General features: G+C 47.7%; 5 protein-coding genes and 1 pseudogene across 8 annotated transcripts in view; 3 read left to right on the plus strand and 3 right to left on the minus strand.

Moving 5' to 3' along the window:
* The first annotated feature begins 351 nt into the window (after nucleotides 1-351).
* Nucleotides 352-3,921, plus strand: LOC149365754 (uncharacterized; annotated as a pseudogene).
* Nucleotides 3,922-15,013: 11,092 nt separating this feature from the next.
* Nucleotides 15,014-121,960, plus strand: LOC149365755 (uncharacterized). Of its 4 annotated transcripts, none has more exons than XM_089545760.1 (4): nucleotides 15,014-15,409; nucleotides 87,591-87,663; nucleotides 116,866-117,215; nucleotides 119,878-121,960. In XM_089545760.1, exons 3-4 carry the CDS (start codon nucleotides 116,928-116,930, stop codon nucleotides 120,136-120,138), a joined length of 549 nt encoding a protein of 182 aa, XP_089401886.1. In that variant the 5' UTR covers nucleotides 15,014-15,409; nucleotides 87,591-87,663; nucleotides 116,866-116,927; the 3' UTR covers nucleotides 120,139-121,960. The 4 variants fall into 4 exon arrangements, with proteins under 4 accessions (XP_089401886.1, XP_089401877.1, XP_089401895.1 ...); XM_089545751.1 differs by lacking the exon at nucleotides 15,014-15,409 and adding an exon at nucleotides 55,396-56,232; XM_089545769.1 differs by lacking the exon at nucleotides 15,014-15,409 and adding an exon at nucleotides 58,691-58,709.
* A 10,521-nt stretch (nucleotides 121,961-132,481) lies between these two features.
* On the minus strand, nucleotides 132,482-148,750 carry LOC149365756 (uncharacterized). The gene is made up of 7 exons (XM_089569212.1): nucleotides 148,695-148,750; nucleotides 145,781-145,958; nucleotides 144,005-144,169; nucleotides 139,891-140,135; nucleotides 137,231-137,402; nucleotides 135,343-135,571; nucleotides 132,482-132,693 (listed from the first exon to the last, which is right to left on the minus strand). Exons 1-7 carry the CDS (start codon nucleotides 148,748-148,750, stop codon nucleotides 132,482-132,484), a joined length of 1,257 nt encoding a protein of 418 aa, XP_089425338.1.
* A 5,957-nt stretch (nucleotides 148,751-154,707) lies between these two features.
* On the minus strand, nucleotides 154,708-155,937 carry LOC149365757 (uncharacterized). The gene has a single exon (XM_089569229.1). The coding sequence runs from the start codon at nucleotides 155,887-155,889 to the stop codon at nucleotides 154,708-154,710; it is 1,182 nt and encodes a 393-aa protein (XP_089425355.1). The 5' UTR covers nucleotides 155,890-155,937.
* A 6,640-nt stretch (nucleotides 155,938-162,577) lies between these two features.
* LOC149365758 (uncharacterized) lies at nucleotides 162,578-238,469 on the minus strand. The gene is made up of 7 exons (XM_089543676.1): nucleotides 238,363-238,469; nucleotides 205,471-205,647; nucleotides 182,429-182,505; nucleotides 170,280-170,352; nucleotides 169,262-169,494; nucleotides 168,022-168,316; nucleotides 162,578-165,455 (listed from the first exon to the last, which is right to left on the minus strand). Exons 2-7 carry the CDS (start codon nucleotides 205,611-205,613, stop codon nucleotides 164,222-164,224), a joined length of 2,055 nt encoding a protein of 684 aa, XP_089399802.1. The 5' UTR covers nucleotides 205,614-205,647; nucleotides 238,363-238,469; the 3' UTR covers nucleotides 162,578-164,221.
* Nucleotides 238,470-246,654: 8,185 nt separating this feature from the next.
* The window catches only part of LOC149365759 (dihydropyrimidinase-like), a 45,652-nt gene continuing 3,948 nt past the window's right edge, over nucleotides 246,655-288,358 (plus strand). The window contains exons 1-8 of the mRNA XM_089545790.1: nucleotides 246,655-246,952; nucleotides 269,637-269,731; nucleotides 272,096-272,169; nucleotides 281,048-281,158; nucleotides 282,268-282,435; nucleotides 282,766-282,908; nucleotides 284,403-284,749; nucleotides 286,194-286,335. Of these exons, the coding sequence (XP_089401916.1) occupies nucleotides 246,950-246,952; nucleotides 269,637-269,731; nucleotides 272,096-272,169; nucleotides 281,048-281,158; nucleotides 282,268-282,435; nucleotides 282,766-282,908; nucleotides 284,403-284,749; nucleotides 286,194-286,335 (1,083 nt within the window). The 5' untranslated portion in view covers nucleotides 246,655-246,949. The remainder of the gene's footprint in view (nucleotides 246,953-269,636; nucleotides 269,732-272,095; nucleotides 272,170-281,047; nucleotides 281,159-282,267; nucleotides 282,436-282,765; nucleotides 282,909-284,402; nucleotides 284,750-286,193; nucleotides 286,336-288,358) is intronic.

Below are 288,358 nucleotides of genomic sequence, written 5' to 3' on the forward strand. Positions count from 1 at the left end.
CGGCGAACGCGCTGACTGCTACCGCGCAGTCTACGCTTGAGGCGAGGGTTAGCGCACTGGAGGCCTAGATGAACTCCGCATTCTCCGCCTTAGAAATGCAAATCGCAACCACCATCAAGGCGGCTCTAGACAAAATTCCTACCATTATAGCCGCACATATGACAAAACAAACTCTAACTACCAGGCGCTCCGGCCAACTCAAGCGTATAAGGAGCCCCAATATTAAGGCTGGTAGACCAAAAGTCGCACATGAGGAACAGGAGCCCGCCCTCAACCTGCCCAGCGTGACGCAACCTGCTGTCATTGGGGCACCCGGCCCCTTCCTTGTAAGTATAAATTCTAATCATAATCATGGCGGACAGTAATAAACCGCGATGGTACTCACGCAGCAATTCGGCCCCTGTCCAAATTTTACAGTGAAACTGCAGAGGTTTCAAGGCCCATACTAAGCGGGCCGACCTACGGCTTTTCCTAACAACATTCCCCAGTCCTCCTGCTGTAGTGGCCCTCCAAGAGCCGGGGGACGCAGCCACCCTCACAAATTACTCAGTGTATCAGCAGGATGCGCAGAGCTGCCTCTGCGTACATAAAAATTATACGGCCTTCCCGGTGGACCTGGATTACAAGGCGATTTTCTTGTATGCGATGGTGACGATCCTTCCGCTACGCAAACAGGACCCCCCATTACACGTACTCAACGTTTACAGCTCTCCCAAACTTCCAAACGTCACATTTGCAGACTTATTCAGTCGGGCGTTAAAGGTGGCGAACAGGGACCCCCTCATAATCGTTGGGGACTTTAATGCCCCTAGCCCTTTATGGGGATACATACGTGACGAAAAACGAGGACGCAAGCTGGCGGAACTTGCGTCAACGTTGGGCCTTACTCTTCACACGGACCCTGCACAACCCACTCGCATTGGGAACTCCGTGGCACGCGACACGTGCCCAGATCTCACCTTTACCAAAAATATTAGATATGCAGAATGGCACAACACCGAGGAAACCCTGGGTAGCGACCACTGCATTCTTGCGACCACAATCCGCACCAAACCCCTTACAAGACCTCACACTAAAGCAACCCTTCCAGACTGGACCAAATTCAGAGCCAACTACACTAACCCTACCCCTATAGCGGATCAAGGTTACACTACCTGGTCACAACACCTCATCTGCCAACTCAAAGATACCGAACACCACGTTCAGCTCTCAGAGGCGAACCCGGCGGTGGACAACCACCTCCTTCACCTCTGGGAGGCCCGGAGCAGCCTCGTCCGCCGATGGCGCCGGCAGAAGCACAATCGGCAACTCAAAATCCGCATCGCGGAACTCACCCAACAAGCGGCAGAGTATGCGGCCCAACTCGCCGACTCGAACTGGGTAGACCGATGCAACACCGCTGCTCGGCAAATGTCGAGCCGGAGCACGTGGAACCTTTTCCGCGCCCTCATTGATCCGACCCAAACCCGCAACGAAACACAAAAACATCTTCAACGAGCAATTCACACCTTCAACGGAGACACAGCCAAACTGGCTGACGCGCTCCGAGACAAATATCTGTACACAGAGCAGGATTTGCGTGGTCCGGCGTACTCTTATGCAGGTTCTGAGAACGCAGGGCTGGATCGAACGTTCCAGCTTCACGACCTCAAAGCGGCCCTGGCCAAAATGAAACGAGGGACAGCACCGGGCAGGGACAAGGTAACTGTGAAACTTCTCGCTAACCTACCCGAACCGGCCTACGAGCGGCTGCTCGAATACTTCAATGCCATCTGGACGGGAGGTACGCCTCTCCCAGTGGATTGGAAGACGGCTCTCGTCTCATTCATACCCAAACCAGGCAAACCTCTCAACACTGACAACCCCCGGCCCATATCTCTCACTTCTTGTGTGGGGAAGTTGATGGAGACCATGGTCCGTGACAGACTATCCACCTACCTAGAAACGCACAACGCCTTTGCAGACACCATGTACGGGTTCCGCCTACACCGGTCCGCACAAGATGTGCTGCTGCAACTTCATAGAGAGATTCTTGATCCCGTCGAGCACCCTAGCGATGACAAGGTGGTCCTCGCAATGGACTTGCGGGGGTCTTTCGACAATGTTACTCATGATATCATCCTCTCCCACCTGTCCCAAGTGAACTGTGGGTACAACACATTCCAATACATCAAGCAATTCCTCACAGATCGGCAATCATATGTCCGACTCCAAGACTGTGAACATGGCCCGTACCAACTTGGTACGCGAGGGACTCCACAGGGAGCAGTCCTCTCGCCTCTTCTCTTCAATCTGGCCATGATGAAGCTCCCTACCCTGCTGGGTGAGGTCCCAGGTGTGCAGCATGCTCTGTACGCGGACGACATCACCCTCTGGGCAACACACGGTTCGGTTGGAGAAATCGAGGCCAACCTGCAGCAAGCGGCGGCTATTGTGGACGATTATGCACACCGCTGCGGCCTTGAGTGCTCCCCGAGCAAATCGGAATTCGTGCACATACGTCCCAATCCAAGGTGCACAACCAAAATTGCCCTCTCCCTGCTTAGTGGCCCGATACCTGAACACGATGAAATCAGAGTATTGGGACTCTACATACAAAAGAACCGCAAGATTGACACCACGCTGAAGAAACTCCGCAAGGTGGGGGATCAGGTGGGCCGTATGGTCCGCCGGGTATCAAACAAACGAGGAGGGTTGCGATGCAAAGACGCCTTGTGGCTGGCCAATGCATTCGTAACCAGTCGAATCCTGTATTCGGCACCGTACCTCCACCTGCGCAAATGCGATGAGAACGCTTTCGAAGTGATTCTCCGAAAAATCTATAAGAGAACTCTCGACCTCCCAATTGCAACATCCAGCCAACGTCTCCTCGGCCTGGGGATGACGAACACCTTTGGGGAGCTGCGCGAGGCTCATCTCAGCAATCAGTACTTGCGGTTAAGCAAAACACGTGCGGGTAGCCGCCTACTGACCCGCCTCCACATAAATTACAGAACCCAAGAGGAGAAGCGGGTATCCATGCCCGAGGCCTGGCGCTTCGCACTAAAGGTTCGCCCCCTCCCCAATAACATGACAAAAGATGCCCATGATGGCCGCCGCCTCGCGCGAGCAGAGGCCATTTCCGAGCAGTATGGTGCTCGATCAGGGGTATTTTACACGGACGCGGCAGGTCCACACCATGGTGGTTGGTACACGGCTGCCGTTGTACACCAAAACAACCCAGTTCAGGGCCTCACCTTCCGGGCCCCCAACATTACATTCGCGGAGGAAGTTTCTATCGCACTTGCAGCTGCGGATCCAGCGTCCCGAGTCATTATCACCGACTCAAGAGAAGCTTGCCGCAATTTTGAACAGGGCCAAATTCCAGATCGTGCTTTCCAAATTTTACACAGATGTGAGTACCGGGATTTCCCAACCCGGCGCACCATCATCTGGGCCCCAGCACATGCGGGGATAGAGGGAAATAAGGTAGCGGACACTACCGCCCGCGCGCTTGACCACCGGGCATCGCCTCTTTCGCCGCCTGATCCGGCTACTGATTTTAATCCGGCTATTACTTTTCGGGAGATCTCTCTCCTGTATCAAAACGCTCGCGGCCGATACCCACCCCCCTGTAAAGGCCTCAAGAAGGCAGAGGAGCGTTGGCTACTTCGCCTCTACACCAACACGGTACTGTGCCCGGCAGTGCTCGAACATTTCAATTCGGCTTTTTCGGGCGAATGTCCACACTGTGGGGAAGTGTTTGCGGACACGTATCACATGGTGTGGGCATGCCCTGCCAATCCTGCTTTCCCACCCCACCCCCACCCTACCCGAGAGGACTGGGAGGCTGCCCTGCTCGGCTGCTCAACTCTCCAGGACCAACGAGCCCTGGTGGCAAGAGCCCGGGCCGCCGCGGCGGCCACAGGGGTCCCGGACTAGGGATCCCTCCTAGTGATTGTGAGGGCCGGGCCCTTCAGGCACGGTCCAAGCAATACCTCTGTATATAGTATAAATAAATGTTTTACACCACCACCACCACCCAAAAGGCGCGGGTTCGATCCCGGCCGCGGCGGTTGAATTTCTTTGGAGGAGAAATTCTAGAGGCCCGTGTATTGTGCGATGTCAGTGCACGTTAAAGAACCCCAGGTGGTCAAAATTTCCGGAGCCTTAGTCGCTTTGGGACGTTAAACCCCATAAACCAAACCAAGCCTAAACTACTACTGCTTTTATTTGTCTCGCACTTTTTTTTTTCGAAAATTTCAGCTCTGGTTTGGTACTTGCCATTTTAAGCTATTTTCCTCCAATGTTCTAGCGACATTTTTTATTTTTGTTCATGGTTCGTGCATTTTTTTTGTTCTCGCTTTACTCCATCAATACACTTGTCTTTCCTTACTCGTCGACTACAGCTGCTGTGCGAATTTTGTCTTCACTACCCGTAGAACCGAGAGCTTCCAGAAGTCTGACTTTGTCCTCCTCAACGTCTTGATTGCTCGCGCAGGGGACACAAATATCGCATCCCTGCTCGCTTACTTCTGCAGTGCAATCATAATTAAGTTTTACAGGTTTCTCAAAAAATTAGGCGTTGAGAGGTACGTGAAATCCACCTCTGCACATTATTACGCGGCCAGGGCGACACAAATTGAGGTAATAATTGCCCTTGAGATACCTAATTAACTAAAATCATTACGGAACATTTTAGTGACTGCAGAAGTGAGCATGTTTATATTGGAAACTGAAAGGCAGTCCTACTCCTGCACACTTGAATTTCGAAGAATTATCCTATAGCCGGCGTGTGTTCCTAGATAGTGTGGGGACCTTGCTCTGCCCGTCTCCTGTGCTTTGCTTCCCGCGATGCGCGTTCCCTAGTTAGCTACCTTAATTAACAAGGAAGGGCGCTGGCGTCGCAGCGCCACGAGCGCCACGGACGGCATGACTGCGCGCACGGGTGAAGACGGCTCTCTCTTCGGCTGAGAATCTCGGAGCGCGCTGACGTTCTGCTCTTATTCAGCGGGGCGAGGCCGTGGGGGAGAACGTTCTCCCGCAACGTCCCGTCCGGCCGTGGAGTATCTCCTCTGCCCTAGCGTAGGCGAACATTCGCTCACAACTGTGCTGGTGAGTCGGACGATCTCGATTCGTTAGCGTGTTTTGTTGCTAGCTGGCGGTATTGTTGTTATAGCAATAAATGCCTGTTCGTATCAGGCAGTGTGCCGTTTCTTTGTTTCCCTCAGCGCAAGGCCCGCCGTGGTCGGCGTGCGCTCGGTAGCGTACGCGATCACGGGGTAGGGTCCGGCGGCTGTGAATTTTGTCAGCCGCGGTTAAACGGAGAAAATGTATTTATCTCCCCACTGAAAACCCCACAATAGTGAAATCCAGATTTTCAGCTGGATCCATGTAATTGCGCATGCAGGGCTCTGTCGATCGGCGCGAAAGTTTTCCCGGCGCCACGTGCCGTTTCGTCTACCAACGCCACAGAGCGACCGGTGAAGCTACTAACTTTTTCCCTTTCATTTTCGGCTATCAAAATGGAAGAAACTCGAGACCCTGCAGTTGCTTCACTCTAGGGACGAGTATCGCGTCCACTGCCACCGGCTGGCATGCGTAATTACGCAAAATCAGTGGAAAATTTGGGGACGAGTAGAACGGTGGGTATAAAAAATAACATGCAGAAAACCACAGTTATGTTCAGCAGTCTAAGGAGGGAACAGCAACAGTAGTTCACAATGGGTAGCGAAGTGCTGGAAGTGGTAAGGGAATCCCTCTACTTAGGGCAGGTAGTGGCCGCTGATCCGGATCATGAGAGGGAACTAACTAGAAGAATAAGAATGGGGAAGAGCGCAGCTGTGTGTATACAACAGAAACGTTTAGGCTAACGAAGAGGGTTCAGCTTAAGTAAGGACAACGCAGCGAGCTATGCAAAGAAAAATGATAGGTGTAACGTTAAGAGATGGAAGCGGACAGAGTGAGGGAGGGAACAAACGCGCGTTAATGATATCCTAGTCGAAATCAAGAGGAAGAAATGGGCTTGGGCAGGGCATGTAATGCGAAGGCAAGGTAACCGCTGGTCCTTAAGGGTAACGGAGTGGATTCCAAGAGAAGGCAAGCGGGGCAGTGGGCGGCCGGAGGTTAGGTGGGCGGATGAGATTAAGAAGTTTGCGGGAACACGGTGGGCGCAGCTTGCAAAGGACGGGGTTGATTGGAAAGACATGGGAAAGGCTTTTGCCCTGCAGTGGGCGTAGTCAGGCTGATGACGATGATGATCTTCGAACACGATGATGACCTTAGGATTCCACATAATTGAGTAGTGTAGAAATGTGACCGCCTCTATATTTCCAATATAAAAATTCATTCTAGCCGCAGTAGCGAACGTTTATTAATATATTTTAATAGGTGCCTTACGGTAAGAATTATGTCACTTTCTGTCCTTCTTATCGCATAACTTATGTTCAAAGGTGAACTTCACGTACCACTTAGTGCCTAATTTTAAGAAATTGGTAGAGCTTAATTTTCATCGCACTGTATATTGACTCGTTCCAAGGCAATCTGATATGGCCTCGAAAAGAAAAAAAGAAATGACGGGCACTGTCTCTTAAATTACCGTGCAGCCTTTTGTTCCTGGTTTCGCTCTATCCTACTGAGTGTTCACGCAGTGATTCTTTTGCTTCCATTTTTGTCTCCACTGAGCAATGTCGATTTTTCAGACTTCCTTTTTGATTCTTCTGGTAACTAACAATTTCCTTGACACCACTGTCCATTTAGAAAATAGCAAGCTCAAAACCACACTTTACAGGAAGCCTACTGACCGACAGCAATACTTAGATTTCACTAGCCATCATCCAAGACACTGCAAACAAGGTATGTTCGTAGGACAGGCAACGAGACTAAGAAGAATATGTAGCGACGACGACGACTACCTGAAACACCTCCACTCGCTAAAAAACACACTAATCACCAGAAACCATTAACAGACAACCCTTAATAATGCGTTCCAACGAGCAACCACTTTGAAACGAGATGTAGTTCTTAAAAAAGGAACGAAAGCTAACAGTCAACGACCTCCTGCACTTATAACGAAATACTCAAACGCGCTTCCAAACATAAACAATATTCTGCGGAAATACCACACCATTTTAACTGGTAACGACCGTCTCAAGAAAATATTTCCCGACGCACCAAGGGTAACATACAGACGCAACACAAACCTAGGACATTCTGGTGCATGCTAGGCTCGGTAAGAAACCACCACCGACAGTAACTTCATGCTCTCGACCTAGATGCAAGACATGCGAACATTTACAAAGCGGTTAAAAGTACGGCAAGCGATTTCAGTTTCGATATAAAGGCCAGTTTTGACTGCACATAGTACAATATTATCTACATGCTCCAGTGCTGCTTCTTCCAGAAACAATATATCGGAGAAACCAGGCAAACAATGAGTGCCAGATTAAACGGGCACCGGGCTGACACAACACGGAATGAACAGAAGACAGTGTCGACCCATTTTAATCAACGCCATCACAAATTCTATGAACTCAAATTGTTCATTCTTCAGTCAGGCTTCAAATCGACTACGGACAGAAAATACAGAGAAGCATTCCTAATCCACAAATCTAAAACACTGCAACCAACAGGGATTAACATGTCCAGAGGAAACCTGGAATCTCTCAGGTACATTCCAGGGTTAGCATAATTTTAAATTAACAAATGTCTTGCACGCGGTGAGACCATTTCCTAGAACCTCGCATAAGTATATTATCGCTCTTTGCACCCTTCCCACGTCATATCTTCCACCACATTTCCGGCCTTTTCACCCTCTTCCTTTGTTCACCTTTTTTTTCTTATTTTCCCTTAATCCCCTACTATCAGTTCTCGGAAACCATTACATTCCTGCTACCCCCACCCCGCCCCCACCTTTTGGCTTTCTCTGAACTCGAGCCATCCCCCCCCCCCCCCCCCCCCGCCTTGTCCTTCCTTAGAAATGCCCCCCCCCCCCCCCCCCCCTTTCTTTCTCCTTCCAGTGCCAGCCTATTTTGTTTGCCTTGTTCTCATTTCCCTGTGCCACGCTGACTAACCCTCTTATCTGAGTTTTACAGGTCCACCCAGCGCCTCCCCCCCGTCGCAGCCCCTTCAAAGCCTTTGTTCATTACACACCCCCCGGATATAAGTTTTTCCACTATAGCAGCTTAACGAATCAAGATTCACCTCCCTCCCTTTCCTGACACGCATCCCCCCTCTCACACCACTTTCCTTCCCCCACCCGGGGCCTTCCTCCTCGGAGCGAAGGCCCTATTTAATCCCTGCCAATGATGAACGCTTTGCCCAGACGAAGACAAGTCCCCTTGTCGAAACGTTGGCTCAAGCAACCTGAGGTTTTCCCCTCCCTTGTTCATTTTGTGATCGCCAAGGACCATCTACCACACCCTCTCTCTACCATGGACTTCCTTTTCCAGGATTTTTCCCGGGTACTCTGTCTTAAGCCTTGTTGTCCTTCTAGCGTTCTAGACTCGCATCAGCTAAGCTAAAAAACGGTCCGCTCGTTCCTTGAGCCGTCACCCTACCGAGCGCCCAAGCTGACGATTAAAATGAATTCCATTAAGTGCAAAGGCTTCGTTAGGCCCTGTGTGCATACTTAAAGGTTTATGTCTACCACTGCCAAATTCATTTCCTTTTCTATCGTTCATCAGTGTCACCTCGTCGAACTTGACCTTAGCACCTCTGGGGCAGTCCAGATCGCGATCTGCACGTCGCGCGAAGTTGCCCTGAGGTCATTCACACTCTTCACGATTTTCTGTCGAACACCGCCAGCTTCACCTCGAACTATACAATTCAATCCCCGGACAACAATGGCTTGGTTCCTGTTCTGTTTTGCTTCTCCCAGATTCCGTTTAGCCTTTTTGACGATGACCTTCACCGAATGGCTCGGGAACGCGGCCACCGGCACTCGCCCCTTGCCCTTGAGCCTCGCGAAAATTGCTGCCTTACACTTCGCCATGTTCTGGTCTCCCGTGACTGCAGCATTGGCTTCCTTAATTTCTTCTATTCCTAAACTATGGCCGCCGCGGTGGCTCAGTGGTTATGATGCTCGGCTGCTGACCCGAAAGACGCGGGTTCGATCCCGGCCGCGGCGGCTGAATTTCTTTGGAGGAGGAATTCTAGAGGCCCGTGTACTGTGCGATGTCAGTGCACGTTAAAGAACCCCAGGCGGTCGAAATTTCCGGAGCCCTCCACTACGGCGTCTCTCATAGCCTGAGTCGCTTTGGGACGTTAAACCCCATAAACCAAACCAAACCCTAAACTATGCTGCCTCCGCAGCCTTCTGCAACTGCTTGCCTCGTGCCAGCTTCTCCATGTGGCTCCCGCCCTCAGTCTTCTCCTCCGGATCCACCTTCTCCTTTGCCCGACAAGTGGCCGATCTTTCTTCTTGCTTCGCACTCAGGTGTTCACCGTGTTACCTTTGAGTGGTGGCATTGGCAAGTTGGCTTTCTGACGCTATGCACTCTGAACACGAAATGAGTAAAAAGGGAGTGCGCTAGCTGTTACCCTCTAGCGCACTCTCTTTACGGTGCAGAATGTGCTGACCCAGCCCTGGGGTAGATTTCCTTCGCTAAAAATACAGAATACTTACTGTTGACCACAGGAATAAATGACCTCTTCAAAACATGCAGTGATCTAGCAGTTACGAAGCTCTTAAGCGAGGTTTCGATCTCCTTTATTTGGACCTCCGGTGGCCCGTTTAAAAGTATCTAACATCATCAACTTACTACACTTTGCAGTGGGAATAGACCTCCGTTGCCAAGAGTAAGCATTCCGCATATTTAGTGGTCGAAATGTACTCTGGAACTTGGGCAGCATACCCTGTCCCTAAAAGAGAGCGGGCTAGAGGACAGCTTACTCCCGAGTCCCTTTTTACTTCCATCTCCTCGACCCGTAATATCGGCTTGCTGCCATCGGCTTCCGTTCTATATCGGGTGTTTTTTTTAGAAGGTCGAAAATTTTTAAAGAAAGGTAAATTCCTTTAGATTTATTTTAACCCTGGCGCTATACTGAGGGCTATGGAGGACGCCAGGTAAGAGGCAAACTACTTTAATTAGTTCGCTGATTAACTGAATACGTTAATTATCTTTTATAATTTTTATTTTAGGGGATATGCTGTATTAGCAGAATTGGAGATCGTTTTCCAAACAGTCCAGCCAAGAAAAAAAATGTCATGAAAAAATATTTTGCGCGCGTTACGAAGCGAGAAAAAGTCACCCTGGTAGGCAGCTTCACACTGTAACACAGCGTCTGTGAGGGCCTGTGACGTAGTTCGCTCCTCCCTGCGCTTTGTGTCAGTGCGTTTTTGTTCCAACGCGGCATTCCGCGAGGCCGCGGAGCGAAGCGAAACAAGCAGCGATAGCGCAGGCCGCCCGTCCGAGCTTCAGGTGATATCAGCCGTGTGACGCAAAACGCAGGGCAGAGCGAACTACGTCAGAGGCGCTCACCGCCGCTGAGTTACGGTGTGAAGATGCCTACCAGGGTGACTTTTTCGCGCCTCGTAACGTGAGTGAAAATTTTTTAATGAAAATCGTTTTTTCTCCGTTGGACTGTTTGGAGGACGGTCTCCAATTCTGCGAATACAACATACCCCCTAAAATAAAAATTAGAAAAGTTTATTAATATATTTAGTTAATCAGCGAACTAATTAAAGCAGTTTCCCTCTTGCCTGGCGCCCGCAGTAGCCTCCAGTATAGCCCGAGTGCTAAAATAAATCTAAAGCAATTTACCTTTTCTTTTAAATTTTCGACCTTCTAAAAAAAAAAACACCCGGTATACCCTGGCGCTCGTTACGCACATCCGGCATAGGAAATCTGCTTGCGTCTCCATACCTCGGTTTAGGACACTGTCTCCTCTAACTTGCGTGTAAAAATGCTCGCACTCCTGGCATTGAACCTGAACGTACAAATTCCAGTAAAGTTCAGGCTGTACCGTATTTGATTCTTAAAACACTATCCTTTGGTTACCTTCCTCTTACAAGCCACAAGTCTTCCAACTGTTTTTAAAGGCGTTAAGTAAGTACATTCGTTAGATGGTGGACAGTCCTAGGAAAAATCGCAATAGAAAGTGTCCTGCCCGCATTACCTATGGCTCGAAAGGCTTCAAGTAATTTAAAAGAAATAATGAAGCACGAGGAAATTAAAAAAAGTTGCATAGCAGCAAGAAAAAAGAGAAAAGAAAAGGAAAGCTGATTTACTATGGCGCTAGCCGTTAAGGGAGGGCCAGGCTCGGGTGCGTTTACGGCATTCTTGCACTTAAACTTGTAATTTAGTTAATTGCGAGCAACAAGCGTCACTGCAGAACGGAAACTTTCCCGAGTTGGTTTATGAAAAGCGTTGTGACTGGCAACACCAGAAACTGCCGAACGCTAAATGAAAGCCTGTCGTACTGTGTTTTAAACTTAACTAATCAGCCGACAGGCCACCTGGCGAGCACTGCCTCGTTCGCTCACTTCGAATATAAATCGGGCGTTGTAGACGACACTGAACAATACGCAAACAGTTTCAGAAGAACTGTCGTACTTTCAGAGGACGCCACAACCACGTCGTGACGTGAGGGATGTAGGAGAGAAGGAAAAGAGGCAGAGCTCGGTAGAGAGGCGTCAGGGCTCGTTATTTATTTGGGGTTTTTAACGTGCTGTGACGTCGCGCAGCACTCGGTCTTTTTTTGCACCTGTAGCTACCTTTCAAGTGCGGCAGCTGCTGTCGGCATTCGACCCCGTGAACTTGGACTTAGCCGAACGCTGTAACCACTGTGCCATCGCGGGGGGAAATTAACTGAGCACGATGAAAACTTTGAGACCACTGCGGCAACTCGCATTGGAGAAATGCGAAAGAAAACGTCCACATACTATAAAGACGTCCGTGGCTGTTCAGACGTCCATGTACTATATCGACGTCCGTGGCTGTTCTGACGTCCATGCACTATATCGACGTCCGCGGGTGTTCTGACGTCCATGCGCTATACCGACGTCCGCAGGTGTTCTGACTTCCATGCACTATATCGACGTCCGTGGGTGTTCTGACGTCCATGCACTATATCGACGTCCGTGGCTGTTCTGACTCCATCTACCATTTCGACGTCCGTGGCTATTTTGATGTCTAAGTACATTTTTTCGCGTTTAATTCATTCATTAATTACACCTCATCAGCCAAATTTTTCCCACGCAACATTTTAACACACTGTCATCACAATCACGCTTTCACACATTTATCGGCAGAGACCGACGTAATCGTGCGGACAGAATTTGCGGATACGTTTTGCGGACACTTTTTGCTGACTCGACCTAGCCATATAATGCTTTCGCATTAAAAAATAATAGAGGCTGTCACGAGCTACTGAGTGCGAATATCACCGCGTACGTCACCGACGTGTGTGTATCCGCGTTAGATCAGTGAAAAAGTTCGGTTTGTTATCGTGATTGAAAATATTTATTTCTCAAGTGTGGGTGTTCACATGAACGTAGGCAAAACGTTTTGTAGCTGTAGCAGCTCCATGTTCTCGACGGCCATACCGCCTTGCACGACCTACGGGTCTCTTGAGTTCAGAAACATATGCAGCAACGTCCCATGACTCATCTTAAAGGGACCATGAAAAGAATTAAAAGCCGCTTGTAAATGTTAGAAGTGATGCTCAGAAGCATTGACACCAAGTATGAGTCTTCGGAACTCAGCCGGCAATTTATTATGAATTTTTAAAAACCGTGTTTTTCAAAATTCGCGGGCCGCTTGGTGTCTTCGTAGGGAGCAATTCTGAAACCAAAACCGGGAAGATAGACGTCACTAGTCCCATGACGTCGGCAGGCCACCACACGCTGTCATTCGCTAGAGCCGCGGCAGCTTCGACGTCACGGGCACACTTCCGGTAGCGGTGAAAATCGTCTGCTCGAGCTGCCGCGCGACCCCCTGGGGCAAGCGCGAGCGAGGGCATTGCCTTCGCGCATATGGTTTTAATTTACCTCTGCCGCCTCTTTCTGTCGCGAGTTCAGGAGCCACTAGCAGTGCCTTTTTCGACCGCCCAAGATGAATACGCCTTGCTGTGTCGTCGGCTGCAAACCCAGTGACTGGCGAGGTGTTGAACTCAGACATGTTACTCCTAGAGACGTGCGTGAGCGAGCAGCCTGGATGGAGCGCATCGGACTGCCAGCGTCGCACGCACGCCGAAGACTCCGCGTTTGCGGTCGACACTTCGCACCTGACGCTTACTACTATAACCCAGCGCTCGTTCGATAGTCAGGCATGAATGTCAAGCACCTGAAGCTTCGACCGAAGTCGCTGCCGACACTGTTTCTTCCCGCCGGGAAGGTGAGTTTCCAGCTTACAGCGATCGGTATGGACGTTTACACGATATGATCTGCGATGGAAGACAATTTTATCTACGAGAACTTAAAAAAAGGTGCCGCATTTACTTAGGGCACAGGACGAATTCGAAGCGTTAGCTGTCGCGGAGGGCCTTGGCCTGACGGCTACGTACTGCTGCTGTTCACATTCGGCTGCTGCTTCGACATGCAGACTCGGTCCCGACCTTCTTTGACTCTCCCGTCCGTTTTACGACCGTAATACCGTATGTTCCTTGTGTTCTAAGATGGGCGGCGCGATTTTGCGATCCCGCAGCCGGGTGTCCAACATCATTCTAGAGCTAGGCTCAGTATATGCACGGTGTTTCACACCAAGACTTGGCAGCATCGGTGTGACGGCCGAACCAGCGCACAAAAAAATAAAACATTGTGTGAGCCGGGAACAGGTCCGGGTCCATTCTGCCAACTAGCAAAGAAACCCGACGCGCGCCGCAATCCAAGAAAGCGCCGAGACCGGAGAGACGCTGCCGACGCACGCTGCTCCTCGGGAGTGCGACAACCGGAAGTTGTAAACCGAACGTCAGCGAATGACGTTTTCATGGGCGGAGCCCAGTCCCGGAGCTGTTTTCTTTATTTTTTTATGGTGCCACGCGCGTACGAGTTGAGGGGGGAGAGGAGGAGGGTGATTTTTAATCGCCTATAACTTCGTTGTTATTGATGCTAGCTCAAAAATTCTTGCGCTGGAGTGACGAGTGATGGATTGCCTATCTTTACATAATCTCAATAAATTTGTTTCATAGTCCCTTTAAGTTGAATACGTACGCGGCAAAATACATATTTAAATCACAATTGCTCATAATCTTGCGGTGACGAGCGAGACACTTAGGAGTTAATTGGCTGCTCAGAGCAGCATGCTGACTTAATTAACCAATGTAATTATCTTGGAGGGCTGCTCACAACACTCCTATAGTCCTACACAGGTGTTCAAAAAGGTGACCACGGGGAGCGCAGTAAGCACTATGTGACTTCCAAGACTTCCAACTGCATTTAAGCTGCACAAGTTATGTGCATTTCAAGAACGCCGTAAAATGAGTGCACGTTGGGCCTAACGAGGATATACTTGCCCTTGTGTATATAAGTTGAACCTCGTTATAACGAAGTTGATGGGGCCCGACGATTACTTCGTTATAGCCGTAGCTTCGTTATAGCCCGTGTTGACCGAGCTTCTGTGGTGAAGCGGTGAATCGTCATTCCTTCGTTATATCCATTGTTTCGCTCTAGACATTTTCGTTATAACGGGGTTCGACTTACTGTCTTAACTATGCAACCGTCAGGCCACTGGGGCTGTATTTCGCGAAGTGCAAGAACAACCGTGCACTGCTATTGCGGTTCACGTTAAATAACCCCGGACGGCTGAAATTATTGCGAAGCCGTCCATTACAGCGCCCCTCGTAGCCCATAGGTGTTGCTTTCACACGTAAAAAGAATCAATCACTGAATCTACCAAAGCAGTGTAATAACCAACTTTCGCAAGTCGATGCACTGCCCAGCCATAGCGGCCGCTGTTCGCAGCGCGCCTTTCCGTGAAGCGGTTTCGCGCGGCGCACCGCTGTCGGCGGCGAACAGGTTGGTCCGAGAAACTCGTTGGGGGCCGCCGCTCTCCGCACCGACGCTCCCCGCGTTACGTGGCCGTCTTCCCATCTCTCTCTCACCCTCCTGTGTAGACCCGCAACGCTATTCTATTCCCCCCCTCTCTCGGCATCTCGTTCGCTCGCCGCGGCTTGCTCTACTGCGCCGTTGTTTCATTTGTTCTCACGACCGCTTCAGTCAGTCGCCTTCTCTGACTTCCCCCCCGCGCCAGCCATCGCCGTTGAGCTGTGTCGCTCTGTGAACGTATACACGCCTCGCTCGATTGTGGAAGTCGATACGCGGGTTATCGAGTGTACGTCTGCCGACGCCGTTTAGAAAACGCAGCCAATCAAGGGTCCTCTGCAGATTACCGTCGCCCGTAGGATTACACGACGTCCACATCTTCGCCGGAGAGGACGACGACAGTGCTGGTGAATCGCTTTGGCCGCGGCCGCGTCTGCAACCTTCAAGGTGAGTGTCGTGTCGGCATCGTCTATGGTCTCTTCACGTTCGATCGTCTGCCTGCACGACCAAGCATCGCAGAGTATAAATTGTCCAGCGCTATACATGGTTTCAGATTTCCTGCTTGGAAGGAAAGGTTTGCATGCAATTCATGGACCTATAACAAAGTGATGTTACAGATCTAGATTCGCCATAAACAATGCCGTGCACAGTGGAAAGCTGTTCTTTTCGACATGGTCGACCGTTCGCCATATCGCCCTGCAAACCAATTAGTGTCTGGCACTATTTCTATACGGGTACGGTGAAGTTGTTGCAGCGGCCAGCAACGACTGCGCACAGCGAGGTCACTGTCATCGCTACTGTCAGCATGATGCAGCGAGCAGCTGGCCGTACGGGCTTTGCACCTTGGCATGAGCACGATATGCATTCAGTTTGTGTGCAAACAGGCTTGCCGCTTCTGTGGGTGACGATGCGCTTCCATCGTTTTGATTGTGGCGGCTCCCAGAATCGCGGACACGACGCAGAACTTACCAAAAACTTGGCCCATTTCCTAAGACGGCCCGTTGAGAGTAATGTAATTTATTAACAGCTGCAATATCATCGATTCATTAAAGCGTCTGTACAGGGAGCAGTACCTGCCATCCCTCGAAATAAGCCAATTACTACGTTTATTTTAGCAGCGTTTGCTTTTGGACTAGTTGGCTCACGGTAAAGGGATAACACAAAATGGTAGACGGGACGAGCTATTGTCCTGTCTACCTTTTTGTGGTGTCCGGTGTGTTCAGCTCTGAAGTAATTCGTCTAGCGTATGCTCATGCTGACAAGTAGATTATAAGGCTTGTAAAGACGTCAGGCATGCTGCTTACTCAAGAAAACGATGTCTAGAACTAGCGCACTGACGCTCTCCGACCGTGTATACTCGCGAACTATTTAAGCCCGCGCAAAAGGCAACAGCAACAGTCTATGGTTTGAATTGCTGGTGCATGGTCACGTGCTCCATGGATTGATGAAAATAAGGGAAGGGATAAAGGAGGGAGTGAGTGAAGAAAGAGGTGCCGCAGTGGAGGGCTCCGGAATAATTTCAATTTCCTGGGGATCTTTAACGTGCTGTGACATCGCACAGCAGACGGGCGCCTTTTGCGTTTAGCCTCCATCGAAACCCGGCCGCCTTGGATTGATCCCGGTGAACATTCGAACAAAGTCACCAGTAAGAACGACATACTCATGCTCAACTCAGTGCTCACGAAGAAGCTGGCCTAGTAATTTATGTGAAGCACCGCAGTGTAATCTGGGATGATACACAACCCTAAAATAAATTCTCACAGCAAAAAGAAAGGCAGAAAGAAGGGGAACTGAAAGGCCGGGAGGTTAAGCCGGAGAGAGAGAGAGAGAGAGAGAATATGATTATTGAAGGAAAGAGAAGCTGGTACCGTGTTGCTACCCAGCAGTGGCGGAATGGGATGAGGTGAAAGGTGGAGGAGAGAGAGCTGTGATTGAAATGAGTTTGGGTTTTATGGGGTTTAACGTCCCAAAGCGACTCAGGCTATGAGGGACGCCGTAGTGAAGGGCTCCAGAAATTTCGATTACCCGGGGTTCTTCAACGTCCACTGACGTCGCAGAGTACACGGGCCTGCAGAATTTCGCCTCCATCGAAATTCGGTCGCCGCGGCTGGGATCGAACCTGCGTCTTTCGGGTCAGCAGCCGAGTGCCATAACCACTGAGCCACCGCGGCGGCTGTGATTAAAATGAAGTTATCCCAGTGTGAGCTTAGCTCCGCGCTACAACTTTAGCGTTAGCGTGTTCAATCGAGCTAGCTGGTGGACGGGCTTGAAATGCATTTTTCGCAGCCGTTTGTGAAAGACAAGAAACCACATGAGAGAGGTGATGATGAAAACATTTCAATTGGAACTAATATTGGCGGTTGGTCTCCCTATTCCGGGAGTCCATTGGACCTTGCAGCCGCTCTTGCCCTTTTGGTCAGCTCCCGCTGAAGTTTCGGGTCAGAGCTGAACAGCATTTCCTCCCACCGCTCAATCGCTGGTTCGTTTATCATTTCTATTACTGCGTTATTTTGGCAGGCCCATACCATGTGGCATAGTTCCGCCTCTATACCACTGTGTGCGCACTGTGGCTCACAGTCTTCTGGACAGATTGTGTGAAGCCTTTTTTAGCTTGAGTATGTGTTTGTTTGTATTCTTCCCAGTGTTAATTACTATTCCTTGTCTAGTTCTTCATCTGGTCGAGCAGTCATGCCTCGTTTTTTCATAAGCGCTGAGAAAAATTCACTTCGGGTCTGCGCCACACACTTCCAATGGCCAGCGAAACTTTCAGTTCATGCATACGTTGACCTATAATCAGTCAAAGCCATAAAGCCCCGACTATGGCTAATGCAGCCATTTCTAGCAGCATTGAACCCAGGCTGAAGAATTTCGCACTCCAGAGCAACCGAACCTTAGCAAGTTGTATATCAGATAGTGTTCCATGAAAAAAAAAAAAAAAGCGGTCTTGTTTGCAAGCCTGCACGCGTTTGTTGTTGATAATGATATTTGCATCACCGTCAAGAACAACAAAGAGATTATTTAGACTCGTAAGTCTTGTATTCCCACCAGAAGTGAGTTTTTTGGCCCCGCCGCCAATAGCGCATCTTACCTGCTCACCGTTAGGGGGAGGGTCCTTAACCTCCGTAACTTCCGGAGCGCCTACCAGGGCATGGGCCATTCAAATAAATGTTTTTTTTTTCTCTTCTCTCTAGTGCGTCCTGTGCCGTTCGCATGATGCATCATTCCAGGCGTACGCACCGCCATTGATTCTCTTTAGCCGTCCTTTTGTAGGATCACACGCACTCGGTGAGAGATGTTTTGTCGCTTCAATCCAACAGGGTATTCCCTCCGTCAATAGAAATTTGTTTTGGTTTGGTTTATGGGGGTTTAACGTCCCAAAGCGACTCAGGTTATGAGGGACGCCGTAGTGAAGGGCTCCGGAACCACCTGGACTTCTTTAACGTGCACTGACATCGCTCAGTACAAGGGCCTCTAGAATTTCGCCTCCATCGAAATGCGACTGCCGCGGCCGGGATCGAACCCGCGTCTTTCGGGCCAGCAGCCGAGCACCATAACCACTGAGCCATCGCGGCGGCTTGGAGTGAACGGACGGACACGTCCATGTGTTGAGCGCTCGTGGCTTTCGTTCCTGCCTCTTCACTTCGTACTAAACAATAACTTTTTATGCATGGAATACTTCTAGTTCTCATTCTCGCGAAATATTTCTTGTGGTATTTTTATTGCTGTTCTTTAATTGAATCCTCGTAAGGCTTTTTATGCTCTACATTTTGTTCATATTTGTCGCACAACCCGCTCCTCCTAAAGTCCTAAGACTGAGGCCGGCAGTGTCTTGTAAATAAACAAAAAAGCACAGGCAAACATTGTCCGGTAACCGTGGCGAGCCTGAAGCGAAGCATTACGCTTAGCATGAAGCCGAACCTTTCTAAAACATTCCGAAATTTCCTGTCCGGATAATATCCAGGATAAAAAAAAAAAAGCTTTGTCATATCATACCCCCCTATAGCAGACCTGCAACCAGTGCCGGCGCTAACAGAGCAGCTTAGCTTCCCGATGCCTTTGACCACTCGGTCATCATCGCGGCAGCTTCTCGCACTGTGGGCTCTAAATAGCCGTCTTCATCTTTAATCCAGACTAAACGCATTCCGTTATAGGCAGGTCATCCTTACTATAAACTCCGTCTTTGTAAACTGTTTCTTTTGTCCGGAGGCGCCTGGAGTTTTCCTGTCTGCTCTGTAGAGCCTCCGGTATTCGAAGACGCCACCAAAAACGCGGGCAACGTCAGTGACCCGACGCCGGATGAAAGCGAGCCTTCTACTATACGGCGCCTCTTTCTCTCTTCTTCAGTTCACCCTCCCTTCACCCTTTCCCTCGCGGGGTGGTTGGGGTATCCGCCGAGGGCCAGCCAGTCACGGCGCCTTTCCTCAAGAGCCGGAATTTAGTTCGTGCATGTCCACGATTTTCATAGCTTTCTTTGGGGATTATAAAAAGAGCCTGTGTGAGAAAGTAGCTATATATGCCGACCTCCCAAGAGGAAGAAGGTGTCGAGATTATTACTTGCAGATACCGAATAGACTCAAAAGAGCTACTACTGGGGCTAGTTGGAAATACATACTTAAAGGAATTGGTGGGCGCTAAAAACAACGGAAAAAGGACTAATACACAGGACGAAGCGCTTTCTAACAACTGAGTTGTTAGAAAGCGCTTCGTCCTGTTCATTAGTCCTTTTTCCGTGGTTTTTAGCGCTCACCAATTCCTTTAAGTATGAATAGACTCAGTGGAGTGACGGTGGTCGCGTCTCAGTCGTCTTTTCATTTCATTTTGTCTTCCTTCGGGGCTTTATGTGATGAAACAATAAGGGAACACCGTTCCATGAAACACCGTTTCTTCGAATATGACCCGACTCGAGGCTTAAGAAATTGGCCTTACATTGTCTAAAAGGAACGCTCCGCCTGGCGTTTTAAGCGATACGGCAGCCTACGTTCCCGCATCAACCCTTATTTGGGGTACGTAGGCCTTTAACATGGTACTAAGAAGCTCCATTAAGTCGCCATTCATTGCTCGAATTATTTATCACTCTCAGTGTAACCGTAAGACCCATGGGGTCGCAGAACGGAAACAACACATTTTGACATCTGTGAGAGGAAGACATCGTCGAAATTTTCAAAGTTGTTTACCGTTCTGAGAAGAGAAGGAGAGAGAGAGGATAAACTTTGTTTTCTCAAAAAAAAAAAAAAAATGTGGTCAGGTGGGACTACATGGATGTAGTAATACTTGACGCCGTGGACCATGCCCCACTGTTACAAACTGCTTTTTTTTTTCAAGTTGTTACTTACATTAGGTCGCTATTGGCTGGTGGACCTTCTTTGAAGGGCATATGCTGCTACGTTGTTAAGTTGTATCCGCCGTACAGCGGATTTCTGCGCGTGTCAGATAGGGAGTTATATTCGTAAGCGTTGCGATATTTTTTCTTGGTTTGAAAGGATTGTTTGAACAGAGCTCGTTTATTCCTTCATTTAGGGAGAAATTCGAGGTGTCAAACATGCTCAACCATTCCACAAGAAACAGTGAGCTTAAACGCAGCAGCGAAGAACTCGTTCCATTCACTTTCTAGCCGCCGCGGTGGCTCAATGGTTGGTGCTCGGCTGCTGACCCGAATGACTCGGGTTTGACCCTGGCCGCTGTGGTCACACTTCGATGGAGGCGACATGCTAGAGGCCCGTGTACTGGACGATGTAAGTGCACGTTAAAAAAAACCCAGGTGGTCGAAATTGTGCGGAGCCCTCCGCTGTGGCGTCACCTCATAGCCTGAGTCGATTTGGGACGTCAAACCCCCTAATACCAAAATCAAACCATTGACTTTCTGTAGGACTGAATGAAAAGTTTCAGGCTGCCTTGCAGCGTTTATAATCCCGTGTACGCTTTACGTTCCACCAAAGGCATAGTGAGATGCATTAACTGCATGTACCGCAAACTGGTTTCTTTCGAGAGCCTTCTAACATTGAACAGATTCCCGCCGCTTGCTCTCTGCTGACCCAGTGAATATGACAAGGGTGTAAGGTCAGACTTCAGGGTACCTCCACAGCTGATGATTTAATATGCGCCGTTGTTTGGTGCACGTGAACGGGCATGGGACAAGGAAAATTTCCGCGCGCTGATCGCTGTTGTTTGCGCAGTGAAGAGTTGGGCGAGAGGTCACAGTCACACCAGGAGTGGAAAATGTTGGATGTGATGCTGAGCGAGGCTGATGACGGACAAATGTTAAAGAGACCTGAATTCAGGCAGTTGTTTTTATCACCAGCTTAGTCAAATCATATGTCCCACTGATCAGTTTCTAGCCCCCACGATACATGACATGAAGTATGCCCTTCTATAGTAAAACTTCTGTTCTGCGAAAAGATAAAAGTGAGTCTGAAGGCCGTGTACGGTGCACAGCTGATGGAAAATTGTACCTTACCTCGAGTAATTAATTGGTCGGTACTACATAAGAAGGTTTATGTCTGCAGTCTGATTTATACTGTTCATATTGCTGCGAATCTTTCTATTGTTTGTTCACGCTCAAGCTACCGGCATGCCGCTTTATCATTTTGTTTATGACGCTAGAAGCGACCAGACTTATCTATATTGATTGCGACCACTTGGAAGTGCCTCCGCATTGTTCCAGACTGTTGTAGTTGGTTTTGGTTCCTTATGCCTTATCTCGGTGTTTCCTCGCCAGCTTTAGACTTAGTGCGGCCGAGAGCTGCTGGCATTTTGATCGATGACAGCCCGGCGCGCTTGTTGCTGTCGCCAACGCCGAGTCGTTCAGTTCTTTGTGTGTGCAGGTCAGCCCAATGTGCAGTTTCTTTTGGGAGACCTTTTCGTTGTCTTCCTGGTTGTAGGACTGCCGTCACCACTACGTGGCAATGAACTGAAACAACACGCTTGCCCAGCGGCGAAATTTGGATGAAACGAGCAAAAGATAGCTACCACCTCTCGATGAACGGTCTGACGTGAATGATCGCTGAACGGAAGTGTTTTAGATGATGACTATAACATCTTGTGAGCCATGTTTCTTGATGTTTGGTTTTTTGTTTTATGGGGTTTAACGTCCCAAAGCGAGACATCAGGCTATGAGAGGCGCCGTAGTGAAGGGCTTCGGAAATTTCGACCACCTGGAGTTCTTTAACGTGCACTGACATCGTACAGTACACGGGCCTCTTGAATATTGGACCGCCACGGCCGGGATGGAACCCACATCTTTCGGGTCAGCAGCCGAGCACCATAACCACTGAGCCACCGCGGCGACTAGTTTCTTGAAGTGAAATGATGTCCGGTGAAAGCAGATCGAAGAGACAAATTAAACCGGGTGAAGCAGCTTAACGGCGATCAGAGTCATTTCCGGCGTTTACGTCACGATTTTGAATCGACTTGCCTAAAATATTTTAATTTCAATTTTATCACCTAATAGTACGTCGTTTGAGAGGAGCATCATCATAGGCACAAGGATCCATAGAATCGATTTTTACTAAGAAAAAAATTAGGTGAAGTTGACCTCAGTGTACCTTTAATGACGACGAACGTGTTGCCACTGGTACAAAGCGCAAGCTGCGTTCGTCATAAGCTCGGTGCATAACAGATAAAAACAGCGAATAGATCGAGGAAACGCGATGGTATGGTATGGTATGGTATGGTATAGTATGGTATGGTATGGTATGGTATGGTATGGTATGGTATGGTATGGTATGGTATGGTATGGTATGGTATGGGGGGTTTTAAAGTCCCACTATGCACATGGTCTATTAGAGATGGCGCACTGGGGGGCTGCGGATTAAATTCGACCACCTAGGTATTTTTAACGCGCACTGACATCACGCAACACACGGGTGCTTTTGCATTTAGACTCCATCGAAGTTCGGCCGCCGCGGCCCGGTTTGAATTCCGCGACCTAATTATACTCAGGAGCCGAATACCATAGCCACTAAACCACCTCGACGTATGAAACGTTCTCATCTGGCATTACTGGGCATAAATGCACTGTGTAATCAAACCACTGCACTGTTTGGGACCCGCCTACTGCTAGGGATAAAGATAAGTTGGAGAGGGTGCAGAACATTGCCTCTCGTTTCGTGTCTGGCACACGCGGGGCTCGTTACAGTGCATCGCGTACGAAGGATGCACTCAACTGGGAATTGCTTGACACGCGCCGAAAGAAGTTGCGTCTGAAGCTGTTTCATGCTGTTTATTATTCAACTGTTCGGGTTGAACGCGAAAGGTATGTGCAGGAGCCTTTTTATAGATCCAACCGTGTTGACTATGTTTTTAAAGTCCGCGAATTCGCGGCAAAAACTGAATTGTTTAAAATGTCTTTTTTTCCGAAAACCATTAGAGAATGGAACAGACTACCGAGCGATGTTGTGAGTGTGACATCAAATGATGCGTTCTTTCGTTCTTTAATGATGCGATGCGATTGTGATGTGTTCTTTTGAAGTGAGATGTTCATGGTGAAAGTTTTATGCTTGTAACTCTGCCTGCGAGCGGAGGTGTCATGTGTGCTTCTTTGTTGTACATTGCCCCCCCCCCCCCCCCCCCCCCCACTGTAATGCCACGGCGCTGTGGGTTCCTTACTAAATAAAATAAATAAATAAAGTAATGCGACAGCGTAAGGGTCCCGTACTGCAGAAAATCCGGCGTCGGCGTTGCCGTTGTTGTAACCGAATAATCCTGATTGGTCGAAAAGATGGCTACGTCATACGTGGAGCGGTGGATTTTAAAAGTGATTAGAACTTTAGAAAACTGGTGATTAAAAGTTGGCAACATGACTCAAGCTTCTTTAGGACATGTAAGTGTATAAGGTAAATGAAGTAATTGCGCTGAAAAGAAAATTGGGGTAGTTGGGAATCGAACCCGTGACACTTGGATAGAGAGCAGGCACGCTATCGCTTGGTCGCGTCTTTATATGTATGTAAGCGGTTCTTTACATGTAAGTGGGGCTTTGTAGGTATATCGTGTGATCGTTCACATAATGATTGTGAAGAGGAAACAGTGTCCGTGTCTGCATAGGCAAGAGGAACCGCTGCCGCGTCATTCCGTTAATTAACGGTGGAGCTTAAGTGCCCCCCACCCCCAAATTTTATTACGTGTATTCAAATCGCTCCCCGGTTCTTTCATTAGGGCTTCATACGCAATGGCGTACCGACGCCATGCATAATCGACAAGGTCACACGAAACGGTTCCTGCGTTTGTTCTCCTGCGACTCTCGGTGTTTGTGTAAAACGACAGCGTTTTCTGTGCGGCGTGACTTTTCCTGGACGTTCTTTTCTAAAAAGCCTGACAACTCACCCCCCCCCCCCCCCCCCCCCCCCCTCCTCTAGTTACCTCTGCTCATCTGCCACCCGGAAACGTCGGCTCCGGGTCGTGTCACCGTCACGCAGTGAGCATGTGACAAGCGTCAGCGGTTGCATACGCGTATTCAGCCGGAATGTTGCCTCTCCCCCAACTCCTCTCCTCCACGACCCTTTCTCTGGTGCGTCAACTGCGACGAGCCTTGTTTCTTCTGCGCTCCGGCGGTTGTCAGTGTTGAAGGCACAGATGTCTGCTGTTGTTGTGTACGCATGAGGGTGTTGCCGGGCGTCAGCATGACGCATGAAGGGAAGCACAAACTCTCACAGGACGGTTGCCACTGTGTAGCCCAAGATTCAGCTACAGCTCTTTACGGTGGTGAATGTATAATACTACTTATTTAGTCATAGTTATCTTTTTCTTTGTATTGTTGGTATATTCCTGGTGTTAGTTTACGCTGTTCCTGGGTGGCTGCTCTCTTCGGCGACAGCGGCAAGAGCACTTAACAAAGGTTATCCATATCACAGAAAGTGGAGAACTAAAGAAGCAACTTTGGCGCCAGATTGTTATTTCGTGCTCGTAATGTCACTCGGCACTTCCCCGTGTTCGCAGTAATCAGTGATGCGTTGCCATGGCGTCACTCGTGAGGTCCCTGTGTTCGCACTAAGCGTTGGGCATTGTCGTGCGCTACGCATTGCGCATTGCTGCAGCTAGCGGCTGCCTCCAGCGGGTACTGCGCATGTGTGGTGGTTGCTGGCAGTTTGTTTTCAACGAGTGGAGCGCGGGAGAGCGCAGTGGAGGAGAGGCGCGCATGCGCAGAGTGGTCGTGTGAGGAATGGTAATTAACGAGATCATAGCGAAAATGAAGACGTTGGAAGGATATATATAACGCGAAGAAGGGATAAGCGATGGCCTGTTCAGAGAACTGAATAGATGCCAAGTGTAGGGAACGGTAGCAGACAGTACAGAATAGGTTGAAGCTGGACAGCCGTGGCAATAAACGCATGCAGGGTCCTCGTCCATCTGTTAATACTGCTGATGGGGACGACTGTCGTTATAACCTTTTCCGATTACTTTTTCACCGGATTAAACTTGTGACATAGTGGTCGATGGACACTTGAAAGACTCATTTCTTTGCCGCTCTTTTTCTTTTTTTCCCCTTTGTTCCCCTCCCTAAGTGTAGGGTAGCCAACTGGGCATCGCCTGGTTAACCTCCCTGCCTTTCCGTCCTTTTCTCTATCTCTCTCTCTAAACTTGTGCAGATTAACTTAATTACTTGCACGTCAGTGGCCCTACCACGTACGGCCGGTTGCCTGTCGTATGCAGTAATGACCTGAACATACATTTAGTTCTGTCCGCCCGCGGAGGACAGCCGAATCAGGGAGACAAACAATGCGTATAGTCTCCTAGAAAACTAATTCCCATGGACTCATGTGCCCGAACTCCTTCTTTACTTATGAAAAGCCAGAACAGTTGTCGAAGTGGTGGGGAGAGAAAAAAAGCCGTTTGTACATCTGGGCTCGTCCTTCGCGCACACCTTGCCTGTAGTGGACGTTATCAAGAAACGCACCCTAGGAGTCGTCGGGCTGCTTGCTGAACTGTTGTGTGTAGGGGCGGTAAGCACACAGAACGCATAGAAATGCACGCGTTAATTAAATAATTAATTGATTAATTATGCTGCAGCCCATGATGCTGGTCCACAGAAGACGAAACATAAATGCTCGATCGTCTGCGTCTTCACTCTGTGGACAGGAAAAGAAGCGGTACCAGAAAAAACTTACCAGATCTAAGCTTACCGGCTTAGCGCATTATAAGCGAAAGCTGTTTGGCATTAGCGGCCGAGACGTTTGGAGTGGCGGGCCCATTATGACGTTTCACAGGCGACTGCCCTGTTTGGCGTCACACAGACCAGTTTTGACGTATGTACAGCCTTTGTCAAAAGTTTAGAGCCCAGGGGGTCTGCTTCTGGGCCACATTGCTTTGCTTGTAATGCGTCCTCAGCGTCGCAAATCTCCTGAAGGTAAGAAGATTTTTCGTCCTGCTCCCTCCGATGCGTAGGACTTCTATGAGGCATACAGGAGCGCCACAATAGTGCTCAGAAGCAAACCCCCTGGGCTCTAAACTTTTGACAAAGGGTGTACGTTCACGTGCATACTCGGCTTTCTTCCTCTTGCGGTCTTCGGTTTGATCGCGTCCCCGCCACATTCCACGGGCTCACCCGCTTGCACGAAGCCAATAGTCAAGCTTCCAGTGTTGTCTTACTCGCAGTCTAAACCCTTGGTTGGTTGTGATGTAAGAAAAGGCGCACAACTTTCTCCCTAGTTGAGTGGATACCTCAATCGCGCTTTCAGGTTCGTGACATTGGTGTGCACCTACAGAATCGCGTTACACGGCTGCCGTTTTAACCCCTAAATTTATAACCTCTCATAACCAATCTAAATATAGATAAGTGGGAGGCATTGCTGACCAGTTCAGACCTAGAGGACCAGATCTTCCAGGTCAGAGGAGCCGACAGGCTTTCGGGCCATGAAATAGAGGCGCCGACCATCGATAAGCCTCACACGAGGCCAGCTAGGTAACTAATAATTCAGTCAAGTTTATTCGGTCACTTACTCGGCTTATTATTACAGCTTTCGCTGTAAAAACAGCGTGAGATGAGAATGGAGCCCGAACGGTTAGTAACTTTGTATGCAAAAGACTTATCAGCGCTTACGTTATGAAGGATAACAGCGCACAGAAAAGGTCACAAATAAAACACAAATAGGAGTGAGGATGGCTAGGTGGGCAGTGTTAAACATAACTAACATCTATTGCATAATTCGGGAAGCCAAAACAACTGAGGAAAATTATGTAAATCTGCAGGAACAGGAACCTATGTGTTCTTATGTTCGCAAGAGTCAGTAGAGCGCGTCTCACTTGGTCGCTTTACGTAAACAATGTGAAGGCCTGTCCATCATCCGCCTGCAGCTTTTCCTCGCGCAGCACAAACACAGTCCTCGTATAGACTCAGGGATACGCTGACAAACACACACGGTCATGAACACCGGCGTACAGAGGCCCGCCGCAAACGGCAGCCGCACGACAGAGAGCCGCTTGAAGCCCTGCGGTGCGCGGCGCGCTACACGACAGGAATAAATCGCGAAGCTACAAAAGACGAGCGCAGTTCAGCAGCTCTGCCGGCTGCCGACAGAAGGACGTGCGTGTCGAGGGAGCACTCTGCAGAGCTGCTCGCGGGACCGCGGTACTCGCTGAAGCCGCACATCTTCCACTGCGGTACTTTGCCTCTCTTCAGTCTGCCTCGTGCCTCCTGTGCCTTCAGGCTGCCAGTCGTGGTCGCGGCGGCCAGCGGAGGTTTCGCCGTGAACAGAGTCACGATTCTCTCTGCTCGAGTCGTGAGGAAAGGAAAGAAAAAAGAAACGAAGGGACGTTGGAGAAGGGACGCGGACTGCTCTCCACGCCCTTCTTATCTGTCTATATTTTTTTAGACTCTGACGCGTGGACACCATACCTACGAGGCAGAGTCGACGCTGTCGTCTGCCGAAGGCATCTGGCACGATACAGGGTAGTTAGTGTCTGAGGTAAAGGCGGCGTTTTTTGTCTTCGCTCCCGGTGCCTGTAGTGAGCGCGTGTGCAGATCGTTTAGAAAAAGAAGATTCAAGCAATTCGTTCTTCGAAAGAGTTGTAAATGTAGACAGAGTTAGTGCGTTGAAACGTGAAAAAGTGGAAGCCGACCAAGACATAAAGAAAAGCAAAAAAAAAAAAAAAGACGTTTCGGCTACTACACGGGAGCCTGGTTCATTATGAAATGCTACTAAAAGTGGCAGGTGTTTGGATACATGTTTGAACATAGAGCGGAAGCATTGGAGGCTAAGTATTAGTTCTCGACATGTTACTCTACTATTTTGAACGAGTTTTCTTCTGAGTATCGACTTTAGGTTGTTCGTTTCTGTGCGCGCATATATTACGGGAGTAATCATCGGCCTCCGTTCGAGCGCAGCCGTTCGTCTAAAAGAAAAACTTCGCAACTTTATCGGAACCTTTTAAACTGACGAAAAATTCGTCTTCCTCCTGTTTGAGGCAGGCGCTCTGCGAATTGGGCTGTAGAAGATTACAGAGCGCAACCGAATTGATTGGCTCCAAGCGGAAAAGATATTTATCTCTAGTGAACAACTGCGCTTTCTCAACCCACACAAAACAACAATGCCGCAACTAGGCCACATCCTTACGTTCATACTCGTCTAGAGTGTTCTGAGGAATCTCGCACGACCGATAGACTTAGTTACACTCATTAGATATTCCACTATAAGTGATATTTCTCAAGTCATCGGGCGTATACCTATAAGCAATGCGTTACGTTGGGTTTATAGCTCGAATACATTTGGACACCACAGAACACCTGTTGGTATTCACGTTGGGTTTATAACTCAAGTACGTTTGGACGCCACTGGACACCTGTTGGCATTCACGGTCGGGTCCGCATTGCGGGGGCGGTATACTATGCTATTACTGCGCCCACCATCTCGAAAAAAAAGCAGGGAGTGTTACCGCAACTCTGCGAAAGCCATTTACAGCTACCTGAATGGCATTAAGAGGGCCAGAGCCGAGACCCTCGTACATAATTACAGGTACTACATCTTAACGAGGCACCACAATAACAAGGACGATGCCTCGTTAACATGGATCCGTACGAACTCGCCCAGTTTTCCACCCTTTTACAGGTACAGCACGGTCCATTGTTGAAGGTAACATACGATCGCGTGGCCTCCGCACTTCGCGAAGCCATGTTACCTTGATGCCGCGAGAATGGGCGGCATCAGGCACATGCGCGAAAAGACCAGCTGACATGCTTACTGTGCATGCATCTTGTGCCGTCAATTCTCGCACGTTCTGGGCGGCAGCGCTTCGCGAAGCGCGGAAGCCACGCGATCGCACGTTCTCTTTAACAATGGACCGTTGTGTACATTTTCGAAGCCTGAAGGGAAATCTCATTCTGGAACAGTAAAGGAAGCTGGAAATATGATTCGGAATTCATCATTGCGTCATGGGCGGGCAAGCGAGTAAGCTTCTGTCTGTGCACAAATTAAGAACCGTTTGTTCTGCAGCTTCGCCAGTGAGGAGGGGGGGGGGGGGGGGAGGAGCGGGGAAGAAAATGTTACGAGTCCAGTATAGAACACCAAGGCGCTTCTACCCCGGACGCCGCGATCGAAAACTGTTAAACTTGGCACCCACAGTGGCCGTGGCAGATCTATGAATTATCCGCAATGTGAACGCAAGGAAATGAAAAAAAAAAATAAAAACGAAAAGGAAGGGCAGTAACGAAACCGGAAGCGGAAGTTGTCTCGAAACCTGCTCCGATTCTAAATCCGGATGTTTTCTGAGGCTCACAGCTGGATGTTCTGTATAATAGTTCACCCGCGTTATTTTTTTTTCTAGGTTTACTCTCAAAATGAACAAAAAGGCAGCTTATCTAGAGAGTTGGTCACCTTGCTGTTGCATTAAAGAAACTCCTGCCGCCTCTAATCGTTTTAAAGCTATATACCTTTTTTTTTTCTTCACTGCGCTCACGCAGGCTGTGTATTTTTAGTGCTATATTCCTTGGAATACTCGCCGGTGCCTCCCACGAGAATACGACGCCTTACTTTCGGGGAACGGTGACGGAAACAGCCAGCGATCTCCGAGAACTGTGGTTTCCGGGAAACCCAGTGGTATCCGCGGGTTTTTTCACTTCGGTCAGAGCTCCCGTATAAAGACAAGCGATATTGACGTAAGCCAGGCCTTCTCTTTGATTTAGCAGATACATATGAGAACTCACGCACGGATGTTGACGCTAGACAGGTGCAGTTTATTTATTTATTTTATCGCTTATACGGAGTTTCCCGCAGCGTTCCGGCGGAGCATTGAACAAGCTAGGGGTGCACAAGCTAAATTGGAATCAAGGGTGCAAAGTACAGGAGAGAAGAGTCTAATTAAAGCGAGAAAAAATGAGGTTAGAATACAAACTTACTTCAAAAACATAGGTAAGTGTAAAAAGGTGGAACAAGAAGAATATCCAGACTACAAAGACATAGGTAGGGATAAAAAAGCAAAAAAAATACCCGATGCGATAAACACGACAAAATGCAGGAAATGCATTCTATAAGAGCCGCGAAAAATCAAGAAGCAAAATAAAAAAAAATGAAACAACATATGAAAACATAAAAAGTTTTCTCCTAAGGTTGATATAACTTAAAAGTACAGTGAAGAGGATTCTGAACTCAATCTACACGTTCCGAGCATTCTTAGAAACTGCGATTTATTGCCCTGTGTGGACGATTTCCCTAATCAAATCGAATTAACGTCCGGCTACCGCCTTTTTTTTTTTAATTCTCCCCGTACGGTGGGCGGAGTCTACCAACGCGTGAAGTTCCTTTCACCCAGTCCCGTGGCGGCTTGCCGCTCTGCCATTGGCGGAGTAATACGTAGTAATCCGTAGTAGCAAATAGTCCGCGCATATTTTTATTTGTGCGGGCTTATTATCTGTGGCTATATTATCTGCGTATGAAACTATTTATTCACGGAAGCCCAAAAAAACAAAATGAAGCGAAAGCAAAGCCTCCACGGAGCTTGCTGAAAGGCACTCCCCGCGTTAGTCGACTCCGCCCACCGTACGGAGAGAATTCAAAAAATAAAGGCGGGAGCCGGACGTTAATTCGATTTAATTAGGGAAATCGGCTACACAGCCTCCTCTTCACTGCACCTTTAATAATGATAAATATCTGTTGATTTTCAAAGAATAGGTTGCAATTTCGTGCCTGTCTAAGCCACGGGAAGGCTTGCAAGGCAGTGCCCGTCAAGTAACAGCATGCACCGTACGGAGAGAATTCAAAAAATAAAGGCGGGAGCCGGACGTTAATTCGATTTAATTAGGGAAATCGGCTACACAGCCTCCTCTTCACTGCACCTTTAATAATGATAAATATCTGTTGATTTTCTAAGAATAGGTTGCAATTTCGTGCCTGTCTAAGCCACGGGAAGGCTTGCAAGGCAGTGCCCGTCAAGTAACAGCATGCACCGTACGGAGAGAATTCAAAAAATAAAGGCGGGAGCCGGACGTTAATTCGATTTAATTAGGGAAATCGGCTACACAGCCTCCTCTTCACTGCACCTTTAATAATGATAAATATCTGTTGATTTTCAAAGAATAGGTTGCAATTTCGTGCCTGTCTAAGCCACGGGAAGGCTTGCAAGGCAGTGCCCGTCAAGTAACAGCATGCACCGTACGGAGAGAATTCAAAAAATAAAGGCGGGAGCCGGACGTTAATTCGATTTAATTAGGGAAATCGGCTACACAGCCTCCTCTTCACTGCACCTTTAATAATGATAAATATCTGTTGATTTTCAAAGAATAGGTTGCAATTTCGTGCCTGTCTAAGCCACGGGAAGGCTTGCAAGGCGGTGCCCGTCAAGTAACAGCATGCACCGTACGGAGAGAATTCAAAAAATAAAGGCGGGAGCCGGACGTTAATTCGATTTAATTAGGGAAATCGGCTACACAGCCTCCTCTTCACTGCACCTTTAATAATGATAAATATCTGTTGATTTTCAAAGAATAGGTTGCAATTTCGTGCCTGTCTAAGCCACGGGAAGGCTTGCAAGGCGGTGCCCGTCAAGTAACAGCATGCACCGTACGGAGAGAATTCAAAAAATAAAGGCGGGAGCCGGACGTTAATTCGATTTAATTAGGGAAATCGGCTACACAGCCTCCTCTTCACTGCACCTTTAATAATGATAAATATCTGTTGATTTTCAAAGAATAGGTTGCAATTTCGTGCCTGTCTAAGCCACGGGAAGGCTTGCAAGGCAGTGCCCGTCAAGTAACAGCATGCACCGTACGGAGAGAATTCAAAAAATAAAGGCGGGAGCCGGACGTTAATTCGATTTAATTAGGGAAATCGGCTACACAGCCTCCTCTTCACTGCACCTTTAATAATGATAAATATCTGTTGATTTTCAAAGAATAGGTTGCAATTTCGTGCCTGTCTAAGCCACGGGAAGGCTTGCAAGGCGGTGCCCGTCAAGTAACAGTATGCACCGTACGGAGAGAATTCAAAAAATAAAGGCGGGAGCCGGACGTTAATTCGATTTAATTAGGGAAATCGGCTACACAGCCTCCTCTTCACTGCACCTTTAATAATGATAAATATCTGTTGATTTTCAAAGAATAGGTTGCAATTTCGTGCCTGTCTAAGCCACGGGAAGGCTTGCAAGGCGGTGCCCGTCAAGTAACAGCATGCACCGTACGGAGAGAATTCAAAAAATAAAGGCGGGAGCCGGACGTTAATTCGATTTAATTAGGGCGGCTACACAGCCTCCTCTTCACTGCACCTTTAATAATGATAAATATCTGTTGATTTTCAAAGAATAGGTTGCAATTTCGTGCCTGTCTAAGCCACGGGAAGGCTTGCAAGGCGGTGCCCGTCAAGTAACAGCATGCACCGTACGGAGAGAATTCAAAAAATAAAGGCGGGAGCCGGACGTTAATTCGATTTAATTAGGGAAATCGGCTACACAGCCTCCTCTTCACTGCACCTTTGATAATGATAAATATCTGTTGATTTTCAAAGAATAGGTTGCAATTTCGTGCCTGTCTAAGCCACGGGAAGGCTTGCAAGGCGGTGCCCGTCAAGTAACAGCATGCACCGTACGGAGAGAATTCAAAAAATAAAGGCGGGAGCCGGACGTTAATTCGATTTAATTAGGGAAATCGGCTACACAGCCTCCTCTTCACTGCACCTTTAATAATGATAAATATCTGTTGATTTTCAAAGAATAGGTTGCAATTTCGTGCCTGTCTAAGCCACGGGAAGGCTTGCAAGGCGGTGCCCGTCAAGTAACAGCATGCACCGTACGGAGAGAATTCAAAAAATAAAGGCGGGAGCCGGACGTTAATTCGATTTAATTAGGGAAATCGGCTACACAGCCTCCTCTTCACTGCACCTTTAATAATGATAAATATCTGTTGATTTTCAAAGAATAGGTTGCAATTTCGTGCCTGTCTAAGCCACGGGAAGGCTTGCAAGGCGGTGCCCGTCAAGTAACAGCATGCACCGTACGGAGAGAATTCAAAAAATAAAGGCGGGAGCCGGACGTTAATTCGATTTAATTAGGGAAATCGGCTACACAGCCTCCTCTTCACTGCACCTTTAATAATGATAAATATCTGTTGATTTTCAAAGAATAGGTTGCAATTTCGTGCCTGTCTAAGCCACGGGAAGGCTTGCAAGGCGGTGCCCGTCAAGTAACAGCATGCACTCTAAACAAAGAATGCGCCTGTATTGGAGTGAAAAGGGAGTAAACTGTCCTCTGGCGCTCTCCCTTTTATTTCTATTTATTTATTTATTTTTACTCCTATACGGGCGTATTCGTGTTAAGATATAAACACGAATACGAATAGATACAAGCTGTCTATATAGACGAATAGATATAAGCTGTCTATACAGGGTGTTTCACCTAAGACTTTCTGCAATTTTTAAAAATAAGCTATTTGAATTAGATGCGCGCTTTTTCTGGCCTAGCATTGTCAGTGGTGTAGTACATCATAATGCAGCTAAGCCGTGCTAACTAGCAGGCTTGTTAACCAATATTTAATAGTTAACTTTTAAACTATTACCGTTGGGCTCCTTAATTATTGAGAGGCATGTAGCCCACCGTAAGTAATGTCCATATCCGCTTTTAGAATCTCGAGAACGCGATTATCCTCGGCGCTGTGGCCCAACAAATTTTGGCTATTTCGAGGAGTTAGGTTCACTGGAGAGGTTGCTTTGCCTGCAAGCTTCTCAAACCGCATGTATTTTGGCGCGATGTAGGCGAAATTTGTTGGGCCACAGCGCCGAGGATAATCGCGTTCTCAAAATTCTAAAAACGGATATGGACATTACTTACGGTGGGCTGCATGCCTCTCAATAATTAAGGAGCCCAACGGTAATAGTTTAAAAGTTAACTATTAAATATTGGTTAACAAGCCTGCTAGTTAGCACGTCTTAGTTCAATTATGATGTACTACACCACTGACAATGCTATGCCAGAAAAAGCGCGCATCTAATTCAAATAGCTTATTTTTAAAAATTGCAGAAAGTCTTTGGTGAAACACCCTGTATATATATATATATAGACATTCTACTACCTTCTTTTCTCCCATTACTTGTGTTTAGAGTGCATAACACGAGAAAAAAAAAACGTCTCGAAAAGCACGTTGCTCGAGTAAGACTGTTCATACTTGAGATGGCACAAGTGGGCGAGTGAACTGCTCTCGTGTTACCTGAAACGCCGCGAAAGCTCAGATCACTGATAAATAGCAGGCGTGAATTGTTGTGTGTTCTATAAAAGAGGAAGAGAGAGGGAGAGAGGTTTATCTACGAAGGAAGGTGGAGATGTCGGCACTGGCTGTAATTCTCTGACTCGCTACCATGCACTGGGGGCGAGAAGAAAGAGAGTTACACTCTAAAGACCAATTACCCTATAAGGAAGTAAAAGGGAGTGAAGAATTTTGTAGAGCGCTGCCTGTTAGGGGCAGGGTATGTTGCTCAAGCCCTGGGGAGATTTCCGTCTCCAAAAATACGGAATACTTACGGAGTTGTCAGCAGGAATAGATCCCTTCTTCAAAGCATGCGAAGTTCTTGCAGCTACCAAGATCTGAACCGAGGTTTCAATGTCGCCTAATTGCTAACCTCAAGATCTCCGCTCTCCTTCCATTGTTAACTGCACCAAATTATTATGCTTTCAGATTGAATTATGCCTCCGTTGCGAACTGTCAGTATCTTATGCACTTAGGGATCAGCGTATCCTCCGGGACTTGGATAGTGCTGTCCACGTTAAGGAACCCCAGGAGAATGTGCTCACACCTTTCCTTCGTTCTTTTAGGCCGCTAGAGATAGCAGCCTGAGTGATGATAGGGAAAGAAGGGATATAGAAAGGTGGCTTCACATCCTAGAAAAACTTAATTGGCTCCGACTTTTCCTAGCGGATAGTAATTTCAGCTAGAGGAAACAGGACTAAGGACACAACAGATGGCAGCATTTTGTTTACTTACCTCAATTCTTTTGAAAAAAATGGCTGAGGCTTGACTTGATTAAGCCTGGAGAATGCGAAGCATCATCGTGTCGCGTGATTTGGAGGCGCACAACCACAGCGACGGCGCGAGGTGGGCCCCCGTTTCACTACTGTCGTGACGTCATCGTGTCACGTGGTGTGACGTCATGTATCACGTGATTTGGAGGCGCATAACCACGGTGAAGGGCTGAAGTGGTAGCTAAAGTAGTATGCTTCGCATAAAATGGCTGAGGCTTAACTTGGTTAAGCCTGGAGAATGCGAAGCATCATCGTGTCGCGTAATTTGGAGGCGCACAACCACAGCGACGGCGCGAGGCGGGCCCCCGTTTCTCCACTGTCGTGACGTCACCGTGTCACGTGGTGTGACGTCATGTATCACGTGATTTGGAGGCGCACAACCACAGCGACGGCGCGAGGTGGGCCCCCGTTTCTCCACTGTCGTGACGTCATGTATCACGTGATTTGGAGGCGCACAACCACAGCGACGGCGCGAGGTGGGCCCCCGTTTCTCCACTGCCGTGACGTCATCGTGTCACGTGGTGTGGCATCATCGTGTCACGTGATTTGGAGGCGCACAACCACAGCGACGGCGCCAGGTGGGCCCCCGTTTCTCTACTGTCGTGACGTCATCGTGTCACGTGGTGTGACGTCATGTATCACGTGATTTGGAGGCGCATAACCACGGTGAAGGGCTGAAGTGGTAGCTAAAGTAGTATGCTTCGCATAAAAATGGCTGAGGCTTAGCTAAGGTTAAGCCTTGTGAGATGCGAAGCATATTGATGGCTAGGCTTGGTAATACATGGCTTTCCTTGGTTGAATACTTGGTCATTTTAATACAACCACTAGAAGCCTTCGTCGTGGGGGAAGACAACGGCATGGCTACAGCGGAACGCCGACTAACCCCGAGACGCGCGTTGGGTGAGCGCCTGGATTGCCACGGAAGCCGCGTCCGCCTGCCCGGTGGAGCGAGCGTTTCACCTACACCGAGTGTGAACGCGCGTTCGAAATGCGCGGGAATGCCGCTCGAGGACATTCCGGCGTCTGTGCGATGGCATCGTTCTCCCTCTCCCAGTGCGTGACGGCGATCTGTCGTGACGTCATCGTGTCACGTGGTTGGTCGCATACAGCTCCGAGCGACGGCGCGAGGTGGGGGACCTGTTTCTCATCTGTCAGGACGTCATCGTGTCACGTGGTTGGTCGCGTACAGCTCCGAGCGACGGCGCGAGGTGGGGGACCTGTTTCTCATCTGTCATGACGTCATCGTGTCACGTGGTTGGACGCGTACAGCCACGGCGACGGCGTGGGGCATAGCTCTAGCAATATACTTCGCATAAAAAAAAGTGCCTTATACGGGAAGGCAACGTACAAGCGCGAAGACAACGTTTGCGAAGCATCAAAACACGACAGGAAAAGCATAAACCGTTCCGTGACACCATATGGTGTGAGTGTCCTTCTCGATGAAGTAATCTGTCGTAGAAGCTTTCCACCCTTTCAGAACTTGTTTTCTAGGACCGCCATTTCAGTGATGCGTTACTATTTTATTTTAGACATATGTGCCTTATTGTGTGTTTTCAATATTTGTGACATGCTCATTTTAGGTATTTGTTTACTGTTATTGTCCCCCCTGCTATAATGCCCCTGGGCGCTGCAGGTACTTGTATAAATAAAAAATGAAGTACTGTTTAATGAATTCGTTGCGGCAGCAATTAATCACGGACGTCGCACGCTGCGCAGTTGCTGTTGCCGTTGCCCTGTGTTGATATGGCACATGCGCAGTATGTTGGGTACGCATCTTACTGAGCGCTGGGCTCGGCCAACTTGCACGGAGGCGTAAGTGCTGGCGCTTTTTGTTCCCTTCATACTTTTGCTGGGTTAAGCTTTTCATCGAAGCAACACTCAGACGTTCAGAGCCATCCTTCTCATGTCTTGTTATTTCGTAAGAATGAATTTAAAAGAACACTGTGAACAGCTGCACACAGCTTTCATTTGTACCAAATATCGATCTCACGTCAAAACAGAAAGGACTCCGTGATAACCATTGGCAGTCAATGACGCCGTAGCCTAGCCTCAGAGATACGCTTACGAAACACTGTCTTGAGGTCGTCGAAGTTTGTTTGCGAAAACGACCGGTGTTGACGACACCTGTATTTCATTTTATTGCGAAAGCAATACTACTTTCACTTTCAGCTCCTCGCGTGGCGAGGCCATTGACCTTTAGCTTGACCTCTGCTATGACGTCATACCATCTGCCGCAAAAACCAGGGGCCCAACTTGTGCCGTCGCGAGGTGAGGCCGCGCTTGGTAGCTGCTGCCTAACTCTTGCGCGCGCGGCGCGCCTAGCGGTGTGACGTCGCAGCTAGGATTGGATTGGATTGGATTGGATTAAATTGGATTGGATTGAATTACATTGGTTTGGATTGGATTGGATTGTATAACCGATGCATCAAAAACAAGTCTAACCACAAGCACCACCACCAGCTATAGTGTATACACTACCAGCTGTACCATGGCGTAGGTGCGGATATTGCTTTCGCAATTACCGGGCTTAACCAAGCTAAGCCACAGAGAATTTTTTAATGCGAAAGCACGGTTCCAACCAAGAGTCTTGTGTGAAGCCTCCGGAAATTTCGATCGGAATTTCGTCGAAATTTCATCCGGAAGAGCTCCGGAAATTTCGACCACCTGAGGTTCTTTAACGTGCACTGACATCGCACAGTAGACGGGCCTCTAGCATTTCGCCTCCATCGAAATTCGGCCGCCGCGGCCGGGATCGAACCCGCGTCTTTCGGGTCAGCAGCCGATCGCCGTAACCACTGAGCCACCCCGGCAGGTCCAGTGTCCGTTTAAGTTGCTTTGAAAGAGGTGGGAATAACTCGGGGACAGGATGTGACAGAAGGAGAGGGACCAAGCCGGAACGCTATCACTTTCCAGAAAATGATAGAGTGAGAAAGTGCTTCAGGTCTCTCGTGGTACCCGAGCTCTCAAATAAAAGTTATTAGCTCTTCATCTGAATCATTAAAAGTAGCGCATACGCGATCTTCCCAATATTTATTAGTTGTGTTGTGTTGGGTTTAATGGCGCATAAGCGGCTAAGGCTCTCATGCGCCAAGAACAATATTTATTAATTCTTGTAACATCTAAGTGAAAGGAAAACTGAAATAATGAGAAAGTATGTCTGTATTTGTGGGGAAAAATTATTAATAAAAAAAGTAAACGAATACAGGGGCCTGTGAACCTGTACACACTTCTCTGGAAATGCTATGCCTTCGTGGCATAAGTGTTACGCGTGAGAACTTACGGTAAGTTCCGGCATATATTCTACGGACTATAGATGACCAGCAGCTAAAGTTTTGGGCTTTGCGGGCTATCTATAGAAGCTGACAACAGAGAATTTTTGTCATTAAAACCCAATGTAGCATTTAACGAGGATGGAATATACACTTTGTGCGGACTATGCAAGGATTATTCACTTTGCGCACTATGTGGATTATCCATTTTTCCTCACCTCATCTACCTTCTCCCTATCGGCACGCCGGCAGTGGTGGTGGTGACAACTCGCCAGTCACAGGCGCGGCATTTGGCTTTCCGCTTCTGTTTATCCTCTTACTACTACTACTACTATGCAAGAGGTGCGGACAGTCTGTGACAATTTTTTTTTTCAACCTGAATTTCGTCCTGTACCGCTTATCGACTGTACCGCCTGTTCCGTATTTATCTGTCCGTGTTAGAAAAAATTCTCCTGCGCAAACTACTGGACTCTATGGGCTGAAACGCCGACTACAAGGTAGCTTATGATAGTCTTCGTCTTTCGATATGTAATTTAACATCTAAACTTGCCTACATTTTCAGGAATCGGCGAAAAACTGCATTCGGCTGCGGCAGAACTTTTCGTCCAGAAGCAAAGAAGCCAGTTTGACAGACTGCGCCATCTGGCGAGCGGTGTTAATTTCAAGGAGCAGACGACACGCACTTCCCAAGAAACCGCGCGAGGTGCGCATTCCAGCCCCAAGCCTTGACATCGGTTGCCTCACCGCTCGCCAGATGGCGCAACCTATCAAAGTGGCTTCTTTGCTCGCTGGACGAAAAGTTCTGCCGCAGTTGAATGCAGTTTTTCGCCGATTCCCGAAAATGCAGGCAATTTTAGATGTTAAATTACTTATCGAAAGACGAAGACCATCATAAGGTACCTTGTAGTCGGCGTTTTGAGCCCATATAGTTCAGTAGATTGCGCAGCGGAATTTTTTGTAACAGGGACAGATAAATACGGAACACGCGGTATGCTACGGTATTTTAACTTAACTTTTCTTGAATATCGACTACGATACTACGGTATTTTAACTTAACTTTACTTGAATATCGACTACGATACTACAATACTTTAACCAGCCAGTACAAGGATGCACTCTCGTCCTGGAATGCCAGGACGATGGTGCCACGCCTTGAAGGGGTTAACTAGTGCGGCGTGGAAGAAACGATTCAACAAGAGTTTCTGGAGAGAGAAGCAACGTTCTTTCCCCGCGTGGACACGCTCCGAAAGCTGCTATACACTCTTGTTGTTAATGCGAGCCCGCATTTCGTCCATTTCGGCTGTCCACTGATGCTCGGAAGAATTTGTTCCGGTGGATCGTAACGACGGTTGCACCTCCCGCCTAGCGCCGCGAAACCACGCCACACCACTTCTAAGCCGCCAAATCCCTCCAGCGGATTTGGTGTGGTCCCGGTGGCCAGGTTGCGTCTTATCGTTTTCCTCGATCTGTCGAATCTTTTCATAGTGCGCCGTGAAAGGTTTACCCCTTGCTTTACTCTGACTTCTTAACCTGATTCTACGCAGCACAACTGGTCGCCTAAATAGGCCCTGCGCAAGAGAAGCGGTGCAGAGCTGTTTTGGCGCTTTCTTTGTCGGTTGCGAAGAATTGGATATGGACTAGCAACATAGTGAAGCGATCGAGTCAGTAAATCATTTTAGCTTTTTGGAGGAGAAATTCTAGAGGCGAGTGTACTGCGCGATGTCAGTGCACGTTAAAGAACCCCAGGTGGTCGAAATTCCCGGAACCTCCACTACGGCGTCTCTCATAGCCTCAGTCGCTTTGGGACGTTAAACCCCATAAACCAACCATTTTAGCACAGGAAGAAACGAGAGACAATCTAGGAAGGCCACAGGCTTGCTCCAGGCTTACAAATGGGGGTGTTTTAGAAATAATAATAATAAAAAAAGAATTCACTCCTAATCCGCCCTGTACAACGCATACGCCATACATAATCAGGCCAGGGAAACAGCGAACCCTAAAAAGGATTCACGCCTGACTTACATTTCGCATTTCTGCCAGACTTGGTGGAAGTAATCACGAACCAGAGAAAAAACTTGCAGTGTTAGTTTCATTACAACACGGTAGCCTCTGAAAATCGCCGGAGTTGCCCTAAGAAGCCCTATTGGTTAGAATGAAACGTTTTAATCGCGAAGCATTATATTGATTATTGGCTACGAAACCCGGTGTCGGCGTTCACCAAGAGCGCTGGTCCCAAAAGTCCCAGCTGACGTCACCGTGATATCAAAGAAAAATAAAATTTATTCCGAAGGTGCGGGGGAATTGAACCTGCAGGACGACGCTCAGACTGCGAGGCGAGCACAAAACCCATAGGCCTCAAAACCGCGTTGCTTCTTGCGAACAAAGGTGAATATAGGGCATGCGTTGCCTTACGACTGTATGGCCATGGCTAGGTGCGTCATTAGAAAGCAAGAAACAAATAATAATAAACAAAAGGGAATATACATAAAAACAATGCTTTCGCATTAAAAGCACGTAGTAGTCTTAAGTGTCATCCGTAATTTTAAGCAAGGAGTTTGACGATGCTGGAATAAACGACATGCTCCATTAGATTCGAACGAGACACAGGTGAAAGGAATGGGACGGTGATCTTTACACGACAGAGAATATTTCTAGCTTTTTTTTTGTGGGGGAGGGGGGGGGGGGGCGGGGAGAAGGCTAGAACAATTTTGCCAACTTTCCAATCCTTTGGAAGCGCACCTGATGACGGCTGCTGAAAGAGGTGGCACAAGATGATGCTTACAGTGTTGTTAATAATGTTTAGTACTTTAGAATTTAAGCCATCAACACCAGATTAGCGTGCAATTTTGATTTGTTTCACTCGAATAGTTTCATAATACCGTGGGTGTAAAATATAACGTCTGGCGTTATTTTATGAACGAGAGCTGAAACATCCGATAATTCGCTGTAGGGTTCTAAGCAGAAAGGAAACGCGACACATCATGGCTGTGGGATAAGATAATTGTCTTGGTTATGCATTGTTAGAGGCTAGAAGAATGTAGTGTTAATAGTTTTCCAAAATCTATAAGGGTTTATGCACAACATAGCGGGTAGGAATTATGGTAAGAAAAAAGTGTTTCGTTTTGCCTGCTAGTGGTAGGAATGGTTTGGTTTCTGGAGGTTTAACATCCCAGAGCGACTCAGGCTATGAGGGACTCCGCAGTGAAGGGCTTCGGAAATTTCGGCAACCCATGGGGTTCTTTAACGTGCACTGAAATCGCACAGTACGCGGGCCTCTAGAATTTCGCCTCCATCGAAATTCGACCACCTCGGCCGGGATCGCACCCGCGTCTTTCGGGTTAGCAGCCGAGCACCATGACCACTGAGCCACCGCGGCGGCAGTGGTAGGTATGTTTGTCCTATGTAATAAACCTTTTTCTGGGCGCAGGCTGTGTTCGGTCGTGCAGCAGTTGGAAACAGCATTTTCTTGTCGTTTTTGAGGTGCTTCAGCTGGTCATTAAACCGTAGTGACAATCATTTTCAATTGCGTTGATAGTATGAAAATGCTTGTCTGTTTGTTCATACATTTCCTTCTTTAAAAGAGACCAATTAGTTTCAACCGAACGTTTTGGAGAGTCCCCAGACACCACGTGCTGAAATCAGGAAGTTACAAGTTAATGGCCATTCAGTTTCCTTTGTATATATAGCGTTAATGTTTTCTTGACTTTTCGGGGGCGGGACACATGACAAGAAAATGTGCTCACTGAACCCTAGTAAATGAGGGAGCGGCGAACCGTTATCAAAGTAAGAAATTTGAATGAAATTGGGTATACGTTTGAGGAATGATTACTTTGCCTTGTGGATCTGTGTCCCCTCCGAAGTCTCTTTTTTTTGTCCTGTTTCCGTCTACCATTTCACTATTAATCATTACTTTAGGATGCTATGGTGAAGTAGAATAAATTATAGATGCCCTACATTGCAGCTGGTGTACTGTTGCGGTGCCGAAGTGATAGCACAAGAAGGCTCACGACGGCGCATGATACAAAATCCTGCTATCCACATTAACTTTCTTGTGTTGTTGAATAAGCGCGGCGCCCCTGATCGTACGCAATAAATGTTATAATTGCTTTTCTGCTCAGTCCACAACATAGTCATTTTTAGGCTCTATTTTCATGTATAAAGCTTGGTTTATTCTGTAGAAATAAACAACAAAACTGCGTCAGATCTAGCGTTTCACATCAAAAAGAACCCAATTCAAAGGTCGCGTTCTGATGGTAGCCAAATTATTCAATAATTGTTCAGTACATGGTAGTGTAGAGTTGCTCTAACTCACATGTAGGCTATATCGCATAACAGCTTGGCTTGAAGCTTGGCTTATTACCATATGAAGGAGCCCTCTTAAGGTAATAAGGAGCCCATATAATGTGAAAAAATGTACGGAAATCGGTGTGCTTTCGACACCTTTTTCCGTATGGTTTCCACATGATGTGCATGACGTCATGCAGAGTCCGTGTGAATTTCGACTTACGCATATTGTCACGTTGTAGTGACGGCAGTCCAGTGGTCAGAAAGACAGTAACAAGACTTTTGAACGAAGCTCTTTATTTGGGCTGACTTGCGACCGCAAAAGAACTAGACAGCACGGCAGTGGCGTACGCAACAAATGGGCTCGTCAGTCGTCGAACTACGAATGCCCGCCGCTCGCGGCATCGCTCAATTTAAAGCCGGCAAGGAAACTTAGAGATAACAGGTCAAGATCATCTACAGTAATCTGGAACATCGTAGACACAGCTGTTCATGACTGTGATCAATCGAGATCAGTCCGGTCGCTTCTCGCACCACGAACAAAAATGATAACACCCCTTTCCTGGCATGACACGTGGCAATATAGTCCTACGGTCTCCAAAACGTGGCCAGCAGAGTCTTGTAGTTCGGCCCGTCGACTTTGAGGATTTCAGCTCTTGTTCCAGAAGACCATTTCCTCCTCCATTTTTTAACACCTGTTAAAGTTGTGGATAACAGTTTCTAAATGTCCAGTTTTAATTGCAAAGACCTAAATACTTCTAATAGGAAAAAGCACATGAAAACAGAATAAAAGAAGGAAAAAGAGAAATTTTGAATTCTTGAATTGTTTGAAATGGACTTTTTTGAATTGTTATTCATTCAATTCACTCCTCTTCTTTTGCTCAATTTTTGCTTTCAGATTTATTTTAGATGCTCTCCTATTTTCGCCTACTGTACCGGGGGAGAGAAAAGTTTCTCATTGTCGCCCGCTTGGCCAGATGATTTTGAGACCCCTGGGCCCGTATTACGGAACTGTCAAATCAAAAACTTGTCAAAAACGCGTCAAAAACTCGTCAAAAAGCCCCGCCGTAGCCGCGCTCCTATTGGTCGGCCGTGTCCGGCGGCCATGTTGCTTTCTTGCCTCATGGGTGGCTGGCGTTTACGTCACGGACATGACAGAAGTGGTGACGTTGCACGCCTAATTATGCAGGCGCATTTTGACGATTTTTTTTGACGGCTTCGAGGCGGTCAAAATTGGACCGTTCCGTTTTTGACAGAAAATGGCGGCGGCGGCAGCGGCGTCGTATGTGGCTGAGGCGGCTGCGGCGACGCGAGCAACGGCGAAGGAGGGCGCACGACGACGCGTTTGACTTGCCGGACGAGCTGTTCCGACGCCTTTTTCGACTGGAGAGGCAGACTGCGGTGAGGCTGTCCGACGAACTCGCCGATGAATTTGGAGGTTTGCGTGCGAATGCGCTGTCGGTGCAGCGGCGGGTGGCAGCGGTTATTTGCTACCGGCGGCTTTCATGCAAGCTTCGGCAGCCGACGACACCTCTGTGCCACAGCTACATACAAATAAAACATGCTTATGCTGGCAGATAACTTTATTTTCCCCTGCAAATCGCACTTCGTGGTCGTCTTCTGTTTACCGGTCGAGGAAAAAGAAACAGACGACCACACATCACATACAACGCTTCACGCTTTGACACTTTTGTCATCGATCGTAAGAGCCGAACAACACAGACCTTAACAAGCTGGCTTCGTCGATTTTTCCGCACTTAGATCAACCGCACAGTACCTTGATTTTCGACGCCGCGTAAGAAAACAGTATCAAGGCGTGGAACAGCTGTTTCCGTGCAAAGCGGCTTGTTGACATTTTACCGCCGTCTGCGCACCCCCGCGGCAGCAATAGTTACCCACTAGCAAATTTAATAGCCTAACTTCTTCCGCTTCTTGTTTTTCTTTATATTTTTAGCTTTAAACATTATTTTTTGGCAAAATAAAATAATAATTATTTTTATCGCTGTGCATTTCTTTACTCGTTTACCAAAAATTTAGCAGACGGTCCCTCGTCGTGCAGGCAAATGATTCGGAGCGCCGCTCTGCTGTAATTGGCTGATTCCTCGTTGCGTCAATTTTGCGTAAGGCGTCGACGTCACATCGTTTCGTCATTTTGACGTCACTGTCAATACCTTTTGACAGATTTTTGACAAAGTTCCGTAATACGGGCCCTGGTATAGTTATTGTAGACTGCATGTAGAATCGCCACGTAGCGCGTTTAGTTGGGGACAGCAAGTGCGCACAAGTACCCCCCTTTTCCAAAAGTAACCGAGCAATAGGTTTTGCTTCTCAACCGCATAATGGAGCCTTTACGGCAGCCATAAAGACCTAAAGGTGCCAAAACGTGAGGACAAAGGGTCACCTTATTTCATACATATTCAGAGGTTAAGGGCTGCCAGAAGTGCTTCGCTACTCGGCGAACGCCTGGTTACTTTTGGCAAAAACGGTACGTGTACTATACTTTCCCTTTTACCTAATATGAGGCGCTATGCAGTGAAACAGACCCATACATGATGAAAAAAGTTGTATGATGCAATAAACTCATACAGTTTGCATAAAAAATATCATAGACTCATCAAACAAATCATAAATTATCACACAAATATGATACATTTCTGTAAAATCAAACAGTAATCATAGAGGTGTCATAGAATATCATACAAATTGTATGATATATCATACAAATTGGCCGCCGCGGTGGCTCAGTGGTTACGGCGCTCGGCTGCTGATCGGAAAGGTGCGGGTTCGATCCCGGCCGCGGCGGCCGAATTTCTTTGGAGGAGATATTTTTAGAGGCCCGTGTACTGTGCGATGTCAGTGCACGTTAAAGAACCCCAGGTGGTCGAAATTTCCGGAGCCCTTCGCTACGGCGTCCCTGATAGCCTGAGTCGCTTCGGGACGTTAAACCCCAAATGAACCAATAAACCAAACCATAAAATTGTATAATATTCTATGAAGAAGCCTCTATGAGGTTATTGCATCATAGAACTTTTTTTTTTCAGCAGGGATACATCGTCCAGAGTTAAAAATCTCACTAGTTACCAAACTAGATCAAAACCCGGTCACGTCCCGGGGCCACTTCATGGAGGTTAGTGGATTGTGGCGCCACCTATGAGTTGTGTAACAAGACATAAGCGGCTCCGCGCAGGATTTTGTACGGACAGCTGTTAGGGTTGGTTATGAGCACGTTTTCCTGTTCTGCGGCATAGGCGTCGTCAGCGTCTCCTAACGCATAACGGTTATTGGTGAACATGTATTAATGTCGCGCATGATGTCACTGCAGCGCGCCATGCAGGCGGGTCCAGCTTAGAGACGTCACGAGTAACCGTAAACTTACGTCACGCGCGCTCTGCAAGATACAATAACATATAAGCAATGATATATTCACTACCGCTTATATCTAATGCCGAATCTTGTTATACTGTGGTTACATCCTGAGTTTTTTCTTGTCCTTTTTTAAACACTCTTAGGCATGGTTGATTCGCCTACCAGATGTGGTGTGACACCTAAATTTAGAGTTACGAGCAAATCAGTGGGTCGGATTTAGATATATGGGCACCGCGATAGGTTTCTCAGTTTATCTGACTGTAACAAGGTGTTTCTCATCTACGCGCCAGGCAACCCGTAGCGGGCAGTTTATGAAATTCACCCAGAAAGATAAGCGGGCTGTCATCTGCGCGTTTCTCACTGCAAATCCCACTTTAATTCGCCTCAGTAAAAGTTTGAACTTGGCTTGGTTAGTGGTTGACTTAAACGGGAATTCATTTTCGGAGTCATAACTGCGTCCTTACTCTGGCTGTTATACGGGACTAAACGATGTAAACTGACCCGCAAAATATAATAATCCGTCGGGCCCGAAGTCTCTGTGATAGTCGTGCAGGTCTCTTAATTCTTAAAGACCACGTTCTTAATATCTGCCTGAAAGAACAAAATAATTCTAGTTTAACTCGCCGTTGAGGGTAAATACAGGGTCAGTCCCACTTAGAGGGAACACGGCTCCGCGTGGCCACGTACCTGGGGAGTGCCATTGCATCAAAGCCGTAGAGAGAACTCGACGTGGTGCTTCGTGTCACCGGCCCCTTTGCACGTGTTTGCTACTGTCTTGGTCGCAGTGGTGCTCCGCGTGAGCCGTGTTCCCTCTAAGTGTGTCTGACCTTGTACATAAGCATGGTATCCATTGCAGTAGAGGTGTAGTAGTGTCTCGGACGGCACATAGATGGCGGTAGGCGCACTCTGGTATTCCGTGCCTTGTTCCTTCGGTAACTGCATGAAGTCTGCGAATGCAGGCGATGGCTGTTCTGTCCAGAACACTCGTGTGATCGGCGGCGCCGATTTATGTCTAGGCTCCGCCGAGTTCAGCGGGCCAGGCCGAATCCGGCTCGGTAAGGCCCCGAACAGATTGCACGCCGCCGCGCTCTTGTCCGGGACAAATTAGCCGACGCTCTTTTCTTCTTTCCTGCTTTTGTAGTTTTTCTTTCATCTCGGGGGTACCTGTTTTTCTGGACCGGTAGCACGGCCCGGGATGAGCAGACGAGCACGCGAACGCTGTCGTGACGTAGGCGCGCGTGCGCGACCTGATTGGCAGTTTGGTGTCGTCGTCTGTCAAGCGCTTCCTCTTGGAAGGCTTGGCCCTTCTTTTAGCCGCGCCGCTGTCGCGTATGTATGCTTTCGAGAGCACCGTACACGCAGCGGTCAGGTGTGGGCTGGTTGGCGTAGCTTCGACAGCACGCGTGCTCCATTTGATTGCTATCGCGTCCTTTGCGTCTTGCCTTCTGCTTTTACTAGGCGCCGCTACTCTAGCCCGAGGATCCTCGGGGACAAGTACGTTTTATTGCTTTCGCCATCGCCGTTCACTTCTGTTTAAACTTTTTTTTTCTTCTACGGATCGGATCTTGCTGAAACATTAGCCCTTCATTCTATTTAACCGGCTTTTTATTGTCTCCACAGACGCAGTTTCGTATTCGAGTGCGTACGTGTTCGAACGGAGACGGATTCGGAAAAAAAGAGTCGTCTGCTCCGAAGTTTTCTTTATTTCTTTGTCTGCTCCCTCGCCGCGAACCTATTATTCACCGTCGCCTCTCTGCTGCATTCATCTGTCCCTAGGCACCCGATTTTGTATTCTGCTTGTCGTCCGGACATTAAAGAGGCGAACCGGTATAAATGGGCGCACCACTTAAGCATAAATGACGGTACTTTTTTTTTTCATGTTGTCAGGCAAGATTTCTAGCTGTCCGCCCTGTTCCCGTCTGGAAGATAATTAGCTTTATACGAGTCATACAGTCGTAAGGAGATTTATATTATTTGTGTATTTACTACGGATACTCAACAGTCCTTCCGGGCGTTACATACGGAGGAATCAACAAACAAAAACAGAACTGGTTCGTTTAGCAAGACACAAAGTATTAAAAAAGCAGTGACCAAATAATGAAGCCATGTACATAAGAGATAAAAAGGTAAAACAGGTTTAAGAACTCGATATATATATATATATATATATATATATATATATATATATATATATATATATATATATATATCAAGTTAAGGTAATTCATCAAGTGTTTAGGAAGCTTAACAAAAGTGACGCAATCAGGTGCCAGGTACCATGTAGCACAGTGAATGTCAACCTTTTTAGAGTGTGTTAACGGATGATAAACGAAACTATATCGGACAATACTTAAATGCAGAGCGCCAAATGCCACTCAAAGGAGGTTCTCCAGCCAATGGCATCGACCGATTTTTATTACGTCGCGTTTAATCCTTCGTTCATCCCTTGTAACGATATGGTGACAGGGAGATAATCACAGATTAACCTGACAGCTAGGAGATTAAGCACAGATGTACCTACATAGCGTTACATGGGATTAACCACTAATTAACTGAGATGTCATGGAATTCGGTCAAGGCCATTGGTTTGAGGGTCTCCTTAGAGGTTAATTTTACCGTTTAGATTTTGAGTTGTACCCGACTATAGTAAACTAAATATATACTTGCAGAAGCACTGTAAGAGATCGGTAGTGCGTGCGGGGTCATTACTGCCGCCGTCCGGCATTTGCACGAAATAAGAGTGCTCGCGGTACTTTTCCACGACGCTGCCTGGCCCCTTCCACTTAGGAAACATCTTGCCTGGGCGCTGTTCATCAAATATTAAAACTGCCTCCCCTTTCCCGAAGTCTTTGGCGGTCGCTCGCCGGTTGAATTGCGTGGCGTACGCATTTTGCTGCCTCAAGCTTACTGCCTTCGCGACTTCAGCCGCCCGTTCAAGACGGCCTTTCAGGTCTAGCATGTACTGAGCCGGGGAGGGCCCCAACCTTACTGTGGACTCACTCTCTCCTGTCCATGCGGTCTTTAGTATGCTGAGCGGGCCGTTCGGCTGCCTTCAATAAAGCATCTCGAAAGGCGCCACCCCAGTCGTATCATGAGGCACCTCTCTGTATGCCCACAGCAAAAAGGGTACAAACTTGTCCCAGTTACTCCCCTCTTTCTGGATAACATGGTACAGCATGTTTTTGAACGTCTTATTCCAGCGTTCTACAGCTCCATTACTCTCCGGGTGACCCGGTGTCGAAAACCGAGGGGAGCACCCCAGCTTCTTTAAAAACTCCTGGGTGAGTTCCGCGGTGAAATTTGTTCCGCAGTCTGACGATATTACCTCGGGGATGCCTGTCCTGCTGAACACCGCGAGAAGGGCGTCGCAGGTGGCTTTAGCACTGAGGGAACGAAGACAAACGACCTCCGACCAGCGCGTGCACAGGTCAATGACGCATAGTGCGTACCTATGGCCCCTACCCGAGGCTGGTTCCAGCGGCCCGATGACGTCGACGTTTACCCGCTGAAACGGATATCGTGGCCTCACCAACGGCTCTATAGGCACGCTGTCTGCCCGACGCAGATCCGATCTCGTTTGGCAATTGTGGCAGCTATTACAATACCGCCTCACCTCGTCTTCTACGCCTGGCCAATAAAAGCTGGCTTTAATTCTGGACTTCGTTTTCCTGAAGCCCAGATGTCCTCCCCAATTTGACTCGTGCGCCAACTGCAGTACTTCTCCACGGCGACACTCCGGCAACACCAATTGCATCACTGTCTGGCCCAGAAGCTTATCTTGTTTTGGCTTCCTGCGCTTTTTGCGGCCTCTCCTAACGAAGAGGTGTTCCCGCATACCGGCTGATTGCTTTCAGCGTCCTCACTGCTGTTTTCCTGGCCTGTGCTTGACAAGCATAAGGCTTTGCCTTCCAGCACAGGTGGCCTGTCCTCTCCGGACTCGGAGCAGTTCTCCCTCGCTGATTCGCTGGCTCTTCTACTCTCCTTGAGCTTAGCCAGCTCGAGCTCTAGCTGCTGGTGCTTCGCTTCTAACGCCTTCAAAACGTACTTAACGTCCTGAGGTTTTTCCTCGCGAAGCAGCGTCTTTCCGCCATTTACCTTTGCAAGTTTGGCCTCAAAGTACGCCAAGCGCGCCTTCGCCAATTCTACTTGGCACCTCACATCGAGTGAGGGTCGGCATGGATAACCCTCCATAACGCCGTCTGTTGTCCTACCGGCTCGAACACATGCACAGGGACGTGAACAATGCAACCAAGGTAACTCACGGTTTCGATGCGTCGATCCGCATTGCCAGCTTCCTGGTGTCGGAGTCCACCGTCGCTTTCACCGCACGCTACGATGCGCTGTCCCACGCCGCTGGTACTGTGCCCACTGTCGTCACTTGCTGCGACCCGCCGGTGACCGTCGAGTTTCCGACTCGACACGCTGCTTCTCCTGGTTGCCGTCACTCCGCAGGTCCTTTCTCGAAAGCTGACCTTTTGCCTGGTCGTCGCCTTTTTCCCTGCCTTCAGTCTTCTCCTTCCTGCGCCGTCTTCCGACGGCCGCAGGATCCTGTCGACTGCGCCAGTAAAGTTCAGGTTCTCTTCGTTCCTCGCACCAGAGGTGCCCCGCCAGAGACGGTTTAACTTGAAAACTGAAGCTTTTCTTCGCACCAGGGGTGCCCCGTCAGAGACGGTCTTGCGACGAGATACGATGCAGGGATAAAGGGAATACTTGAAGTTTATGTACAGATATTTACAATCACATACAAGTTAAGGCACTGGAGACATATTAAGCAGCAAAAAGACAAACAACAAAAAGGCGGTTCTGAGCTAAGGTCAGGTGCTATGCATCTTCGGCTATGCCGAGTAGGGGCCTCCCCTTGTGTTAGCCAGTTCCGCCTTTTTGTTGTTTGTCTTTTTGCTGCTTAATATGTCTCCAGTGCCTTAACTTGTATGTGATTGTAAATATCTGTACATAAACTTCAAGTATTCCCTTTATCCCTGCATCGTATCTCGTCGCAAGACCGTCTCTGACCGGGCACCCCTGGTGCGAAGAAAAGCTTCAGTTTTCAAGTTAAACCGTCTCTGGCGGGGCACCTCTGGTGCGAGGAACGAAGAGAACCTGAACTTTACTAGCACATATAAATGAAATAAGATTCTAAACATGATAGGAGTGCTGCTTTGAAGGACGATGATCCTCGAATAACGTTCACACCCAACGGTGAAAAAAATGAAAAGAAGCCTAAATTAAGACAAACTGTCTAAGATTAAGGTTCAGTAAAGGGCTCATGATTTCACTGAAGGTGTTATGCGGTCTTTATTGCTGTTTCGATCTACCGTTGAAGGGTTCCGCTGAAAGAAACGTCATAAGAAAAACTATTAGAATTTTAAAACTATCTCATCTGCTTATTGCTTTCAGCTTGTCCAAAAACTCGTGCAGGATACTGTTCCGTGTATCCTCTTCGCAGCTGGCCCCATTAGAACGGAGGTTCTTAGCCGTGGACACCGCAAGTGGCAGTCGACCTCACGCTTCGCCGGAATCGTAGGGGTGGATCGATCCGTTTGCATCAATGACATGTACACATGAGCTTCGAGGTCGAGCGTGCGCATCGGAAAGCCAAGATTGAGGCCACTTCTCGGCCGAGCCGTTCAGGTAGTGTGTGCATGTTCAGCAGGGTAACTTGTTTGGCTGACAGCTCGCGTAGAGTGAACGCTCACGCTCTGCGAAAACTGTCTTCACGTCAACTCCTGGAGAACCGCTTGTTCTTTCTAGTTTCTCTTTTTGTCGGTAACGTGCATCACGTTATCGGCTGGAGCGGTGTTGAATGTCATACGGGTAGCGCAAGATCTTTATTTCCGCCGGTAGTTGTCGCGACTGGCTAAAGTTTGGTTTTGTGGTGTTTATCGTCCTAAAGCGACTCAGCCTATGAGGGGCGCCGTAGTGAAGGGCTCCGGAAATTTCGACCATCTGGGTTTCTTTAACGTGCGCTGACATCGCGCAGCACACGGGCCTCTAGCAATTCGCCTCCGTCGAAATGCGACTGCCGCGACCGGGCTCGAATCCGCGTATTTTGGGTTAGTAGCCGAGCGCCATAACCACTGAGCCAAAGCGGTGGCGTATGTTTAGGTTTTCAGTAGGAGTGTGCGAATATTCGAAACTTTCGAATATAATTCGAATATTATATTTTTAGTATTCGTATTCGATTCGAAGTCCAAGTATTCTTTTTGTTTCGAATATTCGACACGACGCAAATATTCGTATCCAGCCGAATATTCTATTGCGAGCACCGGCGTTCATTTCGGTCCGCAAGTCCTATCGACAGAGACATAACAACATGGCTGCGCCCAGAGCAGTGCGTAACTATAGTGCCTATAATAGCGTAACGTTGGGCCATGCAGTACATGGAGGAAAGAAAGTTTTTTTCTTCCTCCATGATGCAGTAACTGACTGCACTGGTGAGCTTCTTTGTGGCTATACCTGCGAAGCTGGTATAGTGAGAGCTGTGCACGAAATACCTCGCAATACGAGCCAGTTCAGTGCCAATTGAGAGGGCATTTTTTGTGGCTGGAGAAGTCGTTTCAGCTAGAGGGGAACTACTTCTGCCTGACCATGTGGAGCAGCCGGTTTTACTTCACGACAACCTTTTATGTTCATCCCAGCAACGCGCTTTTGTGCTTATGGCAAGCTAGCCTTGATCAATTCCGTGTACCAGCCATCTTCTATGATATTTCCACTCTTCTAAAAACAGTGTATGAGACTTTGATACTTTTTGTGCAGCCACACACACCTTTCGTGTTCATTTCATCACTGATAGTTGAACTGTGATGTTTTTGGGTGCTCAAATAAATGTTTTGTAGTGGTTAAATGCGTCTGTCATTGATTATTCGATATGCGATTCGATATTCGGAACCAAGTATTCGTATTCGATTCGTATTCGAAAAATTTGATATTCGCACACCCCTAGTTTTCAGACTGGGGGGGGGGGGGGGGTGGAACGGACGAGCGCGACGTGACGTCCTACTGCTGAACCCCGACACCGGGCTTCACTCGTCATCACCAACATCAGCCTAACTTTGCTGTACCTGGAGGTGGCTTCTGCAAGTAGGAAGAGGGAAAAGAATTGTTTATTTATTTAGAGCCCACTGCAAGCCTGTGAGGGACCCTGACAGGTGGGGCACCATAAACACACACAAAAAAAGTACAGTGGTGAGCAGCCTTGTCTGGAGCGCTCGGGCGGTGCACTTCCTTGCAAACAAATCCAGATTTTGTGGCAGCCTCTAGGGTCCAGCTGCAACGCTTGCACGGAAGTAGCGCCAGATAGCCTCGTAAACAAAGCAGGCACGAAAACTTTGCCCTGTAATGAGGGGCTGCTCTCTAATGTCGGTTTTTGTTACCAAGTGCGCACTGCTCAAGCGCTCTAGACAAGGCTGCTCACCACTGTACAGCGCTAGACATGAACAAAAACAACAACTCAATGAACGGCCTGTTCTAAGGCATCAGTGTCATGCTGATGATGATGGTAGCTGATTCCACCCGGTAATGAGGCGGGGGAAAAACTAAAATTTGAATCTAATTGTTCTGGCAAAGTAAGGTCTTAACGATTCAGTGTGCCTGTTTCTTGTTGACTTGGACGTTATCGGTTAACGATACAAATCGAGAACCATTGACAATTTCTTATTTTTTAGTAGAAAGAAAAATCTCGACCTTTGTATTCTTCAAGGGACTGTATATTATGTTGAAGCATTATAGCAGATAGTGTGTCGGTGGTGCAATATTTAGTCTAACTCGTCATTGACAGTGGGCATATGCATGAAAGGCGTTAAAGGAAAGTCATAGTACATTATAGGACGGCTGATATGTGGTGGTAGCCGTGCTCAGATATTCACCAGTCCCTTTCGCACCGCTATTAGCCGCCCCTTTGTCCCTCTATGGTTCCCCGAGTGCGGCAGCGTGCATGGCCTCGCTGGCTGCTTTTCAACTCGAGGGGTCGCCGCCATCACCTGCTTCACTCCCAGCCAGACAGCGCGCCCGGTGTTACTCGCCGCTTTCTATGATTTGCGTGTCGCTGTGGTGAACCGCTTTTCTCTTGCGCCCTGGACAGAGCACTCATCAGCCATCGTTGCCTTCGCAGCTTGACGCGCCGTAGCGCTGGGACACAGTTCTTGAGCCTTAGCGTCACGTTTGGCCACTTTGGTCGCCTTCTAACCTTCGTGCGCGGTGTATTAACCAAAGCACAGCTTTGGGGAGATGAGCTGATTAGACACACCCCGTAGCCTTTCGCCGAGCTGCATGGATGTCAAAATGGCGACCACTGTGGCTTGAGCGTATGACTCCTTATAAAACTGCCGTTGGCGACATAGACGAGCCTTTCTGTGTCTTGACTGATCCCGATCTATTGCAAGGCTACGTCGGCAACGCTAATGGCGCCCACTGTTTCGAAGACAGAATAAAAGGATGAAAAATGGCGTGGGCATTGGTATAACCGCTAACAACAGGGTTCCCCCTGATGTTCGACTTCATGTTCGCCCTAAGGTTCACCGTGATATCCGTACGATGTCCGCCAGAGTTTGCCGAGAATGGAAGCTAAAGGCATTTAGCGCTTTAAAAAGGAAAAAGAAAAACGTAGAGTTATACCACGTTCTTCTTCTGGTAGGTGCCTCTCCTTCCTAAATGAAAACCGCCGCGCTCCCGATAGAAACTGAAGCAAAGCCGAGGCGGACAACACGAAAGCCCGAAGACGAGCCTATATCCACTGTGCCTCTTTCATCTGGGCAACATATGGCACCCAGCCCACGCGCAATCGTTTTGGGCCATCGGCTGTGGCGTCGGCCCGACCCGATTCTCCGCAAGATGACGGCTCACCACCTAAACTCGCGCGTACGACACACACACTCGTGCGCACGGCTGTCGGTTCGTATTTCTTTTCCCTGCCGGTGCGCGTAGAAGCGGACGTGACAGGTTACTCGGCCTTTGACCCCCCCCCCCGCGCATGCACCCACACGAGCGCTGCAAAACTGTATCAAGTTCAACTTTCGGGACAAACCTCGCTGCGAACGAACGCTACTCTTTCCTTCTGCCAAGCGGTCCGCCGAACGGCAGGTTCCAGTTTCAAAGTCGTTTGCCTTTGGACTCCTCTTTTTTCTTTCTCGGTTCCCTTCCACCATCTTACTGCGTGCCGCTAGCCTTCGCCTATATCTTCCACCATATCGGTCTTCGATCAGTGCGCGCTGCTTGCTTTGCCTTTTTTTTTGTTCCTGTTTCCAATCCCGCTGTTAACGTGTTCGTCAAAATAAGCAGGTAGGGTTATAACCACCTGCAAGGTGCAGCGGCAGAAGCACGTTGGAGGCTGAGCGGCGAGGCCGGAAGAAAATGGGTTCGGCCCGGTTAAAGCGCACGCTACAGGGCGCCTCTTTTTCTCCAGCGCGGATAAGGTGACACCAATCTTGACCATTTCTGGCTTCTGGTCTGGCAGCCCTGAGCTGCCTCCGCGTCCTTTCTCTCTCTTTTCTGGACGCGCCTCCTCTCCACACCCGCTCGGAGCAGACGACGTAGTGCATGAGCAGACGACGCTCGGCGCTCCGCGCGCAGCTCCGCGGGCCGCGCATTGTGTTTCAGGTAGATCGTGCGGGACGCCGGGGAAGTTGAGCGTCCCGGCTGACCTCCTTAAAGGCCCAAGACGACGACGCCTCTGAGTGCCGAGCGTTTCCGAAGCGTCCTACCTCGGACTTTCGACGTGGACATACGGATCTGAAGCAACGGCGCAGCGGCCACCTGCAAGTCAGCAGTGAAACGCCGCGGAGCGGCGACGGGTTTCTGGTGTGCTGTGATGGTCGGAGTGCTGTTGATCGCCGAAGAAAGAGCGAGGATTTGACCGTGCTGTGTTCTCTTGGTGGCGGCAGAAGAATTTCCTCAGTTTGGATACCCGGAGGATCGAGCAACTATCCCGAGGTTGGTGTCCTTGTGTGCATACAATATGCTTCGTCATTGCTCCTAAAAGAAGAGTGAGGTTGATGGTTTTGTGCCAGAGCTAGCTTAAACCTGTTCACTGAGCTATTCTTTTCGTAGTATTTAGAACTGATCCGATAGAACGTTTGTTGCATTGCGTCACTGGTGCTGTGTGCTCGAGCAGGCGCAAGTCCTGGCGTATGCATTTATTAAAATGAGCTTTTTCCCCCTCGCATGCGTGACCCTCCTAATTAGCATATGAAATGGCGCACCGAGATCCGATTGTTCCGGGACAGCTTTCGTCTATACCTCGTCGATGCCAATGTGTTTAATCCTGTATAATTATGTGCGCTGAAGAAAAAAACTATAGCAAGGTTTAGCAATCTTTCGATTTGGGGCTAGTTCTTCACCAGTGCAATATATTTTGCAGTATTGTTACATGTCAGTATTTATATGCACTAGAAAGGAGGGGCTGCAAAATGCACGGGTTCGATCCCGGCCGCGGCGGTTCGAAATTCGATGCAGGCGAAATTCTAGAGGCCCATGTACTTTGCGATGTCAGTGCACCCCAGAACCCCAGGTGATCTAAATTTGCGGAGCCGTTCACTACGGCGTCCCTCATAGGCTGAGTCGCTTTGAGACGTTAAACCCCCATAAACCACGAACCATTTAGTTAAGACACTGAGCACAATCTAACCAAGACACATGCTTACAAGAACGTCTCGGGCTTGGCTGTTGTCTCTGATTGGAAGGTGAACCCGCGTACACACTCAGGCACACACACACTCGTCTGAAAGAATGTGTCCGCCCCATCCTATTTTTCAGAAGTATGACGTCCGTGCTTATGACGGGTTCGCTGCAATTTCGGCCCCGAGTGTCAGTGTGCGTGTGTGTGACACGCTCACCGATATCTGCTCAACGATCGCACTGCGGTGCCGTTATCGATGCACATTATCTGCACCGGGAACTAGAAAATGCACGACTACCTTCAGACATAGACCTTGTCGATGCGCTTCAGTGAACGTCCGCCTGTCTTGGACGGTTTTCCTCGTGAGCAACGCATTTCCATGGCCGTTACTTCGACAGAAAGCGTCATCGGCGCCACCTAGGTGATCAGCTCAACTCTATGACTCGTACCTTCGTGTGTGTAGCTCGCATTGGTAATCTGATGTACTCCGACGAGTGCGGTGACAATTGTTGCTCGACCTTCTGGGGCTTTCGAGGAATTGATTTGTTACCTGCGTAGGTATGTCTGCGGAGTTTTATCTAATCAAGCTTAGCCTAAACTGACGCTGAAGCCTTTCTCATGTTTCGGCTAACCGCGTGCGAATTGCTTTAATTCTTCAGTGAATTTGCATATGGAGACGCTTCCTTTTTTGGACGACACAGGTCCCACCATTCCATACCTTTCAGCCACATTTTATCAAAAAAAGAAAAAAAAAGTGTTGACGAAAATGGCGTTTCAGCCATTAGGAGCAGCAAACAATTATCGAAACAAATAATCGGGGTGCACCCAAAATAAGAAGTGCTTAGTAAAGATGGTAACTGAACGCAAAATCAGCTATCCGAAGTAGGCTGAACAATTCACTACGCTCAATCGCCGCTAGTTGGCTTTAGTCAGTGTTAACAACCGACCAACCAGAGCTTCTTGAAGTCAGTTGTCTTGTACCGACGGTGACACCGCTATTACGCAATGCCACTGATAGTAATTTATTCCGGTCGAAATTTATGCGGTATTCCCGCAATCTTTGTTAGTTTGCACAACGGACTCAAAGTTTCGTTTTTACCTGTTGCGCATGCAATATCATACACACGCATCAGATTTGAATGTAACATTGTAGACCAAAGCTGAAAGAAAGGATGGACCGCGAGAACTGTGTACATAAGTTAACACGTGACGTCACTGACATGAAGAAGGAGTCCAAACGTAGCTTCCACAATGCAGCCAGGAGCAGGTGGCAATAAGCGGATTAAAAAGAAGCGCAAGTTTCCGCCGTTCGTTTTGTCTCAAACATGGCGGCTACTGTGTCGTATACTCAGCTGGAAAACCGATTTCTACGCTGAAGTACGCCTAAGAGGGAAGTCCTCGTGTTTTCAGCTGCAAACACGGAGGAAAATAATGTGTCTATATCTGCCGCATTTACGGCCAGCGTCGTCTAAGAAAAGCCGCAGTCCGTTACCTCTTTAGATAATTTGACCTTTTTTTATGGACCCCATTATTTCCCCCTCGTCTCTCTCTTGGCGAGATCTCCATATGCGCGCACGCGCAGACGCTTTTTTGCCCTTCGCCGATGACGTCACCGATTTCCGGCGTCCTCCATTGGCCCCCGGCTACACCCGTCCTTGGCGCGAAGCCTCGGCCAGCCTCATTAGTATGCACTCGCGGACGACCGCGCGGGGCGCTGTCTCTCGCCGCTTCGACGTGATGGCTCGCTTGATCATGACCGCACCACGTTTGCGAAATCCGGGACAGAGGAAAGGTCGGCGCCATTTTTGTTTTTAGCTCCTCCCGCTGTTGCTGCTGCCGAAGATATATCCTGTTTTACGGCTGCGCGCTGTTCGCAATGGCAAACAGTTGGCCTTGTCTGCTTTGCCGATCTCGAACGCCCGCCGATCTGGCGCGAGCCTCGTCTGCTACGCTGCTCGCAGACGGCGATGCGCCGAAGCAGACGTTTTGCACCCGATTCGGTTCTAGCGGTGGGAGAACTGGAAAAATTTACAATGTTTTCGCTCGGCGCATAAATCGAGAAATTCGCCGAGATCTAAGCGTAGACGGTGCCCAGTTTATCGTTTGTTCAATCTCCGACCTCTTCACCCTTTCCGTAATTCCTAGTTTCACGGTGCGGTCTAGGTTCCCACCTACTGCAATGCTGCTACCGCGCCTTTCCTTGTAACTACTTATAACTCGTGCGCAGGCGCGCACTATATGCTCGTTTCTCGAGCTGTGCTATGAATCAAGTGTGAAGGGGCAGCAGCGCGGGCAGACGATGCCAGAATTTTTTTTGTCTTTTTGAGGAAAAAAATGGCGCAGTAAGCTGTCTCACTTCTCGGAGGACACCTCAACCGCGCCGTGAGGGATGGGAGGAAGGTAGGAGTGAAAGAAGAAAGAGATAAAGAGGAGCCGTAGTGGAGGGCTCCGGAATAATTTCGACTACCTGAGGATCTTTAACGTGCACTGACATCGCACAGCACACGGGCGGCTTTTGCGCTTCGCCTCCATTGAAACGCGGCCGCCGCGGCCGGGTTCGAACCCGACTACTCCGGCTCAGTAGCCGAGCGCCCTAACCACTAAGCCGCCGCGGCGTGTCAGACGGTATACTGCTGTCCCCGAGTTCCCCCGCCGTAGCGCGGACGTACAAGCAACAGCTCTCGCTGTCGACGTCGGGTGTCCTGCGCATGTGTCGGAACGCAGAACGGTCTGGCTATGGATCAGAACATTGCAGTTTCGAGTCCGGGCAGGACCATTTTTTATGCGAAGCATACTACTTTAGCTACCACTTCAGCCCTTCACCGTGGTTATGCGCCTCCAAATCACGTGATACATGACGTCACACCACGTGACACGATGACGTCACGACAGTGGAGAAACGGGGGCCCACCTCGCCTCCAAATCACGTGATACATGACGTCACACCACGTGACACGATGACGTCGCGACAGTGGAGAAACGGGGGCCCACCTCGCGCCGTCGCTGTGGTTGTGCGCCTCCAAATTACGCGACACGATGATGCTTCGCATTCTCCAGGCTTAACCAAGTTAAGCCTCAGCCATTTTTCTGTTATCCCTTTGATACGCCATTTTTTCCCATTGAAATGAAATATTTTTCCGCCTAAATAGTGTATTATGGTCTTAAGAAGGGCAGTCTGTTATAGTCGGATACAACTCAAGAAAGAAGCTGCTTTTGCCCGTCAGAGGACCCCCTTCCAGCCAGTGGCGTCGGCGGATTGTCACGAACCTGCTAGCCTTACAATACAGGGAGGGGACTATCCCCTTTCATCTGTCACTCGCTGCATTGTCACGATAGCAGGCTTGTCACAATCGACCGAAGCCAGTGGTTGGAAGGGATCCCTTGACGGGGAAAAGTCCCTTTGTTCCTGAGTTGCATCGGACTATGTTTTCCAGCGCAAAATAACAACCGGGGGTTTTTGCAGTAGTGTGAAATATTCCGTACAAATTGTCGTAACTGATGCAATTAGCAACGTCTAAACGCACCGACTTATAACGTATACATTCTGATCATGATCATTGAAATAATTTCTATTTTGATGGTTGGTTGGTTTATGGGGTTTAACGTCCCAAAGCAACTAAGGCTATGAGAGACGCCGTAGTGGAGGGCTCCGGAAATTTCGACCACCTGGGGTTCTTTAACGTGCACTGACATCGCACAGCACACGGGCCTCTAGAATTTCTCCTCCAAAGAAATTCGACCGCCGCGGCCGGGATCGAACCCGCGTCTTTCGGGTCAGCAGCCGAGCACCATAACCACTGAGCCACCGCGGCGGTGCACGTATATCACGCCTGAAGTTGCGGAAACAAAAGATGTTAGTACTGGATGCAAAATGTGTCTACACAAGAATGGCAGACGATGGGCTACTCCGCTGAATGCTTCGCGAAATATTTACTGCGTTGCCTGTATGCCATACAAAACCGGCTTATTTACGAGACGAAGCATGCAAAATCGCCTGAAACAAATACATCACTGCTAGGAAATCAATCTCAGAAATAGCCGCGAGTTCGCTTTGTACAAAGTCGCGTACATAGCGTGTCAGAGGGCTAGGGCTGCATGCCTGAGGGGTGGTGAAGTGATCGGTGACCAACCCATGCAGCGGGAGACGTATACCGCAGTAACAACATCTCACTCTGTAAAAGGTTGTGGCGCAAGTTGTCGGTTTGCGCGCGACGCTGCCTTCGCGTTGCGTAGCGCGTAAGTCACACCGCAAGGCGCTTCCAAGAACAAGCAGAGTGTTGTTGATTTCCACACCAGATGTCGGCACCCGGTGGCCTCGCCGTCGGGGCCTTAAATGCGTGAGGCCGCGCGACCGGCGTTAACCGAACGTTAGTATTCGTTACCCACCTGCTATGGCCGTGGTTCGTGTTTTCCTCCTTTTTCGTCATTTTATCCGGCGTTGCTTTTAAGTGGTTTCATCGTCTCCGGCGACTGTTTGCGTAAATCTAGGCATTAAAGTAGTGTGCGAAGCTGCCCTTTCGTTTTTTTTCTTCTTCTTAGAGCACTTACTGTTCAACCCTGTCTCCCTGAGTGTTTCACCGATGCCTTCATTTCGGGCATTGCTAAAGTATACGTTAGGTTTAGTCGTGCCGTCAAGCAATCGCTGCGCCCCCTGTTGCCTGGGGCTTGCACTACACCTCCTTGCGTATGGGGCAATACATCTTTCAGAAACAGCGTATCGCATTTTGGCTGATGAAAAGAGATTTCGGTCACTGATTATTATTTTGGTTTGGTTTGGTTTATGGGGTTTTATTTTGATCGTTATCATTATCATCATCATGTTACGTTATGCATTACCGGCATGCGTGCCGTTTAGATTTGTATATACTGCTGGGATACATTGGTTCACGCAGACGAACGTTGAACAGAGACCAATGGCCCGTGGACGCGTCCTGATCAGCTGATGATGATACTGACTTCGAAGCAAAGCCATTCGCGTACGCATCCGATCGAGCGCTCAAAATGTTTGACCCCGAACGACGCATGGCGGGCCCCATTCGTTCCATGCCGCCCGTGGGCTGTACCTGAGGCGCCCCTTGGCGCCCCCGTATTTACAAAGCACGCTCTTTCTCCGACCTCCCCTTCGTGTAAACATTTCAATCGTCCGCGTATGAACTCTCTTGCAGGTCTTGCCCTCTCGATGCCCACACGTTTCTTCTCCTTGTCATTTCTCCATGTTTTAACTTCGCTTCACCTTTACCTCTCCGCCGTACGGCGCCGTCGAAACGCGATCACTCACAATTCTCGACCGGGCGGGCACGCACAACAGCAAACAAAACTTGAAGACGCGAAAGGGAGGGGGGGGTTCATCTGTGGCTCCGGCTACGTCTTTGTCTCGGCCCCGCGTGTCCTGTTCCATTTATAGAGCGGGCAGCTAGCTTTAGACTGTCCGGCAGTGCGGACCAGTCGTGGCTCTTCTCCTTCTGTGTAGACCAGCGTTTGTATATGTCTGTGTCGGCTTTTAGTTTTGTCTCCAGGCCCTCCGTGCTCTATTGAGACTCGAAGCGTGTCGAGCGAGATGTACGCCTTGAAAGGACGCGCGAATGCAGGCTGTGAACGCATTTCTATTCAGGGCTGTTGGGCTGTTCCCACTGTCGCTGTATGGGTGGCCGTTTGTTCTTGTTTTATTAACCGCAACATATCTGCCGCGTTGCTTCTGAAGAATAGAAGTATAGTTAGGATGCATGCAATTAAAAGAATACCCAGTTTAAAGGTAGTGACTAGAAGGACCATGGGAGAGGAGCGTTGCTTCATGTGAACTGCTTTGTAGTGTTCTGCTCGTCTCCTGTAAAGCGGACAACCCTTTTGGCTGCGTTCAAATGGTATACGCGGAAGCACGTACTGAAGCCTTAGCCTTAGATTAACCATTTCAGGGGCTGCTGATTGTTTACATTGCAAACGTATAATTTTCCTTCTAGGCTGTACGTCCAGGCCTAAAATAATCCATTTTGTTCAGATTCAGAATAAATTTATTGTTTTTGCGATGCACAACAGCAGCGGTTGGTTCTCTACACGCGCAAGCAAAATTTCTTAAAAATTGTCGCAGTGGTTGGAAGTGGTAATATCGAGGAACCAGAATTTGTGAACTAAACGCTCCTGGTATCATGGGATCATTTTGCGTTGCGAAGATTCTGGAAGTTCAGAAGCAGAAAGAAGTTGAAGAAGTAGGAAGAAGTTGCTGCCAGCCTCAATGTTTTGCCAAATATTATGTATTACGTTCTCTACTTGGCATGGTAAATTAACCTTCACAGGCCGCCGCGGTGGCTCAGTGGTTATGGCGCTCGGCTGCTGGCCCGAAAGACGCGGGTTCGATCCCGGCCTCGGCGGTCGCATTTCTTTGGAGGAGAAATTCTAGAGGCCCGTGTACTGTGCGATGTCAGTGCACGTTAAAGAACCCCAGGTGGTCGAAATTTCCGGAGCCCTCCACTACGGCGTCTCTCATAGCCTTAGTTGCTTTGGGCCGTTAAACCCCATAAACCAAACCAAACCAAATTAACCTTCACACGTCTTAACAAGGAACACGTGTACTGAAGTATATTCTGTATTATAATAAGGGAGTAATTACTCATTTGTATTTGTATGTTTCGCACAGCAAGCTGGAGCGGCCGATGTATGCGGTAAATGCCTGAAAAGAAATATATCCACGCGCTCATGCTAAATACGTAATCCAAGCAGGTCTTTCCGTAGAGGTACGGACGAGCCGCCGTTAAAACGCCACAATAAGGCGGTAGAGCGTCGGTGTGTAGGATTTCTCGTTTGGAAAAATAATTAATTTGATCTTGCGCAAGACTAACGTGTAGTAATCATTTTCTTTGCATTAGCAAACACAACTCAGAACAGCTGAATTGTTGAAGTCTGTTCTAAAAGGACCCAGTTTGTACCTTCAAATAAAAAAATAAATCCGGCTTTTTGACGAGTACAGAGAGTATTCCATTTTCCTTTCCTACACAGAGATAATGAGACGTATATATAGCTCAGTCATGTATGCGATATAATCTCTGGGCAGCCGGACGAACTTTCCTCTTTTCGAATAGTTATTTGTTGAGAGAACAAAGGCGAAGTGTTAACACATTCTCAACGATTGGGATGTTCCGCTGCTACATTATGAAGTGCGATTTGCCAACGAATCAAATCACTTTACTTCGCAGGATCAGATTCACTAACTCTGAATAAGAGCTGCCACAAACAGCTTGAACTAGAGGTTCGATTTGTCTGTGAACCGTTGATCTTTGCCGAACATACATGCCGCATAAGTCCGCTGGAAGCTTGTATTGCCTGTCCGGTTTGAATATGCGGGCGGCCGCACAGTCTCGGGTAATTTTTGTTTTGTTTTCATTTCATGCATTAATTATGTTGTTTATTAGTGCTTAATTAATAACCGATTACGTATGTAAGGTTTAACGTTCTACGCTGCGCATGGACTATTAGAGACGGCGTAGCGGAGGGGTAGGGCGTTAATTTCGACCACCTTGGGTCCTTTAACGTTTGCTGATATTGCACAGCCCGCGGGGGTTTTGGCACTTTGCCTGCATTGAAATGCGGCAGCCGCGGCCGGGACCTATCATATATCATCTGTGGATCAGCAGCTGAACGCCATTGCCAAAGAGCCCTCGTGCGGGGATATTGCATAAGGGGGGGGGGGGGGGCGATACAAGCATGAAAATATGGCACAGGCACTTGAACAAAATACACGTAATAACAAAGTATGAAATAAAGCTGGTAATGTACACAAATAACACAACAAACAACGCAGAATAAAATACTCAGTAAATGCACATAATACAACAAAAATACCAAATCTGTTAGTCCATGGTTTGCTTTAACGAATGCTGAAACGATTGTAAGTTAACCTCAGTACCTATGTGTGATGGCAAGTTATTCCAGTCTATTGCAGTGCGAGGAATGAATGATTTCGCGTAAAGCGATGAACGGCATGTTATGCGTTTTATTTTGTTATCGTGGTCGCGGCGAGGAAAGACTGCAGGGTGTGGCAAAAAGAAGTCGTCGTGGAGGGTGGAATGGTGGTACAGTTTGTGAAGTGAGGTTAGGCGAGCGAAATGGCGTCGACATGATAGCGGTTCCAACTCGCCACGTTGTTTTAATGCTGTGACACTGGTGAAGCGTGAATAATCTGAAAAGATGAAGCCAACAGCACGGTTTTGCAGGGATTCAATGTTGTTTATGATGTATGCTTGTTGAGGGTCCCATATGGCAGAAGCATACTCAACTTTCGGGCGGATTAGCGTGATGTAAGCAAGATTTTTTAACTGTGAAGGCGCGTGTTTGAGATCACGCCTAAGAAGGCCGAGTGTACGATTTGCTGATGCTAAGATTGTGTTAATATGGTAATGCCAAGTTAGGTCAGACTAAAAGTGAACTCCTAGGTACTTGTAAGTTGTTGCAAGTTCTACTCTATCGTTATTGAGGAATCAGGCTGTAGGAATTCGAGTGGAACGGTTAGTAAACCAGATTAACATTGTTTTAGATGCATTTACAGACATTAGACGTTTCTTTAGCCGTGATTCTGAAGTAATATATTTTTTTTTATATTGATAAAGTTGCGAATAAGGAAGGAGAAGGAAGCAGAAGCTTTATTGTATTCAAAAGTTTGCTGGTGCACCGCTGAAGAGGAAAATATTTTGTTCAGTTTAATATCTGCTTCTTAAACCTGTATGTTTGAGTCATATCACACAATTGTGTTGGCGACTGAATCCGGCGGTATTTATTACCGACATGCCAGGTAACTAACGAAGAAACTTCGTGACTATCACATAATAAATCCCTTGTGTAGATTTTTTAATGATGACCTTTAACTGCGACTTTTTAGCGACTTTTGTTTGTTTAGCTTAATACACCGTTTAATTCATCTATCTGTTCTTTGACAAACGAGGCAGCGTAATTTATTAGTTGGAACGATCGACGGTGCCATAAAGCTGAATAACATCCGCAATCTAGCTATAAAGCTTGTTTTACTTCTGCCCCGCCGCGGTGGCTCAGTGGTTACGGCGCTCGGCTACTGACCCGAAAGACACCGGTTCGATCCCAGCAGCGGCGGCTGAATTTCGATGAAGGCGAAATTCTAGAGGCGCCCGTGTGCTGTGCGATGTTAGTGCACGTTAAAGAACACCAGGTGGTCGAAATTTCCGGAGCCCTTCACTACGGCGTCCCTCATAACCTGAGTTGCTTTGGGTCGTTAAACCCCGATAAACCAACTAGTTTTACTTCTATTTCTCTTCGGTTGTGAGTTGCAGCGAGCTATATGACTTTGCATTTTTGCCACCCTTTTTCTGTGGCAAATTAGCAGCTTCGCGTTCCCATTTATACTGCAATTGCAAAGCGGCATTCGTTTTGTGGGCCGGACCATAACGATGGTCCAGTCCGTGTCATCCGCCCTGGCGAGCAAGCAAGTGGGCCCCCGCTTCGGCGTTTATCGCATTCTCCCCCTCGGTGGCCCTGTTTCGCGTTCGCGAGGCAGGCGTGCCGCTGAGGCGGGCGTAAATATGCAAATGGGAACGACGGCATCACTCACAGGCTCGTGCGTGTATACGCGGTCGAGCCAAAGCAAGCCAAAACCTCTCGGCCGGCTATCGGCAAAGAATAACGAAGGGTTTGTACATAGCAGACGATATGGCAGACGACAATCGAGTGAGCGAGAACCCTCGAACTAAGTGGTCTTGTAGCCCACTGCGCAGAAAAAAGAAACGCAAGAATGGTATAAAGGGGACAAAAAAGAAAGAAGGTTCGAGGATGACAGTAGAATTTAGGACCGGGAGCTCTCCGGCGTGATGGGGCAACGCTGAGACGAAAAAAAAAGCAGATGGAGTGAACAAACGAGAAAGATGGCGGCGCCGGTGACCCGATGGGTCGTCTGCAAACTCCCACCTTCCTCCCTTCCCTTACGGCGCGGTTCAGGTGTCCACCGAGATATGTGAAGCAGATACTGCGCCATTTCCTTTCCCCAAAACCAATTTACCAAACCCGTGCGTCTGCATAAGACACGACGTGAGTGTAGCGTGGCTGCTGCTTTAACTATTCGGACGAGTGTGATCATAGGTCGCGGGCTATACGAGTTTGTGAACTATACGAGTTCGTACAATTCAGCGCAAAATAGGTAGAGGAAGGCAAGTATGGACACGCCTGCACGTACGCTGTGACTATCAGCTTTCTTGTCGTCGCGTTTCTCTGAACCGAGCTATCGAAAGCCGGAGGCGAAAACCGCACACAGGTGTCGAAATCGGAAAGTTATTCGTGCCTTTTAGCTTGATGTCTACTGTAAAGCAGGAGAGGATGAAAGTCTTTTACCTCTGGGTCTGTGCCGGAGAGACGTGACGTCACGAGCGCTACGGAACCCTTGCTAATATCGGGGCTCCACAACGCAACCTATCTTACTGAGCAGCTTTCCTTGCATAATGTCGCTTCTTGAACGGCCAGCGCATTTCGTTGTTGGTGTCCTGCAGATTGACATAGCCTGAGCTATGAGCAGCCTTGTAAATCCCGGAGGAGCACGGTCTCATTGCTCACGAGCACTCTTCATGCGGCGGCGACTTCCTCTGCAGACCAGTTTTAGACAATGGTTCGCACTGTGCTCGTAGGGTGACGCTGTACCACCGCTGCCTTAGAGTCACTGGAAGTCTTTCTCCAGTGACTCTACGCTACCCCCTCAGGCTTTCTTAAGCGCCGTTCGCAGCACAGCGTAAATCTCTGATCGGCATCGACATATCGAGAAATTTTTTTTTTTTTAATAGTTCTCTAGAGGTTGTCGGAGGTAGTTCTTCCTCGCCTTAGCTCCGGCAGATGGGGAATCTTACCTTAGCCGGGATGCCAAGCCGAACGCTGCACGGCACTTAAAGGTGTCTTCTAACTATGTGTATAGTCTTTCTTAGGAAGCTGGAACGTCAGCAGCAGATCGATGTCAAGGCAATAAGTGAGCCGTCACACGATCCTGCGTGGTCAGTTCAAATACTATAGGGGGACAGAACATTAAAAATCTGCCTACTTTCCTGCTTATGGCTAAAACTCCGAGCCCTGGAAGGCAATACTGAAGCTTTCACTCTAATTATTTATTTTATTTTATTTATTTTTACATATAGTGCAACCCCTATTGGGGCTATTGCAGGAATGGGGTTAACAGTTCATGTAAAAACGGCTGGGTACAACACACACAAAAAGAGTTCATCTAACATGTCTTCATGCATGGCGCGAACAATGCGATAGATAGGCTGCAACTAGTAAAGTCGAGCAATGCACAATGAACACAACACAAAAGAAAGCATCATGTGGCACCGATAACTGTTAAAAATGAGTTTAATGCAAGAGACCGCGTTATAATTTACGCATCTTGGCAACGAATTCCATTATCCACTTCGGTCTTCATGCGATGCCGTGGCATAGTTGTTCCAGCACCCACTTTGCATGCGGGAGGGGCAGGGTTCGATCCCCAGTGCAAGCCGGGCACCCACCGGTGATAAAATGGGTGCAAGCTTTTTCCTGACCTGGTGCTCGCTTTCTGTCGAGTGAAAGGCTTGAAAAATGGGTCTTTTACGCCACCTTTTGGAAGGAAAATACCTTGTTCCTTGGCGCCCATTGCGCAGAGCTCCAGAGCTGCCCTAGCGCCATTAAAATTCATCATCCTCACAATAAAGGCGCGCCGCTCGCTGGCTGGTGTATCGGAGTGTTCGGGCCGAGGCAGCCGTCGGTACCAGGCCCCAAATATCGGCGTGATCACGTGATTAAAGATGGCGGCTGCCATCCTGTTGGGAAGTAAGGCATTTATATGCTTTTTTTTTCAAAACCGAGAACGGTGGTATGGATGGATGAATGGATGGATAAGAGCGCCCCCTTTTAAAACGGGGGGGGGGGGGGGGGGGGGGGCAATTGCCACCATGCTCAGCTTTTTTTCCCGTTATTTTTGTTTAACTGTTGTTAATTCTCATTAAGATTCACCATCTTCTTTCACTACGGTATCCTAAACTTCTAACCTGATGTCAAGCTTGGCCACACTGCGCTTCGCAGCGGAGGCTGTGGCCAATATTTTTGGATGCTCAGCTATGTGCCAGCCAGCGAAGTGTATGAAAGCACTTAGGCTGGATCCGTTTATAAGAAATGAATTTCACTCAGTAGACGTTTGTCATTCCGGGTAAATGCGTTCTGGTTCGTAAATGACTAATGACACCTGCTTTTTACTCAGCGTATGCTAAGCTGGAGGTTTTCTTTAATGAACTGTTATGAGGTTAGCAAGAACAAATACCGTCATTCTCTGTCAAGGGTAAAGTGACCGTTCACGTCACAGTCATGGGTTCACATCTCCTCACGTGACCAGTGACGCCAATGTGACTGCGCGGTCTTTGCGATCGTTGTGGTATCCAAGGTTGACAGAGTCTTTAGTCTTCGCTGTATAGGTCTCAGGCACTAGTAAAAAAAAAATGGCTGGCAGTTTAGCACTGCTAAACACGTAATATTGTTCGAAAACACGGTTTTTTGCTGTATACGACACCACCGCCACGTACCTGAAAGCGTGGTTTAGGTGTCCACTGTCCCAGGGAGCCAGTTATAAGCGTCTTCAATTTTACCAATGCCAATTTACCCAGTGTACGCCGGCAGCCCGTATCAGTGCCGTATTTTTGCCACAGCGTTGTCCACACCAACCAATGCAGCGCACATCTCTCTCTCACTACCGCCACATAGCTCTAAGCGCAAATATTAGTTTGATAGCAGTACTAGTTGAAGACGATGGGCAATGAACAGCGTGAGAACGTATTGCAGTAAACGAGGTGTGTCTGGAAAATTGCAGCGCAGCAGTAACAAGGACGAGTCGAGAAGGACGCAAACACAAGCGCTGACTAACAACTGTGTTTTATTGCTCTGAGCCAGCTTATATTAGAACTAGGTACAAAACAACAAAACAGGAACCAACACATCTTACAGTTCTTATATAAGCTGGCTCAGGACAATAAAACACAGTTGTTAGTCAGCGCTTGTGCTTGCGTCCTTCTCGTCTCGTCCTTGTTACTGCTGCGCTGAAATTTTCCAGTATGCAGAACCAACTAGCCAGTCACTATGTTTTAATTAGGTGTGTCCGGCTGCGGTGACAGCCTAGTGCTTTCGCGCAGTGGCCGGCAAAGCTGATTTGTTCGCGCCGCCGAGGGTTCGAATCCCAGACGCGGTATATACTGTTTGAGAGTTCTCATGCACTGTGCTCCTGCCTGAGGCTTTAAACGACGAGTGGCAATCTTCCCTAAACGAATGAATAAAAACGCAGCCATTCGAGCAGGAAAGAAACCGAGGGGGCGGTGAAAATCGCACGGCATGTCACACACGCTCTCAGCAAAAAGCACGCAGCCGACGGTGATGATGGGGTCGTTCGTTTCACTGCGGCAGTCTGCGAAGCGTGCAGAGAAAACAGCACCGCGCGCTGAACCGAATCGGGGGAGAGAGAGAGAGAGATAGAGAGAGAGAGAAAGAAGGAGAAGAAGGAGCCACGACAACGAACGAAGAAGCGAAGATACAACATACAAATGAAGAGGAAAGACAATAAAGGAAGGGAGGAAGGAATGAAAGAAAGAATTAGCCACAAGAACGAACGAAGAAGCGAAGGCATACAAAGAAAGAAAAATGGAAGAAGACAAGAAATAGAGAAAGAGAGAAAAAACAAAGAAAGGCAAGAAAGAAAGCGGTGAGTGAAAGAAACTAGGGAAGATCACGAAAGCGAGGCAGAATTAAGCGTGTCTCGGGGAAGTTTGCGGCGCCTGTGCGAGCTCATGGGACCGGCCGGCTGTAGGCGCCGCCGAGATGTGCACTGCTGTGCACGGTGTATTACGGTGATTACGACGTATGCCGACGTGTGTCGACGGGGAAGAGTAAACAGAAAGTAAGAAAGCAGAGGAGCTGGACTTGCGAGTGTGTGCCGGGCCACTGCGCTTCTCGGTTTGGCGCGCATTCTCCTTCACTGTGGCGGCGGTGCACTCGGAAAGACAGAAGAAGGTGAGGAGCGGTTGGAAGACAATGGGGGCCAGCTTGGCTGCAGGCAAAAGGCGGAGGAAGAACTCGAGACGGGGGGAAAGAGGGAGGAGAGGTGGGTGGAAGTGACGGATATCGCCGTCCTTTGAAAGGAGAACCGCACCGCTCTGGCGACGTGGCAGCGCGGCGTGATGGCAACGCTAACCCTTCTTTAGTAAACCGGAAACCGGAAAGTTTATGTTCGCAAGGAAGCATTATGGTGCTTGATCATATCCTATCAACACTTTGGGAATCGGAAAGTGGAGAAGCCAAAGTATGACTCTACCATTTCGCTTTCTTATTGAAACGTTTGACCGGCGCAGCGGTTGCGCACATATGTGATTTATGCTTTTGCGATGCGAACGGCTGCATGCTTGCGGTGACGTCACGGTGCAGGGTCACATGACCGGCGCTGATCACGTGATAGGTGTAAGCAACAGCACCGATGATGACACCTTCGCGGGATACGCCGGGAAGGACCCTTCAGCAGCTGCGCTGTAATACAGAATAACACAGTTTACCTGATCGTCTTGAGTATAGGTGTAAGCATGACCACTTATCACTATCCTGCTATTGAGTGATGTGTGCGAGGAGTTTGGGGGAAGGGGGGTGACACTGAGTCAGGCATTGATTACTTCTCTGGCTACCTCATATGCCTGAATAAAATACCTTGACTTTCAAAATGCACTGCCCGAAGGGTGCACATTCTAGGACGGCTCATAGCTGATGGTTTCTGCATTCGGGTGTCTGCCAAGTCCCCTTGCCAGTGGGCATTATGTAGTTTCGTATTCACCACCGGAAACTGATGTCGCTGAATCTATTCTTACGCTGCGGTTACCGTCTTGCGTTTCTTTGTTTGCTCTGAGCCCGGATCTCTCATTCCTGAGCCATGAGGTGTGCAGAAACTATTTCCACACCTAAGGCGCACCCCTTCTTTAGCCCGTTTATTTTCAGGCAGACGCTGCCCAACAACACCAAGAAAAATATGGAATCCGTAAACAAATTCGCGCCTCTCGACGAGCGGCCATCCATTCCGCCTTCGTTCCATTCATATCAGCGCCATCTATCGAGCGCCGATTAAGCTCATCCCTTTTTTTAACCGACGAGTGGGTTTCGCCACTAACAAAGGTGAGGATAGAAACGCACTGTAGGAAATCCCGTAGACAGAACATGGAGATAACAGCGTCGATGAAAACCAGTGTACAAAGATTTCCACAATCTCCTGCGTTTGCGCCGTCGGCGCGAAGCAGACGTGGCCTACTCGAAAGAATATACAAGGCGCTTCGATGGAGCGGATGTGTGAGCCAGACGACTGTTGCCGCTACGGTCAGCTTTCCGCAGGCGACGGCGAGGGGCGACACCGTCGCTCAAACGACGGACGTGCTCCATCGCTCGGCCGCCGCTGTAGCGAGGAATGAGCAGAAAAAGGTGCGCCGCCGCTGGAAGTGCAAAGTGACTTTTCTTTCCTCTGTCCGAGTCGTTTATAGCGTGGCAGTGCGCGCTTCAGCCGTGGGAGATGGGAGGGCGGCTTTGGTGGTATTTTGTCGCCCGCTTTGCAAAGCGCCATCACGGCGCTGGTCGCTCGCTCGGCCGTGGAGCGGAGGTGACGGAACAGATCGCGGCGAGCTTCAAGGAGAGAAACGTGGCAGACAAACGAAGTCTCTCTTTGGTGCGAGCTTCGGGGGTTTCACCTCGATTTCTTCGGGCAAGAAAAAAAAAAAAGCTAGAAACGTGATTTTTTTCGCACTATTTATTTTTCTCGCTTTCGGCCTTGGCGTAGCGAACTGAGTCTAGACTTCTTTTTCGTCGTGACGAACGTTTTTCGCGCGCTTCGTAGGCAACGTCTTTTATTGACGAGCGCTGATTTTTTCGAGCTTCACAGCGCCGCTCGCGCGGCAGTCGCCGTGGCCATTTCGCGCTCTTTCTGGTGTTTCTTCTTTTTTCGTTTCGCGCGCCAGCGCGCACCTTCCTGGCACATAATAACCCGGCTTCTCCGCTTCGTTGTGCGTCAGTCCCGATGACGCCTGCTTTTACTGAGCAACTGCGTGCGCGCACTCCTTTGTGGAGGAAAAAAACCGTCAGTTACGTGAAGCCTTGATAAGTTAACCTTCCCACAATGCTCTTCACGTCCCTCTTCCTTACTTACCATCCCACCCCCCTTCCCACCCCTCCTGTCCTTTATACTTTTTGAATTTTCTTTTCAGCCTAGATCTGCAGCCTTTACTTTTCTTCCCCCAGCTCCTTTTCATTCTCACCCAGGCCGGCCGCTTCCAAAGCTGCCGAATGCACCGGTGCGGACGCCATTAAAGTGACGTCATCCTTCCAGGTCGTTTTCTAGGCATTACAGCATGCTTTTGTTGCGAAGTACAGATGAGTTACTGCCGATTACCCGAAGGTTACGACGAGCGATCAGCGCTGTCTGGTTCGTGAAATGATTAACGCAACGATGACGTCACGCATGACGGTGTACGATGATTGCGTTTTGTTGTGAGATTATACTGCAATGAGTGCTACATGGTGTGAGAAGTATGCTAGCTCTGACGGAGATCTTGCCGTGCAGCATGCTTACGGGCCGCCTCCCGAGCGCATTCACCCTCTTTGTTCGACGTGCGCTCCTTCCCCCTTCCCCGTTCAAGGTAGGGCGTGTGGACGGGACGACGACGACTACGACTACGCTAGACCAGGGTAACTAAGCTATAACAGCTGTAGCTGTAAGGCGATCCTTTATATGACGGCATTATGCCGACCGTTATCATCGATCCGCAGGTGCAGGGTGAGACTGCCGTTTGGTTGGTTGTCAGGAATAGAAAGGGGAGGTAACTGTCTCACTTCTCGGTGTACAAGTCAATCGCGGCACGAGGGAAGGCATTAAGATGGAAGTGAAAGAAGAAAGAGAGAGGAGAGAAAGAGGTGCCGTAGTGGAGGGCCCCGGAGTAATTTCGACCACCTGGGGATCTTTAACGTGCACTGACATCGCGCAGCACACGGGCGCCTTTTGCGTATCGCCTTCATCGAAACGCAACAGCCGCAGTCAGGCTTCGAACCCGGGTACTTCGTTTCAGTAGCCGAGTGCCTTAACCACTCAGCCACCATGGCGGGTGGGATTGACGACAAACTCGGCTGGGTCATTTCGGGCGAGGAGTCGAATTGCTGACCTACCCAACCTTGAGAAGTTAGGTTTAGGTTTGGTTTATTGGGGTTTAACGTCCCAAAGCGACTCAGGCTATGAGAGAAGCCGTAGTGAAGGGCTCCGGAAATTTCGACCACCTGGGGATCTTTAACGTACACTGACATCGCACAGCACATGGGCCTCTAGAATTTCGCCTGCATCGAAATTCGGCCGCCGCGGCCGAAATCGAACCCGCGTCTTTCGGGTCAGCAGCCGAGCACCGTAACCACTGAGCCACCGCGGCAGGTCCTTGAGAAGTTAGGTAACGGTCATTAGGATTCTTCGCCCCGAAAGAGTTCTTCGCCCCGAAAGAATTCTTCGGCCCGAAAGAACTCTTCGCCCAGACAGTGTGTACTGTATGCATACTCAGGTTGGATGTAACCGCTCCTACAGATTACATTTTTCAAGGCTAATGTGACCATTTTTGCGTATGTTCGCGATCAAACTGAAGTTCTTTTAGTGAGCGAGCACGCTTCGCCCAAGGCATGTTCAGCACCGATTTTCTCCCACACGAACAGCGAGTTTTATTTCGCTTTATTCACTATCCCACTGACTCACCGGTCCGTAAGCACATCCCCTTGCTCGCTCTCTTGCGCAGTTAGTCTAACTGCAGCCTGTCTGGCCGTAATGTGCCGCGCTTCAACCAGTCTACGTGGCTTGCTGATACTTGAACGTGTTTGCGTACCCCAGTCACGTAAATCTGCACTTAAGTTGGCGAACGTTGGACGAAATTAATGCACGAACCTTTAATCTCATAACCACCTCGTCTTTGCGACGCTAAGTGCGACCCACCGAGGGGGTGCCCGGCGCGAGAATTACCGCGCCTGCTCTGCTATGCTCTTCTAATGGCGGGACCCCCCCCCCCCCCCCCCCCCTCCTACTAAAGTTAATGCAGAGCTCTCCAGTTTTTTTTTTTTTTGTAATATAACGACAGCGTCGACCGACAGACGTTCAGCTTTCCATGCGGGACAGCTGTGGTGTGACGAAATGGACGAGAGAACGCGCATGCGCACAGAGTGCTTGGCAATTGCAGCGCCGTCTGCTGGGCTCTTCTGCTGACGTGGCTCAACCCCCCCGTGGCTCGTGTGCTCGCGCAACTGGCAAGCAGTTTGTGCGCAGGCGCGTACTCTCGTCCGTTTTAATAGTTCCTCAGACTTTCGAAAGCTGGCGCCACTGTCTATGCGAGTTTCTTAAACAGTACCTCATTCACCTCGGGAATGCCGGGAAGACGAGGTTTCTTATTTGGCTTGGCTAGTGTTGGTCCGAAAACGTGGATTCTGTCTCGAAATCTGTAGCTGGACCGCGATGCTCATTTCTCTGGGCAGATTAAATTATTTCGATAGTGCGTCTTTCGGTTCTTCAGTAAATTTAACACTAGCGAAAGTTCGGTGTTAGACTGGTATGGAAACTTCACATCATTTCTTCGAAGTTTTCCGCGAGAAGTCGTATTGTTACGGCTGAATTGCGGCTGAAACAAAAATTGTCAGCACTGCATGCATCGGTATTTACGATAGTGAACTTGAATGGCTGGGGACATCGCACTGATTGCATGGAGAAGGGTTCTTTTTGGTCTATTGTTTATATAATCTTTAGTGTATAATGAAATATCATGTCACGCTAGGACGAAAGAAAGAGGGGCCTTGGTGGAAGGCTTTGGTATAATTTCGATCATGTGGCATCCACGGGCTCAGTCGAAAAAATTGGTTTGTGCGGAAATCAAAGGCGCAGTAACTGTATCACTTCTCGATGGACACCTCAACCACGCTGTGATAGAATGAAGGAGCGAAAGAAGGAAGATAGAAAGAGATGCCGTAATGGATGGCTTCGGAATAATTTCGACCACCCAGAGATCTTTAACGTGCACTGACATTCCGCCTCCATCAAGTGAAAAATTGCCGCCCAACCAACAAACCCAACAAACGCGCAGCTTCGGGCTACGGCGGCCTGGATTGAACCCGCGCCGTCGGGCTGAGCAGCCGAGCGCACTAACCACTAAGCCACTGCAGCAGGTACGTTATTCATGTGAAGACCCGGCGATGCTCGGCAAAACGGGAAAGAACAACTCCGTGTCATTCTATAGAACCGAAGGCCAGGTCACGGAAACACGGCAAGATCACCTTTGGAGCACCCCTGAAACACAGAAAGGTCAACACAACGTTTCACCGGCATTTGGAGGGACGGTGAGGAGATCCTGACCTGACCGTCGTCAGGTCAGGTCACCGGACCTGACGACGTATGGTCGTATCTTGGCTTGCCTCTAATTTCGTTCCTTCCGTTATGTACAATCGAAACTCGTTATAACGAAACGGCTTGTAATGAATTAATGGATATAACGAAGGAATGACGATTCCCCGTTGCAAGCTCGTCTAACACGGGTTATAACGAAGCTACGACTATAACGAAGTAATCGCCGGGCCCATTCAACTTCATTATCACGAGGTTCAACAGCAATTCCAGCTTTCCCTTTCACCCGTGTTCCCTTATCTCGCAGTAAACGAGCTTTCTTCTCGGTCTGCTCTGGTGAGAAATCGCCGTCCAACCAAGATACGCGCGGCTCCGAGCCCGCAGTGCTGCTGCCGGCGCATGCGCAGTGCACAGCGAGAAGCCGAGAACGGTTCCGGCCCACGGGACGCGGTCGACCGCGGCTTCCGCGTGTCGGCGCTCATTACGGCTATTGTTCCCGTTCCGTTCGTTTCTCAGTCGGCTCGCGTAGCCGCGGCCAAAGGAACGAAGGTTTGCGCTGTCTTTGTGTTCTTTCTCAACGAAGCTTCCGGAGAGTTCCCGCAGTGGAGGTGAAAAAGTGATGTCGATCTTCGTGGCGACTTCGAGGAAAGTAAATACCGTACGCTGTCAATACAACCCCAGCGTGCGCGACTGTTTGTGACTCTGTTAACTTTCAGCGCGGCTGCGTTTTTGGGGCAATGGATGGCAAAAAAAGTGGCAGGGTTTTAACGTAGTTAAACCGCGCCTCTTTTTTCATGAACGGCAGTTTACCAATATCCCTCAAGAGAAAGGTATACAACTGCTGTTTCTTACCGGTGCTCGCCTACGTGGCAGAAACTTGGAGGGTAACGAAAAGGGTTCAGCTTAAGTTAAGGACAACGCAGCGAGCTATGGAAAGAAAAATGATAGGTGTAACGTTAAAGGGGTGGAGACACCAAATTTATGGTTCGCGCGTTCTTAGTTGCAAACGTTTCTTATGGCTCCAGGAAGCATGATACACACTCAAAGATTCATATATTCACAGTGAATAATTTATTATAGCATTTTTAGGTGAACGATTTTCGGTTTCGGTTTCGGAACGCCGAGTTGTACAGTGACGTCACAGAGGGGGAAGATCAACTGCTTCGCTTGGTCACGTGGGCCCACAAAAGTTGTGACGCACCTACTGCTGCATCGTCTGCTTTCCCACACACGTGCTGACCAGCGCATATGAAAACAAACAACTGCACGTCTAGTCCCAGCAGCTCGGATTCTGACAGATCTGATTCCAACGAGTGAGGACATCGACTTTTTTTTTGTTCGCACGCTAATATCGCCTTCGCGGGTTCGTGTGAGGATGCGAAACACTTTGCAAAATGCCAGTAAGCATCGCTGCGCCGCTCTACCCAAGCTGCGCCCACAACCGGTGTCACACTTCGCTGCCGTGCAGCAGTACCTGAGCGCTGCTTGGGATGGTGTACAAATATCACAAGAAAAGACAAGATCGCCTTGTTATCAGAACTGCCAGCTATACTCGAGCAGCGACAAAGCATGTCTGCTTATGTTGGGAGCTTTCGGCAACGGCACCGCTCGCGGGCGCTCCGGGCGACGAGCTCTGCTGCTGCCTGGCTGCCGTGGTCGTCGCTAGGCCTATAGCCTGTTTAGCAAGCGGCCGGCGCTTCGGAAGTCGCCTGCGCTATAATAAAAGGCCTACTTTTCACAAATAGCTGTAGTGTTAACAGAATCATCTCACAATAAAATAATAGTATGGTCAATCTCCTCGACGCCTTCGGCAGCGGAGCTAGCGGGCGCCAGGCGAGCCGGACCCCGACGTCGCGCCAGCGGCAGCTGCTAGGCGCGGTTGTGAGAAATTTGCTCATATCACAGTTGTTACCTCTACTAGCAGCTCAGTATTGGTCAGCGATCCTCAAAAATGACACTTTTTTCACATTTCTTGTCCAATGGTTTATTATTTACGTCAAGAACACTCTTTAGCTCGCTTTTATGACGTCGGCAGACGGTATCCAGGCTGACCTACCGGCCGGCAGACTCGGCGTACTTCACGTCCGCACAAGAAAATACAAACAGCCATGCCACCAGAAAGGATGCTTTCTAGATTCGAGATACGACAGCATGCATCTGTGCTAAAAGTGGATCTTTCGGCAGCGACACTGCCTGCGGCAACGCCGGCCGACGACCTGCGCGCTGGTCCCAGACTGCCCTAGTCGTCGCTAGGCCTAGCTGCTTTCGATATCGACTCCGCAGCTGAGGGAGCTTCGGGACTGGCCAGCGCTCAGAAACGTGCTCCGCTCGGCACCCCTTTACTGTGAACTCGTCCCATAATAAAAGATATGCTCGATTTCCACGACGTCTTCAGCAACAGAGCTAGCAGACGGCAGGCGAACCGCACCAGGTAGCAGCAGCACAAAACCGGCTATGGGATGAAATTTGCTATCATCGCAGTCATCACTTCTACCAGGAACTCGGTATTTGCCAACGATCGTCACAAACGATGCATTTTTGATATTCATATATCCCAGGGTTTGCTATGAACGTGAACAAACAATACTATCGCGTTCTTCAGATGCCAGCGTTCGGCACGAAGACTGGCGCAGGCCGCCCGGCTCCAAGGAGTGCGCCCTATGTCATCATGACGCTGCCGCTCTCCGCGCTCGCATTGGCTGCCGCTTCCCGTCGTTGTTGCCGCGAGCGGCCCGCCGTTGACATCTAGCAGGCCGGACGCAGGCAACGAGCTGCAATCGGACGTTGAGACGCTGTTCGCAACGGCGCGCCGCAAACCGAGCGAGTGGCGGTTAGCAGCAAACGCGGCTCGCTGGTGCGTCGACTGCGCTCACGCGGCTGTGCCCCGCTCATCGTACGTCACTGTATTTTGGTATGACGTCACTAAAACTTTATTTTTCTACACCCCTTGTGACGTCATGGTTGATGGCGCTAGCGAATGGGTCTAGGTCGTGAGAGTGAGCATTTAGGTAATCTTTGGAACCGAATTAAAATATTTTTTAAACGTTTGTTGCGTCCAACACCTGGCAGTGACTGCCCTTGCATACATAGGAATCCCATAGCAGGCTTTTTATAGCTTCAAAATTTGGTGTCTCCACCCCTTTAAGAAACCGGAAGCGGGCAGAGTGGGTGAGGGAACAAACGCGGGTTAATGACATCCTAGACGAAATCAAAAGAAAAAAATAGGCTTGTACAGGGTCTGTAATGCGAAGGCGCGATAACGGCTGGTCCTTAAGGGTAACGGAGTGGACTCCAAAAGAAGGCAAGCGTAGCAGGGTGCGTCAGAAAGTTAGGTGGACGGATGAGATTAAGAAGTTTGCGGGGGTATACGGTGGCCGCAGCTGACAAAGGACAGGTTTAATCGGAGAGACATGTTCGAGATCGTTGCCCTGCAGTGGGCGTAGTCAGGCTGGTAATGGTGATGAAACCGAGGACAGCATGTGTTTAGCCTGGTTTGATGGTTTTGCTTTGCTGGGTCGTTGGCGCGTCTTGGCGTCGATATTAGTTCGATACTAGTATTAGTCGATTACGATGTACAATGACCAGCGCGAGAGTGTGTTGCAGTTTAGCACGAGGCGTGATTGGCTGCGGAGATAGCATAGAGCTAATCTGTTAGTGCCGCTGCGGGTTGGAATCCACGTCGCAGTAATATTTATTTTATTTATTTATGGTTTGACCGAGGTCACCGTCAAGGTCAAGCTTCACACAAGCTTGGTGAGCTGGTTTGACCTCGTGTAGTGTTTTCACACTAAAGCTAAAAAACAAATGAATAAGCGTAGTAGAGGATGGCAGAAAGGTTAGCTGTGTGTAGGCGTTTGCTGAGATACACTGAGGCTTTCGTCGGCGCAAGCCAGGGCCGATTACAGATCAGTGACCTTTCACCTGTAGAGCACTTCAATTGGGTCGCAGTGATGTTTCCAAAGAACCAAGGTCGTGGGATCGAATCCCGTTTGTAGCGGCCGCGTTTCAACGGAGGCGAAATGAGAAAACGCCCGTGGGCTCTGCGAAGTCAGTACAAATTAAAGAATATGACGTGACCAAAATTAATTCGAAACTTTCCTTTACGGCTTCTCTCGTAGCGTCGCACATCGTTATTTCGGAAAGAGGAGAAATACTGCATTTTTATGCTGTCTTTTAAACTATGACTAACTGACACGGCACCATACCAACCATACCAACACTCATGGTATGCCTCCCAGTGAGGTGGAGTTTGCAGTGGTTTTCCGGAAGGCTGTTGCAAAAGTAAAAGGTGTACAAATTCAATGGCGCCTGACTGTTAACAGGACAGTTGCCATGATCCTCTAAGCGGGGGGGTCTAATGCAAATTAGATATGCATGCTGAGTAAACAAATCTGTGTCACTCCGGTGACCTTGACACGGATCTCTATCAGATCGCACTTCTTCTGGCCGCCGGGCTGAGGATGAAGGCCTGTCCTCCTATGCTGATAGCTTGTGTGCCAAGGATGCTCTTTCGCTTAATTTTATTAGTAGTTCAAGCCGTGAGCCTGGAAATTTGCCCGTTGAACCATGCGGCTATGACTGGGACGTCCTACTAGTAGCTACGCTGTATCCCCTGTAGGTGATCCTGTTGTGCCAGCTGATGTGTGACACATTTTTTTTTTTTGCCGAGTTCTGGCAAATTGGCAAATTGGTTTTTGAGGAAAGGAAATGGCACAGCATCTGTCTCACATATCTCGGTGGACACCTGAACCGGGCCGTAAGGGAAGGGAGGAAGGTGGGAGTGAACGAAGAGAGAGAGAGAGAGAAAGAGGTACCGTAGTGGAGGTCTCCGGAATAATTTCGACCACCTGGGGATCTTTAACGTGCACTGACATCGCACAGCACACGGACAGAACGATTCCATTCTAATTTTCCCTTCCCATTTTGTGTATAGTCCGGCCGGACTCTGCTTTCCTTTTATTGAGTTTTTACCCTCAGCATTTTTGAGTCTGAGTTTAAAGCTCTCTCTATTCCCCCGATATGGTTTCCTATACTTAACTCCTTTACCGCCAGTGTTAACGCTCTCGCACTTTGCGGATGCACTCTAAACAGGAGGGAGTTAAAAGGGAGTAAGCTGCACTCTAGTCCACTCCCTTTATGAAAAAAAAAGCGCGCTAGAGCATAGCGTACTCCCTTTTTACTCCCATATTCGTGTGCATAGAGGGAGGGCATGCTAGGCGGAACCACCCGGCATGTATACAACAGGCCAGCTAGCTCGTCGATCCGGTTTGAGTGGAAACATGCAGTAAGCCTTTTATGTCTCCAAACTTTAAATGGACATTGAGAACAAACTGAAGTTTGCCGGTATCGACAGATTACCGCATTATAATAGCAAAGAGGCTACTTGCACAGAAAACGAAACTTTTATGTACTAGAAGAGATCAAGACATGAAATGCAGGGATCGTCACCACCGTACGTTTAAAAAAAAAAAAAAGCAAGCAGCGGTGACGCCAGTGCAGTTTTTTTTTTTTGATGCGTGGATCGCTAAGGCTGGGCTACGTCTCCATTAAGTTCCAAACAGGGATCACGGATTCCTTTTAGTGCGAGAGCGGTATTGACTTCCTGACCTGCAAAATGCCGTTGTGTGGTCATCCTCTGAAGTTAGTCACGTGATACGGGAAATGGCGAGAAATAAGACTGAATGAGGGTTACCTTGGCCACAGTTGTTAAAAATAGGATTTTTAAGTTCGAAGAGCGCTTTTTTCAGCATAGCATTGTCAGCGGTGTAGTACATCCGAATACAGTTAAGACATGATGACTAGTAGGCTGGCTGACGAATACTGAACAGTTAACCTTTTAACTATTACTTTTAGGCCCCTTAATAACTCAGAGGCGCCTGGCCCACCCTAAGTGATATCCATATCAGTTTTTAGCATTTCTAAAACGCAGTTACCCTCGGCGCTGTGGCCCAAGAAATTTTGGATATTTCGACTAGTTACGTGCACTGGCGAAGTTTCTTTGCCTGCAAGCTTCCCGAAAGTGCGTTTTTTTGGCGCGATGTAGCCAAAACTTCTTAGGCCAGAGCGCCGAGGGTACTCGCGTTTTCAAAATTAAAAAAAAACAGAAAAATACTACTTACGGTGGATTACACGCCTATTAATTATTAAGGAGCTTAACAGCAATAGTTAAAATTTAACTATTTAATATTAGTTAACCAGACTGCTAGTTAGCAGGTTTAAGCTGTATTCTGATAAACTACACCGCTCACAATATTACGCCGAAAAGAGCGCTCTTCTAACTCAAAAGCCTATTTTTAAAAATTGTGTAAAGTCTTAGCTGAAGCAGCGTGTGTAAAATTTGAGGGCGCTTCTTTAGTCATTCTGTTCTTTTTTTTTTCTTTCTCGTCTACTGTCCTCTGTTTTGCGATGCTCTCCTTCAGAAAACACCCTGCTGAAGACGCACGTATGAAAAAAAAAAAAAAGTCGTCTTAGAAAAACCGGACGCGAAGAAAGCATGTCCGGCTTGGACGTCCGAGTTAGCGCTGTGGAAGATCGCTGGAAAGACGTCGCCCCCTTCCACCTCTATGGCCACATTCAGTAAGGCGTCGAGAGCGGCAGTTCCTTTGTGTCCTTTCGGTCTGCGCTGGAGTTCCGCTTTGTGCGTCGCCGAAAGGGGCTTGACAGCGGGTCACCGAGAGAGGAGGTTTCAAGAGGGAAAGCTGCGCCAAGCGTTATTTAAGGCGCGCGACTGATTAGCGTACCCTGCCGTCGCCGACACCGTCACTGTACCAACTCAAGGCACGCCACGTGGAAAGCGGCCTGTCCCAGCCGTGACTGTTCGTGCAGCGAGCGTGTAAATGGGCCCGTACCCGTGCTGGAACAGGCAGTTCCTTTTTCATAACGACTCAGCCAGCTCCGGAAGGAATGCTAGGTATAAAATCCTTTAAGTTTCCATTGTCCGCAACCACAGGTGAACATTGTTTCGAAGCCGCAGCTGAAACTACCCTAAACTTTAGGAAAACTTTAAGGGACACTTAAGCTCCGCCTTAAGGGTACGACGCGAGAGCGTCAATGTTCCCCCATATCACGTGACGCTTAACGCTCAAATGGAATAAAATACGGTAGCAGTATAGAGAGCCCTCCCGCGTAAGTACTCCTTCACTGTCGCCAAGGTTCTGCCTAAGTGCCCGTATATGCGGAGTCAGTCATTCTATACTATTCATTAATAGATCACGGAGAGTCCTCATATCACTCTGGCGCAGTGGTGCAGCGGTCAAGTGATACGCCACTGCCCCGGCAGGTGGCTGTTTCGTACACAGCTACCGATGTAGCTTGTGGTTGCTCTCCCCGAGTAAGCTATCGTGATCAATCATTAATTCAAATTGAACCTGCCACACGGGGCAGGTTGTGGAGGCGTCATGAGGTCACGTGACCTAGGTGGCAGGTGGGCCGTCTGCTTTTGCGCTCGCAACGCCGCCGCCGACGACGACATCGACGTCGCTGGATTTTCTGCTGAACAGGAGCTATAACGATATCGCGTTAAAAATTTACCGTCCGTCTCTCGACGACGACTAAATGCAGTCGTGATATCCATGGGATGAAATGCTTGGCGCATTCTATGATTGTTCATAAACGGTGGTAGTTGCACCCGGGTATTGCGAGGTTCTATGGCTGCTTTACGTGCCACTGCCTTCGCACACATATATATATATATATTCTTCGAGCTAGGCAGCGCGCTTGACCTCCTCGACTGCTTTCGCAGCTTGAGGAGGTGCCGCCAGTAACGGCGTCACTTCCACGGTAAAAAGTGTGCTTGGCGTATTTCGCCGCTTTTGCTTCTGGCGCTTTACGAGATGCCGCTTTCAGTCACTTCCTATATCGCGCTGGACGGGCGCGCCTGCTGTTCTTCAGCTTTATCGACGCGTTCGAGATCCTCGGCCGCCTTCTTACCTTCGCGTGCCGTTGGTGATGTAGATGGGGCTTTCTATATCTTCACTCATGCGGCTGCGGACGAAAGGTGAAGGCGACGATTTAGGCGCTAGCAAACGCTCCCCATACTACGCTTGGAAAGATTAGTTTTTCTAATTGGCGGAGACGTCTCCCACTCAGGTTAGCAGCGTTGGGTCCCAGGGATAATATGATTAGAGAGCATGCTAAGTAATCTCCAGATCAGGCGTAATATTCTGGTCACAGACATCTCAGCCTCGTAAAAACGTGTGCGTTCCTGTGGGGCGAACCATCTACTCGGAACACAAAAACTTTGAGATCACTGCGGCGATCCGCACTCGAGCAGTGCGAAAGCAAAACGTCTACATACTATATCTACGTCCGTGGCTCTTGTGACGTCAATGTACTATATCGACGTCCATGACTATTTTGACGTCTAAGTGTAATTCAACTAATTAATTACACCTAATCAACCAAATTTTTCCCACGGCAACATTTTATCACGCACTATCTGTCACAATCACACTTTCACAGATTTATGTTCGGAGAACGACGTAATCGTGCGGATAAAATTGCGGACACTTTTGGCTGACGTGATGTAACCACATAATGCTCTCGCATTAATAAACTAGAAATTCGCTAAGAATCCCGCTCATCTCGGAGGCTCTCGATGGCTGGTCTGCCTGTGGCTGGCAGGAAGAGCTTGCGCCGGAATTCTATATATACAGCAGGGAAGCGTCTTCCAGAGGCAAGAGACTCTCATTGAGTATAGTGTTGTGCCTCGAAGCCCGGATGTCGCTTTGTAAGTACTCTGTTTTCCGGTCTCGCTATTTCAAGCCAGGAGATCTCTTCCCACGAACTCAGATGAACGCAACAATGTCTCGCTGCGTATACTGTAAAAAAAAAAAAAAAAAAACGTGCCCTTTGCTACGCTGATCGTTTCCACATGCGCATTCGGCAATACGTCTCGCAGCCACAACCATCTAAGCGAGGCAAGCGCCAAGATCCGCCGTTCCCCGCCACTTCGCGACACAAGAAGTGGCGGCGGTAGTCTGAACAATCACCCTTTGTCCGAAGTTGCCGCCGCGACCACCAATCGCTTGAGCTCGGTGGGGACTGTTCGCGCGCTGAGCCTGCACGGTGGGCGAGCTCTTGTGTCTAAACATGTGCCCACCGTTACAGTCAAGAGAAACCCGTCGACATCGAGGATAAAAAAGAAATAGTTTGAAACCCTCGTGTGCCAAAGCCATTTGATCGAGGGAACAGGAAAAAAAGGTATTCGGCACGATGGCTCCTTGTTTAGCTCGGTGTCTTTTTCCTCCTCTGGGCAAAAACACATGGCCGCGTCTATCGGCCGCACGGTATCGCTTCATGTATTTTGGGAAGAACGAAAAAGCCAGCCACCGTGTAAAGAGAAAGCGCGATGGCTATAAAGGTTTCGGGGGCGTTGTGCTGCCGCGCAGGCACCGCGGTTTATAGACTTGGTTTCGAATCACGCTCCCACACCTGCTCGCTGGTGGGAGAGCGAAGCCATCGTGTCGCTGTGTGCGATTCGGCTCACGTCACGGGAGGTCCACGCTGAAACTCGTCGATGAGGCGAACGGCGTGTAGCTCCTGTCAGGAATGAGTGTGAGGTTGTTTCCGCGTGTTCACTGTATATTTTGTATTAGAATTGGGCAGGGGAGGAGTTGAGCGTATTTGGCATGCATTCTCGAATTACCAACAGCAGCTTACTGAATCCGCCAAAAAAGAGAGCATGCAATAGTTGTATTCTTCTGGTGCTCTTTTATGGGGTCTAAACATGGAGGCCAACGAAGACGCTTGAAGTTACATTCAGGACGGCGCAGCAACCCAAGGAAAACAACAGTACTGAGGTAACTTTAAGAGGCAGTAAGATAGCAGCGTTCATTGAAGAGCAAATACGAGTTTATATGGTAGCGAAATCGAGAGTTGAAGTGGACTGGGGCGAAACATAATTGATGACCCGTTAAGGTAACAGTGTGGATTCCAACAGAAGGAAGGCGTGTCACGTGAGGAAAACGAGATGGTGAAATCTGCCCGTATAGGGTGGGCGCCACTGAAAGCGCTCACACAACGAGTAACAGAAACTGATGGTGGAGCAAAATAGCACCGGATAGAACGGCTGTACAAACAGCACCATCAGCCACGATATGCGCGCCTTACCTTTTCTGGCCGCATTTACGAATTGTCCGTTGTGCTTGGTAAGTCCTTACTGCGCCTGAACCAAAATACGAAGTAAAAACATCTTCGTTGCCTCATGCGGTGCTTTTACAGCGAGATCTGTTAGTGCCTTAACTCCCGAGATCGTGGACTCGTCGTTGTCGGCGTCCGCAGGCTCGTGCCAGCATCTGCTGGCAGGCTGGCTGTCCGGACGTATGCAAAAGTAAATCCAATGATTAGTCCCCTGTGGCACACAAGCCACACGAGGTGCTCAAGTCGAGGAAAGAAGGCGAGGACCCCGCACTCTGTGCAGCAGAATGCGAGGCCAGTAGGCGTCGGCGTCAAGACATCGCAGCGCTTGTCTCCGAAGCTGGGGAAAGACACCTTGGGCGTCAAGGCCGCAGAGTGCGTATCGCACGTGGCGAAGCAAGGAGGACTCAGGGGCAAGCGAAAGCTGGAAAAGACACGAAGGCGTTTCACAAGTGATTCCGGCACATACCCGTTTGGTACTGCTGCTCTGTGCGCGATCAACGTTGGTTTAGGCAATGACTTCGCGGCATTGCCATCGGTTTGCCACTCTACTCTGCAAGAAGTGTTTCCGGCTGTCGACTCCACTATGTTAGCCAGCACTTTTTTCAGTTCCAAATTCGTATGCGCCCTTCCAGAGTTATGATGCCCAGCACTTTTGTCCGCACGGCGCCAATCAGCTTACACAAAGTAGAACATGCTGTTGGGCTAGTTGGTGTAAATCATCAGATATGGCAAAGTTGCGCGAAAAGCACACAAACAAGACAGTGTACAGGACGCTTGCCCTGTACCCTGTCTTGTTTGTGTGCTTTTAGCGCAACTTGTGTGTGCTATATTCGGGTAACTCTACCATGTCTGACAGTTTATAGTAATCAGTGACGTGGCACCACGTCTCTTGAACCACGTGTCTGGTTGTCCGCTAATCAAATCAAGGGTTCGGCACTTACCGTGTATCTTTCGCATAGGGAGGACCACACAAACGTGTACGATAAACCGTAGAAATCTTTCCCGCTTTTTTGTTATTCAAACTTTGGTGCGCAGGAACGTAAAATATGTTCTGTTTCCTGGTCGGAAACTGTCTCAGTTACTATACCTGTCTGGCTGCGTCTTTCGACGTTGTTATTAACTCAGAATTTTATATCTCTCTTGCAGGATGAAGGACAAAGCAAGGATGTGCTGAGCGGCTGAGCGGCACTCGCTATTGCGGAGAAAGAAAGGAAAAGAGGTGAGTGATTGTCTTCGGAATAGCCTACTGAAAGTCTCGGCAGCAGTCGATTAGTGACACCGGCATAGATGACCCACTGGAATCTGCTTTCGCTATTCTGAGGTATAAATATTCACCTAAACAAGTAGCACATTCTAGGGCTTTTCAGGTGGTAGTCGCACTCGGCCATTTGCTTGCTGCACTTTGGCTGCTGAACTTTCCATCGCATCTGCCCATTTAGTAAAAAGGGAGTAAGTTGTCCTTTAGCGCGCTCATTTTATGAAAAGGAGTGCACAGGGGAAGAACCTTTTTACTCCCATACAGGCATATTTGCGTTTGCTGTGTATCCTGGCAAACGAGCATGGTCTCTCTGGCTGCTTTCGCGCTTTGACGAGCCCGCTCCATCAACCGCCTGTCTGCTAGCTGTACAGTGCGCTCGGTGTCCGACCTCGCCGCTTTTGTTGCGTTACGTGCCAGCGAGTTTAGTGCCAATCCCTGCTGTCACTACTGGACAACCATAGCATTCGCTCGCTCTTTTTCGGACTTAGCGGCCCGTTAGGCCGCTTTCTCACATTTGTGTGCGGCTACATGGAGCTGCAGTTTGCGACACAGACGTGACTTTCTATCTTTTGAACCCCCTGGCGCTGTTCCACGGCTGCGGCGGCAGCACTGATGGCAACAAAGACGCAGGTTTTGGAACACGTAACTGGAGAGGCTACCAATCACAAGGCGCAGTCAGGTCTCTTTAAGGGCACTTTCACACCTGCGGGTCACTGATGTCGCGCGGCCGGTTTCGGTCGATTCGTTACGGTCCGGCAGCCTTAAAGGAAAGAAGGGAGGAACCGTAACGAATCGGCCAGAAATCACTCGCGCGACGTCTCTAACTCGCAAGTGTGAGTGTGTCTTATCGCAAACTTTGTATAATCCTGTGCATAAAGGTCCGATTGTAATTAGCTGTCCTTCGTCGTCGTTATTCAACCCTGAACCAATGCTATTATATGTTTACGTACCATTGTACGTGTCCGTGGGATTGTGCGTATTTCGTCTATTTCCCTGTCCTTCACCGTACACTTTGGTCTTGTTCTGGTCTCTATACATGTTTTATGTTGTGCGGCTCGGGAGTGCAGCAAACCGTCTTTGTCACGTGCATTGTTTAAATAATTTCTCTTTTTTTTATCAGCTCTAAATGTCCAGAGCACCGCAGGTTTCCAATTTTTCTCCAGTTAGAAAACACAAGGCAGCCGCGTGAGCTACTTGAAAAAAAAAAAAAAGATATTTTTTTTTTTTTTCTCAGAGGAGACCCCCAAGTCAACAGCGTCGATCGTGTTGCTAGACGCCGTGGTTAAGCGTGGCATCGCGGGTGGCTGGCAAGTGCCTTCATGAAATAGGATTAACTGCGAGTCATGACAGTCGGACGGAAGGGCCTCATTTGAGGAGTGTCTGTCACTTCATTATTCAGTTGTATATGACTTTAGTCTAAGAACGGACATATGTGGAAAAAAAAAATGAGTGGTCTATAGCCATACCTAGGTGCATGTCGCTTTCGAATTCTTTATCACGAAATGAAAAGGGCTCAACAACTGTCGCTGAATCTCTCATTACCCACTGGTACCGTCCGGCGAGTTCTGTCGTCCGAGTCCGAAACTTGGTGAGCTATTGCCCGATCATCTTTTGTCCCGGATTTGCGCGCTGCTCAGCGCGGCTCCGCTCTTTCGCATTCTCCAATCGATAAGTTACGTCACGTGCATTCGGCTCTCCTCGTTTCGCTGCCTGCCGACTTCCCCGCGTTTCTCGAGGATTCGCTCTGACGTCTTCGCACGAACTGCATGCGCGCGTATTCGAATCGGCACGAGAGCGGGCCGAACGTGCGCGGCCGACATGACAGTTCTGGGCCGAGCGCGGAGTGGGCAGTAGATTTGTGCTTGAACAAAGAGAGCGCGCAGAGAAGAAGCGGCGCTGTTTCTTTCATATACGGCGGGCTTGGCCGGCCGAGATGCGCTGAGACGGTTCGTGCGCAACGTTTCGGAGGCCGCTTTGAAGCGAAGCGAATGTAGGAAATACGCGCGTTTACTTTTTTTTTTCCCTCCGTGGTTTCTTTACGTAATTCTCCTGGTCTTGTGATGTCGTAATCCGAAAATCCCACTTTCACCTGCTGGCCAGTGGTGGGCCAATGATGGGCCATTGATGGGCTGGGCAGCGTGGCTGTGCACTCATAGCCCTTTTACGGGCACTGTGCTGTACAGTCAGGGGAGAGAAAGAGACTGGAGCACTTATGTAGCACTGCGTTTAGGGGATTTGTAGAAGATGAACGCGAAAGTTTAGTTTATTTGGTTTATTGGGGTCTAACGTCCCAGAGGAACTCAGGCTATGAGGGACGTCGTAGTGAAGGGCTCCGGAAATTTCGACCACCTGGGGTTAAAGGGCAACTGCAGCACTTTTTGAGAATTTCTGCGATATTCAAGGATTGAAATCTATGTAGGCTGTAGGTAAAGCATTCCAAGTGTTTTTGCGCTAGCATTTAAGATAGTGACGTAATCGACGATTGAATTTTGCACTTATCAATTCACCAGAGGAGTGCAGGAAAACTGAGCGGGACGTCACGGAAGGTATGACTTCAAATTACCGCTGTCGTCAGCCACACCATGCCCTGACGCGTTAGATGCTGCCAAACAACTCTCAGCAGGGTTCGCCTTCGGTGACGCTGATTTTTTTTCCTTCAAAGCAGGCGCTAGTGCGTTGGAATTGTACCGATACCGTCGATGACTTCACTACTTCAAAAGCTAGCCCAAAAAGACTTTGCATGCTTTACCTGCAAGTTTCACACATTCGACCCTCTTAAGCTCGTTGATTTCTAAAACCTATTCAGTTTCCCTTTATCGTACACTGACATCGCACAGTACACGGGCCTCTAAAATTTCGCCTTCATCGAAATGCAACCGCCGCTGCCGGGATCGAACCCGCGTCTTTCGTGTTAGCAGCCGGGCGTCTTAACCACTGAGCCACCACGGCGGGAACGTAAAAGGTATCGGGGACTAGCCAGTGGTCACCCCAGGGTAATAATAACACAAGGCTGCCGAATCAGAATGCCTCGCAGCGGTGGAAGGCCATCTGTCGTAATGGGATTCTCGTGGGCTGCCTCGTCCCAACAGGGAGCGCTGCATCTATAGTTATCTCTGTGTCTCGACAGAAGGCGAAACATCTGCTATTTCTTGTTCGAGTAGATCGGTAGTTTTGTATTCGACCTGGTTAAACTGCAGCAAGGCAAGGTCAGTGGTAATCTCGTAGGTGGCGTATCCTTGTATGCAAGACGTCACACAGACACGTGACAGGATAAGCACGGGTGCATAGCAGAGTAGGTCGACCTTTGAGCAGAGGGCAACAGCTGCCGCGCGCAAACGGCGCCGATAGCAGCTGCCGAGCAGCCTTTTAGAGGCGCGCGATAGCACCTGCCTAGCAGCTGTTGTCGCCGTAAGCGGCCTGACGAGCTAGGGAGCAATCCTGCCTTGGCTCGACAGTCTACCTCAAGGTGACTGGCGAGGTGCTTGTTGGCTGCTGTAGGTGATAAGATGGGTCGGCCAAAGTAGTGTTCTGGAAAGCATGGCGAATGCCTTCACTATCACGGGTGCTAGCGACTACTCGGAGAGGTCTGCACTACTGTGAGGCGAGCGAAAGTGTTGAAGAAAAAAGGATCCTGACGTGCGACAAAGCGTCAATGGTTTCTCAGCGTCGTGACTGAATAAGTGGATTTAGTCTCAGAAACCAGCCCCTGCAAATATACCTCATCAAGAAACGCGTGTATTGGTACTCACGAAGACAGTGCCGTGTGCAATATGGCACTCACCTTCGCGATCACTTCTCTGGTTACTAAACATTGTAACCATTGCGCTAAGACAAACGTACAAAGACTTGTGCAGTTTAAAGGGACACAGGACATCTGTATAAAAATATTGCTGGGAGCAAAAATTGATTCTGTGTGTCTCCTTCTGGCTGTGCTCACGTTTGTCCGGCAGCAAAATACGCATTTTTCGTCCAGAAAATTGGATTTGAAAGTCTCCCCACCAGTCATTGAAACCCGTACGTCCTCACCGAAAGGGGCGAGTTGGCATTGTTTTGAAGGCATTTCATCTGTAGCGTAGCCTCCAAGGCGCATGGTTGCGCACAGTTCACGAGGCAGTAGTAGTAATAGTAGTAGTAGTAGTGGTTTATTTGAAAAGAATAATAAAAGAAGGAAAATATTTTTGCTAGCCCCGGCATCTGGCATCGCTGCGGGGAGCACCTGAGCTGGGGCATCGGAAATAGAGGGAGAACAGGCAGACTGGAGAAATGAAATGAAAGAAGTGAGAGGAAAGAGAATAGGGGGGAGATAGGTACAATATACAAGTATTGTATTTACTCTATAACATGTGTACAGGACACGAGGATACTTCCTGTTCGGCTGTTCGCAAAGCTTAACTTTGGTCGCCAAAGAGCATGAGTGATTTGCGAATCGAGCACAATCCCCGCGGAATAAGAACTATAGGTGCATGCACATCAGGTACAGGGTTAACATGTGATGCCGATGTACTTTCTCTTATGTGAGAGGAAAAAAAATTACAGGCCACCTATTTCCATTAGGTGTTGGCAAAGCGATAGCATTGGCAACTGTAGATGCCTTGATCGGAAATGAAGGTATTTTCGGTCTGATGACGTCATTTCCCGTCTGGTGACGTTACTTGCGTCCAGCCATTGCGAATGCTCTAAACTGGTGACGTCAGCTCCTTCCAGCCAATGGGAATGCTTCGGTCTAGTGGCGTCTCTTCCGTCCAGCCAGTTGGCGAACTTTATCACTGACGACGCATTTGGACCTCATGGGGCTTCTAATGCTATCGCATAGAAGTTGTTCGCCTAAAAAACAGTTCTATGCAAGGTGTCCTGGTGGTGTGGCCTTTCTGGAGCGTCCATCCGGCGTCCAGTCTCCGGGAACCGCCGGAAGAGGCAGATCACCAGCGTCAAGAGCGATGCGCCGGACTGGCGATACCTGACCGTGCCCTTTCTAACGCGTTTCCTTCGTATATATATCTCCACAAGTACAATACATGACGACAGCTCAAGAATCCATTTTTTCTTGCACGAAAACCGGAAGAGGAGCGTAGCCGGTGACCGTCATAATGCATCCCGCACGCGTAACCCGTCCCGATCGTGCCGACGGCCGCAAAAGACGGCTGCACATGAGACTCCTCTTATTCACTGCCACAAGCCAACGCGCACTTCTTGCCAGTTTTATTTTTCCTAGGTTTGCCGTTTCTCTCGCCTTTGTGTCACTGTTCACGAGAGGTTTCGCCGGCGGGGAAACGACACCGCTGACGCGTGCCTCACGTTTTCTTCATCAGAGGGGTGTCTCGGAGCTCACGGCGGCGACCTTGTCGTCGCCGACTGCGGTGAATCTCTGGGAACGCACCTTTAGGACGTGACCGGCTGAAGCGCCGGTACACGCAACCGCCGACGAGCTCATCGCGTTCGGCTTTTTTCGGACTCTTTCTAGAAAATTTGGCGGTCTGAGGAAGGGCACGGACTAATTGCTTGGAAGGGAGCACAACGCCTTTCAGTGCGTCGAAAGCGCAGTCTCCAGTCTCCGTGAGCTGTCCTGAGAGGCCGTAGGGTTAAATTTTGGTCGCTTGCCGTTTTTCGCGCCGGCGTTCCATGCGTCTCGAGTAGAAATGCGCTGGACGCGACAGGGAAGTCCTGGGCTGAGCACACTACGTCACTTGGTGGCCGGTTATGCACTTTGAACACGAAAGGAGTAAAAAGCTGTCCTCTACTAGCTCACTCACTTTACGTGGCAGGGTATTCTGCCCAAGCCCTGCGGTAGATCTCCATCGGTGGGACCGCCGCGGTGGCTCAGTGGTTATGGTGCTCGGCTGCTGACCCGAAAGACGCGGGTTCGATCCCAGCCGCGGCGGTCGAATTCCGATGGAGGCGAAATTCTAGAGGCCCGTGTACTGTGCGATGTCAGTGCGCGTTCAAGAACCCCATGTGGTCGAAATTTCCTGAGCCTTCCACTACGGCGTCCCTCATAGCCTGAGGCGCTTTGGAACGTTAAACCCCATAAACCAAACTAAGATTTCCATCCTTATAATTACGGAATACTTACGGCTGGCAACGGAAACTAATTCCCTCTTCAAAACATGTAAAGCTTAGCAGTTGAGAAGATTTTAATCGAGGTATGAAACTCCTCTGTTTTATAAGATCAAGCCCTCGGGCGCCGCGTTTAAAATCCTCCTCCCATTGCAAACTACATCAAGTTACTACGCGTTGCAGTGGAAGTATACCTCTTTTACCAAGAGTAAGCATTCCGAATATTTAGTGATCGAAATCTACCCCGGAACATGGCCAGCATACCGTGCCCATAAAAATGAATGCGGTGGAGGACAGCTTACTGCTACCTTTTTACTCCAATGTAGCGCATTCGTGTTTCGAGTGTAAAATGGCAACCAACCGGGCCGAGACTATTAGCCGGCTTGCATCGCGAGGTTTGGGTATTTATAGGCAGTGTTTGATGGTTTAATAATCTGAATTTGTTAGCTGGAAGGCTCGTTGGCCAGCAGTGTTGTTCACACGTACACTCCTTGCTATAGGTGTTTTCTAGCCTGCCAAACGTGTTGTTGCTGGAAAGCGACTGCCGTGCTCGATGAAAGTGTGCTCCGTGTGTGTTCCCCAGTGGTGCGGTCAAGCTTCGGTGAGAAACTGCTCGCATACTTAGCGACGGCCAGGTGGGACCTCTATGCCAAGCGATTGTAAAGGCCGACCATGCAGAAGGCAGTGCGTCAGCGACTACTGGGAAGTGAATGATGGGACTTCAGTTTGCATACGTTCAGCTTTGGCGTAGTCTTTAGTATCTGTGATGACGATCGAGTGTCGTGTGCCCCAATCATGCTCTATGTGGCAACCAAAAATCCCCTTATTTAATCGGACCTAGAAATCTCTATCTAGGGAGTCTGTTTTTCCTGCAGCAGTTTGGAAAACCTCTTAATTTTAGCCACAGTTGTTCAGTAATACAGTTGAACCTTGTTATAACGAAGTTGAAGGGGCCTGACGATTACTTTCTTATAGCCGTAACTTCGTTACAGCCCGTGTTGACGGAGTTTCCAAGGGGAATCGTCATTCTTTCGTTATATCCATTATTTCGTTATAAACTGTATCGTTATAACGAAGTTCGGCTACCTTTTATATGAGTCCGTCCTGTTCGTCGGGATAATTGAAAGTCTTAGTACAGTATTTTCCCAAGTACTGTTCAGGAAGCGTGCTTTCTTTTCCTCGCTTCAGCACGTATTTCAAGCAGGAGTGACACGTAATGACAGGGGTGAACGTAATCTTCTCAGCTCCTCGCAGACTTTCTAGCGTTTGTGAACGCGTCAAATAACTAGCATGATCTCAGTCTGAAATGGTCCGATTCCATACGGTTACAGGCCAGCTTGCACGATTGTGCACGGATGGCGTAGAAAGGTGCTTGTCGAATCGTTCCAGCTGGCGTAACCCTATGGCGTCATTTAACTGGGCAAGGATATTCGGGGGTGCAAAGCAAAACTGCACTGTCAGCCTTTCATAGCATACGTCTAGGATGTAGTTTATTCACAGCACGACTCATCGCCACAGATTCACCAGGTATAACGGTAAACTGTAACAACCGCAGGTCAACAAAACAAAACGCCAGTAGATGACATGCTCAAGAGCTAACACTTTTCTAACCCATGTGCATTTCTTTCTGTGTTGTCGTCTTCCTCACGGCCGTTGACGTAGGGACTGCGGCAATCTTCGTAATTTTTTCAATAAAACTTCTTTTTGGGCTAGTTGGTGCATTGTGAACCTAAGAAAAGGAGCAGCGCCAAAGCATGCAACCACAGATGAAGCATGCTTTGGCGCTGCTCCTTTTCTTAGGTTCTTAATTTTTCTTTGTTTAATACTGTCACTATCAATACAGAGGACGGAATGCACTGTCAGCATCGGATTAAACATTCATGAACAGGGGAAATGAAATGTGGAAACAAGAGCATAAGCATTATAGATGCTGGTGATGACGTGCAGGCTTAATCTATTAACACTTCCACGTTGGGATTTTCGCGACGCAAGGTGGCTATCAAATCCTCAGTATGCAGCACCCCTCAGTTACGATTTTCTGATTGTTGTTTCTCCTTTCGTGTAATGCTGACAGTACTTGTCCGCACAAAGAAGGGTTAGGTCTGAAGGCGTCTCGAAACCCGCCATCTTCGCCTTCAGTACGATCACCAGCGACAGATAGCACAGCAGCGCATGCAGCCTGCCTCGCGGCCTCTGCAGGGCGCGTCGTGTGTATGTACCCTCACATTTGCTGGCGATCCGACGGCGCACACCCGATGGCCTCCCGTTCACGGCTGCCCACGTTTCGTGAGGTGCGTTGATGAGCGAGAAGAAAACCGGTCCATTGATGCCCGCCCGACGCCGCTTTTTTCCTCCTCCTTGCACCGAGCCCTTCCTCGTCTGTTCGAGGGGCACCCACCGTCGGCCGGCCGCTCTACTGCACCGAGCCAGTGCACACGGTACGCCGAGTGGCTAGCACGGCCCGAAAAGCAGTAACCAGTGCAACGCGTGGGCAAGCCTTAGAAAAATTTCTTTGACTGTCTCTTAACGAACTGCATATTTGTTATCAGCCTATTTGCTATGGCGTATCCTACTGCACTGCGCATGTTTTATTGCGAAAGCAATACTACTTGCACTTTCCAGGGTGACCACCATCGTGCCGCGGCGGTGACCACCATTGACCTTCATTTGACCTTTATTGCATTAGTTGGATTAGATTGGATTACATTATATTGTATTGTATTGGACTGGATTGGATTGGATTAGATTAGATTAAATTACATTAGATTAGAGTAGATTACATTGGATTGGATTCGATTTCATTGGATTGGATTTGATAGAAGTGGATTGGATTGGAGTGGATTGCATTGTATTGTATTGGAATGGATTGGATGGGATTGGATTGGATTGTATAACCGATGCATCACCACAAGTCTAACCACAAGCACCACCACCAGCTACACTACCAGCTGTACCATGGCGTAGGTACGGATATTGCTTTCGCAATTACCGGGCTTAACCAAGCTAAGCCACAGCGAATTTTTTATCTTGTGTATGTTATACTGGATATGATATTGTCTTGTATAACTGTCCCATTATTTTGCCCACTCCTGTAAGAGCCTAATTAGGCTTACAGTATGCTTAAATAAATAAATAAATAGACCGTGCCTGGTTTATTGGTTTATTCGGGTTTAACGTCCCGAAGCGACTCGGGCTATAAGGAACGCCGTAGTGAAGGGCTCCGGAAATTTAGACCACCTGGGGTTCTTTAACGTGCACTGACATCGCACAGTACGCGGGCCTCTAGAATTTCTCCTCCAAAGAAATTCAAGTGCCGCGGCAGGGATCGAACCCGCGTCTTTCGGGCCAGCAGCCGAGCGCCGTAAAATGAATAGGGAGTGCATTGGCTGTACATATATGTCTGTAGACAAATCCTGGATAATAGTCAACAGGCAATACAAACCTTATAGACAGTTTATGGAATATCGATTGGTGTGTTAGACAAACTGTAAACTGCCCTAACACTTGATCACCCCGCTGTACATGCACAGAACTGGACTTCGGTCTCATCCAAAGAAGCCATCATGCAGTGAACTCTTGCGTTGGAACCCTCTTCAATGATCGCACTCTTTTCTACCACCCTCCTTCCATCTTTACTCCCCTATTCCTTCCCCTACGCAGAGTAGCATGTCAGCGAATATTAATGCCGGCTAAAATCTGCTTCTCATTAAAGAGCTCTTTCTCTCTACGGTCATACACTTTTAGTAAACTTTTGTCTGTCTATAGACAGTCCATAGACTATGAATAAACAAAAAGAAAAATGTATAGGAAGGCAATATAGTTTGCAAGAAGTTTATACACTGTCTATGGACCTCATTAAAACTTCCGGTTCGGCAAGTTGGTAGCTCAATTTGATGCAAATTGAAAGAACTTTATTCCGTCGAGGCAGAGAGGGACGCGAACAAAAGTGAAAATATATCACTTGACGTGTTTCGAGCCCCCATTTACAAGGCATACAGCAGTTGCACATTTACATATATAGCAGCATAATTAAGACAACATACACACATAACAAGTGAATCAAGATTTTCCTGGCTGAAAAGAAAAATTAGTTGGTCGCATTCTACGTCAAAGTCTTGTCTTGCACAACAATAAGGTATCTTCAGCATATGATGATTAGCATAATACACTTGAACGAAAAAAGCATCATTATACAATTCATAGCGAGCATAACCATCACTCTTGTTGTATAAAAAAATTCTTCATAGTTTGGGTGCTAACACTTTCGATATTTATATCGTGTTTATGGAGATAATTTAACAAGGTTGGAAGTGAATATTCGAGCATTTGACGGCTGATGGTTGTGCGCATGAATGGAATTTTCCAAATTTCAAGTGACCGCGATGTAGATCTACGTTCTCTTAAACTTAGATTTGATATTGTTTGAATGAGGATCTCATTGTTCTGGGCATCCTGTTTATATCTTTTGGCTAAGATGTAAGAGTAGAACCTATGCACAGAAAGTACTTTGAATTGCATAAACAGGCTTCTAGCGTGTGCATAAGGATCTACCCCTGCGATAAGGCGTACTGCTTTTTTTTTGTAGCATATGAATCTGTTGTAAATTTGTAAATGTTGTGCCTCCCCATACAAGATAATAATAGTTTACATGTGACTGAAACAATGCATTAAACAAAAATAACTTAACTGGGGTCGGTAGAAAATATTTGAATTTCGCTAGTATGCCGACGCTTTTTGCAATTCAGGAAACAATATTGTTAACGCGAGTGCCCCATGACATGTGTTTATGAAAATGTACGCCAAGTATAAACCCCCCTGCACCAACTGTAGAAAGGTTTATAGCGCGAACAAAGACAGGAACAAGTGAGGCGACACACAGGCGCTAATGATGTGACTCAGTAGAAGGTCAGAGATTCAAGAAGATGAAGAAACACAGAAAGAGGGGCCCACTGTATAAGAAATAAACTTCATTAAGACTTCCTATCGACAATCTTTATAAGGGGTACGCGCGGACAAGAGCTGTGTGTACAGCTCCTGGCTCTTCCCCTCTCTTTTTTTCTTTCTTTCTTTTTTGTTTTTGCTCGAGAAGAGTTTGTCGGGGCGTCGATGTCGCTAACCTAAAAGCTCTGTGATGACACTCACGTTATACGAAAACAGCGCTGTTAAGTGGCCAGGCAGAAAACACATTAGACAACGCAGCGGAGTGGGTTGACTTTGGTGTTTTCTGCCTGGGCCGCTTCACAGCGCCACGATTTCTTACGTGTTTCATGTCTGATCTGTTGGCGCTGTTTTCGTAGCATGAGCTCATATGAGGCAGCCCAGCTTACCGCATGACTCTGGGGTGGCGTCAGCTCAGGTAGCCATCTTCTGATCGGTGACAGGGGAGCGTCAGTCAGGCAAATATCTCGTGGCATGCGGCCAGCACATCGCAAGAGCTCGTAACTTGCATTTCTTTTTGCTGCATTTGTTGAGTGCGCTACCCTCTGCAATGCTGCTGGCAGTGCTGGTACCAGTAAATGAAATTCACTCCGTAGTGCCCCACGTGACAGTGTAGGACTTTATTTAAGGAACAATGGGTCGCGAGCTGTCGAAAGACACTTGCCGCATTCGACAAGCCGTAAGGCGCATGTCGCGGTGAATACACTATTGGGTAAGGTTATACTTAAGAAGTGTTAGCTTTGAGGAGTAAGCTGTGTTTGGGGTAAAGGTTACATGTAGGTTAGAACCGAAGATTGCCGGAATCATGCACAGGCGTCGTTGCGAAGCGTGAAGTTATGAAAGAGATGCACATCTGCGTATTGCAAAAGGGAACTGCCGTGCGATCGAGCACTCAGATATAATCCCAAAACGCAACAGCTCCCAGTACAGTACAGCTCCCAAATTTTTCATTAACACTACAGAAACGTGGAAAAGGCGGTCGTTCAGCGTCCTATGCCGCAGTGGTGAAACGGAGCATATCTGCAGCGTTGTCTGGTGGGTCGTTCTGTTGACGTGACACAATCCCCGTTGCTCACCTACAGCAATTGGTAAGCGATCTGTGCGCGTGCACGTACTCTCGTCTGTTTCACCACTGCGGTCCTGCATGGCATGCAGTCTCTGAACATTGCCTAGAGGTAAAAGTGGCGCCACCGTCTATGCGAGTTTCTTAAAGAGCACTTGATCCACTGCGGGAATTCCGGGAAGACGTAGTTTCATGTTTGACATGGCTAATTTTGGGCCTATAAAGTGGATTCTGCCTCTGAATCAGTAAATGCGGCCCGATGCTGTCTCCTCTGTGCGCACATTAAACTTTTTTAATATTGTGTTTTTCACTACTTCAATAAATCTAACCTGGGTGTTAGGCTGGTACGCGAACTCTCACAGCATTTCTTCGAGGTTTACCACGAGAGGAGTCGCATCGTTTTGGGTGAGTCCACGTTTCATGTCCAACAAAAGCCAAACCAAATACGCAACCTCATTTCCCCCGCTGCCTTTTCATGGTGGACGAGCTATCGCAGCGCCAATTTTCTCCCTAGGTAATATTGAGTGGAAAGCTGAGCGACCGTCGGCTGGACGCTCCTGCATTACTAAAAACCTGCAGAGTTATACGTGACATACGCAGGAGAAAACATGCGGAGCTATGCGCAAGCCCATGGTATCACTTAGTCGAGTACCAAAACCAGCTGTACACTACCAGCTGTGTACCAGAGCGGGGCACAGTGAGCAGCTTTGCATGCCATGTAATTGCGTAACGCTGCTCACGCGCAAAGAAAACCCGCAAGAATCAGTCTTGCAAAGAGTCACCACAGCCCCGCAAGACGCCTTTCTTTTGAAAACTTCAAGCTGGTGCACTTTGTGCCTTACGTCCGGACGCCGCTCAGCCATTTTCAAAGCCATACAGAATTTTAAAAGTAATGCATAGTGGGGGCTCTCATAGTGCACTAATTGTAAGACTGGCCTACAACAGCCTCTGACTAGCCAACATCCTAGTAAGAATGCGCAGGGGTCAAAGTTTTCTGCTAGATCGACTACTGTGCAGGCGCGGCCATAAGTAAACGGAGCACGCTATTACGTTCGAAGTGCAATTACGCCATCTCCATTGGAAATTAATAAACATTGTTTGTCTACAGAAAGCCCGCCAACCTCATCTACCAGCATGCGCGTACCACTGCTCGAAATTTCAATTAGGTGACGCGTGAAAAATATTCAAAGACAGTTGCGTGCTCCGTTTACTTTTGTCCGCCCCTGTACCTATGACTGGCTATTGTTCTCTTCAAAAATAGTCATTGCAGTCCTGGACGTCCTGCAGATGTTCAGTACGTCCGCAAGACGTCCATGCGAGTTTTCATGTTCACTGGGAGTATGGACCGGTGTTAATCAATCCGGCACATTTCAGACGTTTATAGAAGCATTTTTTTTTCAGTGTTTCAACTGTAAGCGGGAAGTGTAGCGACTGGTTGAAGACAGCCGTAAAGGGCAAAGACAAAGCAATCGGCATTACCCCAGGGCGGTATTGGCTTGCTGCTATCAGTGACACGGCACATACATAGCGCGCGCGTTTTCGGCTGTTGCCAACCCGCGTGGGCTTTCACCTTCATTGGGACCAAAAGCGCGCGAAAAGCACGCGGCAAATCCTTGGCGCGAGATCGCTGGCCGATGCCGAGCAACCCCCCCTCGACGACCAACGTAATCCGCGATACTGCCGGAGGTCGTCTCTCAGCGGCGCGCGCATGCGCAGTTGAATCGGCTGCACGGCCAAAAAGAACTGAGAAACCTGTCGGCGCTCTCACACAACGACTGAGAAGGAATGGGGCGCCTCCGGCGTTGCCGCACCCTCGCGGAAAGCGCTCAGCATTGCGGTAAGACCTACGCCAGCGTTTCAGAGGTTAACCAAAGGAAGAACTTCTCTCGAATGTCAAAACTCTTTCCTGAACTAGTCGGAAGGTTATTTCTCTACTATCGCTCAGTTTTGTAAAAACTGACTCCAGTATATGATCACGAACGCCAGCGGGACTCAGTGGCCTAAGTACCAGCTGGTCACGGACCGCTGGACAAGGAATACACGGTTTTCTTCGTATTTCTACGAACTGTCTTTGAATATTTTTCACGCGTCACCTAATTGAAATTTCGAGCAGTGGTACGCGCATGCTGGTAGATGAGGTTGGCGGGCTTTCTTGTAGACAAACAATGTTTCTTCATTTCCAATGGAGAAGGCGTGATTGCACTTCGAACGCAATAGCGTGCTCCGTTTACTTATGGCCGCGCCTGTACAGTAGTCAATCTAGCAGAAAACATTGATCCCTGCGCATTCTTACTAGGACGGACGGACGGACGGACGGACGGACGGATAAGGTTTAACCCTTTAAATCGGTTGATGGCTCCAGCCACCTAGTCATGACTCGTGAAATTTCACTCTTGATCATTTATTTATTTACAGTACTGCAGAGTCGCATGACTTCAAGGAGGAGTGAGCACAAGAAAATTACAATAAAAGTCACCAATGAGGTTACCTTCGCTTGGTTACTTCTAACCGCTTAAAATTTACTTTTCCTTCACTGCCGTTAAACGACAATGCTTTCAATAAATCAGCCCCGCTGCTTTCGACTGTGGGGTGAAGTCCTTTATAGCCCTTTGAACTTTAAAGCCCTTTAAGCCCCTTTTTTTTCGGGGCCTGTGGCGCCATCTGTTGTTGCGTTTTCAAAGCGCGTCGTAGCCGAAATTGGCGCGCTCAGCTGTCGGCCGTCGCCGAGAACGGGACACGCGTGCGACTGACCAATGAGAAGAGAGTTTAATTTCATTCGGTTAAAGTGTACATCGGACGTCATGTGTTAATTGGCGGTACAATAAATTAAAAAAAAAGGCGTAGCAAAAATGTGGGAGTGTAGAAAAATACGTAACAAAACAATGGAGAAGCATTAAACAAAGTTGACACTGACCGTTAATATATGCAATGCCCGTATACTGTACGATGTCAGTGCACGTTGGACGGAGAAGCTCTTGTCAGTGCCTCCAACAATGGACAGTGTTTTAGGTCCCTTAGCCCACCTTAGACAACAGAGACGTGCAATGAACTTTTTGTTTGCATATCTAAATGACATTGGACATCTCGACAAGCTCTAATTTCACCTTGCATGTCCTTCTCACATATCCGTCACGCAGTGGACTTTGTTAGCCAATTTGTCGGACTGTGCAGATCATCATTTCATATGCAACATAATTACTCACCGATGCACCTTAATACGCATTTAATGGCCGCATTCTATCTTCTCTCCTTTTTATTTCTTTTATTTTACCTTTTCCGCACCGATCTCCTTCCGCCTTCATCTCCCACATTCCCTTCCCAACGCAGAGTAGCCTGCCAGCGATTTTTAAACGCCAGATAAATTCCCTGTTTTTCTGTTTTTACATTAAATGGTTTCTCTCTGTCACATTAAATAATTCCGGGTGGTCTAAATTTCCGGAGCCCTTCACTACGGCGTCCCTCATCATCGTCATTCTCATCAGCCTGACTACTCCAACTGCAGGGCAAAGGCCTCTCTCACGTCTCTTCAATTAACCCTATCCTTTGCCAGTTGCGGCCGCCGTATCCCCGCAAACTTCTTAAATCTTATCCGCCCACCTAACTTTCTGCCGCCCCCTGCTACGTTTGCCTTCTCTTGGAATCCACACCGTTACCCTTATGGACCAGCGGTTATCTTGCCTTCGCATTACATGCCCGGCCCAAGCCCATTTCTTCCTCTTGATTTCGACTAGGATGTCATTAACCCGTGTTTGTTCCCTCACCCACTCTGCCCGCTTCCGGTTTATTAACTTCCCTCACAGACTGAGTCTATTCGGGAAATTAAACCGCCATAAACCAAACTAAACCAATACAAACCTCGTTATAATGAAGTTGAAGGGGTCTGGAGATGGCTTCGTTATAGCCCGTGTTGGCCGAACTTCCAAAGGGAATCATCGTTTCTTCGTTATATAGAATATTTCGTTATAAACCGTTTCGTTATAACCAGGTTCGACTGTGTATGCAATAGTTTGGGTTAAGAAACACCGAAAGGTGGGGAATAGCTGCCAGTACGCCGCTCAGCGACAGGGTGGGATGTGGATCCGTGCATTGGGCGCCCCTGATGAGGAAACGTGTGCAACGCAGCTCGTTTTTGCAGAGGCGGAGGCGCCTAGCTGAACGAGTGCATTTGCTTCGCATTATACCGGGGACGAAGCAGACATTCACTGGTGGAGACAACGATAAATCGGGCTCGGTAGATGGAGGCCAGCGATACGGCCCGACAGAGCAGAATTCGGAGCGTTGGCGGTGCTCACACTAGCGGAGGCGATGGACGCGTTGGTTTGCGAACGAGACAGAAACTAGCGATGGTCGTGCTTTCGAGCGGAGCGAGGCGAGAGTGTGCGATGCCGGAGGCGTCGTCAAGTGCGATTTGCTGTGCTGGTCGGGTGTGTAGATGGAGGGTGCTGTCGGAAGCGCGACTCAAAAGCAAAGCGGCAAATACGTTCTCTGAACAGTGACATCGGCCTATTTTCATTACGTCGCGGTCAACCGTCTTCCACCGCGCTTTCTTAAAGGACTAAAGACGCCTAATTTTAGTTGTGTGTTTTCTTCTTTGAAATGACGCATTAGACATTAGAATGCACGGATCACAGCGTGGTATTCACCTACTACCGCTAAATAATTTAGTACTGAATTTTTTTCTTCACGCTGTTTCGGCTTCATCAACCGAACTATGGTTGGGGCGTGTAGTTTGGACTAGGGTAACGTGAGGCAGTAAAAAAAATGGCACTATAGCTGTTTTTACGTCGTTTGTTGTAATTTCAGCTCTTGTAGCAGGCTGATCAAAGTGTGGAAGGGTACATGTTGAGAGCGATTTATTTAAAAGTAAGCACAAATACCTAGCCATCCACTCGGCGTATCTTTTTAGAAATGAATTTGGGATGTTGTCTGGTCCTGGTTCCTTTTTTTTGTGTCCAGATTTAACAACAGGTTAGTTTTTTTTTTTCGTGCCTCACGTGGCCTAAGTATCAACTACATGCCACAACCATCGTTCGGTTATAAAATCAAAACAGCTTCGGAGAATAAATTCAGCATTAAATTATTTAGCGGCCATAGGCAAACACCACGCGGTGATCCATGTATTCCAATGTCTAATGCATCATATAAAAGAAGAAAACACGAAATTAAAATTATCTGCCTACAGACCTTCAAGAATGAAATGCTTCTATAATCGGATACAACTGCACAAAATACGGATACGTCTGCACAGAAGCTTCGCCCAAAATCAGTACAGCCGCACAGAATTTCTCCACGACAAAAAAGCGGTCCGTAGTGAAAAATTTTCTTGTTCCCTAAGCAAGAAGCCAATAACAGGGAAAAAAATTGTAAGCTCTAGTATTTTGATATTCTGCTTGCTTAATATAGTCAGGCATTAAAAATTTGGTTTCGTTATATGTTGCTGTTGGCCAGCGGACTAATACAGGAAGCCGCGAACCATGGCCCAGTGTTGACAGGTTCTGTTTTTTTTTTAAAGTCGTATCCTACCAGAACATCCAGTCACAGCAATCTCGGTTGAACATTTTACCGCATTTGCGACTATACTGAAGTCGAATCTGAGGCTGAAATTGGCGGAGATTTCAGTAGGTATGCATGGTAGTCACTCCTGGCAGTTATGTACCAGAAAAAGAAATAGAAACCAAGGCGCCCAGGGCTGGTTTCGAACCCCCGCCCACGCTGAAGCACGCAGACTGACAAAAACGCGGCGATGAGCGAGCAGTCTGAGGCAGTAAAGCCTGATACCTTTTTTTTTAGCGTGGTATTTACTGCTACGAAATAATGTATGTACGAGAACTATTTACGTGTAAACCTGAAGGTAACAGCAAACAAGCCTAGCAGCACAAAATCGACCGCAACGCAGGATACGTTAGCACGCACACTAAAAATTAAGATCAGGCTGCGCAGCCGCTCAGACAGAGTGACAGTTCTGTTTTCAATAAATTTGCTCATGGATGTCTGAAATACGATGTCGTTCGGGAAAGTGTAATTGTGACGTGACAATGAACTCTCAGAGACGGTCTGTCATGCCGGTTTTCCATAGGCTGTCGAGTCCAACGAGAAACAGCATTTCTAGGGATGCATCAAAAGGGTGTACAGTCGTGAGTAGTATTAAAGGGAACAAAGTATGAGTATATATTCATTTATTGGCTACTCCAGAATTATGCGTGACATTATGTGTGAATTGTGTGTGTGTTTTCTAACAAGTTTTCCTCTTGGCGTATCATATCCGAGATACATTTGGAAATTTAGTGGAGAGAGGACGAAAAAATTCGCCACTTCGTTCGAAAAGTTTGTTCTCTCTATATTCGCTCACGACATTGCTGCATGTAAGGCGACGTATCGGACGCATGAATTAAATTCACGCGTTTTCCAAAATAATTTGGGGAACATCTCAGGAGAGCATCGCAAATTCATAATTGATAAATCAGTGTTCTGTAGCTGTAGCAATGCCATAAACCTAGAAGAGTGCGGTGAGGGGCTAGTTGGTACGACATTATGAGAACAAAAAGTAACTGCGCAAAAGGACGGGACAAGAGAAAGAGAACCACACGGGACAAACGCAGACTGACAACTGATATATTCCACCAACTCCTCTTTCCTTCAGCAGCAAAGCGCATGCGCACCAACCACAAAAACAAAAAACAGAAGCGACATTCATCTCGTGGAATCAAGGAACTCGACCTCCTACCCTTTAACTCGTGCCATCCGAAGCTGGTCAAGAGGGGTATTGTATCAACTTGCCCCAGGGCTTCATTAACCAAGTCCTGTCCACATAAAGTTCAGGTTAGCTTTGAGGCTCAGGTTGATCGCCTTAGGTCTGCTGGTTTTCCGCTGGCCCTTCTTCAGGCTGTGGCTGAGTCCCTGTTGAAGTCCTTCCGCCCAAACTCAAAACCCCCCGGGGGCGGATGCACAGGAGAGGCGGAAGTATGAAGTTATGCCCTATGTTCACAGGGTCTCGCACGGCCTCAAGAGGGTCGCCGGAAAATTCGGCGTTGACGTCATTTTTTCTGCACCTTGCAAGTTGTCACGTTTGTGCAATTTGGCGAGAAAAGATAAGCAAAAGAAGGTTGAGTGTGGCATTAACCACAGGAATAATTTCGTACAGTGTACATGCAATGTAATTTATCAGATTCCCCTGAGTTGTGGTAGGTTCTACATAGGGCAAACTGGCCGCTGCGTCAACATTAGATTATTAGAGCACGCAAATTCCTTAAAGATTCAAGGGGGCAGCATCTGCCTAAGCATTGTCACACTTGCAAGCATGATGACAAAGATTGTAATCCGCTTTTCGATAGGACTAAGATTATCGGACGCTCGAGGGATAAGAAAGAACGAGAAATTATCGAGGCCTTGGAAATCGCGAGGTTAGGGCCTGATAAGTGCATTAGCGATGCTTCCGTACACCTGTACCGCAAGAAGGTCGAGTTCCTTGATTCCACGAGATGAGTGTCGCTTCTGTTTTTTGTTTTTGTGGTTGGTGCGCATGCGCTTTTCTGCTGAAGGAAAGAGGAGTTGGTGGAATAAATCAGTTGTCAGTCTGCGTTTGTCCCGTGTGGTTCTCTTTCTCTTGTCCCGTCCTTTTGCGCAGTTACTTTTTGTTCTCACAATGCTATAAATTCGGCAATTTACAAATGCCAGGAATTTTTTTTTTCTGAAGCCATGTTTTTACGGGCATGCCCTCAACATGCCGCTTATGCAAGAGAACGTACTTGTAAGGTGAGAGAAGCATTTTGCGCACTTGTAAAACCAGTTCGTGTGCAGGCTGGTTGGGGTTTATCGAACAGTAGATGGCCAGTGGGAAAAGCATGGAAATGAAGCATTTATTTGAATTTGTATCGAACAAATTTCCAGACATGCAGGGAATGGACCACGGGTGAAAAGCTACAAGGGTAGCTTGAGAGATGCTCGAAGCCTGGTAAAGGCAGGACAGCAGAAGATGTGCACATTCAAGGCAGACATACATATAGAGAATGAAATGTTCGTAGTTTCTTTCGCGACGCTGAAAGCCATAGCGAACCTACAGATTCATACACCTCATTCATAAACCCCCTGAAACGAAAACGGTCGCGAAAGTTAAAAGAAAAAATGAGGGTCGACAAAAATTAACTAAATTGTCCGGTTATAAAAGACGGAAAACCGGTTGAGAAGCGCGCCTCTGAAGCACATGAAACTCGAGACAATTTCTCGCACTTAGAGATGAACTAAACCAACCCCATACGCGCTGACAGTCCTCAAAAAGATGATCACTGTTGATAGAGTTAAAGGGTGAGCCTCGCGCAAAAGTCGGAAATAGAAAAATCGGGCGTTTCACGTAAGGTGTTCTGCAATTTTAAAAAGTCGGCTTTTTTAGTTTGAAGAGCACTTTTTGCTATAGAATTCTCAGCGGTGTAGAGCATAAGAATACAGCTAAGACGTGCTAAATAGTAGGCTGCTTAACTAATACTGAATAGTAAACTTTTGAACTATTTCTGTTAGTCGTGTAGTCCACCGTAACCAATATCCATATCTGTTTTTAGAACTTCGAAAATGCAGATACCGTTGGGGCTGTGGCCCAACAAATTATGGCTACATCGCGCCAAAATACGTGCTCTTAAAGCTTGCAGGCAACGCAATCAACCCCTCCGGTGCCCGTAAATCTTCTAAGTAGCCAAAATTTGTTGGGCCACAGCGCCGAGGGTGACTGCGTTTTCGAAATTCTACAAACTGATACGGATATTGGTTGCGGTGGGCTGCACGCCTTTAAGTGAGGAGCCTAACAGAAATAGCTAAAAAGCTAACTATTCAGTATTATTAAAAAATCTTATTAGTTAGCACGGCTTAGCTGTATTCTCAAGCGCTACGCTGCCACCAATGGTATGCCGGAGAAAGCACTCTTTTAAGTTAAAAGCCTGTCTTAAAAAATTGCAGAACAACTTAGGTAATCTTTTAACTCAAAAGCCTGTATTAAAAATTTTCAGAACACGTTAGGTAAAACACTTGGCATTTATACTGTTGAATATACGAAGGCTTAGCAGCGCCAGCTCTTTTTTTTAAAGCCATGCTGCGAGTTTGCTATGCCAACTGCAAAAAAGTGATGGCAGATTTTAGATAGCTTTATGGAGGTCCTTAGAAACGACAGGAAGAATTTCGTGTTATGTTGAACTGTGTATCGTGAGACCAAGTTTCTGTGAATTGCTGAAAGGAGCCGCTATGCGGCACCAACCTCTGCATTCTTGCTCATATAAATAAATAAATAAATAAAAATAATTGATACGGGCCTATAACTGAAATGTCGTCGGGCGCAGTACAGATTTGGCAACGAAAGAAAGCAGTTTACTTCGAGACGCAACAGAACACAGACATATAACACGCGGACGCTATTAAAGGACAATCCAAGATTACGGAGGGCAGGACGCCATGGTGGGGCAGCAAGAATTTGTAGGTTTTCATTTATTTGCCCTAGAGGGAGGGCAAGGAGCGGGTTGGAAGGTTATATAAACTAGTAAGAACATGTACGTGGAGAAAAATTTGCTCAAAAAATAAAATGATGAAATATGGTACAATCTTAAAGCAGTTCCCGGAAGATAAAAAAACATAAGAATAAGGAAAACATTGCAAAGATATATTACCAAAATATTTCTCAGTACTGCAGAGCCTTGACAATTCGCACTTTAAAAAGAGAAATGAACGCCCTTTAGTGACCACAGAATGAATACGAAATACAAATAAAACGTAACGAAACGGCATGAAATATGAGAGTACGAATTACAAAGTTGACAGTAGGGTGGAACGCACAAAAATGATTCACGGTAAAGGCGCCCTTGGGCTGTGCGATGTCAGTGCACGTTAGAGATCCCCAGGTGGTCGAAATTATTCCGGAGCCCTCCACTACGGCACCTCTTTCTTGCTCTCTTCATTCACTCCTTCCTTTACCCTGCACCTTATGGCGCGGTTCCGGTGTCCGCCGATATATGTGAGACAGTTACTGCGTCACTTCCTTTTCTCAAAAACCAATTTTCAATTTCAGTTTTTTAAAGAATAATACAAGGCGTACTTTGAGGCAGTTAGTCCATGAAAGGCAGTTAGAGACGGGCCGTGCGGATAACCATCTCCGGTCCGCGGGTAGCGTATAGATACACCTTCACGGACAACGGTGAACTTGAGCCGATGGCTTGTTCTTCAATGCCGTAAATTCACCGGAGTCGACGTTTCGGGTCCCGGCTGGAGCTCCTCGCAAGCCTACAACTTCCTTGGCTGACGCTTGCGTGCACGATTCGCACGCTTCGACTTCTCCCACTCGGCGCTTTCTCTGCCGTCGTGGCCTTTTTTCCACACATGGCGCCGGTTTTGCCGTTCCAAAAGCAGTCTGGATCCCGGCTGTCCTCCCGCGCGGTCATTCACCGCACGTCTGCATATTTGATGCTCCTAAGGCGAGGCCGCCAGCCCGTCTTCAGTACGCAGCGCCGGCCAGTCCCTGAAAACGTTGGGCGTCATGGTGTTGCGAACACGAACGTTACGATACCCTATCTTAGTTTGAAGCAAGGTCCGGCCTATTCAACACTGCTTGTCGCGGCTGCATTGCGCTACTCTCTCTTTTATTATTATTATTTTTCGGCCGTCTCGATCATGCGCCCTACATCGTCCCTCGATCCCGTATAGCCCCTCACTGCACTACAGCTGCGGCTTCAAGTTTCCCGCCCACTAGCTCGTAGTGCTGCGTTTTCGGTGCCAATCTTTTCAAATCATGCGGCTTCGGTCTGGAACAGCCTCCTACGCGCCACCGCCGCCAACCCTAGCCCATGAACTCCGTCAGTACTCATATATCTGCCAGTCCATCCTTCCAACTGCTTATCCATCCAACTACGAAAACATGCATATGTAGATCATCGAGTTTTCTGTAGCAGACCCTTTACGTAACCTCTTCCCTCCTACGGAACGAAATATTAAGGGGACCATTATGTAAAATCCTCTGAGGTGAGTTTATATAGCAGCGCCAGTGCCTTTAATGTTGTGGTCATGCGCGTGTAGTTAAACGAGCCTTTCGATTTGTGAAACAGGGGCCTTCGCGTAATTTTTCTGCAAAACGAGATCCAAATGCGAACCATTTTGCTCTATTCTCCATGGCAACGCGCCCAAGAAAAGCCGTTTTTAAGTAAGGAAAACTATACCCTGCCTTCAAAATTGCCAGGGTTGTCCACACATACTGAGACAAAGGACACCTACTGACAAGTCTTGTGCCCAACTTTTAAATCTCGTTTTTTGATGTTTTTTTGTTTTACTCTGGAAAAGAGCGACCGACTACGGGTCTAGACAAAGTTCTCCCGAGAAGACCGTGCCGAATTGTAGTAGCGGGGACCACAACACTGCCGCTCGGCTCGACTGACCGCAGCGGCGGCGCGCCTCTGCACTGCGGGCACTGCAGCAAGTCGACCCAGAAGCGGGCCACTCAACCATCCAGCCAGCCGAGCCGAGTCACGAATCGCACCGGCCGAGGCGGTAGCAGCCGCGCACTGTCCGAGCCACTTTTCGAGTCAGTGGCAACCCCGCCTGCGGCAAGCAGCCGGCCGACTCCGCCCGCCGCTCGGCTCTCGCTCGCTCGGCCTCAAACAATGGCGTCGCCGTCTTCGCCCAGTCCGCCACTTATCCGCTCCGCTTTGTTCCTACGGCGCGATTGTAGTGAGGGGTTGTGTTTTGTTCTGTCCCTCCACCCGGCCACTTGTCCCGCTTCTCTGGGCAGAGATTCGGTGCAGCCTTCTTGTCTACCGGGGCGAGCGCGATCTCGACGGCTAGGCCTACCGTGCGCCACAAAAGTCGGAGGGGTGGGGAGGGCTTATAGGAGCTGCCCACTGTTGTACGCGCTCATCCTCGTAGGGTTTTCCTTTTTTTGTTGTTTTCTTTATGCGAATGCACGACGGCGGTAGGCGCCCACTCGTTCGAGTCTGCACGGACAGCATTGCACCGACAAACGGCGCCGTCTACTCCCATTCGAAACGTACGCAGTCGGATCATAAAGCTCCTTGCTGTCGCTACGAACGAAAATGTAAAATATATTTGAAGAAAAGAAAAAAAAAACAAAGATAGCTCTGTCCGGAAGCTCGGCTTGCTTCCGGGTGTATACAATTGCACTGAGTGCGGAAGCTATACTTAGGTCCCGCCCACGCTGTCAGAATGTGCGAGCGTAGCGGGATCTGGCCGGCGGGTGTTTCGTTAATACATATTAGGAGCAGCAGAATCAGTTTATTCTGGGTGTTCCGCATCGTGATTGACTGGTTCGGAGCTTCAGAAATTCTCACCTACTTTAATTACCTCAAATCTGTCGGTTAATTACCAATTATGTCGACGGATGTTATAATTTAGTATAGAGTTATGTTCACAAGGATGGCAGTTTGGGTGAAATAATAGTGAGAAATAAGCGTTACACACTACGGGAGGACCAAGAGTGACTGTGTAACCCTTACTGTGTTCCATCACCATTTAGCTTCAACTACTATTATTGTAAAGAGGACTCTGTACGGAAATAGGCTAATATAGATGCATGCTGCGCGCTCCTAGTGGCAGGTGCTACAAATTGTTTTTTGGTTGGTGCACGTTATAAGTTTGCTGCACGGTGTACGTAGCGGCATTTCCTTGTCAAAGGACCCCCTTCCAGGCAATGGCGTCGGGCGGTTCCCATGAACCTGCTATCGTCCCCTATAAAATTTTTTTAGACAGCCTATAGACTGTCCATAGACTTCTGTCTATAGTCTGCAGGCTGTATACAGACAAATCTAGAGAACAGTCCATAGGCAATACAATGCTATAGGCAGTCTATGGACAATCTATAGATTTATGGCCATACACTTTTAGTAGACTTTTATCTATAGACAGTCCATAGACTATGAATAGACAAAAGGAAATATCTATAGAGAGGCAAGAGAGTCTATAAGAAATTCTAGGCTATCTATAGACCATATTTATAACGGGTGACAATGCACGGAGGCGACGATCTCCTTCCAACTCACACTCCCTGCATTGTCACACAAGCAGGTTCATGAGAAGCGGCAGATCCCATTGGCTGGAATGGGGCTTTTTGACCGGGAAAAGCCACTTTTTTCTTGACTTGTGTCCGGCTATAGTATTTAATTTTTCAAGAACTGATCAGTTCGTTTGTGGCTCTTAACGGGCATGATTGCGATTCAACCACGCGTCTACCAGCACTGAGGCACTGAGACTATATGCCTGAGGCTCTCTCCGTGTTCTGTTGTGCTTTTTACGGCAGAAATTTTAGAAGCGATATGTTTGCTGTGTGCGGAAAGTGCGATCCTAATTTGTTGAACGAAGGGAGCCCGTTGTCGGACCCCTGTCACTCTGAATACATACGTGCCAAGTAGATGAAAAACTCTGCCAGTCGACTTCGGCGTGCAGCCCAGACAGCCGCTGGTTGCGATGTTGCCGAAGTAGCACAGGATTTGGGCATTGGGCAGCAGTAAGTTCAACCTCGTTATAACGAAGTTGAAGAGACCCGGTGATTGCTTCGTTGTAGCCGTACCTTCGCTATAACCCATTTTGACCGAGCTTCCAAGGGAAATCGTCATTCCTTCGTTATATTCATTATTTCGTTATACACCGTTTCGTTATAACAAGGTTAGACTGTAGTACGACACGTACTTTCTTGTCTGCTGTCACTTTCGTTAGTTTCAACAGGAAACTGACTGTATTCAGAGTTTATGCAGATCATGCTGTTCATGCGCTAGGGGTCTCGCCAAAGCCGCCACGTGTTCCTAGATTTCAGAATTTCCTTATAGCAGCGTTGCGCAAAGCCGGGAGCACGGAGCAAATGCCACAGCAAAAGCCGATCTTAAAAGTCACAAGCGGCGAACTTAAATGCAAATTAAAAATAAGAAGCAGTATGAGACAAAATAATATGCGTGGCAGAATGAAGGTAAATTTCGTTTGAAGTTCGGGAAAACTTCTGTATATGTTCTTGCGCAGCTTTCCCAAAACTGGAAGAGCAACTAAAAGAGAGGGTCTTGGTGTAGACCTGCACACATTGTTCGTTGCAGCGAGGCCTTGACTCCTTCCGCAGATGCCTGTTTTAGCAAGCAAAATAAAGCATGTTGCTTATATATTGCGCACTCGACAAAGTTGTATTTAAGCAAAGTAATTTCATGACTCGAGTGTCTTATAATAATTACGCTTTCTCCGGACAAAAGTGGCTCGTAGAAAGCAGGAGGCTCATCATAAGGTTCGTCATGCTCGGGAAAGTACGAACAAAGCCGTTTCGCGGCGTCTCCTTTCTCGCACTAGCATCCGGGTAGGTTACACGGGGCCGGAAGTTGAGAACCGTAGACGACTAACTTCGCCGCGTACCTCCCTTTCTCGCTTTCATTTAATCCATCAACGTAGTCGCCCACCGTATCCGTGCCTGCTTGCTGCCAACGAGGAGCTGAATGTGAAACGAATTCACTTCTTTGCGCGGTAATTTCGCGTGGAAAGAAGGATGAAAAAGGCGCAGAACTGCTCCTCTGGCATCAAGAGCAATGTTTGTAAGTACGTGTATGCTTTAAAACACTCGCACACGTATGTGAGTTGGTTTCGAATGCAGTGTCGCGTGGCGTGATGTGTGGGCAGCCTGCTTTTGAGCCTACACCCAGCGTCGCTGCAGACCACAGCGCCACCTTTGTTCCCAAACATGACGTTTGTCTATACTTTCTCCGCTTTCCTAAATTATCTCTTACAAAAAAAGTTTTAGACAGTCTATAGGGTGTCTATACACTTTTGTCTATAAAGTCTATATACTGTCTATAGACAAATCATAGAAAACAGTCTGTAGGAAATACGAATGCCATAGACAGTCTATAGACAATATATAGATTTATGGCCATACACTTTTAGTAGACTTTTGTCTGTAGATAGTCTATAGACTATGCATAGACAAAAAACAATATCTATAGGAAGCCAATAGAGTCAATAAGAAGTCTATAGACTGTCTATAGAAAATTTTTATAAGGGATGGCCCGTCTCGGAGCGCACGCTTGTCAGGTCCAGGACCTGACGATAGTCTCAAGTTCATACCCAACAATTCTGGAAAAAAGCGTTTTTAGCAGGAATCTTCATGAAAGCAATTTTTTTTCGTATGATGTAAGATTTCACTATAACAATCAATACATCCGCAGATCATCCGACTGCAGTTTTGTATGCTTTTTTTGTTAACATTTTTGCTGTCATCAGAACCTTTCCCTCTCGGTTTTCTATGGTAGTGTACACTGTTCGATGCGATTGATGGACCATTGTCTTCAATATTTCCATAACAGTATCTTACAATTATTCCATTTCCAAATTTTTGTTCGAGAATGCTGGACATGTCATATGCCCACCATTCTTCCGGTTTCGCGTAGCGTCAAAACGTTATCCGTATCCGCCATTGGAATGCGCCATAAGTCATCGCGGTCATTTTCGGAGCGCATGAATCAGAGCGCATGAATGGAGCGCATGAATCAAGAGACAGAAAGCCACGCCCATTTCGCCAGCGGCAGTTTTATGTAGCGGCACAAGAAGGTGAAAAGGCGCCCTAGGCAACCCAACAGGTCGTCGCCAGTAGCGACGAACCGATGAAATGTGAACGGTGCCTATGGAGCGTTAAGCAGCGGAATTAGCAACGGATGGAAAGCGCGTTGCCGAGCGCTAAAATAGAGAAGCGGCTGAGCGCAGTGCTACGTTCATTGCTATGTTGTGGGTAGCAGTACGTCTCTGCCTCGGTTTAGTACGCACTCACGTCGGTGTATAGAGTGTATACGAATGGAAGTGCTGAAGGAATTTCACAGTTGTTTACGGCAGAAAAAAAGCCACGTTTCCTTTAGAATGACGTTGTCGCTTTCAGATGGTTCTATAAGAACGGCGGATTTTCGCACAGAGAGCATGGAAACAGCAGTCGGTGCGACCAAATAGATGGTTTTTAAATTTACCTAAAAGACCCCGAGAGTTGCCGCTTGCGCGATTATTTCTTGCTGAAGGAAATTAGCTCTTGCAACTTTCTTTCGCACTCTTTTCGCTGGCGACGTAATCGTATTATTTCGAACCAACAGCTTTTAGCGGCAGAAGCGAGTCTCGGATGTACGGAGTAAGCAGCGGCTCATAGTTTGTCGACCTTTGGAGAAGGGCCCATTGTTTGTTTCTTTTTACTCCCTGTTGGTCTCAGAGATCCACTTACAACCACGTTCGTGAAAAAATATGGTGAATCGTTGCTGAACTACCCTGAATGGGACGTTAGGGTGTAGACGTCTTCATAATGGGTACCAAGATGTTCGCGAAACCTGCGCGCATATTACGAAGCAGATCATCAGGCCTGTCATTTTCCACGAAATAATTTTTCATATTTGTTTCAGTGGACAAGGAAGGAAATGGTAATTAGCTGAGCGCTACATTTCCACTGTTGCGTGATGCAGAATTGGGTATTTTGAACCAGAACTAAAACTGTGCCATATTTTTATTTGTGACGGAACAGCGCAAAACACCGGGACAAGAGACAAGCGCTGTCTCTTGTCTCTTGTCCCGGTGTTTTGCGCTGTTCCGTCACAAATGAATAACCAACATGCCCAAGCTGCTGTCCTGGCATATTTTTATGAACGTTTTCATGGGGCAGCGTTTGCCTCAAAGAGTGTTGTGTATTGTGTACAAAATGTCCCGTAGGTGATGTAGAGGTGAACCCTGACCCTGGTACAGAAGAAATTCTGAACCAGTAGCTTGATGAATATAATGACTTAGCACCAGAAATTACAGTCCTTCCAAGCAACTAAGCAGCTTGGTGAAATTGACACCAGATTTCTGGCCATGAACTATAGAACCAGCAAGACGGGCAGTACGCATAAATTATTTGACGGAATACGCAGATTCGTTTCCTGATAACGTTGCTAACCTGTGATACAAATGCTATGTTGAGACCGAGTAAAATAAATAAAAGAAAAGAGCGCTCTATGCGAAGTTGATTTGAAAGAAATCTCGAATTGTTTCTGTAAACAGCGAGACGTGTTGTTTGTTTCTCAGGACACACCGCCTCTGCAAGCCAGGTAGAGACAAGTATAAGGCTGACCGCTGCATTCTTTTCATTATCGCAGGCGAACCAGGCCGCCTCCGGGAGCGAGAGGAGGACGATCTGATGAGTCGGTGACCAGCGCGCATGATGGAGCGGCGAATCCCCCACGTCCGAGACGTGTTCAGCGACCTGCGCTCCTACGACCACTCTCCCCGGTCGAGGCGCAAGGAGACCTCCAGCCCGCTGCCTGCACCGCGACACCACGCCCCCAACAACCAGTCCAACCAGAACCGGCACCAGGCGCCCGGCAACCCTGCTGTCGACGGAGGAGGGGTGCAGAACCCGCTCACCGAGCGCGACTTCCGGCATCTGGAGCGCCACCTGTCAATGAAGAAGACCATTCGCAAGCAGATCAGCCGCAACTTGGCCCAGGTGACGTGTCCGCAGGCAGTTCTGTAGCTCCTTATTGATGTCTAACATCAGGGTCGCTCTACCCGTTATCGAACATGGCCGCCGCGGTGGCTCAGTGGTAATGGTGCTCGGCTACTGACCCGAAAGACGCGGGTTCGATCCCGGCCGCCGTGGTCGAATTTCTGTGGAGGTGAAATCCTTAAGGCCCGTGTACTGTGCGATGTCAGTGAACGCTAAAGAACCCCAGGTGGTCAAAATTTCCAGAGCCTTTCACTACGGCGTCCCTCACTGCCTGAGTCGCTTTGGCACATTGAATACCCATAAATCAAGCCGTTATTGAAGATGAAGAAAAAGACACCCACGGATGGTGACCTCAACCAAGCTCCGCAGCAGTTTTAGTGGCAGCTCATGAGTACACTGAGGGAGACACTGAGGGGCACTTGTGACTGCGAGTAGATGTGAGTGTAAGTCGGCGTAAGTGGGCGTGAGTCCGAGTGTCTCTATGAGTGAACACTTATGAGTGTAGGTCAAATGCTTAGGGGAATCCCCCAAGGTGCAGTAGATTTGTAATAAGGGAGTAATTACTCATTGACATCCACACGAGCGCAGTCATACGGCTGCAAAGGAAAGCTAACAGCTTTCTCAGAAACTTCGCAGCTAAAGAAAAATTCGTCCTGGTCCGGGGTTCGAGCTCCGGACCTCCGCTTCACCGGAGCAGTCGCTCTACCAATTGAGCTAACCGGGACGGCAAGCTTATGGTAGGGCGAGAGCGAATTGATCAATAACTCGATGTGGGAACCGTGTTGGTCAAATGTTAACGCAGGCAGTCGATAATAGGTTGAGGTAAAGGAGAAACCTCGCCCTCACCACTTCGTACCCAGCAATTCCGGACAAAAACATTTTTGGGTGGGAAAGCGTTTATGAAGGCAATTTTTTGGTTTGGTTTGGTTTATGGGGTTTAACGTCCCAAAGCGACTAAGGCTATGAGAGACGCCGTAGTGGAGGGCTCCGGAAATTTCGACCACCTGGGGTTCTTTAACGTGCACTGACATCGCACAGTACACGGGCCTCTAGAATTTCTCCTCCAAAGAAATTCTAGCCGCCGCGGCCGGGATCGAACCCGCGTCTTTTGGGTCAGCAGCCGAGCACCACAGCCGCTGAGGCGCCGCGGCGGCGGCAATTTTTTTGCACATAGTGTAAGATTTCACTATAACAATTAATATATCCGCAGATCAACGGACGGCAGTCTTACATTCTGTTTCCTATTAACGTTTCTTTTCTTTTTTCTTTCTTTATTTTCACATCAGATATACAAAAGGTTTGCAAAAACTGGGCCAATAGCCGAAGCTAGTATAGGCCCAATGTGCACATTTGTTAAAACAGCAACAGAAGATACCAACATGAAACTCGGTTATAAATGATCAGTGAACAAAGTAATAGCGAGAAACACTCAACAGCAGAGATAAAAAGATTAACAAACATAACCCTCAATCTTCGAAAAGTAGAAGCGCTTGTTAGCCATTTTAATTTCAAATGGTACACTATTCCATCCTGTCGCCCTGCAATAATGAATTAGGCGCTGACCATAGGCGTTTCGGGTTACAGGCTAATTAAAATTAATATTGCTTGCATTTCTAGTACTCCTATTAGGCAACACAAAAGTATTAATTGAAAGCGGTTAATTATTTTGTATAATGCTATTTACTGCCACTGCGATTCTCATTTCATATAACAAAGGAAACTGCAAAATCTATAGTGTAACCTATTGAACAAAGGAGCACTAGACTGATACCTGTTCGAGTATGTTATTATTCGCAGTGCTCTTTTCTGCAAAGAGATAAAACTTGATGAATGTAAGATCTGTATGTACTAGCCCATGGCTCGCAGCAGTACGTAAAATCACAATGAAAAAGAGAAAAATAAATGATCTTCAGCACAGATATGTCCATCAACTCCCGTGTTCTATTTAGAATGTAACAAGCTGAAGCAAGCTTGGATCACAGGGCATCAATATGTTCGTGCCAATTAATGTTCTTATCTAAGGTTACGCCGAGGTAATTAATGGTGTCAACTTGCTCAATTAAAACGTTATCGAGGCAAATATGTAATCGTGTATCCGTGATATGTTTGTGCCTTGACCTAAACAGGATCTACATTGTTTTCACAGCATTGTTGCTCCCTATTGGTCTCCTATGGCAGTCTTAACTGTTCGATGCGATCAATGGAAACACTTAGAAAAAACATTTTGCTACCTATCAGAAGAATGGATAATCACCTTCAATATCTCCGTAACAGTATTTTACAATTTTCTAATTTTCAAAATTTTTGCCCGAGAAAGTTGGACATGTGCGTATCGTGGGTAGAAAATCAGGTTTAAAATAAAATAAAAAGGTATTGTACGGAAGAAATAATTTAGATAAAAAAAAACCTCTCCTGCGTTTCCTGACCCACTTCTCCCCTGAATGTGCAGAGGAGAATTTCCATCTCTCCCCTTTGCCTATCACTCGCCAACGCCGGACACTTTTAGCGATAATGAGCGTTATAATGCTAACGCATTAAATATTTGGTGGAGTTGTCCTGAGCTCACTTCGAGAAAGACTTGTAGAAAAAAGTGACCGCGTACCACGGTACTCGAATGTTACCGCGGCACTCTGAATTCCCTTTGCTCGCTTTCATGGTGCAGGCCTTTGTCGAGGACCCGAAGGTGCTGTGCAACAATGCGGTCAACAACAACCACAGCCGGCAGCCTCCGGCGCAGCAGCCGCAGGTGATCACGCTGACGAGGGCCAAGATTGCGCGCTCGGACCAGACCTTCCTGGACATGCTCAAAGAGCCCAACAACAAGCCCGTGGAGGACACTGGAAGGACCGTTACCGAGTCTTGCTCCTCGAACCAGCCATCCTTCTGGAAGTTCCTCGGCATTAAGGGAAAGGGAAAGCGATGAAGTCCGCCACTTACAAACGGTGCCGTGACCCAGTGCGGTACGGAGACGCCTGCGATAGGCCAACCAGCTATCCTCTACGATCTTTCTATGCGTTTTGCTCCCACGGGGCTTCCGAGTATGAGTGCTTCTATTTGTGACTGTGTGCCTTTGTTCGCTCCTAAGGAGAAAGTGCGCGGGATTTTTTTGTTTTATACTTTTCCGGAGGACGTGACTTGTAAACGTCGTGGGGCTCTTGGAGAATTGTGGGATGACTGCGACGCATGCTGCTTGGAGTCGAGGTGTTCCCGGGCAAATGAGCCGAGTCTGGTCTTAATGGCTGTCAAGGCAGCACGCTTGTGATGAAAGACAGCGTTGCGACGTCTCGCAGCGCCCCTAGCGGAACGGCTAGTCCTTCGCAGGTGAGAGATAGATATGGACGATATGCACCATGGTGACGAACTTTGTTCGCCTACGAAGTTCCGCTGGGCTATTACGGCTTGAGTCGCCGTCGTCACAAGAGCCCGGGACGCAGAACTGTCAACTACCAGGACTCACTACTTAAAGGGTTCCATAGCTGCCGATTTCGGACGCCGGAACGCCTTCCATGTAGTAAGCATCGACGCATTGCAGTAAGCTTGGCACGCCAAGTAATGAAGCGCCATATGGCGGACCAGCGATGCATCAAGACTCTTTAGGACCCTTAAGCTCTCTGTTTCCATATGGCTGCATTTGCAACAAAGACCGCACGTCGAGTCCTAAGGCGGATACATCCAACTCTGCGCCTGTTTTCAAGCCAGCGCCCATAAGCGTTCGTTTTTGGCGTCGATGCAAGCTCTTTGTTCACACTCATGAAGGCTACTGGGCGACTCCTTGGCGTTAAGCGCTGGCGTTTGTACACAATGGCGCCAAGTCCCATCTTGTGAGTCACGACAGAGAGACAGCTAATAGAGGGCGTTAGAACTTCTGTGTGTAGTCTATCGTTTTCGGCGCCAATTCCTTGCTTGGCGTCTTTCGCATTTTTTTTGTATTTTAAGGATCGCGCGTAAGATATCAGCATCGTAGGATTCGTTTCGCAAATATGTCAGCGCCTTTCTGGCCCGTTGCCTATTGGCCAGGCCGTGCTTTTTGTTCATTATTTGGTGCATTGTTGGCAGAAGTGGAAGGCTAACAGTGCTTTTGCCTGTTTCCTCGAACAGAGAAAGCGGCTTAGGGCGCACATTTCCCATCTCGGGAAATCAGACGACTTCGTAGCTGATGAAAGCCGGCCTGTACGGACGCTGCGAGATGCTTCCTTGAAAAGCTTGCAGCTTGTGTACATCTGACCTTCCTTGTTCACATCTTGGAAATAACCTTGTTCCATCATGCTCTAAGCTCATCTTGGTATTCTTCCTGTGTGGTCAGTTTGCTCGTTTGTTATTCCAGCTAGTGAACCTTATTTGGGCCTTTCATCCTGGGCCAGTTTCATGCTCTTTGTTTCGTGATATTTTTACTTTGATCATCAGAAACGGTATTTCCTTTTTACTCTTAGGTTGTATGCATTGTTAACCAATAACAGGGTGTACAGAAGATCGTTGGTAGTTCTATGAGGTTTACAGGTCTACGCGGCATGTGACCTTTCAGACTACAATTGCCAGCTGCTTGCTGTCGAACCGCCCTTGAATAAGCCCTTTTGCTGAACTGAATTGATCCATTTCCTAACAGCGTATTCATTTACGATGAAGGAAGTCGAGTCGGCGCTTACTTCTTGCTCTCGCCTTTCCGGAACAAGCTTCTTTTAAATAATTAAATGCACCCTTAGAGTTTGAAAGCACGAGCTGATGGGCGAGTTGGTTGTACATGATATGATTGAAACAGCGCAAGGCCGAAGGCCAAAAAAAGAGAGCAGAGGAAAGGAGGAAAAGGACAACACAGCGCTGAACTAGCAACTGACATTTATTTGGCACGCTGCGCGTATAAATACATTCAGGCACCAAAATAAAAAACCACGCATAGAGCAATTCATGCACCAGGATCCCTGCAAGCAAACACAAACTAAGAAGTGCGATTCAGGAAGCGAAGTTCTTTTTGTGATAAAAAGAACTTCGCTTCCTGAATCGCACTTCTTAGTTTGTGTTTGCTTGCAGGGATCCTGGTGCATGAATTGCTCTATGCGTGGTTTTTTATTTTGGTGCCTGAATGTATTTATACGCGCAGCGTGCCAAATAAATGTCAGTTGCTAGTTCAGCGCTGTGTTGTCCTTTTCCTCCTTTCCTCTGCTCTCTTTTTTTGGCCTTCGGCCTTGCGCTGTTTCAATCATATCATACCCTTAGAGTGTGGCCACAGCGCTGAAATTTTTTGATCGTCAAGAATTGCTCAAAGAGAAAAACCCCTGTGCCTTAGATAACACCCGTGTCCCTAATGCTCTCAACGTCAGGTGCATTGCAACTGTACCGCCATCTGAAAATTCAGCGTTGACGGCTATAGAAGCAGAACTCTGTTCTCGCAGCTGCTCTGGCGTCAAGAATGGCAAGGCTTGCACTGGCGCGCAGATCCATCTAGCTTCTCGCGCGGAGCACACACTATTACAGTCTGCGAACTGGCTCCGCTATACACTGTCTCACAAGCTGTTTGCAGCACTGTGAAGGCTGCGGCGATCTGAGCCAACCAGAGCATCGCGCGTTAAAGAACGTGTTCCTCCGCCCCCTTACCCCGCAACTGGTGGCTCCATCTCTGGGTAGAAAAGAGCACCAGTCTCCAACTGCTGCGCGCAGGAGACCCGGCGGGCGCCATGTTTACAAATGACGGCGCATCACTTCTCAACAGGACTCCGCAGTGCTCTGTTCATGTAGGCTTTGCCTGCTAATTTATCAGGTGAATGAAACGCTTGCTGTACTTGCGAAACACCATACCGAACTTATTCAATTAATGCAGTAATTGCTTCAAAAATAGTCGCAACACTGCACAAATCTCTGAGGGACTATTTGTTGTATTCCTTGGCCCTAATTGGACGAGAGAGCTCTACCTTTCACAGCGCTGCACACAGCTTGTGAGATGAAGTATAGACCACCAGCCCTTATTCCAGTAACGCTTTACTCTCTTGGAATCTTTTGTCGAATGCACGAGCGAGAAGATGTATAACGCCATGACCGATAACATCTGCGGATAAAGTTACCAGGTATTGGAGATCCAGTTACGCAAGGACAGCAGATAACAGAGCTCTCACTGTTCGCACGAAGTTTGTTCGAATGTGCCAAAAGTAGTCTCAACAGTGCTAGCAAGTTCCGCGGTTTGTGCTCAGGATCGAGCGTCGTGTTTCTTCGGCGAAGTGATGGCAGCCAACGCATCAGTGTGTCCAGTTTGACACTGCAATGTGTTCTGGTTTTACAGGGGAGGGAATAGTTCCTAAATTGTGTCGAAATATCCGTTGACTGTGAATAAAGAAGTCTGCGCGCAAGTGACCGTTGTTAGCTCTTCGTATGATTAGTGCACTGGGAGAATGTTCGGGAGGAATGTATTGCAGGAATTTACCACCTGATCTGTTTCATTGTACAGTGAGAATCACGCCTTGCTGCGATTAGAATGTTAAGCTATAAGATTAACTCTAAGGCTTTTTTTTTGCTTGTTACCTAAGTTGAAGTCAGATTAGTTGATAGCTTATATATGCAGCCATTAGAATAATCCAGCGTACTTGCAAATAAATTACTAAAAAAGTGGGTGCTAGTGAGACTTGATGGCCACCTGTTAACTAGTTGAAATATTTCTACCAGCCCGGCGCGTACATACCGTCTATGGCTTCGTTAGTTCTCTTTTTTTTTATGAAGGGCTGCAAAGCATCCAAAAGCGGATTGTTCTGTTGGCTCGCACGACAAATACGCGTGTTTTGTTAGTGCGCAGCTGACCTTTTATTTCCTCATCATCCGCTGTGCGTAATTTTTTTCTTGACATGTTCCATCCCAGGGACACGTCACGTAGTTACATTTCTCCGTGTGTTCCTCTCGGAAAATATCACAGTGATGAATCAGTGATACCGGCCACACACAAGTCCCGGCACCCTGCAGGAGCAATCACGAACATTTTCACACGAGCGTCTCTATAATCAGTGTCCTGTGCTCTAGGGTCACGACTGACGTCCGACATCAAGAGAGCAAAAGAGGCTCAGTTTGAAACGCAATTGCTGTCAAACATTCTCGCTGCCTGTGCTATAACCAAAATATGAAAGAAGGTGGACTCGAGAAAAGAGAAAAATGTCTAATGTGTACTTCAAAAACTGTCACTGCCTATCTCTTTATAAGCTGTGCTTCCCTGTGTGTCAACGCTAACCTCCCAGCGACACGAAAGACCTAACATTTCTCGCCACTTCTAGTACGATTAACTTCCATGCCTTTTCTTTCGCATGTTCAAACAGCGCAGCTTTTGTGTGGTAATGGCACCGCATATTCCAGCGCTATGTCCTGTGTCCTTCTCAAAGTCAGATGTTGGGTGTGCTTTAGATGTCGCCATTTTTTTCCCTACACACAATAAAGAGGTATATATACACGAGATCTATTGAACCAACACACAGACACCAGCTAAAAGAATGTGATGCGAGAAAGAAGCGAGTGGTTGGCGTTAAAGGCACCAACATTGGTGGGTATGGCAATGACGCCTGTGTACAAAAATATATCTACGAATGCCTGCGGTTTGAATGGGTGCTTTTGACTGTACATACGAAGCGGCGAAACCACTATGCAATAAAAGGCCGAACAAGAGTACCTAATGTCTCGTGGTTTTCGACTTTCTTTTTCCACTCTTCAGTCTCGGAGCGGCTTTCCGAGGTTACAGGACTCCAAACAAAAACGAATGACTACGTCGACCAGCTGGCCATTGTTGTCCTGGCGGAAGAACGCCCATGGGCTCTTAACTTGACCTTAAATAAAGTTTCTATCTATTTCTCTGAAGGACCACGTCAAGTTGGCCTGCTATTTCAGACATGCTGGATAACCCCGTGCGGTCCCTTGCAATTAAGGACCGCAACTTCATGTGGCTGACATTCGCTATCCAAGTTCTCTTGAAGGCAGACCCTTTTCCCTGGCAACCAGGGTAAGCCCTCATGTCTCGTTAGGGTCTCTTGAAATCAGTCCCATATTATTTCCTGAACTCGGCCTCGGCCAGTAAAGCCCACTACGGGGCGACATGTGAGGCCGACCGTTTTTTAAACCGAATAGGTTTATTTAGCTGCGGGACAGTTTTCGTCACGTGACCAAATGACGTCACGTCACCGAGAGGCAAGGAAGAGCGCCAAGGGGAAAGCGTGTCGGGGCGGAGAGCGAGGTGAAGTTTACGATGGAAGAAGGCTTGTAAACACGGAACTGGAAGTCCTGATGTTAGCAAATAGGTGGTTTATGGTTTATGTGGGTTAATGCAGAAACCTAACCGTTCGGTGCAATCACCGAAAAGTTTTGACACTGCTCGCTGAACACTGAACAGTTTCGACACGGGTGCAATGCTCGATGAATTTATATCCAGCGGCACCACCATAATCCGGTCAGTTACTGACTCCTGAGCAGACTGAAAAAGAAAGGGGGGTGGGGGGGGTTGAACGTCCAAAAGCGACTCAGGCTATGAGGGACGCCGTAGTGAGGGGCTCCGAATCCGGAAATTTCGACCACCCGGGGCTCTTTAACGTGCACTGACATCGCACAGTACACGGGCCTCTAGAATTACGCCTACATCAAATAATTTCGACCACCTCGGGACCTTTATCGTGCACCGTCATCGCACACCACATGGGCGCTTTTTGCGTTTCACCTCCATGACGCTGTACAGCCCTGCCGAAACTTCGAATCGGCTAGCGTAGCCTGATGGTTCTCAAGCACTGTATCAAACTGGCTAAGAAACCGCTGAAGGAGGTTCAGGGAATGACTCTGCTTTGCGAGTGAGTATAAACAGATAAACCACCAGAGAGGTTCAGGGACTATATACCAGGTGTTTCAGGAAGCCGTGTACTAGTACGTTAAACTTCGGGTTTTATGACGTAAAGAGAAGCTTTTTGCGGCATAGTGATACCATTAGCGGACGTCAAAAAACAGGCGAATCATGTTAACTAGTAAAGTGAGTAACTAAATAGTACTATGATATGGCGGGAAGGACGGGGGGGGGACACTGCAAGCAGCAGTCTCGGCCAGACGCACGTTCGCATCGCTCCGACTGTTTGAAGCATTTTGGCGCGGATGTTTTTAGACTAGGCTCCCAAAAATGAATGGGCCACCACCACCGTGTTCCTCGCCGCCTGTGAACAACGGTTTCAACGCTTCCGCATCGAAGACCACCCCAGGAAACCATCCCGATACATCGGACACGCCTACCGCTGATGCCGCCAACATGGCTCCCGGGCAGCCTCGGCAAGACGCCGCTCGGCAACAGCGCTCCGCAGCGCCACAGATAACGCGGCGCTAACTATCGCTGTGCTTGACGCCGACGCAAGCATGACGGATGAGGATTCCAGCCGAGTGGTTGCGGCGATACCGGTCTCCAATCCTTTCTCTGTTCTTTCCGCGGAAAACATGCCTGGAACTAACCCTTCTCAGGTACGATCTTGCACTTTTTCCATTTTTGAAATTTGCCGAGCGACCTAGGATGGGGTTAGGCACTTCCCAGATAACTAAAAAAAAACGCTAGCTTTGTTAACAAACGACACGGCGTAAAACTTGGCCGAGCGAAGACAGCTACAAATACTCGCTACGCAGATGCGCATTTTCGATCGCGGGGCTCTGACTCGGCGCCCATTGGGCTGAATCGACCATTTTGCTGATAATGACCATTCTGAAGATGATGATTGGCAACCTGTTAGGCGAAAGAACAAAGCAACAGCTGCCGATCCAATCATTGTGACAATTAAGCTAACCTAACGTGAACAACTAGGCACACTCCCCGCGAAGTAATTGCCGATGAAGAAATCAGTTTGCAGTCGACATATTGCATACGCATGGCAGGGATCATCTTCTCGAACTATAGTCTGTCTTAATTTCTGGAAGGGCGACACCTATAAAGGCTTATGAAACCATTCGCTCCGGCCAGACCCGCGTTGTCATATATCATGCCAACCGGTTAACAAGCGAACAGCTCGTGGCCAACCTCACGTGATCCTCGTGCAAGATAATTAACGCCATGCCCGTGGGCAAGAACGGAGCAGCTCTCATTACGTTTGAGGGCTCCAGATTTCCCCGCAAAATTCATTTGTAAAGCATACTTTTATTGGTAACGTCGTATCACCCGAAATCTGTTCTGCGCAGGACAAATTCGTGTCCACTAGTCGACCAACGTCGATGCTCGTTCTGCGGTCGCCCCGCACACGACAACCTCGAGGTTTATCCGACAGAACCACTATGCCGAAATTGCAAAGATCACCACGTAGACACAGACCCGAAGTGTCCTGTTCGGCGGCAGGCTACCAAAACCTCGAAGAACGGCATTGTCCGCCGTGCCCGAGTATCGCGATGAAAGGAGCGCAGGCAATAAGTCGAGGTTCTACGCGGCAACCAGAGGTTGTCGATGACTGGGCCCAAGAGCCCTGCTAGTACACTGCAACAAGCCTCGGAGCCAATTGTGCTTGTTAATGAGGAGTTCCCTCCAATACAAAGTCAGCCGTTAGCGAAGACACGAGGCAGAGAACATAAAATTAGAGTGCAAGATGAACACAAAAGCTCCGCACAATATGAAGACATTAGTCTAAAGAATTCCGCTCCTTCACCCCTAATAACTTCTGAGCATCCTGCGACGGCACCAAAGCAAGCATGCATACAGCGGGCTTATGCTGAAGCTCTCCGTGCTACACAACACGACGCAGAAACTCATGCGAAAGGTCACTCGCGCACAGTACACTTAGATGAAGGCCAGCTCAAGCCCATTATCGAACTGGTCACTGCAGAGGTGATCATGTGCATGTTTCTACTCTTAGGAATGCCACAGGCTTTTCCGAATCAAGAGCCCGGAATCGGGTACACATCATCTTCACTTCCGCGCACCTTCCAGTTTAATAATGGCGGGCATTACTGCGAAACCTCATGGCATTTTTGTTTCGGACTCGCCTACATTTTCCTTGCAGTGGAACTGCCGGGGAATCGGTCGCAATCCGTCAGAACTTCAGAGGAGACTGTCCATCACGCCGACGCTTCCTCTAGCTATCCTACTTCAGGAGACTGGCACTAATAGGCCCAATCTTATGGAGTACAAACCTTACTGCACCCTTCCACAGAGCATCGACGTCCTGGGCCAGGATCGCGATCTACGGATGCATTAGCCAAAGGGAAGGCATGCGTTCTTGTTCGCTCGCGCGCTTCCCACACCGAACTTGATACTTCCGCGCAGTGCAGCCAGACGCAAGAGGTATAGCGGGAGTGTTCCTTACCTTACGTGGTGACCGACAAGAATTGGTTTTTTCGATTTTTGTGAGATCAGTTAATTCGACATATCGAGTAGATATATCTTGGAACACATAGCAAGGATATACTCCCAGGATCGCATTATTGCTGTGGGAGACTTCAGCGTAATGAATAACAACAGCTGGGGATATTATTGCTCAGATGCTAAGGGAAGACACCAATGGCAGCAAATTGTCAAAGCCAACGCCAAACTGACCATCACCAACGAACTCACGCTACCCACTCGCTTTGGCCGGCACAGAGGTCAAGAGAGTTTCAGGCTCCGGGCCTGAAACTTGTTTTCCATCCCAGTGAGATCTAACGGTCATGGGTTGATGATGTCATGGTCAGTGATCACTATCCCGTGGTGGTGTCATGGGCCTCTCCAGGGCGAAAATCACTACAGCGGCAACAACGCCATCAAATAGAGGAGCCCGTTTCATGGGACGATTTCTCTCGGATGCTCGGTGAGGTGAACGTTCCTATAGGATTCAACGAGCTCATTATCCAGATCAACGATGCCAAAAAGAAAGAAAGACGGGTGTGAGAATTCAGGGTTGTGCCCATCTTTTAGAAACACCGCTAGAAAAGTCTCAAAGAACATTCCCCTGTGAGCGATTGACATCTACCTTGGATACATTTGCCATTTGCATTCACATGGAGAAGTGCTGCGACGCAACAATCATAGAGCCAATATACCGTTTTTTTTAGGAGGTCCAAAATTTAAAAAGACAAAGGGAAATTGCATTAGATTTATTTTAGCACTGGGGCTATACTGGAGGCTACGGCGGACGCCAGGCAAGAGGGAAACTGCTTTAATTAGTTCACTGATTAACTAAATATGTTAATAATCTTTTCTAATTTTTATTTTAGGGGGTATGTTGTATTCGCAGAATTGGAGACCGTCCTCCAAACAGTCCAACCAAGAAAAAACAATTCTAATTAAAAAATTTTCACGCACGTTACGAGGCGCGAAAAAGTCACCCTGGTAGGCATCTTCACACCGTAACTCAGCGGCGGTGAGCGCCTCTGACGTAGTTCGCTCCGCCCTGCGCTTTGCGTCACACGGCTGACGTCACCTGAAGCTCGGACGGGCGGCCTGCATTATCGCTGCTTGTTTCGCTTCGCTCCGCGGCCTCACGGAATGCCGCATTGGAACGGAAACGCACTGTCATCGGGCTTGCGATCCGACCTCAGGGTGACTGCGGCAACGTTGTCGCGCCGCCTATCTGTGCTTCAGGCGACGTCAGCCGTGTGACACAAAGCGCAGGGCGGAGCCAACTACGTCACAGGCGCTCACAGACGCTGTGTTACATTGCGAAGCTGCCTACCAGGGCGACTTTTTCTCGCTTCGTAACACGCGCAAAAAATTTTTTCATTAAATTTTTTTTTTCTTGGCTGGACTGTTTGGAAGACGATCTCCAATTCTGCTAATGCAACATATCCCCTAAAATAAAAATTATAAAAGTTAATTAGCGTATTCAGTTAATCAGCGAACTAATTAAAGTAGTTTGCCTCTTAGCTGGTGACCGCCGTAGCCCTCAGTATAGCCCCAGGGTGAAAATAAATCTAAAGAAATTTACCTTTTTTTTTAAATTTGGACCTAAAAAAACACCCGGTATTTTCGTTCCTTCCGATATACTTGCTGCTTCAGAATAGATGACCCACTATGTCGCGCATACCAATTTTCTAAACACAAACGCCAAAAAAGGACTTTATGCTATGCAAACTTTTTATTATTATTCGAAAAGTATGCCACGTACAAGCACTCAGTGGGAGAGAGGCGGCGCATGTGGGCAAAGTATTAAGGTTTCGGGGTTTTTTTTTCGCGAAAACATTACTGTTTCTGAAGCGTGAGTGTAGAATTTAGGCTTATAAACAAATTGCCCACTGTGGTCTTGGATACCAGAACCAGCTGCACAAGGCAAGTGTGCGAATGGAAGAGATACACCCGCGAAATGAGTTTTTGTTTCAAGTTTTTCGCCGAGACGGCGGAAAATCATTCAGGCTGCAGGCAACTATGTGCGCTTTTACGCAAGGCGTCAATATGTGTGCTTGTGCCGGTGTCTTCTCCCGTGCATTACACTTGCAACGAAATCCAGCTTAATCGTCCATTCACTGTAAGTCTACAAAATAATGTTTTTTTTATCTGGTCTCCTAAACTACCGTTAGCAGAGCTGCGGATGTAGATCAGATTATTTGGGCAGCAACAAACTTTTTATCCTTGTTCGTAAGCGGGGTTAGAAGCAACGGAAACCAGTGGGCTCTCATCTAATCTGGAGTCCCCAGATCAGCGTTGCGAAGTAGCCACATGTTCCTCCTCTCCCAGCCTTCTTTCTTGCGCGGCTCGCGTCTTCCGCAATGCTCTTTCTAATGGGCTCGGTCGGGGCGGCTGCATGCATCTGAGCGGTGCGTTGAAAGACCTTGCAGAGTCATGGGTTTGCCGTCGCGGACAGTGAAAACTGCTGTAAATGAGCTAGGCACAGACAGGAAGCCCCACATGCTACTAGCGCACTCAAAGTATAATTTACGTGGTGTTTTGACGCAAGCGGTGAGGGCGACGAAAGTGCTTAACGCGACGGCCGACTTCCCGGGCGGTTTCTGGCATGCTGTACTCCCTGTACGCTGCTATTAAATAATTTTCAACGCAGCAGCTTCACGAAATACTTCTGAATGGCGTGTCGCCTCGTGCGGCTACGGAACCGCAGATGTACCGGGCGTTTGCAGCAGCACAGGCTGCAGGTCTTACAGAAGTTAGCGCAGAAAACGGGATGTGAGAAGAGACGACACGAGCTCTGGTAACAAATCGATGATTACCGCAAGCGAAGCAATAAAAAAGAAGCGCTTAGAACGTACAAAAACAAAGGTGAAGATATCAGACATCGGAACAAAACACAGTTTGACTTGAGGTTGGAATCATCTCGGCAGAAGAACCTCAAGTCGCAAGAAGCAATTTCTGGCAACTTTCTGATCCTGCGGAGTGTACGACCAGCGAACATAAAAAAAAGAATGCTATCAAGTTCTGCAATAACGAATGTTTAACAAAACTGGCCCCAGCCGTGAAAGACAGCTGTGACCTGTGAAGATAACACAAGGATGTCTGCTCGTTTAAGGTCGTCTTCTCGCAACGAGGCACATGGCAGGAACACCTTGCACAACAAGCTTACTAGATTGTGCGAACAAGTCAACACTTCTTATCACAAGAACAGGGCCGCCTCAAGAAACGTGGCATGGCAGCGAGAAAGCCGGTCAGCCAGTCTGGGCCTCAGGTGACGTCAGCAGTGTGATGCAAAGCGCAGGGCGCAGGCGATCTATGCGTCGGAGGCGCTCACCGCCGCTGAGTTGCGGTGTGAAGCTGCCTACCAGGGTGACTTTCGCCTCTTAACGCGCACTTGTTCAGAAAGTTGCAGTCCGAAGGCATTATATGCCAGTAAGAACCTGGGTTTCAAAGGAAATCTAAACGTGACGTCAAAGAAGCCGTAATACTTAGCGAAGTGACATTTCTACCGTACCAATATCTTTTCTTCGCTGCCGAAAAAAGTTCTCACCAAGTATATCAAAGCAGGGGCCCCAGGCCCCTGCTTTGATATACAACGTACGTACACAAAACTTGAAAGCACGAACTGATGGGCGAGTTGGTTGTACATGATATGATTGAAACAGCGCAAGGCCGACGCCAAAGAAGAGAGCGGAAGAAAGGAGGAAATGGACAACACAGCGCTGTGTTGTCCATTTCCTCCTTTCTTCCGCTCTCTTCTTTGGCCTTCGGCCTTGCGCTGTTTCAATCATATCAGAAAACTTGACTTGTGCAGTACGAACCGCTGACACTCTTCGTGATGGCTTTTTAGTACAGTATTGTTGTAGCAGCCTATATACAAAGCTAGCCTGGTGGAGGCACCGGTCGGCGGAGGGACCAACAAGTATAACCGTCCAGTCCCACCCCCCCCCTCCCCCCCGTCCCACCCCTTCCTTCGAAATAGCGGTGATTATCGGTGGCGAGATCGTCGGTGCCGTCGACTGCTTCTCTTTCGCCTTAATTCTATGCGCACGCCGGGAAGGGGGCACCACAGCGTACTAGCGAACGACAGTACGGCGAGCGTAAACCCCACCATGAGGACTAGGGAGCACCACGCTAGCGTGGCGTCAAACTGTCCTAGGTGTCCTGGGGGCCAGGCCAACAGTACTGCTGACAAGACACCTGCAATGAAAGGGCAGGATAGTGCATATCATTGGCATAAATGAAAGAGCTAGTTGGTTCACTAAAACTGAGAAAGGCACTGTTAGCAGTTTTCCTGCTGTAAATTTATTCATGCGTAGATATATACCGTAAATATTTCCTTCACATATTTCGTTCAGTCATCCCCTTTGTGAGCGTCGCATTCGTCCTCGTTTCGTTGTGTTGCGCTGTTCCTAGATGGCGTTTAAAGCCGCCGCGGTGGCTCAGCGGTTATAGCACTTCGCTGAAGTGGCGGTCCTAAGGGAGGGGGGGGGGGGGGGGGGCGGAGGGGGCGACTGCCCCTTCCCCCCCCCCCCCCCCCCCTGTCCCCCCCAAAAGCCTTTGCACATTTTCTCGAACGTCCATTTTCGGGCTCTCATAGGGCGAGATGTGATTTCTGACATAGGAATGGAAAGCTTTTTCGTCTGTGATGCGTCAAGTAGTCCCCTATTCGGTACGGTCACAGTGTCAGCCGCTGCCTCAATTCACAATCCTACGTTCTACAGATTTGTTTATTTATTTATTTATTCTAGTACTTGAAAGACCCCAAACCAGGGTTATTACATGAGGGATGGATTGTACAGAAATATCAACAAAAAACGAACATATTCTGTACAATCCCAACATCAAGGTTCAAAATATAAATGAAACAGGCAAACAGCTCGGAAAATCAAAATGCAAAACGCTCAAATGCTTTCGAATACTAAAGAAAAAACAACACAATAATAAAAGACCGGAAGAAGCGCTGAACGGTGGGTAAGAGTTCAATAACGGATTAGAGAAGAGAAAAAACCGCATAGTAAAACAAAGTGCAATAGGGCAACGTTAGAGGGGAAAGGTACACGAAAACCTAAAATGTGTCTACAGATTTAAGTTTATCTTTCAATGCAAGCGTGTCTTGTATTATTACAGTGGCATCGGGAAGGCCGTTCCAATCTTTTGCTGTTCGGATGAAGAAAGACTGCGCAAATGTTTGTGTTTTTGGGCAACGGTATGACACCTGTTGACTGTTTTTGTGACGAGCTGAAAACAGGGAGTGTTTGTGACGTAACTGCTTAACGGAAATGAATAGAAACGATGAAAGAGGGCTAAACTGGCTAATTTCGACGGTGCTTTAATAATTGCAAGCTGGATCGGTTCTTCAGATCGGTTACACTTGTGTAGGATGAATAATCGGAATGCACAAATCTATTTGAAAGGCTGTGCGCTAAAAAGAGATTCACAGGAAAAGGATAGAGACGACAGGAATGAAGCGCCTTACTAATGCACAAATCTAATGACATGATTTTGATAGTTTCTGTGCTCTCAGAAAGGTGATGATTTTTGGTTCCTTAATGTGGTATAGGCTAGTAATTTTACATGTCCTGGGGCAAACTTCACTGAGCGTTGAAGATAGCCAAGTTATCGGCTGGATGCTACAGTGACGTGGTTGATTTGCGTTGACCACGTAAGATCGTGACACAGGTATAATCCAAGATATTTGTATGCTTTAGTACCGTGTAAACGAGAACCGCAGATAAAGTAGTTATGTGGTATTAAGTTCGAGCGTCTATGGAAATGCATGACTTTACACTTAGCAATATTTAAAGACATTTGTCATATTTCACACCAGTTTCCTACTGCTATAGTAAGTCACGTTGTGAGCTAATACTGTTTTACAACAGTATCAGTTATACAACACGTTGGTAGTTAGTTATACGAGTGCTATTCATACGTGACTGTCGAGGTATCGTGGCCCTGCCGTGCCCTCACAGTTACGTTTGCGCTTCATGACTGGCACTATCATTCGATTTAAAATGTTGTGAGATAAATATATCTGTTTTGTTTGCGTGTTTTATGGGGGTTTAACTTCCCAAAGTGACTCAAGCTATGAGGGACGCTTTAACGAAGGGCTCCGGAATTTTCGACCGCCTGGGGTTCTTTAACGTGCGCTGACATCGCACAGTACGTGGGCCACTAGCATTTTTCTTCTATCGCAATTCTACCACCACGTAAATGTATATGAATCATATAAGTTAATGGTTACGCAAGAAATATTCATATATAAATTATAAATAGATATGAATTACTTATGCATATTGTTCATGTAACCGTTAGCATTCAAAGCATGAGTTATGGTATAACATTTTATCGTTCGCAATTGACTCTTCAACAACAAAGGGCACACAAATTGTTCTACAAATAGTGTTAATAAAAAATCGTTGTTTCTATGTTTTTGCCTATATTAACGTCTTGAGTGACGTCATTGTGTTCCAGCCAGTCAGTGACTGGCGTTCCACCCAGTCATCGAGGCCAGCGTTGTAAAGATGTCACGTGTGACGCCACTATGTTCTGTCCAATCTGCTTGTTGCTTACAATCCAGTGGGCTGGTTAGGATGACGTCCCAAGATTACGTAACCTCTTTAGACTAATCATTAAGTGGGACCTGCCGTGGTGGGCAGGTTGCGATGACGTCACAAGGTCACACGACCTCTCTCGAGCAATCAGGGCATGTTTTGATGGCGTCACGAGGTCATGTGACCTCTCTCGACCAATAACCCAATTTCGTGACATTAGACGACGGAGTTTGCTCTTGAGAGGAACTCCTGCTATCTCATTCAAACAATTCGATCGCTGCAAATTGAAACTGACCTGCCAGGTCGGTCTCCCAAACCGGTCTGACGGCCTCGGCAGTCCAGGCCAGGGACAGTGAGTAGGCGAGCATCATGTGCAGGGCGCACGTGTCTCCGTTGCGAACGCTCGTCTGGAAGTGCAGGATCAGCACCGTCACGGATAACAGGTAGCCGCTGAAGAGGAACGTCCAACGGCCGCCCGGTTTTGACCACCGCGCGGCATGAACGGAGGCCACTTGCTCCAGCACCTGCGTAGTTGTTGCGCCAACTTCACCCACCCAGTGTGTTTCGAGATTCAGTTTGCTTCGCGTCGATTATTGCGACGCTCAAAGTTGCTCGCCGAATGCTTTTCCCAACCTTAACGCTAGCCCATTAGGGCTCAAATTTGCGCAGCAATGGCATTTCATGGCACGTTCTCTTCGAAACTACGTTTAAGTAAGTTGCGCTCGCCCGTGTCAGTGGCATAGATTAAGAAGTCCATATCATCTGAGGCGATGTTTAGCAGCAACAAAAAAAAAGTAAAGGGACAATCAAGCTCCGCTTTAAAGGGGCCCAGGAACACAATCCTAGTTAACTGTTTTGCCTGTTGATTGCATACAGTGAGTTATAATGGTGCTATTAGCGTCGGTAATGCCGCGTATATTCCGTTTTTTAATATTTTAATGTCCTCCAAAAAACCACGTCATGGCTCTGATGGTGTCGCCACACAGTGGCGGGTTTTTAGCAGCGGATATGACATCACCTGGCGCGAGCTTGATGATCAGACAAAAAGTAAATATACTGCAAATTGTGTGAATAAATAGAGACACATTTTGTCACCTGTCTGCGTTTTATATTAGATCAACAAAAACAACTTTTTTGTCTTAGATAAAAGCCCTGAAAAGCAAGTAAAATAAAAATACACCACTAGGGGCGCTCTGGCATGGAAACGGCGCTGCCAGTCTCAGCAAGAGCGAGTTACAGAGAGCAGGCAACCATGGAGTACAAACTTCCGCGACGTGCTCTGGCTGGCTGTTTTGATTGGTTGCGCCAGGTGCCGTCATTGGGAGATCGAAATAGGAGTGGGAAGCCCCGCCAAAATCGAGTTGAGGGCAGCGTTTTGTCTGCTTGTATTTTCAAAATTTCTTCACTGAATAACTCCCGTTCCTGTGCATCGATTCCTGTAATTCTTTTTAAGTCAGCATCTGTGTGACATGAAGAACCCACCTGAAGTATAGCCGGTATCCCCCCAAGCAGTGTTTCGCAGCCCCTTTAAGGGTATGGCGTGATAAAGTTAATGTCGATATATGCGGAATTGTCATTCTCGAGTTTACATTCATGGATCCCTGGGAGTCTTCATACCACTTATGGTTCAGCTGCCAAGTGATGCGTCACTGCCCTGCGATGGCAGGTGCTACGATCGATGGAGCTTGTGAGACGGGGGACGGTCAATTTGATCACAATCCGCGGGGCAGGTTGCCACAAAGTCATGCGATCTAGATGGTGCACCTTGGTTGCTTCTCCACAGAGTTTTCGCTCACAACGCCAACGGCGCTGGATTTTCTGCAAAACGAGAGCCTTAATGCTACAGCATTAAAAGGAACGAGTTCTTGATAGAACTGTACCGGGCACATCTCTCACACGGAAGGCTTCGACGGGAACTGTTTTTTGTCGCCTCCTTCTTCTCGCCCCGAAAAGAGATAACGGTGCCGATTCATGTTTATTTCGTCCGGAATCACTTAGGAAATACTCCCTATCTTTGATCGTTCTGGGCGGCACGTCGACCAGGAGTGTCTAATAGGAACGAATTGCCGGTGGGAACGTTTTAGAACGCCACAAAATTGGCGAGTACACTGCCGCAATAACTGAGTGAAACGCCTCAGTTATTCGACCGTCGCTGGAACAGAGGCGGCACTAAGGCTACTCACCAGCCTGACGATGAGCATGGCGGCCTGCGAAGGGATGACGGCCAAGCAAGGCAAGGCCACCACGTCCGGGAAAGCGACGCGGGCCATGATGGCGGCCGCCTGGATGCTGACGCTACTCGCGCTCATGGCGATGCGGCCGCTGCTCTCCAAGAAGAGCGCCAGTCGAAGCAGCCTGCGGAAGTGCCACACACCAATCTTGGGCAATCAGACGATGTGCAGGTTCTAGGCTGAGGCTTCCTTGCCTGTGGGGTCGTTCCACGGACATTAAGGCTTTTATCATAGCGCGATAGCTACCGCTTACCGCGCGTCGCCAGTGCGCACTTGCTGATTGGTTCTGACGCGGAGGATGTCCGCGCTGCTGGCAGACGCCTGGCGCAATCTGGCGCCTTCATCTGGCGGTCTGCGCATCCGTACGGACAACGCGCACTACTCGTCCAGCAGTAGTAGGACGCGCTATGCTAAAAGGCTCTATATTGGCTACCCCCTGTCATGGTAGGCGCTGGAGAATGTCGGAAAGGAAAATATACTCTCTCTCGTTCTTCAAAGGCTGTAAGGCCTGCCAATTACTATTTGTCGATGCGCCGAATTTCGACAGAAACAAACAGGATGGGGACTAGAGAAACGACAGTCTGGCAGGGCGAAGTGCATCACGCTTCCTCTGCGTGCCTTGATGTCCTGCCGTAAGTCATTAGTGGTGTGACGGACGGAACAAACAGAAGACATCACAGGAGCAGGACACGTGAGCAACCGTTTTTCACTGCTGCAGAAGTCTTTGCCAACGGAAATTCTCTTGCTCCGTTTGCTTGCGTCACTGCCCCACAAGAGGGAATATATTTGAGCGTGTTGGTTCACCGTCACACAGAAAGCATAGCGCAGTAACTACGAATTACGAAGCGACGCCTTCTTCCAAGACACCCTGATCTAGCTTAAAAGACCAGGGCACACTATCTTTAACTTGCCGACACCTGGCGCCATCTTTTGGCGATCTGTGCATCCACACCAACGATGCGCGCTACTCGTTAATCGGCAGTGGTACGCACTGCACCAAAATGCCCTGTAATGGCTACCCTCATCACGGCAAGTGATGAGAATGCCGGAAAGGGAAATATACTCTCTCTCGTTCTCCCATTGCTAGTGGAGGAAATAAGTTTATGGATGGATGGTAGGAAGCACAGATGGGTCCCCACGGAGTGCGTCAGTTCCGAGGCCGCGAGGCCGTTGACGATCTGGGCCTCTACTGGCCGGACACATCACACATACTTCCGGAGTCTGAAAAACCGCGAAATGCACTTGACGGTGAGTAGCCGGCAGGTTGGAAAAGCCTCCTAGTGTTGTAGGTGAGCCCCAGGTAGCTACTGACCCCGTGTTAGGTTTTCCTGTCTCCGATGGTCGGAGCCCGTTGCGTATGGTGGGTGGTCGGGCATCCCGTGAGTGGGACCGCACCATTGGGCAATCTCGATGCTCTCCCTGCCCTGGCCAAGCAGGCCAGCAATGGAGTCGAGACAATCGAAGGATATGATCAAAAACCTCGCTGTCCCCATTCCCAGCCTTTGTCCCAACCTATTCCCTACAACCATTCTTCCAATCCATTTGCCCATCCTTTCCGCTACTTCCCAGGGGAGATCAGGGGAGTCTCCCCGGGCCTGCTCCCCCGGCTGTGGGTCGCTATAGTAGCTTTTTCCTTTTATTTTAATTTTCCACCCATGGGTGGTGAAATTACAATTTGCCTACGGGCCTATTCTTTTATTTTCGAATTGGGTTAAGCCTGTTGTACGTACAGCCTTTGTCAAAAGTTTGGAGCCCAGGGGATTTTCTTTTGAGCCACACTGTGTCGTTCTTAATGAATCTAGCGCTCCAAATTTCCTGGACATAATAAGATTTCTGGTGCTGCCTCCTGCAATAGGTAGGACTTCCATGAATGCTCCTGGAGTCCCAATATAAAGCTTGGAAGTGAACGCCCTGGGCTATAAACTTTTGACAAAGACGGTACGTGGTGCAGGCAGCGGCATATTATTTTATTTCCTTTTCGGTTGCCCCAACATATTCTTTGTCCTGTCCTCGCCTCGTCCTCTGTAGTTACTGCGTTATGCTTTTTGTGTTACTGCGACTCGCCGAGTTCCTCGCAGTTCGCTTTTGAGGAACATATCTGGCCTCCCTGACTTGAGTCTGTGACTGTAGGTACAGTCTTTGTCAAAAGTAACCAGGCTGCACGTTTTTCTTCTCAGTCGTATATTACAACTATTATGCCAGCCCTCAAGCTCTAAATCTCTGTATGGTAAGAAGAACCCCTGTCCTCACCTTCAAGGAACTTTTTTATCTTTACAGAAGCCGTGAGGCCTGAGAAGCAAACCATGCAGCCTGGTTACTTTTGACAAAGGCTGTACGCTCCGTATCTGCTGCCAGTCGCTGTCGGGTTGCAGTGCACACGAGGAGAGGGCGTGTTGTGGTGCTTGCGTTTCTGTGCTTTAGTTGTCTACGTGTTAAGAGCACGCACTGTCATTCGAAGCGATCCGTTCGCATTGAGAGCCCACGTGCGGGACAAGATACGATCGAGCCCTAATTTCAGCTCTCGATCAGCCGGTCTCTCCGCACGTCGCCAAGATGCGTATCGAGGCCCACGCTTTAGTGGAGTGATACGCCTTCAATGGGGCCCCGTTTACCTCGAATTCAGACCCTGGTCGCGAAGAGCCGGTCGCCGTGACACGCTTCGCCAGCCGGACGACGTTTCGTCGCCGTCTTCGCACCGTGTTCTCTCGAAGGGGACGCTGCAGCGTTGGCCCACCAGGAAGCACAAGAGTGCGGCCACGTAGCATCCTCCCGCGGTGAGATGGACGGTGGAGACGCTGAAGGTCAAGATGTCCACTTGCACAGCCACCAGGGCCCAGATGACGTGGCTCGCGCAACCCTGTGAGACGAAACTCTGTTGGGGTCAAGGGTTGCTGTACTAATGCACTAGCACGAAAACGAAAAAAAAGAAGAAATATTTAACGCCGTTAAACCGAGTGTGACGTGCGAAAGCAGTTGATTTCGAATTGGCTTGACTATTGCCTAGATTCCCTTAACTTGTCCTTTGAATTCGCTTGTCTCTTGCCTGGATTGCCATATGCTGTCCTCCAAGACGAATGCTTCTAAACTTTCGTACTACGTGACCGCTAAACTTTCGGGCCGCCGCGGTGGCTCAGTGGTTATGGTGCTCAGCTGCTGACCCTAAAGACGCGGATTCGATCCCGGCTGCGGCGGTTGAATTTCTTTGGAGGAGAAATTCTAGAGGCCCGTGTACTGTGCGATGTCAGTGCACGTTAAAGAACCCCAGGTGGTCGAAATGTCCGGAGCCCTCCACTACGGCGTCTCTCATAGCCTTAGTCGCTTTGGGACGTTAAACCCCATAAACCAAACCAAATCTAAACTTTCGTACTACGTGACCTTCCCGTAGCCACACCGTACCAAGTCATTTCATCTAAAAGGTCAAGGGTCTTAAGCTCAGGGGCCAAGGGTCAAGGATCAAATGTCGTAGCTTCAGAGATCCATCGAGTTTTTCAGGATTACCAGTAAAGCAGTGAATAAGTGAATAAAACACAAGGTAGCAAGAGTTTGTGTGGAAGCTATAATCCGCCGAATGCCAGCATTTATTTATACTATACCCGCTGTAGTGACTCAGTGGTTAGCGCACTCCCCAGCTTAGCCCGAGGACGCGAGTTCAGTCACGGGCTCCGCGGAAGCGTTTCGACTGAGGCGAAACGCAAAAGACACCCGTGCGCTGGGTGCCGTCAGTGCGGATTAAGGGAACCTCGAAACCATATTTGGTGAGGTTAGCAAAAGCGCACGAGCGATCGGTAGTCTACCCCTCGTCACCGCATCGCAAAATATTAAAGGGCAGCTGCAGCACTTTTTTGAGAATTTTGCGATATTCAAGGATTCAAATCTATATAGGCTGTAGGTAAAGCATGCCAAGTGTTTTTGCACTAGCATTTGAAATAGTGACGTAATCGACGATTGAATTTTGCGCTTCTGTTCAATGCACTCGAGGTGTGCAGGAAAGTTCAGCGTGACGTCACGGAAGGAATGATTTCAAATTACCGCTGCCGTCAGCCACACCCTGCCCTCACTCGTTAGACGCTGCCAAACAACTCTCCGCAGGGTTTGCGTTCGGTGACGTTGCTTTTTGCCTTCAAAGCAGGCGTTTGAGCGTTGTAAATGTATACCGATGCCTTCGATGACGTCACCATGCACCCCCCCACTTGGCGTTGTGTGCTGCGGAGAAGCTTGAAGGGCGTCCGGATTTTAATCGGCGTCTACTTCACTATTTCAAGCGCTAGCCCAAAAAGACTTTGCATGCTTTACCTTCAAGTTTCGCACATTCGACCCTCTTAAGCTCGTTGATATCTAAAACCTATAAAAACCTATGCAGTTTCCCTTTAAGCTAAAAATCAAACTAAATATTGGCTGTCAGGAAATAAAAGGCGGAGTACCTGTCTCACTTCCTGGTGGACACCTCAACCGCGCTATGGGGGAAGGGAGGAAGAGAAAAAGGTATCGTAGTAGAGGGCACAGGAATAATTTCGAACACCTGGGGAAATGTAATGTGCACTGACGCTCTGCACACGGGCGGAGTTCCCGGGTTTGAACCCGACCACGGCAATCGCGTTTCGATGGAGGCGAAACGCAAAAGGCGCCCGTGTGCTTTGCGATGTCAGTGTACGTAAAAGACCCCCAGGTGGTCGAAATTATTCCGGGGCGTTTCCAAGCCCTCAACTGTACAGTAAGTCTTTGGTCCCGGAAGTCTTTGGTCCCGGAAGTCTTTGGCACCCGGAAGTCTTTGGTCCTATATGTACGCACTGCAATAGCATTGCAGACCTAGTCCACGTGCTCTGGACCTGCCCTTCCTTTAATGACCCGAATATAAGTGTGGAATCCTGGGAGACTATTACTCAACCCCAAAGTAGAAGAGCAACGCTAAATCATCAGTCTCGCCTTAACCGCCGCCAAGTCACAAGGGATTCCGGCCGACGGTTAGGGGAATGAATGGGGGGTTTAGGCAAAAGCCTTCTCTCTTACCATTTTTGACGGGTGCAAATAAAAGTTATTTCTATCTCTCTTTTTCACCGGAGCCCTCCACTACGGCACTTCTTTTTTCCTTTCTTCTTTCACTCCCTCCGTTATCCCTTCCCATACTGCGCGGTTCGGATGTCAACCGAGATATGTGAGACAGTTACTGCGTCATTTCCTTTCCTCAAAAAAAAACTTTATTTTTTTCATTTCCGGTTTCGTCTCCATCGAAACGCGACTGCCACGACCGATATTGAATCTGCTTTGCTTTTCTGGGCTTCAGGACCTCTTCCAAGCTACTCTCGTAGCTTTTCGTCTGAGGCACATTTCCTATATTGCACTGGGGAGAGTTAACAAGGAAGTAGTTTAGCGCATTTGCAGTTTAAACACAAAGACTGAAGCAGGACAAGGAAGAAACGTTACAAGTTCTGTTGAACCATCTATCTATTATCAAAGGCCCTTTCGTATGTGATACGTTATCGTCATAGTGTCTACTCATTGGCATCATTCATGCCCTTCTGGTGCGGTCCGGGTGTCCACCGAGAAATTAATCGCCAGCGCCTTTCCTCACAAACGATTTTCATTTTCTATGTTCTATTGCCCACGCATAGCAATAAAATCTCAGGCAAAGTAAGAAAACAGGCACTGTCAGTAAGACCATTCATGAACCTGATGTATATAGTACTTTATTGTTTACTGCAGGCATCCCTTCAATCAATCAATTTTGTCTTATTCTGCTGGATTTAAGAGGCCTGCACATTGGCCTTTGCAAATTCTGGGGAGTGCGGTATAGTGTGTCTTCCACGATGCTAACGCCAACTGATGCGGATTTGTAACCGAGAATGGCCACAATACAGAGAAAAAGGATACAAACTTACACTTTGATACTACACTACTTTGATAAACAGTCGTTTCGGAATGCGTGCGTTAATGCATTGTTGGCCTTCATGCCTACAGAATTGAACTCAGGCTTGTTATGCGCCTTCCTTTAGCTTTCGAAGGTGAAGGTCATTTCAAGGTTAAATTTGCTTAATCCGCGATTGGAGCCCGTGGTCCCGTAGTGAAGCTTTCGCTTCTAAGAGCTTTTGACGAGCTGGAAATATTAAACGTGTATTGACATCCCACATCACACAGATGCCTTTTGCGTTTCGCTTCCATCGAAACGCGGCCGCCGCGGTCGGGTTCGAGCACTTGTATACTCCGGCTGAGTAGCCGAGCACCCTAACTACACTGCCACCGCTTCACGACTTGGACTGCCTCGGCCCAAATCGAAATTCTTGGTTTATACTTAAGGTGAAATCTGGTATTAAAGCACCCCCCCCCCCCCCCCCCTTATTCACTGCCCTGCCGTGAGGCTGTCACCAGCATAGTTTCAACCTCTTCTTTCTTTCGCTCCCTTCATCCCAACCCGCACGAAGCAGTTGAGGCGTCCACTGTGAAGTGACTCAGCTACTGCGCCATTTCCTTTCCTCAAAACAAATTTTTGATTTTCATAACGTCCCAATTAGAAATAACAGTCAGTTCTATGGTTCCACTACAGCATGGCCTGAAGTGGAACTGTTGGCACTCATTCGGTTCCTTTAAACGCGTACGAAATTTTGTGCACTCGTGACCTAACTATAGCGCCTGTCACGACGACAGAACACCTCGCAATATTACAGCAAATACTGTCGCTACGTCAAAACTATGTCCTGGGGCGCCTACTCAACGCATGGCGCCCTGGCTCACCTGCCAGTGAGCGAGGAGCCGGGAGTCTTCGTGAAGACAGGTCACTCGTACGACGGCCGACGCCAGGAAACCCTGCGCTGCTGCCGCCACGTACAGGTAGCCACACTCCTTGGCCACCAAGGCTAGCGCTAGTGGGATGACGGCAGAGGCGCCTCTTCGCCACGGCTGCGAACAGCATCGTCTCACTGCAGGCTTACTCCAGCGCCAAGGCCCAGTTCGCGCGCACGGCTAATTTTATTGGGAAAGCAATACTACTTGCACTTTGCACGGTGACCACCATCGTGCCGCGGCGGTGACCACCATTGGCCTTCATTTGACCTTGGTTGCATTAGTCGGATTAGATTGGATTACATTAGATTGGATTGGACGGGATTGGATTGGATTGAATTGGATTAGATGAGATTAGATTAGGTTAGATTACATTGAATTGGATTGGATTGGAGTGAAATGGAACGGAATGGAATGGATTGGATGGGATTGTATTGGATTGGATTAGATTGTATAACCGATGCATCACCACAAGTCTAACCACAAGCTCCACCACCAGCTACACTACCAGCTGTACCATGGCGTAGGTACGGATATTGCTTTCGCAATTACCGGGCTTAACCAAGCTAAGCCACAGCGAATTTTTCTTGTTCGTATTTCTAGCAGCGGTGTGTCCACACTTTTTGCCTTCATCCGTAAGTTGAGCTGACTTCCTGTTAACTATCAAACGACAAGCTCAGTTGAAACCAACCTTATTCTGATATTGCTTTCGCAATTACCGGGCTTAACCAAGCTAAGCCGCAGCGAATTTTTCTTGTTCGTATTTCTAGCAGCGGTGTGTCCACACTTTTTGCCTTCATCCGTAAGTTGAGCTGACTTCCTGTTAACTATCAAACGACAAGCTCAGTTGAAACCAGCCTTATTCTGACCGCTACAGTTATACAGAGAAGAGATGATGGTGCTAAAGAGGCGGGATTTGAACGGCCAAGTGCTGCACGCACTGAGGCCTTGCTGAAACGTCGTGTTTGTTCGGAACCTAACTCATTCAGCGTATTATGGCAGTAAGGCTTTTGAGTTCCGGGCCCGGACGGGATTACAGGTGCACTGTTATGATGACGAGCTAGGTCGGCACGTAAACATTAAAGGGAGGAACTTCTCCCGAGGGCCAAAAATTTCGCCGAACGCCGGCCCTGAAGCCAAGTAACAAGATGTGGCCCTGTAGCTTTTCGCAGTTACGACTCCGCTTGACACTCGTCACGGAGGCTGAAAGTCCGTGGCATTTTTGTGCTGATGCCTTTGTGCAGGTTAAGCATGCCGGAAATAGTATGTGGTCCCTGCAGTTCTTCAGTGCGGTTAGAAGACTTAGAAGTGCATCAGTCAACCTACAGGCTGTCTCATTTTTCTTCACCTTTTAAGTAACCTTTTGGGGCTACGGAACGGTTAGATGCTGACTAGTTTCGAAAAACAGCGCAGACAGATGGGGGCAGACTGCAATAGCGGCGCATGAGATGCGCTTATAAGAACTACCGGTTTCCTTGACAAAAGCCGGATGTTAAGACGTAAAATCGCAGTGCTTAACAGTCACTTCATTTCCTTTCAGGATTTATTGAAACCGCTGTAGTCGCATTTGGAAACTTGTGTTGGCCAGCTCAAAGGCGTCAGGGATCTGTGAGAGAAGGCCGCATTCAAAATGCACCAGTGTGGTCATGGGACACAGGCGAGCTCGGGCGAGGTATAGCGCTGACAGAAGATTAAAAACTGTCATTCTTATGAAGGATTATTCCCCACCAGTAGTTTCCGGGGCCAAATGCGGCCGAGAACCAGTCCTGCCTGCTGGACGGCCATCAAGAAGCAGGTCTCGTTGTGGGGCACGCCTCGCTCATGGTAGAAGCGGTAGTCAGAGGCCCACTGCGACACGTAGCCAGCATGCACCAGCAAGAAGGCGAAGGTCTGGTAACGCGGAGCCCTGCGCCAGAAACACCAGCCGTGCCATTGCTTAAGGTCAGCGTGAGGACCCCGCAGTCATTCTAATTGTGCACAGCAGGAGGGACAATCAAGTAAAGCGTTAAATGACGAAGTTACAGACTTGATATTACGTTAAAATGAAAACTGGCATTACTTTTTTTTGGAGAGCGGCGCGAAAAAATAGCCTATGTCGTCGTCGACTAGGAAGGCGTTACGCCTTCTGGACTGTCCATATATGGTGGTAGCCGCACTGGGCTACTGGTCAGGTCCCCTGGCTGATGGTCTCACGGCTGCATTCGCGAGCCTGTTTTTATGCGATAGCATAGAACTGTCGTCGGATCTAAACCTCGCCAATTACCGGTGTCACGAAATCTTCCGATTGGTCGAGAGATGTCACGTGACCATGCAACGTCATCACTACCTGCATACCGGGTTGTGTTTGGTTTGGTTTATGGGGTTTAACGCCCCAAAGCGACTAAGGCTATGAGAGACGCCGTAGTGAAGGGCTCCGGAAATTTCGACCACCTGGGGTTCTTTAACGTGAACTGACATCGCACAGTACACGGGCCTCTAGAATTTCTCCTCCAAAGAAATTCAGCCGCCGCGGCCGGGATCGAACCCGCGTCTTTCGGGTCAGCAGCCGAGCACCATAACCACTGAGCCACCGCGGCGGCTGCACACCGGGTTGTGCGGTACCGAGGTTTTAGATAGCATAATAGCATTGAGTTCACGTCAGGAGCGACCCGGAGCCGTCCGGTGTCACGAAATTCGTTGATTGGTCGAGAGAAGTATGACATACACGTCGAAGATCCGCATTATTCCGGAGCCCTCCTCTGCGGCACCTATTTCTCCCCTTCTTCTTTCACTTCCTCCTTTCTGCCTTTCCTCAAAGCGCGGTTGAGGCGTCTACCGACAGGACAGAGAGTTACTGCGCCTTTATCTCGTCAGAACCAGCGCGTCGGCTCAGCTACTGCATTGGGCTACTATGGCGCACGGCTACTGAGCCGGAGTACCCGGGTTGGAACCAGATCGCGGCTGCCGAGTTTTGATGGAGGCGAAACGCAAAAGGTGCACGTGTGCTGTGCGATGTCAGTGCACGTTAAAGAACCCCAGGTTGTCTTTATTTCCGGAGCTCTTCACTACGGCGTCCCTAATGGCCTGAGTCGCTTTGGGACGTTGGTTGGTTGATTGTGTGACTTTTTTGGAGGAAATCGTGCTCAATCGTGCTTTAGGCTATGTGGCGATAGTGACAGATGTGCGCTGCATGCTTTGGCATTAACTTTGTGCCAGAAACGCTGCCACCTGCCAGGGTGGCAGGGTGGGTTGGGACTTTAATGTAGATATAAAGACAAGCGGGAATTTCTTACCACTTATGCGGGAGAATATCCCGTTCCTCACGCTCGTAACGGCTCCCACAGCTGTGAACACCTCGCGAAATACTTGCGCAGACCTAAGGCCCAAAAAAGGAACATAAACGCTTGAGTGCAGTGGGGTCGTGCGGGGACCCTGGGGAGTGCCCCGAATTCCTGTTGAAATAAAGCTTTTCTCTCTCTGCGCAGACCTCGTCTTTGAGAACCAAGCATTGGTGCAGCAAGTCGAGCATATATCCATTTATTTCTCCGTCCACAAAGCTTCCTTCATGAAAATCAAGAACTGTAAGTGGAGTGTTTCTTGGAGGAGGAATATGTATGAAAAATAAGAAGTTGTATGTAACTGTACACTTCTTGCTCGAATTCTTCGCCTCAATTTATCGAAAAGCTGAAACAGCTGATGAGCTGCGCTCAAATCTCGCATCGGGAAGTAACATAAACGGCAGCAATTTGTTTTTTCGCCGCAATAAAGCTACGCTCAAGCTATGGAATAACTGATATTCGTAAACACCAGTTGTAAATACTGTTGCCTTCATCTTGTCGGCATAGACATCTCGAGTAGTCGCAGTACAGACTGAGGTTTGCGCCCCATTATGCGCTTTTTCCTTTCTCGGAATGCTACATTCCTTAAATTGCGAAATAGCCGACTGCGGTTGCGTTGTTCTTTTAAATAAAAGTTCGTTATTTCTTTGCATTTATTTGGGTTGCATAAATAGCAATGTTCATACTTTAGGAAATTAGTTTTCAGTAGAGGAAAGACATGGAAACTGTCTCACGTGATTCTTGGTTGACACATCAACCGTGTCGTGAGGGAAGGCAGGAGGGTGGAGTGAAAGAAAAAGGAAGAAAGAGGTGCCGTAATGGAGGCCACCGGAATAATTTCTACCACCTGGGGAACGTGCACTGACGTCGCACAACACACGGGTGTAAATTGGTTTTTGAGGAATGTAAATGACGCAGTATCGGTCTCACATACCTCGGTGGACACCTGAACCACGCCGTAAGGGAATGGAGGAAGGTGGGAATGAAAGAGAGAAGTGCCGTAGTGGAGGGCTCCGGAATAATTTCGACTCCCTGGGGATCTTTAACGTGCACTGACATCGCACAGCACACGGGCGCCTTTTGCGTTTCGCCTCCATCGAAACGCGGCCGCCACGGTCGGGTTCTAAACCGGATACTCCGGCTCGGTAGACGAGCGCCTGGCGTGAAATCCTCATAAACCAAACCATATTTCCTCCCTTTACTTCAGGTGCGGTTCGGGTGCCCACCGAGACGTGAGAGAATTACTGCGCCATTTCCTTTATTCAAAAATCAATTTTCAAATTTTTCCTTCACCAAAAAGCTGTGAGAGTCGTGACAAGGCTTACCTCGGTTCTCCCGCCAGGAAGCTGTCGACGTGGGGACTGGAGTCGTAGTACGGCATCGACTGCTCCTTAGTTATGCCGCAGCGTTAGTGTCCTCAACGCTAGGACAGATACCTATAATGATGCGTTCCTCAAACGCACACGCTGCGCTCTTCAAACTTCTTTTACTTCGACAGCTGCAATTCGCCCCCTTCAGTGTAGACGGCGCGGCCGAAGCCTACCGCCGAGTGCAGGTTCTGTGGCGAAACAGCCACGTATGACCACATACTATGGCAATGCAAAGAACCTCCACCGGAGGATCTCGTACGAATTCCTTCTGTTGAGCGATGGGAGGCCGTGCTGGTCAGCTCGGACCCGGGCATTCAAGCCTTGGCCACCGAGTGGGCCGCTCAGGTCGCCGCCAGCCATGGTTTGGTGGCCATCTAGCGCGGACCGTCTGCATCTGCATTTTTGACGGAATAAATGTTTTCCAATCCAATTTAGGAATTCCCAAATTCAAGAAAATGTGTAAAAGGCGGCCAAATGTGCTACAGTTTGCACAGGAGAATGCTATGTTCTACGCTATCGTACGCTTTAAGGATTGTTGTTGGTGGTGGTGGCTATTTATTAATAAGAATTACAATGGAAGGAAAAGCTGTTGGTAGCCGCGGAATCTGCCATCGAAAAAACTGAACCATTCCATATGTTGCATACAAATTTGCACATAAAGCCGTCGTCCCATCTTCGATCTCCCAGCTAACAGGACCCCTTTCGTTGCGTCGTCTAATCTGTCAGCCTGTACCCTATTAATACTCCTTTTCCTCTAAAACTCCTAATCATTCCAGCAGTTCACCGCCTGTGTCTTGGCCACTCCCGCCGTAGTGGGTATGTGCCATTCTACTTGAGGCCAACCAACCAACCAACCTGAAGCACCTGAGCTGCGGCTATTTTTGTGACAGAAAGGACAAGGAGAGGACAGGCAGAGAGAAAAAAGAAGCGACAGCAACCTAGATTTATGCATGGATATCTGAATTTCTAAAGGACAGATACTTTTACTGCGCAGAGGGTACCCTATGTTCTAATACTTATCATCAATCAAGAGGAGTGCCGCAAGGTTCGGTACTATCACCGCTGCTTTTTAATATTTTGGTCAGTGACATCCCCATCCGTCCTGATATAACAGTTTTTGTGTATGCAGATGACATAGCTTTTTCGCCTCGGCCACGGATATCCATTCCCTTTACCAGATTCTGCAGGGATATTTGGATGCTCTTGGAATTTGGTTGCACCGTATTAATTTATCCCTGAATGTTAACAAATGTGGCATACTGGTATTTCCTCCCTACACGCCTTTGCACATTTCATTAGCCTTTGCTCATTTCATCACTCTAATCTGATTCCACAAGTGGAATCTGTTACATATCCAGGTGTTACCATCCAACCTTAGATTGGAGCCTTCATATAAAGAACAACGCGCAGAACGAGCTTTAGGCCGGCTGACACGAATCGCCAATAAAAGGTTTGGGATTCGCCGCGACACATTATTGTTACTATACAAAGCTTATGTAAGACCTATACTTGAATTCGGTTGCATTTTGTTCTCTGGTAGCGCAAACTACAAGGTTCAACCCTTAATCTTACTGGAAAGGCATGCTCTACGTCTCTGCCTTGGTCTCCCAAAATCAGTTTCAAACACCCTGCTTTATCTCGAGGCCAGTATGCCCGATTTAATTTCCCGCTTTCAAATACTCACGGTGCGAAATTTCCTCAAGTCGTTGGACCCGATGACTAATGTCAGTACTCCTATTTTTGTGTCTCAGCAGGCCTTATTTTTTTTACCATCATTGGCCACGATATCAAATGCCACAAATTACCTTAACGCAGAAACTTTTAACACCGATTGGTGTTGATCTTAGTTCTTTGCAGTGGGTTGACGACACGCCGGCAGCAGTGGAATTCCATTTTGACCACATCTTCCCATCTCATGCGAAACACATGCCCACAAACATTTTAAACGGCATTCTTTCTGGTCATATAGCGGAATTCCCCCATCATGTGGTGCTTTCTACCGATGCCTCCGTCAGCTGCCAAAAAGCTGCAGTTGACATCTTTTCGCAGGATTTGGCATGCTATTCTGTCCGCATCCCAGATTATATCCCTGTATTCTTTGCGGAATTTTTGGCTCTTGGAATGGCCCTGCACAAAATTCCGTGTCATGTATCTCACATTATCATCCTGGCTGATTGTTTGTCAGTTTTGGTCTCCCTTGAAACTTCCCAAAAAGATTTTTTGTGCCGTTTCCTGCGATTTTTTGTCCCGTCCACTTTAAAGGAGGTCCGTTTTGTCTGGGTTCCTGGTCATGCAGGCATTCATTCAAACGAGGTGGCTGATTATTTAGCAAGGTCAGCTCTTGACGGGTCAGTAACGCATCCCGTCCCGAATTTCAGTCTGCTGGCGATCTCCAGGTTTCAGCGGTTCCAACACATATCAGCCAGGTTACACGATCCCTTACTAAATACTACTGATTATCAGCACTTAGCGTATAAATGGAACGTCCGTTCGTGTAAAACCAGGCAGTGTGAGGTATCAATGACGCGACTGCGGTGCAGGATTCCCAGTTTAAATTTATACCTATGCAGATGTGGGTGGTCACCGACAAACCTATGTGACTCATGCCGGGACGTTGAATCTGTGGACCATTTCCTTCTCTACTGTCCAAAGTTCGCACTTCACAGAAAGATTTACCTGGAGGTCCCTCTCTCCAGGTTAGGGCTCCCGTTATCTCTGTCAGTGTTGTTATCGTTCGGAGCGAGCGCCAAAGGATTTGCATTGAGTTCAATTTGTGGGAATCTCCATGATTACATAACTGCAACTGGTAGGTTGATTTGCTAACTCCTTTAAAAGTCTTGGATTTTTTTTATTATTATTATTCGCGCCAAAATGTTCTTTGTTATTTCACTTCAAATATTCTTCTGTCGTTTTTCATGAATACATTTTTCAAAATTCACGTTTGGCTCCGATATTTTGTCATAATCCTATGAAAATTTACTTACGCTATACCTTGGCCAATCCCCCCACGTGGGTATGTGTTCTGTTCAGTTCAGTTCAGTTCAGTTTATTACCTTAAAAGTCCCCCGTAGGGGCATTACATAAGGGGTGGGTTTTTATACAAACAATAAGAATCATGGTAAACAGTTATTGAAAAAATGGTCAGATACAAGTCGCAAAAACGAAGATGGGCAGGTAGTAGAAGCGATTTCGTGGGGAAGGCCGTTCCAGTCTGTGGCAGTTCGGAAAAAAAATGAGGCAGTGAAGGTGGTGGTCCGGGCACGTGGGCGCGCAACTTGAAGTGGATGGCTAGTTCGATATGATATGCGTGCTGCTGCTGTGATGTATGGTGCTTGATTAAGGGACGAAAAAAAGAACTTGTGGTACAGTGAAAGGCTAGCAATGCGACGTCGACAGAAAAGCGGTGATAAACCAGATTCTGCTTTGAGAGATGAAACGCTGATATTATATGAGTACGATGAATGAATAAATCTAACAGCGCGATTTTGAACTGATTCTAATGCGTCGGCGAGATATGCTTGGTGCGGATTCCAAATGGGCGACGCGTATTCCAGTTTTGGCCTGACAAGTGATTTATAAGCTAGTAATTTGACATGTTCAGGGGCGTTTCGCAGGTTACGTTTCAGAAAGCCTAAGGTTTTGTTAGCTGCGGCGATAATGTTAGTGACATGTGTGCTCCAAGACAAATCGTGAGAGAGCGTTACACCTAGGTATTTGTAAGACTGCACTAGTTCCAGGGGTGTGTTAAGAATTTTGAAGGGAAACAAAAGGGACTGCGCCGGCGGGAGAAGTACATGCATTTACATTTGTTGGCATTTAGCGTCATTAGTGAATTGTTGCACCAGTCTGAAACGCTGATTAGATCGTTCTGGAGAGCAGTTTGGTCAGATATGTTTTTGATTGTGCGGTAAATGACGCAGTCGTCTGCGAACATGCGTATATTAGAAGAAATACACTGAGGTAAATCGTTAATGTATATTAAAAATAACAGAGGACCAAGGACAGATCCTTGGGGCACGCCGGAAGTTACTGGGAGGGGTCTAGATAAGTTACTGTTGATTAAAACCATTTGCGTACGATTGGACAAAAATTCCTGTATCCACATTATAACGTTAGGATCTAGGTTCAGCAGTTGAAGTTTTAGTAACAAGCGCTGGTGAGATACCTTATCAAAGGCTTTCGCAAAATCCAGATAGATTGCGTCAGTTTGCACATTAGTGTCCATGTTACTGTGTAAGTCATGAACAAAAAGAGCTTATTGGGTTTCACAGGAGAAACCTTTGCGGAACCCATGCTGCGAGGGATGAAAAAAATTGTTACAGTCTAAGAAAGAAATAATTTGAGAGTAGATGACATGTTCCATGATTTTGCATGGCACACTTGTTAGGGAGATAGGTCGGTAATTTAATGGAGAGTTTCTGTTACCTGTTTTGTAGACTGGAACGACCTTTCCCACTTTCCAATCATCTGGCATGGTTCCTGAAGAAAGTGACTGGGAGAACAGCAATGACAAGTATGAAGTAACCGTGTGTCTCGTGTTCCTTAGAATTTTAGAGTTAATACCATCAATGTCAAATGATGACGACAGCTTAGTCTTCTGGATTATGGATGAAATTCCGTCTTCACAAAATGTGATGTTTGGCATGGTACCTTCCATATTGGGAAAAGGAAAAAAAAAGGGCGTTTCGATTTCTTTCGTGAAAACAGTGGCAAATGCGGAATTGAAAGCGTCGGCACATTCAGTATCGGTAATGGTTTCTTGTAAATCATTGGTGAGGGTGATAGCGCGTTGTGGGTGAGGGTTTATTACTTGCCAAAACTGTCTTGGGTTACTGCGCAACAAATTTGGAAGTGTAGTAGCATAAAATAAACGCTTTGCGCTGCGGATCGCAGTCAAATATTCATCTTCGGCTTCGTAGTAGGTTTGCAATCGGGATGGGTTGTTTTTAGCCGCCCGATAGAGACGCTTTTTTATTTTCTAGTCTTTTTAAGGATTTAGTAAACCAGGGTTTTTGGTGGCTGGTGCGAATGTTGACAGTTGGTATATATTTATTAGCCAAATCATTTAACTTATTCTTAAACATCGCCCAGTTATCTTGGATCGTTTGAGTGTGACATGCAGCTTCGAAGCTGGGAAAAAAGGTATCAAGTTCATGATTTATCGCGTCATAATTACCTTTTTCGTAAAGTGTTATATAGTTTTCTTTTGAGTCTTATTTGGTGTTACAGGAAATGAGAAGGTAGCATGAATGACATTATGGTCACTAATTCCTCGAAGATATGCAACGGGAAGTAGGGCATCCGGGTTATTTGTCAAAATAAGATCCAGAATGTTTTCGGATTCAGGCGTGACGCGCGTTGGTTGTGACACTAATTGTGTTAAATTAAAGTTCAAACAGATGTCAATGAAATTCCTTTCCTCTACAGGACCTGCTATTGAAGAAGATGGGAGGTTGCACCAGTCAATGTTTGGGAAGTTAAAATCCCCGAAAAGGAGAATGGAGGCATTTGGATAGCTTGTTGTCAGATGAATTAAGTTATTATTGAGTTCGTTGCAAAAGTCGGGTGTGGGATGGGGAGGCCTGTAGCAGACTCCCAGTAGCACTGTGTTTGGTGATGCTCGACATAGTAACCAGAGTATTTCAAGCTTTGATTTGATATTTATCATAGTACATAAAATTTGGTTATGAACGGCTATGAGAACACCACCGCCCCTTGATACTTCGCGGTCATTTCGAAAAACTTGGAAGTCAGGTAGGTCTGCCAAAACTTCGGTATCGGTGACGTAATTTTTTAGCCAGGTTTCTGTTAAGATGACCAGGTTGCTGCCTGTTGATGATATGATGTTGGACACAAGTTCTCGCTTCGGAAGATAACTGCGAACGTTGGTGTAAACTACGGATAATGAAAGGTTAAATCTAGATGTGGGTCTTGGTTTGTTTTTTATCTTTAAGGAACGGGATGATTGCTACTGAATTTCTGTGACACTGTTCGAAGCCTCGTCGAAAATGTACCGTTTTGGGCCGATGCACAAGGTTTTGTAACGTAGAGAGTAGGCTACTGATTTGGATTTAGCGAATGCCAACAGATGTTTTCTTGCTTTCTGGACGGGGCGAGTGAAGTCTTCGCCTATACTGTATTTTGTTCCTTTCAGCATACTGCCTTTCGATAGAAAAGCGTCTTTAGTTTTCCAGTGCAGGAACTTTACTATTATTGGGCGATTCCGGTCCTCAGATTGTTTCCCTAAACGATGTGCCCGTTCTATGTCTGCGGGGTTAATATCAGTTTGTAAGTTTTCATGACAAATCTGGATGACTAGTTCCTCAGACTGAGCATATGTCTCATTAGTAGTGGTGTCAGGGATTCCGTAGAAGATCAGATTACAACGGCGTGATCGGTTTTCAGCATCATCAATGCGAGCCTCTAGCTCTGAAACAAGGTGAGTTGTTTCAGTTGAGGTCGCTTGCAGGGTTTCTATGTCTTGGCGTAGGGGCATGAGGGTCTGATAGTGGGCCTCTAAATCGATCATGCGGTTGTTAAGGTCGTTTATTGTTTTGTCTGTTGTTGTCAGCTGTACTTTAAGATCCTTTATCTCTTCTACAAGTAGCGCTTGGCCTGCGGTTAGTTTTTGCAATTCGGTCAGGAGAGTGTCTAGGTTAGCAGGGCCAGGATTTGTTTCAACATCACCGGATAGGGTTAGTAACAGGCGGACAACATGGGCACATTCAGAAGCAATTGCGACACAACACTGTGGGCTCGGGAGCTGTACCAAGAAGTAATTGCTCGATTTTTTAGCATAGAGTGCGTATGTTTGACTGACCTGCATGGCGAAAGGGAAGCGGTTAGCGAACTGCGCTGTGGCACAGTCTCCGAGCCCACAAAACTGCGTCGACGGTGGCTCCTCATTTATAGCTGGCGGATTGGCTGCTCTTGATGGCGATGAGTCTTTCCAGGGTTGTTCGAGGACAGGCATCTCAGGTTCCAGGAATAAGATTGACGGAAATGGCGATGAGTTGAAACCGGGGAAGGGGTGGCATATGGCCGCCCCATCTTCGTGGCAGTGGAAGGCCCGTCCTGACGAGGCACCCGGAGATACACAAGCCAGGGCGGGAATCAGCAGGTTGCTGATTAGACAGATGATGATCTGCATGGCGAAAGGGAAGCGGTTAGCGAACTGCGCTGTGGCACAGTCTCCGAGCCCACCTTATAAAGAGGTGAAGAGGTGCCATTATAAAGAGGTGAAGAAGAAGAAGAAAGGATACGGGTAGGACGGCAATATACAGTATGTAAAAATACAGAATATGGAATTGCTTTAGCAATATCCAATGTGACTGAAGCTGACAGCTTATATTCTTTTTCTGCATGGCAGCTCTAATTCTGCTCTCCAAGTTTACATGTTTGGTCCAGATAGAAGAACCATGACGGAAACCATCATTCACACCCAGAAGGAGCCGAAAAGTGAATTTTTACTGTAACAATATGAGGATGCGTTGTCCGTTTACCTAAAAACCTCTTTTAGCACTTTTTATTCATGACGTAGCTTAATAAGAGGAAAGAATAAAGAAGTACCTTTTTAGAACTTGTGGGGTTTAATTGGGGAGATAAACACGTTCTCCCCGTTTAACCGCGGCTGACACAGTTCCAAGCCGCGCGGACCCCACCCCGTGGTCGCGTACGCTACCGAGCGCACGCCGACCACGGCGGGCCTTGCTCTGCGGGAACAAAGGAACGACACACTGGCTGACACAAACAAGGCATTTATTGCTATAACAACAATAACGCCAGCTAGCAACAAAATACACTGAGGAATCGAGGATGTCCGACTCACCAGCACGGTTACGAGCGAACGTTCGCCCACGGTAGGGCAGAGGGAAGCTCCGAAGCCCGACGGGACGGGGTGGCGGGAGCAAGTTCCAACCACGAGACGCCCGCGGCGAAGAGCGGAGCGGCGCGCGGAAACGTCCGCTCGCTATCCCGGTCCCAGGGAGAAGAGAGCCCGTCACTCCCCGCGAGCGCGCAGCAAAACGCCATCCGTGGCGCTGGTGTCGCTGCGACGCGAGCGCCCTCCCCTGTTAGTTAAAGTAACCAAACTGAGAAGAGTGCGTTTCGAGGGAGCTAACTACAGTAGGGGGTGCAATGCGGGAAAGCGAACCACGGGGAGGCGAGTGCATCCCCACAAACTGAAGGGCTAAAAAATGCATAATGCTTACTTGGAGAATATTTATAGGTTGGAGTGGGTGAGCTAACAGGATTATGGCACATTGGTTTGGATTTATGGGATTAACGCCCCAAAGCGACTCAGGCTATAACGGGCGCCTTTGTGAAGTTCTCCGGATAATTTCGACAACGTGGGGCTCTTAAGAACCCGCGTTAAGAGCCCCAGGTGGTCGATATTATCCGAAGTCCTCAGGTACGGCATCCCCATAGACTGAGTCACTTTGGGACGTTAATCCTGCAAGTACAAACCAAATGCGCCATGTTGCTATTTGGTGACCCATTAAAACCTATATACATTTTTATATAAATATGTCTATTTAGGGCAGGTAGTGACAGCTGATCCAGATCATGAGAGGGAAATAACTAGAAGAATAAGAATGGGGTGGAGCGCATAAGGCAGGTTATCTCAGATCATTAATGGCAGTTTATCAATATCCCTCAAGAGAAAAGTATACAACAGGTGTATCTTACCGGTACTCACCTATGGGGCAGAAACATGGAGGCTAACAATGAGGGTTCAGCTTAAGTTAAGGACAACGCAGCGAGCTATGGAAAGAAAAATGATAGGTGTAACGTTAAGAGATCGGAAGCGGGCAGAGTGGGTGAGGGAACAAACGCGGGTAAATGACATCCTAGTTGAAATCAAGAGGAAGAAGTGGGCTTGGGCAGGGCATGTAATGCGAAGGCAGGATAACCGCTGGTCCTTAAGGGTAACGGAGTGGATTCCAAGAGAAAGCAAACGTAGCAGGGGGCGGCAGAAAATTAGGTGGGCGGATGAAATTACGAAGTTTGCAGGGATGCGGTGGCCACAACTGGCAAAGGTTGGAGAGCCATGGGAGAGGCCTTTGCCCTGCATTGGGCGTAGTCAGGCTGATGATGATGATGACATTTTTCAGTAGGGTAACCACCATCGGCATCATTGTGAAATCGGCGTCACTCGGCGTCATGCATTATCAAGCGCTCTCCAGCTGTGCAAATGTCGTCCTGCTCCAGGTCTATTGCGCAATAAAAATGACTGCTGCGACGCTGGATGTTTGCGCACCACGTAAGGCACTCGCGCAGACGCGCCAGGGCTGTGTAGGAGATTATTAGTGCACGTGACAATGTAATCGTAATATATATTAGAAGGAAACAGTTTTTCGCGTAACCAGCCATTTCCAGGTTTTTTGTGAAGTGTTCAGCCAAAAGTAGGTTATTTTGCGTTCAGCACCATAATAAGGGCGCCTACAGTAAACTGTCTTTTGCTACAAAAAATGACCTCTAAAAAAATTCTAATTACGAAAATTTTTGCTCAGTAACCTGATTTGTACTCTACTTTGAATTTAGTAAATATCACTCGATGTTTACCTCTCATGTGATGAAAAAAATGAAATACGAAAATGAAGGAAAATGTAGGAAGTGAAGATAAAGAGTGGATGGTATCCACACCATAACATGCCTATCACCCCCGTTACCCCCGTCGCAAGTACTTTTACTGTCTGCAGTAAAATACCTTCTGGGTGAGGAGGAGGAAAACTGTATTAGTAAAATAAAAAGACGAAACGTGGTCGACGCTAGGTGATTAGAAGACCTTACTTCGTGGTGACCTGACCTCGGTGGCTCTATAAAGGGCCGACGTTGGTCATCCAGGTCCGAATTGAGCAACGCGGCTTCCCACAGATCGAAAGTAATGAGTTGCAGCTCTCGTTTAGGTAGACCAGCAGGGCAGACTCACAGAATGTGGGTTCTATCTGCACGTTGACCGAAGAGGGTGCAGTCGTGGCTACCTGGAAACATGAAGCTTCTAGGTGAGGTAAATTTCAGGCCACCGAGGTAGATTTCAGGCCACCGTTCATCGTAGTGCGTGGGCAAAATCAAGCTTTCAGGGAAAAGACACTATTCGGTCGTGGCTTCAGGAGTACAGGCACGAAATTGGTAAAGTCGAGTACCGCTTCCGCGCCCTTCCAGTGCACACGCGCTGATTGGTCCAAACGGCGCAGGCATGCTCGCAGGATGGATGGATGGATAGGAGCGCCCCCTTTGAAACGGGGTGGTGGCAATTGCCACCATGCTCAGCTTTTCTTTCTTTATTTTTTTTGTTTACTGTGTTGGCAATTCTCATTAAGATTCGCCATCATCTTTACCTATGATTTCCTACAATTCTAACTTTATGCCACATCTCTGCTTTTCAGCCACCAATCCTCCAATCGCTTTTTGCTGACTTCCACTGCAGATTTATTTACATAACCATTGTTATCTTTAAACCCTAGGGCCTCAGGAAGAGTGACTGTGCCGGCATCCACTTCCGGATGGATACCATCACATTTGATTATGAGGTGTTCAATTCGCAGTTCGCAGCTTGCCGGCACGTGGCGCCATCTGGCGCCCTCGTGGCGTCCTGCGCATGCGCATTTTCTCTCCGCGGAAGCGGATCAAGGTAGCAGATCGCGCTATGCTAAATCTGTCTAATTCCTACAGACTGTCTCCCGACCGTATCTTCTAATGACATCAGTCTCAGAAACCACCAGAACAATGGTCTGCGCGTCCACCACGCAAAGACTACGGCACGTATTTTGTCGCCTGCAGTCCTCCAGCGCAAACGAAACACGCAAGAAGTCCACCCCAACAGCTTTAAGAAAAACATCCGCACATTTTAAACTTCTCTTTTTTTAATTCGTGAACCACCAAGAGATCATTCAAGGTTTCAGAGCGTAAAACAAAACTCGCTGCTCCATTTGCCGACACATAGACAGTCTGTGGAGGTCCCGTGAGGCGCTCTCTTTAAAAAGTGCACGAAGACATCTTTCAGACATTGTGCATCCGAGAGTGGGTATCACTGAGAAATGAGCCGGTCCAACCAGAATTTCAGGGGGCAAAATGCGATGTGGCACAGTTCCGAACCCTTTTATAGCCGTGGTCACCGCATTTGATTATCGGTGTCACAGCACGAGAACAGTAGAGACCTTACCTCTCTGTAAAAACACCCCATTGTTCCCGTAGTACAAGTGGGCAGGTATCATTTGCCCACTAGTAGCATCCTCCACGCCAACACGGCGTGTTTACGCCAACAGTGAATTTGTTATTGGCCGTGGTTCTTCTGCAAAAGACAAATATTCCAATTAAACTATATAAAACACCTTCAACAGCCGTCTCGGCCATGCCCTTGTCAAAACACATAGTACAAGACAGAAAAGTTCCGTAACGAAACAAGCCAAAGCACATGTGTTAAGGCAGCAGAAACATGAATGAAAATTTTCGTCGACGATAATCACACAGTCGATTCCACTGCTAACTACAATAACAGACATTATACAGGAGTCCATCGATCGCTTCTTTTAACACGAAAACAAACTTGCTTGTCTGTACAAATGGTTGTTTTCCTTTATCGTCATTTCTTTTCACAAACCCCCGCCGGTTTAAGGCAGCACGACGGCTAACTGTCCAACACCAAAAGCAAAAGCTTGCTCATAAAAGAGCTGCTGTACACACGCCCATCGAAGTGAATATAAGTTTGGCCAAACTCTTTCTGCGCTGGCTGCATGAGCAGATACACAAAAGGTAAACAAACATGAGAAACTTGCTACAGGCACGGTCTTCTCAACCACACGTACGTTAACCTTCTTACCGAGCACTTGGTATCGTCTGAAACAATACCGTCCAGATGACGAAGAATCTTTCGTAAAAAAAAAAAGAAACAGTGCTCCCAGAACACGAAAATTATTGTGGCGGGGATAGTGTGGGTTGAACTCAACTACGCTGGAGACTTGCTTGTACTGCAATGTATACAGTTAAGAATATTATGCGCGCTTACACATACCCCGCTCGCGTAAGAAAAAAAAAAACAGAAAGCACTCGCGGTTATTACAACAGCCGCCGAAGAAAAGTACTCTGCGAAAGTGAGCGGCTCTTCCGCATCTGCAAGCATGGTAGATGAGAGGGGTCTGTCTACAACACCTAGATCAGAGGATAAGGTAAAAACTATTTACAACTTGATGCGCGCAGTCTTGCAAGGCTTGTTTGGGCGTAGGCCGTGCGCTGTCACACACGACCGCGATCGAGCGAAACGACCAGCTGTGCGTATCGTTGAGCTGAGTCACAACAGCGGGAAGATTGGTGTTAGGGTTACCCGTAGCTCGGCACGCAAGGAGAAAGTTGTTGAACAGAGATGAAATGGTGAATTCGAGATTCATCATCCTGTTGTACTTACGTAATCATTCGTTTGATCGATATCTGTCGCACGCAGATGCACCGGAGTCCCAGGTGTTCGGGTGCGCGGCTTATGAGAGTTTTAGCATAGCATACATCTCTCATCATGACTGCTTACCGCGGCTGCCAGCCGTCAATGCGCATGCGCGGAAGGCGCCGGAGGTTCATGTGCCTGCACCTGGCGCCATCTGTGCGCGCACATTGGCGGTCGGCAGCCGCGTTAATTGAGGGTGACAATTGACTGCAACCACTATGCTAAAACTCTCTGACAAAGACAGCAGCAGGCATCGGAACGGTGGAGACCTATGATGAGTGTGCTTGAAACCCAAACCTTGCTTCCAGTCTCCCTGAGAACCCAATCTGTTTACGCCGCAGATTCCGGAAACCAATGCTCTTTACGAAAACGCCGCGTCTGCGCAGTGGTCCATTATGAGTGGTAGCATGCTGCTAGCATTAAGTATAGATTCCTTGTCGCACTTAAAGATGCGCCGCGAGGTTTGTTTTCAAACAACATTTGGAAGTCAATTCAGAATTCGGCATCAGGAATCTTTGGTGCAGTCCTGATTCAGGGTTCCCGGTCGTATCATACTGCGCTGTGAATGCTATCCGGAGTGGGTGAACGAAAAGCCCCGGAAATGGCAGGCGCAAGGCAGCATATATACAAAAGTTCTTTTTTTTTGCATACAGCTCGCGTACTGTGCGTATTTTAGGCTCACCAGACGAGCAGGAGCCGACTATAATGGACATAATAAAGTTAACCGTAAGAATATTTAATTGATCAGTTGAAGGAATACGGACACTGAATTACTGACGAACCTGATACTGCACTGTTGAGGGACAAATCAGCACCATTTAGAATCGCAGCAGGATAATCTGTGCGGTGTCGTCTGATAGAAATCTGGCTTGAGATAGGTCTACAAGTCGCAGGCGTGCAAGGCTGGACAAGAAAGGGCACTACATGAGCGCTGACTTTAAATTTACCTTTCTTTTTTGTTTATTCTCGGACAAAGGGCCCGGCCTCAGCCGAAACGCTGTAATAAACCGTCCCTCTCAAGATTACCCTTCGCAAGAGGACCCTTCCTCGCGACACTACGAGGTTATATAAGCTTATGTAGACATATATTAGCAGAACTTGTTATCGGGTTTTTTGGTTCACAGCCGATCTTTAATGAGCTGTTTGCTCAGACATAAAAGATGAACGCAGGGGACGAAGCAGACGAGACAGACGCGCGAACTTTCAGCACATCCGTTTTTTTTTTTCTTTTTCAGAAGTTGAAAGTTCGCATTTTTCAGTCTGCCGCATCTCCTGTGTCTGTATTTTATGTCAGCGCAAGTTTGGTTATATATATATATATATATATATATATATATATATATATATATATATATATATATATATATATATATATATATATATATATATATATATATATATATATATATATATAACCAAACTTAGGATAAAAATGGGTTAGAGTGCATTTGTCAGGCGCTCTCAGACTACGAGGAGCTGGCCACCAGTATCTATGAAGAGAATAAAATACAAAACATTGGTACATTGCCAGTTCTCATCAGGCTTCAATATGGAGGCTAACGAAAAGGCTTGAAATTAAATTGAAAACCTCACTGCGGGCTATACAAGAAAAAAAAAGCATGAGTAAGCTCATGAGAGGGTGATGTGGAATTGAAAACAAGTTTGAGTTTTGACATCGCAGCAGAAATCAGGAGGAAAAATGGATCTCAACAAGACACATCGCGATTACAAGAAAACCAGGACATAATAAAAAAATAATCAGGTAACCGATCATTCGTTTTGGTAATAGGATGGAAAGACGTAGGCAGAGTCGACGGAGAGTCAAGTAGAAGGATGCCATTAGGAAACTTGCCGGAATAGGGGCGCTCCGGTTTGATCACGACGACAATGGCATGTATGAAAATAAAAAAAAGGATAAAAACTTGTTTCGAGGTCACCACTTGTGTTGTACTCTTTCAAGTCACTGTCCGCTTTTCACTGCTGACTTTTATGATCACCGAGTGCTACCGTCTTGCAAAACGAGGAGGTGTCCCGGTAGCGATCTGCAGGAATAAACCCACATTCCCCAAAGAAGGAAAAAAAGAAACAATTTACGTTTCAATTAACAACTTACGTTATGGGACTCACAAGAGCCCTTTGCTCACAAGGGACATGCGAATTTTATTTTTTTTCCATCACTCTGTGTGCTCATTCCCCTGAATCACGATAAAAACACTTCTGCTTCGCAAGGAATGATTACATCGAATCCCCGACTGTCTTGGTCAGTTTCAGCGTGAAGAAATTTAAAAAGATAAACATTCGAGGGTTGCTAAATGCATTAGTGACCCCATGCCTCGCGTACAAAAGCGCCTGCAGTGCTTAGCTACTCAAATAGCCCAGTCCATGAGCGTGGTGACAACGCCGTTATGTCGGTCGATACGGCTTTGCGTATACCTGGACTTAAATTGCTGTAGGCAGTAGATTAGTCTGCAAGGGGGCAAAACAGCAAAAACAGCAAAAGACAGCGGCAAGGCGCCGTGCTTTGGTACAAGTGGACATGTGAGAACTTCTTGTCCACACCGCAATAGCTGCGGTAAAGCGCTATAAATCAAACACAGTAAAAAAAAAATCAACGAAAGAATGTGTCCACGGATGCAGGAAAAGCTAAGCAAATGCCGCATATCTTCTGGTTGTGAATGCCTTAAACTCCACGTACGCGTTTTCAAAGAAATTCGGAAACCCGTTCACGAAAAAGAACCACCTTTGAGTTCGACATAGCGCACATCACCAATGGTAGGCACTATAACGCACCCCCTCGCTTCCTCTGTGACTCGAACTGTGCTTACGCCCAGTAGAAGATGCCACCGGAATGTCATCACTCATAAAAGATTGGTGCCGGTCGCCAGTGATACGACAATTTGAGTGACCCCTCCCATATAATTTACACCTCCAAAACACACTACCCTTGGCTTGAAGTTCCTGGAAGGAAGGCATGTGTTCTGGAACGAGACGAAAATGAACAAGAGCGGACCCACAGTTCTTCGGGCGCACGGTAACCGTCAATTGTCTATTCCGACGGTAGCCTAGCAATCGGCACGTCGCAACAAGGTCCCTGAGGCTTCCAGTCATCCTCCATGGCAGAGTGTGAGTCCTCCGACCCTTCTTCCTCCTCAATGCTCAGCTGTGGAGAAAGCAACTTAGCAGATCCGAGCCTCGGACTCGCCCCTTGTCCCGACGAGCAACTTCGCGGTGAGTCGTAGGCGGGGTCACGTCTCGAAAACTCCCGGAAAAGCGCGTCCGACTTTGGGTCGATGCTGAAGTCCCGCATCAGCAGGCGCTTGGCGCTGTTTCCCGAAGAAGACCGCGCACTGCTCGTGCGACGCGTCGACCTGAAGAACCTCTGGAACACGGAAACCTTGCCCTGCGCTTCTTGGGATCCCAGGGGCTCTGAGGAGAGACTCGAGCACTGGAGAGCTTCGGCCGCTTCGGCGGCCGTCGGCCCTGCCTCTTCAGACCGGGCCCTCATTTGCAGACCTTCCAGCTGGCGTCGCTTGCGCAGCGCACTCCTCCTGGAAGACGACGTGGAAGCCGAGTGCAGTTCCTGTAGTGGAACGTGCTTTCGGCTAAGCTTGGCGGGCTTGTTGCCGTTGCTACTCTCCATGGACTTGTAGCCGCTGTCGGCCTTCATTTGCTGCAGGCGGGACTGGTGTCCTTGGCCGTCGGCGCCGCCACCGTCTGTGTTGTCGGTCGTCGAGTCGAAGGAAGACGTGGTCACACCGCCTTCCGTCCGACTGGCGTCCGTCGAGGAACAGTCCGTCTCCATGCTGTCGAAGCTGTTGTCGGCCGAGCCCTTCTCGATCCTTCGCTGCAGCCGTCGGGCCAATAGGACCTTGTAATTCTGGCGGCGCACTTCGCTGGGCAAGCTCTGCAACCTCCCGGACCGTTCTTCAGCGGCTTCGGACTCCTGCGACGTGCTGAAGCCCGTGTTTCGATGCTGCTGTAAGAGCCTCCTGTCTTCTTCTTCGATGACCTGACACGACGAGGCTTCCGCAGACTCGAAGCAGTCGGTGGTCGTTTCCTCCTCTTCGAAGGTGGCCCTGAGCTCCCACAGCTGGCGGTACTGCATCCTCACGGTCTCGGCGTCTTCCTCGCTGGGGTCGTCGCTCTCGGGCGTCAGGGCGCCCGGCGAAGAGAGCGACTCCTCGAAGTCGACGGCCTCCTTGCTGCCGATGTCGTTGTAGCAGACGACGGACCGTCCCGTCGTCGGCTCCTCTTCCAGGGAGCGCGACTTGAGAAGCAGCCTGCGGAAGAGCAAGTTTCTCTGTGTGAGTGCATGCTTATCTGGACGCTGCGTTAGTTTAGCGAGAGCGCACGCAAAAGATCAATATACCTTACGACTATACCATAAGGTTCGCGCTCAGAAAATATGTATTGAAATTCCAAAGGTGTTTGAATAAACCCTCGTCACACCCAAACAAAAACGTCATTTCAGATATGCGTTACTCTCAAGCAGATTTCCCAGTAATGCTCCTTGATATAAATTTAGTTACTAAATTAAAATATAACAAGTAAGCTTCTGCTACTTTTTTCATTAAAGGTGCTCTTAAAAGGCTTTGAAAGAGGTATGGTACTCTTGAGATGTTGAAGGACGCTGTTTCACGAATGCCCTCCAGCAAAATTTTTTTAAATGAATTTTTGGATGCTGAGCTATCAATAGTAAAAATTTGAATTGCAGTGTCTTTGCGCGTTTTCCTCTCTTCTTGTCACTTTTTCACGCTAAAAGGTCAGCGCTCCTCGCGCGGAAATTTCCCGGAGGCGGAGCTTCCTGACCTTATGGAGTGACTCTGCTGACTGGCCGCGGCCACTGCAGCTGCGTGGCGTCTCAAATAATCTAACCATATGGCCATCTCTGTACAGAATCACGCAGAACTGCGTGACGGAATAGAGCGCAAGCACGAAAAATCGTCTGAAAGGACTTTCCAACTTTCGTGCGCGATTGTTGGTTCTCTGCTATGTGTGAAAGTGTATTATTTGGCTTAGGCGTTCATTACAAGAGATTGTAGTGATTGTGCTAGTTTTATACTCTTTTCTGAAGGCGTTTCAAAGGCTCTTTAAAGGATACCAGCATATCAAACCGTGCAAACGAGAATACTGCGTATGCTGTAGTCTCTCAAAGCCTTCCTCTTCTCCTTGAAATTTAGGTCGGTTGAAATTGCATTGGTTGTCTAGCGTAGTTTGAGGGCTACCATCAAGGGAATGCCATGTAAAAATATTACCCGTATTTGGATATTACCCATATTCTGGAATTACCTACGCAAGCATTTACAAACATGAGTGTCGTGACAATACTACCATGCAACAATGTTCTCAACTCTGCGCGTCCGTATAGCATGGTACTGCTGTAATGCACGCCGTTATTATAAAAGTGAGTACTTTTTTGCTGACGACCGAGTACCTTTTCATTTCACCATGTGACGCGTTTACGAGCAGCACATGCGCATCTTTACGTCATCGAACCATCGGGGAACCATAGCTTTCCATCTTTAGACGTAAGTGCAGAGGAATCATGAAAACGTTTCTGGGCATTGACCACCTCTTCACTGCAGAACGCCAAATCTGCCAGCAGAGTACTTTGACCATACTCCTCCGTATGATACTCAGTGACATTGGATTGAACTGTCTTCTGTGGCAAGTTAAGATGACCGGAGGGTTTCTTGTTACTTCGAATTTGATGTTGTTTGATAGTAGTGTCCTGTGCCGTTTCTATATTCTTTCTCCAAATGTGATTGTGCCCTTTTTAAATGTTTATATTTATATGCGTTCTTATTTTCAAGGTTCAGTCGGTTGGAATAACTACTTTGTATTGTGCTAGTATTTGTTTTCTGTTGGGTGTCCGCTATGGAAGAACACCGCCAAACAACACAGTTGCCCACTGGGTCTAGCACACCACGTTGGTCTAAAGCTATGAGATTATCTAATAGCCACGCAACTCACAGCATTAAAAAGTGCTCAGAAATGACGAAAGAAAAGTTTCAAGCCACAGTAGCTAGTGCACGCTCATACGAGACGCTCCCATCTGCTAACCCCTAAAAAATGGTAGGGTTTTACATAGTTAAACCCAGTAGACGTGTGAAAGCGTCTCTTTAGCCAGATTGGCCCATGGTTTTGCTTTGCTGGGTCGTCGGCACGTCTGGAGACCGTAGGTTAAGCTCTGATCGAGATCAAGCTGATCTGACCTGTTCGCGCCGCGTATGGCAGTTGATAAAGACGACGACGTGCGATGCACAGCGCGAGAGTGTGTTGCAGTTTAACAAGAGTCTAATCCATTAGCTTGGTACCTATTTACCTTCTTTGGGCTCTCATCACTGAACCCTGGCGAATCCCCCGTCGTGGGTATGTGCCATGCCACCAGGGCAACAACAACAACAAGAGGCGTGATCGGCTTCGGCGATTGCCTAGTGCTTTCGCACAGTGGCGAGCCAAGCTGATCTGTTCGCTCCGCCGTGGGTTCGAATCCCAGTTGCAACAATATTTATTCTATTTATTTACTCAAGGTCAAGGTCCCGGCTACAGCCATGGAGCAGCTTTTGCAGCCTTGGTCCTGAAGTAGAGGTTTCACTTTAAAACTGACCCCACGGAAGGCCTGGCTCTAGCATCGGAACCGCCTATCTTAGCTTGTGAAGAACCCAAGCTTGTAAAGACTGATGTCAGCAGAATTTGGAAACTCCCATTGCCTTTCAGTAAAACAATTTGACCATGAAATAACTCGGAAATGTTGAGCCAATCGGGCAGCAGCGTATATGGATGTAGGCTGTACAACGTAGGCTTCTACCACGAGCAGCCCATGTAGAGTCACCAATGACCCACCTTCGCGCCATCCGGTCGAGGCTCTGCTCCAGCAGTCCCGGGTTCTCGGTGCTGGCCGACTCTCGCAGCGAGGCCGGCACCTCGGACCAGCCCTCTCCGGACAGGTCCCGCCGCGGTGTGGCGGCGGGGGGAGGCGCCAGGCGGGCGGGCACGCTCAGCCGCCTCAGAGGGGGGCTGGGCCAGTGGCTGCACTGCGGCTCCTGGTACCACTCGTCCTCCTCCTCGTACCACGGGATGCACACCGACGCCTGCCTCTGGATGCGGCTCGCCGACGACCGCTTGCTCTTGGAGGACCCTGCAGGACAAGGTCCCCGTCATCATGCAATTACGCCATGCCCTGCGCCACTCACTTCCATCGACTCTTCACGGAACATACAATCAATGCAGCAACAATGAGTAGCTTCAGGAATGCAGGAATGCTGCTCTGTGGTTATACAGTTGATCTCCTTATAACGAAGGTGAAGGGACATGGCGATTAGTTCGTTACAGCCGCAGCTTCGTTAGAGCCCGTGTTGGCCGAGCTTCCAAGGGGAACCGTCATTCCTTCGTTATATCCATTATTTCGTTATCAACGATTTCGTTATAACAGGGTTCGACTATATGTTTTTCTGTCGCCGCATTTATTACGAATCTGAACCAACTGGTCTCTAACGCCTTCTTTCTAATGAGACATCATTAAAAGCCTCATCGAGTAAGAAATGTGCCGTCGGTCATAAATTTGCTCATTGGCTGAAGGACAGTGGCGTCACCAGACCGGATAATTGCTAATGGCAGGAGGGAAGGGACATCGCGGGACCAGAACTAACGTCACTTCGAGTGAAGGGTTGGACAGCTTCGAATGATATCGCATTACCAACGCATAAGGTAATTAGGCGAAAAAAATTAAAAAGAAAATTGGTTTTGAGGAAAGGAAATGACGCAGTCACTGTCTCACATATCTCGGTGGACACCCGAACCGCGTCGTAAGGGAAGAGATAAAGGAGGGAGTGAAAGAAGATAGGAAGAAAGAGGTGTTGTAGTGGTGGTCTCCGGCGTAATTAGGCGTTTCTGTGAATTAAAGTTGTATCCGTTCTGTTGGTCGAATAGCATCTGCCAACCATGGCAGGTGGCTCTAACGCGAACACTACACTATAGTGCCTAGAATATACTGGTATATTCTAGGCACTATAACTACACTACGCCGGACGGCTCCTTTTCTTCACAACATAGGTTCTAATACCAACGCGTTAGTAGTACCCACCGGAGTCACCGGGAATCCGCTTGGGCACCGCGCCCGTGCTGCGATTGGGCGCTTCCGCCACGGAAGCTGTCGACTCCTGCTTCACCTGCGTGGACACGTCCGGCTTGGCTTCGCCGCTGATGCTGCCGCCGATATTGCCGATGTTGGCGCTGCTGCTGCTGTCGGACGACTTGACCGGGGGATCGCGCTTGGGGGCTCGCTTCTGGTCGGACTCGCTCTGGACCTCAGGCTTTCTGCGTTGCGTAGCGTGATGAAAATGAGACCTCAACTCACGGCCCTCTGGGTGCGATTTGTACGAGTGCTGGCAGCTCGGCCTGAGCAATTGTATTCTGTGTCTGTCATTCAGAAACAAAACCGTGTCTTAAAACCTACAGACCATTTGCGCCCTCTCGATTTGCTAATTAACAACCTTCTCTGCGAAAAGAGGGAGGAAATCGGCATGAACCCCCAGTTCGCATTTTTTTTTTACCAGGTCGAGAAGGAGCCTTGAATGATACTGATTTGTGGCAAAATATTCAACAATAATAACAACAGTACTCCTCAGAGGCAGTCCAGCAATATGCAGCGTCTAAAACTGACCCTGAAATATGCCTCTAGCTGCCTAAGATGTGCGTAACAGCACCTTTAAAACACATTTAAACCATTCAACAAGCTGGACAGAGCGAGTTTATGCTGCATCAGCGAATCACGAATTTGTAAATGGAAGGAAGTCTACGCATCTATGGATCCCACAGTGCAGACAGAGGCTGCCACTGTGGTAGCAGCTTTCCGAGATTATATAGCGCATTTAGTGGTGAAATGCAGCGACGGAAGTTCTACGGTGAAGACAATACTTGCTGCAGCTACATTAAAAACAAGGCAACAAACCCCAGCAGTCGAGGGCGCAAAAAAAAAAAATAGCCGGAATGCCCTCATGATCAAAAATATGCAATTTTCAGAAAGAATGGGGCATCAGATGGGCCAGGCAGGTCTGGCAATCTCCTTAACAGACGTGCCGAGCTTCAACAAACGGTCTCACCCTTTCGGTGGCTGTGGTCCGGAGCCAGCTGCAGGAGGTGTGCGGACCACCGGGGCGGTTGGCAGCTTTTTCTCTGCGATAGAAACGGCAGCGCTCGTAACTCTCTAATTCGTTGGTTCCTATTCGGCAACACTATGCTTGCTCTTAATTGTTCAACCCTCCTGATTGCGGCTGCACACTCTAAACAAGAATACACCTATATGGAATAAAAGGGGTGTAAGCTGTCCTCTAGCGCACACCTTTGGTTTATGGTTTGGTTTATGGCGTTTAACGTCCCGAAGCAACTAAGGCTATGAGAGAAGCCTTAGTGGAGGGCTCCGGAAATTTCGACCACCTGGGGTTCTTTAACGTGCACTGACATCGCACAGTACACGGGCCTCTAGAATTTCTCCTCCAAAGAAATTCAACCGCCGCGGCCGGGATCGAACCCGCGTCTTTCGGGTCAGCAGTCGAGCACCATAACCACTGAGCCACAGCGGCGGCTGTAGCTTACACCTTTTTAGAAAAGGGAGTGCACTAGAGGACAACTTTACTACCTCTTTACTCCCTTCTGCTTAAAGTGCAGTGTCGCGACCAGAGAGTCCTCATTCATGCATAATCAGCGTTCGCAGCTTAGTATGCTTGGAGGCACTGCGCGAGAGTGGGTCAGAGCTTAACACGAGGAGTAATCGGCTGTGGCAATAGCATAGTGCTCTCGGGCAGTGGCCAGCGAAGCTGATCTGTTCACGCCATCGCGGGTTCGAAACCCTGTCGTGGCAATATTTATTTTATGGTTTGGCCAAGGTCACCTTCAAGGTCAAGCTTTACACAAACTCGGTGAGCCGGTTAGGCTTCGTGAAGTAGTGGTTTCACGCCGAAAAAAAAAAAAAACGCGCAAGCAACAAAGCACTACAAGGCAGGCAAGGCCACGCTGCCATTCCCGTGAAAAGTCTGTCTGGTTGTAAACTTGCCTAAGATGATCAAGCATTTGGCTAAAATGGGATTTTGCAGAAGCAACGGATTCGCAATGCGGGTCCATCATGCGAGTTTTGTACAGCCTAATAAGAGGCTGCAACTGAGCTCGCTGGTTCTCTGACAACCTTGCTAACGACGGTAAGGAACGATAACTAAGAGCTTTAGCTGAAAAACACAATAAGGGACCCCACTTTTGGTGAGCAGCGCGGTTTTGCACGCGCCTTTTCCCTCTATCGCCCCGCGCACGTGCTCCACAGCGCGGTAACGTGTTTTCGGAGAGGCGTCGCGCCGACAGCCTTAGCGCTCGCGTGGGGTCGCGTCTCTCCACCAGGGGACAAATCTAGCGCTAGTGTCGCCGAGCATACTCCAGCTTGGGTTCTCTCTACGCTACGTCGCCGATGTTGCTCCGTGCGTACTTGCTACTCACGCAACCAAACGAGGGCACGAAAGTTTGTTCCGTGACAACACTCGATGTGTATATTTAACACAACACAGCTCACATGCATTCCCGTAGTGTGGTAACGCAAGCGTAGCTCAGATTAGAGCGGCATGATTGTTCTTTTGTTCAAGAGTGCCAAGGTTAGATCAGAGGTTACATTTTGAATAAGCTACACTAAACCAAGCGTAGTTAAGTAACAATCGGACTCAGCGAAAAAAAAAGATAACAGATCAAAGAGACCGATAACGTTATCAAAGTGCCCTAAGAGGTCCGCGCGCGCTGCCGTGGCGTAGATCGATACTCGAGCACAACAGTGGCCCTGGAGTCTGTTCGACTGGAAGCAAGAATGAAGTAGACAGGCACGCAGAAGAGCAGAGAAGGCAAAACAGGGATAGCATATACAACGAAGCGGCTGCCCTATGCACGACACCGGCGAGATCAACAGCAGCTCGTCCTGAAAGAATAAATAAAAAGAAAATAGCACACCCCACGCGAAAGGCTTCAACGGCCGTCCGATCATGGGCCGAGATAGGGAAGATGCTCTTGAAACGATACACCGCGCAGGCAACGTGGCGTCGAGCGGGCACTGCGTCCTGTCTAAGCCACCCCGTTTCGGGGGCAGCTTGACGACACCGGTAGGGCGTGCTGCTTTTTCCTTCTCGACACGATTGCGTCGGTAGCTGACACGACCTGCGCTTTGTTGCTTCTACGCACGCACTACGCATTCAGGGTCACTAAAACGAAGCGCGAACAGCGGAGCGGACCAACTCCTGAAACATCCCTTATAAAAATGGTCTATAGACAGTCTATAGACTTCTTATTGACTCCATTAACTTCCTATAGATATTGCTTTCTGTCTATTCATAGTCTATAGACTGCCTATAGACAAAAGTCTACTAAAAGTGTATGGCCATAAATCTATAGATTGTCTATAGACTGTGTATGGCATTTGAATTGCCTATAGACTGTTTTCTAGGATCTGTCTATAGACAGTCTATAGAGTTCATAGACAGAAGTCTATAGACACTCTATAGACTGTCTAAAACTTTTTTTGTAAGGGATGCACCCGTGCTGACAACACCCGTTGTTGTTGTCGGGCTATACCAGCAACGCTGGCGTCAGCTTCAGTTTCTGTGAAACCTACTGTTCAAGTCCTCCTGGACAAATAGCCCAGCTGAGACACCAACAGGCAGTTGAAACATCAAATATTCATTCTGTAAAACGCCTGCCGTTGGCTCCCTCACTATGCCAGAACACCCACGACCAATTATTGGACGCAAAAAAATATTTAATGCTTATTTTTACTTCGGTGCCAAAAGTACGTTAAATGTTCTTTCATGTGAACAAGACCTATCACTAGCGCGACAGTTAATAACGTATGAGCCTCGGAACAATAATCTTCAATATTAATGGCGTCACAGGCGCAGTAGCGTGACGTACACAGAAAGAACATGCGGCTGTTAGCGCGTAACAGCTTTGGGGACCCACTTGACCAGGCCGGGTTGTAAGTCCTTCATAGCTGCGACGTCATAGCGCATCCAGACGCCCAGGAACCGGGACCGAAATCGCTTAGTATAAATAGTGCAATAATAACTTGCTCACCACGCACATCTGAATTGTGAATTCATCTTAATACAGCGCGATACACAGGACGAGAGAAAGAAACAAGAGTCACATCCCCTGTGGGGTCACATCCCCTCGTGTCGTCTCTTGTTTCTTTCTCTCGTCCTGTGTATCGCGCTGTATTAAGATGAATCCGTTCCAACTTGCCCAGTTTTCTGTTCTAGTGAATTGTGAAGTTTTCACCATTCTTACTGAAGCAATACGCACGCGCTTGAAACAACGTGCAGATAAATAAAGTTAAGTGGCCTTATGCGAGCAGTGTGAGGCGAGGCTTCTCACCGCACTCAATGTGTTACTCATGTTCTTTTTCTGATTTGTAGCCTTATGACCTGGAGCTGAACTATTACTTCATCTAATGGATCCTATTCTTCCGCATTCCAAGTTTAATATTTCATTAATTGTCGCTGCCCCTTTAAGCGAGTAATTTCTCGTCACTATCGAAAGTGACCGCAACCTTAATGATAGTGCTGTGTTGTGTACTCCAAGTCATGAGAGCTACCCAAGAAGCTTGCACGGGTTTGTTCGCGGCGCATCCTTTCTACGGCCCGCAGCGCAACAGTACGCACAACAGACAGGATATCGCGATACGATAACGGCGCTTCCGGCATCGCATCTGCGTCACAACCAGTGCTCCCGGCAAAACATAAACATGACGTGCGGCTAGTTGCCTCATAGCGGAAAGCCACTCAGCTTTCTCATACTGTTAGCGGAACAAAAGGATCTGTCCCAGACGGGAGTCTTCGCTTTTCATAGATCGCCATTAACTTTAGAATATATGCACATAGTTGAATGAATAAATTCTACATTTCTGAAGAATCGCAACTTTATATAATGCTGCCGTGTTTTGTTCGTTGTTGTTTTTGTTACGCGTGCCCTTTCTACCTACTGTGTGAGAACTGCTGCGCTGCATGTGCTGCAAGTTACTGCTGAGAATTATTGGCCTAGCCAGGCCATCTTTGTTAACGCCTTTTGCCTCTGCTCCATGACAGTACTTACGTAAAGCGAAAAGCAAAATAAACACAAACAAATTAACGACGACATATTTTTCCTAATCTGCAAAGATTCTGGGAAAGGAGTGCGGCTTTCCTTTGCAACCGCGTAGATTTGTTCCGGTTGATGATGATGAGGAAAATAAACTAAAAAGCAAGTCTTCTTCTCCCCCCACCTTCCCAAGTTTTCAGGTCATTTACTGGGTTAAAAATATTGGGCCAATCTTTTTCCACGGTCGACCGAGTGGTGTCAACGGCTTCGCGCAGTAACGACCACACCACGGATACCACGCAGCAGCAACAGCACCTTAAACCCAATCGGAAACACTACGCCTTGTAGAGGAGTCGGGCATTGTAGAGCAGTCAGGCGTTGAAACAATGCACTCAGTGTATTACGTTCGGAGCTGGCTCCGCCGGGCCGGCCGCCCGGTGGTCTGGCCTGTTCTGCGTTGAGCTTACTCCACGGATCTCGCTTAGACAAAAGCAAACCAGAATTAAACCAGGAGAGCCGGATAACGCAAAAGGAAAACTTTTCGAACGAAGGTTGCGAGAATGCCGCGCGCTTGATCGGAGTCGCCCGACAGGCCAGCAGGCCCGCCGATACGCGTGCGTGGGGATCCGCATTCAACGGACCAGCTATTATCGCATCTCTGTGTCTCTTTGCTTTCAGACGCCACCGCATACGAGAGCAAGATTCGTTTTCCAGATCGTAGGAGACTTGGGCGACCAAGTTCTGCCCAGGGTCGACCGCCCGGCACAGGCGCCTATGCGTGCTACGGCGTTCCATTTAATCCATTTCTTGGTTTTCTTCGGAAACCGGGCACCTATATAGCCGGGTCGCAAAGCCTTTCAGTCTGGAAACAAAATAAAACGGGCGCAGCAAAGCCGGTCGGGCAGAACGGCAGTGTCGTCTGCTCGCTCTGTAAGGAGGAATTGCAGAAGTGCAGACGACGTGCGAAAACCGCTGCCAAACTGCGAGAAGTGTATCGTTCTAGAGATTGGCTTTTATGTTGGTGATGGACTGTGGGGTCACATCCCTATTCACTCCAAAGCTGAACGTATAAACACGAGACACTGAATGCGCCTTTTGCAAAATTGCGTTCCCCTGCCGACTGTTGTAGGGGCTCCGGTGTACTGTCAAGGGTATCACCTTTATCGTCTGCCGCGTTTTCCTCGTTTTCGTCTGCTCACTTTTCTAAGCTGACCTGGATGACATAGATAGCCTATCCTGCAACCTATGCAGCAATGTATGCGCAGTACGCTGTACACGATGTCATGTATGTACGTAGGGTACTTCGTTTTCAGGTTTACTTTCTGACTATTCGGTTGAAGGGGAGGGGGAGGGGGGGGGGGGGAAGGTGTAAATCGGGTACAAGTCGGGCTTTTCAAGAAATACTTGCCATATTCGTTTCTTTTTCCTGCTTTATTTTGTCAGAGGAATAAAATCGTGCGTTAAGGATAACAAATACAGACGGCAGGCCTGCCAAAGGCTCAAAGACACTGACTGGCAGTTAGGTCACAAGAAAAATGCACAAAACTATGGGCGAAACATTGAATATAATATTATACAAAAATACTTTCATTGCTCTAAGCGCTTTAGTCTTCCGTTTGCATTTGGTACAGGGGCCCGTAATTTTTTGAATAGGTCTGGAATATAATATTGACGCATTGTTTTCTCATATTTTGTCGCAGCCTTGAAGATCACGAATGGTTCTTTGGGTCATAGGCAATGGGTTGGCGTACACATGCATCGCGTAATCACAACTACAAAAGTGTTTAATTGTACTAGTTTGACAATCATTGGCACTTGTTCTGCTGCGAAGCAGGATGAACGGTACTTCATTTCTGCTTATTGTTTCTATAAACAATCTATGAATACCAGCTTTCAGCAGGGAAGTATTTACTAAATTACATACTTTTAATGTGATCGCATGGCAGCCCCGTGGGGCCAAAATGCGTCGTCGTTCACAAAATTTCCCTATTAGCTGGATGTAAGTGATGTCACTATAGCCGGATACAGCTTAAGTCGGCAGTGAAGCTCCGCCCATATTCAGCCTTCGCGCACAGAATTCCTCCACGACGAAAAAGTAGTCCGTTGCTTAAACGCTTCTTGTTACGTTAACAAGAAGCTTATGACGCGAAAAAATTATGAGCTCTAGAATTTTTATTCACGAATTGTTTGATATAGTCAAACATTAAAAAACTGATTTCGTTTACAGTTGCGATTGGCCAGCGGAGTAATACAAGACGCCGCGGACCGCGGCCCAGTGTTAGCAACTGCTGTTTTTTTTAAGTTGTATCCTACTATAGACCGGAACATTCTCATTGGCTGGTGAAAGTGACGTCACTGGACTTTCGGATTTCGATTGGCTGAAGGGAAGTGACGTCACTCCCGGCAACGGCATCGACAACTAATAATGCTATCGCCTTGCGAACCCTTATTGGAAATAGTTGTGTCTGTAAATTTTATTCCTTGTTAACTGCAGCTATTTCCTCGCGCACATTACCATTTCTATGTTTCGGCGCTACATCCACTTGCCTCGGCGTGTTCACCGTGCAAATATTCTTTCAACGTTACAGCAACCGTTTCAAATGACCAACAGTGGTGGAACAGATAGTCGTCAGTAGGAACGGCGTTTAGTACAGTGCATGTTACAAAGACACCCTTAAGGCGTCAGTTAAATAGTTCGTTCAGCCGCCCGCTTATATAGATATTTCTTAGCGCGCTGTGGTTAACAGTTGCTGAAAATTTCATAAGACTAGTGATCAACTGAAAAGATCTTCGTGGAATAGATTCTAGATGTCCGTTATCCCTCTGCTGTTTCGCTAGGCTAGATTAATTTTCTCGAAGGCGTCTTTTCACGCAGGAAGAACGGTTGTTACGAAATCTGTACAAGCTGAAAGAATCGGGTGAAATCGGATTTTACCTGACTCTTGTGTCGATTTCTTAAATGTTACGTTAAACCCGATTTCTACCCCGGAATTAACCTTAAAGGGTCAGTCTATTAACCGAGATGAGTGTATAAATAATGGCATATTCTGGTAGTTGGCACCCTATAACATCAATAACGAGGGGTCTGCGCCCGCTTTAGGCAGGAATTTATATTTTATTTCGGCGTTAAAAGTCGCGTAAGAAAACATGGTGGCGACCCCAAACGTTCATTCTGTTCAAGAAAGTGGTAGTCTTTTTTTGTAGAAGCATAAGTGAATATACTACGTACCATTTGTATGCCCCAATGTCAGAGAAACGCACGTTTTGTTCTAGTAAACTGTAGAAGGCGCACCGTTCGCTTTTTCTGTAAATCACATGAATATTTATAGTTACACGTACGCAAAACGCAGGCACATTCCCACTTTTAGTTCAGCGTATGATAGCAGAGACGCAAAAATAAACTCAGCCTATAGTGGCGCCATCTGGTCGTCAGGACGGGAACCAATGATGTAAACAAACCGACTCTCCACTTAAGCCTAGGAGCGGCAGAATCGTCACTCTAATTATCAAAATAAAGCAAATTTATCTCTTATATGTTTTCTTATAGGCGAGATGAGACGAAGCGAAAGACAGGCGCCCCATTTATGGCCAGCGAACGCACTGAAAAAGGCAGCAACAACGAGAATTCAGTCCGAAGCGAGAGGTCCGGCTTCGACGGGCGCCGCCATGTTTGCCGCCGCGCGGCGGAAATCCAGATGGTTGCCAGATGAGACTACCATCTCGTACAGATGTGTTCCCACATTAATAAATTCTATTTCAAAATGTTCTACCGCACTCCTTGGCACCACAGCTGGCTAAACGGTAATTTGAGTAAAGAGCTATCTGTTGCCGCAAAGAAAATATGGTCGATAAAATTCAGTAGACTGACCCTTTAAAAATGCGTAGTTCGTGAATGCACAACGCTGAAGGCACAGCGCAGAAATTCGTATACCTCTTGTAGTTATCCATAAGCACTGTTATCATTTGACTTTTGTGGTTTTTAAAACTATTTCAAAGCTTCCTATTCATGGCATGGATTGTTGGTGGTAAGTTCTAAAAGTACGTTTTCAGAACACAAGCACTGACGGAACGTTCCATTGGCATCATTGTATTATGGGATGAACATTAACGGCCTCCTACTCCAAGGCTGTAGAAAGTTTCAAAACGTCCCAATGATCTCGAATGCTTTCGTGGTGTAAAAGTCTGACAGGAAGAAGCGCTGCACACGAAGACCATATTGTAAGCGACGAAATAACTTAGATAGATTAAAAACAAAAATATCTGACTTGTGATTCATTCGAGGCCCTTTCAAGATGATTTATCAAAATGCTGAAAAAAAAAGCCTTTTATGTCCTACGCAAAAATAGGTGCCAACAGTAAAGTGTGCTTTAGAAGAGTTATACTCATGTCAAGCGCACAAATTAAGTGCACCTACGGGGAGTGCACTTCGGCATCCCGAGTGACACTTTAGGCTACGCGGTGCTTAAGCGGGAAGGCAAAGTGCACTGGTAGTAAAAAAACAATGGCAACACGAAATGAGCGGAATTTTTGAAGAGGTCGACGAAAATGAAAAAAAAAGCTTTAAAAAGGACTGTTTGACGTGATAGCGCAAATGAAACGAGCTTAAACAGTTTCTATCCATAAAAAAATAGAAACAGAAGAAAAGCCAAGACCAGCCAAGACTATCCAGAATTTTGTCAACAAACAAGATGGCGGCGTCCAGCGGAGTTGTGTCTGGTCGCGTTCCTTCGTTCTATTGCTTCGCTTGTAGCTATAACGAGGAAATATTTTTTAAAAACAGCGTTATTGGAAGTAAAATAAACTGGTGAGTACTTTTTATCATCATACGTTACGTATTGTGCCTTCAAAGTCGCTGCTGCCGAGTTTACGCACTAGGTCCTCAGTGTATTCCTTGAACGCACACCAACCGGCTTGCACTCATCTGCGACTGACACTCCACTTGGGACGTTTAGGTTTGACAAACTGCACTTATAGCGAGTGACACTCCCTATAAGTGAACTTAACTTGCCCGCTTGACAGTGGTATTAATAGTTGGGCTAGTTCGCACTGCAGATTCAAGCTCGTTTTTTAGCATAACAGCGCAAAGGCACATGGCCAAAATGTGCCTTTTAAACACGAGAGGAGTAAACAGGGAGTATGCTGTCCTCTACTCTCTGAACAAGAATGCGACTATATGGGAATAAAAAGGGAAGAAGGATATTTAGAGTGTAGTGTGCTCTATTTTATAAAAGTAAGTGCGCTAGAGTACAGCCTACTTCCTTTTCACTCCCATATAGGCAAAGTTCATGTTTAAAGTATAGAGAGGCAAAAGAAGGAGCAAGAAGGACTATACACGCGCGGACTCAAAACTGTTTTTTTTTTTTTTTACCGGCGAACGCAAAGCGTATACGCACTATGACTTTGCACGCAGGTCACGATCCTTCCACGGTGGCACCGAAATCTCGTGATCCTATCCCGCCAGTTTCTTGCTGGGACATCCGGAGACAAGAACAAGTATCGCAGTTTTGTCTGGTGGTGCACCCTGTTGAGAGTGGCTACCTGGTGAGACAAGGCCACCAATCATCTGCCTCTTCCTGCGGTATGCTTTGGAAAGTAGTCGACTTCCGTGGCTCGTATACAAACTGGGTGGTAGTCACCATCTTCGAGGATGTAGGAGGTCTGCGGTCCAACGCCTCCACCAGGTGTCATGTGGTGCACCGAGACAAAAACAGGCAGACAGGCAAGTAAAAGCTTCGGCGGCAGAATTGTTCCATCCAGAAACAGTTGGCTATGCCAGGTGTCTCAGGAAAGCTCGCCTCTGATTTTTAAAAGTAGGGTTTTTGAGGTAAAGAGAAGCTTTTTCCGGCAAAGTAATACCAGTGTTGGCCGACGTCGAAAAACAGGCGAATCACGTTCAAATAGTGGCGGTGGCATAGTGGTCTGAGCATCCGCCTCGCATGAGGAAGGTGCGGGGTTGGACTCCAGTGCCGCCGGTTACCGACCGGTGATACAATGGGCACAAGCTTTCCCATGGTCTGGTGCTCGGCTTCTTTAGGGTAAATGTTTGGAACTGGGTCTCTGACCCCACCTTGAGTAAACTAATATACCTTGTGCCATGGCGCTCTTTAGCCGCAGATGCCCTTGCCCCATAAAAATTCATCATCATCATCAAGTAGCGCAATTAACTAAATTCTAATAGCTAACTTCTGTAACTGTTCCCAATAGGCACCCGACTGCAATTAGAGATATGTAGCCGGCCGTTAACTACATCTACACCAGTTTTTAGAATTTCGAAAAAATGATTTCTCTCGTCTTTGTGACTGGACTGGTTTGGGTCATTTGTCGTGTCATTCGAAAACCATGCGCCAGCGGGGAGCGCAAAGCTACGTCAATCAAATCGCGTCACTCCGTATGCCCCGCCCATGCTGTAGTGCTCCCCGCTCTTCGGCACTTCGTTGCTCCAGCGCAGGAAGGGCAGAGATTAGGCGGTTTTAGTTTCACGTACCTACAGAGCTCACGTACGCAAAGTCTACGTAGCCTACGCGCATGTCCGCATGTAATTTGAAACCCTTTAATTACACGTACGTGACGCAGGCCGCGCGTTGTTCTCAGCGCCATCTACTAACATATACAGACACTGCTGTACCCACTCTAATAAAAGACGAGTCAAAACCAAGCCAGTCGAGCATCGGAGCAATGCTATGACGACGACAAACGCTACTTCGTCAGGCTTAACAGCTGAAGAATCGCTCGTCTATCTGAAAAACAAAAGCTATTTGTCCTTTGAAACTTTATGCGAGGTGGATAGATTGCTTCCCACAGACGCTTGGAAGAGGCGGGTATATCCGAGTTACCAGTGACAGAGGATCAAATAAGCGCGAAATGGGCAATGGAAAGTGGACAGCCTATGAAATTATATCCTTGAATTTGCAATCCTCGATCTTCATTATGGATATGCTGTCGAGCATCGTCTATAGAAGAGAGCGCGAATCATCGTGTTTCTGTGCATATCACCAATGCAAACACTGCCAGCTGACGCTCCTGTCCAGCGTCTATCACGGTAACGTCAAGCCAGCGCGCTGCAAGCATTTCGTAGAGTCGCGCGGTGCAGAGTGCGTCCCTGCCGACTCAGTCTGTCGTCTGCAATTCTAGCCAGCCGTTTGGGAACTATGGAGAGCCGGTCCGGGCCCATGGAGAGCCGATCCGGGCCCTATGGAGAGCCGGTCTGGGCGCGGTTGACCCCACGTGATCGGCCTACGTAGTCCAATGGCTGGGCAGACCACCTAAATGTCTATGCAGACGCCGTCGGATACGGAGGCGCCAGGATGGAGCTGCGACGGGGTGGAGAAAGGGTGACCGTCACAGTGACGTTGCTCTTGTCGTTCCAGCCTTCGTGTTTGAAACGTACTTACATCCCAGGTGGCGGTGAAAACGCCCTCGTCTCACTTTTTGTGCCATTTGCAAGCGCAAGACTTTTCCTCATGTCGATGCGTTATTTCGTGTTCAGAGAGGGTCTTCATCTCATGAAAAAGTATTTACACGATTAATACTTTCAATCTCAACGTTCATGTATGTCGCAAAACGCTTGTTGTATTTATTTCTTCGTTACTGTGTTAAATTTACCTGTTTGGCTCATGGATCTAGCGTCATATGACGTACCACTTCTGGCCTTTGAGGTTCTCGCCAGGTCAGTGGACCGAAGTGGGTGAGAAATGCCAGAGATTTTTTTTCTGGCAGGGGACAGCGGATCTTTGGCTGCAATGCTATCCGCTTATCGCTACCGGCAGAAACGGAACGCGAGTTTGCTGCACGTGTTTTTTTACGAGCAGCGCTCCTGCTACCAGCGACGCAGCGACGTGCAGCGAAGAACTACAGGGACATAATTAGGTGTAGTGTTAGTATCTTCTAGGCCCATGCAGATGCGCTCGCGGTTAGCATGCACTGACATCTGGCTTGAAGACGCCGTCCTCGTTACCTGCATCTTTGAGTTTTGGAGTAAATCTATTGATTGCAGCGCTGAAAACATACAGCTGACCAGATGTGTACACATATCGCTCGCGGCTGGCTAAAAGAAGCCAGTGCAGCAGTTCACCATCATCCGTCACTAACCCACAGCGGAACCGACATTGTGCCTGTGCTTTCCCGAACTTGGACAATCGAACCGCAGCCGTACCTGGAGCATCCTTGGTCGTGAAGCTCTTGAGTGGGATGGACCCAGGCGTCGCTTGTTTGACGGTGTACTGTAGTTCCCTGCGGACAGCACGGAGGAGATTGGTTAGCGGCAGAAGTTAGGGTGGGTTAACATACAAAAATTGCGTGGACACTTTGGCAACTAAAGTGTTGACAGGCGAAAGCCGAAGACACTATGTCGTGACGACTTCCGGTGGATGTGACGTCACACCGCTCCCGTGGCTATATCGATACCCAAATTGTACATCTTTCGGGGATCTTAAGTGTTTATTACGCTTAATTACGCATTTGTCTATCTAATTTGACACAAATCTGACGTTTTTCCGACCATTCTGTGACAATTTTCACTATGCCGTGTCGACTTCCGGTGGATGCGACGTCACACCGATTCCGTGCCTACATCGACGTCCGCGCTATTTCGACGCAATTTCGACATTTTTGCCTTTAATTAATTAACCTGCAGTCATCAAACTTGGTTTCTAGGTTCATTTTTTCCTCCCCTATCTGGAGCAGCCATTGGTTTTCTTCTATCGTTTTTAGTTCCCGAGTTAAACGCGTCTGACACGCTTTGTTAGCGGACGACAGAATGAGCCATTAAAGGCTTGCGCCTTAAAATGCGGGACCCAAATATGGACACGCACTGATGATCCCGTATGTCTTGCGTGTGCTTGTTGGTGTATCCGCAATTTGACTCCAACTTACCAAGCCACAGTAATGGCCCACGGGAGGGGACTTGTGACATAAATTTCTTTAAGTGCGTTAAGCCAGCCTTCGAAATTGCGTTGTCATGAGAAGCCGCACGAGGTTTTAGAGTGTTTCACTCTGTTTCTATCGGTTGCTTCCATTTTGTCATTTCCTCAAAAACAACCATTTTTTTTTTCCTTTTAAGGATAAACTGAGAAACTAAAGTTGGCCGTCGCGACGCTGAACGAATACTCCCCTTTTTGAGGTTAAGGCAGTGGAAATGACGTCAGAGTAGGACAAAACACGGCGAGAATTCCGAAAGGGTGACGAAATCGGAAACAGTTATCAGAGTGGCTTTCCATGTCTTTCCCGTACGTAAAGCAGCTGTAAAGCTGGCGTTCATGCAACTAATGTAGAGGGTGGATTGCTCATTATAAAAGTTATTCAGGGCCTTTATAAGCTCAAACAATACTACAATATTTCAAAGACGGTAGAAAGCACACGGATTATAAACCAGTAGAAATGAGATGAGCGTTAGGTCTCAGTATTGGAAACCTGTCACGTTACAAAGAGCGGGAAATGTGGTCAAGCCAGTATCAGGCGAAAGGTGGCATCACTCAGCTGGTATGCGTAATATTAATGAGCGCTAATAGTTTTAATTACTTCACAGAGCTTCATTAATAATGCATCAATAAAATGTGAACAAGTTTTGTTTTGTGGAATTTAATGTCCCAAACCGACTCGGGCTATGAGGGACGCCGATGTGAAAGGTTGCGAATAATTTCAACCAATTGAGGTTCTATCATGTACACTGACATCGGACAGTACACGGGCCTCTAGTATTTCGTCTCCAAAGAAATTCAACCGCCGCGGCCGGGATCGAACCCGCGTCTTTCGGGTCAGCAGCCGAGCACCATAACCACTGAGGCATCGCGGCTTCCAAGAGAAGCACGAAACAAGCGGTCATCATTTAGTAATTACTTTGAAAATGACACTGAGTACGAGTTTAAATTGGTCCGTATTGATAAGGTACCGAGTACTAATCACAATGGGCACTCTCTCCAAATAAGGTTTTATAAGCTAGAACCCCCCCCCCCCCCCCCCCCCAAAAAAAAAAAAATGAATTGTCGCCATCACCACCCTATTTCGCAAGTAAAATGCATGCGGCGACAACATAATAAGGACGTCGCTAGTTCGTTCTACTGGATTTCTTGAATTTTTTTCGACAATAAAGACGGCTTTTCTGACAGGCATATGCCATATACGGACAAAGAGCCGGCGAGTGAATTTGTATTCAGATCGTTAATAGGATTTAGTAGTACTCACTCTCCCCTTTATTTTTGCTGAAGTGAACTCGAGGTTCATCTTCATCGCATTATATAAAGAGGAAATGAAATACGAGCTCGCGACCACAACAGCTGATTACCGGCTCAACGTATGTATAACAACTGAAGAAACGTCCTCGAGCAAGCACTTTCGGCTACCATGACGAAAGCCGTCCAAGCAGAGATGGCTTGCTCCACAACTGGGACAAGCAAACCAGTTTGAAGAAGTCATTGTTAAGTGAAATCTAGGCTGTTAAAAAAAAAGTACTTCTTGAAACAGTGTTCCAAGAAGTATCTTTTTTAACAGCCTTTTCAAGACGGGCGAATAAATTTATTCAGGAAATATATATATATATATATTTTTCGAACAATGACTCGAAAACACGCTTAGTTTAAACGGAGTCAGTAAGCAGTTAAGGCGCCGGCGTCACTGACCATGGTTCTCCACTTCTTGCAGCTGCGAAGCGCATCATAAACTCTACTGGAGCAGATTGTGTTGCTAGTTTCGTTGTCTTAGGATCACGATAGAAGTCTTAACCACTCGGATGTCTTCCAAGTCACTTAAATATTAACAGGGGGGCGTTAAGGGTTCCGTTCAGTGCAGAATCGAGCGTCGTACAGATGGTGCTAACATGTCAAAGTCCGGTTTAATCGAGAGGGCTGTGACATGACACGTGGAGCTCCGAAATTGAAAAGTTAATAAAGCATTACTTACACAGATTGTGACTGTAAGGTCGTAACATGACTCAATCGTCAATATTACATGCAAGAGTGTAAACTAAATTAATTGCCTATATGGGACTAAAAGGGAGTAAGTTGCCCCCCTAGCATACTCTCTTTCATAAAAGGGAGTGTGCTATAGAGGACGGCTTACTCTATATATACTCATTTCCGTTTAGAGTGTAGCCCTAGGCCATCGAGACACGTTCATTCGACTTAGTTAAAGGGAGGCCTTGTTTGACTTGTCTGATGGTGTCCATGTCTGCGAAGTCGTATGCAAAGAGCACCCTAGGCCACGGCAGGAGCCCTATAACTCTATCGCATCATACCCTTAAGGCGGAGCTTAAATTTTCCCCCGAATTTTTCGGCTCAACCAATCAATCTGTGCAACGAAACAAGAGGTTCAGTAGTTACGCAAAGCTAAACAACTCTCGATACTGTTACTTGGCGCGATTGGCTGCAATGATCGATGCACTTGAGCTTTGGTGTTTCGCCTGCTACGCCTGTTTAGTTTCTACGGGGTGGGATGTGTTCTTTATTTCTTCCTCTCTCTCTCTCTCTCTCTCTCTCTCTCTTACTGTGGATTGGTCAAGGTGCAAACGTATTCCTCTTTTCAGTGCTTGGAAAGACTGTGACAGGCAGTTTAGCGTCCATATACTTGCAGCATATGATGCCTACCTTGCATCTGCCTTCAGGACAGGCTTCAGTAAGATCTCCTTGTGACCAATACGCGGCCGTGATAACGAGAGGGCAGGTACATGGTTTCTTGATGCACACAAAGTGAACAAGGGAGGGGAAATCCTCAGGGTGCTTGCCACCGTTTCGACAAGAGGAGTTGTCGTCTGGGCGAAGCGTTCATCATTGGCGGGGTTTAAATAGGGCCTTCACTCCAACGAGGGAGTCCCGGTAAAGGGGAGGAAGGGCCTTCCTGCCTAGAGCGAAGGCCCTATTTAAATCCGGCCGACGATGAAGGCTTTGCCCAGACCACAAGTCCTCTTGTCAACACGTTTGCGAGCACCCTGATTGTTATAGTTTATGGGGGTTTAACGTCCCAAAGCGACTCAGGCTATGAGAGACGCCGTAGTGAAGGGCTCCGGAAATTTCGACCACCTGGGGTTCTTTAACGTGCACTGGCATCGCACAGCACACGGGCCTCTATTATTCCGCCTCCATCGAAATTTGGCCGCCGCGGCCGGGATCGAACCCGCGTCTTTATTTATTTATTTATTTATCATCATACCCACAGCGCCATTGGCTGGCATTACTTTCGGAGGCTTTCCCCTCCCGTGTTCACTTTGTAACACGTGATCGTGTGATATTTAGCAAACTGAGCTCATTCATGTATAAGCAAGCGAGTGAAATATGTCTTTCGTTGTAAATCTTTAATTCGAGACCGTGTTTCGCAAAAAAATGCAAACATTAGTTAACAATTTAGCGGACCAGCATTCGGATATCGGATGCTGTACAGAGCCGATATTTACTTCTCGTTTGGCGACTGAAAATGTGTTATTCGAGCAAAAAAAATTCGCTGTGGCTTAGCTTGGTTAAGCCCGGTAATTGCGAAAGCAATATCCGTACCTACGCCATGGTACAGCTGGTAGTGTAGCTGGTGGTAGTGCTTGTGGTTAGACTTGTGGTGATGCATTGGTTATACAATCCAAACCAATTCAATCCCATCCAATTCCATCCAATATAATCCAATCCACTCCAATCCAATCCAATCCAATGTAATATACTGTAATGTAATGTAATCTAATCCAATCCAATACAATACAATCCAGTGCAGTCTAATCCAATCTAATCCAATCTAACCCAAACCAATCCAATCCCATCCATTACAATGCAATCCAATCCATTCCAATGCAATCCAATTCATTCCACTCCAATCCATTCCAATCCAATCCTATCCAATCCACTCTTATCCAATCCAATCCAATCTAATGTAATCCAATCTAATCAAATTTAATGCAATCAAGGTCAAATGAAGGTGACCCCTGGTGCCCTCCATTTAACGATAAGCAATGTAGACAAGTCTGTTTAGCGTTCAACAGCTCAAGGTCAAATGAAGGTCAATGGTGGTCACCGCCGCGGCACGATGGTGGTCACCCCGCAAATTGCAAGTAGTATTGCTTTCGCAATAATATGCATCCATCAAGGCTCGAGGCGTCAGCGGGGTATCCGTTTCTTACGGCGATGTGTTGTAGGCCGATGTTATCCGAAGACTACTACTTTGCTTAACGGCGTGTATCCCGCTGTTTTCATAGTATTAGAGTGATCGAAGCCGGCAATAAACGCCATTAAACGGGTGAGTCGCGAGCCAGCGCTGGCTCATGGCGACAAGAATGTTCTTTACTTCGAGGAAGCTCGCTAGTCTCAGAGCGAAATGCGATGGGGGGGGGGGGGGGGTGACGTCATCCAAGCAGCATTAATGACCTGGTTAATCAGTCATCAAGTTTAGTCCGATTGAAGGTGTAGTCAGAAGTTGATTTCAGGTGAAATAGAGAAGAATAAATGTATCTGGTGTCACGTAGGAAGGCAGTAATGTTGCGAGAGAAATTTGCTGCTGTATGAGCTTCTCCTCCTTTACTTCCCGAACCCCTGCTGTACTCCATTGGGAAATCCCTTGTGAACAATCAACATTTTTTTTTTTGCCGCGGTAAACCGGGCTTCATTTCTTCGCTCACATTGCTAAAAGCAAGGAAATTAATTTAAAGAGAAGACAAACGTAGCAGGGGGCGGCAGAAAGTTAACTGGGTGGATGAGAGTATGCGGTGTTACGGTGGCCGCTGCCGGCGCAGGACAGGTTTAGTTGGAGAGACATAGGAGAGGCCTTTGCCCTGCAGTGGGTGTAGTCAGGCTGATGATGATGATGATGAAGATGAATGCTCTTCGACATAGGACAGACATTGAGGCGGCTGACCAGGATGACGATGAATGGCTTCACTCAGAAGGCCGGTGGCATAGAACATGGCAGCATGTCTCCATGGAAGCGAGCTTTTTTATTTCCGTACAAATAAAAAAAATCTTACCGTTATTTTTAGCATCATTATTAGCCGCAGCACCGGCCCATGGGGCTACCAAGTGGATGCACGAATGTTGGGTGATACAGACCGATTAACTGATTAAGCAGGCACCAACGTGAAGCCGAGCTTGGATCAGAGCTATAGTTGGCTGAGTTGCATTCGAGTGGCACAACTTGAACTTCACTACGAGGTCGAAACAAAGTCGACTAGCTATGTCGCAGTGTAGCAGTGGCGAAGCCTCAGTGTGCCCGTTTCGTGCTTTCTACTTCGTACAAAAGTTGAAGCCATTCTCCTCAAAAGAAAGCTGAAGCTCCTGCGACACATCAGAAATAAATACTCCGGTTGCTTGAAAAGGTGTGAAATCAGAAGATTTTCAGTGTTACTGAAAAATAACTTCTCCCTCAAGGTGCGAAGACCGAGTCGATAGAAGAAAATAATTACCTGACTCTGAAAGTTATCCCGCCTATTCGTCAGCCTATTACTCTACGCCCGGCATCAAACCCTTCCTGCCATGGCGTCTTTCCTTGTATCAGCCTCCTTGAGCAGTGTCTTCGAGGCGCGCCTATATTTAAGTCGCCCGTGACGTCACGGCAGCCGCGCCGATCTCCTCGACGCGTGCACAGCCTCGTTAGGAGCTCATTATTAAAGCAGCGGTCTATTTTAATGCGAGAGCCACGCCGTTGTTCTGCACCGACGGCGGGGGCAGCGCGATCAAGCCAACGGCGGCCACCACCATAGGCTACCGTGTTCGTCTTCGACACGCGTCTCTTGCTCCGCCATCTTCACAGGCTGTCGCGGTAACGGCCACCGGAGCCTATCGTAATCCCTCTGACGGAAGACTAGCTGCGATACGACATGATGCTTCACGCTGTTTTCTTTAGAGGAGTATAGCTACCTAATTTTGCTGGCATGTTTTTTTCTCTGCAATGATGCGGAAGACTATACTATGCATGAATCACCTTGTGGTGTTTGTCTACGGCTGCTAAATAATTTATAGTCTAATTTTTCTGTCATGATGTTTCGGTTTCAACACCCGAACAATCACTTTGACGTCAAAGTATAGTTATATGTCACGTGAGGCATGAGAAAAATGAGGTATAATCGCCGCTTCATTGTTTTAATTCACGACAGTGCTGAAGCCAGCCTTCCTCAAGAGCCGGAATGACAACGTATGTAGAAGCACCCATTATATTGCAGTTTTTCATGCCTCCCGTGATCTATAATCACTCTTTGACGTCACACTCATCGTTCGGCTGTTGAAACCGAAACAGCACGAGAGAGAAATTCGATTATAAATTATTTATACGTCGTAGGAGGATGCCACGTGGTAATCCGTCTATTATAATGTCTTACACATCACTACAAAGAAGAAAACATGCACCCAAAAGTTAGGTGTCGGTACTTCTTTAATGGATAAAAAACTGACCAGCCTATGACCGCCATTTGCACTGCTCCCTTCGAGCTCTCAGGTAGGGGCTGATGATGGACCCGTAGCTCAGTGCTCCACCTGCATTCTGGGCTACCCGTGGCAGCTTGACCACGCCGCAAAGTAGTACCACGGAAAAGTATTCTTGATGATTGATGAGGGTATTACGCGATATTTAGCATATTTCGAGACGTATGCTAAGAAAGACGGACTATAGACCCTTCTTTCGCGCCATCAATGCCTTAACAAGTACTACAGATTTACTGCGTTCGCCGCTTGTGGACAAGGCGTGTCGATCTCTCAGTTTTTGCCAGGTATTCCCATACCTCACTAGGGTCGCGCGCAATCCGAGGAACGGAAATGGCGAGCGAGGCGCGCCTAGCAGAACAGGTGAATCGGCAAATCGCGGACACGAGAACGGAGACGAACTATGCAAAACAACGCAACAGCCGTCTCTCAATAAGGCATTTTCTATAATGGTATACCAGACATCCATGCCTCAGCATCACTCTCGACTCGCCCCTTGCAAACCACTCCTCGAAAGAACATCTAACCGCTTCTTTCAAGAGCATCTCTTTGTATCATCTGTCGAAGCACGGCTGCCGTTGATCGTCCAGTGAGAGTCTGCCTTTTATCGTGCCACGAGGCTTTTGCGCATGTTTGCGAGTTCTTACCCCCGTTACGTCATGATTTTCACAGGCATACGTGCATAGCTACGTATCTAAGCGAAGAGCTCGGGTTTCAAAAGTGATACGGTGGACACAAAAAAGAGGAGGTTAATCCATATAACGACAAGCAGATCATAAAAAGGATGAAATTTGCTTTTCGTTTTTTTCCGACAGTTCAGTACAAGGCAACAACAAATACAACGCTGTTAAATCATTCGTTATCAAAGAAAATAGTTTTCGAGATCATCAGCCTCTAGAAATGAAGCTAGTGGAAACAAAACTAAGTATGTGCGCATTGGCACCATCAACGTCCAGATGTCCAAACAGACCCGAATTAGGGACGTGTCACATTCCCGGCTTTACTGATTTCGGAGCGTCCCGTAGGGGTTCCCAGCTCTGAATAGTGCACTAGCTGCTTACAAGACAAGGAGGCAATTGCGAGTGTGTACAGGCGCGGACAGAAGTAAGACGAGCTCGCCGCGCAAGAAAGAACTATATAGAGGAATACTAGAAAGAACTAGGATGCACCCTAGAAAGAACTGCGTGTCAGTGCCGCCTAGCGGAACCAGACAAAAGCTCAAAATAGCCATGCGCATGTGGACACCCTCAGCCAGCGCAGCCCTTCCACTGCTCCGCTTGCCTCGCACTGAGCTGGCGACAGTGTCACTGCTGATGATGACTGTGGTCGGATGGTTGTGCCCTTTGTAGCTAGCGGGCATATCGGCACGCACAGCCCGGTGCCTTGATGCCCAGAGACCAAGGGGGTGAGCACCATTCTGCCGCTTCATCTGAGGCAGCTGTAGCCGTGTTTCCATCGGGAATAGCCCTGGTCCTTTTGCTGCCTCTGGGATTCATTTTTTTTTTTTTTGCTATCGACCAAATGTGCTCGAAACTGCTTCACTGCTTCAATGCATGTGCCCTGTCTGTCTGTCTTGCAGCACACTTCTTCTGCACCGGAGCCTGTATATTGACTTCCTATGGATATTGCTTTGTGTCAGAAGGGTATATGCTTGGGCTTGTTGGTTCATATTTGAAACGTAAAAACCGTAGCGCAAAGAGACGAGGACACAAAAAGAACAACACACGGCGCTCTTCATAGTCTATAGACAAAGGTCTACTAAAAGTGTATGGCCATAAATGTATAGATTGTCTATAGGCTGTCTATGGAATTTGTATTGCCTATTGAATTCTGTCTATAGAAAGTCTATAGACTTTATAGAAAGAAATCTATAGACACTCTATAGACTGTCTAAAACTTTTTTGTTATGGTGGCCTAGTAGCTCAGCTTTAAATTAGACGAAACCGCCGCTCCTGGCGCTTTTTGCAGCGGGATCCAGCGTCGCAAGAATAGTGACTGCTTTCGGAGGCGCTGGATGCTTCTGCTGAGTTGCAACGCATATATTGTAAAGCTGACCGATGTCTAGACGTAACCGGTAGCAGTGAAGCAATATAGCTCGGACAAAGAAGTTAGGATCGCTGGCCAGGATCGCTGGCCAGTGTCTGTCGTGACGCATTCTCTAATTAGCGGGCGCGCATGGGTACTTATCTGACGAACTTCGCACGCGCGGCACGCTGCAGTGACGCACCACTGCTACGGCATTCGCGTGTGCGAGACAGCGGCTGCTTGCAGTCGCCCGAAGATCCGAAGGCTCGCGCAAGGTGATTTGCTCCGCTTTGCTCCGCACATGACAGCGCGATACGCAGCGTGCTGTCTCGGTGGCGATAAGAGAAGGTTCCAGTACAGGGGCAACGGGAGACGGACCGGATGCATGCATTGGTGCGGCGTCGGTGCATCCCAGGAGCAAGGTGAATCATAAATGATGCCTGTAGTAAATTAACACGAAATTGCGGCAGTACGTGGAGAGTTTCGAGCGCGTTTTGTTGGTAGCGAAGCGCAGATGAGTCCAATAGGCAGCAAAAGTTATTTGCGGCCTAAACGCGCCTCCAGCTGTCTCAGACGAAGCGGCTTAAATGGTCGAGCCATCCCCACGGAATCTGCCTTATAAAGGCAGCGGTCTGTGCATTCCGAAATGCCCACATATGGCAATTCTGATTACGACAGTGAGAAAAGAGAAAAGCAAGAGGACCATGGTAGGCTGAGGTAGGAAGGATACTTTATATGGGTGAACAGTTTCCTTCCAAATAGGACATTATATGGGCACCACCTACTGAAGAGTCCCAGAATAGTCAAGGGAAAGTCACGTGTCCAGTGCTGTTTAATGTGTGGTGATGAAGGTGACAAGCGCCTTTTTTCCCTCTCACGTTCATATAACCCTGTACGCAGGTAGCATCTACATCTTCGACAGCACCCGTGGTGTCCGACCACTCCAGTCTAACCTGGCATCGAAGTCAAAGCCTGCCTACTCTGTATGGTAAGCTGGTCATGTTGCTTTCCATTAAGAACCACGATGCTAGCGCAAGGGAACGCGGACCGACGGCGAGTAAAACAGGAACACAGCGTCTGTCGACGTTTTTCTCGTCATCTGTCCGTGTTCCCTAGCGCTTGCTTTGCGGCCTTCCTCCGAACCAGGTTCACAGATCTACCTCCCACAGAGTCAGCATCTCTTGCCTTTACCGGAATAGACTTATTCGTTTGCAGCTTTTAGTCAGTGCAAAAGGATGAAAACAGCACAGACATCTCGGTGTTGGCGTTGACGCCTGCAGTCATGGGGTGTAGGCATATACAATTACTTAGGGGAAAAAGAACCCAGTGCTCAGTGAATCCTAGGTTGTTCGGCAAGAATTCGTTGCGGTAATCAGCCGAAGACATTGTTTACGCTGCAAGCTACTCCAATTTATCAGGCGCTGGTATATTTGCTTTCCGCCTCGAAGGGTCTTTCAAGTTCGGGATCCACGAGCCCTTGCGCTGGTCGCTAGAGGGCGTCGGGCTGTTTCCCAATGCCGACAGTCGCATTAGGCTTTGAGTGAAGCAAGAGTCGGGAATAACAGCTTTGATGGCGCAAGGAATAACACGTCAACGACCTGCGAGGGGTCATTCAGTGCAAGACAGAACAATATGAACGCGAGGGTCCCGAAAAGAACTGCCGGCATTTCAGAAAAATCACATTCGCGGTGGTCACTTTGGAACTAACGCTTTATCATGTAGTTTGAGATCAGTATGTAGCTCACACGCACCTTTACATGGACGGTTACCATTACGAGCATTTTAATATCGTTTGCTGTACAACATGTCAAGGCTTGGCTTCGACCATGGTGTGTCATTTTTCCATTCTGCATCGTCTACATAAGACAAGTTGTACGCACTAACTTAACCAGAGTGGTTCATTACTAGAGCTATTGATGTCGGTAAATAGGTCACACGCAGAGGTTCAAAGCTTTACACACAGATCTTTACTACAAAGTTCTAAGATGGTATGTGAAACAGAATTCGCGCCAGTTGCGATTTTCCCCAGCGGCGGTTCAGCCCGGCGGCGGGGACTCCGTCCTAAGCATCCCCACGCGCACCCCCCCGCCCCCCCCCCCTCCTCACGCACACACTTCTCGCTGTCTGGTCGCCGACGGTGAGAAAGCAGTTGTCTGGCCAGTGACCTCCGGTACGCGGAATTCCGGCTCGGGCGTCTGCGGTGCCAGCCGGGGCTCGGCGCGGGACGTTTCGGCGCGATAGTTTACGTTTCGTCGCCGCCTCCGATTCGTCGGTCCCGGGCCCCGGGCTGTCCGGGGAGGGTGAGGGAGAGAGGGGGACACTACGGGGGGGGGACTGTGGAATGTGGCGGAGAGCAGTCGAGGTGGAGATCTTGGATGTGGCGGTGTGCTAGCTAACCGCGCGTGTGTGTGAAGTGTCAGCCGAGAGGTGGTCGGCTCGTCGCGAAGTGTCTGGGCAACGAGTAACGACTCCGGGGACCCGACATCGACAGCCCGACGCCTATCTCGGACCGGACCTCAACCACCCGAACAGCTAAGCCCCCGCCGCTCCCACATTTACGAACTGTACCCTAAATTCGTTCCTTTAAAAGTGCCTTGTATTTGTATTTCCTCTCGCCTGTCATATTTGATACTGTGTGTCAAAGCTAAAGTTTGTTCCGTCTGTCCTGTGTCTATGCTGTGCTATTGTTGATGAGTTGGTGAAAGTGTTGTTCTCTTTGTTAATTAAATTCTATCCACTCTCATTCCCGACTCCTGTGTCGTGCCTCCGGTCAGTGGCTGGTCAGGCGTGGACCTATCGCCGGTTAGCCACTCGGTCCTGCTTAAGATCTGGCACCTGGGTGGAGGTGTTTGTCTCTCCTCCCCTAGAATTGGTAACAGAGAGTGTGGAGCCCATTGGAGGCGTGCTCCCACTTCGTGACAAACTGGCGTCCGCGACAGGACACTGTGCTAACCCCGACTGGCTCTGACCGAGAGACAACGACACAGCCGTATACGCACATTTTGAGTTTGATTGCCGGTGTGAGACACGATGGCAGAAGCCGAACGCTTAGTCGCACTCGGTAAGGAGTTGGGTTTGGAGGGAGCAGAGCTTCACGAGTTCCTGAGGGAAGAGAGAGCAGCGGAACGCGAGCGGCGTAAGCTGGAAGACCAGCGGGAGAAAGAACGAGATGAGCGGGAGAAGGAGAGAGATGCGCGGGGGAAAGAGCGCTCTGAGCGAAAGCTCCAGGAAATTGAGAAAGAGATGGCACTCCTTCAATTAAGGGCGAGTGCCAATATTAGTGGCAGTTCGGTCAGCGAACCGAGCTCGTCGACGATGGCAACCCGAGTACTCAGAGTTCGTCCGCACAAGTTGATGGCCCCATTTAACGAAAAAGGTGATGACCTGGACGCGTATCTGACGCGGTTTGAGCGGGTGGCGGAAGCCCAGCAGTGGCCACGGGAGGAGTGGGCCACTGCGCTGAGCACCTGCCTCACGGGAGAGGCCCTGAATGTGTTTGGCCGAATGCCAGCTTCTGACTCGAATGACTATGTTAAAGTCAAGCATGCGCTCCTGCTCAGATTTCGGTTGACAGAAGAGGGATTCCGTCAGAAGTTTAGGAACGAAACGCCCAATGACCACGAGACTCCCTCGCAGTTTGTATCTCGACTGGGGAACTACTGGGGAAGATGGATAGAACTGTCGAAAACAGAGAAATCGTACGAGGGAGTGAAGGGGCTAATTTTAGCCGAACAGTTGTTAGAAAACTGTGCGCCTGCAATGGTCACGTTTATAAGAGAAAAGCGGACCACGGACCTCAAAGAATTGGTTCAGCGAGCAGATGAATACGTGATGGCACGAGGGACCGTCAACTTCGGCCGAAGAGACTCCAAGAAGGAGAGTCTGGTCGCAGGCAAGATGGCCGAACAGCCGCGAGGCCCGGGGGTTCTTGCACGGTGCTACATCTGTTCGCGACCGGGGCACATTGCGGCCCAGTGCAGGGCGAACCGTGGCCCCCCAGTGCAAAGGAATCAGACGCCATCCAGCTCCAGGAACATGTCTGCATGTATCCAGGATGGCTATCTAGAATTGAAGGATGGACAGCGCGTCCCGGTCGTGAATATGACTGCGTTGGCAAGGACGCCCGACTTGCCGGTCGTAGAAGGCCTGATCAGTGGAAGGAAGGGTCGAGTGCTGAGGGATACAGGTTGCAACATGGTGATCGTCAACCGCAACTTCGTGAAGGAAGAAGAAATGACCGGCGACCACCGGGTCGTCTATTTAGTAGACCGCTCCGCTAAGCTACTGCCTGAGGCCCGCATTCAGATCGACACCCCATACTACAAGGGGGAAGTTATAGCGGGTTGCATGGAGGAGGCCCTTTTCGACCTGGTTCTCGGAAACATTGAAGGAGTACGATGCCCAGAAGCACCAGATACCGAGTGGAAACCCGAGGACTCGGAAAGGGCAGAGGCTCCTCCAGGTCAGCGTCATGATCTATGCGACAAGGGCCCCGACCAAGTTACCATGCCCACGGCGGCGGTCACGACCCGCCAGCAGGCGGCCCGACAATCCAAAGAGGGATTCCGTAAGCTACGGGTGCCAACTACTCTCCCTGACGTCAGCCCCGACCAAATGAGGCAAGACCAACGAGACGACAGCAGTCTCCTGGTTTGCTTCGAGGCGGACGAGCGGCGAAAGAGGACAAAGTGCAAGGGAGGCGGTTCGTTCAAATTCTGTCTTCATGATGGCCTGCTATACCGAGAGTACGTTCCGAACACCGGAGCGAAGACGACCCAGCTATTAGTGCCCCAGAAGCACCGCGAGAAGGTTCTCCAGTTGGCACATGGGGGGCTGATGGCAGGGCACCTCGGTCGGAAGAAAACAACGGATCGCATCCTCGCAGACTTCTTTTGGCCCGGATTACATGGGGACGTGGGCAGGTTTGTCGCATCGTGCGACATATGCCAGAAAACCGTGGCGCGCGGCACAGTGCGGAAGGTTCCCTTGGAGCGGGTACCTCTCGTTGACACCCCCTTCAGCAAAGTCGCTGTCGATATAGTAGGACCCCTCAAGCCTACCACACGCCGAGGCAGCCGCTACATTCTGACGCTGGTAGATTACGCTACCCGATTTCCAGAGGCAGTAGCCCTACCAAGTATTGAGACAGAGCGGGTTGCCGAGGCACTTCTACACATATTTGCACGGGTTGGCGTTCCGGAAGAGATGCTCAGCGATCGAGGGTCCAACTTTACTTCCGAGTTAATGGCGGAGGTTGGGCGCCTTTTATCACTGCGGCTGAAAACGACGACTCCCTACCACCCCATGGCGAATGGTCTGGTGGAGAAAATGAATGGCACCTTGAAGAAGATGCTGCGCCGGATGTGTGCTGAACAGCCCAAGGACTGGGACAGATTCATCGAACCTTTGCTATTTGCTTACCGGGAGGTGGCCCAGGAGAGCACGGGTTTCTCACCATTTGAGCTGCTTTATGGGCGGAATGTCCGAGGGCCGCTCGCCATCTTACGAGAGCTGTGGACGGGCAGTAAGATTGAGGAAGAGGTGAAGACAGCTTACGAGTATGTCATCGACCTTAAAGAAAGGTTGGAGACGACGTGCCAAATCGCTCACGAAGCACTGAGCCAAGCAGGAGAACGTTACAAGGCATACTACGACAGTCGGGCCAAACTGCGGCAGCTGCATGAGGGAGACCAAGTGCTTCTGCTATTGCCCACTGAGCACAACAAACTAACCATGAGATGGAAGGGACCTTACCCGGTCGTTGGAAAGAAAAGCGGAGTGGATTACGTTGTCGACGTCGAAGGCACTACCAAGACATTTCATATCAACATGTTAAAGAAGTACAATGCCCGCGAGACGCGACCAAAACACTCAGTGCAGACCGTCGCCATGGTGGCTGCGGACGAGGAGTGCTACGAGCTTATGTGGCCGTTGGATGAAAAGGTGGGGCCCCAAGACGTCGCCGTGTCGGACCAACTGACCCTGCAACAGGTGAAGGAACTGCGACGTCTTGCGTTAACCTATCGGGATGTCTTCACGGAGAGGCCAGGCTTCACGACATGGGCTGAATGCTCTTTGCCGACGACGGCGAATAAGCCCATCTATGTGAAGCAATATCCACTACCTCATGCCGTCCAGCAAGCAATCGAGAAGGAGGTGTCCAGCATGATACAGATGGGAGTGATTGAAAAATCGCGGTCCCCGCACAACGCCCCGGTCGTTTTGGTTAAGAAACCGGGCGGTGGCTACCGGTTTTGTGTGGATTTCCGGCGACTAAATAATGTGCTGGTAGCCGACGCGGAACCTATTCCTCGAGCGGACTGCCTAATCGCCGAAGTTGGGGCAAGAAAGTACTTTTCTAAAATGGACTTGTCGAAGGGATATTGGCAAGTGCCTCTTGAAGAGGAGTCAAAAGAAAAGACCGCCTTTTCAACACCAAGTTGACATTACCAGTTCAAGAACATGCCATTTGGCATCAAAACGGCACCGGCAGTATTCGCAAAACTAATGAGGAGAGTGCTGGAAGGAATTGACAATGTCTACCACTATTATGACGACATTTTGGTAGCGACAGAAAGCTGGGAGGACCACGTGACGGCACTCAACCTTGTTCTAGAACGAATACGGGCAGCCGGGATGACGATCCATCCGAAGAAGTGTCACCTGTGTTTCGAGGAACTTTCTTTCCTCGGACACACCATCGGACGGGGAAGCCTGGGTCCAATGAAGGCCACTTTGGACAGGATCCGCGATGCTACGAGGCCGACGACCAAGCGCCAAGTTCGAGCGTTTTTGGGACTCTCGGGCTACTACCGGGAGTTCATACCAAACTACGCCACCGTGGCGACTCCCTTGACGGACCTGACTAAGAAGCTAATGCCTAACACCGTTAAGTGGGGGGACCGGGAGCAACACGCTTTCATAGAACTGAAACGGCTTCTCGCAGAGCAACCAATCCTACAGGTGGCTGATTTCCAAAAAGACTTCGTGCTTCGCACAGATGCCTCCGACCAGGGTCTTGGGGCAGTGCTCCTCCAGAGCAAGGAGGGGGTGCTGCACCCCGTAGCCTACGCAAGTAGGAAGCTGCTACAGAGAGAGCGAGCCTACTCAGCAGTCGAGAAGGAAGGTCTCGCAATCGTTTGGGCAATCAAGCGATTTAATTTTTTTTTGTATGGGCGAAAGTTCACCCTCCAAACCGATCACCAACCACTCAAGTACATCCGTGAGGCGCAGTTCATGAACTCGCGACTGCTTCGTTGGGCTCTCTTGCTGCAAGAGTATGACTTCACGGTAGAGAACATACGTGGAAAAGATAATGTTGGTGCTGATTACCTCAGCCGGGTTTCAGAGCTCAGCGCTCGCCAACAAGTTGACGTTGATCTCTAACGATCAAGATGCTTTCGCTTTAATGTGTGTATGGAGTCAGTTTTTCGATGTGCGTCTACATATGACTTGTGCGCGCCTGTATTTCGCAGTATTGTCTCAGTGTGTTTATGATTGTATTTCTCAGTATTATATCAGTGGGTCTGTGCTATGATTGCAGTCGAATGTTCTCGTGTCGCATACGGCGAAGTATGCGCGACTTCTGTTTTTGGAGTGTGGAATGTTATCAGCAATAACATTCTTGACGCGGGGGTGGTGAAACAGAATTCGCGCCAGTTGCGATTTTCCCCAGCGGCGGTTCAGCCCGGCGGCGGGGACTCCGTCCTAAGCATCCCCACGCGCACCCCCCGCCCCCCCCCCCCCCTCCTCACGCACACACTTCTCGCTGTCTGGTCGCCGACGGTGAGAAAGCAGTTGTCTGGCCAGTGACCTCCGGTACGCGGAATTCCGGCTCGGGCGTCTGCGGTGCCAGCCGGGGCTCGGCGCGGGACGTTTCGGCGCGATAGTTTACGTTTCGTCGCCGCCTCCGATTCGTCGGTCCCGGGCCCCGGGCTGTCCGGGGAGGGTGAGGGAGAGAGGGGGACACTACGGGGGGGGGACTGTGGAATGTGGCGGAGAGCAGTCGAGGTGGAGATCTTGGATGTGGCGGTGTGCTAGCTAACCGCGCGTGTGTGTGAAGTGTCAGCCGAGAGGTGGTCGGCTCGTCGCGAAGTGTCTGGGCAACGAGTAACGACTCCGGGGACCCGACATCGACAGCCCGACGCCTATCTCGGACCGGACCTCAACCACCCGAACAGCTAAGCCCCCGCCGCTCCCACATTTACGAACTGTACCCTAAATTCGTTCCTTTAAAAGTGCCTTGTATTTGTATTTCCTCTCGCCTGTCATATTTGATACTGTGTGTCAAAGCTAAAGTTTGTTCCGTCTGTCCTGTGTCTATGCTGTGCTATTGTTGATGAGTTGGTGAAAGTGTTGTTCTCTTTGTTAATTAAATTCTATCCACTCTCATTCCCGACTCCTGTGTCGTGCCTCCGGTCAGTGGCTGGTCAGGCGTGGACCTATCGCCGGTTAGCCACTCGGTCCTGCTTAAGATCTGGCACCTGGGTGGAGGTGTTTGTCTCTCCTCCCCTAGAATTGGTAACAGAGAGTGTGGAGCCCATTGGAGGCGTGCTCCCACTTCGTGACAAACTATGTAAAACTATAAGCTTCTCATATCTCTTGCAAACTGGTGTTCAAAATTGGTACGTGGTACGACAAATCTCCGGGCTTCTTTCGAGTGACCTAAGACGCTTCGAACTGGAGGAGAGTGGCGAAGCGTTTATTGTCTGCACTGCAGGTAGGAATTGGACTTACTAATTGGCACACATTGCCAAAGGCACAGGTCTGTCCCTCTTCAAGACCTCCAAACAAACGCACCTCTTGAGTAACCGCACCCACAGCAACCTTTCAGATCACATCCACTCTCATGTAGTGCAGTGTAATGTAATAGATTGGTAGAGGCAAGATAACTAGATAACTACCTTCATCATAATCATAATCATCATCAGCCTGACTACGCCCACTGCAAAGCAAATGCCTATCCGATATCTCTGTAATTAACCCTGTCCTGTGCCTTCTGCGGCCACCGCATCCCGGCAAACCTCTTAATCTCATCCGTCCACCTAACTTTCTGCCGCTCGCTACGCTTGCACTCTCTTGGAATCCACTCTGTTACCCTTAAGGACCAGAGGTTATCTTGTCTTCACATTACGTGATCCTCCCAAGCCTACTTCTTCCTCTTGATTTTGACTGAGATTTCATTAACTCGCGTTTGTTCCCTTACCCACACTGCCCACTTCCGGTCTCTTAATGTGACACGTATCACTTTCTCCTCCATAGATCGCTGCGTGGTCCTCAATCTAAGCTGAACCCTTTTCATTACCCTCCACGTTTCTGCCTCATATTTTAGTACGTGTGATATACAGCTGTTATACAGGGTGTTTCACGTAACATCAAAAAATATTTTTAAAAAGTTGCTTACCGGAGCTGGGCGAAACCAACGACATCTTGCTTCCCGTCATGTGGCGCTGCTCATTGTGTATTCAGATTCCGCTTATTTATTTGAATAGATAAGATTAACTATGCCAATTTTCTGTAAAGAGAATAACTTTAGGGTCGCGTGCATGTCCTTGAGATACAGAGGGGATAAAGAAAGAGCCGTATCACTTTTTGTAGCAACGTACCTCTTACGTGGTCCTTTTTTTTTTCCGGCGTTTAAAGAAAGCCCGCGAAATATGAACAAACCACGTGACTACGATCATGCGCTACCATATTCCAGCGCTTCCAACCGTGTCTTTTGAACGAATGAAACTTGCGCGCTGAACGCCTCGAAGTGAGCGGCCGACGTCGCTCTCAGCAGTCTTGAAAGTACGTCAGCACATTCTTCCTGAACATGCAAAGCGCACACCGTGATCCGCGATAAGTGATAAGCATTCTATCGGCAGCCAATTCAGACGGAGCTAACATAAGCTAACTAACTAATTAAGCGGAATTTAAAAAAAAAAATGTCTGAGAAGGGCCACACGACGGGAAATTATATGTCTTTGGTTTCACCAAGCTCCAGTGTGCCAAACTTTTTTAATCCTTGGTTCAATTTACGTGAAACACCCGTACGTTTTTGTCTAACTACCTCAACTTACGATAACTACCTATCTTTAACTTCACTCTTACTTGGTGGCGTCACCCCGTGAAATGGCAGCCACAAAGCGTCATCGCAATCGTCATCAGCGCTGGGACACTCCACGCATGATATCGCGCAACGCACCGTGCCGTGAGCGCGTGCCGTCCCGCAATAGTGTTAAGCAGATGCACCGACTATTATTAGCATTCGTTCCACGGCCAGACAGGCTGGCTCGCTCCGGCCTTCTCGCCTATCTTCTGATCGATTTTTGTGCAACCGCCGCTTCACGTAGCGGACACACGTACGTAAAACGCCGCTGCGGCACTCCGATTACAGCGCCACTCGCGGTATACGGCCGCAGCACGTGCTGCGCGCTCTTTAATCGACTCCTACTTTTCCCACTGGGCACGAGAGTGGCGCTGCGCGGCGAGCCGAATCTGCATGCTCCGCAATCGCGGGCCCGTGTGTCGAACGTGAGGAGAATCCGTAGCGAGGGGGCAGCAAAGACAGCGAGGTGTGGGCGCGTGCATGGATCGTCGTTCAGGCTATATATACACGTATACTACTGCGTCGACAGTTTCTCCCCTATGCTAGACGTTGGTGATTTCAGTGTCGATATTCTAGAGGACAAGAACTTCTGGAAATGACGTCACAATGGACCTCATCAACTTACAGATGGTTACGCCGCAAAATGAAGTCAGCATCTCACTATAGTTTTGCGCATTTCACTCACACTCACACATTTCACTCACTCTGTAATAACGCATCACCGAGTATCATAACCGTCCTGTCGGTTGTTTTGTTTGTTCGTGTTATTTCCTGTATTTCGCCGCCCACACTGAAGGAATAAATACTAGCCGCAAGCCAGCACAGTTCACTACTTCTTTATCCTGTGTCCAAAGCGCAGTTTCCATTTCTTTTTTAAATCTCGCCGTATATACACAGTGTTTCTCCTAACACTTTACACAATTTTTAAAGATAGGTTTTGCGAGTTAGAAGGGCGCTTTTTTCGGCATGACATCGTCAACGGTGTTGTACCTCAGAATACAGCTTAGACGGGCTAACTAACGGGATAGTTACCCAGTATTGAAAAGTGAACATTTTAACTATTACTGTCACGCTCCTTAATTACTGAGAGGCGTGTAGCCCACCATAAGTAATATCCACATCAGTTTTCAGAATTTCCAAACCTCGGTTTCCCTCGGCACTGTAGCCCAACAAATTTTGGCTATTTCGACGCGTTACGTGCACTGAAGAGGTTGCTTTGCCTGCAAGATTTTCGAAAGCGCATGTATTTTGGCGCGATGTAGCCAAAATTTGTTGTATCACTGAGCCTAGGGCAAGCGCGTTTTCTAAATTCTAAAAACTAATATGAACATTAATTACTGCTTGTTACACGCCTCTCAATAATTAAAGAACCTAACCGTAATTGTTAAAAAGTTAACTACTCAATATTAGTCAACCATCCTGCTAGTATATACACGTCATAGCTGTATTCTGATGTGTTACAGCGCTGTCAATTCTGTGCCGAAAAAAAGTGCTGTTTTCATTCAAAAAGCCTATTTTCAAAAATTGTCTAAAGTCTTATGTGAAACACTCTGTACATACGCTAAAGAGAAGCATGCAGGCGAAGCAATCTCTCCAGTGCAATAACTCGTCGAAATAGCCCAAATTTGTTGGTCTACAGCGTCCCGACGGTAACAGCATATTCGAAATTCTAAAGACGGATATGGATGTTACTTACGGTGGGCTACAGCCTCTCAATAATTAAGGAGTCTAAGATTAATAGTTAAAAAGTTAACTATTCAGTATCAGTTAACCAGCTTGCTATCTAATACGTCTTAACTGTATTCTGATGTACTACACCGCTGATAATGCTATGCCGAATGAAGAGCTTTTTTATCTCAACGAGCCTATTTTAAAAAATTGTGTATAGTCTAAGGTGAAACACCATGCATACCTATAAGAAGGACGATTTCTGAGAACTAATCAGAGGCGCTTGAGAAGTTTTTTAACTGTTGCTGAATATAACTTCGACTAAGCTGTACAGTCTTTGTCAAAAGTAACCAGGGTGCATGGTTTGCTTCTAGCTCGTACAGTGGAGCCCTTACAGCTTCCCTGAAGCTGAAATGGTCGTTAAAGGTAAGGACTGCGGGTCTTCTTACCTTCCAACACGTTTTGATCTTTAGGAAAGTTACAACGGCTCCACTATACAAGGTAGAAGCAAACCATGCAGCCTGGTTACTTTTGACAGACTGTACATGTTGGCGGGCTTGTTGCTTCATATTTAAATAGAAAACTAGTGCGAACTAAGGATGAAGGCGTAAGGTAAAGATGGATCGTCCATTCTTGTCTTAAGCACATGTCCTTCGTACGCGTTTGTGTTCTTTAATGCTAACTAGCATTCATCTATGATTTGAACCTTCCGCCAATGTGTTTCACTGTGAGCCCCGGAAATGCCTCAAATGGGTGACCTGAATAAATGATACCGCATTCCGAAGATTACGCAGAGCGCACGTGAACACTGAATGCTGCCATCTATGCATTCAATTAAAATAAAAACATCCTTTTTTTGTAGCGTGAGCTACATTGGCCAGTCTCGCCGTTTCGCGTGCTCCCTCTGTCGACCATACTGCGCATGCGTGAGGAGCGAGTGACGTCACTGCGCACAGCGGGCGCGCCTCGCCGCTGCCGCCGCCGGCGCAGAGCCACGTGACGTCACTGCTCACGCTACGTATATCCTGGCATAGCAGAGCTAAGCCGCTGCCAACTTTTTTTAGTCAGTGGGAGTGTCGTACCCAAACTGGCAAAACCGAGTAGCGATCAGATTCCGAAGGTTACACGTTGCTTCAAGTACGATGTTTGACCAGTCGGTGTGTAACAATGGAATGTAAAACGGTCGCGGTAGGTTAAGACGCGTAGTCGCAATACCTATTACGGATAGATTGGGAAGGACGCTAGACTTACGGGAATCGGTATAGACAAATTCATTCAATTAAGTGACGCAGGCGACGCAATTTCTGACAGATTACTGTAAGGCTAGTGCCACCTGTACATAAACACCAACATTGCTACCAGCATGTAATCAAGAATTTTAAATTCGCGGATGGTAGGAGTGTGTCGTCACTCCTTGCCCTATATTTCTTGTAGCTCGAAGCGGAGCGCCTAGAACTATAAATGGATATCGCGTCCTTGCTCCCCTTCTTTTAAAGGAACACGTAGATCGTATGAGATGCGCAAGACTGGGACGAATTCTTACAAGCTGCCTCTTTTCTGCAGTCTTTTAACTCCGCAGAAAACTATCGACGAAAACTATCAGGTAAACTATTCCCATTAATTTAATCAGTACTGCATGCTTCATCTCACTTTCGCCCATTGATACCCTGAGGCAAGAAATCTCGTTAAAAAAACATCAGGCTCCTCACCTGCCTATAGGATATTTACTGCCCTGCCTTCCTTTGTACGCTTTCGCTCATCGGCTTGACTCGTTCAGTTCTTGCAGAAATCATTGCTGAAACTCTGCTGCTGAGTAAAATCAGTGGGAGATGAGACCACAGAGGTTTCCAGTCGAATGCACGCGCAAGCACTCGTTAGGGCTGTCCGAATGGCGTCCGCAATGGAAAGCTAGGATTATTTGCAATGGAAGAATACCCCCACCGGCCCAGCTCACTCGCAGTCCACCGAACGCCCACCCCCCAGAGTAGAGAAGAGATGGAAAAGCCGGTCATCGAAGGGAAGAACATAGGATCGTACCATGATGTGGAACCGTGCGACTCAGCCTTCTGCTGCTGCTGTTGCTGCTGCTGTTGTTGCTGCTGTTGTTGCTGCTGCTGCTGCTGCTGCTGCTGCTGTTGTTGCTGCTCGCTCCCGCAGCCGAAGCATCCGAGGCAGAACATGGACGCCGATGGATCATTGCATACGTAGCGGGGCCTGTCACATGTATGCCCATCCCGTGAGCGTCTCTCGGACACAGTGAGCCAAGTGCATTGTAATCGCACCGTGTACAGCAGTGATCGTCATCGCACTTCTGTGGACACCCAGTGCTTCTGTCCAAACCGCGCAGAAGCACGGCCTCCACTGCTTAAAGTGTGTGCAGTTCCTGTCATCGGGGTCGGGGGCAATAGCCCCGCTGCTGCCTTGTGCTCGCGCAAATATTCTTCACTACGGAACTGACGCAATGTCTTCAGCCTCTGCGCTGTGCCCAGGCTACGCTGCTCACACCTGATCATTTAAGCGCCAGTCGCTAAGCGTTTTATAATGCTCAAAACAATCGCAGGGACGCCTAATTTCATGCGTGTAATCAATTCGTTTGCATTAGCATCTGCTGATGCTTCACTTCCGGTCTGCTGACGTCACTTCCCTCCCGCCAATGGTAATACTCCATATATTGACGTCAGTCCCCTCCAGCCAATGGCAATGCTCCGGTGTGGTGACGTCACATCCCTCCAGCCAATGGGAATCTCCGGTCTAGCGACGTCACTTCACTCCAGCCAATTGGCGAATTTTCTGACCGATGACGCACTTTGGCCCCGTGGGGCTTCTAATGATTGAAATGTTGCATCGACAGGACCTCGGAAAGTCCTCGAGCACTGCTGTACACAAGCGAACGCCTCAGTTACAATCAAGCGGGGCATACGTAAGCGGGAGGGAGTTCGTGGTGTTCCAACGGCCGGAGACATTCTTCGATACACACAAGGACATGCCAGTGTGGGGGGCGGTGCAAACGGTGCACGTACACGGGAAGACTCGTCCAACGAAACCAGGAGGAGGGATAGAAGGGCTCGGGACGACGCGAGGAACAGTCACGTGTGAAAATAAAGACAGCATTCGCCGCACAAGAAGCCTCCGAGCGGCGCCAGCCAAGCCAACAGCACAGTGTGAAAGCGCAAAGCTGGCGGACATTTCGTTCACCGCTGGGCTGCTGTAGCGCCAGAGCTCAGGTCGGCCACGTATTATGGATTTCAGTAGTGTTCGCGACTTGCAGAGAATTTTCTCACTCTGTGCCAAGGGAAGAAACTGACAGTCATTGTAACCAAGCAAATAACATTGAAATGCCATGATTTTTGTTTTTTGGTGCTGTCGCTAGCATCATTTAAAGTGGGCACTCAGGAAAGAAATAATATAGCCCAGCCCGCACCGCCTAAGGCACAACAGGCGGTGTTGGTCACAGTAGGATGTGATAAGGTTAACAATTTTTTTTAGATCAGAAGTAGTTTAAGAGAAACAAAGAGAATATACAACCACAGTCGCTGTTGCGACCCTAGCCCCCGTTCGGCATGCGGAGGTCGTGTTCTGATCGCATCGGGGAACGTGGCTTCTACTTTTTCATAAACTGTCTTCCATCTGAGGAGATGATTACGCTGCTAACATCCCACTGTGACCAACACCACCGATAAAAAAAAAAAAGTGAACTGATTCCCCTAAACTCTGTTTGGTTTCAGTGACTGCCGGTTTCTTTCACGTATACCGTATTTTCAAGTATACAGTCAACACGCGGTGTATAGTTTCCAGGGCTCAATTCTAGCTTAAACAAACAAGCGTGTTTTCTTCTCCAGTCGGTACATTAGCGATTGTAGTCTTACTAGGCTTCATAACCCGCATTTTCTTATGCGTTACTGATATAAGATCTATCATTTCTATATCGACAAAAGGATGGTCTTCGCTGTCTTCTTCAGCAGAGCACTACATTGACCGCGCTTCGATACCAACCAGGCTACGCGCACGCATTACGAAGTCAGGCGTCGATGATCAGAGGCGTGTTTTATTTTCAATGTGGGTTGTGAGGAGACGACGTGCAGTGTTTTTCGAATGGAGGTAGCCGTTACTGCTAGTAATCACGCTTATAACCATTAAATTTCCCGGTTTGAATAAGTGAAAACACATCGCAAGTATCACGGGAAAAAGGTTGGTGACAGTGAGAACTGCGTTGGTCAATACGCGTTAAAGTATGCGATTTTAAAACGAGACTGTTGTATAGTCTTCACCTGTGGACTGTTTGCACAGCGTGTTCGCAGAGCCCTTAACTGATCTGTCAAATGGCCATCGAATGCCCCCGCTACTGCATACTGTTAAGGGCAGACGCTTATTATCGTGTCCATCGGCGAGAAAGTCATCGCTGCGCATCAAAATAGCACCGTCACTACGCTTCAAAAGGCACTGAAGGAGACCTAACTGCAGCGGACGCAGTTAGGCTGATGATGATGATGATGACGATAAACACACCACGCCATTCAAATGAAGTTAACGAGACGGCTTGTTCCTGTAGCGCGAATTTAGTGCAGCCGAGAGACACTCAAAACGACACCTGTTCGCAGCACGGAAGTTTTGAGCAGACTAGGACGGACTCGGCTCGTTCTACAAAAAATCACCTCCAGGCCACCAATCTGCAGCGCTAGTTAGGTGTGATAAATCTCCGCGCTGTCAACACGTGACATCTTTTCGCCTCTCGAACGGACCGAGCTCGCCCTACAAGGAAGGCTAACTAAATTCATCCTCCAAGAAGGAATTAAATGAAGAAGCAGCAAAGACAGCAGCTAAACAGCAGCGCAGCATATCCACCAGCAGCGTTGAAGCCACAACCGGATTTACGGCTAGTCACCCCATCATAGATTTGTTCTGGTTTCTTAACCGTTTTTCAATTCGCTCCACTGCCACTGCGATAGTTTTCCCCTGAAGAGCCGATCTGTGCCTCCGTGATGCTCTCTACTGACGTCCTTTACGTTTTTGTTTACCGGCGTTTCATCCACTGTGAGGGAGTGTGGGCGCGTGCTTAAGGTTTGCTTAAGCTGTGTGTTGAGATAAACATGCTCTGAGCTCGGGATCGAAATTGAAAGTACGCAGTGACACAATCGCACGTAATTTTACAGCAAAATCTATTAGAGGACGCGTGCTCGAGCCCAGCCGCGGCGGTGGCATTTCGATGGAGGCGAAATTCTATAGGCCCGTGTACTGTGTGCGATGTCAGTACACCGTAATATGAGAACCAAAGGTGGTCGAAATTATTCCGGAGAAGGAATACTGGGGACGCCCTCATTAGCGATCATAAGATAATGGAAACAACAGTACGCAATGCCAGATATCGTAGAAAAATCAAAGAAGGTGAACTAACAGACTGGGATACGTGTAGGCAATACCGATAAAAGAAAGATCATTATCATATATAATCCACTGAAGACTGGTTGACAGGAACAAAAGACCAACACAATGAAGTTCATCAGAGAAATACAACTACTACAGGACAGCCCGCTGTAAACAGACACTTATTTCAATTATGGGAGACAAGAAATGGACTACAGAAAAGATGGAAGCGACAAAAACACAACTGAAAGTTAAGGCTACACATAGCTAAGCTAGCAGATGAAGCAGAGACATGCGCCACAGAGCTCTGTCGACAAAACTGCAATAGAATATGTGATGATATAATCAAGGAAAGCTGGGCCTGGCCAAAACATACGGAATACTCAAGTGCCTAATTGATCTAATCAAAAGCTGAGAAGAAGCAGGGAAAATCTGTACAGGAACTGTTTGGTGCGAAAGAGGAGATAATGCAAGGAATAAAATCAAAATTCATAGGTACTACTATGTTGAATACCCAAGTTGCCAAGGGCAGCCAAACGAGGAGCTAAACGACAGCATAGCAGAATAAGTAAGGCGTCAATGCAAAAACTGGAAGCAAGTACCACACCGAGGAGAGATCAAATCACAAATAAAGCATTGAAAGATCTACATGACAGCTCAATAAATAAATTAATCGCTTACTTTAATAAATGCTGGAACGTGGAAGATATCTCGGCAACATGGAAGGTAGCAAAAGTAGCGCTTATACGCAAACGTGTAAAAGACATAAAAATGCAAACTTCAGACTAGCTCAGCACTCGTCATGCGTTGGAAAGTTAATCGGGCATGTCATCTTCAACAAGGTGTAGAACTTTCTGGAGAATCACTACCTGCTGCGAGAATTATGCTCAGATTCAGACCACATATTTCGACGCAAGACATTCTACTACAACTCAAAAGAGGAGGTACATTTGAGCCTCGTTATTACGAAGTTGAAGCGGCCCTGCGATTACTTCGTTATAGTCGTAGCTTCGTTATAGCTCGTCTTGACCGAGCTTCCAAGATGAATCGTTATTACTTCGTTATATCCATTATTCCATTATAACGAGGTTTGACTTACAAAAATAAATAGGCTGACAACCGAAGCTATTCCCGCTTTGGACATAAGTGCATTCCATAACATGGGACATGACGCGGTACTTAAAAACTTAGTAAGTTTTAAGTATTTTTATTTTCAGCTCTAAACTGTCCAGCAATTGAATTGTGAGGTACCATCATGGTTCACATACTTTTCTTGACGGTTGTAGGGTGCTGGAGAGTACCGGTTTCGGAAGAATGTTTGTGTTACGTGCTTTTGCGAGCGTTTCCCCGCCTTCGCACTGTATGTGGAAGCTTCTGTGTTGCGTATAGTTGGTGGTGAAATCTAACAGCACTTGCGGTTCCTGCGGAGTAATCACGTGATATTTTTCCAAATGTGAAATGAGGAGGTCGCCCTCCATATAGCGGGTCGCTGTTGAAGCCAACCTGTCACGGCAAAAACCGATTCGCTCAGAGTCAGCCATTTAGTTATAGATATTGTAACGTATTTGTTGACGAAGGGGATTTAATCCCAAGTACGAAGATAGACAAGCCCACCCAAACTGGGGCAGCAAAGGCGACAGATTCCACACGGCGCGAGCCCTGCTTCGTCATCATCAGCAGCTATGCGCCACCTGGCAATGCTAGGTGGCAATATTGACAATCTCAACTTGATGAATTTGGATTGACCTCCAGAAACGTGTTTTCTAGTGAAAATAGACAGTGGAAAGATAGCAATACGCAACAGGGGTTGTCTCGTGGCCATGTCTGGTATTAAAAGCAAATTAAAAGCCATTAAAAAATACTAAGGACGAAAAGACTGTTGTCAGTGAATCAGAACTCGTCTATGGGTAGAAAATAATTGGGCAGTGTCGAAAACTGGGTCAGGGATCCAGCTTTGCTATGATTAATAAATTAGTCTACTAATAGGGCAAGTGCTTTCGAGGTGAGAGAGAGACTTTAATGTATAATGTTTAATGTTTAAGTTGTTCTACCCATACTCCAGTAGGGTAGAACATTTGGGACCGCAATTCAGGGTACTTGCCATCACTCCGCTGCCAAGGGGGGACCCCAACCCTGGAGAAGACAGAAGCCGAGCTCAATCGGATTCCTGAGATGAAACGTGTGTCATACGATGTGACTGACATTGTGCTGGTAAACGCGGATGGCGCGCTGTGCGGACAACGCGCGATATCACGGTGGGCAGGTTGTGATGACGTCACGAAGTCACGTGACCTATCGGCAAATCACAGAATTTTGTGGCATAGAAGCCGGAAACACTTTGTGAGGCGACAACCTTAGCACTGTCGCATTAATAAAAAAAAGCTCTGCTAGAGGCAGAGGCGTGAAATACGGTGCTTCGTAGAGCGTGAGGGTAAAGCTGGGATTTCAAAGTTGAGATACGTTAAAGTAGTGCAATTGTCTGAAAGTATGAACTGAGTAGTAGTGCGATTCTGAACGGTTTCTAGGGCTGTAGTAAAGGCAAACTGATATGGATAAGAGATAGGGCTGGTGTATTGAAGTTCAGGTCACGCGAGAGGCCAGTATGTACCACTGAGTATGTACCCAGCAGCTCAGTTAGAAGCATTTTTAAGTGGTTTACGCGGCAAGGACATGATCAGTCGATAGAGGGGTGAACCTCAAGGTTAATAAATGAATCAGAGACGATTACAACGCTATTGTTACTTTTGTATGTAGGCGGTATGGAGGAGGGGAAGTTGAGAGATCTAAACCACGTGGCACACCGCTGCTGTATTCGAACCAGGTCATCTTGGAGGGCAGAAATGTAGTACGTATTAGTTACAGTACACAGTCATCTGCAAAAAGACGAGTAGTCTAAGAGGACAGATTATTAATAAAATGACCGGTTAATCTAGGCTCTCGTTTAGCTTACGATCAAATTTCAGCAAGAGCTGTAATTTAGGTAGAGTTGGTTAATCTAGCTACCGTGTGTAGTTTTCTGCACCTCAGTCTGTTGCTGCTGTTATTTATCGATATCAAATGGCAACGGCAACACATTTGTGCGCGCGGTCTCCTCTCCGGCTTTTATTGTACAAGTGGCAAGACGACACGCGAAGCACGCAGCTGCTGCCACCTGTCGCGTCTCCGCCCTTCCGCAATGTGACGTCATACCAGCTACCGCGCGCGCTGCGAACCTGTTGCTACTGACGGTGACGTCAGACCACTGTGCCGATGGTGACGAATCCGCCGCGCGACCGCGTACAGGCTTCTGAGGCTTCGATGAAGTCTGTGCCAGTGGACCCCTGATAAACCCTAAGAGATGGAGCTCTCGCTGTATTAACCTAGGAAGAGCTGGGGCGAAGCACAGTGATAGAGATGACACGTGCAAAAGACGATTGATTATCCCCCACCGCGGTCAATCAGTGCTTACGGCACTCGACTGCTGACCCGAAATACGTGGGTTGGATCCCGTCCGCGGCGGCCGAATTTCCGATGGAGGCGAAATTCTAGATTCCCGTGTACTGTGTGCTGTCAGTGCACGTTAAAGAAAGCCAGGTGATCGAAATTTCTGGAGCCCTTCACTACGGCGTCCCTCATAGCCTGAGTCGCTTTGGGACGTTATACCCCAATAAACCAAACCGATTGATTATCTGTAGGTTAGGCAGCCTTGAATTCAATTTAATCTCAGGAATGAAGAACTGAGACAGCTTACTTAGTAAAAGGACTGAATGAGGACTTTCGTCAAAGGTTTTCTTTGTTTAATCTGCGAACAGTGGACCCGCTGGAATGTTGTAACCTAGACAATTCAGTATCGTGGAGAAACAGAGCTAGGTGTGTTTCACGTAAATGGCGTTTCTGCATCCGCGCTGGATTCAGCGAAAGGTGACAGACTACGGAATGCGGGCAATATGGAAGTAGATAACGATTTCCAAGATTTAGCATCACACACTAGCAAGTGAATTGACTCTGTAGTCACCTGGGGATGATCTGTGACCTTCCTGGAAGCCTAGAATGAACTTCCCATCGGTCCTGACCAATGTCAAGGGACTGCTCGAAAATCCCGTATGAAATTAGGCCACAAAAAATTTTAGTCATTTACTCAGATTTGAAAAAGGTCGAGATGGAGTGATTGGAATGCAGATGATAGGCAGAGGCGAAATCATTACAGCTCTATACTGTTTCAGATGTTGCCTCTCGCCACCACTTATTGTTTCCCATAAGCGCTAAGCTCCAAATCTATAAAGTTCTGTCCCTTTTCCTCGTTAACTACTTCACTATGAGCCACATCATTCAAAACAAATATGAACAAACTTTTCCGTCCACAAAGAAAAATTATTTGTCTCATCCTAAGCCTCCACCAAGGTCGAGTATTAATTTCACACTAACATCGCTTAATATGATTCATGTGGGTCATATCTGCGAATTTTGTTAGTTGCAAATAATATATTTTTCTGCAATGGGCATAAGAAGTTTAATGACAAAGTGAAACAGCGCGAAAGAAGCCCGAAGGCGAAACGAAGAAGGTACTAGAAGGAGTGCTTACTAAGTAATTTAATGGCACAACTTGCATGTCTAAATGTCAGAACACGGGTTATTTGTACTTGGTCTACACCACAGTTTATAGAACAGATTATAAGCTTGTCCTTGCGTCAAGATCTTCCCTTCTTTCTTAACAGACGTAATATCCAGCCAGCCACTGTCCAAAAACTCCATTTTCTCGTTTTCTGAAAACTGTTTCGGGCAAGATAGGGAGACGTTTGCTGGATACTATACTTTCTCTAGGCCTTCCAGCTGGTCTTTCACACAAATTCAACTAGCTGCACAAAATGGACCAAATGCTGCCTGTAATTGGCGACCTTCTCGTATGTCAAATGTTAGGTGGCACTTCCGATTTTTTATGTTAGTTTTTAATGTTGATCCATTAGTTACCATAATATGAGGTTAACGATTTTTTTCGTTTTCTTTTTTAATTTGGCCATTAAAAGGTGAATGTACAGACACCAGAATGAAAGCGCCGGTCACACTCACATGCTAACTTTTCCCGCATTACTGCGAACGATGATGTCAGCCATTATGGTGACGCCTCCTGATAGCTGGCCGCTATTATGCACAACAATTTCAGTGCTGTCGATCATCTCAGATCACGTAATTCTATGGAGGAAGAAAAGAAATCAAGGAAAAGCCATAACGTAATATTTTTTGAAGCCGGACGAGAGGGCTATCTCCCTAGCTGGCCGCCATCTCAGCGTATCTGCGCATGCGCAGGAAACCATGAAGCAGACGACGCCGCTGCACCAAACGTTACTATTGGCTGCGCCATCGGCGAAAAGCTCCCAGTGGCCTTTGCGACAGCACGTGACTTCCGGCTCATTTTTTTTTATGCAGCTGGGATAGGGAGGTCCCCTCCTTGGCTTTCCTTCCTCCTTGCGCCATTCCAAACACTGCCATGATGGTACCAATTAGCGTAAAAAACTTGCATACTCGAACCTTGCGGCGTTTTTGAGGAACTACTCAGAAATAAAAAATCTCTAAATAGATTTCAGAAGCGTAACCTTCTTTTGTGCAAACATTCTATTAAAAACCAGCTTTGTTGGACAAAGCCTTGCTGGCAGCCATGCCGTCTCTAGGACGGCACCGTAGGGAGATAGCGCTACCTTCTCTCCACGTGCTTTACAGCCGTGGTCACTAACCCTGAGTGTTCCAAAATTTCCAATTAAAAGTGTTTTGTTAGATTTCGTTACCTCAATCATTTCCCCCAACAGTCGACGCAGCTGCTCAATGCGCAATCGATGATGCATTAACGTTAGTAGCTGGGCTAGTCGGTTCGCATGAGTTACTGTGTGATGTCAGTGCACCTTAAAGAACCCCAGGTGGTCGAAATTTCCGGAGCCCTTCACTGCGGCGTCTCTCATAGCCTGAGTCGCTTTGGGACGTTAAACCTCAATAAACGAACAAACAAACAAACAAGCATTAAGTAGCGCTAACAAAACGACGACGAAGGACTACAGTAGGCTTCTTCCGTCCGTCGTCGTCGCATTGTTCACTGCCTTTATCTCTGAAATAAGGATTAGCCCGCCACCTTCTGATGCGAACGCAATCTTTAAGGGATTTTTTCCTGCCCCCCCCCCCCCCCCCCTTCCCAGCCGGACGAGTAGTAGGCGTTTATTTTGTTTATTCTCGCAAGTTCTCGAAGCATGGAACACTCGTCCTATATCTGCACTATAGTTTCTTCCGCGATGCATGACAGCGCCATATATTATAGCGAATGTTTCTTCCTTTCCACATATTTCTAATGTAACAAGCCCAAGATTTGTGCTAGGTGTTCTTGGGATCGTTAATTTAAGCCCGAAACTTTCGGTTATTACGAACGTTATCTACACGGAAATAAGAATAAAAAATTACCGAAGATTACGTTACTTCCTAATGCGAAATTTGAGCGCAGCAAATAAGCTGTTTCACCTTTTCGATAGATTGAGGCAAAGGAATCGAGCAACACATGTATGCGCTATCACAGAATTTTTTTTTATTTTTCACACGTATTCCTTTAACAAAGACTGCACTAACAGTTCTTGACAGTCATGAAGGAAGCTTTGTGGTCGGAGAAATAGAGTGATATATGTTCGAATTGGTACACCGATGCTTGATTCTCAAAGACGAGATCTATACAAGTGCCTCGCGAGGTTGTCACAGCCGTGGGACGCGTTACGAGCGATAGGAACGGGATGTTCTCCCGCATAAGTGTTAGGAAATTGCTGTTTGTCTTTATGTCAACATTAAAGTCCCCCACTACTAACATCGGTGTGGATCGATGGACGGTTAATGCGAGTTGCAGGAAGTGCACGACGTCTTTCGTGAGTGCGGTAGGGGCGAAGTAGGCAGCTACTACCAGCAAGCCGTTGGGCAACTTTGCGGCGCACAGTTCGCCAACTTCATGTGACGTGCCAAACATTTCGACTGGTATTGCAGAGAGACCTGTGCGCAAGTAGATAGCGACTCCCGCCGCTCTGTTGTGGTCTCTGCGAGCACCACAGCAGTATAGGAAATCTATGATTTCGAGAGGCTCTTCGGGATCCATCCAGGTTTCAGCAAAGCAAAGTACAGAGGAATGGCGCAGAATGTGATCGTGGTGTACGTCCTTGGCATGTGCGGCAAGGGAGCGTACGTTAAGAATGTGGTTGTGAATGATGAATCAAGTGCTGCCAGCGAATGACGCGTCCATTGGCTGTCTGCGTGTGTTACTGATGTGTGGTTAACATGTTAAGCTTCGCCTATAAGAGTGGAACGCGACAGCGTCTTGCAACGCTGCCAGGGAGTCCACAGAACGCCATCGCCAATTCGGCTGTACGCCTCGCTGGACGGCAAATTTATTTTTTGAGGAAAGGAAATGTTCTCTCGCATATCTGGGTGGACACCTGCACCTCGCCGTAAGGGAAAGGGGGAAGATGGGAGTGAACGAAGACGCCGTATTAGCTAGACGCGCCTTTGTTCATTCCAAACCATTCAGCTGGCATTACGGAGTGGCTAGCGTGCTCGTATCGCACTCCGGAGACCCTGGTTCGATTCCCCAACTCGACCAATTCCGTTCTCGGTTTTATTGATTTATGCGGTCTAACTAGAAAGGTTAATTAGGCTATTTCATATTTATATTATTGTATTTCTATCCATCGTGTTCTGTCATTAACCTGTCAATTGTTGGAACTGTCTAGGATGTTCGACACAACGTATATGAAACGAGCAACGTCTTACTGAGTGGGGAAGTGCGTGGTGGTGGAGGGAACGCGGCTTCGTACTTATGTTTTTTTTCAGCAGCGTCTCCTTCCGCGGACGCTGTTGTCGCTGCGGCGCGCGTCTTTCTTTTCTTTTCTTCTGACCTCTTCATTCTCCTGTATATTAATTAGGCTAATTGATTAATTAAGCAATTAACTAAACTCAGTCCAACTTAGCTGCAGCATCACTATACGATCCCTTTGATTGGTTGCATGGTTACTAGCCAAAGTACAATTGGCCCCATTTGAAATTCGCGCACTGTGACGTCACGAGCATTTCGACCAATTGAAAAGCGAGACATTGGGGGCGGAGCTGGTTACGAGGCCGACGCCGACGCCGACGCCGACGCCGACGACGACGCGAAACCCAGGAACGGACGCCAAAGAGCTGCGCTCTAAAACATTTTGCTGTAAATAGCTGTAAATAGCTAAACAACTACATGCGTGCAGCTGGAGTTAGAGCGAGCTCCAGTTGCGCATTGTTTGAAAAACCGAAATGTACCTGTGATAAATGGTCTCCCCATTCTTATCACGAACACTGAACCAGAACTGGCGCTAGAAACTCTTTTCCCTTCTTGTAGACCTTTCTTTTTACATCATTCGTAACACCTTTAGCACTGAGGGACTGGATTGATTGATTGATTGATTGATTGATTGATTGATTGATTGATTGATTGATTGATTGATTGACTGATTGATTGAAGAATCCACTGGCCTGGAAAGCTGCAAGGGACATTGTTCGCTGTTTGTCGGGGCACTGCCAACGTTACACTGAGTGACTGGATTTATTAATTGATTGACTGATTGATTGATTGTCTGAAGAATCCACTGGTCTGGAAAGCTACAAGGGACCTTGTTCGCTGTCTGAACTGAGCGACTGGTTTCATTGATTGATTGATTGATTGATTGATTGATTGATTGATTGATTGATTGATTGATTGATTGATTGACTTGAAGAATCCACTGGTCTGGAAAGCTGCAAGGGACCTTGTTCGCTGCCTGTCGAAGCGCAGTCCACAATAACAGAAGACCAGGATTAGTCCGAATGCTGCTCACAGAGTAGCCAACCGTACTCACCTCGTCGTCAGCAGGTACCAACTGCACGCGCACCTAGTAGTAGTAATCACACTAGCAACTACTCACTAGTGCTACGCACGACTAGCTTCTCTACTCCAAGCACCAACTACGAAGTAAAAAGCCAAAGGAAAACAGCGAGTGCACACGAGAGGACGTCCAGCAAAACGAAATGGAAACAACGCACTACTGCTGCGCGGGGGAGACACAAATCAGGTGCGCACACAAAAAGGATCAGCGCGGCTGCACTGGGAAAAAAAAAGAAAAAAAACTCCGCTACGTTCCTCGCAGGCTGCCTCTGTAGTGCGGCTATTGGCGCAGTCAGGTTACTGCATTGCTGGCCCGCAGTATAGCCATCAGCGGAAAAGAGACGAGTCTCTCTTTTCCTACTCAACAGGTACATAGAGTCTCTGTCAAAAGTACACAGCCCAAGGGGTCTCCTTCTGAGCTCTTCAGTGCGGCTCGTGCATCCTCAGGCACCCTATTCTCACGAATGGAGGAGGAAGGTGATTCATCACCCCCCCCCCAAGTCTAAGACTTCAAATGTGCTGAAGAGCTCCGCTTCACGGCTTGGAACCAAACTTCTTGGGCTGTATATTTTTGACAAAGACTGCACATGACTCGAGACGACTGCAACAGTAGTTCAGAAAGGCTCTTGTCTTTAGTAAAAAAATCGCGATTTCACCCCCATGAACAAGGGCGGAGGGGGGGGGGGGGGGGGGGGGGCGTCTGGTCTCTCTACAGGTGTTATCCAATCCCACAAGAGAAAGTAATCATACTTCCAACATTCTCCATCTTGTTCTATCGACTAACCCCGACAATGTCTCGCCGCTTCTTCATTTGCAGGGACTTGGCGATCAATTTATAATTAAATCATTAAATAGCCGTTTTGTTGCCAACTTTCACGCCCCCTCCCCTCCTCCTCTCGTCGGAAATGAAAAAAAAAATCCACCTTGTACGAAAAAAGATACTACACGGCCCTTAAATGGAACTCAGCGATTTCTGCACTTGGTCTTTCTTTTATTTTCCCCGATGTTCGTTTCAAATGAGCTAGTCTCTTTTAAGGACAAAAGTACACGAAGCAATAATAAGCACAATCCTACTATCAGTGCCACTGTCCCGGCAATGATTTATTTTATTTTTCTTTTACTGCTTGAGAAACTTCATAATAAATGACAGCAAGAACAATGTATTAACGTAGAGTGAAAACAAAAAAAAGTAGCACTGTCATAGCATTTCGGCCCGCTAAATTAGGTATTCGCCTTGTTGCTGACGTTGTTCAGTCATTAAGTCGCGTTCGACTCTTCGTGAGCTCGTGTACCGCAGCACTCCAGGCCTTCTGGTCCTTCACTGTGTCATGGAGTTCACACAGTTTCATCTTCACTGCACCGGTGATGCCATGTCGCCATCTCATCCTCTCATCCTTCTTCTTGTGCCCTCAATCTTTCCCCGTATATCAGGGTCTTTCACAGCGACTTCTCTCTTCGCATTTGACGCCCAAAGTACCGGAGCTTTAACTTCAGCATTTGGCCTTCCAGTGAACCGCCAGCGTTGATTACCGCTAGTATTGATTTCAGTTTCTTGCAGTCCAAGGAACTTTTAAGAGCCTTCTCCAGTGCCACACATCCAAAGCATCAGTTCTTCGGTGCTCAGCCCTTTTATGGTGCAACTCTCACTGCTTGAGGTCAAATTCAGCTCAGGGACGCTGTCAGTGCACGTTAAAGATCCCCAGGTGGTCGAAATTATTCCGGAGACCTCCACTACAGCACCCCTTCCCCCTTTCTTCTTTCACTCCTACCTTCTTCCCTTCCCTTACGGCGCGGTTCAGGTGTCCACCGATATATGCGAGACAGATACTGCCCCATTTCCTTTCCTCAAAAACCAATTTTATTTTTTACGCTATATCTATTTTTCGGGAGAGAATGTGCGTCACTGTCGCCTTTAGTTTCGCCTTCAGTTTTGCAAAGGTTTCGTTAGATGTTGGACTAAAAAAGCCGAGATTTCATTTCATCTTTGCGTCTTTCCGTCTTCCCATGTTCTTCCTCTGCATCTGTCTTTTATGCGTGCGCAACTCGGTTTTAACAACAATTTCATTTCATGCTTTTTAAATGCGCAGAGAAAGTTGCAGAGACGAGTGTGTGCAGAGAAAGTTGACCGTTTTGTTCTACAACAGTGAGTTATTTCGGTTGTTACGAGATTTTTACCGCCATCTGTCCTTCCTTTCTTGTTCATCCTCTCTTGTTTCTTGGTTTGATTTGACTCACTCCTTTATGAACCTGAAGAAAGTTCACGGGGTCAAAAGTACATAAATAAAAATATGAAGAGCAGGCTAACCGATTTTTCGACAAATTCGAGCCGATCCTGCAGTCGGAAGAAGATTACTAAATCTTGTAGTTAAATAAAATCTTTCGCAATACTAACACATCTGTGATTTCGCTCAATACCACTGCGCCGACCGCCAGTGGCGCAACAAGGATGTTCACGTGACACTTTTATCGTAGCACCCTCTGCCGGCAGTATCTTAAAACCGTGTGGAGAGAAACACCGTGCTGGAAAAAATCTTCGGGGTGCGCGCTCCGTTCAACAGGTGGCGCCAGCCGTTCCACTGCCTCGTCAGCGGCGCCGGCGGCCGAGACCCCGTCAATTATCCTTTTTTTTTTCTCCCACCGGGTAGGGCCAGCCGCCACGCGAACGATTTTGCGTGGCGACCGGTCCTTCACCTTTGCCGACGCCTCCGCCACTGCGTCGGTTCACAGCACGGCAGTAGAGCTTTTAGAATCTAGCTCTCCAGACACCGATAGCTCATCTGCTTACCAGATCTAACGAAAACGAGAATTTGTGCCCCGCCGCGGTGGCTCAGTGGGTACGGCGCTCGGCAGCTGACCCGAAAGACGCGGGTTCGATCCCGGCCGCGGCGGCTGAATTTCGATGAAGGCGAAATTCTAGAGGCCCGTGTATTGTGCGATGTCAGTGCACGTTAAAGAACCCCAGGTGGTCGAAAGTTCCGGAGTCCTTCACTACGGCGTCCTTCATGGCCTGAGTTGCTTTGGGACGTTAAACCCCAATAAACCAAACCAAAACGAGAATTTGGTTCGAATCTATAGTTTTGCAGGAAACTTTAGCGATGCTCACTGCAAAACGCTTCCAAAGCTAGCCAGCGATTTGCACTCGCTAAGTCTGTGTGATCACCAGGTCCATACCCGGCGCGGTGGCTCAGTGGTTAGGGCGCTCTGCTACTGAGCCGGAGTTTCCGAATTCGAACCCGGCCGCGGCAGCCGCGTTTCGATGGAGGCGAAACGCAAGAGGCGCCCGTGTGCTGTGCGATGTCAGTGCACATTAAAGGTGACCTGGAGTTCCAAATTATTCCGGAACACTCACTAAGGCTCCTCTTTCTTTTCTCTTTCACCCCCACCTTCCTCCCTTCCCTGCGCCGTTCGGGTGTCCACCTAGATGCGAGACAATTACTGCGCCATTTCCTTTCGTCAAAAACCTATTTTCAATTTTTTTTTCGTTCAGCAGGTTCATCACTTGTTCGAAGCAACTCAAACATCTCCTGAAAGTCGGGCAGAGGTTGCCAGTCTGCGTTTTGACTTATCGGGAACCTTGACAGCAATAATTTAGCTTTAGACCTTCCGTTCCGGCACATATAGTTCTGATTGCATTTTTCTCCCAGCGCCTGTCGTATGAAACGGTAAATCTGTAAATGCGTAACCTGTTATCTCTCACATGGATAAGAAGTTCGGCTGGTTAGTGCATGCATTTCAAAGGCTAATAAGCACAGCCTTAAACACGGGATAGAAGAGTACCAAGAATAGTATCAATGTTTACTTTTTTTTATCCTGTGTTCAGCAGAGTATCAAGACTGGTGCCAATGTTTACTTCTTTTATCCTGTGTTTAGCGCTGCTGATTAAACGTGAAATGCTTTTGGCTCGAATTCTCGGCAGTCTCAGTCGAACAGCCGAAATAGAAAACGAATCTAAAGCCGAAACTGAACAGAACTCAGTTTCCGTGAAAAACGTAGCCATTATCGGGAGGAAAAAAATCAGCCGTCATGGCTGGGCCCGAATCACACTAGCGCATACTTATCCACCCCATTAAAAGCGTTTCTGATACCTATCTGCACGCGTACACAGCACTCGATAGAAATTACATGACCGCGCAGAAAACCAACGGAGTTACATAGACAGCACTACACCCTGTAGGTCGTTGCAGTGAAAAAACATTACGGTGCTTTAAGCGCGCTCGTAGTCACTTCGCGAAAGCACAGGTGGCGACATCTAACGCACGAGCACAAAAAGAAGGGCACCGTAACGCCTCCACATGCTCGGCGAAAGTAGTGGAACAACCGCTAGAGGAGGCTGTGCTATTCGAAAGGCACTCGTCTGCTTTACTCCCGCTTGTGTTACCTCGAGCTACATTCACGTGGCTAATAAAAAACAGAACGAGGCATTTGGAAACTAGAAGGCGAATCACTGTCAAAAATTGTAACCCATCACATGACTTGAACAAGCTGAGGCCCTTGGGCTGCCCTATTATAAATCTAGCAAAGGAACACAATAGCTTCCCTAGCATCAGGAAATTAGGAGAGGCTTCCTTAAACTTTATCAAACAAATTTCATCTAGGTGAGAAGGAACCCGGACGGAGATGGCCAGGCGGCTTGTGCGTTCGGTGCTTCTACCCGGGATACTATATCAGGCTCAGTTTCATCGATTGGCGAGGCGACACTGGGCGGCGCCGGAAACAATAAATAGAAACGTAATGTGCATCATAACGTCCTTGCCAAAGCCGAAACTCATCCCGATTCTCCAGCACAAGCGCAGCTGAACACACTGATTGAGCAGTGAGAGGCCGTAAGACATCTGAGGATAAATGTCCATATAACGCAACTACAGAGTAAGGTGATAGTACAACCATAAAAAATGACAGTCCTTCCTCCGTATAGGCATAACTCTTATAGCGACGAACAAGACGTTCAAACTCCGCCGTAAGGTCAAGCCAACAACTCGAACTCGGGTCGATATATGTCCAAGAACGTGTATAGCATATATATGGACGCGTAGGTCATTGTAACGGGCTGAAGTACAGCCCGACACACTGAGCTATGCACATAACCTGAATGTGAATAGTGCCATCCAGACCCGCTTGTCATGGAGATCTAGGCTGTCCCAGATGCTATAGAGGCCATAAAGAACAAGGTATCTATGATTCGAGACCATATTTGCACAAACTCCTTAGTGGCCATAAAACATCTCAGAGGAGCAACAAAGACATCGAGTATAACTCAGGAGATACATGCTGTCACTAGGAAAATAACGAAACACATCCAGATGTGTAGGGCACTAGATGCTCAGAACCCTGACCAGATGAAAGCAGACGCCTTTACACTCAAAGCCCCAAAGCCTCCGTCATACCTAACAATTCTGGACAAACGCATTCTTGAACGGAAAGGAGTTTATGAACGCAATTTTTGTCATATATTGTAAGATTTCACTATAACGATCAATATACAGCCGCAGATCTCCCGTTGTAAGGCTTGCATTTTTTTTGCTATTAACGTTCTTGCTATCGTCAAAAGCGTCTCCCATTGGTTGTCTTTGTCATTCTTAATTGCTCGATGCGAGCGATGAAAAAACTTAAAAAAGAAAGGTCTTTCTACTCATTGGAAGAATAGACCATTACCTTCAATATTTTCACAACAGTACCTGATAATTTTCCAATATTTAAAATTTTTAACCAAGTATATATGTTAGACATGTTCCATCCTAACACTTGTCCTAATTCTCCCGCGCACTTTCCCCCTCCCTCATAACTTAACGAGATTGGAAGAGACGTCCCTTAGAAGGATAAGCTCTAAGGATAGACAGGGATGGCTGTAGCCGCGCATTTAGTCTCACAGAGACTGACACTCTTTAAGGTCCTTTCTAGCTTACCACTCTAAACATAAAGGAGTAAAAAGGGGTAAGCTCTCCTCTAGCGCACTCTCTTTTATAAAAGTATAAAAGGGAAAGCACAGCTTCATCTCTTTTTACTCCCATATAGCCGTGTTTGTGTATAAAATGTACAGTGCACGCGGTACATCGCAAAAGTTTACAGGCCAAGGCATCCTCTTGTCTCGGGGAAGCATTCCCAATTCTCTTTTAGATAATATAAATCCACTATGGGACGTCTGGTAAATGATACGCACCTTAAGCACTAATTCGCTGTTCGCGTAGATAACGCTCTTTCTTGAACCCGTTGAACATCAAGTAATCGTACAATGGGTTGAGTTGTCACAGTTTCGCAGACTTTCAAATTTTCTCTATTTCTTTAATCGATTGCGAACACCGAAATCTCCTGGTTGTGCCTTCAGCACGGAGTCGCAGATGTAGTCTCTTATTCAATGGCAGTTACGCGAAATACACGGGATGCAGGTTGGGCTCAAAGTCAGTACACAACACACGTAACATTATTATTCGTACAAACGGTATGTCAACTCAACTAATGGTTTCGCACCTAAAATATGACGATAACAGGATCAGTGTCAATGCAAAGATTGCGTGTACTAAACCTGCCGGATGTCCAGTAAACAGGGGAGGGGGTGCACTGTCACTGCGCATACGCGGCAAACAACCGGCCAGTCCGCTGCACTGAAACTCTCTAGTACAGTTCGTGGCCGTCGCATGCATCCTCTCTTCTGTCACTCGTTCGTTTTGTGCGCTGACTTCACAACATCTCTAATATAGTTTTTTCATAGCGTAGACGCATAGCGCAGAAGTATAAAGGATTACCGCATACTTACTGCGCATGCGTAGTGGCAGGTGCCCGGTCACGTAGCTGCCTGCCACTTGCGTGTGCGCATTAAACATGCTAAGCCTAGTGTCTCTGCCATGCCAAAATGCTTTTGTTTACGCCTTCGCCGTTCACGGTAGCCGCATGAAAACGATAACACGTAGTGTTTCGTTGTGTCCCATGTCACACCTCACTGCTGCTGACGAACTCATTATGCTTCGCTCGGAGCCGTGATGTCATGACAATTGGCCGACGCCATTGGCTGGAGGGCTTCCTTTGACAGGCATTTGCCGCTTCGTTCGTGAGTCGTGCTTCGTTAGCTTCCGCTCGCGCCTAGTATCAAATATATATACTTGTAAAAATTATTGAAGTAGGGAGATACGTCTCACTGAGGCAATTAACTCCTTGTAGAGTGACGATCTTCGCCATGCAACAACGCTTCGGAATCCGAATCCACATTTCCAGCTAAGCCGTAGCCAATCCGCTCGCGCCTAGTATCAAATGTGTATACTTGTGAAGAACTTTTTAAAGTAGGTAGGTACGTCTAGCTGAAACAATTAACTCGTCGCACAGTGACGATCATCGCCACGCAACAACGCTTAGCCGAATCAACACTTTCGGCTAAGTCGTAGCCAAGTCAAGTACGAAGTTCATACTTGCCGGCACTCCCGTTGGGGATGAAGCATTCCTCGAGGAACTCGAGAAGAAGAAGGTCGCATCTCTTTTCCCTGGGGGTAGTTTTGAGAAACTATATCCACAAACACCCGATTCGTGTGCATTCCCGCGTTTTCAACTTTCCAGCGTCTCCAGCGAGCGCCCGAGCGAAGGATAAGCACAAGGCTGCCACTGCGGCGTAAACCGCGAAGCGTTCTTCTCTTGCGCGACCTTTCGCGCGCTCCCTCCTACGCCCACGGCGACGGCAAATGTCAGACGACCACCGACCGACGCTGCGTTCGCTCCCCCCTCCTCCGGCATCTGAGGCCGAGTGAGACGGAGCCATACTCCCTACACGCGGGGGCGGGACCGGATTCCACACGGCACGTTGTGCTTCCGACATTCGGCAGAGAAGGCCCTTTCTTGTTTTATGCTAGTCTGTTTATGTCCAATCATTTCTTTCTCATGCTTTTCTCTCATTGAATGGTAGAAGACTTTTTCTTGCATCTTTCCACCTCTTGGTTGGAGCAGGGCTAAGACAGGGGCCATTTGGTTCTGCATCTTGGTTACTCATACCCAACAATTTCGGACAAAAGCATTTTTGAACGGGAAACCGACCTGCCGCTGCCCCAGCTCAGGTGCTTCCCGTAGCGATGGCAGATGCCGGGGCTAGCAAAAATGTTTTCCTACATTTTATTAATATTTTAAGTTAACCACTGCTGCTACTACTACTTGGATGGGAAAGAGTTTATGAACGTAATCTTTTCATATATTGTAAGATTTCACTATATCGATCACTATATCCACAGATTTCCCGTCGGCAGGCTTGCATTCCTTTTTATCAATTAACTTTTTTGCAGTCGTCAGAAGCGTTCCCCACTATGACAGTCTTAACTGCTCGATGCGAGCAATGGAAAAGCTTTAAAAGAAAAATTCTGCTACACATCGGAAGATTGTAATATTACCTTCAATATTTCCATAGCAGTATCTTACAATTTTCTAATATTCAATGTTTTTGTCCGACAATGTTGGACATGGAGCGTTACATCACAACGGACTAGACAGCAAAAACACTTTGACAGACGTTTCGCTTCGTTCGTGCAAGTCTGTTTTTTTATTTTTCTTTTCCGTTGTGCTGTGGCATGCAGTAATCTAGAATGGAGTTTCTTTTTAAGGAAGGACTCAAGACAAATGAAAGTTGTCATGTATCGATAAGGTTGACGAAAAAATAAAAGGCACCAACCAAAATAAAGATGAAATGACACGAGAGCTTTGTTCACCGCTGCCCTGTGGGAGCCGAAACGTCATTTCATATCACATTTGGCCGGTGCCTTTTTCGTGTTCCCTCCTGACCGTCAAATAATTCTTAGTTTGGCGCACTGCGCAGCAGAGAATGAACACTTTAAATTTTTTAATGCGATAGCACAAAAGCCTAATCGGAAAAATATGTGTCGTCGGTCATAAAATTCGACCATTGGCTGAAGAGAAGTGATGTCACCAGACCGGATAGTTCCCATTGGCTGGAGGAAGGTGACGTCACTAGACAGAGTATAATTCCCATTGGCTGAAGGGAAGTGGTCACCAGACCGGAATCTACGTCATTTAAGGTGAAGGCATCAACAGCTTCCGATGACATCGCACTGCCAACACATAAGGTAATTAGGTATCCCCGTGATTGTTGTGACTCATTCTTCCCCCAAACGATATACCGAGGGACGTTCAAGGGACGTCTCCGTACCGTCATCCGTGGGAGCATCGCCTCGGTAGCATGCAGTGCGTTCCGGAAGTGTTGTGTGGACGGAACTGTTTGCAGTGCGAAGGGTGAAATGACTCGGCTCTGTGGCGGGCGTCGAATTGATTCAGAGTGCGGCTAGGCTTCTTTCACAGCCGCAGGGAAAGTGATAAAGCAGCCCGAACAGGTTGGTGCACTCTGTCTACAGCTACGACATTTGTGTACGGATGAACGCGAGTCTCCGGTAAACCACGGTTCCACAGTCTCCCCATGAGGTGAACATGTCTCTCCGGTTGCGACGCCTTTCACTCCGAACAATAGTCTTTCACTTAACCCTCTTTGACGTTATTAGGCGGCGTACTGTACTGTCTAGTTGATCTATAGTCTTTGTAGTGCATCTGATTTGAAACATAGCACAACGTTCGCAAATGGCTGCCTCCTACTGTAATCTTCGTATCAATTGCCCTGCCGCGGTTTCTCATTGGGTAGGGCGCTCACTATTGAGCCGGGGGACGCCCCCCCCCTCCTTCTTTGGCCTGCTGATTTGATTCGGGGCAGTTCTACATTCATGCTCACAAACCTTTAAAGATAGCGCAAACAAATCCTATACGAACAAGGAACCCTTAACCGGTGCTCATTCTATTACTACACTCTAAACAGAGTGGAGTAAAAAGGGAGTTATCTGTCCTGTAGCACACTGCATTTTTACTCCATAGGCATATTCTTGTTTATAGTGTATGTGTTCCTTTGTTTGCCATGGGCTTGTCTCGCTGTTTTCAAAGATATAAGTTCAGTAGCGTTGTATGCTCGAATACGAGTATATGACGCTGAGCCCGGGGGGAACAAAACCGTGGTCCGTGACTAATTTAGGTACGGCCTAGCTTGAAAATAGCGCCACAGATCCGCTCAGAGCTGCAGACACAATTCAGAAACAAAGAAACAAAAGGAAGCCACGCAATGGAAAGATTTCCTCGCTCAAGGTGCCCGCAATTCCCAAAACAAATAAACCTCAACCTGAGTTGGGGAACGTTGTGATCTTTTTTTTTGTTATTCAAACACGAGTGTTGCCGGAGCCTGTCGCCACGCGTGCCACAAGTGAGCCGCTCATTCACCGAAAGCAACACGCAAGCGAGCTAGACGCCAGCCAGTGTGGTTTGCATCGTTTCTCAACCGTAGTGTGGCCTCCTCGTTGCAGGCTGTGTCAAAACAAACTCGCTTCTTCCCCTGCGATGCCAGTCGTGCGTTTGCACCTCGGACGCGCGTTTCCACGGGACCTGTGTGTTTATTTCCCGGTTTAGTTTTGCACGTCATCGTAGTCGACACGCGCATTCCGCGGCCGCATTTTTCGGTCGCGTCGCGGAGCACTACGACGGCGCCCTCTGCCGCCCTGAGATGCGACTGTATTCACATTTCGAGGCACTCCGTTACCAGTCGTATTAATCGCCGAACATCGTAAAAGGATGTGGTGCATACAGTCGTCCACAGACTATAGTCTTCAAGCGCTGCTGTCACCATCTGGAGTCCAAATCAGTCTCGGAGGAATTTTTAGATGAATGTGGGAAACCTCCTTCCTATATGATCTGTTTCCGCAGGAGTAAACAGTTACTTGAACTGCGTGGCGCTCCTTCCCTCTTGAAGGAACCTCTACGCGTTGTGATCTGGGCATCACATAAGATAAAGCTCTGTATGACTGCAAGCAGCACATGAAAAACACAGTAGAGACGATGCCAGGTCAGTCTTACGTATCCACGCTCAGGGTATGAGCAGAGCCCGTGCGAATGCGGTGTTCTAAAAGAAGCATTCATGTTTTTAAATGGACGCTTTTGCTCTAACTCGAGACTTCGCACACGCGGCAGAATTTTTTCTGGAGGTGGAGGTGGGCGTTGACATGTGGTTGGGTGGCTGGGTGGATGGGCAGCGGATGGCGCTTCTGGAGAGGATCCAGGGTGGCGGTGAGGAGGTGGCTGGTGCTTCTGTAGGGTGAAGGCGTCACTCTCCGACATTACAGAATGGCAGATAACATCTTTTTTGCATTGTGACAACGGTGCTGCTTTCGCAGTACAGGCGCTAGAAAGTTCCCCAAACTGGAAATGAATGAATGAATGAATTCAAAGTATTCGCGATGGATGTTATCGATGAGAGCGGTGACTATTAATATCAGAGGTAATGAACGCTTATTAAGCGCTGAAACTATCTCATGCGACAGGTCAACAACACCAGCTCCGTCTGATTTCTCTGAATGCTAGAAGTATAGTTAATAAGGTGAATGAACTTGAGCACGTGTTATTGCAGTATGATCCGCACATCTGCGTGCTAACTGAAACCTGGTTGCACGATATGATTAGAGATGATGAGATTATACAACCAGGATATAAAATGCAAAGAAGAGATAGGGCTTCCCGTGGTGGGGGAGTAGCGATCATTCTAAAAAACAGTATCGATGTCTTTGAAATCGACCAGTTGGAAGGCCATGAAAGTTTGTGTTTGAAGGTTTCTATTTGGGGGAATACGTTTGTTCTTTGTGCAGTTTATCGTGCGCCGGACTCGGATGATTTGTTTTTGTGCAAGCTATACGATTATTTGCTGAAATTTCGTGGTAAGAATATAATTATTACCGGTGACTTTAATTTGCCGTCTGTTAACTGGAATGACTTGAACTATGGCCTCTCTTCGTCTAATGATTTCATTTTAGATATGATGTTCTCGCTCAATCTTGAACAGATTGTGAATGACTGTACACGGGGATCAGCGATCTTGGACCTGTTGTTTGTGAGCGAGACGTTCAGTAATGGCACTGTTCACGTAGAGCGCGGCATCTCCGACCACAAATTAATATGCTTTTGCGGGAAAATCACTGGTAATAAGACCGAAAAAACCGTTAAAGTGATCAGCTTCAGAGATTTTAGCAGAGCTGATGATGTCGCGATTCTTGATTATTTGGAATGTCACCTTAGCTCTGTTACCAGTGATGTTGAGGGTTGTTGGACACAATTCTGCAATGGAGTTATGTTTTGTATTGACAAATTTGTTCCGCTCAAGAAAGTCGTTAAACGCAGTGAAAATCCTTGGATTAATCGAGAGATAATTCATGTTAAACGGAAACTTAAAAGACTTAGGAAACAGCACAGGACAGGAACTCCACTGTTTGAGTCATTAAAAAGCAAGATGACAGACAAAGTAAGAGAAGCCAGAAATAGCTTTTTCAGAAACAGGCTTGAAGAGTTCATGAGGTCGGACCCATCAAAGTTCTGGCGCCATTTGAATCCTTCCAGGCACGAAATCACGAAGATAAAAATTGACGAGGTGACTATAACAGACGCTAATGAGATTGCAACACATTTTAACAATTACTTCCAGAGTGTCTTCACGAAGCTAGATGATTTTAAACCTCAGTGTGTTTGTAGTAATGATTATTCTTCTGTTTGTAGTAACGAACTGATAATTAGTCGCGAAGGAGTTTTAGCAATGTTACTTAAACTTAACACAAAAAAATCTTCCGGACCCGATGGTGTTCCGAATTCATTTCTTAAACGCTACGCGGAACAAATATCTCAATACTTAACTGATATGTTTAACTTGTCTTTGACAACAGGTGTTATACCGTCTGATTGGCGTAAGGCTCGAGTTGTCCCTATTCTTAAGAAAGGTGACTGCCAACTAGTTACCAATTATCGCCCTGTTTCATTGACGAACAATTGCTGTAAGTTGTTAGAGCATGCTATTTTTTGTTATATTGTAAAATTTTTAGAGGACCGTAATATTTTGACAGCTTACCAACATGGTTTTAGGAGAGGTATGTCTACTGTTACCCAACTTTTATCTGTAGTGCATGAATTTTCAAGAGTCCTGGATGCTTCCGGACAAACAGACGTCTTATTTTTTGACTTTAGTAAAGCATTTGACAAGGTGCCTCACGGAAAATTATTGTTTAAACTTCAATCGATTGGACTTCCCTCTTTTATAATTCAGTGGGTGCATGCCTATCTTACAGATAGGCAGCAATTTGTAGCAATCCAGGACTCTTGTTCTGACATGCTGCATGTGACTTCAGGGGTTCCTCAAGGCAGTGTCTTGGGACCCCTGTTATTTTTAATGTATGTGAATGACCTAGTGGATATTGTTGAAAAGGATGTAGAGGTGAGGCTGTTTGCCGATGATTGTATAATTTTTAAAGAGGTAGTAAGTGATTCTGACCACTTGTCACTTCAAAAAACTGTGCTAGCAATTGCAGACTGGTGTGAGCGCTGGGGCATGGATATTAACCCAAACAAAACCGTATTATTAAGAATCACAAGAAAAAAAGCACCCAGAATTCACAGTTATATACTTCACAATCATCCCATTTTAGAAGTAGAAAGCTATAAGTACCTCGGAGTAACCCTCACGAACAAACTTACTTGGTCCACTCATATAGCTGACATCTGCTCATCAGCAGTAAAGAAGTTATGGTTTATTAAAAGAAAACTCAGAAACTCTCCCGTGAGTACCAGAATCACTGCATACAAGGCTTGTGTTAGGTCCCGACTTGAATATGCGGCAGCAGTGTGGGACCCGCATAACAAGAAAGACATTGCTCAACTGGAGCGTGTTCAGCGAAAAGCAGTTCGTTTTATTTATGGGAAATATAGAAGGATAGACTCTCCAACTGCATTAATTCGAAAGAGTAATTTACAGTTCTTGGCAATAAGAAGAAAAGTTACCCGTCTAGTACTGCTTCATAATTACATGTCTGGAAATTTGAAGGCAGATCTTCCTGATTGCGTGAAGCTGGCGAGCACTAGGAGAACACGTCATGTACATGAGCAGTCATTAGCACCAATTTTTGCACGAACTAGTGGGTTTAAGAACAGTTTTTTTCCGAACACTGTCGCGGAGTGGAATGGCCTTCCTTCGGGTCTATGTAAGTCTAGAAATTTTGAGAAGGAGCTCAAGAACTTATTGTATGGCTCCTAGTATCTTGTTTGATGACTCTGGATTTGTGTCCTGTTTACTGACTCGCGGTGTTGTAGCTGATGCTCTTTTAGAAATTTTTTTAGTTGTATGCCCCTCCTGCTTGGGCCAACTCTGGCTTGCAGTATACTGAAATAAATAAATAAACAAAGCATTTCGGTAATAAAAGAGACATCTTGGCTTGGATATATTGTGTTTTCCTCAATAAACGTTAGTTGCGAGTCAGCGCTCGTCCCGTTTGCTCTTCGTCCTCGTCTTTAGCGCTGTTTATTCGTTATGTCATTTCGGTAAGGTGTCCGCGGAGAGCTCAACATCACTCAGCTCATCACCAAAATACACGGGACGTACTCAATAGCTTTCGAGCCCCGGGCTGCAACTGTGCAAATTATACGATTATACATAAACGGCGTAGAGAGATACGGACAGTTGAAGACGACAGGCAAGCTCTACGATAGGCACAATTAAAAAGATTCTGCACTCATCATAGGTGGCACCACCATGAGACAATGCCTTGACACCCTTTCATGAGTTCCTCCGATTTTTATGTCGTTTTCTTTTTGCCCAATAGTGCCACTTTATCTGAGTACTAAAGTAGCAGGCCACTATATAAAGTAACAATGTTCGTTCATATTAATCAGTTTTTTTTCTGTTATCACTCCATTATTTCCAGGCGTAAAGTTACAAATCGTACAGGTGGTTTGTAGTCGTCAGCCTTTCTGCACCTCTGCAGTCATCGCCGGGGCTAGGTACTGATCTTTTTGTTCTCGTTTAAAAAATAAAAAAAGTCATAGAGAAAATGACTGTCACTGACGCTGATGATGCCCAATGTATATACTGCAGACTCCTACAGACTTAAGAGAGCGACTAAGTATCGTTTCACGTGGCCAAATAAAAAGATATTAGGTAATAGCGCCAAAAGAATGGCACGCGGAGCATGAGAGAACGCACGTGCTGACCTACAACTAGCATATTGTAGTGCCTGTACAGAAATATACGCGACTGCGCAGAAGCAGAGGGGGAAATTAGAAAAAAAAAGAATAAGAAATAAAGCAAGAGGAAGAGCAATGGAAAAAGGAAAAGAAAGGGTGAAGGAAAAAAAGAAAGAAGGGAAGGAAGAAAGGAGGAACGAATGGAAGGAGAGAAGGGAAGACAGAAAGAAGGAAAGAGAGAGAGAAAGAAGGGAAGAAGAGAATAAAGAAAGAGAAAAGATGGAAAGCAAGAAAGAAAAACGAAAAGGAGAAAGAAAGAGAAAGAACAGAAGAAAGAAAGATGGAAAGGAAGAAAGAAAAACGAAAAGGAGAAAAAGAATAAACGCCCAAGAAGACGAAGAAAATATAGAGTAAAAAGGAGGAAAAAGAAGAAAAGAAGGAAGCAGAGGAAAGAAGAGAGAAGGAGACGAAGATAGAGATGATGTGGAAAGAAGAATAGAAGGAAGAGGGCGAAGAATAGAAGTGAAAAGAAGCATGATGAAAGCGAACCAAAGGCAGTAAAGGCAGTATTATTGCGGGAATAAAAACGAAGGGAGGTAGAAAAGAAAGAAAAGCGGGAAAAAAAAAAGAAGTACAGCGTGAAGGAAACAAAGAAATCCAGAAAAAAAGCGCATGTAGAAAAGGAAAAGAGGAGGGGAAGCTGAAGAGGAAGAAAAAAAGCGAACAAAAGAGAAGAAAAGCAAACAAAAAGAAAACGCATTTGCTTGCGCATGAATATGTTATTAGTTTTGCCCGGTGCCTGAACACGTTGTGCCTGCTCTATTAGCGCTGTTAGGAGTGGCTTATGTAATAACCAGCAGCCCTGAACGTACTGGTACAACAACATGCCTTTCTAATACACATCACAAAACGTACCAAAGTAAAGCTGGAAGGTATTTCTATGTAACTTTTGCACACGTAACAGCATGCCAGCAAGAGTAGCGTTTTCTCACAGCTGCAGCATTTGCACACGTGCACTGTAAGTATCAGCGTGTCGTCTTCTGGTTGCCGTGCCTGTGACCACTCGACATCAACCGCCTGCAGCTCTGCAAGAGTCGTAGCCATATAATAAGCGCTGCGCGAGTGTTCCTAGTAATTATCGCCTAATTACAAAGTTCACTTCGTGATGAAGGCTGAATCTCCTTTCAACAAGAATGTTACCGTTGCTTAGGCAGAAGTCAGAGTGGTTGAATTGCCATTAAAGCTCCGCAGACAATGAATTTTTATCAAATAATATAAGTACAAAGAACACTCCAACATGAAGTTCAAACGTTTCTTGAAAGCCTGCAAACATTATTATTAAGGAAAACGCGTTCCTAATTTTCTCTTCGGTGGCTATTTAAACCGTTGCTTATTTGTAAGGCTAAAATTTGGTTTATATTAGCAATTTGCTTTCTCTCCCTCTTTGCTTTCTCTCCCAAAGTAATGTCGATCGTATCATACTTGTAAATGTTCTCATGCTCAAATTTTCAGTCAGTCATGATTTTGTTCACCTCTAATCGCAACCCAATGTCTCCTCGTCTTCAGCAAGGGGTTCTCACGGCTGGCACATATGGTTTTTGTTGTTCGGCCAGAAAACTGCCATATATGCTTAAAGAACTTAATTTAGTAACGAAAGTGGGCTTTTTAACTTTTTTAATTGCCTTTGTTTAAGGCAATTACGAAAAGCGCTTACTAAGCATGCCATAAACGTTTTTTCGCAACAAAGCGATCAGGACCTGTTGCTTAGCGTGACAAGCACATCAGCACTACCGAAATAATCCCCGCGAGGCCCGCACAATTCGGATTCAGTCACTGTGACTGCCGAATCCCTTGTGCACCACGCTCCCGTAGTCTGTTCGTTTCGATAGAAGTTATCGATAAATACGTTACTTCCACAATTCAGTTAAGGTATAGATCTGACATATAGCTTAGCTGAGGCCAGCCAGTCATCTTAAGGCTGTCTGCAGAAGCAAATGAGGGAGCTCCTAGTCATGACTGCATGCACTGTGAACAACTATTCGCATAATCGGCAACTTTCGAAAGAAGTAGTACAATGTCAAATCAATTTCACTGAACACGCATAGAACAATACAATCATTATGAGTATTACTGCGCAGAACCAGGTCCCACAGTCTAAAGACGGCACCAACAACTGTACCTTGGCCTCTGTTTGACTTTGGTAGCCACGGAAGGTGCACTCTTGTATATGCAATAAATGAATAAGAACACGATTAAGATATAGCAACTCTTAATCTGTAATTTGACTTCACTTTGAGGCACTTCTCGAAGGAACAATAAAGCGATCTCCGACTGCGGCTGCAGGTGAGACATTCAACCTTGCTCTAGAGATTTTGATTCCTTGGAGCAAATAGAGAAAATGGAGAAAATTCCGAGCGACTCAATCGGCGCTGGCGTCAGCTAAGCTTTATAACGCTGATCGCTTGTCTTTTTTACCGCTTTGATTTATTCACAAACCGATTAAGGGAAAATTGCGGGAAGACCTTACATCACCACACGAAATTCGGCCATATCCAGGTTACGGCATCAATAGCACTGTCGCCGCAAGAGTCAAGAAATGTGAACGGCTGAAGCCTCTCGAAGGAAACGAGCCTGATCGTCAGACACACACAATTCTTGTGTAAACGAACGGACAGCGTCTAGGCACCTACAATGTTTGTGAAACTGAACCTCCTGGATTTGAACACGACGCGCAAGGGGCTCAGAAAGCTCTCTTCCACCATTGTGCACCGTGTTGAAAGCCTGTTTCTGTTTGCTCTTTTTTTATTAAGAATTTTATCCTTTGGCTGTCGTTTGTCGCGCAGTCGTACCAGCTCACCCAGGGCTAAGTGTTACAGAACAGGAGAAGTTCGTACTGCCTTTACGATTAGACGTGTGGTACTGTCTCGTCGTGTTCCGGGACTTCCCAGAATAACTGCCGCATCCGCTAAATCGTTTGCGCATTTCCAAACCGCCTTGCGAAAGAGCATTCCTACAGCCGGCCGTCTCTGTCAAGCCATCAACAGCCTCCAACAAGCGCCGTATCTTCTGAAACCCACTTTAAGCCAGTACACAGAACCGGTGGTAAAATACTTGTTCAAGAGGCGTATGTTCAAGAGGCGTAATACTGTCAGTTCCACAGACTGCATCGCGAAGGGCGGAACTAAAAAGAAGTCACTTTTGTCTGCGAGTTTGGCCTCGTTTAAGGTAATTTTCTATCGTCGTCTGAATTCGCATCAGTTGCTCGATATTTAGGCGTGCCTACCGCGAACAGCACGCGCGCTTAAGTAGCTGACTGACAACACACTGAACGGATGACTGACTTACGCAGGCTAGTGGAATATATCGCAAAAGATAACGATGTCCCAGGGTCTGGACGGTAGCATGGATAGCTCGGTGGTTCGTTCTGCCATCCAACCCAAATTCGTCTCATGTGATTAAAATCTCCCCGATGTGATTTTTAGGCCATTTCATAGCTGAGAAAGATGAGCACATGGCCGGGAAATGTCTGAACCGACGGCAATGTGATTTGAAACCAACGGTCGACGCGGAAGCTACCGACGCGGTACCTAACGAAGAGTCTCAATACAGTGTCGTCGCCTGCCTCGCTTGAATGATGGAGACTACTTTTCGAGTATTTGCGATTCCCTCTATAAGCATCATTCCGGTTTTTAGGTAGCCTATAGCTACGCTTGACTAAAATCCTTTATCCGGTTAATCCCAGTTGTTTGGCAGCCCATGTTCAGTTTTGACATGATGACAGAGGTCAAAGGGCGAAGTTGACTCCTGTCAAGTGTCCTCACATACCGTATATGACACAACTAAACCGCGAATACGTCACCGTTCTCCGGTATTAAGGACTAATCCCTGCGCTAACTTCCCATTTAGAAAGGTGTACAAGTGTCGTCTAGGACGAGAGTTTTCTCTGTCCTCCCATGCCACTGTTGCAATTCGGCGTTGTCGAAGACACACGCAGGTAAAACTTGACTGAATTTTCGCACAACGGCAGCATAACTAGCGGCTGTGTCCATCGCCCGTCGCGGTTCCAATTTGCCGATCGCCAAACCGCTGCACGTCCGCTTTCAGCCACCTTGCGAGTCATATTCATTCAGCGCCTGAGTTTTCTTCAAGATAGCCTCAACACTCACGCCTAGACACCTCAGATTAACTTATCACTTGACCATGCATAGTTTTCAAGATCACCTCTTCCGCTCCAGTTAAGAAGTGTCGGGTAATCACGCGTTTATAGAAAGAAGCGACAAACACTGTGTTGTGTGTAACTTGTCCACAGTTGCCTGCTCACATGCTTTCATCTAAGATTACCGATGTATAGGTTACCGATATAGGTTGCCGATATACTTGATAACCAACTCCGAAAGCGTCGCACTGTCACAGAAGGAGAAACAATACAACGCCTTCCACATGAGGGTAGAAGGGCCAAACGAAAGCGACTGGAGCTTAGGGGAAGCAGTGTGGGCGGGAGCTGAATTCGACGCGTCTCTCTAAGAACGCTCGAAGACCCGATGTCGACGGCATCGAATGTAACAAGAACAACAACCTGTGATGGTCGAAAATCGCCTTAACGTACATTCCGTGCGTCGTCCTCATCTTTTCCGTCGCGTGTTTGCGCTACAGCGGTGTGTATTCTCTTTACCAAAGCCAACCAGCCCATCTTGTCACCCTAACTGGGTTGCACGCCATGCCGCAAATGACGTTTTCCAGTCTACGCCGCGTCGGAGGCCATCGGACAAGCCAGAAAACGCGAAGAAGATTTTTCTCCAGAAAGTCGATCCCTCCTGCCCACGAAAAGGCCTTCAACGAAAAGCGAAAGGTCATGGCCCCTCAAGCCGGCCATCTTAGCGCTGCCGTAAAGTTGTTTGTTTGTTTTTACACACGGGCGCAGTCCTCCCAAAGTCCATTGATATTTGTTTCGCCCCGATTTTTAAAACTTCCCCTTTGGGAACCATCCCCCGGCTGCTCCCAAAACCGAGAGCTTTGGGAAAGTAAACTGCTTCTGTTTGTCATTGGATACGAATCTATCGCCGTACACCTAAAGAAAGTGTGGGGAGGTTTACGAGAGAACCGTATCTATAAGTCTATGAGAATGAGTGAGTACGAAACTACCGTTACTAAGTCAAAGCAAACAGAACGATGACACCTGCACAAGGCACTCCACGATCCTCTCTGCGTTAGCGGATTCGAAACTTTCCTCGCGAAGCCTTCTCTTTCTCTCGTAAAAGTGGAAAACAAGCGGAAGAGAATGGCTAGCGGCGAGAGAGATGTGAACTGGATCTCGTTTTCTCAATAAACGTCCATTTCCCCCATTACTATAAGACACGATATTTTCGCGGAAACCGATATAATTTCCGGCACTTGATGAGCTTCCCCGCGCAGGGTGACGACGGAAACGGCTACATAGCGGAAGAGCCGAGTTTGGGGGCTCAGTTTTTCTTTTTTTTTCTGTCCTGCTGGGGCGTGTTCCGTCGCAGCCAGAGGAGGACCGGCAGGCGGGAAAGCAGAGCGGGTGGGGCAAGCACGGGCAAACATAACGTGCAGGAAAAGCCAACCATCAGGCACGAGCATGCCCAAGCGTAAACTAGTCGAAAGAGTTGGAGGGTGGGAGGCCGGGCCTGGGTATCGAGAGGCCGAAGGCTCACCTGCATGGGCAGAGATGAAGGCAGGCGTTTCCAAACAGGACGCGAAGCCACCGCCGATACTCGGGGCACAGAGAGAAGCAGACCAGGCGCCTCTCGCGGCCGCGACCGCGGGCTGCCCCCCTGGAGACCGGGGCCCCGTTGCCAGGGCGACGGGGCGAAAAACGAGGTGACGTCAGTCTCTACGTCATTCACGCGAGCCGCCCGACGTCACGCCGCAAACCGGTACGCCGAGACCGCGGCGCCGCGTCGCGACCGGCGTGCAAACCAGATGTTTCTGCTGGACGGAGGAAAGGAGGAGGATGCGGAGAAAAGCGCGGGAAAACGGAGGGGATTTGCAGTCCCTATTTTTAGCCCAGACGGGGAAAGCGGAAGGAGATGCTCTCGATCAACGACGCGGCGGGCGAGACTGAGCGACCCTCTCCACCGAATCGTCGCGCTACGGGCGTTTGGTGACGCCGGCTGTGACAGCGAGAAACGCTGAAACGGAGCGTAAGTTTGAAGAACCTTAAAGAGGGTCTCCCGCGCGGCTCAGCGACCGGATCAACCCCGTGTCTTGTAGAGGTGTGCTGATAAAATGCCATCCGTGAACGCACTTTGAACCAGGAACGAACACGCCTGAGAGAAATGGGTGCGTTATAAGATGCGGGAACGGGGATATCTTTGTCAGCCGCTGTGTGTGGCGGCGCCGCCGAACAAGCGAAGGGAAGCCGAGCAATGACAGAAGTAAAAAAAAGCACACAAAATACAGTGTGCAACGTTCGCCTCTTTCTCCCGGAAACCGATTCGTGAGCTAACGTTGCTGCGGTGCTTCCCTGTTGCGTCAGAGGAGACTCCGAGCGGGCTTCCATCACGCCTAGCATAGGTTTCCTTCCGCTCCCAGGAGCCAGAAACGGATGACGGGTGCGGTGCGTAACTTGTGTTTGATTTCTACACTGTCTCGTCCTTTTCATCGCTCGTTCCCTCGATTCGAGCGTTTCGCATTTCTTCATACTAATAAAGAGGCAACCACAAAGGGGACAACATAATCTCCAAGCTTCAATTACAGTTTATTCAGACAACGAAAGAGTCGATAAAGATGTCGAGAAATAGGAATTCGCATGCCTGGCCAAGCGTCAGCTCTTCCGACCGATGACATATCGAACTGTAGATAGCAAAAAAATTCATAGGGGCGCATAATTACCTGCAGAGTTTGCAATAGTATTAGAAGCTGTTCGTTAAAGAGCTCTATCAGAAGTTGTTGACGCCTTTGCCAGAAGTGGCATCGCTGCCGGTCTGTGACGTCGCTTCATCCAGCCAATGGGCATTACCTGCTCTGGTGACGTCACTTAACTCCAGCCAATCGGCGGGGAAAAAACTTAACTTGGACAAATGCCGCACTCCAAGAAAAATAATTCGCGCTGCATGAAGAGTAGGAGCTCACGTAAAAGGAGCGCGAACATTTGCTACGTATAAAAAAATATGCATGGTGGCACATTATACAAGCACTGCGGCTTGATTCTTTCGCAGCCAGAGTTGCTTTATGATGTTAAATTCTATGCAATACACCTTCATTTATTTACCACAATACCCCCATTGCCCGCAGTGAGGATATCACAGTACCCTCATTGTGTGCTGTATAGAGGAGATCGGCGCGAAAAGATATCTGTACACTGTTGAAAAGCAGAGTCCAAGAAAAATCATGACGCAGATGCTTGTTAGATGACACGCTGTGCGACGGCTGTCTTGACAGATGACGTGGCTCCAGAGCAATCAATAGAGGGCAGAAGGCGGGTCCATTCTGTGTTGGTATCTGGCAAAAAAGTAATAAAAACAGATCCGTTTCACGAATAGGTATTCGAAGTTTCTACGAGTAAAAATTAGGACATGCCAGAACAGACATGACACAGAGCAAAATTGATAGCTGCGGTTCGAGCTACGGAAAGTGGTTGGTACACACAGCGCATGCGTAACATGTAGGATACATCTTGCCCTCTTTATTAGTTTATTGAAACGTATCAGTGATTCTCTTGATTAAAGTTCTGATGAAATGCAGCCAGTTCCGGTGGCTCCTGTCTCTGGAAAGGCGCCGTACTGTTGGTGGTGACTGCTCTGCCGTGGACGGCGCAGCTACCAGTCTTGGACTGGAAACGTGCTTGAACTCACTGTCGGACTCCTCACTTCCCTCTGTGGCTTGAACGTCTTTTATTGCGATAGCAATAGAAGACCGGGCTTAACCAAGCTGAGCCTCTGCCAATTTTTTCGGCAAACCCTGGAAATGCAGGGCTCGACGAAACACGCTTGAACTCGTACCTGGAGGCAAAACAAGAAAATACGTGAGAGAAGAACCGGGGTCCGTTATCGTTACACGAATCCAGTAACGGGCGAAGATAGCGCTCAGGTTATCAACGACAGTGCGAGCTATGGTGTTGGAAAGGGCCTACTAGGAACTACCGCCGCGCTGGAAGACATCGACGACAACTCTGTACTCACATCGCATCTCAACTCGCATCAGAAACGGCGCGCGTTCTTGCTGGTACGCATACTTCCGGCAGACAGCACAACTTTTTAACATCCTATCGATATGGGACCCAAGCCCAGGCCAGAACACTATAGCTGTCGAGCTCTGGCTGTGCTCTTATTCACGCCCAAATGACCTACATGAATCCGTTAAAACATATCCGCCTTCATCGACTTTGGGAATGTTACTTTGGTCCCTTTTAGCGCAATTCTTGAGATCAGGGACAATTCTGGGGGGAATGGCTTCATTGTGCCGGCGAGATCACAGTGTTATCTTAAGTAACCTATCACTGACTGCAGATCAGGATCTCTTTTGCAGTGGCCTCAACACGTAGGCTCAGTGTTTTGCTGCTCACCATATCCGTGACCGCTCCCACCGCACGAACCTCCACGTCGCCTGGGGAACCGGTCATGTCGAGGAGTCTCTGGGGTGACGACCTTGACAGTGTCGGCCAGCAGCAACAGTTACCCTGGTACAAATTGGAGAATAATCGTACTTAACGGTAGAAAAGAACGTAGAAAAAATAAAACGCCGAGTAGTTTTCCTCAGCCTCAGCCATGAAACGCGATGCATAGGCGACAGGTCGCCAGCTATCGCCATGCCATTTCCCTTCCTCACCTCGGTTTCCCTAGCTGGATCAAAAATATCTAACGCAAATGTGCTGCTTAGAATAGTGCGACTAGCTGCCCAATCATGGCCATGCTTCTCTGTTCACTGGAAGATTGTGTCCTTTTTGATAAGGTATCGCAACTACTTGGTCTGTTCAGCCAGGTGCGGAATATACGTCCCAAAATAATTCGCCACCCCCAGCATCCGCGGTCTTATCACCCGGTCTGCCTTTCATCGTCCACCTTAGCTGATGATGACGCCCAAGAATTCAACCTCGTTGCGTGCGAACTTGCATTTGTTTGCATCGAACATTAGGCCAGCCTACTTAGCTGGTTACAATGCCCCACGCAGACTCTCAGCTTGTGCTTCCCGAGCCAAAGAGCAGCCTCAAGAAGCCGTAACGCCCGAACGGTGTAGCGAACGTGCACATTCTTGATGTGGCCCAATCCAAAGGAATCTAATGAAACCCCGAGTTAGCATCGAGTGGGGAGAAGTAATTAGCGCCAGTAAGCTCTGCCTCAATATCGTCATGCTTAGGAGTCTGGTAGTGTTCGCGCTTCAGGTACGCACTAATGTTGCTAGGATCCATGCAGACCCGCAGTTTGACATATATTTTCCTGACAATGACGAGCGGACTCACCCAGTCTGTTGGTTCGTCGACCCGTTGAATGAAGTGAGCCTCTTCCATGCGCTTGCAGCTCCTCTCGCAGCGGCTGCATCACTGGTATGGAATCTTCGCGCAATACCATCCGGTACGGGCGGGCTACGCAGCCGGTACCTTAAAAGTGCTCCGAGATTTCTTGTAGCGTTTAGTCGGAACTTGCCCCGGCAACACTCATTAGCACCGCCGTCTTTGCAGCTTCCGTCCTTTGGACGATGCCGTTGTCTTGAATAAAAGCTTGAACTTAGTCTAAACAGCGTCCACTTTTTCTCGATGTCCCCGAACAGAAGTAGCTGGTCAGGCGGCTTGAGTAGTTCCATTTTTCCTGGCGCTCTAGCGACGCCCCTTCGCTTCTTCAAGACACAGCTTGAGAGGCCAACAGTCGGCTCGTTTCTGACACCATCTAACAGTCGGGACATGCCAGAACAGAATGAACGTTTATCGATAGCAGCAGTGCGTTTTTATCGAGGCTCCCCGAAGCAGGCACGTGGTGGCGTCATCGGCAGCGGGAGATACGGAACATGACTGGTACGCACAGCGCATGCGTATCATGTACGTTACATTACGTCTTGTGCGCTTGCCATGGGCATGGGTATAAGACCAACACGTGATGGTACCTACGATGGGCGTGAAGAAAAAAAAAATGTTTAAGTATCTGGTTGTGAAAGACAATAGTGTGAAAAAAAAAGAAACTGAGGCCTGACACGTTTCGAACTTCGCTTCTATTAAAGAAACGCTGACTGTGCGAAAATAATTCGAAAGCATGAAGCAAGCTGACTGATTCACTACTGACTCTACAGCATCGATTAAAGTGAGTTGTGCAGGGACGCATATGGATGATGCATGTTCAAGTTGAGGTCGTATTTGTTTTTGTTACAAAAGTAACTTACGTTGGAATGGAGCCCGAGAAAAGATTCTGCAATCTGCATTGTTAACGACATGGTCGATGTGCATGCGCGATGATATTTGTTATTAGTGATGTGAGCATCAAGCTATTCATAAAATCAGACGCTGTCTAGTGAAAGTCGATTAATCTTGTTGACAAACGTTTTAGATGAGTTAGATGGACATAACTTTACACTTGGATAGGTTAAGAACCAGAAGCCATCGCTGACATCACTTAATGATGCTATCAAGATCAGACTAAAGGAGGAAATTATTCTTAGGGTCAATAAATGCACCAAAAGTAACACAGTCATTTCAACCTGTAGGGCATTAATATGAATTAGATAAAGTAAAGGACCCAAAGCAGAACCTTGGGACACGCCAGATGTTACGGCACATGATAATGATAACGAGTCGTTGGCTGACACAAATGGAGAGCGGTAAGACAAGAAACATTAAATCAATTTGAGAAGATTAGGGTCTAAGCACGGCTTTAGAAAACGGATGTGAAAGAGATGCCATTTTCATAGATTTCCGAAAACCATTCGACTCTGTCTCGCGCGAGCTTTTAGAATTCAAGTTGAAGACCCTGTGAATTAACGTCGAAGTTCTCACGGTGCTTGAGGACTATCTTGATGAAAGGAAACAGTATGTGGTTGTGAGTTGCAGTAAGTCAGAATACATAGATGGGATCTCTGGAGTTCCACAGGGATCTGTTCTCGGACCATCGCTGCTCTTAATATACAGGGTGCTTCAGCTAAGACATCACACAAGTTTTAAAAATAGGCTTTGTCAGATAGAAGAGCACTTTTTTTGGCATAGCATTGTCAGCAGTTTAGTACGTCAGAATAGAGTTCAGATGTGTTTACTGGCAGGTTGGTTAACTAATATTCATTAGTTAACTTTTTACCTATTACTGTTAGGCTCCTTAATTCTTGAGAGGCGTGTAGCTCACCATAATATCCATATCAGCTTTTAGGATTTCGAAAACACGGTTACCATCAGCGCTATGGTACAACAAATTTTAGATCTTTCGACGAGTTAAGCGCACTGGAGAGGTTACTTTGCTGCAAGCTACTCGAAAGTTCATGTGTTTTGGCACGATGTAGCCAAAATTTATTGGGCCACAGCGTTAACGGTAACCGCGTTTTCGAAATTCTGAAATCTGATATGGATATTAGTTACTGTGAGCTACGCACCTCTCAATAAATAAGGAGCCCAACAGTGATAGTTAAAAAGTTAAGGATTCAGTATTGGTTAAACACGCTGCAAGTCAGCACGTCTTAGCTGCATTTTGCTGCACTACACCACTGACAATGTTATGCGAAAAAAGCGCTCTTCCAAATCAAAAATACTATTTTTAAAAATTGTGTAAAGTCTTATATCAAGGGCATCGCAACGAATATATCTTCTCATATTAGGCATTTTTTTTTGCCGGTGAATTTGTAGTTTTTAGGACAATTTTGCAGGAATATTTAAACAGCATAGCCGCATGGTGCTAGTTCTGTGAGCTGTGGCTGAGTACTAAGAAATGTGATAATGTCACATTTTCGAGGACTTCGGAATAAGTTTTCGTTCGTATCAAATTGCAAAAAAATTCGCTAGGAGAAACCTCTGAAATAAAGTACATAGGCGTTACTCCCACCAAAGATCTCACATTCAGTCAACACATTAACGAGATGATAAATAAAACCGGACACTTAGTATCACTTCCATAAATTAACTTGCAGCTTGTCAGACGCTGGTAAGGCCGCACTTGGAATACGCTAATGTAGTATGAGACCCTCGTTAACACTATCTAACAGATAAATTAGAATTTATACAAAACCGGGCAGCTCGGTTGATATCAAAACAATATTCAAGAGCAGCTAGCGTCACTGACATTAAGAATACAATCGGACTAGAAATATTGCTGGGACAACGGGAAAATGTAAGCTAAAATTGATGCGTTCCAAAAAAATCCAGAGGCATAGATAAGTTCCCCCCCCCCCCCCCCCCCCCCTGCGACAGCATGTCGGCCAGAAGGGACAACGAAAACAAGATTCGCGAAACTAAGTGCAAAACTAATTACATGGAATTCTTTTTTTTTTCCGAAAGCAATAATTTAGTTGTTGTTAGCGTTTGAAAAGATGGCACATACCCACACTGGGGAATCGGCCAAGAGCCGGGAGGCAAAGGTTGCTATTCACCTGTACATAGTAAAGGCAAAAGAAAAGCACACGGGAGAGCAACACCGGGGGAGTCTACCACAATTAGGGCAGGGAATGAAAAAAGGTATCAGTTTGGTTTGAAGAGGGAGAGAGAGAAAGAGTGGAATGCACATCCAGCGCATGCGGCAGGTGCCAGCAGCAGCACTTTTGGTTCTTTACTGAGCGAGATGTAATTCCACTGTTCTTTTGTTTGTTTTTGTTTCTGCCCATAAGACCTGTCTGCCATTTTATTGCTTTTATTTGTTCGAACTTTATAACTTGATGTTATCTTTTTGGATTATGAAGCCCGCTCCCTGCTGTAAAATCTCGGCGCTGCAGGGTACTATATATATATATATATACGCACACGCTGGCACCTGCCGCATGCACTGGATGCGCATTCCATTGAATGATTGCTTCTAAAAAAAATTTTCATGTAATTAGTTTTGCACTTTATTTCGCGAATCTTGCTTCCAATATATATATATATATATATATATATATATATATATATATATATATATATATATATATATATATATACTGACGGTTTCGAACGGTGGACCGTCCTTCATCAGGTTTACACTTGAAGGACGATCCACCGTTCGAAAGCTTTGGTAAATAAACCTAGATAATCGTATCATGTGACCGTATCAATCTGTGTTTATATATGTATATATATATATATATACGAGCCTCTACTCACGGCTAGTTGACCTATATATATATATATATATATATATATATATATATATATATATATATATATATTTATATATATATATACGAGCCTCTACTCACGGCTAGTTGACCCCAAGCGTACCAAGTCAGTTTACTGTCGGTGATAACGTGGAATATTTTCTCTCGGCATGAGCTATCTTCATATTCGTTCAGACTCTTACTAAGACAAAGTCAAGAAGAGTTCCGTTCCTAAGACAAAGCTTTCAACCTAGCGTTATGTTAGTATAATGTTTGAATGATAACTATAAAACGTTTGAAATTCTAAATGTTACTGTAATTCCCAATCATGAGCAAAAAAGATTATAAATCTAATTTGGGCATTGTTTCCCAGAATTTTTTTCATGTTCACGGTAGTACTGTTTTTGAACTTTACAAAAAATTTTGCTTTTAAATATCGTGAGTGGTGCGTTTCATAAGTATCACGAAAAGCCAGCCAATTTCATAATCTGCTTACCACTATATGAGACACCCTTCACAGCTGGCCGAATAAACTTGGGGCCATAGTATCAATTATAAGGTGTGTGTATGAGCTGCATGCATTAATTGGGTTGTATTGTAGCACTGAACAAACGTGCGCAGCACGTACAGCAAATATGAAGCGAGTTGAAAGAGAAGGTTTCGGTTTCGTTTCTGATTTAGCGCATTTTCGCTGCTATTGACCGCGAACGAAAAGCGAACCGGCAACGCTGTGCAGCCGCACCCGGTGGCGAAGCCGACAGCGCAGGAGCACCCGCCCGGAAACGTTGCGCGCGCGCTCGTTGCCACCAGCGCCGCACTACCGCAGGCTTGGACGCGCCGGAGTTTTGACAGCCGCTGTTTTGCTAAATACTCTTTTCTCTCCCCGTGCGGTGAGCGCACCGAGTGAGCATATTCGCGCTTTGCCAAGAACGCCCTCTCATCGGAACGAGCGGGATCGGCTTGCAATCGGCATCGTCGCGGGATTTCTGAGTGCGGTTCGTTTCATTCTCCCAGTCCGGCCCGGCAAGAAGCGGCAGCGGCGACATCATGGTGAGTCCGGCCGAGAGGCCCCGTTCCCTTGACGGCGGTGCGGTGGCCCGCGCGGCTTCGCTCTGCGTCTCTGTCGCGTCGCCGACTGATCGAAGGCTACCGAGGGCGTTAACCTCTGCAGTGGTGGACCTTGGTGCGTAAAATCGACGCGCAGAACCGCACCCGGCCTCGCCGGCCGTTACGATGTCTCGTTGCCTTTTTTTTAATTTTTTTTCTCACGCTCCTCGTTGGCGGTTATCACAGATTTTGTTCGACTTGCTTGCGCGGTTAGAACATGAGCTGAAATAAAGACACTGAAGTTTGTTATTTTCTAATATGCTGCAACTCTCACGCGGAATTAGAAGCAACCCCCCCCCCCCTTCCCTCCCATTTCCAAAGAAAAAAAAATTTAAAAACGAGAAATTTTCCTTCATAAAACTACAGTGCCCCCCGTTTCTTGGACGAAGAGAGTTCAATAAATGTATTGCGCGGAAGTTTCATTCATTGAGCCCAGGGTTCCAGCGCACGCCAGCGCACACTACTGGCGAGAAATTATACGTAGCTGATGCGGCCTGCATGGACAGTTTCGCAGATCCGGGCACGTTGTTCTTACAGTGGACTAATACTGATGAACCGAAGGCGTGGGAATTGAAACATTTTTGAACAGCCTTTCCATCCACGCAGCTTCTGGAAATGGGACAAAACCGACCGATGTGACGGCCTCGAAACTTCTTACTGCCCGCAAAGCACATCCGAAAGTCACAAAAGCACTTGATTGGTAGCGGGTTAGTTTTTCAGAAATAGAAAGCTTTGCAAGTATAGCGCGACCACCAAGATCGCCGTGGTATTTCTGAAGTGTAGCTAATTATGACGTTGCTCATTTCGCTTCGAAACCGGCGTCGCGTGGGACGCGCAGTAATCTTTGTCGCGCAGCGTCAACACACTTCCCTTAATAGACACACGCGGTCCCATCCAGGGAGCACTGACCGAGCTGCACTATTAATAGCTTGCTCGGATGAAGTTAATTGCGCGGCTCATGTGGAGGCACCGGTTTGATCGCGTGGAAGGCTTTCATAAGGCGGGGCCCAACAAGCCTTATTGATCAGTGTCGACTACCTCGCCTGTCTGCCACACGGGTCGGTATACCTCGTGGGTGACTCAGCCGGTTCTATTGATTACATGCCTGCTACTGCGCTGGGCTTTCAAACTTTCGTCTACTAGACTTTGTGCCTCTGTTATCCGAGCACTGCACCGAAATTGAGCTGTTTGATCAAAGCGAAATGATTTGATTATTTGAATGCTTATTTTGTTTACGTGCAGTCATCTTTAGCCGGGAACTACAACTGCAGTTATAAGCCAGCGAATTCTTGATTTGTGCCAGTTGTCTCTTGGATAGCTATGTCACAACACGACCAACTAGCTCAGCGTAAAGTTGTGTTAATAGACCTAGACCGATGCTATGTGGGTCACTGCCACAGATGTTGTCTGCGAGCTGACTAGTGAATAAAAAGATAAAAGGCATGAGACGGACTGACACGAAAAAAAAAAAAAACCGCTTTCTGCTAACTAGAGCTTGGGCAAAGGTTCCCAGAAAGTTTCGACGCGGTTATTAATTATCTAAAAATGAAAAGAAAACATTCTAATGGAAAGGAAGGGCTGCAGAAAGCAAACATACGTATGTACGACGACGTTATCGTAGTGCCGTGCTTTCTTTTTGTGTGCGTGTGCGTGCGGTTTATATGCTTCGACAAAACAATCACCTGAGCGTGTCGGTATGAATGCTTCCTTGAAACACAGCGCATGTCATGTAGTACAAGAAATGCAAGATGACCGGTTTATATGCGGTGGTTAGTTGATCAGCGCACGAGGCATGCGATACTTGAATACGCCTTTCACACCCTTTTAGTGGCGCTCAAGTCAACGAAAGTAATAGTCGCTGAAATTGCTCTTGGACACCTGAATTCATAGCTCTGCTATGCTTGTTGTGGCTGTTCTGAGATCCCCCCCCCCCCCTCCCCCTTATAGATGTGCATAAAGTAAAAGAGAAACTGTTTGGTGACACGCATTGTGGTGTATACTGCTCTTTGTAGTACTTAAGAGCACTTATTCGAAGCATTTATAAGCATATCCTCTTGCAACACGCGGTGCAAACTGTGGCTCCTCTGATTTTCTTCAAACGTTTAGGATATCATAATCTGGATCCGAAAGCATATGATTGAAATATCTTTTGCTGCGCTCAGAGCTTTTGGCTGTGTTAGGAAACTTCTAACATCTAGACATTTGTGGAATTTTCGAAAAAGGGAAAAATTGGAGACTCCTCTTCGCGGTAATGTGTGCTTACAAGTGTGTTCGTTGCTGTTTAACGAGTGCTAATAAGTACCTAAAAGTGTTTTATCGGCCAGTTGAAATGCACGTGAATGTGCTTTTTTTTCTTTTTTTTTTTGCCGCCTCAAAAAACGTGTTCTTGGTTACCGAGCGCAAAAAAGACGAAGCCGCAGAGCAGAAGACGACACCACTACACAAGCGCTTGTGTCGTGTTGTCGTCGTCTGCTTTCCGTCTTCGTCTCATTTGCGCTCGTTTGTCATGAGTACGTACCAACTATCACAACTTCTCACGTTAAGACATGTCCTCACTAACTCACTTTTTAATAGTTCTTGAAGAGGGGGGAAGCGATACGAATTTGACCATATAGTACTAATCTGGTAATAACACAGCTAGGTTCCGTCGTCCAATATGCTGGACAAATTTTCCTTAGCCTGGTCTCGGGAGGGTATCATGGAAGGCAGAAGCTGCCAGTGAGTTTTTCTCCTAAACTCACAAACTGCTCCGAAAAAATGAGTCTTACTACGACGCATCTCGAAGCGTCGAACGTTAGAAATCCGCCCACACGAACCACGTGTGCGACCGAGAGCCGTTTGAAATCTTGCCACGTTTTCGGTTCTGCGTTGATGCCACGAGGTGCATGCGCTTGGCACGTTACCCCGCTTCGCGTCGGTTGAAAGGAAGCCGCTTTTTCTCTTTCTTTTTTAGTTTCTCGAGCCCGGCGAGCGTGTTATTTCTGGTTTACTTTCTGGCCTTGTGGAACCACCTAGGTATGCTCCTCGTGTGCCGTGGCATCCATACACGATTGCTCTCGCCTCGAACTCCTGCCCTCTCTCTTTTCGTTTGTTATCTTTTTTATATGTATATATTTGTTTGTGCTGCGGCTGCCATTGCGTGGGCCAGCGGGTCTCTTCCGTCTGCTGCTCGCAACCGCGCTTGAAGAAAACCGGTCCTCCCGCTCTTCGTCGGCTCTTCCTCCTCCTTTCTTCGTCGAGGGAGAGAAGGGTTCGGAGCAAAGGGGTGTCCACCGGCGGGTGACCATGCGGCGCGAAAATAATCTCTCCCCCTCGTGTCTGGAAGTTCGGGGCAGTCGGTAGACCACGCTTCCTATGGACAGCAACACAACTATAGATGTAAGTGCCTGAAAAAAACTTTCAGAGATTCAGAAAAAAAAAAAGAAAGGGAAAACCCCCCGACGTTTCCCGACGGAGTTTTCTGCACAGTATCACTTCACGGCGGACTGTAAAATGTGACATGATTGCGCTTTTTGAAGTCTTTTAAGCAGCTGGAGCGGTCCACTTGACGGCAAGGTCTTTGTAACAACCAACCGCCAACGTCAATCGCAGGTCGGCTACTGCGAATTCCCCCATGGCGTGCGTAATGTGAAAGAAAGTGGTAGCAGTTCGGTAATGTGCTTATGAAGCTGCAAAAAAGGCTCGCCGGAGAGCGCGTCGAACTTCAATGTGGTAAAAGGTGTACAACCAAGCATTTTCATACTGAGCAGTGGCAAGCCAGACAGACTCAGTGCTTTGTGTCGATTGTATTACATGCAGTATTTCGCCGTCTTCTCCTGAAAAGGCTTTACAGCATCTTTAATGTGGTGCAAAAAAAAATCTTTATTTATTTCTGAGTTACAAAATAAATGTGCTTAATGAAACTGTGCTTTCACTCTATCCCCCTGAGTTTCGTACATTCTAGGGAGGGGGGGGGGGGGGGGGGGGGGGTTAAACAGGGAAAAATATTTTTGTATGGGCTTTCAAAAATTTCTTTAAACTTTGCATCTGTAAGCACAACCACAGAGCAGGCTTGAATCGATTCATAAAGCCGATGTATCGAAGACAGATGACGACATCACCTTATTCAGTTGAATGTAACTGAGAGGCAAACATTAAAATGAGGTGATGCGGGTTCTGCGGTTCTCTCCCACGCACGGGTTGTGGTCGGTATAAAACAGGGAGACCGCTGTGGCATCAGTAGGGAAATGGCCGGCGTGACGTATGGAGGTTTGTCGGAGGTAGCCGCGATTCAGGCTAAACGGGGCAAGGCTTGCGTGAAAAGGTGTTGCTATTGGTTGATTATTGTATCGTGGGCTTGTCGCTACACTAGGCCCGAGCAGCGCTGTAAATTTCATTCCCCCCCCCCCCCCCCCCCCCCCCCCCCCCGACGAGCCCGTAGGCATCGCGTTAGGAGCGAGCCGGCGGCGAAGTCGTTACTCAGACTTATCGCGGCGACGGCTGTGATTGCGGCCGCTGCAGACGCCGTCGAGGTTGTTACGCAATCGCCTCCTCTGCGGAAGTTTTTCGAGGAAGGGTAGGAAATCTTTGCCGGTTCATTAGACGACATGCTAAGCCCCTGCAGTTGGCATTTAGGTACATATTGTAGGTTCACGATCCACCCTGCCAATTCAGTAACCCCTTCTTGCTTGTTAGTGCGGCCGGATCACATTCTGTATAGGAACACCACAGAATGTACTCTCACGATGAAAAAAAACGCGAACAGCGCGGCGCCTACGCGCTCCGCTGTTGGAATTTCTTTTGATGTCGCTTTTTACCTGGGTGGTAAGGAAAAGACGTTAGAATCGTACTATAGAATGCATCACGGACAACTCTAGCATCTTTTTGCTGCCACCGAAGTAAAAGCGTGTTTAAAAGAAATGCGAACAGCGGAGCGCCTTGGTTCCGCTCTGTTCGCGTTTCTTTCCATCGTGATAGTACACGCCTACTATATCTTCCAATGTAGCATCAGTGTCGGCGGAAACCGCGTATAGGAAAACATTACCGCACAAAAGAACACAAAGGGATTAGCTTATGCAGAAGAGATACACGGAAGGTCTATTAACACTTCCACGCAGCTGTATTTGCGCCATCAAAGAGAAAATCAAACCCACTTTATAGTCAGCCTGCTTCAAATGAAATATTTTATTTGCTGCTCTTGTTTCAACTTTCTTGATAGCATTTCATTCGACGCTGATTGTACATATCACACATGTGATTAGCACCTGATATTAACAGCAACTCTGCAAGCCATTTTTCAAAGTCTGTACGCAAACGTCGGTGTCATGTTATGCAATGAACATACACAAGCGTTACACTGCTGCTTAGGCCCTAAATTGCACATTTTTTGAACAGTAAGCGTACCAGAAGTGCTCAAACAAACGATTTTTGTACTCAGTACAGTACCCTTGGACCTCTGAAAGTAATCAAGTAGAGAATGCATAGAAATATGCTTGGAAGAAAGTCGACGAAAAAAAAAACCGTGAATGCTACGGCTTAATTACTGCTTCGGCAGCTGCCGCCGCGGTAGCTCAATGGTCATGGTGCTCAGCCGATCGCGGCCGTTGAATTCCGATGGAGGCGAAATTCTAGAGGCCCGTGTACTGTGCGATGTCAGTGCACGTTAAAGAACCCCAGGTGGTAGAAATTTCCAGAGCCCTTCACTACGGCGTCTCTCATAGCCTGATGTCGCTTTGGGACGTTAAACCCTATAAACCAAACCCAACCAAACCTGCTTCGGCAGCTGTGGTTGACTTGAAAACACTGCGGCGTATTTCTCTGGAAGGATAAGTGAAAATGGAGGACGAAAGAACTCGCTACCGGTTTAGATGAGGGGCACCTTTTCAAGTGCCGTCATTGATAACCGTATTGGGTTCATCGTAGTAAAGCCAACTTTTGACCTTTTTTATTGCTGTTACCCCCAGGACGACTGACCTCGAGGCGATCTTGAGACTCCGTTTGCACCACCGCAGCAACTGTTTCACTATCAGATTTCATGGCTGTCAGTAGCCGACCTGTATTCGGCGACCTCTTATCCTCGCTCCGTGGAAACGAACGCTACTCAGGGCGCGCTAGATAACGATGGCTAGATAACGATCTTATTTTATTTATTGGGGTTTAACGTCCCAAATCGACTCAGGCTCTGAGAGACGCCGTAGTGAAGGGCTCCGGAAATTTTGACCACCTGGCGTTCTTTAACGTGCACTGACGTCGCTCAGTACACGGGCCTCTAAAATTTTGCCTCCATCGAAATTCGGCCGCCGCGGCCGGGATCGAGCCCGCGTCTTTCGGGCCAGCAGTCGAGCGACGTAACCACTGTGCCACCGCGGCGGGTGGCGGCGGCTAATTAGTTTTTAATTTTTAAATTCATTTTAAATCTGCTCCCGCCTCTTGGCGATACCATCTTGTGCGTCGACTGTCCGAGCGGTCTGGGAATCGTTGCGAGGTCGCGAAGGGAACCCGAGACGGCTTCCAAGGACGCAAGCGTGGCAAGACTCGGTCGTCGGAAGCCACGTCGCGAAGGGAGGGAGGCGTTGATCGAGACGCGCATTGGTCGGAGACAGCTTCAGCGAGTTGAGAAAACAATGGACACTACGGTGGACCCAGTACCTCCTCACTTATTGAAGTCCTGTGCCGTTATCGTCGCTCGCTGTGTCATTCGCTATCCTGTGCTTTATATATGACGTGCGGGTGGCCTGACGAGGAAATGAAACTTTCACATGTGTGAGCTGGTGTTGACATACAGCTTGCTTTCTGTTCGTGCGGGTAAGTTGATACTCAACATCAGGGGTGGACTGAACATCAAGGCCAGCTGCTCTAGAAAAACATCTTCAGACAGTCTGTTGATTCTCTATAGACCTTTATCTGTAAAGTTTATAGACATTCTATAAACAAATCCTGTCGACAATCTATAGGAAAGCTAAAAATTTGTGGTCATAAACCTAGACAGTGCATAGACTGGGAGTAAACGAAATGAAAAAATTGCGAGGACACTTTGGCAACTAACTTGAGAGGCGAAAGCCGAGGACACTATGCCGTGACGACTTCCGGTGGATGTGACTTCACACAGTTCCCATGGCTATATTGATACCCAAATTATACGTCTTTCGGGGCACTTAAGTGTTAAATACGCTTAATTACACATTTTTCCATCTAATTTGACACAAATCCGACATTTTTTCCGACCATTCTGTGACAATTTTCACTATGCGGTGACGACTTCCGGTGGATGTGACGTCACACCGTTTCCGTGGCTATATCGACGTCCGCGCTATTTTGACGCAATTTCGACATCTTTGCTTATAATTAATTAACTCATTAATCTACAGTCATCAAACTTGGCTTCGGGGTTCATTTTTTTCCTCTCTATCTGAAGCAACCCTTGCTTTTCTTCTATCTTTTTTGTTTCCCGAGTTAAACGCGTGTGGCACGCTTTGTTAACGGACGACAGTATGAGCCATTAAATGCTTTCGCCTTAATATCTATAGGAAGGCAGTGCAATCTGTAAGAAGTCTATAGACAGTCCATAGCCCAATTTTATAAGGTCAAGTCTAAGCTGCTCTTGGGCAGTTGAGCCGAAAATTTAATCAGTGAAGATACTGACGAACCTGATGAATATGGAAGCGAACAATAATTACCAAGTGGGAGGCATATGGGGAAAAAACGCTGCCAATTTTTTCGTCGCACATATCTGATCGAACCGCGCGGTGTACAAAACGGATACAGTTCGAATCAAACGCACTTTAATGAGCCGTTCGGAAAGACGCTCATGGCCAGATTGGGAGGAGCATAAAAATTGTTTTGTCTATGCCACATCCAACCACGGAATGTCATTTTCCGACAACCTTCACAGTGCTATAGACGGACTGCTTTATTCCGCGTTTCAGGACTGTTTTTTTTCGTTCCTGCCCTTTAACTACTAGAAGGAGCCATATAGACTTGCTCTCCTTCATCGCTAGGCTGGACTTCTGGGTGGTCGAAGCCGGACGTAAACAAGCGGGACATTCAGCAGCGTCATGCTTAACGCCGCTCACTGGGCGATAAGATTTGCGGCCTCAAGACGTTTCGCAAACAAATATAGAGAATGCCGCGAGCAGGAGCTTTTCGACTCCGCGACCGTTGCGAACTGACCGTAATTGCCGGTCGTGCGCCCTTCGCGACTCGCCAGTGAGCGTTGTAAAGCGGGAGGAGCCAACGGACGTTTCATTTCCTTCAGAATAATATGTCCAGCAAAATATCTATAAAAGAAAAAGACGTTACAGGGCTACCGCGGCGTGTTACTGCAATAGCATTAAACGCCTCATCGAGAACAAAGGGTGTCAGTCGTAAAATTCGCCCATTGGCTGCATGAAATTGACGTCACCAAACCGGAGGTGACGTCATCTCCGCCGAAGACATCACGGCCTCAAATGCGATCCTATTGCCAACACATAATGCAATTACGTATCCCTGTGATTTTTTTTTTTTCCCGCAGCGCATTTTACTGAAACTTTCAGAGTAGCTACTCCGGGGTCTTCTGATCCTTTCGGCTGAATTTCGCAGCAGGGCGGCGTTTTGTCACGGCGCAAGTTAATCTTTAAAAATTTTCCGTTTTGTGTCCTCAATCGGGGCGATTTTTCGACGGGCAATCTTGTGTGCGTGACATCACAAAATTTTTGTCTTTCAATGTTCGCTCTGCATTTGCTGAATTAAAGAAAAAAATTCGAGCTTGTTTTTCGTCATTTCCTACAAGTAATGATCGAAGCTGTCATTTACAGTCGCCAGTTTAACCAAACTACGCGCACACGAGAGGCTTTTTGACTATCCGTGACGTCATACCTTGGTGAAAACTTTTTTGCTTGTTTACTTCTTTGACCTTTTGTGTTTGGTTTTCTTGTTACTCTAAAAAGCTATTCTTCGAAACTAATGGGAGTTATTTAAATATAATGTATTTGTCATAAATTTTTTAGTAGTCTTATATCGAGAAGGCAAATCCTCAAACCAACCCATTGCCTTTCCTGGTAAATCCATCCGAGCGTGGTTTATCGTCGGCGTGTGGCTGCAGTCGCATGTCAGCAGTCTTCCTTTCTGTAAACAGCCAAATTCTGCAACGAGTTTCCCTCCAAAATCGATCCCGGTTTATGTCCACCATCGAAGGCAACCATGACCGTTCATAATTATGTTGACAGTCAGTTTTCAAATCCCACCTTTTACTTAATGCGCCATGACGGTGCCTTCGAGGTAAATTAGCTGATTAAATACCCAATGTGCACTGAAGCTACCTTATATGTCCTGGGGACGTGTGGGACGTCCTGTGGACACTCTATGAACGTCCAGTGGAGTTACATTGTGCATTGGGTAATGCGAAAGTCGACTCGAAATGTTCGAAAATCGCCCAGAGTTGCCTTTTAGTAAAGGCTGCAAAGACTCACTAGAACCCGTTCTCTTTGGAAAACATCGAATCCGCGGCCTTTGATAAGATTGTAAACTATGTTGGCTCAGGTCGAGGTTGCGACGGCCAAAGAAGTGATCCTGGAAGCCGCCATTGCAGTCCGATACACAGACAGCAGCGTAATGACGTACGTCAAGGGACGAAGCCCCGGCCGCCAAACGAGTCCAGCACGAACGGGAGAGGAGCCCACGCCGAAGCGGGAACTGAAACCAATGCAGCGTGCCGGAGAGAGAGCGCCAGGCGTGTCCGGGGCTTCCGAGGTGCCTTTGTCCGCCAGCCAGCGCATCACCGCAGCGGGAACGCTTTCTGTGTTCGGTGCGGTCCTCGCTGCGACGAACGATTCAGCAAAGACGGCCGCTTCTGCTGCGCGAGTTGGAGCGTGACCCTGGAACCGACCTCGCGTCGTCACCCACTGTGGCGCGCGTCGATATTAGTATTAATAGCGGTAGCTCGTAGTGCGACGTCTTGGTGAAACACGGCCAGTGGTAGTAAAGTGCAGTTAGTTTCGGATGGATGGATGGATAGGAGCGCCCCATTTGAAACGGGGTGGTGGCAATTGCCACCATGCTCAGCTTTTCTTTATTATTTTTTTGTTTACTGTGTTGGCAATTCTCATTAAGATTCGCCATCATCTTTACCTACGGTTTCCTACAATTCTAACCTTATGCCACATCTCTGCTTTTCAGCCACCAAACCTCCAATCGCTTTTTGCTAACTTCCACTGCAGATTTATTTACATGACCATTGTTATCTTTGAACCCTAGGGCCTCAGGAAGAGGTGACTGTGCCTGCATCGACATCCGGATGGATACCCTCACATTTGAGTATGAGGTGTTCAATTGTTTCTACAGATCTACCACACGCAGCACAGGTGTCATCTTCGTTAAATTGCCTTTTGTAGCTGCGCGTTCTAAGACACCCTGACCTAGCTTCAAAGAGTAGGGCACTGCCTCTTGAGTTATCATAGAAAAATTCTTTCCTGATGTGCCTTTTCCAGTATCGATATAGTTCTACACTGTGCTTCTTTTCCACGGAATTAATACAATTTTTAACTTCCGCGTTTTTTACCTCTCGTTTAATGCTCTTTCTTTCTCCGTCCTCGTGTCCGGCATACTTACTGGTTAGTTTATTAGTTCTTTTCCGCCACTGTGAGTCAACGCTCTTTCTGTATAAGTATTTAAATACCTTAGCTGCCCACCTGTTATCGTTCAATTTCCTCAGGCGTTCTTCATATAGTATTTTACTAGGTTTCGACTACTTCAGCGCCCCTGGTGGCTGGAGGGGAAAACTGATACTTATAAATTAATAATTCCCGCTCATGCGCGCAAAGTGGGATGCTGCATGGGGTGGCGGAATTGCCTGAGGCACCAGGAATCGGCGCTGCTCTGTTCTCGCTGGTAATCGGAATCCTGCTCGGGGATGAGTTTTTTTTTTTCACGGCACCGTTGTCATGACAACAATACGACGCTCTTGTTGGTTTCTTTGGTGCGCACCTGACATTCGCAGACTCGCGCGAACTTGAGTTTGCGCATGCGCAACGTTGCGGTTCAGCAATTTCCGGTTTCGCCTTCCGGCTGGTGTGGAAGCTTATTAAACCGCAAATTTTTGTTCCAAATATTTGAAAATGCAGTCCAAAAGGTAACACTCATCCGCACAGGATTAATTGGCTTTCGCGCCAATAATCCTAGGGACAGAAAAAAAAAGGTGTGAAAAGTATATTTCGATAATGTTTAAACGCCGCTTTCGGCTCAAAAGCACCTGAGAATGCTACCTAAAAGGGAATTTGTCCACAGATATAAACGATAAATGGTTTTCGTGTTGTGAACGCTTCGTCCAAAAAAAAGGAAGAAAAGTGTTGAGCGAAAAAGCAAGTTCGAACCATGGTCCTACACGCTTCGAAAATGCAGCGCTAATCCATTACGCTCCATGAGCTACGGTAACAGCGGTTTTTAATTTTTGTCTTGTTCTCAAAAGTATTGCCTCATATTCGGGCATGCGTAGAGCAGCACATCGCACGTTGGCGAATGTCTTGTCTCCGGGCCGCTCTGGGAAAACTTTTCTTTGACGTCAGCATTTGGCTGGGCAGTGGTATGTACAGGAATTTTCCTACTCTAGACACGGCGTCCCAGCCCCACATCATCAAATCTGTACGCTCTTTCAGACTGCGCGCGCTCCAAAAGTGAAAAAAAACAAAACAAAAACAAAATAGAGTAGAAGTAAAAGGCTCCTTGCATAGAAATGCGCTCGCCTTCTCCTCTCTACTAGCCGTCTCACTATCGCCCGTTCTTTCTCGCAGCCACGTGCATGACCTTGTGATTCCGCTCTGTCAGGAAATACGCGCGTTCGCCTCTTCTTTCTATTTCCGTACCAGCGCCTCAGCAAGCGTGATAACTGCCGCGCTAGCCGCTGGCTCAGTTCGCGCCACATATCTGCCCAGGCCACGCGATGTTCGCACGCCGAGTAACGGCAATGGCGACCGGAACACTAAAAGCAGAATGGGAGACGGGACACAGCGGCGCGAGAGCAAAGACTAATATCAGTACAAACCAATGCATCTACGATTTTTCAGTGAAACGTTTCCTGTAGCAACATCCCTCACAATCATGCATTGGTATCGTATCTCAAGTACTCCTCTGCAATCCACCTTTCCTTCTTTCTTTCTTTCTTTCTTTCTTTCTTTCTTTCTTTCTTTCTTTCTTTCTTTCTTTCTTTCTTTCTTTCTTTCTTTCTTTCTTTCCTTCTTTCTTTCCTCATTTCCTTCTTTCTTTCTTTCCTCATTTCCTTCTTTCTTTCTTTCCTCATTTCCTTCTTTCTTTCTTTCTTTGAACATCATCTCTCTAAAATCATATACAATGCGCCCAGTCGTCGGAAGCACAGTTACTCTGAATGTCCTGAGTAATTTTTTTTCGCCGGTGATTAGCGGCTGAATTTCGATGAAGGCGAAATTCTAGAGGCCCGTGTACTGTGCGATGTCAGTGCACGTGAAAGATCCCTAGGTGGTCGAAATTTCCGGAGCCCTTCACTACGGCGTCCCTCATAGCCTGAGTTGCTTCGGGACGTTAAACCCGAATAAACCAATAATTTTTTTTCCCCTTGGCGACACTGCACCCGCTTCTTCAGCATTCCGCGTGCAAGTGGTTATCCTGAACATGTGCACTGAGTTAAGGTTCAGCCCATTCTCTCGCCTCGGTATGAACCTTTCTGGACTTGTGCTTGCTTATCCTTATTCCGGAAGGAGCGGAGAAACCGCTTTCGTTTGGGAGACCGACTGGATACGCACGACCTTGCACTTGCAGCATATGCTGTTTTCCTTGGGCTGAGCCACGATCCTGCAATTTTGTCACCAAACCTGCGGCGTCTTCGACTGGGCAATATACGTTTCCCTTCCCTCCGTGTCTTCTCTGTTACTCTGAAGTACCATCGGTTGCGCGCCAAATTTCAACCAAAATATGTTCGCTGAATTCGAACTGAACGGTTTCTATCATTAGGTCCGGCGGCCAGTGGTCCCTTTCATAAGTGTGCCGTTTTGCTAGACATTACATTACGGACGCCCCATCACCATCGTCATCATCATCTTCTTCAGGCTGACTACGTCTATTGCAGAACAAATGCTGCTTCCGGTGACTTCCGATTGATCATGCCCTGCGCTACCTGCGGCCACCTCATCACCTCGAAACGTCCTAAACTTATCCGCCCCTTCCTACGTTACCCACTACGTTTCCCTAGAGACCACCAATCTGGCTGAGCTAGGAAGAAGCACAGCAGACTTCGAAGATATCTTCGATAGAAGATATGGGTTTCAATGGAACATCGGGTCCGACAGCTGCGCCTAGACGAGTCGGGCGACAGCAATTTCAACCGAGACGATGGTACAACCGAGACCTGTCTTTCCGCGAGTCGCTAGGATTGCGAGTCGTGGAAGTGGTCGACATCCTGCGACTGCCCGCGGGAATAGCGAGTGCTACCTGCGTTGTCGGCTTTGCTGCACGCTATTGGCCGGCGCTGCGCGGTGGCGCCATCGTGCGGGACTTTCGGGGCTTCCGCGCATTGCCCGGAGTGCAGAACGTGACACCGCCGTTAGTTCGAGATGGCCTCGGCGTGCCCGTGATTCGTCTACATTGGCCGCGCCAGCAACGGACGCGTGTCGGTCTGGCTTTATGGACCCGCGCTCGTGACGTCACGATGTGGTCATGAGCGGAATCGCTGCGCAGCCCTTGTAAGCGCCGTAGTTCGAGTAAGGTTCCTGAGGCCCTGTATTCCCTCTTTTGAGTGTTTTTACTGCAGAAGACAGCTGTATCAACCGTCGTTTCTCCAGTGTGCATTGGTATCTAACGACGCGCGAGGGGAAAACACGATTAAGGCGGTGGCTGCGAGAGAGAGAGTGCGCGAACGATCTTCGTCCGCCTTCCGTGCAGCGTTACTTGAGCGTTCCCACAAACTTTTACAACGCAGCATCTTAATCCGTGCTGCGGAAAGCAAAGAAAGCAGGCGGCCCGAGCCTGGGCGCTGGTCCTGTCGTGTTTGTCTCTTTTGTCCACGTCTTTTGCGCCGTTTTCCTGTTGAATCATGAACCAACTAGCCCAAACTAGAGTTCTTCTTGAGCATATTTCTCAGACTTTTTCGTCCAAAGAATGAGATTAATCTTAATTTTCCTATGCAAAATTTCTCGCTTGTGGCCATGCGACCACCCCCCTTTAAAAAATCCGCCCTCCTGTGATACCCTTCATACTCTTTTACAACGTACCGTACCGCACTATACCATACCATATACTGTACAGTGCTATACCAGTTACTAGTCTAGCGTTGTCCTGTGTCTTTTCTCTAGTGCTCGTTTTTATCGCTTGTTTCACTCTGTGTGACGTATACCCAACTAGCCCGAATCGCTACTCCGTCATAACGCCACCAAAGACTTAAAACGCTCAGGAAACCCCCGGAATCAACCGAGAACGTCCAACGTTCGTTGTGTGGTTAGGGGTTTTCGCTACTTCGAGAGTAGTTTAGCGCTTTTCTTTATCTATATCACGATTGCTTCCACACTTCTGATACAACCTGATTGCATTTGTTTCTGTTCGTTTTGTTTTGTGCTGTCTTACACTTGCCAGTATTGTGTATTTGTTTCTTAGTTGTGGGTGAGGTCGTCTCCTGTGCTCTCTTTATAATTCTTTCAACGAGCTCGCTTGCGGATGACTTAAAAACGCCTTTTCAGGTTCGTAACTCTTTACTCTTCCCTTGTCACACTACTGTCTGAATTTTATGGCTGCGTTTAAGTCTATGGCATTTCTTATTTTCCTTATCGACTCTTGGTCGTGTTACTGTTTCGCTTCAATAGCCAATGCCTGTAAGGTTCTTTGAAGGATAACTGAGAGCATCTGCCAACTTTTCGTCCGCTACGTTCAGCCCTTCAAGAGAAACTACGCGATGTATGCGCGTCTCCTTCCTTCAATAAAGAAGGGGAACGAGGGGGGGGGGGGGGGGGGGGGGGGTGAACGAGGAAGTGCTTTTGCCGCCGACGAAGGAAGAGGGAAGGAAACGCCCTCAACGAGTGATTCAAGGCCCCGCCTAAAGCGCGGGAACGCCTGGGTGTGTCGTGCGCGATCGCACCGAGTACGATTTGCAAAACAAAACGCCGGCGGGGACCGCATCGCGGTTTAGTAACGGTACTGAGGACAACTCCATTCAGTTTTCGTTCTGAATGAAGCTATGCTGTTCTTTCTAGGCATGCTGACGTTTCTCTGGCAGGAAACGCGTTTTCTCACGAGACAGCCGACTGTAAAATCTCCGCTCCCCCCCCCCCCCCTCCACATACACACACGATTAAAACTCGAGACGACTACACCGATAAGGCCTCCTTGACCACCGTTTTGAAGTGAATGGAGGTGGAGCCTGGACTCTGAGATCGACGAAAAGAAAACTTGCTCTTATGAAAACTTTGTTTTCAGTGCAAGAATGTCTCTAGAATGCGGTAATCTATCGATTCAAGATAACTTCAAATTGACATCAGTTTCCCTTTAAGGTGCCTCGGATGTCCAGCTAAATGAACACCGCGGGTTTTTCCTGCTTTGTCAAGTGAGCTCTGCATGGCCACATGTTTTGCGTCGGTCGCGCTTTCTATTTTTTCTTTGTTTTTCCACGCTGTTGGCGAGCCACTTCGCGAGCTTCTTTCGATGTCTGTTTGTCACGACGACGATGAGTGTCATATGGGAACTTTGGATTTTGATTGCGTAGATCAGAGTCGAACGCAAATACAGTCGGACCTCGTTATAACGAAGCGGTTTATGACTAAATAATCGATATAACGAAGTAATGATGATTGCTTTTGAAAGCTCGTCAACACAAGCTGTAACGAATTAATCCCCAGGTCCCTTCAGCTTCGCTATAACGAGGTTCAACTCAGAAGGACCAATTGGGTGCCGCTTGAGGTTTGCGTTCTCGGCATCGTAGTACTGCATACCGTTTAAAAAATTGGCTGTGGTTTAGCTCTGGTTAAACCTGGAGGATTGCGAAAGCAACGAGGAGAGATAGAGAGAGAGGTGATGGAGAGCGCGCGGCCACGGCGGCGGCCCCGGCACGCTAGCTATGCGCCGCTACTGCTCATGCGCAACTGGTGAGTGCGGCGGCGGTACCTCTGAGTCACCCGCGCAGCGACGGCGGCGGCGCACCAGCTGTGCGCAGTGTGACGTCACTGCTCCTCGCGCATGCTCAGTATGGCCTTTCGTCAGCTCTGCGAAATGGCTCGGCGACTTGCGTAGTGTTACTTTCGCGACAACAACAAAAAACTGGAAGACAAACAAATGGTCAAAATCCTTGATTACGCGTAATTCGAGGATAGTCGGCGGCAGCATTCCAGTTTGTGTTTGGTTTGCGTTTAAGTCGATTATAAACTTACGTTATTAAGATAACACGTGGCATATACTCTTTCACATAAAAAAAAGGGATTGAAACGCTCGAAATTCGTTTGCTGCAGCTCTTGCATCCAGGGTTGCATCCAGGGTTGCATCCAACGCCACCTGGCAACCTTATTCAAATTTTCGCCGACTTGGATGTATGGTTCCCCCTAAAAAAAAAAAAAAAATCGACGATCGGTATCGAGTCCCAACTTTAACCCTGACCGGACTCAGTCGAGAGCGAAGGTGTAGCAGGGAAATGAATAACCGTGTTGCCATCGTAACGCTCTGTTGCTTGCCGTGCTCCGTATCACGCCGGAGGCCCGTATGTCGGCGCCCAAGACTGCATCCTTATTTCTTCCGTCCTCCTCGCCAGCGGGTGGCGACAGGCGGCGAACTCGCCCCAGAAGCCGGAAACTCTGTTCTGCCGTGCGGGGGGAGGCCACGCCCTTTGCGAGCTTCGCGAGCGGCCTGGCGTAGCCGACCGTTCTCCGGTTCACATCCTCTTCCGCGTGTGCGCGCTCCCCTCGAAGGTCGCCCCCTACCCGACTCGGGTCGTGGGAGCAACGCCTTGGCGCCCCTGTGCGCGCCTCCAATTAATCCAATCATCGCTGCGATGAAAACTCGCTCTTCGCCGCTTTCGCCAACAGTGAGGCTTCGTGACTGCATGTCTGTTAGAGCGTTTAGCCCGCGCCGGCTATATGTAGGTTCTCTGTCGACCATGTAGGCTGGTAAGATCATAGAGGGCGCGCAGTCTCGTGAACCGTGCTCTGCCGGCGGCGTATGGCGGCCGCGTATGGTGTGATTTACTTGCTACGCTAGCCCCAAGAGAGAGCAGCAAATGTCAGCCGAAAGAAAGGGAAAGACAGGGTGCAGGTAGGAGGTGATTATGTCTTAACACAGTGTCCCAGAAGATGCCCATGTCTGCGCATGCGCGGACTGGTACACTGCTTTAAAAGAGTAATACACGCGTTCGTCAATGAACAGGCAGGCTTTCCTAAAGGCTACTCGACGAAAGACCATAATCACAATATCAATCTGGGGATAGAGAAGTGCGCAGGGTATAACCAACCCCTATATGTAGCCTTTATAGATTACAAGAAAGCATTTGACTCGGTCGACACTTCAACAGTCGCGCAGGCTTTGAGCAGTCAGGATGTAGAAGTCTGTTATGCAAAAATACTGGAAGATATCTATAGCGGGTGCACAGCTACTGTAGTCGTCCATAAAGTCAGGAATAAAATTGCAATAAGGAACGGTGTCAGGCAGGGAGGCGCGATCACGCCAATGCTATTCACCGCCTGTTTACAGGAGGTGTCACGAGGCCTGGATTGGGAAAAATCGGGGCTAAAAGTTAATGGAGAATACCTTAGTAATCTGCTATTCGCTGATGACATTGCCTTGCTAAATCACCCAGGGGATCAACGGCAAAACATAATCAATGAATTATACAGACATTGTGGTGCTGTGGGCCTAAAAATTGATATGCACGAAACCAAAGTAATGTTCAACAGCCTCAAAGGGAACAGCGGTTTACAACTGGTAGCGAGGTGGTGGAATTGGTAAAGGAGTGCTACTATTTAGGGCAGGTCATGACCCCAGATCCGGATTCCGATAGGGAATTAACTAGAGGATATAAGAATGGGATGCAGTGCATATGGCAGGTTCTCTCAGATCATGAAGGCCAGTTTACCAATATCCCTCAAGAGAAAAGTGTATAACAGCTGTGTCTTACCGGTACTCACCTATGGGGCAGAAACGTGGAGGCTAACAAAGAGGGTTCAGCTTAAGTTAAGGGCAACGCAGCAAGCTATGGAAAGAAACATGATAGGTGTAACGTTCAAAGACCGGAATCGGGCGGAGTGGGTGGGGGAACAAACGCAGGTTAATGACATCCTAGTCGAAATCAGGAGGAAGAAGTGGGCTTGGGCAGGACATGTAATGCGAAGGCAAGATAACCGCTGGTCCATAAGGGTGACGGAGTTGATTCCAAGGCGAAGGGAACCGTAGCAGGGGGAGACAGAAAGTTAGACGGACAGATGAGAATAATAAGTTTGCGGGGTTAGGTTGGTTGCAGCTCGCAAAGGACATGGTTAATTAAAGAGACATGGGAGAGTCCTTTATCCTGAAGTGGGCATACTAAGGCTACTGATGATGATAATGATGATGACACGCATTCATAAGCACACCGCGCGCGTCGTCCAAGCTAGCACACTCGGCTGAGCATACGTCTTTTGCCTATTGCGAACAGCGTAGTCTATGCAAGCACGGCCCGAACTCTGCAAAAACCAATGAAAGCAGGGTTCATTGAAGCCACTACTGCGTACCACTTTCCATAAGGAGATCACGAATTTTGAACTTAATTTTTCGCGCTGTGGCAGCACAGTCAGGAATGTTTACGGGCCCCACCCCGGCTTCAACGGCTGAGTGAATGCGTTCCGACAAATTTCGCTGAGGATTCGGCCGTGCTTCTCGAGAGGAATCACTCTCGGCGACCTTTTCACAAACAGCCCGGTGGCCGACACTGTTTTCGACACGGCTGGCGGATGGCGAGTAGTAAAAACTTAGATCACTGCCCCGACCCGCATTGCAGCAATGCGAATGCAGCACGTGCACATACTATATCGACGTCCTTCGTTGTTCTGACGTCTATGCACTATATCGACGTCCATGGCTATTTTGACGTCTAGGTGTATTTTTTCGTGTATAAATAATTAACTAATTACACCTCATCAACTAAATTTTTCCCACGGCAGCATTTTATCACTATCACTGTCCCACTTTCACACATTTATCTTTATAGAACGACGTAATCGTGTGGACAAAATTTGCGGACACGTTTTGCGAACACTTTTTCGCAAAACGCATAGATATGCTGCCACATCGAGTGGCGTGAGCTGAAAGCTTGCGCCGCTGCTGATCGAGTCACTGCATTTGGAGAGCAGTTACGAAACGTGGTTTCCTTCCGGAGCTGTCACTCGGCCTGGTGACCTTGAGCAACTGCGTGTTACAGCTGTAGGTTGGGAATCCCCGCTATCGCGGGGATTCCCAGAGCCGCTCCCCACGTGTTTGTGTTTTTCGTGAAATGTTGTCTTCCTCATTATTAGGGGCAGGTGAAGTGCTCTCAGTTTTAGTATCCCTCTTCAACCTTTTGCGGAGAATTCATTCTTTCACATACCCAACAATTCTGGACAAAAGCACTTCAGAAGGAGAAACCGTTTATGAACACAATTTTTTCATATATTGCAAGATTTCACTATAAAATTTGTAAGACGGGGGTTTATTAAAGGCACTGGGACCTTATTAAAGGAGCAGGGCGGAAACAGTCTGCGGTCAGCCAAAGCGAGCCCAAAGCACGCGCAGCGATGGCACTGCCGCCGCTGCACAGAATGTTCGTCTTCGTCTTTACAATTGCCCCCGGGGAGAAAAGGAGCCAACCTGGCGACTCAGGGCGCAGGCAGGACGGCTGGGTCGTAGAATGGCTTGAGGCGCTGGACGTGAACAGTCTCGCTGCCACGGCGGCGGCGATCAGAAGATGGGTTGAGAGGTTCTACAGTGTAATTAACTGGAGATGTGCGCTCCAGTACGCGGTATGGGCCGTGGTACTTGGCAAGAAATTTTGATGACAAGCCCGGAGTATTCGTCGGAATCCAGAGCCACACAAGGGAGCCGTTGGCGAAGTGTGGTGTTGTTTGGCAGAGGTCGTGGCGGGATTTCTCTCTGCACTGGGTGTCAGTCGTGAGAGCACGGGCGATGCGGCGACAGTCTTCGGCGTGCCGGGCGGCTTCAGAAAGAGGCGTATACTCGGAAGCATCGGGTTGGTACGGGAGAATGGTGTCGATGGTAGCAGAAGGGTGACGGCCGTAAAGGAGAAAGAAAGGAGAAAAGCCGGTAGTGGACTGCGTTGCGGTATTGTACGCGTAGGTTACATACACACAATATATCCGCAGATCACCCGACGGAAGTCTTGTATTTTTGTCTATTAACGTTTAGGCCATCGCCAAAAGTGTTCCCCACTGAATTTCTATGGCAGTCTCCACTGTTCGATGCGATCGATGGAAATCCTTTAAAAGAACGATTTTGGTACATATCAGAAGAATGGACCAGCACCTTCAATATTTCCATAACAGTATCTTACAATTTTCCAATTTTCGAAATTTTTATCCCAGAATGTTGCACATGTTCAACGATGTGATGACGCCTGTGAAACGAGGCGTGTTGACGGGCCGGCTCCGAAACAGTTTGCGCTAAAAAAAGTGCAATGGAGGAATGCAGAGATAAAAGGCGTTCCTCAGTCGATTGGCGAGATAGCAGTCGCATGCGCGCCGTGCACACCCGCGGAGATAAGAGGGGTGGATTAACGCCTTACGTACGGGCTGAGCGGCCTGTCGCATCACTGCGGGAGCCGAGCCGGCAGTCTCGACTTTTTCAGCGATTGCAACATCTGACACGTGTGTCGCAGAGAACGCAGTGAGGTCACTCGCAAAAGGGTCAAACCCACGACCTTTGCTCCGCAACCATAGCGACGTGTTGTCTCTCTATAGCTCACAAGAGATGACATCGTGCGTGACAGAGGTTTCTGCAACGTTTGTGGTTATACACCGCAATGCAAAGCTCACGTGTCAACTCGCGACTAACCTAACCTAACCTAGCCTAACCTAACCTAATAAATGCTCGGCATTGTTACGGTAATGCTAATTTCTGTGACTCCTGGGGCGCTGGGCAATGCCGATGCCTGTCGGAGCAGTAGTTGCCTCGTGGCGTCAGTAGCGACGTCATTGTGTTCGGACCAATCCGTGATCGGCATTCTGGCCGACTGGCGTGGCGCGTTGTCAGTCTGACCAATCCGCGTCACGTGTTGTCATGACGTAATGCGCGACGCCGATATATTCTGACCAATCAGCGTGATACATTTCTTTGATACATTTGATACATTTCGATGTACTCTGGTCATGGCCAGTGGAAAGGAGACGGCTGTGATGCGTCTGAACGAAGGACTCCATACTCGTTTGAATTAGCTTGCGTTATTGACAAGAGACTACGCGTAATGTCCCGATGCCCAATGTCATGCCTTTCTACTCACTCATACTTAGGTCTTGGCTTTCATATTTTACGAGGAAGAACGAGGTGTTTTGACTTAGGTGTGCTAAACACAAAAACGTCGCAACTTTCTATTTCTTCCTTCTTTCATATCTCCATCTCCTCTTCCTTCTTTCATTTAAGTCGGCTTCACCCAACGCTTCCCTGCCCGGACAGAAGTCAACTTTTCGTCGAAGGGGCGAGCGGACTTTGCCGCCAAGGTTTCCGCTGCGGCAAAGCTCGCTGCTGTTAGCACAGTGGGCAATGCTGGTGCAAATGATACCCATGACTCCGTGAATTCGCGCCTTCTCATCTTTGAGGTCAAGAAATGTTGGGCTTAAAATTTTCTTGTCATGGTGTGGGTCAGAATATAATAATCTGGGCCTTTGTTCTAGGCGCATTTAACTTTATTAAACTCTTGACGTGTGAAACACTAATTTGACCGATTTCTGAGCGTAGGTGCATTATAGAGAGCACTTACATCAACCGAACTCTGGCATTCAGAGCACTGAATCAGTCCAGAGAAGGTCTATTCGTTTTGTATGTCATCGCTAAGACTGGCAGTTTTCACCTTTCCAGCACCTTCTTAGGTGCCAGTCAACTCTTTGCCTGAGCAATACTTTGATTTGAGCTAGTTGGTTGTAGCATGGCATGTTTACGCAAAAGGCGTACTGGCGCTAAAAAACGAAGACAACACACACAACAGGTCAGGACTGGCGCCAGTCCTGTCCTGTTGTGTGTGTTGTCTTCGTTTTTTAGCGCCAGTACGCCTTTTGCGTAAACATGTCTTTGCCTGAGCGATGCCAAATTAAGTGCGTGAAATATCTTTACACCCTGCCTTCCCTCTTTGCACTACCTCAATTGACCATTTGCCTCGGAGAAGGAGTATCAAATAACCAGAAATATATAAACTATTTCGGCCTTTGCGCGGTCACTGATACATTTACGTAGTTTTTTTTTTCCTTTTTCAATTTACTCCTGGAGCTATCTTTCGTCTAAAACTAGGTCTTTGGCCTCAGACAAATCTCTTTACGCCACTGTTTGCTGTTGGCTTTGTTTATTGCGACTGATAACTTGTCTATCGCACGACCGTTGTTTAAGCTTTGTTTATCTTCTGGCAGTTATAAAATCCTTGCTACAACCGTTTTTCCTGACTCATCCCTGGGGATCTGCGGAATGCACAGTGTAACAAAGCATATTTGTGTTCTTCTTTCAGAGTGCGCAAACAAGGCTGCTTATCAAGGGTGGCAAGGTTGTCAACGATGACCTCATGACTGATGCTGACGTCTTCATCGAGGATGGCGTCATCAAGTGAGTGGTATTACTTCCTCCTTACCTTAAGTGTAGCGTGACTTGGGAGCGGGCGCCTCAAAGCGTAGAACAGGCTGCTGGGGGATATACTATCACGCCATTGCCTTGATGAGCAAATCACGCGCCATCAAAACCTTCCCCAAATTTGTCATTTATGCAAGCTCGAAGGCGGTCACAAGCAACACACGTGGCTGACATAGCAAGCACTAAGAGCAAAAGCGATAGCATGTACCTGTGTGATGGTGTTATCAGAACTATTTAGGACCTCGCTGTGCACTAAGATTCGTCCGAAGTGATGCAGGGACAAGACTAGCCAATAGTAGACGGCAGCATCGATTGGAGTTCTTCCATCAAAGAAACCCCTTGCACATGGAGCGTCTGTTTTTTTACGAGATCCATGAAATAAATGTTATTTTAATGAAAATAAGCGTTGAGGGGCGTATGATTAGACGATACACCCTGTTCATTGATTATTCCGACAAAAAAGGCGTATTTTAATGCTGCGCTCTCCCCTATTCATTTATTATTCATATGGAAGAGGCGTATTTTAGTACAGCGCTCTCCTGGAGCTTTCTCGGTGATCTCTGAGGCATCGTCTGGATTGAAGGATGCCGATATTTGTTCCTATAAGGAACGGCGTTTCACACAAAAAGAATTCCTCGCATTTGTCTCATAAACATAGATGGAAACTCTGCAGCGCTCATTCATTGCGCAGGTACCAATGCCGGCTATTATTGTTAAATACATTATCCGTGTAAGTTGAATCTGGCGACGTAGTTCCCGCTCAAAACGTCCCTTGGCGAGTCATTCGAGGCAGCGTGCGAAACTCTCTAATAGCCTTATACAGGAGTTTCGTGACCTGTGGAAAAGTGTTTAAGAGCCCCACATCGCTTATTCAAAAAAATAAAAATAAAAAATGTGAACCTTTACTTGCTTCTCATTGAATGTGTGCGAGCAGGGCATGGATTCACTGGTTAGATGCTTTAACCTGAGGACGGTAGGACAATGCACGCTGATTTGAACTCTGTTGGCTTAAGGCAGCACATCTATGTTGGTACTTCATACGGAGTTCCAATGATTGCTTGTGAGATGTGTTGAATTTGTTCAGCAATTCTAACTTGACTGCGTAGCGGAATGTTATGCGTGAATCAATTAACGGCCGAAGAATGATAGCCAACAGTTAGGAAACTCAGAGAAGAACCTAAATTAAAGGAAGAGAGTTGGTCGGAAGAGTGATAACACCAGCACTGACGTGGAGACTGAGGTGAAATAGAAGGTGACCTCAGTAATGAGGGATGTTAACATTGAAAACAATGAGGCGATAGGAAGAGCGCTACCTTGTTGGCTTGTGCATTGATGAGGCCTGGGACAACAAGCTGGGTGAATTGAGATGACAATACGGGGGCAAGATGCAGAGGCAGAACCTCTGCGTTCTGGTGTAATCTAAAGCGGATAGTCGCATAAAGAAACAGGAAGGTGAACAGGTATGGAGTAAGGAATACAACTGAAAGAGGGAACGAAGTCGAACATAAAAGATCGAATAGAATAGCTACTCTAAGAGAGGTCGCCAGGCGCAACGAAATGTGCAAATTGGCAACCCTCCCACGCCATTGTTTCGGGACTGCTTCATTCAATGTCTGAAACGGGACCTTGTAAGCAAAATGGCAATTTAACACTGAGGAGAAGCAGCAAACGGGAAATAGGTACAGGAGGAATAAACGTCAGAAATGTGACAATCTGGAAGCATAAGGATCAAAATAACAAAATGATATCGAACAAGAATGGATAAAAAAAAGCAAATAGTAAAGTAAAACAGACGACACTGAAGGGCTTAAAAAAGTTAAACATGCTTATAGAAGCTGAAGGGGTGTGGGAGCACCGGTCAGACTGGATGTTTGCTTAGAAATTATCAGGAAATAGAAAATGTCACCACAGAAAAAGTTGTGATCAGTATACACATACGTGGGCTCTATACAATCTAGCTGTGCCTTGCGATGCTGTGAGCAGAGCTTTAGACAGAGAAAGGTAACTGAAGGTGGTAATAACGCACTCTGAAAGCGCTGATTTTCAACGGCGCAGTAAACGAAATTCCCCTGTTTTCATCGCCGTATGGAAGTTGCTTGTCTATCGTACGTATGCAGCCCGACGTACACAGTTTATTGGCAGGAGCTTCACACGGTGGCAGAGGCTACAGAATAAGCACACCACCCATCTAGCATCACAGCAATGAAAGTACAAGGACGAGAGTTAAAAAAAAATTGAGGAAAAATATTTGAATGCACCGCAGCTGAAGTGAATTTTCAGTGAACAACCCCTTGATGATGCATTTCGAGTAACATGAAACTCTTGTTTTCAAACTATTAGGCAGGTGGGCAAGGACCTGTCTGTGCCAGGTGGCACTCGAACCATCGACGCAACTGGAATGTACGTCATGCCAGGTGAGCACGTGCTTCGGTATACAACCCTAACAAACGTTTTTTTTTTAGACAGTCTATTGACTGTCTGTAGACTTCTGTCTACAAAATCTATAGCCTCTCTACAGACAAATCTTAGAAAACAGTCCATAGGCGACACATGCTATAGATAGTCTATAGATTTATAGCCATACACTTTTAGTAGACTTTTGTCTATAAGCAGTCTATGGACTATGGATAGACAAGGAATTATCTGTAGTAAGGCAACAGAGTCTATAAGAAGTCTATAGACTGTCTATAGACCGTCTATAGACTGTCTATAGAAGCGTTAGAGAATCTTTAACATGTACTAAAATCTTATTAGTGCTTTTTCATTCTTTCCGTGCCAAAATTTTTGTGTTCTTCATGTTTACGTCTTTTAATTTTCTTTTGCCTCTAATGGAGCTCTGATGTAGCGCGAAGATTGCCGCGGCTGCCGGTTGTCGCCGCACAAGCCCACTTGTGGCTTCGGCGCTTCCGTTTCTTTGTATGTTCAGATTATGCTGAATAATGATTATTATTATTATCATTGTTATTATTATTATTATTATTATTATTATTATTATTATTATTATTATTATTATTATTATTATTATTATTATTATTATTATTATTATAAGGGAACAGGCTGAAGTTCAAGATATCAAAAGCTTTTCTGACCTTCTGTGCACATCCTCTTAACCGTTCATGACTATCAGGATTGCGAACACAATGCAAATTAGTAGGGCCGTTGCCAGTATCCGTTCAAACTTGTCTGGTGCTACTTTGGTCTACTGGTGCAGCGCTACGTTTTTTTTTTAGCGAAGCACCGACGCTTTTAAAAGTGAAAAAGCAACAAGATTTGGTTGAGGAAGAGCGATCTGCGAGAACTTAAGACAGTTCTATAGAGTCAGAACAAGGAGTAGACAAGGCTCATTGAAGCACGTCAACAGCTGCTCATTGTGTCACATACAGGGGGCTTGAAGTACCCCTCGCAAAAGGTCTCTAGACTGTCAGCAGCCTGTCTGCAGGCTTTTGTCAGTAAGATCTCTGAACCATGTATAGGTCTATATCCTTACACGTTTAGAATAACCTGTCTATAAATAACCCATAGGCTTGTGTCAGACCTTCAGTACCCTGACCCCTGACCCTGTTAGTGATGGCTAAGGACACGTGAAAAAGTAATCTCCCTTTCCTCTCTCTTCTTCTCTACCTCCCCCTTCATTCTTCTTCCCACGTGTAGGATAGCATGCTGGGCATCGTATAGTTAACCTCCCTGCATTTCTGCTCATCCTTCTCTCTCCCTCTTTAGTAGCCTGCTGGCTCTGTATTGAAGAGCTAGGTTTATAACCTTGCACTTTTAACAAGCTTTCGTCCGTCATTTTGTAGACCTGTGTCTGACAGACTGAGTAAAAAACCAACAGGTTTATGAACTGTACTTTAATAAACCTTTGTCCACAGACAGCTAAAGACATCTTCAGCAGATAACTGTACGTAAGCTGCAGGCTGTCTATGTTCACCTCACACATTTCGGATTTGCCTGTCCAAAGGAAATTCCTACTAGCGCTCGAAGAAGTCCGAACGAAGTTACTTAATTTCCTTCCTGGAGAGCCCGAACCGTGTAGGTGAAGGGATTTCTTTCGCGCAGCCGAGCTTATATAAAGTGAGCTGTTAAAAAGGTAGACGGAACTAACCAAGGAGTGCAAAATAAAAAAAAAGAACGATTCCAAGGCTCGTCGGGGGCGCTGACTAATGATCGCCAGTGACAGCGCGCGCTTTCAATCACAGGCTCAGCCACAGTCGGAAAGCTCTAGCTAAACTGGATCCGTGCGCGCCGACCAGCGCCGTGTCTACCTCTTCGGCGTCTCTTAGTATAGTAGCAGCCGGAGATCAGGAACCATTACTCTGCCTTGGTTTGGTTTTGTGGGGTTTAACGTCCCAAAGCGACTAAGGCTATGAGAGACGCCGTAGTGAAGGGCTCCGGAAATTTCGACCACCTGGGGTTCTTTAACGTGCACTGACATCGCACAGTACACGGGCCTCCAGAATTTCTCCTCCAAAGAAATTCTAGCCGCCGCGGCCGGGATCGAACCCGCGTCTTTTGGGTCAGCAGCCGAGCACCATAGCCACTGAGCCACCGCGGCGGCTTACTCTGCCTTCCTCAGAACTGCCTGTAGAGAAAGTACACAGTTGTCTGCGCGCAAGTGGGCGGGGCTCGCTCGTTTACGCGTCAAAGGGGCTCCGAAAACCGGAAGGTAAAACTGCTCTCTGCACTCGGGTTTACAAAACGAAGACCGCGCAGGCCAACGGCTGCGTACAGCGGCTCGTATGACACGGAAGGACGGGTCTACAGGCGCCACAGCTCGCTAGTTCTCCACGCTGTTTACAGCGATGCATGTTCGCCGACCGAGGGGGCAGCGAATTATATTCAGAGCTTACACTACTCCTTTCGATGCCGCCTGCAGAACAGCATCGAAAAACGCCACGTGTTCCGTCCTTGCGCCACGGAACACGTGGTGCAACACCGCGGCCCACAATGCGCGCACGCTCCGTGTGCGAGTAGCTGCGCATGCGCTCAGCGATCGACGTATCCCTCGCAGTGTATATCTGAAAACAGCTCTGCAACGTCCTGTAGAATAGGCTATAATGGGGTGATTAAAAGTAAGCTGAATTCAGCGGGAAGGGCCAGTGTGGGCTTGCAGTGGCACACGGTACTGTCCGAGCCATCGTTTATAGATCCTTTTCAGTTCCGCATCTCCTCGCCGCGCCAACGGGGAGCATGCGGCCCGTCGCCGCGCCCGCCACCGCGGCGCTGCTGTCGATGTTTGCGCCAAGGAAGTGCGTCGTCTGCTCCAGACGCGTACCGTTCCGCTGTCCTCCCGCAGGGTTTAATCGAAGATATTGCTCACGCTTGGTGGCGTCATTATCTGCGCTACACAAGTTTAAGGAGTTAAACTACGTGTGCGTAGGAGCGACCAGTGCTTTAGAAAGATGGGCCTCAGTGATTACGTTTCGTCTTGGGCAGAATAGTCGCTTTCGTGCGTCTGTAGAATGCGGGGTTTCCAGCGCATTGCGCTTGAACGGGGACCTTACCCCTCTGTATCAATCCCATTGGTCGCGAGTAATTTTTACTCTTGCTTTAGAATTGCGAAATTGATCAAGACAGGATTTACCAATAAGTTTGGTTTATTGGGGTTTAACGTCCCAAAGCAACTCGAGGTATGAGAGACGCCGTAGTGAAGGGCTCCGGAAATTTCGACCACCTGGAGTTCTTTAACGTGCACTGACATCGCACGTTAAAGAACCCCAGGTGGTAGAAATTTCTGCAGCCCTTCATTGAAGTTGCAAAGCCTGAACGTCTGCCCCGAGTTTATTAAATATTAGAAGAACCCTCGAGACTAGTCTCCAGAGGTGCCACAAAGCGAGTTCTTAGTTTTCAAGGAACATATAGAGAGCTGCCCCATAGATATCATGTTGACATTTTTCTGCTGCCTCTGGCAAATACTAATAGAATAAAAAAAAAATCAAAATCACACACACGTCTTTAGTGGAGTTGCATTATCATCTTACATCGTGAAACTTGGGAGAAAAAAACCACCTAGGCGCAAATAATTTCACAAGGACACAAAAAGAGACGAGGACACAACGGACAGGCGCCAACTTCCAACTGTTCTGGGCAAGAGCAATTTCTCTGCGCAAGATTCTGGGCAATTCTGGGCAAGAGCAAATTCAAGCAGGCGAGGCTTTTATTCGAAGCCTTTCACAGAAAGAAAAAGGCAGCCTTTTGCGTGAGCGACACTTCAGTTAAGTTGTATGCGTCGGAGTACGATTTTCTGAGCAATAATGTTCGTGCTAGGCGATAAGTCACGGCTGCGATAAGGCACGTGGTGTGTAAATGTGGGCGTTGCCTGAGACTATAAATGCATGTGTTTTTTCGAGCAATAAACAGTTGAAAGTTGGCGCCTGTCCTTTGTCTCCTCGTCTCTTTTTGTGTCCTTGTGAAATTATTTGCGCCTAGGTGGGTTTTTCCCAAGTTTCAAAAAGCAAAACCAACTAGCCCGTCAGCATGCCTTACGTAGCATATTATAGTTTATTAAAACTCCTCACACACTTTCAGGCATCTTCCTTTTCACTTCGTTCACCATTTACACAAGCTTTGCTTTTTTACGTTCCCTCCAAGCTCTATTGGCACAGTCGTTCTCTTGGCTCTTCTTTCGGGAAAAAAAGTACATTCGTGTGACCAAATAGAAGTTTACAATCTGTGCTGTAAAATCACATCTATGCTCTGGGCAACCGATACAGTTTGTTTATTCCAGAAAAGGTCCCTAAAGGCATCTTTTTTGTATGCTTGCACAATGGTCTCTGCTGTGCTTTTCACGCATGCTGCCTGTATGACCATCTTTAGTGCTTCTGGCAGGTCTTGTGTCACTTCACCTAGACTTGTTGGAAACGCTTTCTTCAGTTTTTCACTGAGTTGGCTAATTTCTTTCTTTTGCTCCTGAGCAGCAGCGGTGCGAATGAGCCTCTTCCTCAAAATAGGTGCTGCAAGGCACACCTTTTTCTTGGGTTTCAGTCCACTTCTTCTTTTGAGGTCCTTGGTCATTTTCGCACACTTTATACGGACTCCTTTTTCTGCCTCAGACAGAACTCTGCATTGCTTGTGGTATGCAGTTCCTCGCCCGCTAGAGGTGCAACCATGACAGGCTTGCATAGTTTGTACAACCTGCACAGTTGCCTCTACATCTTCTAAAGAAGTGATTTCCAAATCCATAGGCAGCATCGGCACGTTTTCCGCAGGCAGATACAACATAACTCATGTCTTCGCGAACTACGACACTCTGAGTACTGAATATGCATCTGCCTCCAAACCTGCGTTATAAAAAACAGTTTGTGATCGGTGCCCGTTTTCATCTTCAAGAGCTTCCGATCTCCACTGACGAGGTAACCTCAAAGAAGCGCTCTTCTCCACCAGCTCATTAACATGCAAGCAGCTGACTTGCACGGGCTCTGGTTGCTCTCGCTCGATATCCATATCGTCTGCAGCGTCGCTCTGCGTTGCCACTGCGTTTCTTGAGACGGTTGCTCTCTTTTTTGGAGATTTTCGCCGTTTACGATTGGAGGAGAAGTACAGCGAGAGATCAGGATGGTAGGAGATGGTAGGAATTGCATCACTCCTTAGAGACCATACACCGCGCTCGATTTCAATCACTTATCTGTTGATTACATGCTTATATGACTTCACAATATCCCCTTCTTGAAAGTGGGCGTCGCACACTTTGCATGTTTTCCCCAATAGCTTGTCTGCACGAGGTATCACTCTCGGCCATTTTTCAAGAACTGGATCGGTCGACGGAGAAAAAAAGTGCCTCTTCTCCGTGTTGCGCCGGTACCCGCTGGTACATCCCGGCACGAAACACGTTGGCATTTGGTTGCCAGTCCTAGCTCATTCTAAAGAAGATAAATGACGCACACTACCTACCCTCTGACAGCGAAAAAATCCAGAACCTGGCGTTCGAGAACATTCGGCAGCCCGCGCTACTTGCACGCTGGGCCCACACCATGAGCGTCCACACCCGACTACACACCGAAAGCTGCTGAAGCGTAGTGCACAAACACTCAACTCATAACGACAGGATCACTTGATAGCAAGAAAACGCGACGCAAATGCGTACGGCTACCGCAGCGTCAGCAGCGTTGCTGCACCGCAGCGTGGCTAGCTAGCGTCGAGCGTGGCGCAAACTTCGACTGCAGCGCCATCTCAGTGGCTGGGCGCAAATCGCGGCCGCTTCGGGTGAAGCAGTTTCGAAACTAAAGAGCTTTATAAACGGTGGTCCGAGCTCACGTGGTGCCAAGTAGCGGAATGGTTCCAGTTCAGCTGGACATAGTGTTCCGTGGGCTTGCATTCCTAGTCCCGAGATTTTACTCGTCGCGCAGTTTGAGGTCCTTCTCCGTCCACTGCGGTGTGCTGCTTGCGCACTAATACTGAGCTTTCTCAATAGTTTAAGAAAGAAATATCTTCAAGCATGTAGGCAGAACATTGTTCCTGGTTTCTTTCCATGATAAAACAAATTCCCGTAGAAGGTATGGCTATGTGGACAGGACGTTCCGTCTCACAGCCGATCAATTAAACGCAAAAACGTGCCCGGTATTTAACGCATGCCAACTTTTTCGTTTTTTACAGTGAGGGGCTGGGTGGGTTTATTAACGGCTGCAAGCGCTGGCCGACCAGATTCTCAGCTTTTGAGCGGGACAAACAATAAGGGATGACACGCCTGAACGCTCTTGCGGAACATGCAAACCAAACAGCCGGAAACAAAGACTCGTGTTTTATTTTTCTCTATTGAGGCAACATCTGTGTAGACCAAAGAAAAAAAAACTTTCCCACCAAGTTAGCGGCTACAGATAGAGGAACACATGACCAAACATATAAGGTCTATAGAATTTCTATAGACTGTCTACAGGCCGTCTATAGAACAGGAGTCGACAAAGGAAACAAAACTCGGGCACGATCAACTAGCACCCACGCACGATTTATAGACGGCGAATAGGCAGAAGCAACTTCCCTTCTGACTTGCATCATATATAAAGAGAGCTAAATGCCGTATCGACTTACGTCTATAGACAGACTATAGAACACGAATAGGCAGATGAAATGCATTCCTATCAACTGCGTGCCTAAGAACAGCCTAGACCTCAAGTATACGAAAACAGATTCCATATATTAACTTTAGCCAGTAGACAGTGTACGTACCTCTGATTCAATTTAACTGAACGTTTATTTTTCGAGGGAAAATGTTTGACTCTCTATAGCCTTAGCTAGGCTATAAGGGTAGCAGTAAAATAGATTCCCTATCAACATTCTTGTGCAGACAGTCTATCTTGAATATTCTACGAAAATGTTTGTAGGAAGCCAATAGAGTGCGTAAGAAGTCTGTAGCAGTCTAAAGCTCTCTTCTGTAAAGGGCTGCCAACTACTCGCGGCCTTCGCTTTGTGAAGTCGCTTTTACGCCGTCAAAAAAGTGTCGCAGAAATAGCAGCATTGCTTAGTGAACGACAATAGTGTCATGATATTGTCACGTAGTGGTGACTGCAGTACGGCGAACAGTAAAACAGCGAGAATGTCTTCGAAACGAAACTCTTTATTCGGGCTGACTTGCGCCCGCAAAGAACTGAATCACTCTGCGGCGGCATATCAACAAGCGTGCTGGGCGGTCGTCGAACAGAATGACCGCCGCTGACGGCCGTGCTCTTTTTAAAGTTGATAGCGAACCTTCGAGATAAAGCTTTAGAAGTTACTAGAACATTCTGGCACAAACTAGTATCGGCTCAGTCCGGATGCGATCCATCGAGATAATTCTAGGCGCGTCTTGCGTCACAAACGAAGCGATAAAGCGGCGTGCCGGCAGCCTTGAAGCATGAACAAATAAACAACAAACAAACGCTACAAAGATTCGCGGCAATATGCATAGCTGAAATTAACAGTAAGAAATATATTAGGGTCGAGTACGTATGCTTAAAGGGGCTCTGAAACACCCTCCATAGAGAGCACATGAACTTGCTCAATCACTGCATTTTGTTGTCGTGGACATTTGAGCCAAATCACTTCTACACGACATTTGAGCCAATCACTTCTACACACAGCAGAGAACCCGCAATCACGCGCGAAAGTTGGCTAGCCCTTTCCGGCGACTTTTTCATGTTCGCACCTTCCTCTGTCGCTCGCACCTGCGTATACAAGACAGGAGATGGCTATTGATTAGATTCTTAGATTAGAGGCAGCTACTGTGGACGTGGCCAGTAAGTCACTTTCTCATGTTCTCCGGTGGGTCAGGAAGCTCTGCCCCCTGAGGTGGGACCGGCCGAGGAGCGCCGACCTTCTAGCGTGCAAAAAGTGACGAGAGGAGAAGGAAAGGCGCGATGCTGAAATTCAAATTTTAGCTACAGATAACTCAGCGTCAACGAAGCGTATTAAAAAAAAATCTTGCTGGATAATAGTAGTAGTAGTAAAAGACTTTTAATCGACCATAATTTACAGGCCGAGCATTTCGACCGCCTGGGCGACCAGAAGCCGCTGTTCTTCTTCCCCTTCAGCGCCAAGCTAGTCGAGCCAGGTGGTGATGGATAGAGAGGGTGGGGGGAAGGAACCCGACTGCTGAGCAGCCGGGCAATAGAAGAGGCAATGGGCCAGGTCCGCATAGATACAGGGGCAGTTGGGACAGGAAGGGTCCGATCGATAGCGATAGAGGAAGAGGCGGGACGGGGTGATAACTGCATTCATCTGAATGTGCCGAAGAAGGCGAGACTCCGGCACCTTGAGTGATGGATGAGGGGGAGGGTAAAGGCGTTTGTCGAGGCGGAGCTCAAGGTAGACCTCTTTTATGGTGGATAATATTCGTGAAGCGGGGAACATCCAGGCTTACCGAAACTTTATTAGAGCTCCTTTCAGGTCCCCTTTAAAGCAGGGAACTGCTGGGCTGTCTACTGGGAGTGGAAAGAAGGGAACCGTAGCCCACATTAGAAGCGAAGTATTGGGATGTAGAGCATTGAAGTAAAATGTCGATGTGGAGCCGGAGTGATTAGTATTAGATGCTCATCGTAACTAGGTTCACAGTCCAGCACTTAAGTAAGCCTGGCGTGGATGACGGCTGGAGTGAATGCCTGTCCACGCCCGGTACGTCTGCTTCTATAGACACGCTCCGTGGTTGTACGCAGTTCGCACGCATCAGGGATAATCTCAAGTTCGGGATCGCCGCTTGGGACGAAAGCTTGTCTCGGCGTTGTCACTGTGGAGAGTGAATCAAGGCTTCTAGGTAGTGATGGTCTTTAACGCAGGGTTAACCAATGCGAAATGGCTGCCATATATGCCCACTGCTTTCTTCATCAGGCGGCATCGACTGCCACGTCCACTTTGAGTTCTTCTTCATGGGGACGCGCACCGCTGACGACTTCTACACTGGCAGCAAGGCGGCGCTGGCTGGCGGAACCACCATGATTAGTGAGTCCTTCCTACTGGAAAGTCCTTCCTTCTGAAGCGTTTTTCTGTTCAATGCGAAAGCATTAAGTGGCTACGTTGACGCCGAAAGAACCTTATCATAAATACGACAAAACGTTTTGTCGTAACGACAGGATTTTCTGTCGTTTTGTCGCAAGGACAGGATTGTAACGACAGGATATTCTATTGTTTTGTCGTAACGACAGGATATTCTATTGCTTTGTCGCAACGACAGTATTTTTTGTTGTTTTGTCGCAACGACAGGATATTCTGTTGTTTTGTCGCAACAACAGGATTTTCTGTTGTTTTGTCGCATTTTCCTGTAGCATTGTAGTATTTCTGTAGTACTTTTCTGTAGTCTGTAGTTCTGTAGCATACTACACAGAACTCTTTGTTACTACAGAAATGTCTGTTGTTACTGCAAGCTTTAGGTCAGATACGTAACAGGAATTCTGTTGTGACGGCAGAATTTTTTTGTTGTTTTTTGACATATGCAAAATCTGTTGCCGGTAGTTGGTCCCCTGTGACGAACACATTCACTAAAATTTTGAGCAACCGTTCGTCATATAGCATTCAGGGTGGTGCCATAGTATTTCTCTTACATAGCTTAGATGTTTTATTAAGTTGGAGGCTTGCTTGAAGGGGTTCGGACCAATGACATTTGCATCTTCAGTTGCATGCTTCCTGAGACTACATTTTCCCTTGAGGTGCAGTTGATCTGTCCACCAAGATGTCGAGATCCGAGAGTTCATCAAGGGAGAGGTAACTGGGATATTCCTAAGCGGATTGATCTTGAAGCCGTGTATTGCCTGGATTCACTACGCTAGTTAGGTCGCTGCCATTGATGACTACAGTCTTTATTAAGGTATGAAACGATGTCAAACGTGCCAGTGGTGCTGCGATTAGTCGTCGTGAAGCTTTTGATGACATGCCCCTGTTTTCACCCAAAGAAAATTAAATTGCAACACGTTCATAATAAGCATATCGCATGCCATACGCAATTGTATCAGTTGGCACTGAGCTCATGTCACAAATTTGAGAGAAAAATGCTGTGATTTCTTTTCTTCCGCGGCACTCGTCACGCACTAACTTTTCTTCTTCTTTGTCCACAGTCGACTTTGTGACTAAGAAGTCTGCCCACATGACATTGCTCGAAGCGTACGAGGACTACCGAAGTAGGGCCGATGAACGTATCTGCTGTGACTACGGTCTTTCGGTAATCCTCGACGACTACAACGAGAACGTCTTGAGGGAGATGGAAACACTGACCAAGGAGAAAGGTATGCCCGCGTTAATTTGCCTGCTTGCTTGCTTGAGTCTTCCTTCCATGCTTCTGTCTAGTCTCTCTTTCCCCATTCCTCTCCTTCAGTGCTGATCAGTCCTACCGACACAAGGCCGCTCAGGAAAGCACTTTATATTTATGTTACAACAGCCTTCTGCCCCCCACCCCCAATGCAATTTCTGGTTGCATATTGCTTACATGTGCTTGTCGAGTTGGAGGCTAGTTTGCGACAGGGATTCGAGCCGACGACATGTGCACATTTAATTTTATGCCATCCCAGACTTGCACCACTTGCACCTTTGCAGCTATTATATCCTCTCATGCGCAGGTATCAACGCCTTCAAGATGTTTATGGCCTACAAGGGCGCACTCATGATGGAAGATCACAAGCTCATCCAGGCATTCAAGGCATGCAGCAAGCTGGGAGCGCTGGCTCGAGTGCATGCCGAGAACGGGGATATCATCTATGAGGTACGCTGCTCACGCTTTACCTAGCACTACATTCAGCCAGGTCTATAGCCGGATACAACTCAAGACGCAGCGGCAGGTATTACTCAAAGGAGGCCGTGTAGCCAGTGGTCTTGACCAGTTGTTATGACATCTTGAGTAATCTGGCTAATCCTTGGTTAATCCTCTTGCAACTGCCAGCCACCTGCCATCCCTCACTAGCAGATTTCATTTCATTTATTCTACTCTCAGGTGTTTGGCATTAGAGAGGGTGTGGGGCATTGAAGCAAAGTGAAAAAAAAAATAAAGCAGACTATTCAAGAAGGAATGCCATATGTACGAGTTACGGGATTAACCACAACGTCACGACAATCTGTCGACTCCAATGGATGGAGGGCCTCCTTTGAGGAGCATATCAGCCGCTGCGTACCTCGATTGTATCCGACTATAGTGTTCACTTGCGTGGTGACTGATTTCCTCTTTTTATAGAACACTGCGTTCTTTTTGGCAGCTGTGTAGTTCAGTTGCAGTGTAGCTCTAGGAGATTTTATGATTTTATTCCAAGAGACGGCAAGCGTAGCAGGGGCGGCAGGATGTTAGGTGGGCAGATGAGTTTAGGAATTTCGCAAGGTAAGGTGGGTGCAGCTGGCACAGGGCAGGGTTAATTAGAGATATATTGGAAAGGCCTTTGTCCTGCAGTGAACATAGTAAAGCTAATGGTGGTGATGATTTTGTCAAAGATGAATGCCTCTTCTTTTGCAAACGCTGATCTGAAAAAACTGAGAACTGGCTTTGTGGAAAGAAAGGCAACTGTCTCATTTCCATGTGGATACCTCATTTTCACCTTCAGGAAAGAGAGGAAGGAGGCAATGAAAGAAGGAAGAGGGGAACAGGTGCCATTGTGGTAGACTGGATAAATTTCGACCACCTAGGGTTCTTAAAGGACTAGAGGCATCAAATGTTTCTTAGGATTGTTTTGTTTTGTTTTCGAATGATGCCTAACACATTAGTATGTATGGTTCATCACCTGAAATTTGCCTGCGTTCAGGAAATAATTTGTAATTGCATTTCTTCTCCCATATGGTCTCTGTTTCGATTTCACTAGCCGAAGGTTGGCTGCGACGTCACAAGAAAGTATGAGATCTCATGGGGCAGACATAAACTGCTGCAACATAAACTAGTGCAGTTATATTGCAACTTTTGTATGCCTCACGTGGTCTCGTACACCTACTTGTGACACCGCAGCCATCGTTCGGCTACTGAAACCTAAACTACAAGACAAAAGAAATTAAGTTGCAAATTATTTAATCAGCGCTCTTGAATTCCACTGTATGATCCATGTTTACTAATGTCATACCCATCATTTCGAAGCAAAGCCACATTGGGGAAATTTTGGTGTCTCTACCCCTTAAACGTGCGCGGACGCATCGAAAACCGGCCGGCCCGGCCGGGATCAAACCTGTGTCATCTGGCTCAGCGGTGAAACGCTTTAACCGTTGAGTGATGTGCTGTTTTCAGAACCAGAACAAGTTGCTCTGCATGGAGGTGACCGGTCCGGAGGGCCACCTCTACAGTCGCGAGGAGGAGGTCGAGGCTGAGGCCACACACCGGGCCATCGTGCTGGCCAACCAGGTCAACTGCCCGCTGTACGTGGTGCACGTCATGAGCCGCAGCGCAGCCGAGATGATCCTGCGGAAGCGCGCTCAGGGCTGCGTGGTTTTCGGCGAGCCCATCACAGCGGGCCTGGCCACCGATGGCACGCATTACTTCAACCGCTGCTGGAGGCACGCCGCCGGCCACGTGCTCTCTCCGCCGCTCAGGCCGGACCCGACCACCAGGGGCTACCTCATGGACCTGCTGGCCAGGTACACATCTGACAGCGAGAGCTGTTAAGGGCACGTTCGCCAGTCCTGCGGCGTTGGCGGCGTAGCACGAAACTTTACGAGAGGGAAGGGTGGAGAGATAGCGAGCCAGGTGCACCTCGCCATCCTTTTGGTCAGTGCTGAGTGACGTGACGCATTATGCCACTACAGCTTGCCACACTGAGTGGCCTGAAAGCAGTGACATTGCGAGAGGCAGCACAGTGACGTAACGCGTGCATTAGCGCAGAATATAAATAATAAGGAAAAAACAACATTACATTGACGACAGCAAAACAGCTGTGGCTGAATCTCGTGTTACACAGGGGTTACAGTCCTGTGAGTTTTTTCATTAACAGCTTGCGACTTTGGTGGGCCCGTGTGGTAAGTTACCCTCTGTTAAAGGAAGGTAGCCAAATATTCGCCTAGTTGCCCAAATGTACTATCTGAGATGTCAGATTCTCAATCCACAAAAAGAAAAAGCACAGAGTTGTTGTGATGAACAAAAAGGCTCTGGTGGCTCCTGTCGTGGTATGTATGTTCACTCTGATGAGTGCCAGCCCATGCTAGCTGCCGACAGCTCAGAGCGAGTTCCTTGCAACTTAAGAATACCCTGGCTTGTCATGGCAAATTAAGCTTTCACAAGGGAAAAATGTCTTGGAAAATCACCGGCCTTTAAAATTAAGAAACCCCTAGAAATTTGGGCATATATACCTGTTCGCAAAGGTATCGCAGCCTCTGTATTTTGCTACTCATCTCTGTTCGTGCTTGTTACCACTCCAGCCCATCACTCCTCCGCTTGCACTAATCTAGACATACTTGCTCCAATATTAAAAGGAACAGCCTGTTTGCATAAAGAACTAATTATGCTGTTACTTCTACACCTAAGTACGAAATGTACATCTTTTGGGCATTACTCATCTAAGGTAGACAAAGGTAGAAGTGTGCTCTGCAGTCATGCATGTGGAGTTGTCATTGGTCTAGTGCGGATAATTTGCTTTTCACTCCCGTGCATTTTTTTCTTTGTACTTATAATATCTAAGGACAAGAATAATCTTTCCTCGACATTATTTGCTACTCTAGAGCCGTCCTTGCAGCATCCCACAGACCGGACCACCTTGAGTATCATGCCCTGTATTAGTGTACTTTATTCAGCACAAAGAACATTTTAATTAGCGTAAGCAACAAGTTTGTAACACGGTCGACAAAACTTGTGCAACATGTCTTATCCAGGCAACCATGTATCCAATGTGCTTATGTTTTGAGCAGCGCTGAGCAGTTAGTTCAATGCGCCAGGTAGCTGCCAAGTTTTGGCACGATTAGAGTGCCAGATTTTGTCGCACACGAGTTCTATGGGGAGCTTCTCAGCGCTGTGCAATCTACTGAGCCCAATGGTGCTGCCAGTGAGCAAGGAAGTGAAATCAAATGATTCCTTCTTGTTCTTTGCCAGTGGAGAGCTGCAGACGACCGGGTCGGATCACTGTGTCTTCACGAGTGCCCAGAAAGCGATTGGCCAGGATGACTTCACCCGCATCCCCAATGGCGTCAATGGCGTCGAAGAGCGCATGGGCGTCGTCTGGGAGAACGGCGTGGTGAGTTGCTGTGTTACATGCTGGGAGGGCAGAAAAGAATGCCAAAGTCTATATGTTTATGTATCGCTAGTGTGCATAGACTGGACAAATTGTGAACACATTCACTCCAGTGGCACTTCTCAGTTTATTGCCATCACTGCAGTTAACTAGCATTCTTCGTACAATATACTTTTCTTTTCATGTGTTCACTAACAAACAGCAAGAAGTTAATTCTGCAAAAAGCGGAAGCAGTGATAGGATTATTTAGACCGTTCCTGGACCACAGCATTCATTCATTCATTCATTCATTCATTCATTCATTCATTCATTCATTCATTCATTCATTCATTCATTCAATAAATCAATCAATCAATCAGTGAAATAAAATCTTTCTTCATGCCTCAAAACTGAGACCAACAAGACGTAAACAAATGAAGGAGTAACCACACTAGTGCCTTCATTCCCATATGTCATGAGCTTGTCACTTGACGCTCTATGGTTTTCAACATTTAATATTTGAAGCAGGTCACCCAAAAAGAGGTTTTCCTAATGTGGTTTTGTGCATTGCAGATTATTACATGAATGAAAGCATGGAAAAGGTTACCAGCATTACTTACTTGGCCGCTCGTGTTTCAGGTGCAATCAGTGCCCAAGTTTGCCAGCAGCTATAGATGTCGCATTTGAGAATGGCTAAAAGTGCACTCGGAGATGTCAACATTCCTTTCGAGACCTTCCACCATGAACATTAATAAAAGGAATGTAGAACAAACGAATTTTATCACGTGCTGGTTGTAATGACAAATATATTCGCTTGGTTCCCTGATCTCAAATTTGCAGCTATCTCAGGAAATATTATGGACGAGAGTATCCTAGTTGTGTTAAATGCTCTGTGATTTTTATTTTAAGTATAGCAGCTTACCAACATCCTTCAAGAGGAATTATATAACAGTTGTATTTTGCCAGTACTTACCTAAGGGCAGAAATCTCTAGGCTGTCAAAGGAGGCTGCATGTACTTAAACTGAGGACAACGTAGTGGCCTATGAAAAAAAATCGAAAGGTGTAATGTTAAAAGACAGGGAGAGAGCAAAGTGTGTCTTCGGGGAAAAAAGGCGATTTAATGACTTCTTAGTTGAAGTCAATATGAAATGAGCATGGGTAGGGCATGTAATGTGAAAGTAAGGTCGCCGATGGTTTCTAAAGATAGTGTACTTGATTCTAAGAAGAGGTCAACGGTTTTGGGGTGCCCGGGATTCAGGTGGGGGGATGAAGTTGTGTAGTTTTTGGGAACTATAGGGTGGCTGCTATTGGCACAGGAGAAGATTAATAAGAGATCAGTGGGCGAGGCCTTTTTCTTTGAGTCGGTGTAGTTAGGCTGAAGATCATAATTATGGTGGTTTGTACTATAAAAAAAATAATTTGTCACATCTTAATAGCATGTACACTACCTTCAGTGCATATTCTGGTGCGAAAAAAACTAGCGTTAAATTGTGGTGCTGCCTTCGTGTCACCCAGTAGGACAGCTGCAGCATTAGCATCACCTGTGCTTCATATTCTTGCACCCATAGAAAACGGTACAACCATGTATCTATCAGTCCAGAAATAATACACCTGCCTTGAATGCTTCTGCAAATCATGAAGTTGCTTGCTTAGTTTTACCAGCTAGTGCTGCATTTTTTTCAGCTCCTTAATTTTACTGGTGTCCTGTCGCGATTGAGCTTGTTTTTCCACTTTCATCGGTTTCCAGCTTCGGCACACATAACATGTACTGAGCATATCCACTAATCTTTTGAACCCTCATTATGGAAAACCACCCAGTCTGTCATAATATTCACTGGTTGGCCAAGACAGTTATAACATCATCAGGTCATGTGGTGTTCCACCTCTCCTCCGCCCCCTCTCCATGCCTGCATCGCAAACAGAAGCCTCATCATGGAAAAAGCCCAGCGTTGGGGTTTTATCATAAAGTTTGCTTATTCTAATGTTCTGCACATGTAACAGAATTAATTTAGTGTCCCTATAGTTTATTAGAAATGGTTTACTGCA

Source organism: Amblyomma mixtum, chromosome 1, assembly GCF_055824585.1.
Source record: "Amblyomma mixtum isolate Tamu chromosome 1, ASM5582458v1, whole genome shotgun sequence".
NCBI classification, from domain to species: domain Eukaryota; kingdom Metazoa; phylum Arthropoda; class Arachnida; order Ixodida; family Ixodidae; genus Amblyomma; species Amblyomma mixtum.

Coding starts and splice junctions, on each gene's coding strand:
- LOC149365756 (XM_089569212.1), bottom strand. CDS start 148,750: ATGCCGTACTACGACTCCAGTCCCCACGTCGACAGCTTCCTGGCGGGA. Junction 144,170..145,780: donor TTTGGCCCCGGAAACTACTG/GTGGGGAATAAT, acceptor TGCTGTTCGCAG/CCGTGGCGAAGAGGCGCCTC. Junction 137,403..139,890: donor GACCAGGGTCTGAATTCGAG/GTAAACGGGGCC, acceptor GCACTTCCGCAG/GCTGCTTCGACTGGCGCTCT.
- LOC149365757 (XM_089569229.1), bottom strand. CDS start 155,889: ATGCAGATCATCATCTGTCTAATCAGCAACCTGCTGATTCCCGCCCTG.
- LOC149365755 (XM_089545760.1), top strand. CDS start 116,928: ATGATGGAGCGGCGAATCCCCCACGTCCGAGACGTGTTCAGCGACCTG. Junction 117,216..119,877: donor TCAGCCGCAACTTGGCCCAG/GTGACGTGTCCG, acceptor TTCATGGTGCAG/GCCTTTGTCGAGGACCCGAA.
- LOC149365758 (XM_089543676.1), bottom strand. CDS start 205,613: ATGTTCTGCCTCGGATGCTTCGGCTGCGGGAGCGAGCAGCAACAACAG. Junction 182,506..205,470: donor TCGCACGGTTCCACATCATG/GTACGATCCTAT, acceptor TGCTGTCCGCAG/GGAACTACAGTACACCGTCA. Junction 169,495..170,279: donor GGACCACAGCCACCGAAAGG/GTGAGACCGTTT, acceptor TACGCAACGCAG/AAAGCCTGAGGTCCAGAGCG.